This window comes from Anomalospiza imberbis, chromosome 5 (assembly GCF_031753505.1).
Source record: "Anomalospiza imberbis isolate Cuckoo-Finch-1a 21T00152 chromosome 5, ASM3175350v1, whole genome shotgun sequence".
Classification (NCBI taxonomy): Eukaryota; Metazoa; Chordata; class Aves; order Passeriformes; family Viduidae; genus Anomalospiza; species Anomalospiza imberbis.
Window position 1 is genome coordinate 32538096 of NC_089685.1, and position 238727 is coordinate 32776822.

General features: G+C 40.4%; 4 protein-coding genes across 13 annotated transcripts; 3 read left to right on the plus strand and 1 right to left on the minus strand.

Annotated features, from left to right (window-relative positions):
- The first annotated feature begins 711 nt into the window (after positions 1-711).
- TBK1 (TANK binding kinase 1) lies at positions 712-25003 on the plus strand. 2 transcript variants are annotated; one of them, XM_068190128.1, is made up of 20 exons: positions 712-832; positions 2502-2642; positions 3466-3595; positions 4178-4359; positions 5107-5267; positions 7158-7268; positions 9010-9189; positions 10715-10911; positions 12080-12138; positions 13307-13398; positions 13821-13922; positions 15882-15960; positions 16822-16943; positions 17069-17145; positions 17482-17521; positions 19816-19917; positions 20006-20102; positions 21199-21305; positions 21615-21686; positions 22519-25003. In XM_068190128.1, the coding sequence occupies exons 1-20, from the start codon at positions 746-748 to the stop codon at positions 22568-22570; spliced, it is 2190 nt and encodes a 729-aa protein (XP_068046229.1). In that variant the 5' UTR covers positions 712-745; the 3' UTR covers positions 22571-25003. The 2 variants fall into 2 exon arrangements, 1 of the variants encoding a protein (XP_068046229.1); XR_010999085.1 differs by lacking the exons at positions 17482-17521; positions 21199-21305; positions 21615-21686; positions 22519-25003.
- A 1441-nt stretch (positions 25004-26444) lies between these two features.
- RASSF3 (Ras association domain family member 3) lies at positions 26445-131224 on the plus strand. 3 transcript variants are annotated; one of them, XM_068190105.1, is made up of 6 exons: positions 26445-26662; positions 52686-52810; positions 124950-125057; positions 126595-126862; positions 127918-128033; positions 128402-131224. In XM_068190105.1, exons 2-6 carry the CDS (start codon positions 52757-52759, stop codon positions 128549-128551), a joined length of 696 nt encoding a protein of 231 aa, XP_068046206.1. In that variant the 5' UTR covers positions 26445-26662; positions 52686-52756; the 3' UTR covers positions 128552-131224. The 3 variants fall into 3 exon arrangements, with proteins under 3 accessions (XP_068046206.1, XP_068046205.1, XP_068046207.1); XM_068190104.1 differs by lacking the exon at positions 26445-26662 and adding an exon at positions 38831-39099; XM_068190106.1 differs by lacking the exons at positions 26445-26662; positions 52686-52810 and adding an exon at positions 55803-55856.
- A 7961-nt stretch (positions 131225-139185) lies between these two features.
- GNS (glucosamine (N-acetyl)-6-sulfatase) lies at positions 139186-157399 on the minus strand. Of its 3 annotated transcripts, none has more exons than XM_068190131.1 (14): positions 157364-157399; positions 156116-156175; positions 155249-155455; positions 154077-154142; positions 153571-153669; positions 151132-151299; positions 147625-147707; positions 146174-146292; positions 145451-145554; positions 145003-145104; positions 143732-143839; positions 142955-143065; positions 140919-141079; positions 139186-140082 (listed from the first exon to the last, which is right to left on the minus strand). In XM_068190131.1, exons 1-14 carry the CDS (start codon positions 157382-157384, stop codon positions 140007-140009), a joined length of 1485 nt encoding a protein of 494 aa, XP_068046232.1. In that variant the 5' UTR covers positions 157385-157399; the 3' UTR covers positions 139186-140006. The 3 variants fall into 3 exon arrangements, with proteins under 3 accessions (XP_068046232.1, XP_068046231.1, XP_068046230.1); XM_068190130.1 differs by lacking the exon at positions 157364-157399 and adding an exon at positions 156686-156921 and having other exon boundaries at positions 139186-140076; XM_068190129.1 differs by lacking the exon at positions 157364-157399 and adding an exon at positions 156686-156920.
- A 402-nt stretch (positions 157400-157801) lies between these two features.
- TBC1D30 (TBC1 domain family member 30) lies at positions 157802-211048 on the plus strand. 5 transcript variants are annotated; one of them, XM_068190122.1, is made up of 14 exons: positions 157806-158139; positions 160429-160593; positions 186546-186607; positions 187031-187096; positions 190145-190270; positions 191151-191336; positions 194687-194855; positions 196264-196432; positions 199254-199359; positions 204631-204743; positions 204916-205052; positions 206626-206832; positions 207052-207108; positions 208425-211048. In XM_068190122.1, the coding sequence occupies exons 1-14, from the start codon at positions 157887-157889 to the stop codon at positions 209204-209206; spliced, it is 2598 nt and encodes an 865-aa protein (XP_068046223.1). In that variant the 5' UTR covers positions 157806-157886; the 3' UTR covers positions 209207-211048. The 5 variants fall into 5 exon arrangements, with proteins under 5 accessions (XP_068046224.1, XP_068046223.1, XP_068046226.1 ...); XM_068190125.1 differs by having other exon boundaries at positions 157810-158139; positions 204913-205052; XM_068190123.1 differs by lacking the exon at positions 207052-207108 and having other exon boundaries at positions 157802-158139; positions 204913-205052.
- The last annotated feature ends 27679 nt before the right edge of the window (positions 211049-238727 follow it).

The following is a 238727-nucleotide window of genomic DNA, read 5'->3' on the forward strand; positions in this document are numbered from 1 at the left end:
TTGACAGTTCATATGTCAGGAAGGCTGGGGAGCCAGGCTCTCTGTAGATGCGACATACCCAATATGAAATTTTAGAAATGAGAAAAATCTCCCTTAATTTCTTTCAATGGTAATTGCTGGTTCTAGCAAGTGGATGAAAATGCTTGTGACAATGGTGACTTTTTTGAGTTCATGTAAAAGTAGTTTTCTGTGTATTGTTAGTCCAACTCCTTTATGGTTCTATTGAAATGCAACTTCCAGAGCCAAAGTGATGTAAAATATCTGTATACATATCATCTCTAATGTTTGTTCTTTGACATATGTACAGAATAATGGAATTCAATTACAGGTCTTGCTTACCTTTAGAAGACCTTGTGCATGTGTTTTTGCCTCTTTTCTGTATATTTTGTTACTTGATTATTTCAACACCATGTACAACAGTAAAGAGATTATAAAATTTTCACCTTTCCAGTTGATCTTTCAAACAAAGTTTGGGGAATACAGACCTTAAATGCAGAGAGGCGTTGTGTGAATAGCATTAGTTTTGATTGTTTGGCTTATTTTTGTTTCCATGTTTCACCTCTTTTTCCTCTGCTTCGTTGTTCTTCATTCTCTGTGTCTTAGGAGTTACAGTTGGGGTTTGGACATTTGTATTTCCTTCTAATTTAAATAAGTCCCTTTCATGTATTTTATTAAATTATAATTCAGTGTATTGAACCTTCTGTTTTTAAGGTGAAAAAGAAAACTGTCTGATCAAAAAGCAAAGATGCAGAGCACTTCAAATTACCTCTGGCTGTTGTCTGACATTCTAGGACAGGGAGCGACTGCAAATGTTTTCCGGGGGCGACAGAAGGTTTGTGAGAAATTTTCATATGCAAGTAGTTTCATGAAATCAACGGAAAAAGTTCAGGATTTAGGCCTAAAGCAAATGAAATGTGTCTGTGTAATTGTTCATACTTAGTTTTTAATTTTTAGTATTTGTCCATTGAATTAGACTTTTGTAGTTAGATTTCTAAGGATTTGTTCTTAATGTTGTAGTATTTTTCCTTGTAAAATATTAACTGTTAGTAATTCTTCATTCCTTTTTCTTCAGTTTCATGGAAAAAATAAACCTTATTCAAGAATTTGAATAGAAACAAATGACCTACCAGTTTCTATTACATGATCCTACATGTCTTTTCATTTGTTTTTATCTTTTCTTTTAAAATCTGTTTTGGTGATTTTTTTGATTCTTTTACATGAAATATTGTTACTGTAGTGGATGAAGCTGTTGTTAGTTGTTGTGTGTAAGTCAATGCTTTTTAAATGTCTTCTTGGTGACGTGCCTTGAGTAATCAGTGCAAAATAGTAATTTTTTTGCCATGAAAATGATACTGAAGTGTATGTTGCAACCTGAGTGAGGGGCTAAGAGGACCTTACTTGCGTAGGTCATTTGTTGCTGTGAATTTCACAAAGCAAAGTATAGTTGTGAAAGTTGCCTTACAGTAATGATAGTCTGTGTGAAATCAGTACAAAGTGATTTGTAAGCTACAGTGTTTCCATGTTCCACATATAAGTGTGAAACAGCATTAAGCAATAATTTAGCAGTTAATGTGCTTTTCTGGTAAGTGAATTTCAACACAGAATGATTCCCCTGTAAACCATAGTTGCACCTGTCATCGCCCTCACTTGTCTCAGCCTGTGACCTGCAGCTCTTTGCCACAGGAGAAAGCTTTTACCCGGGCACCAGTAGTGCATGTGAGTGTGCTGTAAAGCACTTCCTTTGCTTGTCTAAGCACAGGAAGGCTATGTCCTTAGAAATAATCTTTTGCACAAACTGCTAGTGCAAGCTTATTCCTAGAGTGGGCACAGGAAGATGCTTTGCCCTGAGAGGAACAGGAGATGCACTTCCAGCTGGTGGTGTTGTTGCCTGAGCATGTTGGGGCTTAGTCCCTCTGGAGAACTTAAGTCTGATTAAGCTCATGATTGTGCTCCTGACACTTATTATGTGGGTTTGAACTGCTTCAGGATTTTACATGGGTGGCATGTAGTGCTTGAAACTGCCTTTGAAAAAACAACGGTTTATCAGTATAAACAGAACAGTAAAGAAAGAGAGAGCAACATTCAGCTACCGGAAATTGTCTTTCAACTTAAGCAAGCCAAGTATGTGCGTGCCTCTCATTGATTGGTGCAAGTAACTCTTGCTGTAAAAATATTTTTCAGCTAAGTTTAGGAGTAATTCTTAAATGTGTAGCCTTTCTTACACTAACTGTTCTTTTTTTTTAAGAACACTTAGATTTTGTGACCTAATGAGTTTCCATTCAGCTAGTCTGTTTGGTTCTGGTCTATATTAAACTAAAGCATTTTTATTTTTATAGCAGAATCTTTATTTCCACCTTAGCACAAAGTAGTATTTTGAAATATTTCTAGTCTGATTATACTCACATGTACAATAGAAAATCTCAAAATGCTTGGATAATGTCTATGTGTACATTTACAATCTTTTTCTTCTGTTTGATGAGTAGTTTGTTTGTTTTCAACAGAAAACTGGGGATTTATATGCTGTCAAAGTATTTAACAGTATAAGTTTCCTTCGTCCTGTGGATGTTCAGATGCGAGAGTTTGAAGTATTGAAGAAACTAAATCATAAGAACATTGTCAAATTATTTGCCATTGAGGAAGAGGTAATGAATTGTTGTTGTGATCTGAGATGCATGGAAGAAACTGCAGTAACTGGTTTTTTGTTTTATCGGCAACTATAGAGTGTATAGTTACATTTTTAAGGAATGGTAACATACATGATGATACAAATACTCCCACCCAACCAACACCATATTTTGATTTTCTTTCTTCTTTGTTGTTGTTGCTGTAAGAAACAATATGCTTGCTTTCAGTAGGTGAAACTCCTTCAGTGTGTGTAGGCTCAGGTAATGAATCTTATCTCAAGAAGCCACTGTCCTAAGTTTTATCTTGAATTAGGATTTTAAGGTATCTACACGTGTTAATATTTAACAGTTGAATAATGGAACTGTTTATAGTTGAAGGTGTTTCAGTAGTCCTGACAATTTTATGCCTTTCCTTTGCAACCAACTGAAATGATGACATAGGATACTATTACACAGTAGTATAGTAGTATAAATTGGAGCAGCTGAACTGAAACTGATGAGTTTAAATGACCCAGATGATGAAATGAGTAAAGAAGGAAAGTTGGTATTCTCAGCACTAGTGGGGTGTAGTTTCTCACTTGTCCACCTGTCAATATTGTTGCAAATCTGCAAGAGCCTAGAATTTGAGGCTTTCTTAGTTACTTTCCCCTCTCCAAGTTGGAATACATGAAACAATTTAAAAATCCACCTGCACTTCTTTTGAAGATCACCAGAACGGAAATTATGATATAACTACAGATTTTACTTTTCTTTTTTGAAAGTAAGATCTTGTGGTTACAGGTAGTTTCTGACATTGGTGTCACATAGTCAGATTCTTAATCTCTTTTTGATTTTTTTTCAGACAACTACTAGACACAAAGTACTAGTTATGGAATTTTGTCCATGTGGGAGTTTGTACACAGTTTTAGAGGAGCCGTCTAATGCCTTTGGTTTGCCAGAGTCTGAGTTCTTAATTGTTTTGAGAGATGTGGGTATGTAGACTTAGCTCTTTGATCCTATTTGTTGAGTGAAACAATCTCACACTTATTTTGTTTATCTTGAAACAGGAAGAGACAAATTTAAATGACTGTCAACTAATTGAACGAATTCATATGGTCATATGGAATCACATATTTATATCTATGTTGGTATAGGTATCTGCATTAAGAAGCCATTTCTGTGTAAAGTATTGATGTAATTTTTTTTCTTTATTTCAAGATCATTTTTCACATATTGAACAGACTTCTAGTGATAATTTCAGAAGAGTTAATTAGAAAAATAATATGGTTTACCTGTATTTACCTACTATAAAATTTTCCTCCTAATTTACCTGCTATAAAAATTACTTTATGGGAAAGATGTTACTGAGAGCAAGAAATGCTGTAATTTAGCTGTTTGGAAAGAAAAAAAAAGCAATCTGTGGTCATAGTCTTTCTGTTAATTAAGTGACTCTTCTCATTCCCATTTCCCAATGAGAACATAAGCATGTCTTCTAGCATCAGTTACAATTCAGTGTTTGCACAGTCTGTGTCACAATGTGTACATGAATTCTGTATTTATTTTTTCAATTGAAGTGGCTGGGATGAATCATCTCCGCGAGAATGGAATAGTGCACCGTGACATCAAGCCAGGCAATATAATGCGTGTTATAGGTGAAGATGGGCAGTCTGTTTACAAACTTACAGATTTTGGTGCAGCAAGAGAACTTGAAGATGATGAACAATTTGTTTCTCTCTATGGCACAGAAGAGTATTTAGTAAGTCCATATGATTTAATTTTCTGTTGAAAATTGGGAATTAGTATTTAAACCTTTGTATTACAATTGTTTTTATAACTTTCCACCAGACTTTTTCATCTTGGGTCATGCTATCTTCTGCTGATGTAAATACATCAGCCTTGAAATAATTTCCCGGTCCAGCTTTAACTGTTGCCTTGTGTGAAAGGAGGAACAATGATATTTTAGTTATGAATATATTTACCTTTATCTCTGTAGATGTGTTCTAGTTTGTGTTTGAGCTACTTGGATGATGCTAGGTGTAGTTAAGATTCATGTGAAACCTTGGCTAATCAAAGAGAGACAGGTAGAGAAGTATCAAGACAAGCACCTTAGTATGATTTTCTTCCTGCCATGTTTTTCCACATGTGAATCATAACTGATACTCTCCTCTGCTATGGATCTTTTTTCTATTTGGTTTCTGTTTCAAAATCATCTGGAGGAATACTGAATTTCTTCTCTTTTTCAGTGGTCTTTCATACTAGTAGTCACTCTTCAGCTGAATTTTAAAATATTTTTTGCAAACTTTTTAATAAAAGCAATAGCAATACCTAGGAATATAGTGATGTTTGTCAGAATAGCTTAAACAACTTCTATGATACAAGCAAGCTTTTATTTTTTAAAGAACTGAAAGTTTAGACTGACAAATTACCTTGCAATGAAAGGATAGATTGGGGTTTTTCTTTATAAAGCTTCATAAAGCAATTGTAACTTTGTTTTTCTCTTTAGCATCCTGATATGTATGAGCGAGCAGTTTTGAGAAAAGAGCATCAGAAAAAATACGGAGCAACAGTTGATCTGTGGAGCATAGGGGTGACCTTTTACCATGCTGCAACAGGGAGTTTGCCTTTCCGACCTTTTGAAGGACCTCGTAGAAACAAGGAAGTGATGTAGGTAATTTAGAAGGAGAATTTTATCTGTTGGTAAATTAAATCAGCCCTTAAAATGCTTTTTACCAAGGAATCCTACCCACATATAGTAAACTTGGAACCAGTGAAAATATTTAAGGGAATATGCTCTCATGTTGCAATATAGCCCCAGTAGGCAGCTGAACATCACACAGCTCTTCACTCACTCCTCTGTAGTGGGATGGGGAAGAGAACTGTAAGGGTTAAAGTGCAAGAACTCGTAGGTTGAGTTAAAGACAGTTTAATAAGTAAAAAAAACCTCCACAGTGAACAGCAACCCTTGCTTCTTAAACCCAAAAGGAAACAAAACCAAGAAAAACGAGTAATGCAGAAAAATCCCCAATTGCTCACAAGCAGCCAACTGATGTGCAGTCAGTCCCTGACCAAATGCCACCCTGGCAAATTCTTCCCCACCTCCTCCTTAGCTTCTGTTGCTGAGCAATATGGTGTGGAATATCCCTTAGGTCAGCTGTCCTCCTGTATCCACTTTAGCACAAAGTATCTCCTTCCAATTTCTTGCCTGCCCCCCCAGCCTACTTGCTGGTGGGGCAGTAGAAGAGGCCATGATGCTGTATAAGCACTGCTCAGCAATGGCTAAATGTGCCTGTGTTATTGACACTGTGTTTTGGTGACAAATCCAAAACATGGTACCATACACTACCACAAAGGAACTTAACTCTATCCCAGCCAAAATGAGTAGAAACATTCTGCTTCAACAAGGATTTTACTGTGTGGCACCTTAAGATCTGAATTAAGCATTTAAATTGAGAAAGACCTGAATTGAGCTCCCCCAAAATACTGGTGTTTTTCCACACATCTTTCTTTCAGCATGGCACTAGGCTGGTCTGTTGCACTGCCGTTTATATGACTTGGATACTCAGGCAAAATTATGGTATTCTGAAATGGGGTTTCAGTGCTGCAAATTTGTGTTGTCCTTTAAGTGATGGTCTTACCCAGCAGTCTTGAAATGGGTGCACTACCAATGAGACTGACATTTGAGTAGTATAGTTGTGGACTGCAGCTGAAGATAACAGGGATAGCTCCTGAATGGAAAACAGAAGATATGCCTATGATGTGACAATTGTATTTGATTCCTGTTTCATCTTAGTCTGGTTCTATTTTGTTTTTCTCTGTGTTGCATTTTAAGAATAAAGCAAAGTGATACTTGCAACCTCTAACACATCAATAACATCTCTGTTTTGATGCTCTGTGTAAAACTGACTCCAGTTTTCTTAGTTGAAGAAATTGTCCATCTTGTGATTTTTTTCACATAAGAATTCTTGCTGTAGCTGCTTGAGAGGTGTTTTTATGCATCTTGTCCTCCAGGAAGAGAAAGCACAACTGAAATATTCTGTTGCAAAAAGTCTGTTGATCCTCATTCATTTCATGAAAAATTTGAGAAATAGTTGCCTGTGCAATATAAAGTAAAACAATGCCAAATTGTGTCCAGAATTCTGGATGTTCCTTCTCTATGCCCAAGCCACTTTGTGGTGGCTAAATGTTGTCTGTTGCTGTGGAACATGCTAGAAGTTAGCATGGTAATATGTAAATTGAACTAAATTGACTTTGATTAATTAACTGTTGTGAAAACCTTTTGTTTCCTTCAATGTGCTGGAAATATCTCTGGAAGTTTTCCCCGAGGCTGAGGTAGACAAAGTTGATTCTCCAGCATAACTTCTTGTTCTTTACTCTTTTAGTGCTGCTCTATCAGCTTGTAAGTGAAGCTTCCTAATTATTGCACCACCTACAAATTTAGGCCAACCCGTCATTTTAATTTGCATTTTTGCTGCCCCTTTGAGGATTAGTTACTCAACCTATGTATGTATAAGAGATAGTAGTTGAAGTTTCCATTATTTTTGTAATGTATTGCAGGTATAAAATCATCACTGGAAAGCCTTCCGGTGCTATTTCTGGAATACAGAAAGCAGAAAATGGACCTATTGAGTGGAGTTGGGAGATGCCTGTTTCTTGTAGCCTTTCAAAGTAAGTTTGAGTTTAAAAATGTTCACAAAATGTTTCAATGTCACCTGATTTGGCTTTTCCAGTTATTTTCTAGAATTGTGTCTTTGGAGCAGAGATCTGACACAGTTTTTTCTTTGAACTCTCCAGTACATCAGTACAGTCTGATATTTGGTTATGAAGTGGTTTTTTTCTTCCCATCTGTCCAAATATTTTATGATTGCTAATTTACAAATGAGCACATCTAATGTGGTTTGAGAAGAAATACTATTAGTGCATTTTTTCCACCCTCAGGAATGAACTATCAATAACTTTGATGGCCCTCATTTCTTGCAAGAATGTGCCTTCAGACGTGACAAAGATTAGGCAGTAGGAAGGAAATGATAAACAAAGACAATTCAGAGGCTTACTTTTTGCTAGGAAAAAGGTCACGTCAGTGCATTTTAACACATACTTGTATCTTTTCAATTTTATCATCATATTTTTGCTTCATATGTCCGTAATATTCAGTAGGAAGAGCCATGGAAGGTCTGATTTGGTATGACTTTGAAAACACCTCCCATAACCCATTTACCCCGAGACTTCTTCCCTACTTTAGTGTTACTAATCTTTCATGGTAAAGGAGGAAATAAATTGTTCTATGAAGAGACCGTAGAAGCAAACTTTTCTGAAAGCCAAATATGTACATCCTTAAGGGGTGTAGAGTCAAAGTCTGGTTTATATAAATTCATTAGTTTATAATGTGTAAAATTTGCAATTTGTATGTGTTTTTCGTGATACAGCTCATTTGTTCCTCTGCTTATTCTGTACAATTGAACTGCTTGAAATTATAAAGGAAGCAATTTTTTTCTCATTAAACATCTGCTCACAGTAATACTTTTAAGTAGCTTTCAAACAGTATTCAGTGCTGTAAGTTTAGTACTAAAGTGAGTTTGAGCACAGCATCCACTGACCTCTAGTGCCGTCAGCAGTGTGCTTGCAAGCCACTGCAGCTTGCTTCAGAATGTTACCAGTTCTACTGCTCGATTCAGGCTTGATGTGTACATAATGTTAAAATTTTGGGGAAGTTGTTCATGGTAATGCACAAGTGGGATCCATAAAGTTCCTTACCATTCAGATGCTCAAGGTAGAAATGCAAAAAAATTAAGTTGACCTTTCTCCTAGAGCAGTAACTACTGTAAGGCAATGAGTAACACAGGTTTTTTTTGCAGCATTGAAGCTGCATATGCAGAGTACTTATTTAGCCCCATTTCAATCAGGATGAATTCTTGGTTTTGACAGTTTAAATAATGGGTCTTTGCTAATCCAGCTGATTTTGATTGAAAATAACATAGTGTGCTCACACAAGCATCACCACCAGCAAATCCTAAATGGCAATAGCTTCCTTCAGTGAAACACTGTGGTGTGTGGAGTGAGCTGGGTAAAATGCTACTAGGGTGGTAGAAAGTGGCCTCAGCTCTACAATGTAGACTTAGAAAATTTTATGTAATTTTTGCAGTATGAGTGAAATTTCTCAAATACCAAAAAAATACTTGATAGTTAAGCATTAAAAGACAGTATTTAAAGTATGTGTATTAATGAAAAACAATGGACATTGCCATTGGACATTTTGTTGCTCAGTGTAGGAAAAAAGGCACTGACATATTCTTTAAGGGATAACAGATGTGTATACATGAGACAAGTCAAATGAATTATTGCAACTTGTTGCAAGATAAAACATTCCAAGTAGAACCAAGTTGTCTCATCTCTTCCTGATGTCCTCTAGGGGTCTGCAAGTACTGCTCACACCTGTCCTTGCGAATATTCTTGAAGCAGACCAGGAAAAATGCTGGGGATTTGACCAGTTTTTTGCAGAGACGAGTGACATACTGCACCGAATAATAATCCACATCTTTTCATTGCAGCAGATGACCTTGCACAAAGTTTATATTCACAACTATAATACGTAAGTGTTCTCTCTCTCTATTTGCATTACTTTGCTCTTGTTCAGGCTAACAGCACTGTGACCTCAGATGACCAGTTACAAATTCAGTAGCCTGTGACCTCATGTCACCAGTGTTACAAATTCAGCAACCTCTCCTTGGCAGTTTATCTGAGGAAGTGAAAGGGCACAATTCTCCTGCATAGTCATAGTGCATATAGAAACATGCTGACCAAAAATAAAAATAAAGTCATTGAAGATCAAATCAACTGATCTTAAACTTAGTCTTTTTTTAGTGGCAGAACACAGACGTAATCCTTCATGCGTTACCAATATGTCTGTTTTCACAACAGAGGCCAACTCATTGCACATTTCTATACAATTCTTATTTACAAAGTAGTTTTTTCGAGACTGTATTAATCTCTTGCTCATCTTGTCCTCAAGCATACAAAATGCACACATTGTCTCTGGTGTAAAACTCTCACAGGGGTTCTGAAGTAGTAATTGGTACAGTTTAGGATCCTGATTTGTGTGGGGTTCACTTTATGACCGCGCGGTGCTGATGTTAAAAGCTGTAAGACGTACAAACATAAATGCCTTTTCTCTGCTGTGTTACAGATAATACAGAGCACGTGTTAATTTCTAATACACAGATACATACTGTTATTCCATCAAATGTGTAAATACAGTTCTGCCCACTTCAATTTTTTCTTTTCTATTCCATCACTTTTATTTTGAGAGAGCCCAAATACTGTTTTTGCAGAGAAATCTTGCTTCTAATTTTTATTATTATTTACATGTGTGATTATTTATAAACTAGCTGTAGTGTTAAGAAGCAATATTGTAGTAGTGCTGCAATGGAGGCACACTGGTCCTTCCCATTAGTGTACTGAAGGTTTTTCTTCTTTGTGGGAGGTTTTGCTAGTTTGGATTTTTGGTTGATGTTGTGGTAGTAGGCTTTTGTGGTAGGGTTTTCTTGCGGGGGAGAGGTATGATGGTATTATGAGTTCTTATCCTTGTATCTATCTATTGATTGCTGTAAATAAAATTCCGAAGCATCTTTGCTCTTCCTTATCACTGCTGTTTTAGGAAATACTCTGGCTATCTGTTAGCTTACTGGCCGAATTTAATTTTTTGACATTTAAAACTCCAGACTTTGCTTTTGGCAAGACCATCCATCTCCTTTCAAGAAAAGCATATACCTTAGAAAACTTAAGTAGGCTTCCTTCCCCCATCTGTTGTTGCCTGTTTTTACTGGCCTTCAGATCAGAGCAGTTTTGTTTAGACAGACGTGCTTTGGCAGATAATCAGAGGTAGAAAGGAAGTTTGATATTTTGCAGGAAATAGCTTTTATTTTTGTAACACAGCAACCTGGGGTCTTAGGCACCATGCTACTGTTTTTTTACTTAAAGGTCAAGTGCTTTATGTGTAAATCTAATTCTTAATTAATCAGAAATAAGAGCAATTTTTATTTAAATAATACAATATCTGAATTGTTGAACTGTTGTAGTGAGTCTAACTGCTACCAGTTATATTGTTTGTATTATAGAGCTGCTATATTTCATGAGTTGGTCTACAAACAGACAAAAATACCATCTCAGAATCAAGAACTGATATATGAAGGTCGGCGCTTACTACTAGAACCTGGCAGATTGGCACAGCACTTCCCCAGAACAACAGAGGAGAATCCTATCTTTGTAGTAAGCAGGGAGGCTGTGAGCATTGTTGGATTAATCTATGAAGAAGGTATATGAAAGTAATTTCCCTTTTCTCACAGCTATCTTTTGTAAATAGTTTGGGTTACTTGATGCAATTGTTTTGTGTCTTTATGTCTTAGAAATAGTGTTGGAAATTTTCTTTTGTTGATATCTGAAGTTCTAAGTATGCAGTCCAATGTTTTTCAAAACTGCTGAGTATTCAGAAGATTTTTACAGAAACAGTAGGTGCTTGTAATGTTACAAGTCTTTTGAACCTGAACATTTGTGTGCTAAGATATAGTGGTGCTTAAGGAGTTATGAACCTTTCTGAAGTATGACACTTTAAACAAGGAGAAAGAAACATTATAGAAAGTAACTCAAAGCTGGTTCTTTTGTTTCATTATTCACTAAGTGGAAAGTCAAGTTTTATTTTTTTTTATTTGTTGTGAATGTGGTTAGCCTTTCAGTTAACAGAGGAGGTCTTTACAATGTACATTTGCTCAGAAGATAAGGTAATACCATAACAGAGGGGGAAAAAAAAAGAAATTAAGGTTTTGAATTTCAATTTATCATTGTGAGGCTTTTAGAGGGGCCTATGCCAGAGCCCTTTTTTTATAAATGATGGGCTGGAGGACATGGCTGCAGTTGAGAGGTCAGCGTTGCTTTTGTCAGTATGTCCTAAATACTGACTGCTCTGGCCAGCTGGCACTCACACAGAGGTGCTGAAAAGTGTGGGTAGGTGAGCTGTTTGTGGAAGGGCCTTTATATTGTCACAGAGCTTTCTGAAGGAGCCAGTGAGTGTGAGAACAAAGGAGATTCAGGTGATGGGGGCTACCTGAGGTTGGTGAAGTGCTGCTCTTAAGAGCCTCAATGAAAATAAGCAGCTATGTGATGAAAAGAGAATGGTCTCCAATGTGGGCAAACATAGAGAGAAACAGTTGGCTCTCTCAATGGAGAGAGATTGCAAGTGGAGACCTGCATGAATTCTGTGCTGTGCAGCATGTTCAGAAGTGAGTCTGGAAAAGGAAGGACAATTTGCTGAAGAAGCAAGTTATTTAAAACAGTTAAGGCAAAGGCTGATTTTAAAGAAATGCATAAGAACTACATGATATTAAAAGGCATAAAGGCAGTGTACAGGGTGGGGAGGGAAAACAACCTGAACTTTTGAAGTCTCTTCTCAAAAATAATAAAATACAGACACTTATTTTATGTTTCAGTTTTACTTCCTAAAGTACATCAGCGTTACGATTTGGATGGGGATGCCAGTATGGCTAAAGTGAGTAATTACCATTTTAGGTTATATCTGTCTTGGAAAATGATACTGAAATGAAACTACTTAATTTTCAAATTAATAGTGTTAATAAAACTATTTTAGTGTGCTAATGAGGATTCTGATTGATAGAAATATATTTATTTGTTATTTATAATAGCAAAGGATCTGAAAGTGTATTACAGCTGTTCTTTGTATGCAGAATATGGTTTGGGGTTTTTTTTAAAAACTAAACCCTAAGTCCAGTCTTCTAAATTCGAAGTGCTCTGTTACTGTATAATTCAGTGCTGGTGGGGGAAAGGAGCCTGATACTGTGTAGTCCTGAAGTTAGTTAGAAGCTTCATAACTTCTAATGGTACAAAATTTAACATTAGAAAATAACTCTTGCTCGATAGAGAGGAGTCTCTAGGACTCTGCAGAAGGGTGGAATTTCTGTTGCCTCTTAAAAACTTTCAGAATCTGTGGGAGACAAGTAAAGGATGTTGCATTCTTTTCATTATTTTTCTAAAACTACTGAATATATACACAGCCATACTTGACTTTGTGACAACCACTTACACATGTGAAGTATGACTGCCGAGGAGCCTTTTATCCAGACATGGTAGTCGTGAAAATGTATGCCCCTTTAAATACCAGTAATCTTGAAAATTAATAAACAGAAAAGCATCAGTTGATACTTGTTGCATTTACAATAGATACTAATTATTTAAAGTATTGTAAATTATAATATCTGAAACTTTGTTCTCAATTCTATATAATACAGCAATCTTGTAAGTGGAATTGGGTAAATTAAGAGAGTCTCTAGCCTTAGAATTAAAAAAGGATCAGTTTTTACATGTTCCTTTTAATGTATGTGCTTGATTCCTAAAATGTTGAAGAAATGTACTTGTAACTTTGACAGAAATATTAAGTTGTGTCATTTTTGTTTGTAAGATTTGTTTTCATCCCTAACAGGTGTTTCAGCATAACTGGAAAACCCATGTTTAGCTCTGCCTTCATAATGGCTGTTTGGTTGTTGCCTGACTAAAACTTAGGCCAAGTTACACATTTTAAACTACCATCCTCATGTTGCTTTCTTTTATTAATCTGTGTTGCTTTTGTTGTGATGTATTGTCTTGAAGCAGTTGTTAAGAGAATGCCAGATCAGTACTTACACTGGGTTTTTTTCCTCCAGGCAGTGACAGGTATTGTATGTTATGCCTGTAGAGTTGCCAGTTCTTTGCTACTTTACCAGGAGCTGATGCGAAAAGGAATTCGATGGCTAATGTAAGCAACTGATTGCATTTCATCATGTTTTTTTTTAATTGAGATATACCTTGATTATCAGTACATAATTCTGTAATCTCTTGATATTTTGGGATGTTTTGGTTATCCTTGAGTAAGGATAGGCTGTATTTCTCCCTTTTTCCTGTCATTAGGGAAATTAATTTTTTTTTTTAATAATTAAAGTTAAGGTGTTTGCAAATTTACTTTCTTCTGTGTGTAATTTAAGTCTTACTTCTGGTAACGTGCAGATGGAATTTAACAGCTTGCACAAGGTATTTTTATATGAGGATTATGTTAATGCATCTCTAACTGAAAACAATTCCTCCTGGCAATTATTGCTGCAGGTGTATTACTATATTACTGATTGTTGGTAGGATGGCAGTTGAATACTTTTGTTATAGACTAATGCTTCACTTTTTTAGTGAAATAATCAAGGATGATTACAATGAAATGGTTCATAAAAAGGCAGAGATTGTCATCAGGCTGGATTTCTGCAGCAGAAACATTGAGAAAGCTGAAAAAATGTGAGTAGAAGCACTACACCATACACATTGATTCTTCATTATAATTTTTAGTGACAACAGTATTATAAGTTATGATTATTTGCAGTGTTTTTGCATGTAAAAATTAAATTTGAGTCAGCATGGATTTTCTGATGGCACTGACTTGAGCAGATTGAGTCATGTATGTTACTCAAGTTAGAGTATTCATTTTGCTGCTTAACGTGATAAGAACAAGTAATTACTGATTAGTGGTAACTGTATGTGTTCTTTTTCTCCTTTCTTCTTTGACTCAGCACATTTGCTCTTATTGATGCTAGAAGCTATAGTGAAGCTTGGACAAAGAATCAAGTAGCTTTTCTTTCATTAGTGCTTTTGCCACTGTGTTTGGTTGCGTATGACTTCAAATACTGCCCCTTACACAGTTTTAAGACACCAGCATTTTCTGTGTGGAAGGAATTTTCATGTTGAAATAACAACACAGAGCAGCTGCAAAAGAGCCCCAAAAAACCAAGCCCAGCCCCCCTTGGTCCTTTCCCAGGAAGGTGTTATTCTTAGGTAGTGTGATAGGAACTTTAAATAACACCTCTTCTTAGCATTCTCCTATGGGTGGTAGTTTTCCTGTTTAACCTGCTGCCAGTCTTTCCCAAATGCTCTCTTAGTCATGGGATTTTCTGAAATTGTTACCAGGCTGCTCTGAAAATGCAGATGCCCACAAGATGGTTAACACACACATGTAGAACCACTGGGTTTGCAGAGTAGGCTTAAGAATTAGACTTAAACCTTTTGGAGCTGCTATGCCTGTGCAAATTGAACACCTTATACGCAGTAGTTGTGGATGCTCAAGGGTTTGACAGATTTGCTGTGTGTGTGTGTCAAACCTACCTTAAATTCCAGGTATGTCCATTTGTATTGGCTTCAAAAACACCACAAAACCACAACAATGAAATAGTGAAGTTGGTAACTTGCAAGATAACACCTGTGCAGCCTAGATACAAATCATCAGGGCAAGAACCCGAACTACTCTTCAAGCCCATTTACACTAGCTGGCAGGACTAGATCTTGATCAGTCTGTGTTTGTTTCAGATAGTTTCTTCCTGCATTCTGCCAGAAGAAAGCCACTCAGAAGCCACTGTCAGTTCTGTTCTGTGACTCTGTTGCACTCAAGAGTATCTCAGCAGCAGTTTGAAAAAAAATTTACATTCATTTGCTAACTGGAGTAGTTCTCATGTGAACAGAAATTTTCTGTGTTTGCATGTGGTCTTTTGGCCTCCTACAAAGGGGCAGGAAGGACATGTCCTCTTGTTTGTCCTTCCTTTTCAAGGCTGTCCTTCAAAGCATGACAGTGCAAAGTCTTTATTTGAAAAGGTAAATAAAGCATTAAACTTGAGCAAAGCATGTTTTTTTTGAAAGCAGTTGAGCTGTTTGTGATGGTGTTTTTACAACTAAAATGTACATGAGATTCAACAGGAAAAACACTGTCCTGAATAATTTATTTGCACTTGAGCTATGGTCATGTGGAAAGTATCAGTATGAACATATGGTCCTACTATTCCGGCCTTTAAACATTTCACCCAGTAGGTTGTCTCAGAAAATCATTTTGGTACACTGAAGTATTAGTTTGTTAATGACTACTTTAGTACATTTAGTTTGATAAGATTAAAAAAATTACTTGATGAAAGGAAATAGTCTGCCACTGCCCATCAAGAGCAAGTAATAAGACTAGAATAAAGAATTCAGGAATGGAAGTTTCAACTTTATTTTAACAATTCCAATGTAGGAAAAAATCAGGGAATGTTTTTTAAATCTAAAATGTTTCCATTGTTAATGGCCACTTAAATCTGTCAGTTTTGTGGTTGTTGCTTGACAGAGACTGTATTTCATATACAAGAAGAGGCAGTTACTGTTGTGATCTGGATTCAATAAATATTTCAAATGTATTCACTGCTTATTTTTTTTAAACTATCTTTTTTTGCTGGACAGATACGAAAATTTGATGCAGATCAATTTGGAAGCATCAGAAGTGGATGAAATTTCAGAGATACACACAAAACTCTTGCGCGTAAGTGTCTGACAAAGTTACCCTGTCATTCTGAAAATGGTGTTTCTACAGAAGAAGCCAAATACATGATAACACAGGCTTCTGTGAATAACAACTCTGAATGTTCAATGTAGTTTCTAGATTGCCAGTTGTTAAAATGTCCATACTAATGTGAATATCTTTCTGAAAACAGAGCAGATCCTTTTATATTAGCTCAGTGTAGTGAAAATAAGTTCCTGAAATACATTCCTATTTTCTAAAATACTCTAGAATTATAACCCTGAAATGTATTTTGCTTTGCTATTTTTTCTTTTCAATTTTTTCCTTTCCTTAAGGAATAATTGACTACTTTGTTGGCTTTCTAAAATGTTACATTCACAAACACTCTTCAAAGTGATGTGCTTTGAAATGTGCATCATGTTTCCAAATATAAAAGGAAAAATTGAAACTAACTTAATACACTGGGAGCAGATATAGATTTCTGCATTCTAAAGGCAAAAGATGATTAGTGCATTTTTAATTTGAAGGTTGTATGAACTGCAGAGAAAGGAAGGTATGAATCATGTGGATAGTTATTAAATGAATTCTTATTAAACCAGAAGAATAAGGGTAGAAGTAAATAAGGGATTTTGAAAGGGTGAAAATTGTTGTTGAAAGAAAGTAAATTTTAAGTAACAGAAATACCAGCATGAAATATAATTCTTTCTTTAATAATAACTTGCTTTATCTGCTTCTGGCTAAGCCTAGGCTGATAATTGGACATATTTATTTAATGGAAATCAGTGAAACAAACAAGTTTGTAGTATTAATGTGCTCAAGTAATAATAAAGTAATTTTTCACTTTACCTAGTGGTAAGATTGAACGTTCTTGCTCTTATGTAGCTCTCCAGCTCTCAGGGCACCATAGAAACTAGTCTGCAAGATATCAAAACCAAACTTTCTCCTGGTGGTTTACTGGCTGACACCTGGGCAAATCAGGAAGGCATGCATCCAAAAGACAGAAAGTGAGTAACTGCTTATTGTTCTAATATATATTGAATTCTGCATTGAATTGTAGTTCACAAAGCTCATTGGTAGGTACTTGAGTTTATGTATAAAATACCTCATTTTCTTCCTTTTGTCGCTCTAGTCCAGAAAGGCTGCAGGCACTGCTGTCTTCCATCACAGACATCTACTATCAGTTCAAAAAAGATAAAGCAGAACGAAGTAAGTAATTTATTTGATTCACTATTAACATAACATGTAATGCAAAGGACAGGTCAGTTTTAGTTTGACTAGGGTATTAGTGGTAGGTATGGACAGTTAGCCACAGTGCATATGTCTGTAGGTCCTTAGTGTACGGTAAAGCCCTTATGAATGAAACACCACTATTAATAGCATAAATTTGAATTGCAAGACTAGAGAGGAGGAAAAAAGTGTGTGACCACTTTGACCTGTAAAAAGAAGGAAACTGTGTAAGAAATGGGTAAACTTAGTAGAGTTTTGCATAAACAGAGCTAGCAGAATTAGACTGGTAATGTATGTCATCTGCTCTGATCCTAGGGCTTCCTTATAACGAAGAACAAATACACAAGTTTGACAAGTAAGTTTTGAAGTTACCTTTGGGAACTGTTGTGATTGCTTTCAGGTCCTCCAGATGCTCTTGCCAATAACCCATTCTATTAATTTTAATGTAAATCATAACCTCTTTAGGATTGCTTTGTAAAAAATTAATTTTAAATATCTTAAATACACTGGGGTACTAGCGTATGATAATGAAGTGCTTTCTGGGTGTAGAGTTTTTTCACTGATAGGCCTTCTAAAAGGAAAATACCTGATTGTTATCTGGGCATAACTGTTTTGCAGGAAGTTCACTTCTTCCCTGTTTTTTTTCAGGCAGGAAAAAGCCTTGAGTAAGATCGAAATGACTTTGTAGTTAAGGTGGAGATAATTTTCTACAGATGAGTAAAATATGGACTAGCTGAATGAAATTCTAGAATGATTTAATCTTACAGGAAATATAGCACACAAAATTAATTTTAATGCTATTCTCCATGCTTGTTTAGTTTAAGATTGTCACTTATGCAAGGTGTTCACATTAAGCATCTGTGGGGTCTCTAAACTCCCATAGTCTCCACTGATTTTATACTGCTGTACTTGTCTCAGGATTTATTCAGTTCCTCATATGCAGATGGCTAGTGCTATTTAAGTTGCCCTAAAATATCAGACATGCTCTGAGACTGGGAAGTAGGACACAAGTCACATGGGAAATCTGTCAAATGGACAGGTGGTCAGAAGCAGTGCAGGATATCTTTGCTGGAGAAGAGAAGGCTGTATGGAGTCCTCCTTGTCCGAGTGGCCATCCAGTAGCTGAAGGGGGAGCTACAGGGAAGCCAGAGAGCAACTCTTCATCAGGAGCTACACTGACAGGACAAGGAGTAATGGCTTCAGACTGAAAGAGGGGAAATTTAGGTTGGATACCCTGAAGAAGTTCTTCTCTGTGAAGGCAATGAACAGATGAACACGGGAGCAGATTGCCCAGAGAAGTTGCAACTGCCCCATCCCTGGCAGTGGTCTATGACAGGGGGGTTGGAACTAGATGATTTTTATGGTCCCTTCCAACCCAAACTATTCTAAGATTCTACCTCAAATGATGCTAGGTGCTTATGTTTAAGTAAATAAATTATTCTCCTAGTGGCTGGTCAGTTCCCTAGACTTTGCTAAATGCTGCATGAATTTAGACACCACGTACATAATTTTCTAAAAAGTCTTGCTGTTCCTACCATGAATGTTGCTTCACTGACAATTACAGGTAGAAAGCTGTCATGCAGAGGGCACAACCTTGCCACTTGATTTTTCCATAGTGAAACCTAATCTGGATAACTGCCAAGCAGAGGAGAGGGTTTTCTACTACTAAAACCATGTCCTTGCCTTAGTGTATGATAAACTTCAAATAAGCATGCTTCATTTTCATGGTTTGAATACTGGTATATTTTCTACCAGAAATATCTCCCTGGGACTGTATAGGTTTGATATCCTAAGACCATATTTTTTATACTTTATTCACCCCACAGGGAAATGACAGTGGCTTTTGTTAAAGACTGTGTGCTATTATCAGCAGAGGCTGGTCTGTGTAATATTTATCACTAGGCAGATAAGGGAGCAGCACTCAATTTGAATTTTATTCTTCTGATTGAATGATAGGTATGCATTCCTGATGACCAGTCCAGCTACACTTTACCTGCTACATTTAATTAACCAATATTTTTTATGAAAGACTTATGAAATAGCTGAAGTAGGTGTTGGTCTGTAGTGTTCCAGTATCCCTTACACTTACTGGTGCAATGCATAGCATGGCGAGGCAATTACACTGGGACTACTGTCTGCCACACTAACAAGAATTGGGTTTTGTTTTCCTTGCTTTTCCTTTTCTGCTCGTTTTTTTCCCCCTCATAAAATTAGGCTGACACAAAATTCCTGTTCTTTTTCTTGCATGTATGTTACTCAGTGCAAAGGATTATTCATATATGCTAGAAGTTCCAAGTATCTGCAGTAGGCAAATATAAAATAATTAGGACTTTTGTCCTTTCCATTTACAATTTTGAAATATACCGGCTGACTCAAAGAAAATATTTGACCATTTATTAATCTAAAACTTATGAATACAAACACAAACTAAGTGCTTCAAATAATTTTCTTCCTCCCTGCTGGGGTATATTTTTGAAGCATAAATTGTCAGTTCCCTGTAGAATGTTGTGTTGTTACACATTACAGCAGCCTGAATAAAGGTGGCTGCACAGATTTTAAGTCCACAAACCTTTCTCAAGATTTCAGAAAGTTAGAGGAATGGGGTTTTGAAAGCAGTATGACACTGGTTTGGTTGTTTCTGTGTTGCAGGCAGAAGCTGTATTTGCATGCTACAAAAGCCATAGCTCTTTTCAAAGATGAATGTGTCAGCAGGTATGATACATTTTTGGACAAAGCTGAGGACTGGACAAGGCAAGCTATTGATTTCTTTAATATTTGGTAATGTTCATTGCACCACTGTATATAAGCAGCTCTTAAAAGAATACTCTTTTTCTTTTAGGAAAATGCTTCACACAAGGAAGCAATTACTGGCTCTCACCAACCAATGTTTTGGTATTGAAGAAGAGGTGTCCAAATACCAGGATTATATAAATGAGGTAGAATGCTTTAAGATTATGGGAAGCATCTGCATAGTTAAAAGACTTCTGCATATTTTCATGTCAATAGTGTTGCTAATAGTGAGTCTTACATTAATGCGGTTGTATTAAAATACAGGCCTTTGTGGGTGCTGTATGTGGTCTGCAGTAGCTTCATTGCCGTGTCAGTGTGGACTGCAGGATGGTGTTATTTTTTGAATAACTGAGTAATGGGATTTTGTGAATTGTAACTTGGTTTTGGAATTTGGTGGGGCTACTTTGGTTTGTGGTGGTGTGGAGTTTTTTTTTGGTTTTGTTTTTGTTTGTTTGGTTTTTTTGTTTGTTTGTTTTGTTATTTTTTTCTTTGGTGTGGGGTTTTTTGGTGGAGTTTGTGGGTTTGAATGATTTGGGTTTTTTTCCGTAATGTTAGCCTTTCCCCCCCTCAAAAAAAAATCAGTGCAGTGGATGTGGCTTCATTGAGAACTGTTCTGTGCAACTGTTACCATAATATTTTCAGAGGACCTAGAGGATTATCCTAATTCTCTTACAAAGTCTAAAAATGCTGCTTCCATAGTCAAGATTATGGGATACATACTTAAAGATGTTAAACTAATGATTTGGACAGTGACTCTACAGGGTGCAAATTTACCAGAATTACCTCAAGATTGAGAGATTAAGAGCATTTTCATGTAGTGGAATTATTATTTTTTAGAAAGGAAAGATAAATGGAACAAAAAGCCCTTGCTAATTGTAAAATCAGTTTAGGAATGGTGAACAGCAGCATTTTACTTGTATTTTAGTTGCACCACCGACCCATTGATTAGGATCCTGTTGCCCTAGGATATCTACAGACATAACAAATAGATAATTCTTCCTTTCCAGAGTTTATTATGAAAGTATTAGATAGAAAGATGTAACAAACCAGGGAATTATTGGTCGTGTCAATACAAAACTTGCTGTGATGATCTCATCTTGGAGCATATCAGCCACCTTAGTACTGTAATGAATTTATGAGAAACCACAGCAGTGGAGAATTTAAAAAAGGATTTTAAGGTGGGCATCAAGATGTACATGACAACTTCTAATGTAACTTAAATTTCCTTTTTATCTATTACAGTTACAAGATGCCCTGCCACAGAAAATGTTTGCAGCTTCCAGTGGGATGAAACATACAATGAATACAGTCTATCCAAGCTCAAACACATTAGTAGAAATGACTCTTGGGTGAGAATTTTGTCATGGGATTGATCTAATATTGTATGCTTGCTATACAGGGAAATTGAAAAGAAATTAAATGACTCAGTGATTGCTGTATTAAGATCAAGAATTTTACATTGCTATAGTGGTGGCACAGATTTGGAAGTGAGTGGGGGACAGCACTAATGTATCATCTGTCTCTTTGTAAATAAACAACTTACCTATCCCTTATTTTGTATATAATGGCAAGTTGCTGAAAACTCTGGTGTCGAGTGTTCAGAGCAGGTATTATCCTAATAAAAACTTTAATCTTTCTTTTGCTTCTGGTTACTACAGGATGAAGAAACTAAAGGAGGAAATGGAAGGTGTTGTTAAAGAACTGGCTGAAAACAATCACATTTTGGAAAGGCAAGCAATTGTTTTCCCTTTTGGGGCTGAAACTAGGGGCAGGCTTAATTTGGTACATTTTATAGATCCAGAGTTTAAACAAAGGGAACGATTCTTTAATGTCTTTAACTGTAAATGTATTTTGAGCTGTTCAAATGAGGTATAACAAAAAAAAATTATTCAAAACCTTGGAATCTGGCTGAATCGGAATGATCTTAAAGCAATTTTGTGGCATTTGTTGTTTCATGTTACTTTGGTTTATCTATAAATACTAAAATACAATAAAATAATATATAAATAAAATATGAATATAACAATATAATAAATAAATATAATAGAAAATCCTGTTGCACAGACAGATCAATTCTAAATTTAAACACAATACTGTACCAACAATGTAGTGGTATCTTTTAATTCCTTCCATTTAGAGGTTTTTTTTGACAACCATGGAATTACACCAGTCTGAATTAATGATTTTGCAGTTTTCAGATTGCTTAAGTGAAGAGGCAGACATGTTTCTTACAATCCTGAGAGGGTATTATCATTGTCACATTTTGATTTTTTTTCCTATGAAGATGAGAAAATATATGAAAATAAGTATCTCCTGAAAGTTCCAGGGTAAATTGCTGATAGAGTGGAGTTTAGCTTCAAGCTGAATTAGTTTTGTTTTGTTCCCCACTCCCAGTCCCATACTTGCAGCAAAGCTTCCTCTCTTCCATCTTCTTGCAGATGAAGTTAGGTACAAATGCCTCTGTTGGCATGTAGCAAGGGAAAGGAAAACCCCATAAACAAATTAAAGATTGATTCTATAATCTAATCAACCACCTAAAAATATACTGTTTTTTTGGTTTAGATTTGGTGCCTTGACTATGGATGGTGGCCTGCGGAATGTGGACTGTATGTAGCTTCCAAAGGACCTGAAGAGGACTTGTAAATTTTTTCAAAGGGAAAAAATACTGCTGGGACAGCTAAAAGTAGATAATAAACCTGTATCCAGGATTTTTTTTTTTTTCCTTCAGCAATTGTAATATTAAAGAAAATGTAAATATGTATAATATGTAAATACAAAAGAAATATATATCTTTTCTTGGTCACTTTTAGGATAGAATAACTTCTGGCAGGGAATTGAGCCCCTTGGAGGATCTCTGAAGAGTCCTAAAGGGAAAAGTATTGTTGATGAAACTGACATTTGTCTGTTTTGAATATTGCCCTTTTTTCAGAATGCAATTTAGTCTTCATTGCAAGAGGACTTGCAGTACTCCAAAACACCGTTGTATAAAGGGTATTTTGGATTTCCTTCAACAACCACTGTTATGTAGGAGTCTAGCTGAATGACTTTAATCATCACAGAACATGATGAATGTTTTAAATGAGATGTTTTTAAATGAGTGGGAATAGGGACTAAGAGTGCAGATAGGACAGCACAGAAACGCATTTCTCTTTCCTTCACGTTCAAACTGTTAGCTCACTTCTACTTGAGAAAGCAAATTCACAATATTTTTTTAAGTTCTCTAAATATTTGGTGCCATGTTGACTGTAATTGTTTGACTGCTTAGTATATGGAAGTTTTGCACTCCAGCTTGTCAGAATGAATGTAAAAATTCATCTTTTGGAGTACAGCATTTTCAGACTTTCCCTGAAATCTTGTTGCTCACTACAACAGTGGGTACTTAAAACAGCTTCTTCTTAATCTTATTTTGCAGGTATAATTTTTTAAAAGGTTAAAAATTTGGTATGAGAAGAATTTGTGGACAGTCAGTAGACTGGATAGTATCACGCCTCAGTAGTAATTGAATAGTGGAAAATAAGGTACCAGTCTAGATCTTGAAAAGGGACCACTCCCACTGCTGCCTTACAACTGAGGTACCAAACTTTGATGGAAAATATAGTATATTTATTTTCCAGCACCCATAGTTACTACTTTCAGTGCTACATGATTGGGATGCAGAGATGCAAAGATGAAACATTCTGCTCCAAAATACATAGGAGAAAGAGAACATGAAAACAAAAAATTCTGGAAACATCTCTTTGTTTGGCTACTACAGGTGTAAATACTTGTTTCAGATGAGCATGCAAGTATTACACAACTCATTCCTTCCTTGTGGAAACCTGGCCATGGATGCTCAGTGGTGTCCAGTAACACTTCTCATTGTTGCATTACACCTGTAAGAGCTGGACCAACTATATTTAGAATTTTCCATAATTACTGGTGGAACATTTAGGTTTAAGCTAAACAACATCGACCAGTGATAGCATTTGGTAGTTTTGTGATGCTTATTCCCTGCTTATCTGTCCCAGTCAAAACACAAAACATTTTAATTTCCTTTTTAGAAAATATTTGGAGAGAAACTTAGAAAATTTATAAATGAGTGTTTCATTTTAAAAGAAAAGGAAATTTGCTTGCCTTGATGTCCATGACCTGCATTCCAGTGTTCTGGGTGAGAATCAAAAAAGGGAATTCAAACATTTTTACACTCATGTGAGCAGCTTCTGTCTTTATCACCAGAAAAACCTAGCTATGCAAAAGGAGTGCAACCATTTGTCACACGTCTTTGACTTTCTTAACAGTTTTTAAATACTGGAATTACGTCCAACTGGAATGTTTGAATGCCTGCTTGTACATTTGTTCATTCACATCCACAGTCTCACTGAGTATCAGTAAAACACATGAATAAATGTTAAAAGAATTGGGCTCTCTAGATGTGCATAAACTGTATTTTGTTTCCAACATTATAACACTTAGTTGTTTCTTAATCTTGAAAGAAATCAAATGCTAGGTGGAATATATAATTTTCAACTTCCTTATACTGAAGCAGTCTGAAAAAGAAAGTTAATTGTAGTAAAAATATAGTCTGTATGTTGAAATATGTGCAGCATTTTTTACATGTTTGAAAATTTTTTGTTATATTTTATGTTCATTTTAAACATTGCTGGCTTTTGTCTTGCTGAATACATCAGTAATCTTAATCATGTTAAAATTTCTTTTTCTAAAGCAATTTTAACAAAGCAGTAGCTAAGGAACTTGAAGTAATCAGTTCATAATTTTCTGATTACATTATTATGAAGCAAATAATTTTTCACGTCAAAGCATAGTGTTGGTACCATCAACTTTTTGCTCAAACAAAGTGTCCTGATGCTATGAATCTTGCTATTCATTTGCCAAAATAAGTAATAGAAAGTAATATATGGTTCTTCTTCCTGAAACTGGTTTACTGGTTTGGAGGGGCTGCAGGAATCAGCTGAATATATTAATTATCTGTTACTTGGACAAACCTGTCTTCATATGTATTGTGGAAATGCATGAGTGAACAGCTTAATGGCATAAATACATCAACCACTTATTGTACAGTGTGTACTTCTGCCTTTTCGTAATTTAATTTTCTGTTGATTTCAGGATTGCCTTACGAGATTTATTTCCTTGTAAATAAATAGAGAACCTGAAATATGAAGGTGCAAAATGCAACTCAGTTTGCATTATCCAGCTGTTCAGAAAATGTGCCCTGCACAACAGAATCACTATCATAGGCAATATGGTAGAGCCACTGATTCTATTTTTTTAACTACTTGGTTGACATGTGTTCTGAACTATGTTAGTTCCTTTAATGGTGGTAAAAGTCCTAGTCTCTGCTTACTGGTAGAATTCAATCAGTTCTACTGTAGTCAATCAATGTAGAAGTGGCAATTGTAGAACAGTTCTGGGGAGTCCTGAGCAGAACTGGGAAAAAGGGGTTGTTGTCTGAAAGAAGGGGGTACTGGAAGAAAGGGGAAGTAAGTCAGTCTTTGGTAATCTATAGGCTGTTCCAGAAGATAAGCATTCACCTCTCTCTGTGGTGAAGAGGTTATAGATTATTAATATCAACTGTAGTTGAAACAAAAAACCCAGCCTACAACTTTGGAGAAACCTTTCTAATGCTAAAGAGAGATAAGTGCCAGAAAAGATTGTTCTGGGAATAGCAGTACCGTTTGAAGAGGGCTTACAGGAACAGGTTAATTGGTGGGAGCTCTTGAGAGTGATTCTGCCATTTGCAAGGCTGCACGACCTTCTATTTTTCTGTGCCCTAAACAGCTTTATTTTTTCATCAGTCACCAAAAAAATGTGGTAGGTGTAGTATCCCTCAGTGGAATTTGCCGTTTTGTCACTGGTACCAGCTCAGGCAGCCCTAGTTGTAGGTGCACGTCTTTCGGAGAACTTTGCTGCCTGTGGGCAGGCAAGGCCGGCGGCAGCAGGCGGAGCTGCTGGCGTGCTGCAAACGGGCACGGCGCAGTTCTTCAACGCTGTGCTCCTGGTCGCTCACACAAGTGGTGAATGCCAGCTCTGACTACCCCGGACGCCACAGCCTCCCCATCGAGGTGTGGGTTATGGCAGCTCTACCCAGCCCTGGGAAATATTTCCTCCAGCAGTTGCTTTAAGGAACTGAGGCATATCATTTTAATGGGAACCTACTGAAGCGCATCACCAGCTCTTGTCAGTTCCCCCTGTGCCAGGGGCTGCCGCAGCAGCCCGGAGCGCGTTTTTGCCGAATGATGCGGAGTTTGTGCCTGGCGGGCGCGGGGCGGCAGACCGGCGGCAGGACTCGGGAGGTCGCCGGGAGGACGCGGAGCGGTGCAGCGCCTCCTTCGCCCCCGCCGCCTCCCCGCTCCCCTCGGCCGCGGGTGCCGTGTGCGTGAGGCGGGCAGAGGCGGCGGCCGGCGCGCCCCGCTCCGCATGGCGGCGGCCGCGCGGGACCGGCGGCAGAAGCCTCGGCTGGCCCGGGCGGGGCCCCCGCGGCCGCCGCCCCCGCGGCCGCCGCTCCCGCAGCCGGACGCGCCCGCCGCCCGCCCGGGCCCCGCGCTCGGCGGCCGCCGCCGCCGCCCGGCGCCGCCGCGGCCCCGCCACGTCCGCACCATCTTCGAGGCGCCGCCGCCAGAGCCCCCGCACCGCTTCGGGCCGGCGGCGGCGGGAGCGTGGTGCGACCTGTGCTGCCGCTTCGTCCTCTCGCAGGGCCTGCGCTGCGCGGGTGAGCGGCTCCGGCGGGAAGCGGGGCTGGCAGCGGCGGGGCCGGGGGGACGGGAGACCCTCACAAAACCGAGGGGCGCGGGGCCGGCTGAGGCGACTCCCGATCCGCGCCAGCGAACGCGCTCCTCCCCCAGCCCCGACGGGAGCCAGAGTTTCGCCATGTGACGTGCTGGAGCACGACGGCTGCCGAGCGGGAGCTGAATTGCCGGGACACCGGCCTGGCAGGGGGGTGGATGCAGTGTGATCCAGGTAAAAGCGCTCCGTCCCCGCCCGACCGAAGGTAACGCGTGTCACAGGCTGTGGGGAGTGCTGCCCTGAGAGGCTCGTGAGTGCTCCCAGCCCTGCCGAAAGCCATGCGCTCTGGCCGTCAGGGCCAAGCCCAAGGCAAAGCTGCGTCAGTGTGTCGCATGTCCCACGTACACAGCTTGTATATACATGTTCTTTCATTCTCTGGGCTCTGGTTCTTAGTAGACAAAGGTGTGTTTTCCTTTTCCTGCATAGAAAGCAACTTTCCTCCTTTGCATCCCTTTTGTTACTAATGCCACACTCTAAAATACAGTGATTTCATTCACCTTCTAGCTCCTGTCCTTTACAGTAGGACAACATACGTAACTAGAGCTGGTGAAAAGTCCTTTTTTGCCATCCCTTGATTGATTGAAAAGGCTGTGGCCATGTTATTGGGCTTCATGTTAAGCTCGAGGGTGATTTCAGCATAGATCTCCATGGGCGTGTTCACTTGGCTGGCTGTTCCTCACCCACAGCCGCAGTGCTGCTGCACTTTCTCGGGCAATCTAGTGCTCTCCCTAGTGGTGTGGCATGTTCAGGTGTGTAGTTTGCTTTTGGTTTACATCACTGAGCCTTTGTTTAACAGCTGATATTTGAAACACAGAGTGGTAAACACAGGTCAATCTTCTCCTTTTTTTTTTCTGTCTTAAGGAGATGTAATAACCGCATACTGTCCTCTGCTGATGAATGTGATTTATGTTATGACACACTGTTCTCACGGTTACACTCACTTTCAGTAGCTCAATTTTTACAGTTATTCTTGGAATGGAAATACTTTGGCTGTGAAAATAAAATACTTTTTATTTATCATTTGCATTAGAGCAGTGTTTGTTCTGACAGGATGTATAGTGCACTGATGTGAAAAAAGACCTTAGAAATAATAATTTTTTTATGATCAAATGCTCCATGACAAGAACTTCAAGTGTCACCTTGGATTATGTATCTTTCAGCAACATTTTCTCAGGATGATTACAGCTTATCATGTTTTTCCTTCTCCTCCGTGACAAGCTCAATTTTTATGAGGCATAGTACTTCAAGCTGCTCTCTTAAATTGCTGTTTAAGTAGCAGAGGAAACATTCAACTTTTATGATCTAGCATGAATATAATATTTAGAAGCTGTAAAGTGCTATGGAGATGAAAGGAAACACCAGCTAAAGCGCACAAGGGCTGCTGTGAGAACCTCTATTCTTACCCACTTGGCAGGCACAACTGGTGAGCCAGACTGGTGAACAGATCTGGCTGATAAAGTGCCTGAGGACAACAAAAATAGGGGCTGGGTCAGGACAGCTCAGAAGACCTGAAGGAGCGTGTGACTGGCTGCCCTCTTGGCTCAGAGTCACTAAATCCACTCTGGCCATATGTCAGTCTACACCCAGCATCACAGGCTCTTCTGTGAGCAAGTGAATATAGGAGAGGAAGATGTCCCCTTTGGGAAGGCCGCAGACATGGTGGTGCTCAACAGCTAAAGTGCATCTAGACTGGCCTTGAAAGCTGAATCGGATGCATCCAGGACTATAGCCAAATTTGTGGCCTCTGTGGTGGCCTCTGTGAAAATACCATGGTCTCCTTTGGGTATCCTTTGCAAAGCAGAGATTACAACAGAGGTTAGAAGTACCTTTCAAAGATTTTAATCTGCCTGGCAAGGTGTGACAGTGCTGGAGGTTTCTCAAATAAACCTACGTTTTCCAGAAACCACTTAATGTCATCTAAAAAGCCGAATAAACCAGCATCTTCTAGATGGGCATCTGGTAATAAAGAGGGATCTATGTACTAAATTCTCATGATTCTGAATCACAAAGACATAAATACTATATTTATTTAAATTACCCTCTCTCAGTATTGGTTGAAGTCAGATCAGACTCACCAGATCATTGCCATTAGACATGATTTAAGTCAGACGTGGTGAGTGTAGTGACAAAGATAAAAAGGCATGAGAAATTTCCTCTGGGATAGGGAAGCAGTCAAAAGGCACATCAAAGAAGTAATTTTAAAGTATTTAGATACAGACTTTTTTCTGAAAGAAAAGTCTCTGACTTCTCTATGGGAATGGGGATTTCTTTGAGTACCTCTGTCCTTCCTTCCCTGCAATGTATACAAGGAATTCTCGAGCGGAGCTTCAGTAGAGGTTAGGCTTTACTCTTACCATTTTCAGTGAGTCCGTGACTGTCTTAGGGTTTTTGTACACTCCTTGGTATACCTCATAAAGTGAGTTGTAATCCCTGAACTACTAAGAAAAGGTCTTTCTGCCTTTTGTGAGATTTTTGTTTGGAATTCACAAGTTTTCACACTTCTGATAAAAATTGCAAAACTATTTTCATTTTATTCAGGGAAGAGAGACCAGAACAGAGGAAAAAAGTCAAGATTAAGGATTGTCTAATTCAATGCAGTGCACAAGGTGCACATAATTCAAACAACTTACTTTTTGAAAAGAAGGCAGTGCTGATATTCCTGGACCCCAGCCCAGGAAGAAAGCCAAGTGTAAGGAAATACCTCTGAAAAGGATACTTTGTAGTATCCGACTTCTTGCTGTTGTTTTGGATTCCTTTTCAAGAGAGGCTTAATTGGTTTTGCAGTCCAGGTTTGCTCTGCTATTCAACTTTTCACCTCTATTATTTTGGGTAAAAACCCGGGGCAGATGCAGAATTCCATTGCCTGGCCTGACTTCTCTGCATGAAGTTGTTTGAAATAAGCAGTCAGGATTATTCCAGTTTATAGAATGGGATGGTGTACAGTAAAGATTGGATTTTGTTTTCTAGCATTCACTTTTTCTCTCAATCTGAAGGTAGTCTGGAGTGAAAATTCTCAGTTTCTTACATCTTATTGATGGTGTGTAGCATTATGTAGTGTAAGAGGTTCTTGCATAGTATCAACATGTCATTTGGCATTTGAAAAATGAGGCATTTATCATGGCTTTGGATTAAAGTCTCTACTGCCATGCTATGAAATACAATTTCTGAGCAGTTTTACTTTCCTCATAGTCTGGAGAACAGGCTGGGTGCACGTAGGTGGTGGGAGTGTGAAAGGAATTACTTTATGGACCACTTGCTCTGGACTTCCTAGTTAATTTCTGTAACTTTTCTTTTTCCTTGCATTTTACACTTTTCCATTGAACCAGATGAAACCAAATTAAACCTTTTCAGAAGTTTTACTCTTCACTTAAGTGAATATAGAGAAATTACAGGTCCTACATGACTTTCACTTCAAACTTTCTAAAGATATTTAAGCAGATGCTTTGGAGGTACTATGAAAACTAGATGGCTCCTTTCCTGGATTTAGTGATGGTACATGGTCTCTTCTCTACATCTTTTTTTTTTTTTTTTTACCAAATTTTCAGTCTTTGTTTTTTGAGCAAGCATTCCCTGTCAAGTGTATAGCACAGTGTCAGGGCTTCTCTTTTTTTTCTGTGCTGAAATGGGTATTTTGGTGGGAGCCTTGTTCAGTTTTTAACATGTTTTTATGTTGGCTCTGAATATTCAGTAGCTGACTCCTGCTTTAGTGCAGTTGAAGAACAGAGGTGTTACGTTTTAATATGTAGCATAGCTCTCCTACCACAAGAATTTTAAAATATCTGTAAAAACAAACAACAGCACAAAACCTTAGGAAAAAATAGGATATATTATCTAGATGCCCACTAATTGTCAGGAGTAGCAAAGAAATAGATGCCCCTGTAGAGAGTGAAATATGGAGGAAAGGAGCTATCACAGAGATTAGTGGGTTTTTTCCCTTCAGAAAGTACTTTTTTGACCACCAAATTTGTGTAACGTACGTTTTATTGATTTTAGGTAAGAGAATAGACATTGTCCATTATCTCTTCGGTAGGACTACATTCATATTTAATTGAACGTAATGAGGGCATTAAATTGCTGAAACTACAAGGCTTACTACTTGAATTACCAAAGCTGTTCAGAGTTGAAGGAGCCTCTGAAACTTTATCTATAGAGAGTGAGCACTGTGGGCATCAGATTAGAAATAACAGTGGTGGGAGTCTGCTTCCCTTTCCCATTCTTTCTGCAGAGAGTTTTTTAATGATGCACAGTTTCCCCAGTGCTTTATATTTGCTTTAAAATCCAAAATGACCGCATTTTCTCGGAATCCTTAAAGGCTGGAGCAGCACGAGGTGACAGGGTTTGGCTTTGCTGGTGGAACTCAGCTCAGAGAGAGCCCCGTTTTCCTCCTTGCTGGATTTGAAGGAGTGTGGGTGGTCTGCTGCCCCCAGCGGGGTTTTCGCTGGAGCTTGTAGGGCTGGTAGAGCTGGAGAAAATACTAGTTCCTGTGCTGTGCAGTCGGCACTGTGTCCTGCACCGGGCAGTGTACTGTGCCTGGCGCAGGGTGAAAGGCAGAGGTGTGGAGATGGAAAGAGGAAGCAGCTTCGGTGGAGCTTGCTCTTCAGGAGTAATGCTTGCTGTCTTCCCCACTGCCTCTCTGCCTCCTGGGGCATTTCTCTGGTTTCTGTAGCCACAGCAAGGTTCTCACTGCTCAAAGCTGAGTTCTTTCCCCTGCTGTTTGCAGGGAGTGGTATCTCCTCACTGAATTCCTCTAGTTACTGTGGATCCTGTTTTCTTAGGCTCTGACATGTGTTTTCATGTGTGAGTCCCATCTTCCACTCGTAAGCCATACACTGTCGCGGTGCGTTCTGGTTGGGGGGGGGGTTGGTCCCCCAAGGCTGTGAGTTCTCTGGTAGCAGCAGGCAGGCAAGGAGACTCCGCACGGCTTCTGAGGGTGCTCATTAGATGAGCTTTATTGGGCTCCTACCCCCGGGAGGCAGCATGGTTTCTGAGGGAGAGGGGGGAAGGGGAGTGAGGGGGGAAAGGGGAGGGGAAGAGAGGGGCTGAGAGAGCACCAGCCAGGAGAGCCGGAAAAGAGAGAGAGAACCGTCCCCCGGCACACTGAACAGGGAGATTCAAAGTGGGCGCGGAACAGATTGGGCAATGGGATTACACACACAGGACACTGCAGGGGAGGATCACAGGCTTGGAATAAACCATACATTTTCCAGGGGTGAGACAGAGCATATCATTTAACTAAAATATAACACCACAATACACTGTCCCATGTAAAAACTTTCACCTGTTTCTGAGCACCTTTCTTTGTTGTTGTTTTCACCATCTCATGAATAAATGGTTAATTATTAATTATGGCGTTCTTCAGAGTCTGGGTGTCTTAGATGCAAACCTAAGAGACTAAAGGGAATACAAGCAGTTGTTTTGAAGCTGCATAGCAGTGAAGATAAAAATTTTCTAAATCATCCTGTTACATTCATATGCCATCACTGAAAAGAAAGGCTCTGAAAATGCTCTGTGGTTTTCCCACTTGTCTTCCTCACACGCTTTGGAGACTCTCTGGGAGCTCCTTCAGAGGATTTTTTCAGCAGGCAGGAGCCTCCTCTGCCCAGGGCATCTTGATGTGAGATACCCTGTGTTTTGTTTCACACACAGGAGGAAGGACCCCAGATGACATAAGGCTTGGTTTCAAACACACTAGTATTTGAGAGATGATACAGGAGTAGAAAGGGGTCTACTAACAGAAATGTGATAGAACTGGTGTTTCTGTAGGCAATGTTCCTAACCTTGGATACATTCAAGATGTGTAATAAAACATTGAAGCAATGATATGTTTAGAAAAGCAAAGGTCTTAGGAATAAAAATATTGGCATTTCTTCCCAGTGTGATAACTCCTGATTGTCTGCTTGGAGAAAGTCTTGGGGAACCAAGGAGAAACTTGATGTTGTCATGGGAAGGCTTTGAAGAGCTTCCTGTGACTTGATGCAGGTTTTATACAGTTATACCATGCTCAAAGTTCAACAGTTCATTGTGGGATGTAATGATCCAGGTGCCTTTTAAATTATGCTGTGTCTGCATGATATATACATATTGCTAGTATCTGTGATCTTAACACACTGGAGAAAAAGGTAAAACTGAAGGTTTTACTGGATAATATGGCTTTTTGTTAAATGACTGACATGGTTTGGGGATTTTTTGCATTTAGGGCTAGCAGTAGGAGGCCACTGTAAGTCCTTAATAGAGAGTATGCTTGGACAGGAAGAAGCAGTCCCCACTTTGAATTGCTATGAGCCAAGCAGACAGAGATGGAAGCCCCAGTATATTAACTAACATTTTACCCATGAGGTCACTGGTCGAGCCAACATTAGAGATCAGCTCTTGTCCAGGGACTGTGGTCATCTCTTCCTTCTGTTGTTAAGTGGTATTGACCAGAAATCTCCAGCCTTCTTGGAAGGATCTCTTTATCCAGACAGTGAAATGCAGGTCAGCAGTGTGCTGGCGGGATGGCTTTAGGAGCTGCTAGATGTGCCTGTTTTCTCCACACTGTACTGAGTATTGAGGAATGCCTTTTTTATTTTGCTCAGTAAAGGAAGAGTGCATTGTGTGCAGAAGCTTGGGTGCCATAGCCTGGCAGTGAGTGTAGGAGCTTGGAAGAAATATGAAGGGCTACAGTGAAAGTCCTCTTGTACTGTATTTTTCTCTTACACTCCTGTTCTAAACATTCACTTATTATCTAGTAGCTGTCATGGCTAAAGTAAGAAACATTCTACTTTTCTAAGAGAGAAGAAATGTACAAGGTTAATCTCAAGTGCAAACAGCATGTAATCGTTCCTACTGCAATACAGATATCTAAAGAAGGAAGGTCACAGCTTGCTTGCGCCCTAAAAATGCTCAGCAGACCAGATTAGGATGAACAAACTTCTTGTTTTAGCAAAGTTTGACATGTTTACACGTTTCTGGTTTTCTGCCTCAATCAGTTTTCTTTTAATGATAGCTCCCTGCAAGCTCTCACTGGGAAGTCTACTAATTTTGGCACAAAGTCACCCGAAGCCCACAGGCAAGTTGGTCTATCACGCACCGAGTCAAATCCTATGTGTCAAACTATGTTACAAGGCAATTCAGTATCTTCTCTCTCGTTTTAGCCTTGAGTTTTATTTTTCCTCTGCTATGCAGTGTAGCTGTTTACATGCAAAAGTGCTTTTCCTAGAGACTGTTCAATAATTTCCCTGAATTTGCTGCTACTAATATATATCTACTGCAAAGCTAAAATTAACACAAATCTGTTATTTTCACATTACACTATTGTTCTCTTCATCTGGCTTTATAATCTTATATTCAGCTTTAGTTTTGAAGCACAAACCTGCAGACATGCAGTAAACCTGTAACCAAACCATGTTAAAGAGGAACAAGTGCAGCACATTGTACCAGCAGCAGTCTCCAGGAAATAGTGCATTACCTTCCTGATGCTCAGCTGCACCAGCACAGCATCGCCCTCCCTCACACACTTCTGTCGCAGTGCTGTGCTGTTCCTGCGTGCCTCTGCACATTCCCAGTATCTGGAAAACAACATAAAGCAAATTAGAACAAATTTTACTGATTGAAGTATTTGAAATAAAACAGGGAATGACTGTACACTACAATGGATGATAGTGAAAAGAATCAAGAAGAAATATTGCTGAACTACACAGAGAGACATTCTTTTCCATGTACCAATGCAGGAAGACATTTATTTACAGTGTAATATATTGTAGAGTTAAACAAGAACTAATCAGATATGATCTAATGTGCTTTGGAACAGTGCTTTTCCTCCTCAAAATCCAGGATATGTTTCATTGGAGTTATTGCTAAGAAGAAAGCTTCCTACTCCTTACATCTTAAGGGGAGAAATCAAATTATTCTCCAAAAAGAGTCATTAATAGATCATTAAATCTGATAACAGATGTATTTCACAGCTGTTTGAATACTACAGTTCTTCAATTATTACCTTTCAATAGGAGGCAAGGTTTTGGAAGTTACAGATTGCCAGTCACTGTTTAATTTTTAGTCCTTTCTTTTTGTCTACATGCAGCTGCTGAGAATCAAAAGTTTTTTTAGAAAGCTCACAAATATAGCCACTTATTTGGATTAGGGAGGGATGAGCAGCTGAGCTGGAAATTGTAAGTATTGTGCTAGTTTTGCTGATTTAAAGTCAAATACAGCAGTTTTTTGTTTCTTTTCTTTCATTAGTTGTGTTCTTTATTAACTTCCTAGCAACTGCATAGCCTTGTCACACATCATGATTTTATAAATTATGTTTTGATATGAAATCAGTGATGCTGTGTCTTGACAGTGTCATGGTAATGATGAATCCCAGGGACTAGTTAGGCAGGGCCCTTTTTTTGATAGCTGGATAAAATTTACTCTGGCATACAGCTGAACAGAATTTAAGGAAGGTTGCAGCTTTTGTTTATAATTTTTCGGTAAATATGTTTCACACATTCCATTGTTTCAGTGCATGGGTACAGTGTTTCTCTGCATAACCCAGTTCTGGATTGCAAAAATCTTGTAGTCTGTTTCAGATCTCTCTCAAGAAAAAAAAAAAAAAAAAAAAGGTGGAGGGAAACAGTTTATGGAGCTCTGGAAGTCTCTTCTTTCTTCTCTAGAAATTCAAGGTCCATCAATATGGAAAATATCCTTCTGAAGGCTGGTTTGTGAATACTTCTCCATACTGAACTGTGCCTGTATGTGTGGCATATAGAATAGTGACATACATCCACACTGGGACAGGATGGAAAGACACCACATTGTTTTCCAAATATATTATTGCCTGCAAAGAAAGCAAAACTTCATTTTGAACCTAGTTCATAGGGACATTTGCCAATGTAGATAAGCAGATAGTACTCAATACACTCAGCTTTTCCTACACATAGTTCTTACTGTGAACAGGTGTGTGGTGATCTTTGTTCCTGAAACCAGAGTAAACGGAGAAGTTCCGGTTGGAGTCAAAGCAAATGAAATCCTTTACTCATCCCAACCATTTGCTGCCTAAGACCTGGGTGGAGTGGAAATGCCAGTAAGTCCTCACTGAGGAAAAATGCTCTTCTGCTCCAGAGCAGAGAGTTCTGCATCTGCCCTACATCTAGCACCACTGTGTGTGCTCTTCCTGATTATCAGACTTCATGTTTATGGTATCTCAGCACTGCTGTGTTGCTCTAAAAAGTGCTTGTTAGCAGAGAATTTGCTTTTAAAATATATGAACTCAGCACACCCCAAGAGAATATTTCCAGTCAAGCACTGCTGTTTGTTTACGGTTCATTTAAGAGTATTTTGTTGTCGCAATGAAGGTTAGTTTGGGGTATTTTTCGTTCTTTCAGCTCTGTCAGTGGGCATGGGAGGGCTGCAGTAAGGCAGCCACTGGGTCACCGTGTATCCTCCTCTGCTCAGAGCTGGTCTGTTGAGCTCTGTAGGTCAGGGTAGACAGGGACATGTCTCAACTGCTGGATGTTTCATGAGCAGCCCTTTGCTTTCCAGCTGGTGAGCACAGGTTGCCATGCAGAAAGTGGGTTGGGACGCAGACACAGAGAGCAGCGTGGTGGACCCAGCTCTCCTGACTAGGTGGTGACTTGCCGTGCACCCCGCGCACCACACGCACTGAGGCTCCGTGGGCATTTCTGCCCTGCATAGGGGCCCGCTGGGCTCTGACCTCTGCTCTGTTGTGGGGAGGTAGGAGGTCAGAGGCTGCCTGCATAGCAGAGGGGACAGCTGCTCACCTCCCTTCCCAGGCAGGTGGGACAGCAGTGAAGGCAGCAGTCATTCCCTCCCCTCCTCCAGACACTGCTTAGATGAGCAGAATATGACCTGGGGGTTGAAGTCTGTTGTAGGAAAAAGCCTTACATGGCTTTTTTCCCTAAAGGGAGGCAGGGATCAAGAGTCTGAGTCTGCTCACATTTCAGGTCCTTTTGTCCTCCTTGGAAAGTATCTCTGTGCTGTTTCTCTGTCAGAGTAGATTGAAAGGTACATATGCAGCCCTGTGAAGTACCTTTCTAATACAGTGGATTCTTAACTTTAATAATACATCAGTGTAATGTGAGGAATCAGAGTTGTCTTAGGAGGAGCTCTGTGGACTTTCCTGAGTCCAGCTGAGAGCAGTGCATTCCTGTGCACAGCACAGTGGCTCATATTCTAAAGCTAGCAGTTCAGGTTGAGAGGAACCCCCATCATTATCACACACCCCTGATCCCTGAGCTGTGGGAGGCAGGCCGTTGTTCATTAGCTTTACATTTTGGCCTATGGCCTAAAAATGTAAAGTGATGTAGAAGTTGTGAAATTACTGTATTGTAACTACCATTGCTGTTCAGTTTAGCTTGAATTCAGGTCTGTATTCTCATACATATCACCTGGTTTGTTGCACAGTATAAATTGTCAGATTCATCCCAGTGACCTTTTTTTGTACAGAGTAAGTTCTGTTTGCTTTAAAGTAATACACAGTGTTTTATGCTCTTGCCTATTTTTGTTTCACTAAATATTGTAAGGTGTAAACATCCACAGGTTTGTTACTCTCATCAACAAAGTCAGTTTATCCCCTTATGTTGTTCCAACTGGATATGTTTTACTGAATATTATTTAAAGCCTCATAAAATACCAGTAGAAAGATAGTGTATCAGCATTTTCTGTTAAGTGAAAAAAATATTTCTGTCCCCTTCATATCCTGCTAAAGGACCTATATATATATATATATAATGTGACAAATTGCAAAACTAGTCAATTTATTGCATATTTACATATTTAGTTAGGGTGTGAAATTGTACAGGGTGTTTTATGCCACTTTGATTTTCATTAAATTTTATATGTAAAAATTTCAGAAAAAAAGAAGTCATTGTTTGATCTTGTATTTCGCAGATGCCAGTACACACTCAGCAAGTTGTCTGTTGGGCCTTTAACTCTGCTCCTTGCCTGTTCTGAATTGGGTGACAGACCTCCTACTTGTGCTAAAACCATCACTTTGCTACTAAATTCTTTCTGGTATGACAGGGTGGAACTCAAACAAGACAGAATCCAGTAGTCTGTGTCCTGCCTTCTGCTCTTTTCATTGCCACTGGCTAAAGAATTGAGACAGATACAGTATAAATAGAAATGTTTATTTGTTTTTAGAGACATACTGACAACCGGAAATGCAATCAGAAACCAGTAGCTCAGTCATGACTAGCAGCAGTATGTTTAAAAAGTCAGATGTATAAAATGGGGTTAAATACTTCACATATTTCAGTCTAGAAAAATACATTGTGAATTCTGGAAGATTTATTAACTGTATGCTGTGAACATAGCTGGTATAACAAAGCCCTTACTTTCTGTAGTTTAAAGGTTGATACAAAAGGACCTTTGTTTTGTAATGACATTAGTCTTGATTTTCCAGGGATTTCTGCCATTCAGATCTAGCATAAGAAAAAAAATCAAATCAAATCAAATGTGAGAAGCTGGACACATAGTCAAGGAAATGATACCATCCTTGGGAAATAGTTACGTAATCTTGCTGTTTAAAAGTGTATACTAGAAGTCGTGATAAATGTTGCAGGGAGCGTTGCAGTAAATAGCATCTCTGGATTTACAATTTAATATGTACTATGATTGGAGCATGTGTAGGCTATGTACTGAGATGCTGTTAATTTCTTTGTATAGTGATATGTTGATAGATGCTCAATTTTTAAGTAAATTGTGGCAGTGAATGATTTGACTCTTACGTTTGCCTTAAAATCCGTTAAGAGGAAAGCCACATAGAAATCTCTGTTAAATTTTCTGCTCAGAACCTTCAGAAGAAAGTCTTTGAGAGACATTCTCTCCAGAGAAAATCTGTTGATTTACATTAAGGGATTTTGAAAGATGACTTGTCACCATCAGTTTTGGTGTTTATTTGTTTTCAGCCTGGAGAAGGTAGCTAGAGATGAACAAAGGAGCCCTTCAAAGCCTTTCCTGTAGAAAACATGTCTTAACATCACTGGAAACACAGTAAGAGGTTAAGACTCCAGAGCATTGGTCTTTCTTTAGCTGAAGCATCTATTAAAATAGCTGCTTCTTCTAATAAAGAGGGAGGTCTGGAGGCTCTGAGCAGAATGACGGAGAGGGAGGGGATTTAGGACTAACAGGTGGTCCTGAGACGTGCTGGCTGACGCTGAGCTCAGAGCCAGCGCACTCGCTGTGGGTGTTTGTGGTCTCTCCTCTCTCCTCTGCATACATGTGCCTCTTGTTCCTGGTGTAGCAGTGGAGCCCTTTCAGCCATGGCAGTGAGAAATGATCTGAACAAAACCATCAGGAGGATAGCACGGTTTTTTTACTGGTTTCCTAAATCATTGAGCAGTTCGAGGAGAAGGACGGTAAAACTTCTCTGGAAATCTCCTGGTAAGTCTGCTGCTATTTTTCCCCAGATTTTTTTTCCTGCTAAACAAAACAAAACAAAACAAATTAAAAAAAAAAAAAAAAAAAAAAAAGAGAGAAAAGAAAATCTGTTTCCTTTGAACTGGTTAACTTTTCCAGGCCAAAATTGTTTGCATTTTTTCATTCTTGGAGGCTCATTAGGCAAAACTGTCAAAATATTCTGGAAAAGCAATAGAAGGTTCATCAGGCTTGTTCTAACCGAGAGTTCCCTTGCAGCTGCATAATTTATTCACATCACTGATATTTGGTATCTTGTTTTTGCCATGTTTCTCCCTTACATATGTATATAGGAGCTCTAATATGACTCAAATAATTGCCTGAAAATTATTTGGAATTGCCTTGAGCTGTTAACTGGTCTAGAAGGCTGTGCAAAGACTGAACTGACTGAAGACTTTAACTCATTGTACCAGCGTTCACACAAAGTGATGGGCAGCTTAGAGGTGCTTGTGTTCAGCAGTGATGCACTTGCCTTCTCTTCCATTTTATCCGCTGAAATGCAGCACAGCTCAGCTCACCAGTTAGTAAAAGGCATTGTTCCTCACAGCAACTCAATGCTCTGATCCTTGTCCAGGCCTGGCAGAAAACTGTTTGCATCTCTCAGATTAACATTCTCATAAACACCCTTACAGCCCAAATATAGTTTTGTCCTTTTAGCATGGTCTGTGAAGGTTGGGGCTGAGGCGTGTTCTCAGGGCGTTGGAAGAACATGCACTGCCACAGCAGGGGAAGTCAAGTTCTTTCTGTTCTTCTTAAGGTACTAATGGTACAAGGTCAGATTTCTTTTGATTGGGACTCTTTGGAAGAGAATGGTGAACTTGTCAATTCTGCAACATTAATAACAAGTTTGTATTTGCATGGGTAGAATTTGGGTCGGTTCCACAGCTGAGCAGTTTAGTGTTGTACTTAAGAAAACAGATCTCTTGAAAGGGGATGTGCCATCTGAAAATCTGTCACAGAAAGGTTGTTAGGCCCCGTGTCTAAATGACGCATGACTTCTTCCCAAAGGAGTCTACAGATTTCAAATATTCAGAAGGAAATCCCTGGACATTGAAGTCTGTATCAAACTTTCCTTGATGAATCTAGAGTTTTGAACCTTTCTTGGAATACTGGTAATCTCAGGTCCTCCTAATACATGAAATCATCCTGAGTCCTCATAACACATCAGATCATTCCTGCATCTCTTTTATTACTGTAAAAACTGTAAAATAATTTTTATTGAGAGCTTTAATTGCTAACTGGGTTACACACATGTGAAAATGTTTGCATGCCAGTTGTCTTTTACCCCAGTATTGCAAAAAAATAATTGCATCCATGACTTGTAACAAGAAACGAGGTGAACTCTGAGTGCTTTAAAAATAATGCTTTTTGTGGGTTGCCTTCCTTCTCCCTCTACATCTAATGGTTTGAATACAATTTACCTTTTTACTATCATTTTAGTGTATGTTTTAGCATCTCTTTGAACTGAATTTGTAAATAGTGTCTGAAGTGCCCTAAAAGGCCTTTGCTACATGTGCAATGAGATATTTGTCACAAAATTGTGGGTTTGATGGAAATGTGTCATTTCTGCGGAAGGTTGAGTCCAAGTTGAAAAAATCTCAGTGTTAAAATTCAACTCAAATTTCTTGTAAGTTTACAGAAGCCAATCTTATAAACTGGAAGCTGAAGTCCTGATGCTCCTCTCACAGGGGAGGGGACACAGCTCCTGATTGCTCTTTAGTCTGTACAAAGACAGCAAGTTACACCTGTTAGTTAAACCTTAGCTACCCTGAAGTCCACAAACATTTCTGCCTTTTTCTTCAGTGTCCAGAATTTCCCTTTAGTTTTTGGTGAATTACAAAATTACCCATTTCTTCAGCTTCCTCGACTCTGAAACATCACAGTTTGGTAATTCTTTACCAAGGTGCCCCTTCTGAGAGAGTTATTCAACTCAAAAGCCTACCCTGAGCAGTATTGACAATCGACCCTGAGCAGAATTGACTACCATCCCTTGATACACAGAGATTTACCATTGCTTCCACCATACTAGAATCCAACTTTTTGCTGTCTTTTCCTGGTAGGTTTTACTCCCGGACTGACACTGACAGAATTTTTTATTCAGGATGAGCTAGGACCCAGGATGACCCAGCAGAACAATTCTGTGTCGCTAGGCTTGCCTCATGGATGAATAACCTAGCTGGCAATTAAAGCTTTCAGTAATACTTATGATAATTTTTAGCCACTTGTGCTTTAATAGATAAATTAACATTTTGACAACAACAAAAGAGAAAATTTCATTATTTGGACATGTTAGGATGGTCAGAGATTATGTTCTCTTTTATGCTTTGTCATAGATTTTGGGTGATCTCATTCATCATGTGAACCAAGAGATGGGCACTGTGCCTCTGCATAGTACCCTCAGACTTGCTGCTTTTGTTCTGCTTCTATCACTCCATGTCTCAGGATGCCTTGTCCTCTTTGCTTGATCCAGAAACAAAATCTGCCAAAGCACAAAATTAGTCTTTAAGTATAACAATGAATTTAGTACTGTTGTAGGTCACTGTGTTCAGAAAGGTGCATTTGACACAATTTTAGAAAGAGCTGTCAAAGCATAATTAGGTTGCTGTTCCTAAAAATTTTTAGCTTTTCAGCCTGTGCTTGGATGGGTACTTTGGGATTGTTGACCACAGACTTAGGTAATGTGCTCCTTGCAAAGCTCTAAAAGAAGGAAGAAAGTTTGTGGGTGTTCTTCAGTAGCTGATTTTGATTAAGTTACTTACTGAAGGATTAAAAAAATGTCTTAGACATGGTTCAGAATATACTAAATGTAGCTGATAATCTTTTAACTGCATTTAGTTTGATCAAGCGTACATAACATTTTATAAGAGGTTTAAACTGAGGGATGTAGATTTTAGGGTTCTGGAGCATTCATATCTTTGAAATATGTTTGAATTTTTCCTACAGCATCTTAGGAGAATTTATGCTGGCACATCATGTGACTAGAAATTTTATCATGATAAAGTATGTATGTACAGGGAGAGATATTGAAAGACAAAGGAATTAGAAAAAATATAACAAAGGGCCATAAGACTACAGAATGGTACAAAAATTCAAAATAGACAAGTAACTCCTGTTTTCTCTGTCTCGTAGCAGAGGAATAAGGTGAGGGGTGACAAATATAAAGCAGATAAAAGGATTTTTCAAAATTATTTTTAATTCAGTATGTAATTGAATTGTAGAACTCATTACGAGAGGATGCTGCTGAGGTCAGGAATGTAACAAGATTTAAAGAGGGTCTGGAAAAATAGGAATATTCAATATTATGATAATTGAAGCTACAATAAAAGCTTTGAAAAACACATAAATCTTCTTGCTTAAAGGTTTAAGATAATTTTTAAGAATTAAGGATTAATCTGAGATAATTTTGTGGCTCAGACCTCACAACTGTTACTGTTTCATGAGTTCTCCTTAAGCAACTAATGCACCCCCCTGGAGGACATAATCTTATGATCTGCATTGATTTAAACCTTTATGATATTTTTTAGGCTTATAAAAAAAAAAACAGGGAACTCTTCTCAGCTCTCAGGACTGTTTTTCTGTGTTCCATCTCCTCTGTGAACTTGAAACTCTTGTTTGTTACCAAGAAGAGGGAGTTTGTTAACTCAGATTTTAGACATGCTGGGAAGAGAATCCCATATTATCCTGTGGAAAACATAAAAAGCATGATGCTTGCTGATTTTTTTTTTTTTTACTTTGCAAAACTGCCCCAGGGGCAAACTCTGCTTGTTCTGCAGCCATTACAATAAATAAATAACTACAGAAATCAGGTCTGTCTGAGGTGGGTGATTTTGTGTCCTGTTTCTTGCCATATTCGGCTGGCTCATGAAGACCTTTATTCTCAGCTCTCATGTGGCGAGAGTTCTCATAATTTTGAGCTACTGTTTCTACTAACTACTTTGGAAGGTTCTTTCAGAGGGCAGAAAGTGAGAATTTATTGACAGAATTTTAAACTGAATGTATTTCAGACAGCTGGAAGTTGATTTTTACCCTTTGCTGTTGGTTGACATTTTTTGCAACTTTTCTGCTCTATTGAGTTACTCCTTTAGTCCTTCTCTAATGTTAAAGTTAGAATATTTTTATTGGTTTCAAAGGACTTTTGGTAAGAATGGCTAAGCATCCAATATAAAATTACATTTATGTAAAACTATGTGTTCTAGAAAATAAGTGGAAATCTTTACACGGGTATGATGATATGCTTTAAACTTGCTACCTCCTCAAAGAATTAACATATAAAGCTTTAACTAATCATGCAGTACAAAAAGTCCACCTCTCAGCTCTCTCTTCAAAATATAGCCAGCTGACAAAATAAATCTATAACACATATGGCAGGGGAGGACAATGTTAACTCAGTATGTCAGCTTAGATTGTCTTAGGTTAAAATATTTGTAAATTAATTTTTTTTTGTTTTCATATTTGGCCAACTAACATATGATGGCTTATGCTGTAAGTGCCCACGTTTTGTTTGGCAGAAAGTCCAAGCTTTTAAATTTCATGTGATCTGTCAGTTAAAGGTCTGGGTTCTGTCCTGGTAGGATATAACTGCTGTTTTGCTCCTCTAATGCAGTCATCACTGATCCTGCAGCAGCTATTCAGAATTAACTCCCCATCCCAGGGTTGCGGCCAGGTAAAGCAGGGAGCTCTTCTGAGCTCTCAGGACTGTTTTTCTGTGTTCCATCGCCTCTGTGAACTTGAAACTCTTGTTTGTTACCAATTCCAGCAAGAAGAGGGAGCTTGTTAACTCAGGTCTGGTCAGGAACTCACAGTTCTGGGGGTGTACAGACGGAGAGACCTAAACTATGCTTTTCTTTCCTGTTGTGTTTTCATTGTGTTTCTCCTAAGAGGAAAACAAAAGGAAGTGCCACTTTGTGAGCATCCGTAATGCTGGCTGTTTCGGGGATTCAGCAGTAGAGGGCACTAGAGTAAATGCTTTCAAAAACCAGCATTTTTATTGGATTTGCATACAAAAGTGAAAGCTCTCTTTTGGGTTTTTACGTGGAAGGGCTATTCTACCCATTTTTTTAGGTATTTAATGTTGGAAAGAGGATAGCAGTCAAAGCAAGTGGAAGTCCCAAGGTGCCAGCATGACACGTAGTAGAACTGCATAAATATTTTGGACTGATTTTTGACTTATTAAACAGAAATTCTGCTATTTCTTTCCATTGCATTTTCAGTGCAGAAGTGTATGCAGCAATGTGTTCCCGAGCCAGGTGTTTATTGAATGTAATATCTGGTGCCTTTGATTCTGTCAAAGGTGGATTTCAAATGCATTTTACGAAGCCACCACAAAAGGAAAATCAGGTGTGATAGTGTGTGTAAACCCACATCCCCATTCTTGTTCAGGCTCTGTTCCCTCAGAAGTTGGGAATTCAGCGTGTGTTCTCAGCTGCTTTATTTTGTGGTCTTCATATGAAAACTTAATGTAATTTAAAGACAACCTTAGCTGCTTTTAGGCTATTGGTAGAATTTACTGGGTCTGGTGGATTAGGCTGGTAGCTGGGATTCAAATGACTGTGGACAGGTTTGTCAGAGGAAAGGGGCCATAGCTGCCATTTTACCATCCTGGCTACTCTGCTGCCACATTGCTGCTGCAAGTGTAGCTCAGTGCAATGCCAAGACACCCCTCTGGCTGCTTGGCCTTATGGAGCAGGTGGTAAAAGGTGGAGCAGCCAGAACTCACTGGGGAGCTGCTGCTATCTGTTCCTCCAGCCTGACTCTGGGGGCTGCATGTGGCACAGCACAAGGCTTTGAGCTGGATGCTGACCAGGGGCTCAGCCCTCTGCTTTTCCCCTGTGCTGCTTAATGATGTGTAGAGATACCCAACAGCTACTGCAGGCTTGCACAAGTAAGCTTAAAATCAATACTTCTGTAGGAAATCAAATGTAAATGAATTATTGTAAGCTGATTTCTAGGGCAGGTCAAATCTAGGATTTTACCTATGGAGCACTTCTTTGTGTGTGTGGCATTACTTCACTGCAGTTCAGAAATGAAGAATAAGTTTGTTTTCTGTCCCAGAAATGCAGTCTCTTTGCTCTTGAGCTGAAGAGAAAATCCAGTTCCTATGTGGTACCCTGGTTTTGTTACTGGTACATGTGGTCAGTAAAGCCTGACACTATCCAGGTCCACCAGGTCTTCTGGAGCCTATGTGGGAGGGGTCTGTGGTTCACTGGGTCAAGTGTACAAAAAGCACTCTCTGAAGTTTGAAGTTTGTCATGAAAGGGCAGACATGGTGATATGTCAAGGTATCTGCCAAGTTTCATCTCTAATTCATTGTCTGGAGTTACTGCACAGAGGAACTTGGCCTCCCCACCTCTATCTGGCATGGAGAAGTAGGAGTCTCAATGCTCAGGGCAAAAGCAATGAAATCAGCACAAGGAAGTTGTCTCTTAGGCTGTAAGCTGGAAGTTAAAAAAAACTAAAGAATGCCATAGATATCTGTATATGAAGAGGGCTAAAGGAGAAATGAGGCCTCTCCTTTCCCTCACACTCTGGCATTATTTTGTGGTGTTCCTGTGCCCAAGTAGCTGCAGGAGACCCCTTACAGGAAGGAGGCATTTCAGGCTTCCTGGGAAGGGAGAGCTCAGCCACGTACCTCTCAGTCTGCTTCCAAGAAACTGGCATACTAAGAGCTCCCAAAATCATGATAGCTATGGTATAGCCTGAGGTGGGGATGTGGTCCAGCTCTCCAGTTAGGTATGATGGTGAAACAGATAAAGGAGCCTGTGAGAAGTAAACATAACCTAAACTTGATTTTTCTTGTGTTGTCATTTTTAAAGTCTTTCTACTATTGCAACTTTATGTTTTAATCCATACCTCTGTTGAATGAAGTGAATATTCTCAGCCTTGTTTGCAAACAGATTTTGTGATTATTTCAGGGTGGTCTGGCAAACACTGGGTGTTCTGTTTCTGTGGAAATGGTGACTGTAAACAGGACTGTATGCTGAGCAGTATCTGGCCAAAAGAAGTGTATTACATTTCGGGAGCAGAAGCCTGTTTATAGGCTGGTTATGTACGATCCCACGTTTGTTGCAAGAGTCTCCTGTGACAAGTCTTCACTGGATCATGTTGGCAAGCGCTGGAAGGAGGGACAAAACTTGAGTGTTGTCACATTGATAAAAATACAAACAAGCTTTATCAACCAATTAGATTGATTTTAATTCTTTAATACTCCTGTGTAAATCAATGGGATTTATGCTCCTATGTCACTTAGGGCCAGGTCACTTAGGGCTCAGAGACGTTTAAGCATCTGAGAACCAGTGTAGATGTCAGTGGCTGAATCATTGACCCTTCTCATGGCACTGGTGCCAAGAGTGGGGAATCCTCCCTCAGTCAGGGACCTTCTCTGCAGCAGCTGCCAGCAACCTTACCTGGCTAACAGTGGTCTCTTAGAGATGCTTTATTCATACTAACACTTACATGCCAGTTTTTCAACATGCAGTTGGATGGCAATGTCACCTTCCACTTCTCGGAAAGGTTGGTGAGCTGCCCTGAGATGCCATTCCCAGCCAGCCTGCCTCATCTCCTCCTCCCGGCCAAGGATGACCATGACACAGAACACATGTGTCCTGGTGTTTACCAGTTATCTAGCAAACCATCTGGCACAAAACACGTTAACATTAGCTCATACCAAAAAAAAGTATTTAAAGGCTCTGCGATAGATAACAGAATTTTGGAGGTTTATAGAGGTACGAGCAGCAGAAACTGAAAAAAAAATCCAGTTCAGGCTCTTTACTCTAAAATACCTGTCATTGTTTCCTGTTTTGCAGATGGGAAGCTGAATTTAGATATTAACCAATTTTTTGCTATCTGGTGTGTGGAATCAGAAATATGGTCCCTGAGTTCCCAGACAGTGAGGACATCAAACAGTCCCAGGTTCATGCAGGCTGCTGATTTTTATACCTTCTTTTCTCCTTTGGGCCTCCCTTGGAATTCTCAGTTAGTGATTCACCCAGGGAAGTGTTTTCTTCTTACCAAAAGGCTGATCACTCCCTCCTGCTTTACAAATGTAATGTCCCTTGCATGTGGCAGAATGCCTAGATGATAGATAAACTGTTATCTAAAAACTCTGAATCTGAAACTGGTGAGTAATGTGGCAATTTTTTTGTGCAGTACCCAAACTCCATCCCAGTGAGACACTTGGCAAACAGAAAGAGCACAAGCATTTGTGTTGGAACCTGGACAGTTTGATTAAAGCACTTGTCTTTTGCTGAGGTCCAAATATATGCTCTTAATAGAGCATTAATAGTCTTTTAATAGAGACTGCTACAGGAGCTTATCCTGTTTCCAAGGCAGGGTTCCTGACCCTGAATTAGGCTGTGACACTTAGAGATAGAGCTGCAGTTCAAGTGCTTCTTGGAGAATTTCCCTAGGCAGCAAGTTAAGCCGGTTCTATGGTCTTTCTGGTCTTGGGAAAATGACAGAGGATCCTGTCTGTGGGAAGTGTGTATCCCAAAAAGGGTCTCGACCTGTGGCTGTGAATGGCCATTGTATCTACTGACAGCAGAGTCTACAGAGACACAGCAGACGACCCTAAGTGGTACTTGTAGATAGTCACAGCTTTACAGGAGTTTGGAAGATGTGGGCTTTGCTGGACTTCAATCTGATCTAAGAGCACAATGGGGAAGGAGCACAAAATACACACAAAGGTCCCTCAGGGGAAAGGACGGCCATAAGGACCTCAGAAATCGTATCTTATCTGTAAATAACAGTGATCCCTAGAAAATCACTAATTGAGAAATAGGGTTAGAACATTATTTTAATCTCAGACTGATGTTAAGTGTGACTAACAGATAAACAAACAAGCAGAAATAAAGAGTATTTAATAGAGATAACACTCATGTTACAGCAGATTACCTCCTAGTAGCTGTGCTTAGAGCTTTCTGAAGGCTGTTTATTTCAAATAGGTTTCTCATTCCATTACAGAACTGAGTGAAACTGTTAAAAATGATCTTTGTATCAACTCTAGCATCAAACTAGAATGTAGACATTTAAGCATCAGCAAAAAAAAAAAAAAAAAAAGACCAACGCAGCATATATTAAGCATTAACTGAAATGTGACATGCTGATACCAATGTACTGTAGAAATAACACAGTTTAATTCTGTTGTGCAGGAGAAATATAGCTAAACTTCATTCTCCTTCCTTTTGTAACCTGCTGGCTGAAAAGTGATTAAAAATTAAAGCACTAAACACCTCACATAGTTTGAATCATTTTTCCAAGAAACTTTACAGGCATACTTTCCCTAGAGCAAGCACAGCACTAAATCTCTCTTCTTATTGCTGGGAACCAAGCCACAGGTTCTCATGTAAAGATGATTTTACTTGCTAACTTCCCAACACAGTAGCAGGACCAAGTTGTGTATCCTCCTCACACTTTCTAATAAAGACTTTTTACTGTGGTTGATAAATAATGCAAAAGTAATACAAATTTGGCTTTGAACTTTCCATGTGCTTCAGTTGTTCAGGCACAACATACATTTTGCATATCCATTTGGAAGTTAAATTTGTCTGGGCCATCGCAGAAATGAAATCACAAGTTTCCTAGGCACAGGGGACCACAGCAGGATAGAGACACTTTGCTGTTGAACCTCTGCCTGCCTCTGCCTGATTTAGTAATACTTAGTTACTAGGCTGTGATGTTGGAGCATCTTTTGGCTCCTGCCTGTTCCTTTGCTTGCTTTCTGCTGCACTGCCCTGGAGCAAATTGGTTATGGGAACAGCTATTTACAAGCTATCAGGCAAAGTCAAGTTTTGGGTGAAGAAACCCCAAACATCAGGTAGGGTCCATTCATGTAAAATGAACATGTTGAAGCCTTACAGTTCACCTCTACTAGGGCAGGATAGGAGTGGTGTTGATTTCTAGCAATAATACAAGTTATTTTTTTCTATGACTCTAGTAAAGCCATTGTTGCAATAGAATAATAAATCATAAGGTACTTCATTATGTCTCAGTAGTTGACAATGAAACTTCCAAACCATAATATTTATATGTTTAATAAATAGATACTTACTTTGCATTTCTTAATAATTCAGGACAATTTTCATAATTAATATGCATTGATGCATCATTTTCATACATAAATTCAGTGTACATGACAGTCTGAGCATCAGTAAAATAAAACTATTAGCTTACCTAGTTGTCAGTGAATTCTTTTATGAAATGTACTAAGTCCCCAAAGTTTGATTTCAAAGAACAGGATTCATTTCGGACCACATCAGGAAAGAGCACCTGATTCTGATTGCTTTCCAAGCAGAAATTATATGGCAATCCATGATCTGATGACCATAACAGTCTTTGCAGAATTATAGCTACTTTTTGAACTCATGGAAATTTTGGGAGTGCTCCAGTAAAGGTTTACCAGAAGAAGGTATTTTTAAAATTTGATGCTGTCTAAACCTTTGTGGAACACTGTATGCCACAATTGGAATGAAATAATATATTTAAAGCTAAAACACATATGAAAAAAAGATCATACATAGATCCACTGTTTTAGGAAAAAAACCCTCCTTTTTCTAATCTTGCTTATTAACCTTAAAAATAATATGTTAAAATCTAGCTTAAGATTGAAACAATTTTAGAGATGAAGCCTTTTTAGAGATGAAGCTTTCACATTTTTTGTAATTATGCCTAGAATAGCCAGGTGGAAGTTATGGGCTTGTCTTGCAAATGACATTATGGACTCACAAATTAAAATGAATATAAATGGCAAACAAAATAGCATTAAGAGTTAATGTTTCCTAACTGAATAAGTAATCCTGTTTCAGAGCACTGTTTAGCTAACAGATTTTCTCCTAATATTATATGTGAATTGGTGCATGCTCAGTACATACAATTGTGCATTCATAGGAAGTTGGGAAATCAGTGAACCCTGGTGTCCTACAGACTTGTAGGACATTCCTCATAACCTCCTCACCACGCAGGTGATGTGCAGTAGCTGGTTGTCCAGACATGGCCAGACAATGACATAATGGCTGAGTTTTGCCAGCTTTGCCCTGAGTGTGAGTGTTAGTTTGGGTCTCCCTCCTTTAGCCTGGAGATAATTTTCATAAAACTTAATTAGCTTTTAGACCATTTGTAGTTGAAATGGTCAGCTCTGTCAGAATTACAGGGGGAGAATTGAAAGGTGGCCATAGAGTGCAATCTCATAAGCATTTTTTCTAAAGAAGATAAATGAACTGAACTTGCAAAGTAAAAAACACAGAAATTAAGGAAAAAAAGAAGAAATTAAAATACTACTTTCATTTTATCTTCTTTTGCTTATGCAGTGTAATGTAATTTTTATTTAAGTGCTCCCATCCTGGCTTTCTTGTGGAGATGCCCTGTTCTCTTTCCTGATAAACAATGGCTCCAAATTTTATTTCTTCCTCTTGGCTTTTCCACTGTGTCTTATGGGGTCCCTTCCCAAAGACAAATCCCTCTCTTCTCAAGGCATCCACAAAAATGAGTGTTCTGTATCCTCCAGAATTTCATGAGGTGCATCAATCATCTGAAAAATAATCCCAGATGCATAAGCATAAAACAGAGCCCTGGGAAAACCTGATTTGGGTCAAAAGCACAGTTCTCCCTGACTTCATCTGCAGCTGGGAATACTCCATGTTTACTAAAAGTTGGATAAAGGAACTCAAATGTGAAGCCCAGGACAAATTAGGCAGCAACTGAAGCAAGCCTAACATGGCTTGCCAGCATCACACAAGGATGTAGGTACAGCTGTCATTTCTCCTGGGCACCATACAGCTGCCTAACCATTCTTTTTATTTGTCTCTATAGTCTTCTGTATTGCTTCACCTTTTTCAAATTCTGCGTTAAATTCAGTGACTGTTTTAGAGAGTTTGAGTCTTTTTCAGTGCTTTGATTTATACTGCAACAGGGTCATTTGTAACCCATAATTAGCTGGAAGCGATTTGCTGATGTCTCAAGAGGAGTGTGACTTGAGATACAGTGATATTATTGTGATATAGTTGTTGTGATGAAGTCAGTCTGTTTTAAGATCAGAAACATCCCAGTTATCTGCCTCGCAGTGCTGATCCAGGATGGACTCATTATGCTGGGTTGCTGGTGTTGAAAAATGTTGGCAGGCTGACTTTGTGCCAAATAAATACAATTAATCTTGCTTTAAGGCGTGTGTAACTTAAATTCTGTATCAGGCACAGGAATTTGATTGCAGGTTTATACTTAATCCACATTATATTTTTTACTTTTGAATGGTCTGATGGTACAGGGGTATTACATTAAAGATCCAGTCCCTAGCCAAGAGGAATATAATCTCAGGAAACACACTGCTGTCTTGTCCCATAACACCATGATGAGTATGGATTGGAAATGTGAAGCTTCAAGAATTTATTTTTTGCAATGGGAATCTAAATAAACATAAGGGAAACTCAAATTTTTGAGAAGCTGATAAGGGAACAAAAGAGCCCATCCAGAATTCATCTTTTGCTATAAATCTTGAAAGTGTAAAGCTTTGTAACAACAATGAAAAAAAAAAGGTGTAGCTTAGTTAGAAAAAATTAAAGCATTTCCTTCAAAAATCATTCTTGGAAATGGCTGAATTGTTTTGGCCGAAATGTTCTAAAACAAACAGCATGATGTTCCCCAGCATGGAAACTTGAAGTGCAAGTGGTTGCTCTTTGGCAAAATTATAAGCAATTTAAAACCTAAAAATAGAAAGTGACAGTCAGTCCTAGACAAAGATGGCATCATGAACTCTGCCCAGCTTACACAGAAAACCAGCAAACACAACAGGGCTTCAAAGCAAATACAAGTTGTTTTTGCAAATACTCTTAAAGTGATTCTTTCTTTGAGATTAGAGGGAGTATGAATCATCTATTTCTTACTAGAGATACGGCCATCTTTCTGTTATAATGAATTTACATTTCTAATAGCCATCGTAGTTGACTTTGATAGCCAGCAAGTGATATTTCTGAATTGTAACTGAAGGTAACTATTTGATTTATCAGCATAATTCAGCTTCAGATAAGCCACTTATTCTGCTTTCAATATTCATGTGCATATTCTTATGAGTACCTAGAGCTTAAAACATGAAAAGGCATGTAGCAGTAATTCTATGTGGGTAGAATTTTTTGTCTGTAAGTCAAAAATGTTGTGTCTTTTCTGAGAACTGCCCCTTTCCTGCTTACATTGCAACAGCTAATACCTTGTTTGTGCCACGGACCTTTTGCAAGACCATCTCAGTGATGCAGCCCTGATCTAACTAAAGACCTGCTCGACTGCAGGCCTGTCAGTGTGACACTGGGAGGTGTGCTGCACTGTCACCTTCGCTCCGGTGAATTTACATCTCCAGCACTGTGTAGCTATTATTATCTTTGATACGGGTGGGGAAATTCACTTGAGAGCTGGTTATTTCTCTGAGGTCATGTAGCAAATGAGGATGTGTCTCACTCCCGTGTTCTGCCTGCAGAAACCTAATTTCTAAATACAATTTTAATTTCTTTTTTTTTCCTTTTTTTTCTTTTTTTCCTTTCTTTTTTCCCCCTGGTGTCTGTGTGTGGGTTTTTAAGATTGCAGGTACATCTGCCATGCTCACTGCCGAGACCTGGTGCACCTGGGCTGCCGGCGGAATGGAAAATTAATGGACTGCCTTGCTACCCATGACACCTTAGATTCATCTTACAGCAGCGGTCAGGTAAGAGATCTCCTGCTCATGTAGTTACTGCTTTCTCTTGTCAGCTCTGCTGTGAAGTGTGGTCTGCCTGCCTTGTCTGGCTGCTCGAGAAGAATGTCTCACTTAGGCATGGCTGGCAAAGCTGGATTTCCCACCCAGAGCTGCGATTTTGCAGCACAGCTGGGTCGAAGAGCAACTGTCTGCTGCCAGCTGGGTCACTCCTGCCCCAGTTAGTTTTCAGATAAGTTGACTGAAAAGTAATCCCACAAAACAGTGTTTTTCCTGTTGGTTTTGGCCACTGTGGGGTCATTTACATCTAATCAGTAGAAACCTCTGAGATGTCACCTGTGGTAACATACAGGCACTCTCCTGTTTTTATTTTTAGGGGGGAGAGAGGATGAAGAATTGTGGCAAGGTTTTTGTGCCTAAGTTCCTTTTTTCAAGCCTTTTATTTGAGCATCAAAGAACCCCTTCATTAATGCGTGTCTGCTCTAAACTTAGAGTGTTACTGTTTTAACTGAAGAGTGTTATTCAAAACATAATTAGTGAAAATAAATTGGTATATGCATATCCACAGTGGTCAATTTAACCCTTTTACTATCTTTAGGACTTATATTGAAGAAATATCCTTATTGGGGGAAAGGGTTAAAACCCAAACAATCCCAATCCCAGCTATCATTGGTAATGCTCATTTTTTTCACTGTAAGAATTTATGTTGTTCACTGAGAGAGAGATTCAATCAAGAGAGATCCATAGAACAGCCTACCCTGACTTTCATTATCCACAGAACTTCCAAGAAACAGGCTGTGCCATGCTACAAGCGACCAGCTGTGAAATTTGTGCCCACCCAAAATACTTGTGTTTCCAAGAAGTCTCTTCTTCCCTTCCTTCTGCCCCACCATAAGATGCAAAAATGCATAAAACTAATGTTCTGACACACACCAGTTGTACACCCTGTGTCACTTTTCCTACCCAAGGGATGTCATGTTAGCAGATTTATAGGATGGGTTGTTTGGGTCTGGGTTGTTTTTTTTTTTTTCAATAATGTTGTACAGAATAAACATTTTTAATTTAAGTTAAGAATATTTTGATATCTTACCAATAGTTACGCTAAGGTTTTAAAAGACGATTTTGTATGGCAAGAAAATTAAGAATTCTTGGGTATTTTTTCTTGTGGTATTGTCCATAATATATAGTGGAGGCAGTATAAATGCCCTCACAAGCTGCCCAATTATGTACATGAAAGATTGCTCCACAAATATATTAACACACTACAGCAGATATCCCTTATAGACAGCAACTTTTGCTTTAAATTTTTCTTTCCTGAAATCAGTCTGGTCTAAGGAATCAAACAGATGGCACTTGTCTTCAAAGTCATTATTGTCTTCCTACTTTAATTTACCAGTTGTGGGATATGCAGTCACAGGTGATTGTAGCCATAGCCCTATTTAAAGGCAGATATTAAACAATACTAAGGAGGGCAAGGGAATCCTCCTCAAGGATTGCAAAAATTTATTCTGAGTCAGCTCTGAAGCCCAGCAACACAATCATTAACTAAAGATGATGCACTGCCATTTCAGTGAACACACAAAAGAGACACAAAGCAAAGCAAGCTTAACTTGGTGGCAAAAGCAGCAAGAAATATTAGCGCACAGTTGAGACAAAACCCAGTGCTTGTATTCCTCGGTGATGATCACTTACTCACCGGTGAATCAACCAAAGATATATTTTCTCAGAGGATTCCAAATCAAAAATATAGTGCAGCTCTTTTCCTTTCCAGGTTCCTGTTAAGCAAAATTCTTATAACATATACAGAAGGCCTAAAATCCAGCTGGGAAACATTTGTGATGGACAAAGTTAGACTTTATCCTCAGTTCTTGCCATAGACAAGTCAGACAGATTCCAGGAAGCATTTTTATAATTTTATTTTTTTAGCAGGAAAAAAAAATGGAACTTGCCACAGACTTAAATCAAAAGCAACTTTTATGAAATGATAATTCTACCAAAAAGTAAAACAATCCAGGTAAGTAAAACCAATATTTGGTGACACAAAGACGTGTAAAGAATTCTAGTGACTAGAGTGATTGTTCAGGATAGTCCTGGAACAGGCTGCCCAGGGAAAGGGTGAAGTCACCATCTCTGGAAGTGTTTAAAAAATGAGAAGACATGGCACTTCACAATATATTTTAGTGGCATGAGTAGTATTTGGTTGAAGGTTGGACTTGATGATCTTGGAAGACTTTTCCAACCTTAATGATTCTATGATTGTAAAATTTCTGAGCTCCCTTGTTGAGCTTGATGTGTGTCCTCCAGGTCATCACTGAATTTTCTCTGCAAGTGCAACATTTTCTTTTGTAGAAGCTCCAACCACCACCCAACTGTCCAGCCGTCCAAACTGTGACTGAGGACATAGTGTGAGCTCCATGTGTCTTGCTGTTGGGAAGACTGAAGGGGAGTAACTCAGATGCTGAGAGGCAGAGTAGCAGAAATGGAGAGGAGGAAGTACATGGCAATACAGGTTTTGGAAGTGTGGGTAACTGTCAGCAAGAAAATACGATGGGAACAGGGAGAGAAGGGCATTAAAAATAATTTTTACTCAAAAAGACACATACGGCTCGCCTGCAGGAGATCTAAAAAAGAGCAAGTGCTGTCCTGGGTATGAATACTGAGCAAGGAAACTGTTTCTTGCTCTTTGAGCCTTAGAGTACTTAGGGGAGCCAAATTTCATGTGCGTTTTTTTGTGTGCAACAAAATCGCATCAAAGAAGTACTGTTTTTTCCTGCTGATTTCCTTCCTCTGGGAAGAAGTCACATTTTGGCTGCTTGCAGTGGGTGACAGTTGTTGCAAATCTCTTTCCTAACTAGCTGTTTGTGTCAGTGTGTGCCTGACAATTGATACATGAAAGATGAGTTTTCAAATGCTATTTTCAGCATCCATCATCCGCTGATTTTGAGGCAGCAACCGTTTACATGCAGAAAAGCTGGAATGTTTCCTGTCGGGTCATTTTCTTTACGCACGGCTGTCCCACATGCACAGTGCAGATGGAGCTACCACAGGAATCTGCAAGGTTTGAATTCGCTCCGTCCTCTGCTACTGACCTGCTCAGATCACTTTATCTTTCTAGGACTTATCTACTTCTCTTGTAGGTAAAAAGGGAAATAGAATTTTTAAAAATAATTTTAATATCTCTGAAGGGGAGCATTGTTGCAAAAGCTAGCATTAGGTTATTATTTAATTAAACACAACTCCCAGCTCAGCTGCCTTCTCAAAATTACAATTTCCTTCCATGCTAAAATTCCCTGGACTTTATCAGCCTTAAAGGTGATTTTTAACTTTCTGTTTAAAGTTTGAACCTGCATCTCATGTATGAAATTGAATAGGTGTTTAAGTATAAGATTGTGAAGGTGTCAGGAGATGGAAAAAAGAGGATGGGAAAAAGACTGAACCTATCTTCTTCACAAAATTATCATTGCATTCTTATTCTGAGGATGGGGTCTAGTCTGCAGGGTTTTACTTAGATGCAGGACTGTGCTTTTGAAGCAAATCTTCCAGTTGTCTTCACTTCCCTTGTTTTAGTTGATATCAGGGAGTAGGCATAGGACAAAAATCAATACCACTTCAGGTGAAAACTAAGCTGCTTCCTGAAGCCTGTGAGAAGAGGCACTCCAGGAGCCAATCTAACACACTCAGTCAACTGGATCAAAGCAGAGATTTTCATAAGTAAACATTATGAAGGGTTTATATTGAGGGCTTTGGATTCTCAGCACTACTTGCTGTCTTTTACAGAGCTGTGTGTTGCACTACATAATTTGCTAAAATAGGTATTAGATTCTTGACACAGAGCTTCCCCCAGTGATGCATGCTTTTGCTTTATCTATATAGTGACTTTGAAAATCACATGGCATGCAAAACCAGTTAATTTTGCATGAGCTATGCTAGTCAAACGCAGAGTTGAAAAGATCACACGTGTATTTGGGAATGTCTCACCCCTACAGTGAATATCAATTTAAATTGTGAAGGGATTTTGCAGGAATACTCAAACTTTTTTGTATTTATGGAGAGGGATGACTTGCTAACAGACAATAGTCCTGGCCTTTGTTCCTTTTCTTCCTGGGATGTTCTATTTTGGAGTGCATTTTTTTAAAGATATTAAAGGACTAGTTTGAAGTCATTATATTGGCGCTCTTGTGCTGGTACAGGTTAGATCTTTTCTTGTAAAGAGTCATGGCACCTCTGTATTTGCATAAGCTCCTTCAAACACAGAGAATATGACAGCAGACAATGCTTTACACTCTAACTCTCTATGACCTAACACCATTTCAGATTGGTCAGGCAGTGTGAATGTATCTCCTGCTTGATACAGGTGACATAAACTCTCCTTCATTCTGCTGCAGTGACCTGGTGGTGCCCTGAGTGCAGCAGAGCTTGGCGCCCAGCTGTAGTTCCTGGTCCTGAATGCTTGTTCATGCCCATACACATTTCCATGTTCCCCTTGCTCTTCCACTCCCACTGGCACCAGGACTGCTGGTTTTGGACAATGCTTTTTAAAAATAGGTGAGGAAATATTGTAGCTTCTTAACCTTTGTCCTTGCTCTTCAGTTCTCAACACAGCCTGTGAACAGTGCTGTCAGCACAACAGGGACTGGGTGTTATGATGTGGCTGGAACACCTTAAACTCCAAATAACCTTGAACAAATGTCAGACTGAGACACAGTTTAAGAATCTAGGCTTAATATTTCCCTTATGGGAAAGAGGAATTTCTTACAGGCTCTTAACTGCTGATTTTCCAAAGAGAGTCTACAGATTTCCAGTGGATTTCCCTCTTGTGCAATTCTGCCAGCAACTGGAGCACTTGGGTGCACACATGAGTGGTCAAACAGTCTCAGAATCTGGAATGTGGTCACACAGCTTGACTTTGTTAACAAGTCGTTGGAGCTCAAAAGGCCTAAGTTTTGAGCTTCTTTCTCTGAGTGTGTATATATACACACATAAATATTTCATTATAAAAAGGTCAAGGAAATTCCATGATGTTCTTACCGATCACTAAGGCTGTGGGGTTAAATACTTGAAAACTAAACTCACGATGTCAAACATACTGCAAGTACCCAATGGCAAAAATATATGGCTCAGGTGAAAATTGTGTAGCCCTAGATGTTCCTCTCCTGAACAGACTTCCTATAGATATTAAAGAGGAAATTATATATATATAGGTTCTCTGTGATCTTGTAACAGAGAACTCAGAAAAAGTGGGGAAAGAGTTGCAAATTTCTTCCACGAGCAAGCAGAGTGGGATGAATAAAGCTCCTTTCCAGCAATCCTCTCCTGTGCTACCACGTTGCTGACTACAGGCACACCACCTCTGACTGACATGCCAAGGCCTTCTCAAAAGTCTTAAGAAGTATCGAAGCCGTTATGTGGATTTTGATATTTTCCTGTTTTTCGATCAGCCTAGATGAATCAAAAAATGACATTTTTTTATGCATAAGTCACAGTTAGAATTTATTTTCTTCTTCAAGTTGACAAGCCTTCCCAAAGAGGTCTCACTATGCTCAAATTTTCTCAGTGACAGAGGGAATTCAGAGTTGAAGTTTGTACAAGACCTAAGGCACTTGGTAAAGTATAGAAAGAGATATAGGGTGTTGCAAATGGCTTGGATAACAACACCCCCCAGATTGCTTCAAATTGCATGAATGCCATGGAGAAGAATGGGAGGATCTCACAGTACAGAGATACTGTACTGTACTGTACTGTACATAATACAGAAACTTCTGGACATGGAAGGGCACTAAGGCTGTCACCTAAATGTACCTGAAATGGAAAGTGGTTTCAGTTCCTTCCCTTAAAAGATGTGGTAGTTGAACATTTCTTCAAAAAATAACCCATGGAACAAAAACTGGCAACACAGAGCAGAATATAATAATGTAGGTGTGTGCAGTTCTTGATTAATAATGAAAGCTACCTTTGAGCTATTGATTGCTTTCCTCTACTAACTCATGGTAATAGTGTGTACTCTGTACAATGGGCATGGGGTTTATGGCTCAAGTATCTCAAATCTACATTAAACCTGGTTATGCTTGGTAGTACCTGAAAGGAAAAGAGGAAAACTGAATTGTTTGTTTTGGCAGGCAAAGCAAGATTTAAATTTTGACAGTAACTGTGAAAGCTTTTAAACCAAAGCTGAAGCTGATTTCAGTTCTAATTTCTATATTTCTCAGGTTACTATTAGGGAAATGTATTTGGCAAAAATAAAAGGCTTGATCAATTGTATAAACTAGAAATTAGTTCCAAGCTTTGAAAAAATAGTTTGAGATTTTCCGCAACAGCTCCCGGGGAACTACCCTTTGCAACCCTCCCTCACAGGAATATTATTAAAATGGGCTTTGCACAATGCTGACTTAAGGTCTTTAAATCATAAATTAATTGTAACATTTTATAGAGTTGAATTTACTCTATCAGATATTTGGACTTTTTCAGTATTCTCTGGCACAAGCATCATGGAATAGTCTGTTGGGTTTTCTTGAGCACACAGAACAAACACTCGAGTTGATGGGGACTGAGGCAGTAGTTGAATATTGCAAGTAGGATGAATCCAAAAGACATTTAAACAAGGAGAGGGTTTTAGAACTCAGAGTAGACCTCAAAGCCCAGTAAGTAAAGACTGGATGGGGCACATGGTGAGGAGACTTGTATCATCATACCACCAAATAGACTTAATATTAGAATTGATATTTTTAACAGAATAAATTTAGCTTCCTGTGGAAATTTTCAGCCCACAGAAGCAATCTGAATTCTGTTTGTATGCCATTATGGTTTTTTTAAATTAAAAAAAAAACCACACTTTTTGATCAGTAAATCTGTCTTTAAACTTTTTTTCTTAAATTTGGCTTGTTGGGGGTTTCTTTCCATTTTAAGTACTTGGTCAGTATTCAGGCCCGACCTTTCAAACAGAAAGGTAACACGCTCACTGCTTAAAGCACACATTACTGAAACATAGAGAAGGTCAATTATCAGTTGTTTAGCAACCAGATCAATGTAGTCACCTCTGATTTTCTAGTTCCATTGAAGAAGCAGACAAGGCTTCAAATTAGAGGAAAATGCTCCTATTAGACAAGGGGAACATTTAAAATGTGCCTTTGATTTTTTGTGCAGTTAGGTGTTTTCATATTCAAGAGGTTTGTATTGTCTTCCTAGAAAATATGTTTCCCTAAAATGTAGCCAGCCTCAACCTGCCATTTTGTCAGCTGCCATTGTAAGATCAATGTTTTTTCCACTATTTATTTCTAATACACATATTTTTTCACAATCCTTTCCACTGCTGTCGGTGCTGTGCCAGGTGTAGGATGTAAAATACCTACTGTAATTTTTTATTTTGCCAATTTTCTTCCTAATTCAAAGTTATTTATATCTTCCCAGTATCTCAGCAGGCTCAGCAGAGCATGGATGAAACATTGCTAATTTAATACAGGTAATAGAGGCTTGCAGGTCCTGTATGTTCCAGGTGGTTCTCCAGTATTCAAATAGCATTGCTGAATCATGTTGGAGAAAAAGTTCAAGGAGAACTGATCCTCTAAAATGTTTAGTTCTGTGTGGAGCCTGAGGGTTGGGCTTGAGATGGTTGGCAGCAGAGAGATCAGAGAACATTTCTGTCATATCTTCAGGGTAGATTTTTCAACATGAAGATCAGGACAGCAACCACTAGGACAGTTGGTTTTGATGTGGCATATGAAGGCAAATGGATGTTGCATCAAAACTTGTGTGCTTGAAGATGTGTATTTTGTTGGTTTATGTTGTAGATTAGATTGTACGTGGAAGCTGCACAATTGCTGGGTGATAGATCACTGATCATGGTAATGTCCTGAGTGCCTTACTGAACCCTCAAAACATGCAAAGAAAATGAGCACTGGTAGGGAAATTGTTAAATGGCCTGTAAATGCTGAGCCACGCAAATCTCTTTCTCAGTGAAGTCCTAACACTGATTTTTCTCAGAAGTCCATATGCTGTAGATGACAGATGGAGTACTGAACTTTGCCTTTCAGTTAGAGACAGGCTGGCAAACAGAGTGACAGTGGCTTTCATTCTACCCTTCATGGCCTGATTATGTTTTTCATGTCCATTAAACACCTCAGTCTAAATAGAATTACCAGCAGCCATGTCAGGTTTGTCCTAACTTATTAATCCACAGGGGTAAAGGGGTGACTTGTTGCCAGTTATAAAAAGGGGCTGAAGAGATATTTAATATCAGACATTTTCTAGTGCACTTACTCAAGAGGCTGATTTTATTTTGCATTTGATTATTCAGGAAGGTAGCTGGGCTTGTGATATGATGCAGACTACTTAATTTATCCCATGTAGACCTGCCCTGAGCAAATAACGAGATGGCAGTGAGAACCGATTAGAAAAGAAAGTCAGAACTGTTGGGAAACTGTTGGGGAACCCATGTTCTCAAATACTCTTTCAGCTTCACATTATCTGCTTTTTAATTTTTTTTTTTATAGTTTCAGCCTTTTTGTTTGACTTATGGCATTAGCAGCTGTTGGAAATATACACAGAAGAGATTGCTGCTGCCTTTTGACTCAGTGCAGGAAGGGCATGATGCAAAAGCTTCCCTGGTGGGGAAGGAAGGTGGGGAGTGGTTTTTGATTATTTTTAACGATAACATTGCTGGGTGAAGATAGGAAAATATTTGTTCCCAGTCTTTGATCCAAGTAGCATGCCAACTAACAGTAACAAAGACAGCTCTTAGGAAATCAGGTAGACAACAGAGCCCTATGTTGTTCTGTTTGTTTTTCTTACAGAAATGAAAAGTCTTGTTTCCCAGAGCACAGGAATCAAATGACAGCAGGTAGAATTTTTTCATACTGATTCATGGCTTCCTCTAACTGGTGACACTGCCTAAAAGCTGCCCTCCAGACTCTTCCTCAGTGCAGAAGAGCCCACTTTTTCTCGGCAGCTCAGTTCCTCCCCAGCTATGCGCCTGTGCTGCACTCTGTGTTTCCCTTCTCCAAGGGATCTCATTCTACAGTGAAGCTCCATTCTTGTATATGTTGTCTCATATCAGTGTGCTCCACACAAACTGGGGATAAGAACTTAAACCTTCTCCATTTACTCTGCAAATAGTGTATATAATTGTGTAAAAATTCAGTGATGTAGTGTTAATTCTTCAATATTCTTACTGGGATAGGGGAAACTTTCACCAGTTGTATGCCATTTAAATGCATGACAATGAAGTCTTACTAGTTAAACTTCTGGAGAGTAGTCATCTTGTTCCTACCCAAAGCATGAAGAAGTAGCTGGCTGCCTCAGATCAAAACATGCTGGGTTCTCTTAGCACCTGCAGGAGATCTCAAGCAATAGCTAGTTTGTCATGTTCCTTCCTCCCTTTTTATTTCAGCTATGGTAAGCCTTCATTCCTGCAGCATAGGTCCACTGCAAATTCAGCATCTCTGCTTCCCAAGACCTTATGATACTTTACTGCCAAGTGAAAAAAGCTGCCTGGATACAAAAGGCTGTTGTATAATTTCTTGGGTACACATAGGCACACATACAAAATGTATACTCCTACAAGCTTTTCAGATCTGGTTTGTTCTACAAATAATACACTGATGATCAGTTGTCATTGTTTTTTTGTTGGGTTGGTTTGTTGGTATGTTTCTTGTTGGGTTTTTTTTTTTCTGAATGCTTATTACACAAATTATGTAACAGACTTTTTGAAAAATTAGATAAAGTCCTGTTACCATTTCTTTCAAGATACACACCTTATGTTATGGTTGTGATGTTCCAATTGGGATTTTCGATCCAACAGTGGTTTTGCATGTTGATCACCTTTCATCTGTGACCTTCATATTACTTATGACTTGTGCCTTGATTCCTAATCAAGAGGCCCCTCCTATGGATGAATTTTGGATCAGCTCCTGGCCCAGATGATGCTGGAGCCATGATGCTTGGACACTGGACAGTTTCCTGAGAAGATAAACCTGGCTGGTCTCTGCATGACTGCCCTATTTGGATAACCCCTAGAGAAAAATGGAAAAATTACTTCCCTTTTGCATTTGAGAAGAAAGCTTTTATCATGGGATCCCAAGAGATATTCAGACACATGTATTTCAGTTAGTGAACCCATGGAAAGCTGCACATGCCTGTTCCAGGTATTTTGCCTGCTGATGTGTCGCAGTAAGATGGATAACTGGATACAATTACTTGATTTGCCTAAATCATACCCTATACTTCTCCATCCTTTTCTCTGCTTATGCTTGCAAGTGTGTATTGTAGCCATGGTAAATCCCCTTTTAAGGCTTTGTCTTATCTGACAGAGTGTTTGTTTACAGGAAGATAAATACCATCATTGATTATTTTGCTTTACAATCATAGGTGAGAACCAAGCAGTGATGATGGTTACCATGGGGCAGCAGGATGAGGTCAGTACCATGCATCCTGCCTGGGGCTGATCTCACTTAGTTGACTTCAGGATAAAAATTATGTTGTCTTAATTTCACCAGGCTTTTCTATCACAATTTCTTATCAGAAAATTCTGCAGCATTATTCTCTGGGGCAGGAAGACCAGTGTATCACAAGGCTGAACATTACTTTTATATTTCCCAGTACTCCTGAACTTTGGTTTAGAGGAACACTGCTTTCCAGTGTTTTTCTGTTTTCCATTTGCATTGTTCTCTTCCCTTGACCTTCCTTTTGCAATCCTGAGTAATATTTTCCTTTACAATAACCTTGAAGAGAGATTTCCTTATCTGCATATATGACTAATCAGTAAGGTTTTAGGATTATTATAAAACACTTTGTTGGAGGTGAGAATTAGAGCATGAAGCAGGGACTGAGGAAGCCAGATTTGCAGTCCTTGTGCTACTAATGACTGATTAGATATGGCCTTCAGCAAGACAATTTGGCCTTGGTTTTCAGATGTGCTGATTTAATTTTTAGTCTTTTGCCTCCAGCTTTCTTTTCTTCATTGTTTTGCAGGGAGGGAGTTGCCCGTGGCATGCAAACCTGCTATTTCGTTTTACCTAAAAATATGTCTCAATCTGGGCAGTCAGAAGTAGAAGTTGGTTTTAGAAATGGTTGTGAGTAGTGTTCTTTACCTATCACCACAATGAGGATGAACTCTTTCTTGCAAAATATTATGAGTGAATGATTGCACTAGGTGGCACAGAGTTAGGAGTTCTGAGAACTTGATTGTTTCTTCTTTATTCTTTACCTGTAACTTCTGTGAATATCCCTGAATTTGTTAAAGAATGCATCATTTGGGGAAGGAAAGCAAGGTTGATTTCTTAAAGCTGAGGATTACAGATGAAGGTAAATTCAGAGTTAACTCAGTATGAGTGAGTAGAAGGAATAAAATCTATGGCACTTGCATTTGTGAACTATGATTTTACTGAGTTCTTCATATTATTTTCCCCACAATCAGCAGATACAACTAAAGACAGGAACAATGAATTGGAGTGAATAAAGAAGAAAAAAGTGTTTTGAAAATACCTAGGATCCACACTTTCAGTTGTCATTTGGCAGCAGTTGTCTGTCTGAGAAGTGTCCTTAACACGACCCTTTGTGGGTAGGTCAGGAGTCCTCTCCTTTGGCTGAACCATCTTTCTGAGATTCCATCTCCCAGCAGGAACTTGCCAAGCTGTGCTGGGCTGCACAGCTCCCACAACTTGCCCTGCCTTAACCCACATCCCAGGCTGCTGGGCTTCACCCCTTTGCTGCCAGGTTCTTCCATGCAGTGCAGGAGCAGCCTGTCAGATGTGTACATCCCCCATGTGGGGCCAGAGAGAGGACCCCTGCCAGGGAAAGAGAGAGACAGAAAAGGGACAAGAGGAGCTGACATGAGCCATCTGGATTTTTTATTCTTGTATCCCTCTGTGACCCATCAAGCTGTCTAGACCTCCCAGAGCAGCCCCACTCTTGGGGATTCTTGAGAATCATGGCATTAGGCTAGACAGTGAAAAAGGAGATGTAGGGTCTAGCAGAGTCAGTAACAGCAGAGTTTTGCTGCAACAGATTCAGTTTCACTAAAACTTTGTAAACATCCATTTTCTTTTTTTTTCAAAGTATCCTCAACTTGCAGTTTTGAGCCTTCTTTGGACTGAGATTGCCTGATGGGGAGTCAGTACATGTCCCTGAGCCATGGGGTCTCTGATATGAGGGAAATATGTGTGCCTCAATCCCACCCACCCTCAGGCTATCTGAATTTTAAGATGAGTTGGCCATAGTCCAACTGCTGGCAGCATTTCATAGACAAGTCCTCTAGACTGTGCTAAAGCGCTGTGCGTAAGAGCAGTCTTATTTTACACTCTTCTCCACACTTTCGTTTCTTATAAGTCACCTGTGTGTTTTGGCATCCGTTAAAAAGGAAAAAAATCTGGCAGTTCTGCTGTAGTCAGATTTGGCAGTCTCACCAGTTACTTCCAGTAATTATCTCCATGTCACAGATATGCTCTTGGTGCCAGTTTTAGGCAAACCTTCCACCTTTTTGATGTTAAGGAAATGGATTCTTTAGGAAGTTGTTTTTGTCCGAGTACAACCCCTTCTTTACAAATGCTCTCACTGTGATCTTTCACAAAAGGCTGCATTCAAAATTTGAAATATGCTGATGTGCAAATAATTTCAATAGCTGACCTGCAGAATCTGTTGGCAGGGCTGCTAGAGGCAGTTTGCTCTGATTCCAGCTGCCTGCTTAATTTTGGCAGCTGCATGCTTTCTGGCCCAGATGCCTGCGGTCTCTTGTCCAAGTTAGGAACTAGACAAACTCTATTCACTGTCCTGTAAGTGCACCTCAGCTTATCATTTACATGAAGAATTAGACCTAAAGCTTGGGCTGCCTTTTGCCTCCCAAAGTTATTTTAAATGGACGCAGGAAAGCTGGATCAAGTATGTACAGTGGTGGATGTGGCTGCTGGAGGCTTGCCGAGGAGAGGGGCGATCGCTGCCTTGCCTTGTAAGGGTATCTGCGCGGCCGCAGAGCAGTGGCGAGCGCTGCCAGCCATCCTGAGCAATCGCAGGAGGCCTTTGAAAGCAGCCAAACACACAGGGGCAGGTCCTCGGAAAGAGCAGATGCCAAAGCAGATGTTAAGGCCACACCGAGGACCACTGAGTGCAGCGCGGCAGGGTTATGGGAGGAGATTGCTTCCAGGATACAGATGTGAAATGCTTAGGTATGGCTTGCATTGTTGGTGTGCCTCTGTTTTAAATCCTCACACCTCTGCCACAAAAATATTTTTCAAAGTTTTGCAGACTTTTTGTAAGTTAATTTGAAAACAGGTCTTTGAAACAAAGGGTTTGTAGAAAGACTTTGAGACCCAAAGAAAATGAAGGTAGATACCCTAATGCATACAGCACAGAGCATGAGCTCTTTAGCATTGTTCTGCTACTATCATGAGTGATGTTTCTGACATGTTTTGAGGTCTGCATGTAAGGCTGCAAGTTCACTTACCACTTAGTGACTTTGAGGTCCAGCCCATCTTTCAATTACCCTGTGTCTCTGCTAATGTGGTCACATGTCAGAGGAGGGGAGGAGCACCCACAGTGTCCAGTTACCTGCACATATGGACATACATCTGTACATCTGTTGAGCCACATGAACATAACCTGTCTTTGACAACATGTTGCTGCCGTTTGCTCTCCAGGTCTGGCACTCCTGACACTGAGTGCAGGCGAGATGTGGTGGTGCCCCGTGATTATGTGGGGGTCTGGCACTGCTCCTGTGGGACAAGAGGTAGGGGGTGAATGATGGAGACAGCGTATGGCTGATGAGAATAAGCACTGACCAGCAGAACTCAAGGACAAGGTGTGAGGAAAAAAGAATGTCCTTTTCAAAACAAAAGTCATGCACTGTTCATGCCAGATGCAGATTTTTCACAGTTGGCATTGGTGGCATTGCCTTTGTAATGGCAGCTAACCAGACAGATCTGGGATCCAGTTAGTAAATGGCATACATGGAAGTGCTTGTGGCTCATGCAGTCTGGTGCTTTGTGCCCCGGTGTACTTTGTGTTCCTCTCCTACACGGAGCTTTCCAAGCTCTGACCAGTGACATCTTACTTTGGTATTGTTATGGTAGTCCCCTGCTTCCCCAGTACCCAGCCTGTTTTCCTCTTGGAAATTTTGCCTGGAGGGATGGCTCAGCTGATGAGGCAGCTGTTCTAATGTGGCAGATTTCAGCCTGGTGCTATTAAGAAAAAAAAAAAAAGAGAAAAAAAATTTGGTTCCAGTTTATCCTAACCATCTAAGCCCTAAATTGAGGTGGTTCAGCAGCTGCCTCAGGAACAGCTGAGCTGCCTGTGCAGAAGGAACATAAACTTCTCAGGGAGAGGCAGCTCAGATTGATAGTTAAGGGCAGGAGTAACTAGTTGTGTGATACTTCAGTCTCTAGGTGCACAGGTTGTGTGGTGCGGCAGAGCCCTCTTTCAGCCCCCCCCAAACTGTTCTGCTAGCTCAGCCTTGGGGACTTCAGAGGAGCAGTGCCACAGAAACCAGGAGAGAGAGGCTCGTTTTCCAGGTGTTTATTCTCTGGTGGTATGCAGGAAAAGAGACCGAACAATGGCGGGAAGGTTTTTTATCTAGGTCTGGGTCTAGGGGGGCTGGAGCTATCTGGCACTCAGCCAATGGGGTCTAGCTAAGGTTAAGGGTCATTCGGACATTCCTATCTGTGGGGCCCAGCTGCAGGGTACCCACTGAACTGCAACAGTGTGGCACGTCTCAGTATAGCGAAGGAAATTGGAGTTGTGAGAGATGTCTTTGTGAACCTGTAACAGAGCATTTCTATGTCAGTGACAGAAAAGAGAACATGATGAAACATGTTGTTCAAATGTTGTAGGAAAAAAGCTATATTTAGCTGCTCTAAAAATTGCTAAGCATCAGACATGAGGGAAATGGCTGTGGCAACCTACGCTCTTCCAGTTTCACCTGTTGCAGTGTTTCTTAAGTCTAGAAATATCTATAAAAGAAGTTACTTAGCAGTTAAAACTTTCCCAGAAGAGGTGTAAACGAACTAAATTTACTTGCCAAAACAGCTATTACTGAACTATGAATTGACCTTGTGCTGTGTCGATTCGCTGTAATGCAAACCATCTGCATGCTGAAACAATTAAAGCCTTCACATCTCCTAGGAGTTTCCTTCCTCCGATTATAACTTATGTGCTGTGGTAGAAGCACAGAGGTAAACAGCCAGTTAGAGTGGCCCTCTGTGTCTGTGTGTCTGTGTAATTTTATGGTGCAGCACATACAAAACCATTTCATTTGAAGTGGCAGCCAGCTTTCAAGTAGAAAATATAGCATATGCTTGGTACCAAATGTTGGAGCCATAGCTTATAAGACAGCCCAAGTTAGGCGCATCTGCTTTGCTCCTCTGATTCCCTTCCCCCAGCTTCTTCTTAGGATGTACCAAGTTTTTATGAAGCACAGGTCATGCTGGAGAGGCAGCGCATAAATACAGCCTGCTCCTGTGTAAGGCCCCTCTGCATGTGCTAAACTGAAACCCCTGCCTTCTGTAAGAGCAGTACCTAAGTGCTCTGAGTCTGGGCTGTGTCTGAAGTGAAAGCTTTGGATAGCAATTACACATGATTAAAAAAAAAAAATTATTTAATTTGCAACTACTTTAGTTTCCAGAGTTCAGAGTTTCCACTCTTTAAAGCCATAAAAATCAATCTACAGCCATGGCATTAGAGTTTGGATGTTGCTGTGGTGGGAAAATACCAGAGATGTTGCTTCTGTAGGGTTGCTGTACAATTTGCTGTGAACCACAACTGGCAAAGTTTCATATTCAAATCTCTGCACTATAAAACCTCTTTTTAACAGGTTCTGCCACCATTTATGTCCATCCAGATGACAACAGCACTAAAACCTCAGATCCCTCCTCTTCAGATCACAGGAAAAAGTAACCATGCAAGCTCAGTAAAATAAGAAAATAAATTTATTTTGTAGGGATATGGTTTTTTTTTTCCTGAAAAAAAGTTTTAGACACTCATTTTTAGAAAACATTCATTTAGATTAACATTCTAGACAATGTAAACATAAACCATGTAAACATAAGACTGTAAAATTAAATAATTAAATATTTTTCTTTTAAAGTTAAGTCTGAAAAGTAATGAGTAGTTGCAGCACCATTTCTGAGCCAGCCATGATTGTCTCTGTGGGCAAAGACTTCCATCCTAGGGAGTGACCTCTGGCATCTGGCCAGGTCCCATAAAGTACCTCAGGTCCACATTTCTCAGAGCAGGCTGTGTCCTACACGCCTGTGTGTGTGGACTCTGGATTTGGCATGCATGTTTTATCCATTCAAAGTATCTGGAAAATGTGAGGGGGGGCTGAGTGAGTGACACTGGCTGGGATAGTGTAAGAGGATGGTGAAATACAGAAAAAGACTGGGCAGCTCCACACTGCCATGATGATGTGATTTCTGGTGCTGACTACCCTTGGTAGAACCTCTGGGGTTTGTTTTGAAGGGAATGTATTAACTTGCTGTAAAAGAGGGCCCATAAATGAACTAACATGTGAAATAAGATTTTCAGAACACCAGACCCTGGGGCTGAGATGGGAAAGGGAATTATTTGGCAGTGTTAGCTCAAGTCCTCTCAATTCTAGGTCATGTACATATTATGCATAACAGACTACCTACAGCAAATAGACAAAAGTATATAAATTGCTAGATTTATAGTTTCCTCTGTGACCTGAGTAGTGACCCATGTCTGAACTCTGCTGCAGGCCAGAGAAGTAATGAGGGTCTTGGTCATGCCCTGCATGAAGGGTTTGCAGGAGTATATTAAGCTTGAGGCAGTCAGTCATGAAAGAGGCATTTCCCACCTTACAAGTACATGCCTTTGAGACACAAATATATTTCCTTTGTGTTTATTTTTTACAACATCACGGGGATTTTGTTAATAAAACAGATAAAAATAAGTAATGTCAACTTCCCAGCATCAGCCCAGGGCTCAGGTTCTGACCTTACCCACTGCAGGGCCAGATGTGGCAGGCTGTGGGGGCATAAATGGCTTCTTTCCTCGGGGTGGGAGTGGTGCTCCTACTGCATTTAAGTGCATATATTGCTTTTTTTTCTCCTCTGGTCACCTCTTTTTTTCCCCCAGAGTGCTGTCTGATTGATAAAATGTAGGCAGAGGAGAGCAAGAGCTGTACTGAACTAGGATGCCTCTGGCAAGGCTACAGTCCCGTGTGATCTGCAGCTCTGCTGGACTTCTCATTGATGTAAAGCGCCCACTTCCTCCCTTTCTCTTCCCTCCATATGTTAAATCTCCTAAACTGAGGATTTGCAATGCTGTGTGCACATCATTCCATAATTTTGAAAGAAAAATAGAAACACCATATTTTCCTTTTGTTTTCTCTTTTCTAGTTCTCCAGTATCTTCTCAGCCCTGATACATATGCTTTCCTTAGCTGCCTTTTCACATAGATTACTTTTTTCATTATTTTAATTTCTAATTTTTCAGTTTTTTTTTCTCTAAATCTTCCTTCAAAATTAGAAACTTACATCTCAGCTTTCCTAAACATGTGCTCTTTTCCCACCCAGAAATCTCCATAGACATATATTTTGGAATTTTATGGAATTCTGGTGAGGGAAACTTACTTCTATTCTAAAATATTGCCTTTTTAATTTGGGTTTTACTTTGCTGACTTGTCTATTTCTCACTTCCGACTTTTTCCACTTCCTGCTCTCCTGTTTCTTCTTCAAACTGTCTTACTTTTTTCTCCCCCTGCAGCAGTGCTCTCTCAGTGAGGGAGGAAGAGCGTGATAGCAAAGATGGGAATCAGAAAGGTCCTGGGCCAGTGAATGGGACACAGACCAAATATATGAAAGGAGTTAGTGAGATTTAGCTAAGAGAAAGCTTGATTCAGGGCAGAATTTTCAAAGGTGGTCACATCCTGCTGAAAATGTGAAAAATGTTGATCTTGCGCCGCGCTGCAGAAGAAGAGAGGCCAAAGCCCAATTACCTTGCATTGGCAGCTGGCAGCTCCTCCCATGGCCCGCTGGGCTTGCGGGCTGGGGAGGGAGCGGGCAGGCAGAGCAGGCAAGCAGGGATGCCCTGCTGCAGCCCCCAGCATTTCAGCAGGCTGGGCTGGCTCCACGGGCACAGGGCACTGCACTTCAAGGCAATTTTTTTCAGATTTTTCCAGCTAAGGGTGGACTGGATGGCATGTCAGCAAACAAGTTGTCAGATCTGTTGTCCTGTCAAACAGCACTGTTTTTCTGGGACGGTTCTCTTCATGGACTGCTATTGAGATGATTTAGTAGAAAGTCCTAAACTTGTGTGGGCAGCTTCTAGGGAATTTCTGTGATCTACTGCAGTCAGACTTATTAAGCAGAGCAAAATGTCATCTCATACACAGTATGACAAGACAATTTCTAATTCTTTGTCTAGGAAATGACAATTGGGATGTGATTCCCAGACCAGAAGGCCCCTTCCCCCACCAATTCACCAGTTTGAGGACAGATGCCGGGAATCAGATTGCAGCTACAGTTCATTACGGCTCACATTTTCCTGGTATCCACAAAGCATGCTGAGCTTCCACAGTTGTGGTTTCTATACTTAAAATAGAAGGTCCTAGTTAATTTTACAGCCCTGAGTATTTTTATACACTGTTAGCAATTAGGAACTGAATTAAAAGTAGGAGGATGTCTGTTTTCTGTACACTTTGTTATAGAATATTTCCTTGAGATTATATTCTCCTGTGTAGTAGTTCTACTGCTTACCCTGGCAGGGCGTGGGTGCTTGCAGAGAATTGGATGACAGCATTCCCAGGCCTCTGAGCTTCCCTTATGCCAACCTTGGCTTATACTTATGTCTGACTATTCACATCAATGGGACTGTGTGAGTAAGGATGCTTATTTACCTGTTTATTGAGTTGGAGTTTCTGGGCTACATCTGGGTCCTGACAGACTTTATTTGACATTGTCGGGGCTGGCTACAGCACAAGATAAAAAGGCTATTGCTGTACGGAATGGATTGCCAGATGGAACATGGCTGAATGGCTCACCTTTGAATTCTTACTAGTACTGACATATCCCTGATCCAGCCTTGGAAATGAGAGTGAAAGGCAGGGCAATTATCACTTCAGTACATTTGCACAGCTCTCTGAAGCCCTTTGATTAAACATATTTCATACATATGAAATATTTTTTCATAATTTGTATTATAAAATCTACCTTTTTGGATCTTTGACAAGAAAGCACCTGTTTAATAATGCAGTCTTTAATCAACAGGAGAGGAATAAAAGAAAATTGCTACCAAACCTATCTGTTTTGGAGAGCCTAACTGAGATGCAAAAAAAAACTGATAGGAAAATGCACACCAGTACAGCAAAGGGCTGCTTTATCAGCTTTATCAAGATCCTTTCAAAGGCAATGAGAGTCTTTCAGTTGGTCCCAGTGGATTTTGGGGCAGGGCAGGATGTGGGAAAGGTGAGTGCTGATACCACATGATGAGGCCAGATTCCATGTCAGTGTCTTCAAACTGCAGAAATAGTCCATTGGGGAAGGTTGTACTTGTAGTTTTATGCTGGTCAACATTGAGTCATCTTACTAAGTAGAATAGATGACATAACTGTTTGAGATAAAAAGGAACAGAATATTCTGGAAAGCTGTCAAGACTCTAACACAAGGATGTTGGTAATTCCAAAACTGTCAGAAAGGTACAATTTTATCTATATAGCTTTAGGTAGAAACAAGACAAAGAATACTCCAAACTATGTGCATGTTTGGAATTATGAATAGCTGTATTGATTTCAGTCAAACTGTGCATTTAGGTAGGTGGCCACATGTTTGCAGCCTCACAAGAAAGGAGACAAGCAGAATCTTCGCGTTCCATCTACTTTCTCTCCCCCTTCAAACTAATGTAGGTCTGACTGCTCTGAGCACAAGCCTTGGGATGGGGAAAGTGAACGTACTCTGATTTCTGTTATCATCTGACCAGTCCAAGTGTGGTAGATGAAGAACAGAGATCTGGTGAGTGAGAATGTGGAAACATGTAAGAAAGCAATTACATGGGTTATTTTTAATTTCCAGCTATCCCGTTCTTTTTGAGGATTTTGGATGAAAAGTTGCAGCAAAGGGGCTTAAGGTTTGGGCAGAATCAAGAATTTGAAGAGCCAGAAAAGGATGCCTGATAATGCTAAGGTTGTGACTGCCATAACAAGTACCTGTCCCCATGGCATTTCTTCATCAGGAGATGGGGAGAGGCTGTTTACCTGGCTCCTGTTTGTTTTCAGTCTGCACTCAGGTGCCTGTGTGGCTGGAATGACCTTGTTTGAATTAACAAGTTGCTGGGGTATGAATCAAAGGATAATTGTCACTGCTGCCAGTGGTACTAAACAGACCCGAGCTATTAATTCAAGACAAATGGGAGAAATGAGTAAACAGAAAGTTTACTGGGGTAAGGAAACTACAGGCCTGAGTGGATGTTCTGTGTTGGTTGTATTTCAACTTTATTGCTTTCCTTTGATCATTTGAAATTACTACTGTTTTCAGCTGGAATGTAGAAAAAACTAAGCCCACACGATTAATTATTTATTCAGATTTTAAAGGGACAGTCTGTTACAAGCTTTCTTTTTAGGACATGTTTTTTGTTATATGGGCATAATTTAAATAACTATCATAATGGAATAATTATATTTCCCAGTTAAATGTGTTACACAGAAGCCAAATCCAATGTGCTATTTGGTAGGAACCCCTTTGGATTTCACTCCTAAGCATATCTTAAGATTTAGTATGACCCATAGGGACTAATCATCAATAAGACTACTGGGGTCAGGGACAGGGTTTGCAAAGATATTTGAAAGCAGAAAATGAGAGGGGGAGAGAGACTCACAGCACCCCAGAAATGACCAAAAGAGTTCCTGAAACAGCCAGGGGCTAGGGGCATCTGGCAAATTCCTAGCAGCTAGAATGAAATACTGCTCGGGCTGTTAATGAGACTCTTCCTGAAAAGCACTGGTGAAACTGGAGGGATACTAAAGCAGACTTAGAGGGTGTAAAGAAGTTTAGTCCCTGTGATGACCTTTCCTTCCCACAGCCCATGTCCTGCTTCCCTTCACTGCTCCCACCCCATGGGAGGCTGCTGCCCACAGCTGTGGGGCCACCACAGGTCCTGCTTGTCAGAGCGTGCAAGCACCCTCACAGGATTTCAGCCAGGGGAGACTGAAAAGGGGAGATAGAAAAGGAGGAATTCTTCTCTTGAGATCTCCACATTACTTCTAAAATTATAATAGAAATGTAGTCTTAAATGACACAGGACCGTCTGACCATGCCGTACCTTGTTTTTTCCTTTCCTGCTCCTTTGACCCAATGGCTTTTGATGTGGTCTGGCACAAACCTGGAGAGAAGACCAAGGCTTGTGTGCAGAAGTGAGCATCTTGGTCCCAAGCCTCAAAGCAGAATTACTGGCCAAGTGAATGTTTTGCAGCTTTCCCATTTCAATGAGTCCTCCCAGTTTCTCTGTCAGAGGGCTGAGGAGATGTTTTAGAAACATGTCAACATCATGCAGTTGGTAGTGGAGTTAATGTAAACTCTATAGGATGTTTTATCAGTTGTCTCTTTGTTTAGTCTGGGAAGCAGAAGAATGGGAGGAACAAAAAGAGTCCTCAAATACCCAAAAGCTTTCTCTAAAAAACCAGCAATGAAGTGTTCTACCACTGTTTCTTTTGTTTAAGAAACGAATGGGCAGGGTTAAGTATTCAAAATGAGATGTTAATAAAAACTTTCTAACTCAATAAATAACTTAAACACTGGAAGGGATGGCCTATAGTGGAGGTGCTACAGCACCATACTGCATTTTAAGAACGGTTTAGCTAAAGGACTGTTAGGGATGGTGTCAAGTACTTGGTTATTCTTCAGAGCAGGAGATGAATTGACTGAACTAATAATCCATGTAATCCTGTTCAACCATACTTTCCTGAGGTATTTTGATTACTTCAATAAAGTGATATTTTAATACAAATAAAGCAATGAAGCTGCAGGACCTTGTGAAGCAATCCACCTCTATGCAATTTGATGTCTGGTTCTAAGGGTTATTTCAGTTAAGGTAGGTCAAAGTCCTAGTTCTTGCCCTATTCACACCTGTTTTGCCATTTAGGAAGTCAGCTTTCACTTCTCTGGAAGCTATGCTTGATATTTCATTTCTCTCAGCTGAGTCTCCAAAACCACAAAGTGATTTAAAACTGAATTTTATCCTAAAAATGAACAGTAATTTAATTTTTTTTTCCTCCTACACAATAAATCAGTGTATGTCACACAGGTTATCTTTGTCTGTGATTGCTTTTTATTCATATTTTATTAATGAGATTCTTGCTTTGAAATAGAGTGCCTATTACTATTTTAGGTTGTTACTTGAGCCACCACTTTTAACTGGCTACAGTTTAAAAATACTATGAACTTCTATCTATGTCATCAAGCTTAAATTAAAAAAAAGCTCATTCTCCTTTTCTTCATAGGTGCATTTGTAGCACTACTTGCTAGTTGAACTTAGTGATTCATCTAAAAAAAGCATCTCCCTCTTCTGTTCTTGCTAACTGCCTGTGTGATCCTATGATAACTGATTGACAGCTTATTTTCTCATGGGATTGAATTATTTCTCAGAAGGATTGATTGAGAGCCTCGTAATGCTCTGTGTTTTGGATCTCACTCCTGTGTCATATTCCTTGGCTTTGACGTTAATTTTTTTTTTACCTAATCATTCATCCATAATTCTCCTTAAGAACAAATATGCTTTCAGAAAGCTTACTACTATCTTGAGACATGGCTATTTTTATTTTCGTTATGAAGTGCTGTTTGCATTTTTTTGTTGACTATTATGAGGCCTGTCAGAATAAACCTAAAGTAGTGTAAGTGTTGTAGTGTAGCGGTTTCAGTGTAGCACCTAACAAAGAGCCTTGAATGAATCTTACCTAGGTAAGATTAAAAAGTCAGTTTGAGAATGTGGAACAGTACTTGTCAGGGGATAGGAACCTTAAAAATACAGGCAGAGAGTAGCCAGGGGACAGTGAAATCCACAGGGGTACCAATTGATCTTTAAGTATCACCCTTGAAAAATACTCGGTTTTGGGTATGTTACTTTCAAGCACCAAACAAATCAACACTGAAAGGCATCACATCTGTTTGTACCTTGATGTGAATTGTTTGGCTCAGTGACACATCTGAAAAAAATGGAAGTGAAAAATCTGTTGTCAAAATTAGTAGGCTTAAAAACTGAGCTATAGTGGAGGAGTGAACTCATACTGGAAGTTATGTCACAGAAAAGTTAGACATGTTTTGTTCATCGTTTTTTTTGTTGCAGCTAGAGGAAATGATAATGTGAATTTAGTGTTATCAATATAAATTATGATTTACAGATAAGGTGAATGCCATGCCTTGCTGCCAGGGAATATACAAACTTGAGCCCAGGACTTGCAACTGATCTTGCACAGATGAACTTTAGCTCTGTTGCAGCATCTTATTGTCTCAATGATCCTCTTTGCCAGCTTAAAGTTCCACCCACACACTATCAGGTTTGAGACTGCAGCCAAGCTAACAAGCTATACACACAGTGCCTCTTGTTCCTGGGGAGTCCATCAAGTGTGCCAGCAGATAATATATAAAAATACCTTTGTAGTTTGAAAACACAAATGCCGTTTTAATCACACTTAAGCCACTTAAAATCCTTCACCTTAACTGTGGACATGGACAGGGGTGTTTTTGCAAAAGTTCTGTAAACTGGAGTTACTGGGTCTTGGACAAGTTCAGAGGCGTGCCCAGCAGATCTCTGGTATGACTTCCTTTTGGCATGGGTCTGGGCTCAGCGAGCCAGGTAACACAAAGTTTGTTTCTCTACAGCAAGCATTTTAATACATTTTAGTCGTATTCAACTAACTTGGCATTCAACTTAAAGTCATCTTGCTTACCACAGGGCTTTACAGTGCCAACAAGTAGGCTCAAGAGCTGACACATCTGCATCTATACTGTTAGACTCAATTATTTGCTTTAAAAAGCTATGAGACCTTCTAATCTGCCAGATGCCAAACTCCAGATGAAAATCTGGAAGAATCAGAGTTGATAGGAAAGTAAGGATTTAACACCTCCCAAACTGACTGACCGATTTTAGTTCTCAGTGTGAGTTGTTTTGCCAGTTTTGAGGTGACTTTATCAATATGTAAGGCATACCTGGTCCAGGAAGAGCACTTACAGGCAGAAACAGACTCAGTCCCCGCTTGGGATAGGAACAGCCAGGCACAGCAGATGAGAAGTGTGTGAGGGACCAGCGAAATGGAGATCAGGAAGAGGGAAAGGAGATGGGAGCTAATGGTGTCCCAGATTACATCTGTATCTGAGTACTGAGACCACGGGAACTGATGTGTAAACGCGCAACTTCAAATTTGTTTAATCTGAGGCTGTGCTGTTGCCGAAAGGTATCGCCTTTCTGATCCCCATGTCTGGGGTTTGCTCCGGCAGCAAGTGGCCGATGTGACTCACTTCCCCCCATGGGACGACCGCTGTGGCACAGGGGACAGCAGGAACACCGGGCTAAGGGCGTGCAGGAAAGGCGAATCTGCTTTTACGGGCAGCTGCACAGCTTTAGGAAGCCGTACCTTAAACCCAGTATCCTGTCGGTGACAGTGACCAGCCTTAGCTAAATTAAGGGAAGACGTGAGACTCTGAGGCAGGTAATTACGGAGTGATCTGGCCTTCAGGCATTGTCTGTCACTTCCCCCAGTGGTGATGAGTCGGATGTTTCCCCTGTGTCTTATCGGGACTTTTGTGCTTTAAATATGTTTTCCAGTTGCAGATCGGGATATTCTTGCTATCTGCACACATATCTAATCCCTGGTGAGTCTTCACAAGCCTCCCTCCTCGCTACATCCCGGGGCGATGAATTCCATTGACTTAATAGTCCATGTGCTGATGATGGTGAGCGGGGCGGCCCCGGCCGGGCACCGCGGCGGCTGCGGAACTGGAGGCTGTGACTGTTCAGCCGGAATTCATGGATTGCTGGAAGAACTGTAAGGGAAAAACTTTTCCCATTACTTTGCCGTCGGTCATTTTTTAAATGACTATTCTTACAGTGCATAGAAGAATGAAATTGAGTAATTATTAGGGAAAGGTTTGGGAACTTCTTCCTTCAGCAAGGCCCCGTCAGCTGCCTCGTCGCTGGTAATGAGCATGGAGGGGCGGGGGCGCCGGCACGAGACTGGGAGGGGGTCAGGACTCGGCGGGCGCGGGGCCGGGCAGGAGCCTCCCGCGCCCCTCACCTGCTGCCCGGGCGGGCGGGGGCGGCGCTGCCCGGGAACTCGCGCGGCAGGAAGGGAGCGGAGCGAGGGCGGGAGCGGGGCCGCCCGAGCTGCGGCTCCTCCTCCTCCCCGGACCCCGCGGGCTGGGCGAGGAGCGGCAGCGGCGGGGCCCCATGCGGCGGCCGGGACGGCGCTCTCCGCCGCCCGGCCCCAGCACCACCAGCAGCCCCCGCCGCCGCCGATGACCTGGACCAGCAGCATGAGCAGCGGGTACAGCAGCCTGGAGGAGGAAGAGTCCGAGGAGTTCTTCTTCACCGCGCGCACCTCCTTCTTCAGGAGGCCGCCGGGCAAGAGCCGCGCCGCCCAAGTGAGTGCCGTGCGCCGGGCAGGAGGGGCGGCTGCCGCCGGGCCGGGCCGGGCCGGGCCGGCTCCCTCCGGCTCGGCCTCCACGTGTCCGCCACCCCCTCCCCCACGGGGAAGGACCCGCGGAGCCGCCCGGGCGGCGGGATGGAGCGGGGAGGAGGCGGCCGGGAAGGGCTTCCCTCGGCAGGCTTCCAGCGGGGCTCCCGTACGACCGGGGGTCACTGGAGGGGCCCCTGCCGGCGTGCCCCTCTCGGCAGAGAGACCTCCACTGCCCGGCGGGCAGGGATGTGACCAGAAATCCCTGTTTGTGCGGTGAGTGGCCGCGCTGGCGGCCCCGCTGCCGCCTCTGCCTCCTCGCTCTTTCGGAGCTCATTCCGAGGTGAATGACAGCCTCTTCAGCTGGTTTGTTGGCAGCGAAAGGCCCTCTGAAGTGTGTAGGTGCCTTGGTTTAAGCATTCAGGTTCAGGCAAGTGGGACTTTGAGGTGAAGAACTAATTAAATACAAAGCAAAAACTCTGAACCAACCCCTTGTGTGGGCAGCGTTGAAATTCAGTGGCCGACCTGTCCGACCCAGAGCAGTCATTAAACCATATAGGGTAAACGTCACACTTTTAGCTAAGCAGTCTAGCCCCTCTCATTTCTCTCTTTCCAAAGCACAGGATCTCATTGTAGGGATGGCTGGTGTCTTTGGAAACTACAGGCTAGCGAGTCTGTTTTGTTTGTGCTATTTATTCTTCATCCGCTCCCACCAGCATCAGTGCCTTCTTTCTGTTCACTGTTTCTTTCTACAAACTCTTAGTAGTCTTTGTCATGCATTTCAGTGTTAGTATTACTGCTGCTGTGGGGACCTGGTTATAAACTTGCTTTTGGAAGCCTGGATATGTCAGCTGCCCTCTGGTCCACCTGTGGCACTTGTCAGAAAACATCATTTGTTGCCCACAGCCATTCCTGTAGGCTGTGTTCTTCTGCAGAAAGCCAGTCTTGGTTTCTGTTTCTCTGAGGTTGTTTGTGATTTGCTTAAAACTGAAACCCTCTAGCTGCCCCTCAGGAAATTCCTGCTCCCATTTGAGGAAGTGCAAGAGCTGTCTTGAACTTCAATTTCCTTTGCAAAGTCTGGCAGGGAGCCTGGGCACACCTTCTTCCTACACCTGAGCTTGGGCACTTGGAGCAAATAGGATGGGACCAGCTGTGTATCAGGTCATGGCTGCTTCTCCAGGGTACTTCTCTTGACACCTCTCCTCAGCGTTTTTGTCTCATTCGTTTTGAGTTTCAGCCTCCCACTTAACCTCAGGTGTTCTCTGGAAGCTGCTGAGTGCTGTGGAGTGTCCTTGAACTTCATCTGGTAACCTATTTGGCCAGCACTGGCTGCCTGGCCCTTAGAGAGGAGGATCCTGCTGTGACAGTACTGTGGAAATAGATACTTAACTGCTATCTGCCTCGGTGTAGCTACTGTATCGTGACATGTGAGAGGGTCCATGTCTTAATTCAGATACTAAAAACATACACATCTTTTTAATTCTATTATATGAATTGTGTTGCTAAATATTAGCTGTATGAGCAGTAAGTTGTGCAAATGCATAAATTGTTGCGTGTGGTGTTAACATTTCCAAGCAAGAGGGACTGGAAAAACAAACAAACAAACAAAAAAAAACCAAAAACCCACCCCATAACTGAAATTTCATATTCTGCTATAGTAATGCTTCCCAAAAGAATACTGCAGTGAGGTGTTGCAGGGTACGTATTTAAGTATGAATTTACTAGGCTGGAACAAATTCATCTGTATTGCTGACTCTGCAACATCAGAAATACTCAGTTAGTATTTCTAGTCATAAAGTTACTACCAGTTGCTCTCAACTGATGATTTATAGAGAAAAGAAAAAAAACCCTCCAAACAATGCTGAATGTAGATTTCAACAGTCATGTGGCCAGTGAGTTTCCCCTTCCAGCAATAACAGTCATAATAAGCTGCTTTGTAGGGATGAGGATGGTGCTTTTGGTTTGTATTTGAGGTTTAGTTAAAAAATGCATACTGTGTCCCCTTGAGCAAAGAGAAAAGAGAGGAGCTGATAGTTATTGTTTCTGTGTCTTTCTCAACTACACAAATATTAAGTTCTCCAGTGTGGGTTTCTCTTCTTGCAGAAAACTTTTAAGTGCTGGCAGTTAACGTTTATCCTTCTGTCTTAGCTCCCTCTGCCCGCTTTCTTGCAGGGAAGAAATGATTTAGAGCATTTGGTTTGCAGCTGTGCCTGCAGAAAAGCTCAATACTAATGTTTAGCCTTGTTTTGTGTGGATTTCCAAAGAAAGAGAAAACGAAGTTTACTAGCTTAAGTAGTGAATTTTTGTCTTCATTTAATTGGTCAAGGATGGACTTAAATACATCAAATTCTGCAAATAAGTCAGGATTAATGAATTGACTGCAGTTGTGGTGTAAAAATTTTGCAATAGTACCTTTGGTCTTTGCTTAGGATGCCTAATCTCTAGAGTGATTAAAGATTTAGACAACTCTTCCCCTTTCTATACTACTTCTAAAAGAAAATTGCAGCATAAAACCATGGTAGCTTATAATAGGCGGTATGATGTTTTAGGGTTCAGCAATAGCCCCAAAGTTATTTCTTAAGCAATAAATACTTCAGTCTGAGGGCAGTGTGAATAAAAATGCACGTTGCCTTTTGCTGTCTTATTGCTCCTGAAAGTTTAGCTTTATTTAAGGTTTCTTACCAGCTGTGTCTCTTGTAAAATTTGAGTGTCAGATACTAGATGGAGCGCAGTGTGGCCCTGTTTCATGTTTGCAATGAGTCATTTAATAAACTAGAAAGGCAGAACTGTAAATATTTTTGTCCTGCCAGTCTGACTACTCATGTGAGGTTAACTTATCCATGTACAGAGGCTTTTGCAAGATCAGACCGGTGCTTCTGTATGATCAAGCCTTTGGAAATTGTCCATTCCCTGTAGAGAAAATACCAAAATAAGATGTTTGGCAAACTTTTGAAAACTGAACCCTTTCTCTCCCTGTTTCCTCCAACCCACCCCCCTCCTTCAGGAAAATTGAAAACAGTCATGCCTATTGCTGCAAGCCCCACCATATGCTGGAGGGATGTGCATCTTCCTGTGGATGTTTTCTGCACTTTCCTTCCACATCCCAGTTCCCTGAATTATCCACTTTGAGCAGGGTGGTTATAAATCCTTGCAGTATTTTTCCTTTCCCGGGGGTCTCAATGGACAGTGGCCTTTCAAGCATTGTAGGTGGTTAGTTCCAAGCCATGTGGAGCTCATGTCTTCTATCAGGATGACTGCAAAAGCTTGAGGACATCCCTGTACTTTGTTCTGCCTGCTCTATGTTTGAGGGTCCCTTATATTGTAACTGTTAAAGTTTGAAACATGAGAAGAGGCTGTAGTCAAGCTCTCTCTGCCCTTATGTGTGAGGAATCTGTGAGACAGGACATCGCTGTGCTTTGGGAGGCCTTGCTTTGGAAGCTGGCAGTGCTATGAAGGTCATGGATCTCAGCTAGAAGAGGGCCAGCCCTGCAGGTTCTGTTCAGCATCTGAACTGTGAATAGTTTGCACACAAAATGTGAGAGAGTTCTGGTTGATGTCTCATGCAAAAGGCTTGGATATAGGAAGTTTGACACTTGGATGCTTCTTTGTTCTTTGGAAAAAAAAACCCAAAATGCTGCTGTGTGCTCTGTTTTTCTACCATTTCATACAGGGCTCTGTAAAAGTGTTTGCAAGAAAAATTCAGTCTCTTCTGTTCGCAGTTTCCATAAAAATGCACATGTTCCTTCTGCACCCAAGAATTCATTGCCTCACTGTCAACACTGGTCCTTCCCTGTCTGAGGTCTGATTTCTCCCTCTTTCTTCCTCGTACTGGTCTTGGTCTTCACAGCTTCCAGACCCGCTAAGTTCCTTACCCTGCACCCTCACCCAGTGCACTCTGCCTTGACATTGGCTTTGTGGCTGTCTTTTCTGCGTGTCAGTGGGATTTGCAACTGTGGTAATGGTGGGAAAGGAAATTCTTAGAAAAGCTGGAAATGGAAAGCAGATAGATAAGGACAGAGGAGATGTAAAGGGGAAGGGCAAAAGACAGAGTGCGACAGTCTCATCCCTAGCTAGTCCTGGCAAGGTGATCAGTAATCTCTCATTTCACTGTTGGAGAAGGAAGGAGGTTTGAAGGGAAAGGTGTAGCAATTTTTTTTTCAATGAGTGAGCTGGTGAAAAAATGGGAAGAAGTAGGACAAACTTTTGGGTGCAGATACCTTTTTTTAGGTTTCTTCCACATCAATTTGCACAGTAGGTCAAGGCATGTAATTGAGAGGAAAAGAGATTATTAAAATAACCCATTTGATTTGGGAAGAAAACAGTTTCTAGTAGTAAAATGTGATTTGTAGCTGCTCAAGCCTAGTTAGGATGTCTCTGTATTACCACTGTCTGTTATTAATGTTTCACGTTGTTTGGCCATTACGACTCTTCCTGGGTTTCCTTTTAGTAACATTCCCTAGGGAAAACAGCTCTCCTGACTACCAGAAAAAATGAGGTTTCTAATTATGGGCTTGCTTTGGAGCCAAAAAGTTTAGGTTTGTGTTTGACATGTAGTTGTGAAACTTATTTTTAAAAAGGCAACTAAAAATATCCAGTAATGTTTTGTTCTTTTTTTTTTTTTTAATCCATTTGGAATTCAGTGAATATTATGGGATAAACACTGTTGCAATTGAAATGCTTGAAAGTTGAGGGCTGAAGGAATGAGTAGGGTAGAGATTGTGTCTATTTTAAGCCCACATCACTGTCCTGGTAAACTAGCAGTCCTTATTTTGTGTTTTTGCCTCACTCTTCTCTCGGAGGACATGATGTGGCATGTGTGCGTTGGTAACTTGGAGGGGCTTGATGGCCATTTTGTGGTGAACTCTTAAGTCCCCTGCTGGTGTCTGACAGCTTCTGGAGGTGAGATGAGATTTATGCTCTGTGCAGAGGATGCTGATTGCCAGATGCTGGCTTATCATCACAGTTGGTTCTTGGAATCATTGGTTTAAATTTTGAGGACTTAACTATATTAAATGATAACTCCTAGCACACACAAAAATTTAAGAAACTGGTTTAGGAGAGATGGACTATACATACTGTCCTAGTCAGAGTTCAAGTCACTAAAACATGTGATGAGTGCTGTTAGATTTAAAATTTAAGTGTCATGAGTGCAGCACCAGCAGCAGGTAATATTCAGACTAGATGAGTAACTCTTAACCTTTCCATTGGTTTCTTTAGTCTCTTGTATTAATACTATATTAAGTGCATCTCAGGCAGTTATTTCTCTATAAACTTTGGGAGCACAAACAATGTGTTATTACTTTTGTTATTGACGTTTATTTAGGTACCACCAGAGAAACACTGATTATTTATTATTCCTTTACTCGGAGAAAAAATGGCTTTGAGTCACTTATCAGAGTCTTGGGGTACAGTAGCTAGGCTTCACATTGGTTAGATCAGGAGCACTTAGTAAGTGTGGGTATTTTCTTTTAACTGAAGAGTGGTGAATCCAGGAAAGTGCTCTGCAGAGCAACAGAGCTCAAGGTCATCTGAATACACTGAAGAGATTAAAAAAAAACAATAAAAAGTTACTTAATGATATGATACCTCCTTTGCATTATCTGTTATTTCAGCTGTAGATCAGAGTGTAAGAATAATAGCAGAATAACCATTTTGGATGAGGTTCCTGCTGATAAACATTTAGCTATGTCAAGAGCAAAATTATGAAGAAAATCTAAAGTAGAAACTGATGATACAGTTTATCTCTTCTGTAAAAAGTCAGTGGCACCAGTGCTGAATGAACAGTTGCAAACACTACTGACTCATGGGTTGGGCACAAAGGGTCAAAATGAATCATCACGGACTGTCAGCTGGCCTCTCATGGAGTTCTGCAGGGCTCCATCCTCAGCCCAGAGCTTGTCCACATCTTCATTAATGACTTGGACGCAGGACTGGAAGGAATACAAAATAAATTTGCTGATGACACTAAATTGAGAGGAGCTGTTGAGTCCCTTGAAGGCAGAGAGACATGGATTAATTAGAGAGATTGGCAGTCACCAACTGTATTAAGTTTAACAAGGGCAAGTGACATATTCTGCCCCTGGGATGGGGCAAACCCTGGATGTATGGACAGACTGGGGAATGAGAGGCTGGAGAGCAGCACTGAAAGGAACCTGGGGGTCCTGGTCACGGGAAAGTTGAATATGAGTCAGGCACAGCATCGCCAGCCTGGGTGAGGCTGGGTGTTGTCCCGCTCTGCTCTACACTAGGGCAGCCTCACCTCTCATGCCGTGTGCAGTCTTGGGCAGTGTAAGGAAGATACTGCCCAAAACTGTAAGGAACGGGCACAGTGTAAGGACGATATTAAGCTGTTGGAGAGTATCCAAAGGGGGCAGTGAAGGTGTTGATGGGTCTTAAGGGGAAGCTGTATGAGGAGTGCCTGAGCTCACTTGGTCTGTTCAGCCTGGAGAGCAGGAGACTGAGGGGAGAGCTCATTGCCATCTGCAACTTCCTCATGAGAGGAAATGGAGGGACACGTACTGATCTCCCCACTCTTGTAACCAGTGACAGAACTCAAGGGTATGGCCGGAAAGTGTGTCTAGGGGAGGCTCAGGCTACATATCAGTAAAAGATCTGTCACCCAGAGGGTGGTCAGGCCCAGGAATAGGCTCCTCAGGGAAGTGGTCACAGCACCAGCCTGACAGAGTCCAAGAAACGTTTGGACAATGCTCTCAGGCACTTGGTGTGATTCTTGGGGTGTTCTATGTAGGGTAAAGAGTTGGACTTTGGTGATCCTTGTGGGTCCCTTTCAACTCAGGATATTCTGTGATTCTAAATAAACTGATGAACAGAGAGTTTTGGATTAAGTGCTCAGTGTGTAACGCAGCATTTTGCCTGTGACACTATACTAGTGAGTCAAGACAAGCAATGGAAGCTTCATGAAGAGAGACATGGGAGTGACAGGTCTCTTATTAGCTCTCCTCATGGATAGGCAGATCAGGCCAATGTGCAGGCAGCACATTGGGCCAGGCTATTCAGTTTATCCTGCACTTCATTCTTAGGTAGGCATAGCAGGGCTGTTACAGGTGTATATTCACATAAAAAAAAAATAGTTAGATGTTAGCTATATATATATACACAAAATATTTAGATTTATGTCTGTAAATCTGACACGCACAGGTATGGATTTATGCCTTTTGAGACCAACATTCAGGAGAGGTCTTAAAACCAGCAGTCCCAGAGATGGTAGAGGTGTACCCTAATGGAACTGAAGCTAGTCCAGCATGCTGTCATGTCCCTAGTTTCGGTGCAGCCCTTACTTGACTACTGCATTGTCAGGCTTTTGTATGGGTTCAGGTGCCTGCATCAAAGCCTGCACGTTTCTGTAGACAGGTATGAATTGACTTGGAGTGAGTAATCGCCGCTTTTCTTTTGGCATGCTTGCTGTTCTGTGAGGTTGATGAAATATTGCAGACAGTTTTGAGGAGAGTGCTTCCTATGCAGACATGTATTTGGCTATGCTAAGTAGCCACATGTGATTTATGCAGCAATTAAGAATGCTTTCTAGTTACTCATCTGTGTGTATGCTGGAGAGGAATTTGTGTTCCTGCATGCAGAGGAATCTTCGCTGTGCTGAAAATAATAGTAAAAGCAGCAGTGGTTCATCTGTCTCTGAGGATGCATCAAATGTTGATGTTGGGTATGTAGAAGTACTTGGCATGCCAGTTGTCAGCTTCTCTGTCTCACTCTTTATCCACTAAGTTCCCACTAAGTAATAGTGGGAAATGCTGTTTGCAAGTGTGTTTCCTTTATAAATTATGTAAAATAATATACTAGGGGCAAATTACAAAGGCAGATGTCTCTAATCTTTTATGCACAGTTCTTCTGTCTTGGGTTTGCAATACACAATCAATACAGTCTCTTTAAAGCCTGATTGGTAATAATAAAAACTGAATATCAGGTTCTTCTCTGACTGAACATGATAGTTTGCAAAATATTTAAGTGCTTCATTTTATTTCTGCTGAAGCAGAAATCCCACGATTTGACTTGTCCTCCTTGAAGTAAAGTTTGTAATAGAACAAATTTGTTTATACTTCGTAAGTAGTTTAATACCTTGATTGATGGTTAATAACCTCTGTTGTAGAGGACTTCCTCTCAGTCACTTCTTATGTACAGTTGTGCCTAGGTCACACTAGCCTGTAAACTGGAAAGAGTTTAGTTCAGGTGATTAATTTAGAGTGTTATTTTTCTCTTAGAGGGTTCCTCTCTTCTGAAGAATTTGGCTTCTCAAGATCAAAGCCTGCTCATCTTGCTTTCAGTCCACCGGCAACTTGATTTAGTGTGTTCACTTAGATACATAAGCTGAGATTTTGGAAGTCTTTTTGTTCAGAGCTGCTCATCTAATTGTAAAATATTCTCGTAGTTCATATGAGAAGCTTCTGGTAAAGCCGTATAAACTCCAGCAACTGCACTAGGGATTTCAGCATGACCAGTTGTGATTGTGTGTACAGAAACTGGCATATTCTTTGGCACTGCCTGAAAGATAAAGAATTTGGTGGTTGTGTATTGCGTAATGGGAGAACTGGTCTGCATTGTTTCTCCTCATGTTTTAAATGAGTAAGTTCAAGAATCAGTATTATCGAAATTAGCATAGGAGTCAGTGCAAATTTTCAAAACAGATGCAATCTGAGCTACTGTATTACAATTTTTTATTATATTATTGATGTGTGGAAAGGTTATGTAATATAGGCATAGGCAGGTATCTTATATTACCAGTTATGATAAAATGTGTAAAAAAAAAAACCCAACCCTGTTTTTTTGTGTCTTTGATTAGCTTGCAAGTAGCAGAAAAGTTAATGTGTGGCAAGTAACCTAGGCTGTGCCTAAAATGCACAGCAGGTACATGCTGTAGCCAGCTGCAGGAACTGATCCCCCAGCTTTCCAGACTGGTGACTTAAAGAATGGTCAGCCCCTTTTTTGTTACCATGCATGTGTGTTTGACTTTGAAAAGTACTGGAGAGCAAGGGTTTCTGGAGAAGCATTTCTGGATCCATCAGGCTAGACTGTTGAACCTAAGTGTTGAAGACAAAGGAACAGAAATATGAGCAGGAGGAAAGTTTGTTTTAATCCTGTCATACATACAGGCTCCCCATTTCCATCGCCAGGAGTACTTAGATACAAAAATTAGACCCATGTGATGGCTGTGATATAGCCAGGGGTAAATGCTGCTATAAGGGGGTGCTCCTGAAAACTGCTAAAATAAATCCCTAACTCCCCATGTGGCATGGACTTGGCAGCTGAAAGCTAGAAATAGGTGTAACTATTATATCTGATAGTGAAGGAGGAGGAGAAGGAAGGAATCTTTGTGTAAAAGACTTGCTCCATCTCTTGAAGGATAATATAAGCACTTATCAACTGCTGAGAGCAAACTGGAGTAAATTATCCAGTGTACATGTAAGGCATGGTAAAAGTCATTTGAGATGGGGAGTTGATTTGTGACTCTGTCTTTTAGGAGCTCTGTTGGAAAAAAGGAAGAGAAAGTATTCTGTCTGTCCTGCTGTAAGTGCAGGCAGAAAAACTGTCTGTTCATATTTCTGCACATAGGATCGATGTCTTATGTCCTGTGGAAAAATACACAGCTTAACCAAAAATCCATGCTTGAGGCAGTTGCTCCATTAGGTACCCACATACAAGCGCTGGCAGTGTAAGAACAGCAGAGTCAGGAGAACATTAGTTGTGCAGGCAACCTGATGCAAGCAGTAACCAGACTCCCATGTAATCTGCGCAAGATAAATCTGCTTTATTAAGGGGAACTTGATCTTTCATTAAAGAAATCTTCTGGTCATGATAGTCACAGCTTTCATGGAGCCTAACTTAGCAGAGTGTTACTTTTCTACTGCACTGTCTACATAAATGTGTAACTCTGAAGTCTGATTTTCTGTATTTAGAAATTTATCCAGATCTTTGGGTTAATTTTGATGTAAAATCTAATATTAGGGAGAGTTTGCAGCTTTTGCATGAGTTAGCAGGTCAGCTTAAGATGAACTGGGAATATTTAACTTGACACTCAGGGGTGCTTTATTTCTTGAATTAATGGAATGCCTTTTTCCCCTTCCAAGAATATGGGATATGGGGTGATAACTAATGTCCAGAGCCTTAATCAATTCTTTCTGTAATGAAAATAATTTAGCTGCTTTAGAGCGCCCAGTAAGGGGATCTCGGGATCTAAGTAAATGATTTCACAGTAACTAGTTAAGGTAGTCTTCTGGAGTGGAGCTATCGTAGAGTTCAAATACTGAAATATCTTTTGTTATATTTGGTAATATAATTTAATTATATCCCTGGAGAAGTGACTCTTAAAATTCTGAATTCCTTTTAGTTACCTTTTAGTTACCTTTTAGTTACCTTTTAGTTACCTTTTAGTTACCTTTTAGTTACCTTTTAGTCACTGTAGTGGTAACAGACTACTGCATATGCATATGTATGTCAGAGGGGACAACAAAGCTTCTGGACATCAGTCAGCTAAACCTGTGAATCAGATAATCACATTATTGTGAATTTCATTTTTCTTTTCTCATTGAATATAAAGTTGAATTAATTTAGGTGATTAGTTGCCTTTCTTAAGTTTTTTCTTTGAGCTCTATGACTATGTCAAAAATCATTCCTGAACAATTTCCTATACTGCCCCCTGCTCCCCCTTATTTTTTCTTCAAGGTCCTAGCCAAGCAAGAGCTTGTTTTATTCTTTGGGTGCTAATTACTTTCCTTTCTTCTTTATGTCTGAGACTGACTCATGCTGCTGTTGCTTATAACAATTATAACAAGATGTGCTGATAAATCTAAATACTTTCTCTAAACATTCTCTAAAATGAACTGCACAGTATTGCTTTGGGGTCTGATTTGGGCTTCATGGGAACAAGTTTGTTTTCACAGAAATTGAAAAATGGTATTAGTGTTCAGCTGACCATGTGATCTATTACTCTGAACTTTTGTTGGTCCCTTGCTTGCCTAGGAGGTATTTTTACTGCTTTAAAAATAGTATAATGTTAGCAAAATAAAATTCAGCTTAACTAAAACCACCATGTTTTAATTAAAGTATGTTAAAGAAAATGTCTTCTATAAGACTTTTAATTCTGTGCTGTAAATTACAACTTTTTTCTTAAGTGAATATTCAGTAGACTGTGTTGTCAAAGAGTATAACAATTGGGAGAATGTTCTTATTGCTAATTCAAACCTGTGAGTAACAGGACTTTATGAAGTTGATTTAACTGGGGTTTCAGGCTTTTTGTTGCTCTGGTCAGAATTCTTGTTGTGTAAAAGGAAGCGGACAATTCCTGTGTTTAGTATGGTGAGATTTTTATAATCTGGATTAGGCTGGATGCCAATTAGCCAGCCACTGTCTACCCTTCACAGTGTAGATAATTCTTACATCTTAGACCTGATCACAGCCTATGTAACATTATTCCAAATAAATGCCAAGTATTTAGGCAAGGTGGAGAACCAGTGATGCTTTGTAAATCAAAGTGGCTCTGTTGCTAGCAGGGCATGTTCCACCAGGGCTTCTCTTTTGGTTTGCTAAACCATAGGGCACTTGTGACTGCCTTGATACTGTGATAGGAGGTTTGTTATAAAATACAGAAGTAATTCCTGATATATACCTTTCTCAAGTTCTGAATAAGAATGGAACTGTCTCTAAAACAGTAACCCTAAAGAAGTGTTCAGCTATCAGAAGATCAAGTAAGTTGGTTTGAAACATGGGAGGCTGTGTAATGCAAATTTGTTTGACTTCTTTATGATCACCAAATCATAGTGAGGTTCCTGGGAGTTTAATTCTGTGTTTTGTCACTAAAAAGCTGCTTTTTGCTCATCTGTGAGATGAACTTTTGAAGTGTGTTTTCAGGCGACAAAGTTATTGGCAGCATCCCCTTGGTTTGGCGCATTCCTGTTGGGTGTCCTTGGTTTTCCGGTTGCTGTTATGCTGTCCCTCACTGGCAGCAGTGGGCATGGGAGCTTTTGGGAGGAGTCTTATACCTACTGAACTGAATCCTGTGGAAGAATTAATTTTCTTCTCTTACTGTGCTTCCCTGGAAGAGGTCATCCCACTTGCAAGGAGAGCTTTAGGTACTCCTGCAGTGGAAATCTGCTGTGATGGTGGTAGCAGTTGGTGATTCGAGTGTCCAAACTGTTGTTCCATTTTTCCACATGTTCCTGTGACTGAGGGGTGATAAGATGTGCCTTAATACAAATCTTGGAGGGTTTAAATAACTTTCAGGTTATTCCAGTAGAACAGAAGTTATATATTTAGAAATATCTTTCTAAAGATCTTCTGTGTTTGCCCAGTCATGGGCAAGAGTGATTAATAGAATAATATCACAGGGTTTGTTTTATGGCTAGAGTTTGTGGGTTTGTCTACACTGACAGCTGCTTTTGAATTCATGTGAATGTATTCACATGGTGGGAAGCTTATCTCAGGATGGGGGAACATGACTGTTCATATTGTGCTAAAAGGTTGATATGTGAAGTGAAACATCAAAGCAGTTTCTAATGCTCTGAACTTTAAAACTCACAGTTAATTTAATTAAAAAATAATTAAAGGCACATCTTTCCCCACCCCTGAATGCAGACCCCAAATATTCTTCAAAGCATATTTGGTTTTAATGATTTGGTGATTTCCTCCCTGAGGCTTTTTTTAAATTACCACTGGCATATGAAGATGTAGCTTTGAATTAAAATTATAATAGACTATTAGTGCAGTAGGTGTTTGCCTCCTAAGACAGTAAAATAGCATGTTCTGTGGAAATAGCCTTGTATTAACAAAAAAATCCTAAGCGTAGTGATTTTTCCTCTAGCAGTTTAAGTTCATTATACACTTATTTTTTAGTGATTTATAGCTTAAACTAGCTCCTGAAGCAGCTTGGTTAAGTGCATGATATGGGTTGCTAGCATGCCACCCTTGTTTTTTCACTTTTTTCTTCTTTTGTCTCCTCCCCCTTGAATTCTAATGAAAGGTCTTGTTTTAAAATGAGTTTGATTTTAAATCAGCCTTTATGGCCAATGCAGGAAAAAATAATGTATTATGTAATAGATTTACTGCACTAAGTAGTTGTAAAGATGTTATGTGGAGGCTATAGGATTGGAGCTCCATGCTCCCTGTCTGGATTTAACAAGTAGTAACCTGTATGTTTTCATCTTCAGAGATCTATCTGGAAGATAGAGTGGGGAAAAAAAAACTTTTCAGAAGGCATTTAACATTTGGTAGTAATTGTGTCAGAAATGAAAGGCAGCAGAGAGGAGTATTTTTTACTATAAGGACTATTAGAACTAGCATTGATATTTCTTTATGTTGTAAATATGGGCATTAGAGTGCTAAGGGCAGTGTCTCAGTCTTGTCACCCCAAGACAGGCAGTCATTAGAAATGTGGTGCCATTCTCTAGCTATGAGAAGAACCTGTGTTTTTTAGGTACTTGCAGAGATCTTTTCTCATTCTTCATACACTCCTGAGTAATGTGCTCTGGGAGACCCTGCTTGAGTGGGGAGGTTGGTCTAGATAATCTCCAGTGATCCCTTCCAGCATTACCCATTCTGTGATTCTTCCTTGCTGTGTGACTGTCTCCTTGCTGTGTGCTTCCAAATGAACCTCAATACTGCCCTTACAGAGAAATCCAAACTTCGTTCTGACTATTCCAAACAGACAAGCGAAAAATCTGAAATATGGTGGGGATGCCATGCTGAAACTGAGCTGTAATTGGATCCTGTTTTCTTTCAGATGTGTAGCACCAGAGCATAACTTCCCTAGTCAACACTTGCTCTGCTCCCTCTTTGTTTTCTCATGGTTCCTGTGCACTTCCATGGCTGCATGCTCACAAAGGAGATATTCTAACCTGCAATTGTAATTGGACTGCTAATCTGCACAGGTTGTTGGTAAATAGGTGGTGGGGTTTTTGTGGGCTCATAACTTCATCATACTTCACTTTTGGTGAAGCAAAACATCTTGGTGAAAACACAATAAGCTAAATGTTAAAAGCTGTTATAAGATGTAAAAGGTTAAAACACAGGCCTGGTGAAACTCTCAGTACTCAGGTTTTTTGGGTGTTTTGTAGAAAGGGGGTGCCAAGTATTGCCAGGTTTCTGTCTCCTAGATTTATCCTATGAACCACAGGGAACAAATGATATCTCACAAGGTAGAACACAAATGGATCGTCTCGGAGCAGTTCATCCTACCTCTGTTGTTCATACCCTGTCATATCTCAGCCACACGCCTGCAAGGTGGATGCTACAGGTTGAAGGCTGTTTCAGTGTGCTTGAGCAGAGGGTGTGGTTCCACTGAAGCTTCAGTTTAATTAAGGTAGGTTTTTGTTCAGATGTCTTCCTTCAATCAGATCTCTCTGTGGTTGCAAGAGGAGCAGCACTGGTGCTAGAGCAGATGGAGGAATGTGCAGATGGGGAAACTGACTGAGAGGGTGGGACCACAAGAGGCTGGGCTTAGCTGGTGGAGTTGCTCTTTGAGAGGGAAAGCCCCAGCTGATGGTGCAGTGAAGATGTGCCTTAGAGCATTTGGACAGAATTTTAAACTGGATAGACATGATACCGGTAAGCAGAAGGTGGAGAAGTCTGGGCATTTTGGTTTTGTGTGGTTTTGGTTTGGCTTTTTTTGGTGTTTATTTTTATTCTTTTAATGAATAATGGTTCTGAAAGGAAGCAGTAGAACTTATTGAATGGAAAATATGGTTTATGGTTTGGTATCTGACAAAGTGCAGCAAATAGGATTGCAATGTTAACCGTGGATTTACTTGCAGGTTCTTGATTTTCAAAATACATGCATTTGTGTATTTCTAGCTCTTTGTATTTTCTGTGGCTTTAGAATCCTCCCTTAATTGTTCCCTGTAACAGGTTTAACAAGCTGGCTTATCCATTTAGAGAATAAAGTTAAGGGCACTGTTTTAAACATACTGAAATGTATTTTGAACGTTATGCCATACCAAAAGGTAGCTGCACTCTTTCCTATGCCTTGATCTACTTCAGTCTCCAGCTGTTTTAAGATCTTTCCAGTGCAGGTGTGAGCCTGTTGATGGAAATCGGATGTTAGTCTTTTGCTTGTTGCCTTGCTTGCCAGTTTTGAGGGAAGTTTGGAAGGGATTTATTAATGTTTCAGTATCTATTTTCATGCCACTTCATAAAAAGTTTCAGAGCTGAAACCGTCTGCCTGTGGTAATGATTGCTATAATCAACCTTTTGCCATGATTTTGTTTTGTTGTTTTGGGCTTTACTGGTTATGGTATGAACTGCACTTACTGCTGTTTTCACAAGTGTAAGTCTGGGCAGCTTTTTGGATGTAACTGCTTGAGAGGAAGAAAGTTTCTTTTGCTGAATGGAAGACAGAAGAATGTAGGTGAAGAAGCTAAAGCAAGGGAGGAGGCAGCTGCTCTCAGCAGGAGATCTTGCTCTGCTGATGGACCACTAAAAGAAGAGAAGGCAGGCCTGTGCACTTCTTCAGTCTTTCTTTAGTCACAGAGTGGGGACATTTGAGCATCTTGACTTCTGACTGTTTCATAATTTAATTTGCTAGTTTTAAAGAGGGAGAACATTACCTGATTAACATCTGGACAAACTGGAAGGCCACATCATGATTCTTTTTTTCTTTTTTCCTTCCTTCTTTTTTTCTTCTCCCCCACAAGACTGGAAATAACAAATAGGACAGAACTCAGATGAGTAAGGCACTAGTGTTGTCAGGATCATGGTAAATAGCAGAGCTGTTTATGCTATTAATGTAAGGAAAATATGAAGTTTAAAAAGTACATAAAATCATACCTCATTACATGGCAGACTAGATCTATTTTTTTACCTTGGTTGTTTTTATTGTACAAGACAAAAGGTGTTCCTTCCCTTCCTTGTTCTCTTAGATCTTTCTCATATAGATGTGTGAATCTGCTTCAGATACTTTGTTAAAACAAGGAACAAGTATGGACGGCTACCAGGAGACTGAGGAGCACCAGCAGTAGCAGAAGGACCAAAACCTGATTGATATTGTCAAGACCTGAAAGCATTTGATGGTTTTTTGGAGGCAGTCTCATTTTGTAATAGTCTCTAAACTCAGCACTTAGATGAATACAGTGCACTGGGGCACTGAGAAATCTGTCTAAATATTCAGATTTGTGCATAATCAGTTTTAGTTCTGCCAATTAATAACATTTCTTAGCAAGTAATTTCAAAGTCTGTTTTATTTTATTGAGAGCTGAAAAAGCGAGCCTTTGGACTCAAAGAGCATGTGTATGTTTAGCCCTCAGGAGAAATGAAGTGTCCCAGTCAGGGTGAGGAGACCAGGTGACAGTGCACGGTGTGTCTCTTCCTTCATCCCTGACTAAAAGGTTCCCTGTGTGTAGCACCTGTGTGAAGAATTAGATCTCCTCTGAGCAAAGGGCTGATGTGGCAGGTGTAAGAACCCCTGTGAGTGCTCCAGCTCACCAGTGTGGCTGTGCAGAGTCTCCACTCCCAACAGGCATTTCCCTCATATCAGCACAGTGTGCTGGCTTTGACAGGGTGTTCCTGCCATGGAAGAGGAGAACAGGCCCTCTGCTCTCCAGAGAGCTCTGCCATGATCTGGGTACAGGATAAGGCATCTGGGCGACCAAGCTGCCTGGAAGAGCTCTGGGTCAGCTTCTGTGCAGGTGAGGGACGCTGGAGTTGGGAGGTGGCTGTGAGCCCTGTAGTTTGAGTGTTCAGTTCATTCCAGTTAGCAGTGCAGGAAGCTGGAGAGCCAGCATGCGGGGTGGGGCCCCTTATCCCAAGAGACAGGAGTCCAGAGAGCTGAACAGCAAGGAGGATGTCTCAGAGAGCACCTGCTGGCAACTGGAGCAGAGGTTTGCACACATGCTGGGTGCTGTGGGTAACCTCTGCGGGGCTGGTGGCCAGGTGGAGGTGGTGGTCAGTGTTGCAGCAGTGCAGCTGTTGGGGTTGGTGGAAACTCTGAAGATGGTGATCTGATCTGAAAGGAATGATGAGTCTGGTCTGTGCTATACAAACAGTGATGTTTATGAGAGCAGCTTATGTATGAGGAAAGGTGTGTAGGGTGTTTTTGTCATCTTTTCTTCCAACGACTGTTTTGTTGTGTGTCAGAACTCGCTGGACTAGCTTTATGCTGATACCATCAACTTTACTTTTGTGTGTTCTTTTAAACCTCTTCCTTGGTGGCTGTGATGCCTGAAGTGGTCATAAAACAATACCTGGCTAGATGCAAATGCTTTTCAGGTTATTTTTATCACTACCACTTACCAGACATCTCTTAAGCAAGCCTATTTATAAGCATTGGTATGTTGGGTAATTATTAACTGTAAATCCCTCCTGCTTGGAGGCTTGAGGGTAGTTGCTGATAGTAGACAGGTGGTTAAATGTCTATACAGAAGTCCAAAAACCATAGCCCAATACTAGTTCATTGACTTCTTTTGCAGTATTAAATAGACATCCTTAAGAGTTTAGATGTTCTTTAAAAGTGATAGTCCTTTTTGTCAGAGTGTGACTGTGCTAAAATTGAACTGACTTTCTCCAATAGCCTTCAGGATGCTTTGGCTGTTCTTCAGAGAACTTGTTTGGAAGTAAATGTAGAAAGTACAGATTTTTTTTCTCCTGAGTTAACACAACAGATAAATGAAGTATATAGTAAATATAACAGTATTTAAAATTTGGGTGTTGACAGTGAAAGTAGGTTAAAGACTGAAATTCGTAAAGCTGCTGTCCACTAATTGCACTTTTGTATCACATGTTTGCCAGTAAAAAGAAGAAAAAAACCTGCATAATTTAGTTTTTGGCTAGACAGGCAAATGCAGGCCAGTTGCTTGGAAGTGTTTGCTCTGGCACCCTTCATTGCTTATGAGAGTCTTTGCTTATGACCTGAATTCTGGGAAGGTATCCAAGCCCTGTGCAGGCTGAAGTGCTTATCTCTCAAGTGTTTTCTTTTCTTTTACACAACTGAATACTCAGACCTGCTTAGCAAATGCAGACCTACTTAGCAAATGCCCGTGCAATTATAGCTCCCATTTTAAATTCTCCTCCTGCCCCACAAGGCTATGCATTTAAAGATCTTGTTCTTCAGTTCCACTTTGTTCTTTCCCCTTGAACATCAATGGTGTCTATTTTATTCTTTTAGTTTGAAAATATTATTAGTTAATCTTATGGCTTATTTTCAAGGCGACATGTCATCTTGCATTCATCTCTGGAGGAAAAATTAATTTTCTGAGCAAAACAAGTTGTCTTCTGTTTTTATTTGAACAGTTGCACAGTTAACATAAGTGCATGCAGAATTTTTGCTTTTGCATCCATGTTGCTGATGTAACAGTAGCCTCTTGCAAGAAACTGCTATGAGAATGTTGTTGCTGTAACTCTTGGACTCCCTCTTCATTGCTGCTAGAGAGTCATGTTGGCATAAAAGATATGTGGTGTTCATGCAGAGCCCCTGTCTGGTGCTTGGGGAGGCTGAAAGCTCTTTGTGCATGGCACAAGTAGAAACATGAGTGGCAGAAGTATGAGTGGGTTTGTGCTGTGTCTCAACGTAGTATGTAGCTATTGCAAAATGAGTTCTTGCTGTGGAGGAGGTATAGCTTAACACGAAACCTTTTCTGCCTAGCTGCTTGTGGAAGGATCTCAAAACTGTCCTGGCTATCTATTTTTAGCTTTTTCCTGCAGGAGTGACACTTCCATTCCCTCTCCTAAGCTTAGATGGTGTGTTGATTAGAGCTCACAAAAGTCTGGAAACACACAGGTATTGAAGGTTCTATAAATCTTTAGCTGACCTGTAAGAAGGATTTGCAGAGGAACAAACCCTGCTGGTGCTCAAGCCAGAAGGTCAGCAAATGCCATTTGAGACATCGGGGCAGCAGCTCCAAAGACAAACTGTACAATTAGTACAAGGGAGAGCAACTTGAATCACAACTTGCCTCTTTGGAGGCATCCATGTGGAAGTGTCACGTAGTTCACAAGTAAGTTGTATGCAAGATCAAGGCAAATAGGGCTTTATTAGTTCCTTTGCATTCAAACCACTTGGGGGTTTCTTGTTGCCTTTTCAGAGGCTACTGGAAGAATTTTCAGTATTGAGTGGAGCTGATGCTGTCCCTGACCTTGGCTCATTTGAATCAGAAAATGTTTTTAGAACAGCCTTGCTTTTTCAGAACAAAGGAGGTCTGGGAAGTTTTGAAAAGTTGGATAAATAACAATGTGTTTGTATGGCCTGTAGCAGCCAGGACTCTTTATGGCAGGGAGCATAGCAGGAGCTTTGCTCCACATTGCTGTCTTGGCTCTCCCTCTGGAATTGGTGGCACTTGGTGAGTGCTCAGTGTAGGGAGGGGAAATGGGTTGTGTCCACTGCTGCTGATTGTGGCTGTGTTGTCAGTTCTATGTGTTTATCTAGAGAAGAGTCAGCATCTTAAGTGTGTTTACTCTCTTACACAGCGTTTGGCATAGTTCAGTTCATGCCCTAGACAGTCCATGGACTGCCTAGTTAGAGAAGGCAAGCTTTTGTCTCAAAACAGTGGAGACCTGTGAATGCTTCCAGTGAAGGAGGCTTGGTATTACCTTTTCCCTGCCCTTTTGTGTATTTGTTGCAGTACAGAGGTTATTATCCCATTATCCCCTTTCCCTTTGGAGTTGTGGATACTTGAGCATCCTTCCCATCCCCCAGCTGTGCCTCTCAGTGCTTCCTCTTCTGGAATAAAGTGCTGCAGGACTTCCTTCAAAGGGCTTTTTTAGCAGGGAAGCTCCTGAGGTAGCCATGGTCAGCAGCTAGCTTGTTCTGGATTCTGGCAGGATTTTGGCATGCTTTCCCCTATCCATTCTTATCATGAGACACAGATAAAAATGGGCAGATGCATCTTTAATGTATTTATAAACCTCAAAGGATTTGGCTTCCTTTTAAAGCAGGCATCTGGATTTTCATTTAATATTTTGTTTTCCCTTGGTTACTTGAAAATCCCCATGTGGTCCGTCCTGACTCTCACCTTTTGCAGATACTTATTTGAGATGATTTCCAATGATGAGTGGGATTTAGGAATGATTTTTAGAAGTGATATGTCTTACTTCTGTAGAACTAATTTTCTGGAATACCTTAAACCTGTCACTGGTACTGTAAACAACTCAAGACACCTTGTGTGAAAAATCTGCTTCTAGATTCATTCTGTGTTGTATGGCAGAGACTGAAGGGCTCTTCAGCAGTATAGTTCCTTCCAGATGAGGCAAACACTGGAAAATTTTTTATTAGGAAAACCAGATCAAATATGTCTTCACACTAATAATATCTATGTTTTCTAGAATTAAGCAAAGGGAATGGCGTGTTTTGGTCTTTGCAATTCTCTGACCTGAATAAGTTTGTTTGTGGTGTTTGGGTTTGGTTTTTTTTTTCCTTAACCAGCAGTTGATATAAGAGGGACAGGGGTTGAAAGCTTCCTGGTCTCTAAATAAAATACCCTTCCAATTGTATGTATATCCAGGATACAGTCTTTTGTATTTTGACAGGGAAAAAAATGTTTTTATTTTGCCGTTCATGTAGGACATAGGATTTAGTCATATATGATAGGCACTATATGTCAGAACAGAGGATGCTGTTTTCTTAATCTCTTTTCCGCTTTTACCACTCCCATCTTTGGAAAACAGGGTTCCTTTGGAGTTCATTATTGTAAGCAGCTAATTACATGTCTTAGCTGGAACATGCAAATGATTCTTTCTCTAGCAGCAAGTTGATTGGAAGCCTGTTAAGTTCTTACCTTACTCTTAATTGTACTCTGGGATGTCAGGAAACTGATGGGCTGTCGAAGAAAGCTGGTGTATTTGTAGTGTCAGTAAAAACACCTTAAAGCAGGAAAATAGTTTTGAATAAATTAACAGAATATTCAAGTTTGTAATCTGGCTAAATTTCAGTATCTTTTGCATGTCTGCCTTTTACAGAGATGCTTATTTTCCTACTGAGGATGTCTTGCTTCCTTGCCCCATCTCAGTAACTACATAACATGACTTTGATGCTTTGAAGAAAGAGGGTTCATTCTGCAGAGTGGATTATAAGCAAATGATTTATAAGGAAATCTTGAAGCATAGTAGGAAATGTTTTAAACATTAAGACTGATTAGAAATATTAATAAAGGAAACACTTCTTCTGAATGCGGAAGTGATACCTAGAGAAGGACAGTGTGACATTTGCAGTTCTGTAATTTTAAAATAGTTTCCTGATAAACTTTGCCTGTTATTTGTTTCCAGTAGCCATTGTTTTTATTGTTAATAGTCGACTTCTGGACATAAGAGATTCCCATTTAAGTTAATTAAATGTATATACTTCTCAGAGAGCATGTGAAAATTCAGGCATGCATGAAACTTATTTCAATGACCATGTAATATTATAAAGGGCGCGTGGTGATTTGCGTCATTTCAAGTAGCATTTTCCCATACTAATTCTCTTCACTGCAGGCCCTAAGTCAAAATTTGAATGGTGCTTTATCTGATAAACCTCGCAGCTGTCCCTTGCTTTAGAGCTGACAGTTCATTCAGGGTGCAAAGGAAATGCATCATCTGACTGAAGAAGTATTACATGCAGTATTATAATCTAGAGTGGGCAAACCCACACAGGCATGACTCTGCTCTGGCACAGAGGTAACTTGTGAGGTTGTCCATTAGCTCCCAGTGAAAAAAAATTCATCTGGGGATGAGGGGCTTGCCAAGTTTAAAGACACATGTTGAATTTCTTAGACTGGCTGTCAGTTGTCTGCTTAGGTGTGCCTGATGGCTCTGGCATCAATATTACAAGTTTTTCTACAGTTTTATTCTTATCATTCTGAACAAGGATTGTCCATGCACAGCAACTGCTGTAGTCAGTGTACTCTTCCATTATTATTTGGACTCTTGGGCTGTTTTTCCTAGGCAAGCATCTGCAGTCTTGGTGTCATACTTTCATACTAGATCTGCTAATTTAAGGCTTTCAATCTCCCCAAAATGAAGAATACAATTAAAATAGGAAGGGAAAAAAATGCATGTGAAAATTTGCACTTTTTCAAATAGCTTCTCTGATGGTGAGAAAAATTTTCCTTCCAAACCCATGTTAATACTCCTGAAGTCTGGATTTTTTTCTGGATCTGATGGGTCAAGAGCCTTAGATTTGAACTTGTACTATTGAGTTTTCTCCTATACTGTTTACTCAGGGAGCATTTTGAACGCTTCTCCAGTGGGGGAGTGAAGAGTCTTTTAAGGGTAAAGCAATGTAAAGGAATTCAGCAAAGACTAGGGCATATCATCTGCATGTTTGCATTAAAATGCCTTTAATTTCTTGCATTTAAGATGGAACCAACCCAAACCCTAGAATATTTGTTAATAGAGCATTTGGCATGCATGGTGTGAGTGGGTCAGGAAGTTGTTGACTGAGTGGAGCCGGTTGAAGCTGCTGGAGAAAAGTCTTAAGGTACTCTGTGTATTCCCTCCTGTCCTGCATGCACCTTGTTTTGCTAGTTAAATTTTTCTTCTAGAGTTAGTTTCCTGACACATTAGTGAGCTGACTTTCACTCACCAAGGGTTTGATGGAATCGTGAGAGTCAGGGAAGGAGGCGAGACCCCAAAGATGTAGGGAAGTGAAATACTCCATTTGTCCTTGAGAGCAGCAAGTTGCTGAGTTGTGTCACACCTAGGAAAACCTAATACTCATGTTTGACCGAGTCTGGATGATAATGCTTGGGTGTTTTCTCACTAGAGCAAATGAAAGCTGTTAGGACTCTTGTGGGACATGAATTGATGGCTGTGTTGCCCAGTGCAGCATTGGTTCCATCTATCCCTTGCTTAAGCTGATACAGCCTTTGTGGGGCTGTTGTGTGTGAGATCAGGGAACTCCAGTACCATGACTCATCTAGGAAAAAAGGGAGTGGGGCTGTTTTAGTACCTGTGCCAGCAAAAAAGAATCTATCTCTGTTTGGAGCTTCAAGCTTGCCAGTCAAGATGCCTGGGATGTGAGAAGACTGATTGGGGTGTGGAGAGATTTGCAATGCATGGACTGGGTCCTGCACTGTAACTCTTGGCAGTGACATGTGTTGCAGGCGTGTGCCTTGGAGGAGCTGCATGAGGTTGAGCAGTGTTTATAGGCAGTAGCTATGCCTACTAGCCATGTCAGAACACAGAGAACTTGTATGGAGGTTTTCTGCATCATACCATTCACTGCTTGTGCTTGCCTCTCTTCTCATTATTTTCCCAGCTCCCCACAGCAGATGATTGATGAGACAATATTGCGTTTTTTTAAATAAATGCCTTCCTTCAATGGTGATTTAAGTGACACACAACACTATGCAGTGCCACCTACTCTTAAGTCTCCAGCGTTAAGAAAATACATGGTAGCAACAATTTTAAATTACTTGCTATTGGGAAATCTAAAATTGGATGCACAGGCTTCAAGTCTGAAGATGTTATCAGCCTTTTGAGAGATCTAATGAAGAGTGTCTTTTTTCCAGAAGTACCTTTCATTGTTAGTCTGAATTGGTATTATAGTGCATAATGGGTTCTTTGAAGCATTTTGTTGTCTCATAAACAACTCTTGTAAGTGCTCTCCATCTATTCTCTTGGTTAGAGGACTCTTCCTTCAGCTTTGTTAAATTGGCAATAGATGACATGTCAAAAATAGCAGAAAAATTTATCTCTTCTAAAACAAAAAAAATTGAGGTGAAACTATAATGTAATCTTTTTCCATATATTCATATTTCACTTTTGCTGCTGCTTTTTGCTGAAGTCTAACCATTTGTTGCTTAGTACTTAGAAAATATTTAGGCAAGTAATCTGCTGTATTCAGAAGTAATTCGTAAACGTACTGAATCTGGCTGCCAAAGTTAGGTTAAATACCTTTTGAGAGAGACCAAAATACACAGTAATATCAAGCTTGCAGCAAGTGATGAGGGGTGTTTTGTTTTCTGTGTTATTGCAGGCATGCCATGGTATTAAAAGTAAGGATAAGATGAAGCATTAAGTTTTAAATTCATAGTTCTTTTGAACTTTACTGTGCAAATAAGTTTTGTTGTTACAGATTTGATATGGAAAGAATGAAAGGATTTTTTTCTTCAATGTAATTGACAGCTCTTTTCCCTACATCTTCAGAATAGTTGATGAAGACTTCAAGCACTTGACACCTGTGAAAATCAGACTTCAAACTCTTGAAGTTTGGAAAAGCCTTTCAATCTCCTGACCTGTTAAAAGTGATACTGAAATGAAAGGTAGTTTGGAAAAAAGACTAGGGGACTGTAAGCCTCAAATTTAGCACTACATTTAGCTTACTCTTTTATAAACACTTCCTAAAATGGCTTAGCTTTTGTGACAGGTACTTTTACAGAAAAACCAGTTGTGGTTTTTTTTTTTTTGACCGCGGTGCTTTCTTAGAAGCTTGCACCCTTGCCTTTTGCTTCAGCTTTAGTTTGAAGTTAGTCAGTGGCACCCAGCAGCTTCCTCTGAGACATGCAGTGGGTGCAGTGATGGCTGCCCCCAGATACATGAGGACATTTGGTCAAGAAAGTGCACCTCTGTAGGAAAAGAACTGTCTTTCCCTTTCCTTTTTAACATGCCTTTTAAATCCCTTTAGCTTTTTTAACTGTTGAAAAGTGAAATGCTGCTTCCTTTTTCCTTGGCTTTCACAGTGAGTAGAGACAGACTGATCTCCGTTATTAGTTAGCAGCAACCAACATAGCTTCTCTTTTTGGAACTTCTAAATCACCAAACTGTACTGCCTCCACTGCTTTTTCTTATTTACTCTATTGTATGACCACGGAAGCTGTGCTACTTAAGTCACAAATCTGCTGACTAGTTGCAGTTGGCTCTTTATTTTAATTTCCTTTTTTGCTTGCTGTGTAGTGCGAGTAGTATCTTTAGGGAAAGGAGGAAATTGAAGTGATGTTTGTGCAGGCCAGGCTGTAACAGCCTTCATCTGTGCCCTCTGAGACTGGCCCAGGACAGGCAGGAAGACAGCACCTGCTGCAGGGAGATCAACTCATGTTTGTTGTGCTAAACCAGTTGCAGGGTAAACTGCAAACTAAGGCTGAGCCTTCCTGGGCATGGTATTGACTTCTGGAGAGAAGGAAGTCAGAAGTGTTAGCAGTCTGTTTCCTGGCCTTCTAAAGCAAATCCTTAACCAGAACTGAGGAGAAGTATCTGTATGTCCTCGATCTTTGAACGTTTCTACTGGGTTACAATATAAATGGCTTCCCAACTGCTTCACCAAAGTGTTTCCTCCCTAGCCATGGAGGCTGTGGTGGTGAGACCACTAGAAAATAGTTTTGTTTGTCATGGTGAACCATTGCTGTGTCCAAAGAGCACCCAGGTTCCGAGGCATTTGCGCTGCAGGGGAGGTGCATGATGTAGGAACAGTGACTGTGTTTGCCTTCCACTAATGGCCTGCGCTTATTTTTGATTCCTCTTCCCCAACCCTACCTTAGCTGTTTGTTTGGTTTTTTTTTTTTTGCTCCCTGTGAGGAATTTTGTTTGCACATCTCCTGGGTGCAGCAGGATTCCCTTTTCCACCATAGTTTGAGTACTCACTACCATGATTTTTCCAAGCTGTTAACCTGACTCAGCCTGGGTTGGGTGGGTGTCTGCAGTTTGAGCCTTTAATCTCCTCCCTGCACTACTACTTACTTTTCTTTGATCTCTGGTACCTCCTAGAGCCATTTCTTTCCTTTGTCAGATACCACAGCTACTAACGTGCTCCATGCAGGTACTTGTAGCCCTCAGTATTTACTCTCTATAGCTGTTTCCTTTCCCAAACGCCAGTGTTTGTTTTAATCCCTTTGGGATAGGTCAGATGATCATCTGCACTTATTTATTGACCCACTGTAGTTTGGTACAACCAACTAATTTACATTCATCAAGTCTGTGCCTTTCAGAAGCTCTGTGTAGGAGGCCACTCTGTTTTTTCAACCAGATGAATTTGCAGGAGCCTGCACCCCCTGTGTCAGTGCAGCCACATGGCAGGCTGAGACACCCACACTTGGCCTTCCCCAGATGTGCTCAGAGCAGGTGGGCGCTACGCCAGTTGCTCTCTGGGTGGCTGTGAGCTGTCCTTCAGAGGTCTGCTGGTAAAAACAAGATGGGACATGAGAAGTCTTTCATGCAGGGAGGCTATCAAAGAGACTTCTGCTCCCTTCCTGCCATGGGAGTGGAGGGGTGTTCCGAATTTCTCATTCTTTTCTTTCTGTAGCTGCCCTCACTGGGGTGGTTTATCAGTTTGTCCTGACCCCAGGTGGTATATATTGCCCTTCTGATCTGCTGGCAGCTGGTTGCAGCAGCCCTATCCTTATGTGTAGCCTGCTCTTTACTTCACAAAAAGTTAATGTTCCATTATCTCTCCATGCATGCCTCAGCCCAGGGGTTTTCTGAGGGAAAGTTGTATCAGGGCAGTAGCAGAATTTACAAAGTGTTGAGAGAAACTCACTGATAAAGTAGATACTTCAGGTAAAATAGACTATACTTGTCTTTATCTTCTAATTTCCCGGCTGTAGCTGTGTGTTGGTGCTACTCAGGGCAGAATTCTCTAAATTGTTCAATAGAGGCCAGTGTGAGGAGCAGCATTGCCTCAGGGGATTGTATGGTTTAAAATACACCCCTGCTATAAATGGCGACAGATAGTGGTGGGATTCTTTGAGGTGGACTTCTATCCAAACATGACTTTCAAACAGCTATCCCACCCTTCTCCCCACCACCCCCTCCCATCCCTTATCAGTGCAAGTTTTTGGAAAAGGTGTGAAAATGAACAAGGGAAGGTTGACTTTGGTTTTTGTTTTGCAGCTGCAAGGAAAACACTGTAAGACCTTGAGTTTCCTTTTTCTGTGGTGGCAGACATAGCTCTTTGGCCTCTACCAGTGCCACGCTGCCTATTGCTCAGATTAGGGAAATGAAAACAAGTGTGCAAGTGGGGTTTTACAGTGTCTCTCTGTATTTTTAATGCACACCATATTTGTTGAAGGGATGCCTGGCACACTGGGTTTGGTTCCCCCAGTACACAGGGACACAGAAGCTGTTCTATTAGTTTCCAGCTGATAATTTTTCATTTGCTCAGGGAGGGCATCCTGTTACATTGGCTTCCACACTGTATCTGATTACCCTGTGAAACATGAATGTGGTCTTGAACTCTTGGCCAGATACCCCATCTGCTCATGTGTTTCTTTATTATCCTTTTAAGTGGTTTTGTTGTTGTTGTTCAAGGTTTTTTTTTAATTTTTGTTTAATATCCTTTGCAGCAAGATGGATGGTAGTTCAACTGATTTTCTTTTAGTTATTCTTTATTTGGTATCACTACTTAGATTATGCCATCTATGTTATGGGCTTTACTTCCCATTTCTTATTTCTTTCTCTGCCTATATTCACGCAGAAATAGTGCCCTTTTTTGTAGGTTGGTTTGTTTGTTTTTAAATTTTGTCCTTTATAGCAGGCTGTTAATGCTTGCTGCAATTGAAAGGCAGATATTACAAAATATGAGTCTCTGTCCTCAAAGGTTGTAAACAGAGGGGGGTAATTCTTGCTTTTTGTTTTGCTCTAACCAGATAGATTAGCTCTCATGTGCCTTAAGTATGTAGGATTTGCAGATCACTCTTGACCTGTCAAAATGAAAGCCAGCTGTAACAATTTGATACCTGAATTGTGGGTTGAAACAAGAGCTGTGTTTTCTAAAGCTTGGCCTGCTATTTGGAATGCCAGGCTTTCTTTGAGAGAGTGGAAGTTTCTTTGGCAGATTTTTCCCCTCAGTAGAGACCCTGGAACACCTACTCTCTGCAGTGTCTTCTGTATGTGTGGTGGGCTGACCATACTTTCTCCAGGGCAGCAGAAAACTTGTACTACTGTTTTTTCTGTAGGCTTCAAATGGAACTCTGAAATAAGCTGAGGGTGTTTTTAATACTAAAACACTGACTTTGTAGTCAAGACTTGTGCTTGAAAGCTGTGACTTGAACAAGTGATAGAAGAGTGCTATGGTCTTGCTAAACATGAGGAAGCTCCCATCTTGTCAGCTCTCTGGACAATCCCCTAACATGGTGCTGAGATAAACAGAGGAGAGCATAGTAACAAGAAGAAAGCAATTACTGTCTTTCAGTCGGAAGCAGCAATGTAAGTGATAACTAAAACATTTAAATTAAGAAAAAGTTTTAAAGACAATTTGTACAAAAAGCTAAACCAGTTCTTCCCCCAAGAGAGGGAAGCTCTTGAAAAAAGTCTTTCTAAGAGTTACCTATGCTGCCATCTATTTTAATAAGAAAATAAGTGAGAAAACATGATTCCTTTTTGCAGTTTTTTATCTGTTCATGAGCTTATTTTTCCATTCAGGTTCAACTTCCACATCTTTTAGTTTATCATAAATCTTGTAAAAATAAATAGTTGTTTAGCAGATTTCTTGTTGAATTGTATGAGTGTGTGTATATGTATATCTGTATGTGTGTGTGTGTGTATATATGTATATAATATGCATGCCAAGGCTTAATACTGTGAAGTGACCTGCAACTGTTTCATCTGAAAACATCTCACTGTCCTTAAGTGTAAAGTCTTGTCACAGTCTTCATAGATACTTAATGAATCCTAGCCCTGTGGTACTCCAATTCTGTATTGTGCTTTCTAGGTAATAAAATAATTATTTTATAAATGACCACGTTAAATTGGTTTTCTGTTTATTTTTAAAAACACTTGATAGCTAAGTTTGGAAAATCCACCGTTATTATTCCTCCTTGTGTCTCTGGGTTAAGCTACAACTTTTAATTACATTATCACTTGCCAGCATCCCTCTCACAGACTCTTTGCCTCATCCAGCACACAGAATATATGCTGCTAATCTTGATGAGTCTTTCCCCTTCTCCTTCTTGTAGATTATGTGGCATAAGGCCATACATTCCCTGCATGGTACTCAAAGCTTGCATTAAAAGAAGAATTAATCATTTCAGCAGGGATTTTTTTTTCCTGTATTTCACAAATATTTGTGAATGTGCCTTCCAATAATAACATATTAACAACAGCTTCTTCCCTTCTGCAAGTACACCACTGCTCATGTTTCTGGCTTTAAGTCAAAGTGTTGTGGTTGAATTGGGTGATCCCTAGCTGCTTCACCTCGGGCTCTGTGCATGCCTCATCTGGCAGTCATCTTGGTTGGCCAGTCTCACTTTGGGACCTGCTGTTTCTCTCTTGCACACTGCTGATGATATTCCCATTTAATGTGGAAGCTGAAACACAAGAAACGTGTGGATACCCATATGAAGTCAAAAGCCAGATCTGTCTTAGAGCAGTGTCTGGCAATTACTAATGGTACGTGCTGGGGAAGAGCAAGAGAAACAGGGCAATTATACAGTGATATCCTGCCAGAACACTCTTCTAGCCTCTTTGAGTTGCAGACTGGGATGTTTTTTTCCTGGGAGTTATCTGGTTGCTTTTGCACCCATGTAGACTTTAGCATTCCCAGAGTGCTGTGACATGGAATTCCACAGATCCACTTGGAAAAACCACTCTGTCTTTCTATGTTTTTGAAGTCTGCCTCTTGTGGATATGACTGGAGTAGGATTCAGCTCTGGACTGAACGCTCATATGCAGGTGTGAGAATGCAAGTGTCTCACTGATGATGTTGGCAGCACAGCTAAGTGCCATTCAGCTCACCACCAAGTCAACCTGTGGGTTGGGACTCAGGACTTCTTAAACCAGAGGTATCTAATGTTGGTTACTGCTGGATGTGTATCCTGCCCAGTCTTCTGTTGCCACTTGACAGGTTGCAGGCATCCAGCCAAACCTCTGACATATCTGCCTGCCCTGTGCAGGCATCTTGGATATGCTAGGATTTCTCATGTATGGCACTTGTGTTTATCTGGTGGAATTGGCTCCTCTGTGTTATTGCATCACCTGGCATGGGAATTAAACTGTTCAGGTGTTTTGATCAGATTTGATCAGTGTCTTGTGTCCTGTCCTGTCCCCCACTTTGCTCCCTCCTCTGTGTTGTAAGAATTGTCCTCTGCTTCTGATCTGGTTAGATCTACTACAGCTGTGACAGACTTCTGCTTGTATCTCACATTGCAGAGAACTTGTCTGGCTTGTGCTTGCTTTGCTTGCAGATGTGAATGTTCATGACACAGCAAATCCTCATAATTCTCAGGTCTCAAGTCAGCTCCCCTAAAAGGAGAGAACCTGCCATTAGCAATCATCTGTGGATATTTTTGTGCTTTAAACTCCTTTTCAGGGCAGGGGCAGAACCTGTTCCTGCCAAGCCAAATTCACTTGAGAGGTTTCTCTCGCTGTTCCTTCCTTCTTTGCTGGGCTTCTTCCAGTTTCTGCAGCAAAGGATCTTACAGACCCAGCCTCACAGTTACAGCTGCTTGATGAAAGTATCGCCACAGAACACCTAAAAAAGCTTGTTTTTGCAAGTGTATGAGGAAATTGATGCTACGTATAGTGTGGAAAATAATACACTGATGGTAATCCATAAATGAATTAGCTTGTTCTATAGTTCTGTTGAGTTGTTGCTGAGAATAAGTCTAACAGTGCTGCTCAAAAAGATGTATGCATTTATTTAAAAGAGTAGGTGGACCTTGAATTGAGCAACAATTCTGAAACAGTGCTAAATGCATCTCTTTCAGCACATGGTCCTGACCTACTGTGCATGTGCTTGCTTTCCCCACTGGTTCCCTGTCATCCTCATGGACTCCACAGCTTTCCCTTTGCAGTTGCAGCTGCTCCAGGGACACTCAGAGGAATTTCTATCATGGACAAACCCATTTCCCTGCACCTTCTCCCTCTGCTCCAATGGAGCTGTTTGGCTGGAGTTTTGAGAGAGGGGAAAAATGTCTTCTTGATACATAATGTTGTGAACCTTGGCTCAAGCTTTTTAACATTAGTTGCAGTTGTGATCAACTAAAAAATGGCTGTTGCCATCTATGCAATTTCAGTCAAAACATGCTTGTGTACCCACAAGGTAGTGGTTTGTGTTCTTTTAAAATTATCTGTTTGCAAATTATGGTTGCAAATTTGACACTTGGGTGTTTGCTGTATTTACCTTCTGAAAGCATTTTTAGTCCCTTTCCCTAGCTTTATTTTCAGTGAAATGTACTTAAACCCATTACTTAGTGGTTGTGTTCAAGTTCATAGTAAAACTTAGAGCCTACACTTGCTCAGTACTTCACTTCCAAAGGGCTCACAATTAAAAACTCACAGATTGAACTTTGTCTTAAAACTACATGTGTATTCATGGCAGAATCAGAACTGGCTCTTCATTCCTGGTTTGTGTGCTGGAATGAAAAATACAGACTTTCCCCATTATCCAGCTGCAGAGACAGTAAATTAGAGGCCTCTAAAGGGGCCAGGTGTCCCTTGGCAGCATTTTGATGTCTCTAGTTTCTAATAAACAAGCTGGATATTGGGGGTTTCTAAGTCAGTCTAGGTATGGGGAGTGTTGTGTTCTGTTATTTCTAAATCTAAATAAGCATTGCTGTGCTCCTTTGCCTGCTCTTTCTTCTGTTAATCCTTAGTTTTTAATCTTGATCAACTGGATTGGTTCAGTGCTTCTTTACTTCAAAACTATGCAGTCACTTAAACAGCTTGAGTCAACACAGCAGATATCAGTGAGGGCTTGGACAAAAACTAAGATCACGTTCTGCAAACAGCTGTTGTGGTGGAGGGTGGCGGTAGCCCTTTCAGTGGGAGTACTCTGTGAATTGGAGCTGTCAGATCTGGAAGACGTTATAATGTTAGGAAAGTTAATGTGAGAATCAATATTCTAGTGCCAGCATTCCTGATAACTTGGTATTTCAAAACATCCCATTAAATAGATGTATGGGACTCGATGTAAACTGGAACACGAGTGCTGAGGTTATGGGTGCAGGGATAATGTTTGCTTGTTCTGTGTAATGCTTAGAAGAGGTTTGCTAAGCCTACTGTTTACAACTGATTTGCAAAATATTCCCAGGAATGTACAGTTGTGCTGGCAAATTATTCTCTTAACCAGTAGTAGTTTGCAAAGAGATCCCAGAGGGAGTAGGAGTGTAGTTATGACCCGTCCTAATACACAGGAGTGTGTTTGATGCTCCCAGTTAATGGGCAAATCACTGCAAAGGGCTGGCATTCCCATGCTTACCAGCAGGGAGCCTCTCTCCACCCACCATCTATAGCAGTCAGTTGGTCATCTACCTAGTATCTATTATTAATTTATAGAAGAATCCGCTTCTGCAGTGAAGTTTATTCTGTTACGTGTTTCATTAACAACAATTGAACTAGCTAAAACAACAGCATGATGCCCTGGTGATGCTCCATCTGCCAGTTCCCATGCATATGAATTCCCTTCGAAGCATTTAGAGATCAGGTTGGACACAGGTGTTCTGGTAGGCAGGAAAAACAGATAGTGGTGGCTGGTGGTCTCCCGAGGTGTGCCAAGCAGGAGAGGTAGGGCAGTGGGATTAGTTCTGTTGGGAAAAGTAGATTATTTCCTGCCCAGTTTAATCCTTTATGTCTTGGAGCATGGAGTTGGGACTCTGGTGGCAGGAGAACACAGTGCAGAGTCTGCACAGTGTCTGCCCTCCTGTCAGATGCAGAGGGTGCTTTGGAAAGCCTCATCCCAGAGCAGGCTTTTTGGCTAGCCTGTGTTCATGCCATGTATCTGTGTGGGAGGGTGGCTGGAAGCAGGTGTGCTTCATTTCTAACATAATTATGTGGCCATGTAAAACTGCTTAGGCGTACAAAAAACAGAGAGCATTTTCTCCTTATGTTACCAGTAACATCAAGATGTTGCTGGTTTTGATCACTCTTTCCTCAGGGTACAACTAGATGACTTCTGACTCACTAGAAATGTGGTATTTCCTAGTCTGGTTAAACCTATAAGATGTTTGAGAGTCTTGTTAATATTTCAGTAATGTAAATTAGTTAGATATACGAGATTGAGAAATTGCAAACAAAATGCACCTTTACTGAAGCAAAACTGGAAGGTGTGGTGGCACCTCAAGTTGTATACCCCACAGCTTTATCTTTTCTTAGGATCACATACCCCTTTGTAGTTTGCTTGTTTAGATTGTCTGTACTCTTTTTCTGAAATGCTGAAAAGCTGTAGCTAGCTTCTTCCCACTTTGCATCGGAAAAACTGTTTGGTTAAAAGCATGTAGTAAGCTCCCTTTGTTCCTTGTGTTTCTATACTTTGATGTTACCATGCCATATTTTCTGAAAAGTTGCCATTCCTGCATATATGCATATGTTGGCATCAGTGTGTGTCACCTTAGTCAGCCTACGTAAGTAACTACTTTGATTTTTGTTAATTTTTAGTACTTAATAAATTAAGAATCCTGCTGATTTCATTGGGATTTTCTCATGAATGGTCTTAATAGGACCATGGACTATGCTCTGCCATTTTGAGAAAACTTTATTATACTTGGGGTGCCATGTAGTTTTTGTGTAAAAGTGAGGCTTACTACTATGCTGCCATAACTTCCAACATTCCTAATGTGGGACAGAAGTGATTGGATGCCAAATTAATGCCTCCTGAACACCCTCTGCATTGTTCTGTTGTCTGTAGTTTCCAGTTCTGCTCCTTGTGTCATAATATGGTAGTGCTTGCTAGGGTGCTGCATAGGAGAAACACCTATGTGTTCCTCTGCTCATTCCCTACCCCTTGCAGCCAGGCATTACAGAATAACTTTTTATCTGAACCCACAATGTTTGTTCATTTGAAAAGTTTTTGCTATCACATTATGCAAAGGACATACTGGTAGAAATTTGGCTGAATTTTAGTGTTCTGGCAAAATTGCTTGTACAGGTTTGGAAAAGAAGAAATACCAATACTTCAATTAATTACATGGTTTGCTTGAGGTAAAAGCTGAGGCCCTTCACATGTGGCAATTAGAGAGGTCTTGTTAGTGGACCTGTATTATATATGCTCAGTGGAAGAGTGGATGTGAACTGACTGGTCTGATTACAGGTTAATGCTTTTGTCTGTGTCAAAAGTTCCAGATATATTCTTAATTTTTCCAGCTCTCAAAAAGACTCCCCTTTACTTTACAGTTTTAAGTGTGCATGTGTATATTTGTAAGCTAAGAATGGCTCCTGTGATCTATAAACTTCTAATAAGATAAGATAGAGGTATAACTTAGTAGCTTAACAACTGTAAGTTTAAAGACCTAGGCAAATGCTGTGTTCCCAGTTGTTTTTTTTTTTTTTAACTTTTATTTTTATCTCCTTTTAAAATGGTGTTGATACCTGGTTGCATGCTTCATTTTATTAGTTAAAACCATGAGTTCTCCGTATTTTCTGTTAAAGTACAGGAAATGTTAACAAAACATTTCCAATACTTTTATTAAAAGGCAGTTGTGATTTTGCTTTGTTTATGTTTATTTGTTGTTTATGTCAGGAAATTTTGATTGTACTGGTTTCAGCTTATCTGATGCTTGCCCATAAGGTGGCCCATCTTTTTCAATGTGTTCTGTCTTGTGAGTGTTTTCTCAGAGGGTGTGGTGGTACTGATTATCCTTATTACCTCTAACAAGGATTTTTTTTAAATGAAAAATTATACTAGACTCTTTTGCTTCCACCTGAAATGCCTATCAGCTCCAGCAGATCTCATACCTTCATATGCTTCGTAATTACATTTCCTGAAGCAGAAGTCAGGCTTAAGGAAAGGTGGAGTAGCAGCAGCGCTTCCTTGTGCCTGTAACATCCTGCCCATAAAAGCAGGGAAATAGCTGTTTGGAAAGGAAAAAGGAACAACTTTTTGAACTTTCTGTTGTGAAGTCAACACATTCTCCCATTTGCTCCTTAAGAACAAAGCATGTAATCATTTTCCCCCTTCTCTGGTTTCCTGGTGGCCGTTCTCCAGCATGGCCAAATAACTTGTGTTTGGAGTTGGGCCATAGCATCAGGTTGTAAGCAAGCAAGCCCTGTTCTCCAGTGCAGCCTAACTGCTGTTCTCCTGACCTTTCCTCAGATAGAGTTTGTTTATCCACCTTTTCCTGTGGGATATTCATTAACCATGTTCTGAAGTCTTCTGTTCACACCTCCCTTGAACGCCTACCAGTTGTGGCTTCCTACTCTGTTCTCTCTCCACTGTGTCCTGCCAGTATTGATCTAAACAGAATTGCTATCACTCCACTCTTTTGTTGATGTTATTAAAAAAAATAAATGTCTGAGTGTAACAACTGTCCTGTAATTCTAAACTGGTTCACTACTACAGAATGGTCTGCCCAGATACAGAAACTGTAGGTTGATGAGAAGGGAGCGGCATTCTCACATGAGCACTGGAGATGTTAGTGGTGTAAACTGTCTGCTGAGACATGGCACCAGGCTAACACAGTGTTTGGGTAAGTTGGGACTTGTGCCATGAGGTGTTTATTGCACTGTAGTTCTCTCATGCTGCAGACTTGGTTAATGCTTATGTTATCTGTGAGCTTTTTTTAAACTGTGCAAAAATAAAACCCTGGCTTTCCCTTGCTAGTTCTTCTGTTTTCAGTTTGTTTATTCTGTTCTTTTTCACCTGTAAAAAGAAAAAAATACCTTATCCTATTTAAGAAAGGAGTCTCCTGGATTTGGGGAAGTAATCTGCTGGCTGGTAGTGATTCTGATACTGGATGAGGACTGTGACAGCTGACACTGGTTTCTCAGACAGTGGTAGCATCTAGCAAAGAAGCAGGCATATGGCTGAAAGCAGCCCTCTCTTAAATTGTCTCAGCATTAGAGGCACCTGAATTAATTTGTAAGAAATGAATGTGTTGTGTGTGTGTATTCTGGAAAACAAATTCATACTGAAACTGGGCAACAAGTGTATTTTTGCAAAAAGGGTTGAAACAAAAGTTAGTGGCAGTTTTCAGTTTTTGCAACAGTAGTAGTATGGTTTGTCTGTCTTTTTAGGAAATGTAGGAGTTTTGAAGAAACTTGTACTTTTGTCAGTCTCACTCTCCTTGCAACTGAATTGCTTGGTAGCCTTAAATGTGTGTGTGATAGATAAAATCCAGGTGGTAGAAAAACAAGAGATTAAAACCCCTGAGAAACAAGTTATCATTACCACGCTGATGAGTTTATTCAAGGCATAATCTTCCTGACTCTGTTGGTTGGTTTCTTCACCATGCAGAGATTTTAGGATTGAGTACCATCTTACCAGTGTGATCTTGAGGTCGCTAGGACATGAGCTTTGGTGGTTGGTGGCATGGGGCTGGATGGCTGAGGTCCAGCAGCCAGCTGCCTTTACCAGTTTGTTCTTAGCTGGGCCATGAATGCTCTACTGCATCCCTCATCCACAAGATGAGAGGAATAACTTAAAATGGGGAGTTGCAGCAAAGAGTCCAAGAGTGGTCCAAGCCTTTTATTTACCTTCTTCCTGGAACAGCAATGAAATCTGAGCTCTGAAGTCTTGGTAAGTTCAAACTGGAATTCCAGTCAAATTGAATGAAGGTGGAGAAAGAACTGAAAATTTCCTGTTTGCTGCAGCCTTGAGATAATTGCCTAAGGGGTTCTGATTTCTTTTTTTTCAACATTTGACTTCTTAAGGCTGAAGATACAAAATAGAGGTAAAATCCTATCATTAAGGTCAACGTAAGTTTACATTACAGTAGTACTTGGTCACCTAGTTTGCCCCCATCCATTTTTCTTTCTTGAATTTTTGCCAGATCAGTTCAAGCAGTAGTAGGTAAAGCTAATGATTATAGTATGCTGGTTTAAAAATGTCTTTTGGATACCATCTGATTTTTAATAAAATGTGGTAATTAAAAGGCTGTAGCAAAGAGTACAGTCATTACAGTTTTAATTGTTAATGAAATGTGCCAGGTGATATAAATTTTCTGGAGCGTGAAAGAAGGAAGAAGTTTTTTGTGCAGGCCAGGCTGCAGGGCTGCGTCCTTTTGTCTGCACTGTGAAATACCTAATTTGGATGTCTCTTTGAAGAGACTGGTTTTTAATATTTCTGTGGAAGCTGTGTAGAGACTTAATTGCACAAATTTCAGCAAGAGAGGTCATGTTGGTGTAAAAATACTTCCTATGTACTTATTTCATGAAAACCTAACTTGTTTTAAACTAGAGCCAGTCAGTGTAGACTATTAGATTTTGGATGGAGTTAGTTTTTAGCTCTGTTTGTTTTGTGTATATATAAAGCAGCAGTTACATAAGTTGACTGTAAATGCATGTGATGGTTTTTTTGTGATCATATTTAACATACTAAGAAGATACTTCTGCTACTTTGGCTTAGAGGTTGTGTATATTACTGAAGATACCAGTGATTGCTTACAAGTTTGAGCATTCTCCCAGTCTGCCAAGGTTATTGTTACAAGTTTTTGAGGCTTTTAAAATGCAGACTTCATTTGAAAAAGATAGTTGTACTTCCTTAATTTTGTGGGGGTTTGAGATGTATGTGTGGTAGAGGAGGGCATTTCCCCTTCAGAAAAGTTTCAAATGTGAGATCAGCACCAGGATGATAAAGACAATAACAGTAATTTTTTGAATTTGAAGAACTGTATGTTCTTCAAAGTACTACATCCTCCCCATAACCCTGGCATTTCTTTGAGAAGACCATTCATCTTTCTGAACATTTTTTCACTGTAGTGTCTATGATAAGGGAAAACTCAGGGTTTTTCTATATTCAGAGAACCAATATGGGATATTTCCTAGGTGAGAATTGTTAGTGTGCATTTTTGAGGTTTGTGTTTTTTCTTTTAAGTGGAACAAATCCAAACAAAAATTACTTGGTTGGTGGGACTGTTGTGATCAGGTACAGGCTCACCATTTCTGTCTAACACCAGCCCTAAGGCTTGGCCTGGTTATGAAGTCCTTGTCTTCTCTCAGCGCAGGCAGGTTTTAAAAGTAATTTGGTGACACAATCTTAGAACTACCCTACCAAACCCAGGAAGGGAATGTTGCTCTAAAGATAAAATGGTGTTTGACACACTTGGCAAAAGCTGGCACATCACCCAGCTTCTGCTGAGACAAGGCCCACAACTGAGCTTGCTTCAGACTGCAAAGTGCTGGCAGTAAGCATAGGGAGAAAGCTATGCCTTGGCCTGGCATGGGGCTCGCTTCCCCAGGAATGGCTGGTTGGTTTCCAATGTCAGCTTTGAAGTAAACTGTAGATAGTTGTATTTGAAGACCTGAGAGGTTGTCATTGTAAACAACCTCTTCCTGGCTTCTGTTGGATGGAACATGTTGGATTCTTGCATTGTAGGATCGTATCCAAATACTGTGGTGTAATAACCCAGAGCCCTAATGTTACTCAGTTGTTTGGTCTCTACTTGTATTAGTATCCTCTCTACTTGTATTAGTACCCTGGGCTTCAGACCATACTTAACTTTCAAGATACACTAAGTAGTTTTCAATACAATATCCTGTATAAGTTTGCTTCCTAATGATCTTTTAAAAGCTTGATTTTGTTGTACAGGTCACAGAGGCTGGTAATCCATTTTACACCTTATGTGCTTAAACAGCCAGCAGTTAAAACTCACACTTTCTGAAGAGGAGACCTGAAGGAAATTATTTACTATCTGTGATATTTCTTACATCTAGTTATAGTGAAATTTGCAAAACTGAAACAGCTGTTAAATGTGATTTAAATAATGTAATATATTTCTTTAAAAACATGACATAGTATGGAGAGGGAAAAATGTACAAATCTGTGTAAAGTCTGTTGTGTCTTTAGGGACAAAATCTAATGCTAGGTGTGAGTTGCTATTATTTGTACAGTTGGTTTTCACTTTAAACAGATGACTGCTTTTTGAAACTGGGTTGCATGCCAGTAGTTAAAGTACAACCATGTAGGGTACGACAGGGTTTGTAACTAGGGGTTTTCAGAGGTGATGTCATGATGAACTTAAATGAAACTGTAGCAACAATGTTAATGTCACCAACAAATATATTCAGTTTTCTAGCCTTCCTTTCACAATGCCTGAATATGAACTGTGTTTATATTACTTCTGTTTGAAGGAAAATAATTTATTAAAAGGAATAAAGGGAAGTTACAACTTTTGTTTTGTTTCTCTGCTACTTAAAAATATTCACCATATAAACATTTGAGTGTTTACTTCAGAGGGGGCAGATGGAGCCTTAATGTTTTACTTTGTCATTCATTTCTTTCATTAGCATGCCAAACCACATGGTGATACTTGGTAAAAACTGAAAATAGTCAGAAAGTAACAAGTATTTATTAACTGTAATGCCTGTGCCTTGTAAAATAATGATAAAATTATAACTGTGGTGTTGTATGGGGATTTCTGTAACTACTATGGAAGGAAGACCACATTGCATCATGGATAAAAGTAAAGATTTGTTGTAGACCTGTAGCATACAGATTTATAAACAAAGAGCATCTAAGCTTTGATGCACCTCTGTCACAAGTTCTGATACAGGTCTGGTCCCCACATCCCATTTTTGTGGTTAGTCACCCTGCTGTAAAATGATTGAGAGGATGGAGCAACTACCTTAGAAAAGACTAAGGAGTTCAAGGCTCCTCACTCTGTAGAGGAGAAAAATGGTGTGTGTGATTGTGGTTTACAAAATCACAAAGTTGATAGGAAAGCTGAAGGTGAAACTTGGATTTACCAGGTCTTGCCATATTAGGATTAAAGAGCATTCAATGTTTTTAACAGAAGTTATCTTCCGTCTTAATAGAAGATCATCTTAAAGCAGAGGGCAGTACCTCTTCACACTGCAGTGATGAATTTGTGGAGCTTGCTGCCTTAGGAGGTGTAGAGACAGGCAGTGTTGGCAGGTTCAGAAAGGGCTTATGTGCGTGCATAGGCACCAGGCCCATAAATGGATGCTGGACAGACTCGGAAGGGAGGTGCCCTCTGAATTCCTGCTTCCACACTTGTGGATGCCAGCAGAGAGGCTGCAGAAAATGCTCACATGCTTGCTCGAAATAGCCTTTGTTTTTGCTGCTGTTGAAGGCAGAATATCAGCCTGGATGCCCTGTACACCTGACCTGGGAGGGTGCCACTTCTCTTGCTCTGTCAGGAAGACATGTTGTGGGCTGTTCTTGAACTCTCTCTGGCTGTCAGGATAATTGTTCAAACTCATGTCAGCCAAACCTGCTTAGAAAAACAAAATCTTTTCCTAAAAAAGAGACTGCTTCCTTGCCCTGGTTGCCACTGTGGGAAGTGGATCTCCCTGGCCGTGGAAAGCAAAAGGCATTACAGGAAGATAGAGAGATTATTCTGCCCATATCCATCCTGTCAGAAAAATTCCTCTTTCCCTGAGCCAGAGAGCAACCTCATCTTGTTCAGGAGGCTGCAAACATTTCAAGATTCAGCTATGTGATAAGGTCAATGCTTGGAGATACTTGGATGTTAATGTTTCTTCTTGGCCACCCTGCCCCCAGCTGGTCTTCTTCACACTTTTTTGCCTGCTGGTGTCTCTGACTGGCTGTGACCAGTGTCTCTGCTTGTGAGTCTCAGGGTTTCAGATGACAGAAGAACACCTATCGGGAGTTCAGGCTTGCCCCAGGATAGGAGAAATTATTGTCACTGGGAAAGCTGCTGTGCTCTCAGGAGAGCTAGGGTGAGGGAGAAGTAAGATGCTTGTTTCAAAATTGTTTAATTGCAAGGTTTCAGTTTCTTTCTTTCCTGCAAGAGTGCTGGCAGGCTGTAGGAAGAAATGTTCTTGTTTGTAGGAGTAACAACTGAGATCAGAATTCCATTTACTTTGTTTCCTGTATGCTCTGTTTTGCTTTTTTTGTTGTAGGATAGCACTGTTACTTAAATCCTTTCTTTAATGCAAATGTGATATAAGTAGGATTGCACTAGCTGTAATTTTTATGACTAAACAATAACTTTTTTTTTTTTTTTAACATAGATTAGGCTGAATTTCTCATTCTCAGACCTTCAGTGTTTTATTTCAAAAAATATTTCTGGCCACACTTTACAGCAAGATCATGACATCTTCATTCATCTGACTGAATCATGGTCACAATATGTGTGGGATTAATGTGAAACATGAGAGCTGAGATAGGGACTGATGTGTCTTAGTAGATTGCTTGAGTTCCCACAGGTCTTTGGTTCTTCAGATTTCTCATAAAAATGCTTTATGTATGTTCCTGGGATAGGACCAGGAAAGGTTAAACAATCTTTTGTCCATTATATTTTCCTCTGTCTTTCAAGCTGAAATACTAAGAGGAGCTTGGTTCCTCATTCCTGAAGAGATGCTAATTTCTTGAAGTTTTTTGAAAATAGCAGGTTGGATGGAAGAGAGAGACCTTCTTGTATCTCTCCATATATAGAAGGCTGCAGTAGCAGTTTGGGGAAGCCAGGCATTTGACTCAAGGCAAGGATCCTGAGGATGCAGGCTTCATGGTTTTGGATTTTTCTTTCCTTGTGAAACTTTTTCTCAGCCTCATCCCATAGCAGCCTGTGGCTGTTGAGTTTATTAGTGCTTTATTACTGCATTCAGGACTAGGGTTGGCAGCAACCGTGAGACTTAGATTTCCATAAAGCCCCTAATGTGATGTGATCCCTCTTTTTTGGGACCACAAGTTGATTTGCAGTTCGGTTTAATTGTAATTTGTGCAGTTTTAGTTGTGTTTCTTGAGGATTCATGCTGAGCTAGTCTCATCTAGGGTTTTGCACTCAGCATAAATGTTTCAAAGAGAGTGCTGCTTCTCTAAACATCTGTGCTACAATAAATGAGATGAGCATGGGGGGTGCAGGCAATAAAAAAAAAAAAATTCTGCTCTTTCTATTGTGAGGAAGCTCAACTGTGAAGAGGCATTGCATCATGAGCTCTAATGAAAGACCAGCTATTCCCCTTGGGAAAATGAAAGCACTCGCCTCATTTCCCTCTTACTGGCAGCTGTTGCTTAGGAATTTTGTTTAAAAATGAAATGCTGCATTGGTTGACCTGAGAAATGCCTTTAATACAAATGGCTGCCAGTGGTGTGCACTGTAGGTGTTGTGAAGGACAGAACGATTAAAAAAAAAATAATAGCTCAGACTAGAAAATTAGTGGTTTAGACCCAAATATATCATCTGCATGAGTTCTGGTGTATTCAGCTGTGTCCTTGAGACTAGTTTTTGTCTTTCCCATCTGTGCTGGTCTGAGGAAGTGGTAAGATCACATTAGCATCAGAGAATGGAAGGAGACCAGGAGCTCTGATGAGGAAAACATTTAATTGGGCTGGGAGGAGAAGGGGGTGTTGATGTGGCAGACATTACTGAGACTATAATTTGGTTAAGTGATGGAAGAGAACCTAGCTCAGGTTCTATTCTATATATTTTATTTAATTTTTACAAAAAATAGCATGGAAATGTTTGTGCATTGTTTTTTAGAGAAAGTTCATTTTTTGAGCACTAGCACCCAGAAGTGATAATTGTTAAGCCTGGCAACATCTAGGTCTTGGCTGATGGAAGAGGACACAGTGTGAACTGCTCTGCTGGTTGTTGTGCTCATACTTCACTCTGCTGCTGTGACATATACAAGGATCTGTGGTTAGGAAACTCACCACCAGGCCTGACTTCTGAAGAAAGGCAGTTTCCCGATTCCCTGCACCGTTGTGAGGTGTGTGCTGGGCATCTTGTAGGGAGTCAGAGATGAATCAGCTGCATCTCAACCAGCCTGGAGATGAATCATGCTCCCCTTGAGCCTGAGCAGTGCACTGGCTTTGAGAACCCGTGCCCAATCTCACCTCCAAAATGCTCTTGCTCCTTTGTTTAAAACAGCTGCCTTTGGAGCAATTGCTTTCCCTGAGCAGGTGTGTCTTCAACCACTTGGTGGCCATTTCAAGAGCAAGATGTCAGAAGCACATTGTAAACCATAGTAGAGATGAATGAAGTACTGCTGTTGTATTGGATGACTCAAGGTCTTCACAGGTAATAAATTTACTTGCTGAGATAACCAGGTGGAGTTTGATCTGTTAGACAGAAGTAGAGTTAGCAGGGGACAGCTTTGCTTTTAGTGTGTCTGGTTTTGAAGGACCTGCTATTTCCTGTGGGAAATGAGTTTGTCAAGTCTTCCTCAACCCACCTAAGTATGCTGGTCAAAGAAGACTTACTTATTTTAACTTCTAACATGGCTAGCAAAGCTGCATGGCAAAATTTAGGTGCCAGTGAATACTGAGAGCAGTTCAGCCCCAGGAAAGTTGGGGGGAAGAGCCAGGAAAAAAAAAACCCGTATAATATCTTGTTAACTTCTGTTTGCATGTTGGCTAAGTATAATTAGGAAAATTAAAAGACACAGGTGCCTCAAGTCCGTGTATTCTGCTTAATGACATTCAGTGAGAGCAGCTGACCCAGTGAATCATGGTGGGCTGATGTTTTCTTGTTCATAATAAACCCAGTGAGTTGTTTCTTTGTTGGCTTTCTGTTGGCAGCAATCGTGGGATTTACTGTCTCTGCAGTTTGTGTGACAGCAGTGTGATTTTCTGTAAGTCCTGGTGTGTAGCTAGTGAGGAGGTTTTGTTTGCTTGGTTGAAGTTGTACCCTGATGAATTAGTTGGAGTGTTCTGAGCTTTTTGTTTGGTTGCAGGATGGTATCACCAGATTAATTAATGAAGATCTTGGTCTTAGGTTTCCAGTGGCATCGAGTTACTTCCTCTCCTGGGATGCATCTTCACTTTGCACTGCCTGTGGTCTTGATAGTGAAAGATGGAGGAGTAGGGTGAAAATGATGACTGAAGTAAACAGCATTTCTGTCTATTATGTATTGTATTTTTATTGAATGATTTTGGGTCCATTTGTTTGATCTAATCCCAGTAGTCCTCTTTGTATTCAGTTCAGAGATTTGCTATGAGCTACATGCTGTTGAAATTAATTAAAGCACAGGCTTTGGTTGTTTAGAAAATGAGCTAGAGGTACATTTGTTGGCAGAATGCTCACTACAAAAGGAGGCAATCCCCGCTTTTGCGTAAACACACAGATGTGTTTCTTGTGGGCTTCATTAAGCTTTGCCAAACTTGTCCGGCCTCTAGCGCTAGTGCAAGGAGGCAGAAATTCCTGTGGTATGTTCAAGTATGGAATCATGTCTCATTTGAGGGAATGACAGCTGCCCCAGTGATGCCTTGTGGCCCACAGCTCTATAGTGGAGCTGCACCTGGGAAGGCTGACTACAAGAGCGTCACCAGGACTAGTCTGTGGGAAATCAGTTGGCTTGAGTGCTGGGCATCGATGCTGTGCTTGGATTTTTGCTTGTCATGCCTGCTTCCATGGCAATCCCCAGGATTAGAGTGATCTCGTGGGCTAGTGTCTTTTCTAACCAGATCAAATTTCTGTCCTATTGGGAGAACAGTATGAAAACTCTCCTATGTGAAAATAGAAGAAAGTTTCTTGCTGTCTGTTCATACCTACCAATTCACCAAGTTTTTTTTTTCCTTGTCCTTTTTTTTTTCTTTTTAATAATGCATACAGTTTATTTCCTAGATGTCAGCCTTGTAAATTTTGCCCTGTGCCATTGCCATTAAAGGCAATAGGTTCTTTTTGTCATCTACAGTTATTAGAAATCGTTTTTGTGGATTTAAACTTCGAGGCGCACAGAAGTTAACGTGGAGTGGTTGTTTGATTATTTATTGTTTTCTCTTAAACAAATGTTGATGTTTCAACATAAGAAAGGTGAGGTTTTTTTCCTCTTTCCTAGTTAGTATTTTTGCTCAGTAATACCAGATGTTGTGGGTGACTGCAGTAATCATGGTGACGGTTCCAACAGGGGTAGGTACCTGCTTGAACAATTAGAAATGAATTAATACTAAGCATTAAAGCTGAGGTGTCCAGTATTGGAATTTCAGTATCAATATTGTTAGTAGATTGGAGAGGTATGAATTCCACAATGTGCTTGTTGTCTCTGAGGTGAGTCTTGGCTGGTATCCATGTGAAGGAGCTTGTCTGCACTTACACTGACAGGGAACATTGCAAGTTAAAGCTTGGGCTCTTGAAATGTGTCATATAGCTATCAGATAGAGGCCTGCAGTCTGTTTCCTGTCCCTTTAGTATCCACTTTTTTCCTTTGTGCCTGTTTTGTTTGCCCCCAGATTGAACACTATAAAGCTGAAAGAGCTTTTGGGGAGATGAAGTGGGCAGTTTAAATTAAGCTCTCTTTCTTTGTTACTTGGGGCAGGTTGGGGCAGAGGGAAGATGAAAAACAGAAGGGCAAGAAGGCTTCATTTCTCTAGGGAGAATAGAGACTTGAATTCTAAAAACATTCAGTAATCTGGTATTTGTAATATAGTAGGGGGGTCTGGCAACTGTGCAAAATGCTACACAATCTTAGAATTGTGCTTAAGGAACTAATGGCAGAGTGGTCTTTCACTGGTGTTCCTTTTTTGCCTCAGTTTCCTGATCTTGAAATAAAGGTATGTTCTCAGTGTTATGCAGGAAATCAGTATCTGAGCCCAGATCAGAATTCAAGGTTTCTGGCTTCAAGTTCTCCATTCAGACCACACCTTTCTTTTTATAGCTATGGGAAAAAGTCTGTCTCCAGCATGTCATTTAGTGAAATGTCATCTAGGAAGGCAAAACTAAGCCTAAAAGAGCTAAAAATATTTGATTTTAAATTAGGAGACAGAAAAAGTTCAGCAGATTCTTTGTGGCAAGTGGAACCTTACAATGCCACTGCAGATGTGCTCATCTCTGGGGTAGTGTCTCGCAAACTGAAGTGCCTGCAAAGATGTGTGCTAAGTTGTGCTGAGTGGTGTCCAATAGACTGGGATACAGAACAGGCCACTGAAGTCAGGGAAGCCCTTTCTTAGGATACATTACACTGGAATGTGTTTGTGAGGACAGATGGAATGGTGTCTTGGTTTGTCTGTAGGGTGAATGTGCTCAGGTGTTCTCTGAAAGCATCGAGGTTCTTCAAAGCTCCTCCCTTTTCTAATTGAAGCCTTAAATCATCAAAGCGGAGAGCTGAAATTCTTACACACTATATATGGCATTTGTGCTAGTGGTTGAAACTGGAGTGTATTTATAACACTGGTTTGCTGCTGCGGGAATACAGATTGGGAACAAATGTTTGTTTGGAAAAAATCCAATTCCAGGGTCTTCCTTTACTGCTGCACGTGAAATCCATAGCAACCTTGTAAAAGCAACTGTTGAAAAATCTTAATGGGGCCTTCCCCATGGAAAAAACAATGCAATTGGTGTAACATTATGTATCTGGAGAGTTACTTCTGATGGTTTATGTGGTAGGCAGTGACCCTGTATGTAACACCCTGTCTGTCACATTGGAATGCAGGGGTACTGTCGTATTGTTGGCACATGCTGGGATTGTTGGGGTACTTGTTGGGATGTGCTGCTATTTTCAGATGTACTCCTCATTTGTTCAGAAATATCTATTTGTGTCCCAAGTAATATTTAATGAAATTTTTAAGTATTCTTAACAGGATGGCATAGCACTGACATTAAGAAATCAAGCCATAAAATGAGCTGAGCTGTTTTGCATACTACTGCAAAATATTTGAAGGAAAACAGTTGCCAACAAAAGGGTACAGGTGTCTTTGGGTGTATTGATTAAACCATCTCCCTTCAGTCCCAGTGTTCTGTTTGATTTGCTTAATGTGTTAATCCTTTCTGTTGCTGCACAGCTAATTACTATTATGTTGACCCTCTGTGGAATAATTACCATTTGAACTAAGAATGTTTGTGTCCAGAATCATAAAATAATTTATTTTATTCTGTGTTTTAAAATTGCTGTCTTGTTTTTGAAGGATGTTCAGAAGGAGAGAGAACCTCATGTTTATCTCAGTAAAGAAGAAGTTAAAGAGAAGATACAAAGCTATAATTCATCTGTCACTGATAAATTAAAGATGACCTTGGTAAGTTTTGCATGGAATACCTGTAATTTTTAATGTTGAGTTGTAACTTTGTAGTGCATTGTGACTTGTTTTATTCTCAGCATCTTATATATGAAAGTCTATGTGTTTAAATGATTTTCTGAGAGACCTTTCCATAGATTGGCAAGTTAAATCTCATGTCTGAAATGCTTTTTATCCCTGTAGCTCTTTTACATGGATCAAAGCAAAGTGTTGCAAAAACAAACTGATGTAATTTGAAATTTTAAGGTAAATGTTTAAGGTAAACTGTAAGCTGACATTAAGGTGTATGTTTATCAGAATTTTCTTACAAATTCTGAAAACACTCAAATGGTAAAAATGAAGGTATATTTTTCTTGTTTCTGCAGATAAATTTTTGTCAGATTTTTGATAAGGATGCTCAAGCAGTGATCAAAGTTAAAACATGCAATATTTATTATAGGATACTTAACTTTCAGAGTAGTCATACATGTTTTCAGCATGAAGAGACTTCCTTCTCCCAAAAACTGTAGAAATTACAAACTGAAATATGTAAGATTTCTCATTTCCAAGGATTGTGAACCAGGTCTAATACTCAGTTCAGTTTACTCAAGACCATGCTAACAAAATTCACATCAGTCTCCTTAGCAAGCTGTTACTCAGTTGCCATGCTGTCCAGATTTTCTAATACATGGCATGTTCCTGTGGGTGTATAAGGAAATTTTGAAATTCCATTATATCCTAAACCATATAAGTATGGCTGTGTACTAAAAAGATCTTTGTTATGTGTTTGCATGTGGATCAGGACTTAGTATGCCTAAAACCAGATCGTCAAAATTTTTCTAGCTCAGTAAGGTTTGATTTGCTTCGCTATTTTGTCTTTCAAAAGCAACCGAAATAAACAATATCATATGTTAATTGGATTGGCATTTATTTTGGGGTTTTGCCTGGATTTTTGGGGGGTTTTGTTTTGGTTTTTTGTTGGTTTTCGGGATTTCGTTGGGTTTCTTGGTTGGTTCGTTTTTTTGTGTTTGGGTTTTTTTGTTTGTTGGGAGTTTTTTGTTTTTGTTTGGTTGGTTTTTTTTGGTTGGTTAGGGGCTTTTTTCAACATGATTTGACCATCTAAATGCCTCAGACTAAGTTGACAAAGACAGCTAAAGTGTGGGAGATAATTTCTGTGTTTCTGCATTAAATCTGTTGCTGAAGGTGGGTGTTAGTGATCTTTTTCACTTCATAGTTCTCTCCTAAAGTGAAAACTTATCTCTGGTATGTTGTACCTTTTGCTTGATGAGGTCCTAATATATTTAGAATTCAACAGATATTATTAAGAAAAAAATTAATACTTAGTAGTTATTAATAAGAAAAATTAATATTCAGAAAGTATTCCAGAAAGAATAACTGTCTGAATTACCAAAACAATACCTTTCCTGTGAGACGTCATGTATTGCAGTGGTGTTTAAATAATGTTCACTGTGAGCATTTTCATGTAGCTGCTCCACTGTTGTGTCACAGGTGGTCATTGCTGATGATTTTAACAGTTCAGGCCTTTCCTTCATTGCAGAACGCGAATGGGATTTACACTGGCTTCATCAAAGTGCAGATGGAACTATGCAGACCCATCACAGTGCAGTCTGCCCAGAGCCAGGGGATGTATGCTCCCAGCAATCAGGAAACTGCTTTTTACTTGCCGGATGGCTGTGTGAACACCCTCCACATCAGCAGCACCAACACTGTTCGGGAAGTTATCGAGGCCTTGCTCAAGAAGTTCTTTGTGGCTGACAACCCTGCTAAGTTTGCACTTTATAAACGTTGTCACAAGGAAGATCAAGGTATAAGCTGAGCTTTTGGCATTTTGGTAGTGGAAGGGTTTGGGGAGGGAGTTGTGCTATAGTAATACTTGAAGTAAGCAAGGTGGAAGAACTCAGATAAATGGGGGTGACAATCTTCCTACCTTGTCTTTTTTCCAATATGTAAAGTAGCATGGTGAGACAGTAAAAGACTTGAGGGTATTTCAGGATAATTCATCCAAGACAAAGTCACCTGCTAAAACATCACATAGATTTCCTGTGCTTTGCAGTCCATTTCATTTTATTTTATGCCCTTATCAGGTCCTAAATTTCAGCTGGCCTGCTACACTGCAGAGTTGTGAGATTAAGTTACAGGACAGGTTTTTAAAAAGATAAGCCATGGTGTCTGTGATGCTTGAGGTACTGGCACTGGCAGACCTCTCTCGAGGTGATGACCATGGGCACATGTGTTATGCTCACATGTTAGTACAAGGGGCTGTCCCTGGGCACTGGCTATTGTTGGAGTTTGTTGTAAGTTGTGGTGGAAATACCAGAAGATGGAAAAGGGTTTTTTTAGGGAAAGGTGCATTTTGCCAATGTTGTGTTCTTGCACTTAAAATCTGCCTTCCTTCCATGGACATTGAGAGCAGTTTCAGTAGTTCAGATGTTTCTGGCTGTCAGGTAAGCAGAGTTGTCTTTTAGACTTTGTGTGTGAAATTCAAAGTGGAGAAGGTATCAGAACAGTGATACGCAGCTCTGATGTCATAAATGCTTAGATAGAGCAAGAGATCTGTGTGTTGTATTTTTTTCTTGTGGGTTATTTTTCCCCCTTGCCCTGCACGTACTGTGTTGACTGGAGGCCATTTTATTCCTGTGCAAATGCAGTGTTGCACTGTCACCATCAGTCACTTGCTCAACTCCTCCCTAAAACTCACTGCTCAAAGCCAGTATGTAGACTGATAGATAAACAGTGTGTAAATTTTGGCTGCACATGTATCTTTCTGAATTTTTTTTAGCATTAGCTAGCATTAGTCATTCCAAGTGTTTGAAACATTGTTGGTAAAGATGATAATTACTGTGGTTTCCTTCTCCTGCAGTTTATACCTGCAAGCTGTCAGACAGAGAACATCCCCTCTACCTGCGCTTGGTGGCAGGCCCCAAAACAGAAATGCTCAGTTTTGTTCTACGTGAGCATGAAACTGGAGAAGTCATGGTATGTCACACCCTCCTGGGTCAGTGTTGGTGTAACTTCATGGATGAGAGGGCTTCTGTTTGAGCTGTGCTGACTGGGCAGATCATTTTTTGGAAGCAGACATTTTTCCCCTGTTAATTTCCTTTGTGCCTTTTGTAAACATTTCATTTGTGGTTAGATTGACCTGTTGTTGCTTCCAGAAGAAAAAAGCTATTTAAAAGAGTAAAATATTTTCAGATGCCCTAAGATTTGCAAGGAAGGTGCCTGATACTGTTTCAGTTGGAAATTGTCTACAGTGTCTGAGGTTTTGTTTGGAAATACTGTATATATAAAAGACCTGTGAATTTTCTGTTGCTCTCATCCATTCTTTGCTCTCTTTGTCTTTCCAGTGGGAAGCTTTTAGTATTCCTGAACTGCAAAACTTCTTGCGCATACTGGACAAAGAGGAGAATGACCAACTGCAGATCTTGAAGAACCGCTATGCAGCTTACAGGGGCAAACTTGAAGAAGCCCTTCGTGGGGTGCTGAACCCTGGTTAAAAAGGGGCCAAAGGACACTCAGGAAAATGCGCGCTACCAAATGTCAATAGAGCATGCCAAACCCAATGTACAGAGAACAGCAGAGAGTAGTTTTCTTTATTCAGAAGACTGTTTTGTGATGTCAGGGTAGACTTAGTTCCATAAGCCAGGTCACTTAGCATCTTGCACCCACAAGTAAGGGGTTCTGCATGTTTGTACATCAGTTTGCAACCCTCTGTGTGCCTAGAGAGTTTCCCAAGTTATCTTGGTGCAAGCTGTGAAACTGTAAGCAATTTCCTAGGATGCTATGAAATAATACCTTTTTTTTCTTCTTTGCTTAATCTTTACAAGTAAGGATGTGCAAATTGATGGGTTAAAAAATTATTAAAGCCATTTGGATGAGAATTAGAGCACTATCTTAGAGATGAAATTGATTTGCACTACCTATCTGTTTTTGATTAGTTACTGTATAATTTGTGAGAGAACTGTTATAGGTGGAAAGCTTATGAGATCCTGTGGTTTGTACTGTGAAATTGAGGAAAGCTTTTAAATGGTCTTTGTGAAGAAAGTAAAGAGAAGGTTGAAAAGAAGGTAAGAGTTGGGGGAGAAGAACTCTAATAGCTGACAGGAGGCTTTAAATGAAAATAGTATTTACACAGAGGAAAGTTTAAATACTAATTCTGAAAGGTTCAAGTTTTAGTATGTTTTAATATTGTGAATAAGTTTTATGGTTTTTAACCGTGTAAATCCACACTGGAAAAGAAATAAAGATAGTAGAAATAGTGGGAAGGAACGAGAAGCAAAAGCTAGGTAAAAGTGGAAATGGAGCTGCACATACAGGTCCCTTTTGGAGAAGCTGATTCCATAAAGGCATAGTCAGGGTTTGAAAAGTGTGGCAAATCTAAAAAGCTGCTTACTTGAATTCTGAAAAGTGGTCCATGTCTCAGATGACTCTGTGAGAAATACCTGTCTAGCGAGGGTGCAGACATAAGCTACAACTACAGATGCATTTGATCTTTATTGTAAGTCAGGTCTTTCCTCTGGCCCAGTGATCCATTTTTAGGCTGGATAATCTTGAACTACCATATCTGAAAGATAGAAATAGCTTCCTCTGCTTCTTTCTTTGTTTAAAAGCTCAGTCCAGCAAAGAAAGTAGAATTTCTTACTCACATTTCCAGCCCAGCAGAATGTTAACATTTATTGTCTGCTTTTATAATTACAAAGGTTTTTTCCTTATGGTTTTTAAACTCTTAATTGAAAAACTGATTACCATATTCTGCAGACTGCTGATTTACTTGATTTAAAAGTAGGAAAAATGTAGCAAGAAAACTTTTTACTTTAGTGTAAATATAGTTGTTGTTCTTTCAGAGTTATTTATCTAAAAAAAAAAAAAGCATGTTCAAAAGAAACCAAAGAAGTGGGTGTGCAATAGAAGCATGGAAGCATGAGGCAGATACTGTAGTCATTATCATGCCAGAGAGGAAATGAGTTATGTACTGGAGGGTGGGGGAGTGGAGGAGTGCTAAGGATTGAAGAGCAGCAGAAGTTGTGGTGGGGTTTTTCCCCCGTCTGTTCTTACTGTGTTTGGTTTAGATTCCCAAGGAATTGTTAAAACTTTGGTGACATCTAATGGATACTGTGTGAAACTCCAAGATGCTTCTGTTCTTCCCCTTAATTTTATGTAATTGTGCCTTTGTTTCCTTTCCTTAGTAAGATTCTTTTTAAAACTCTTCACAAGGTTTTTAGGTAAAAAGAATTTGCAAGTTTATGAGACAATCATAATGTTTTAAAGAGTTAAGAGAAATTAAGAGTAGGACTAACTATAAAATATATCTAAGGCATATCTTGTTTGTTTTTTTAATTTCACATGTAACATTGTAGTGCATGTGTGAGTTAGTAACATTATCCTCAAGTGAGACACTTTATAATGGTTCAGGGAATGCTTTTGTGTTTTGTTACAATTTGTTTTTCTAGGAATGCAGCAGCGTGTTGGTGGGTATTCTGTTAACATCTTAAGTTATGTTTCTGCCCATAGCTATGTAATCATTGCATAATTGCTGTCAATATTGAACCATTTGTTGCTCAGATTTAAACACTGTTTGAGTTTTAAAGTTGAGTATAAAAATATGTGAATTTTGGTTTTACTTGAACTAAACTATCAGTCTTTTTAAGTAGGCACATCTTCATTTCCTTTAGCCAGAAACCTCAATCAGTGTTGTATGCACTATGAGTCTTGATTTGGGGTGAAGGGGAAGGGGGTGGGGGACCAAAATAAACTTTTATTTTAATTTTGTCTTAGTCCACAGTTAATTATTGTAAGATGTCATGTGTGGAGTTAATTTTCTTCTTTCTTGTTCTACACACTGGCAGTTACAGCAGCTTTAATTTAAAAGAAATGGTCATGCCTGGTCAGTTTTATCTTTTTTTAATTTTAGCATCAAATTGAACTGTCAAAGCTTTTGTTGCAAAACTGTTTTCTTGTCATTATATGATGGTACCAGAATGACTAAATGATGAGGGAGGGGGAATGCAGGGAAACATTAAAATGTATGTCTTTAAATACAAACATTTAAACTATTTATAATTTTAACAAGCTTAGTTTTATTTTTGTAGGGAAGTTTTTATTCCCCTTAAAGTTATTACTGAAATGGCAAAAAAGTGATGGTTCCATTATTAAAGCTGAAGTTGGCAATACTTGGTTACGTGACATGTGTTTGGTTTTTCCTTTACCTGGCGGTGTGTTGTGATGGTTTTGAGGCCAAGTGGATTTCTGTGTAAAGCAGCAGTGAGTTCTGTGGGCAGGATTCGCAGAGCTGGCCTTTAGCCTAAATTAAGATTTGCCTGGGAGAGAGGGAGGGAGCGCAGCTGAGAGTTGTGGGGCTCGTGGAGCTGACCCCTCCCCTGGGGGAGCGCAGAGCTGCTGGGTGGGACAGGCCCATGGGTGAGTGGTTTCCTTTCTGTTAAAAAACACCTTGCAGAAATGAGGCCAATACGCCAAGGCTGGAGGTGATACCCTGACCCTCTCTCTCCAGGAGGTGGTTTTCACTCCTTTTTATCTTTAATGGCTTTTTGGAGGTTTTCTCCAGGAACATCCATGTTTAATTTTCCAGTCACTTACTCTGTGTTTCATAGAAGTGGTTTATTCCTCCCTGGTTGAATTGGTAGAAGGGAGCTGCTGAGCTGTTTGCTTTGGTCTCTGTGGCACTTCCCTGGGCACCGTGGCTCCGCAGCAGAGGAGATGGCAGTGGCTCAGCCAGTGCCTTGAAGGTTGGTTTATGTGAGACCTCGTGGTTTGGTGTGTGCAATAACCCCGTTACGACTGTGTGTGCACTTGGTAAGGCCTGCAAATGGCAAGTACTTCTGCACTCAGCCAGGGTGGAATGGATTTAAAGCCTTAAAGATACTGGAGTCAGCAAAGCTGCTGTGACCACACAAGTCACTGGGCTCTGCATGTGGCAGAGTTATCTACTACCAGAAATCCAACTCAGCAGAAGAAATCTCATGTGTTTTGGCTGGATCAGGGGCAGAATCATCCATCTGAAGACTGATGAGTTCAGTGCCGAGGCAGAGCAGGACAGCAGCACTGTCTGTGGAAGCAGTTGGGCCACTCCTCTCCATGCAGGGATCGACAGATTGTCAGTCTGCTTTGTCTTCCTGCAGGCTGAATTTTTAGCGCTGAAATATTTGAACATTTGCAACAAACCCCACCAGACTCCATTCCCTTCCTCCCCCTCCTGCATGAGCGTGAGTATAGAGCGGTTTTCTTTCCTTTCCAGGTTCCCAGCATGGGGATTTCCAGTGCAGTCCTTGCAAGTTTTGTCAGCGTTCACTTTTTACCATCTCCCATCGGTCTAGAACCATTCAGGTACCTTTTCCTCCTTCATTTTAATGTTCAATGGCATGCTTATGTTTGTTGGGAAATAACTGTGCTTTCAAAACTTTTCCTACACTTTTCATCTTGCAGGAGCGTATAAATTACACTAAGTTCATATGCAGGAGAAATAGTTTCTCCTATAAAACTGCAAAATAGAAAACACTTTTTTAATAAGTGAGTTTTGAGCAAAACAGTGCTGACTAGTGCAGTATTCATACATTCCCAGAGGAAGATTTGTTAGTATACCTCAGGCTAATGATAAGGAATAAAACTGTCTGGGATTATGGCAATTTTTTGTTTGTTTCAGAAAATAAAAACTCAAAAAGTCTATATACTTTTAGCTTGGGCCTGAAAGCTCCACAGACTCCTTAATTTAGTCTGAAGTAACAGTTTTACCAAATGGTTAAAAAAAAAAAAAAAGTTAATACCTTGTTACTAGTATCTCTGGAATAAAGTCCTATTACTTCAACTAACTTTCTAGTCCAATGTTGTCTTGTTTCTTACACCTACTTTATAATTAATTTGGTGCCATTTTGAGACTTGATCTCTTGCCTTAGTTGGATCAAGTGAATAAAAAAGCTGCAGATGATCTTTACAGGACTCTGAAAGGTTCAGAGTCTCTTACCCTTGATGATGAAAGCAAGTGGATGACTTCCAAATGGGTAAAGTTATGCATCTGCTACATCTGCTCAGTCAAGAAGCAGAGACTGTGCTGAAAATTCAAACCAGGTAAGAGGAGACACTGTGATCTACTGTTTAGAACAAGGTTTAGTGCTGTGAACTGAGGACTTACCTGTTCTGGAGGAATTATTTTCCTCTTAATGTGTGAATGGGTAAAAGAGATTGCTGCAGTAGCCAGTATGGAGAAGTAGGCAACACCCAGTTCAGAGCAGTTTGAGCCAAGCACTTCAGACACTGAGCCTGGCTGCTGGCACTCGTTTTGTGGTATTTTTCAAGGAAATACTGCAAAGGCCAAGACATGTTTGTCTGAAAAGCACCTTGTGTTATGTGCTAGCAAGGTGAGAGGTAATTCCAGAGTGTTCTTGTTTGCCCTTGTGCAAGCTGAAATTAGAAGTGTTTTCAGTTGCAGCAGCGTAGGCCTGAAAGGGCCTCAGCCCAACACCCTGCACTGAGGCACCCAGTGCTAGCAAATGGCTTCTCAAGCTGTTCCCTTCCTGCTTTCCTCAAAGGTGTTTTTTAAAAATTGTCTTTTTATTGCACTTTCTGTTCTCTACCTCTCCCTCCACAACTTAAAGGGCAGTGTTCACAACTGGAATTTTGAAGGTTTTTTTAAAATCCAAGGACTATTCCTGCAATTGCCAAGTCTAACTTTTTAATGATGGTGTATAAAGTACTAACTTGGTGCTGTCTTTCTTGTGTGTATTTTCCATATGAATAAGACAGGATATTACAGATACGGTAGTTCTGTTTTACCTTCACTTTACCACAAGTACCAATGAGAGAAGTAGAGTGCAAAGCTCCCTTCACTAACTATGTAAACCTAAATATAGCATTGTGGCCTTGCACATAGCATGAGAGAAAATAGCATTACAAGTCAAAGATTTCTCTCTTTAAATACAGAATCTGGAATGTGATCAGAAATTTCAGCTGTTTCCAGCATGTCTTAGGAGGAATTAGAATGCCAGTATATTTTATGACAGCGAAGTTCAGCCTCTTGGTTTTTTTCCCAGGCAAAGTTGTGTTAGAATACTGGCTCTGAGGCTCTCCCTTCAGATGAACAGGTGCTTTCTATATGCCAGTAATCCTAGACAGTTCTTTTAATCTAGACTTGTCAGATGATACTTTCAGAATCTGCCCTCTTTGCTCCTAACATTTTTCCATAGATGTGAATGAGCAGATGTTAGACGCTTCGGTATTTTTATCTGCTCTGGTTTGTCGAATGAGCACTCGCAGTCAGAACTTGTGGGTTTTTAGTCATACTGGCACAGAAGGGCAGCATAACTTGTACAGAGTATCATTTAACATCTGTTGGCAAGTGACAGCACTCGTTTTTAAATGTAAACTAGGCTGAGTGAAAATGCAGGTCACATGGAAAGAACACAATATCTACCTTAGTTCAATCTATGTAAATAAAAGATGTATCAGAAGACGGTTTCCAGGAAGTTAACAGATTTTACACTACAAGTTTTGTTGAACAGTAGGTCTGGATTGGTCATGTGCATAATGCTGCTTCAGAGCCTGGAGCAGCCCAAAGGCAGGGCGACACTGTTTTCTAAAGGTGGGGCTTAATTGCTGCTGGTGTTTTTTCTTTAATACTCTGCAGAGGAGCTTTTGAAGTTACTATACAATTTCAAAAGACTTGAAATACTTTTGTGATGTTTTTGCCTTGTTAATTTGAACACTTCAAAAGCAGAGGAGAAAATCCACTAAGCAGGTATCCGGTAAAAAATGTAGTTAGCCCTGTAGTGTAAGACTTACATGTTTTTGGTATTCTTTTAAAACATCACAGCTAAGCAAAACCACAACACACTTTTTTTTTTGTTTTTTTTTCTTAGGATTTTCATGTTGTAGGAGAAGGGTTATGTTCTTGGTTTGGATCAGTAGTTGTAATGTTTTCCCTTCATCTACTGCCCATTTTAGTTAGCTGATAACATGGCAGAAGCCTCAGGACAAAGGTAGATCATGTGAGCTCTGCTGATGCTTTCACTGATTTTCATCAACAGCATGAGAATATCGCCATGAATCTTTAGTCTTATCCTTGATGCCTTTGCTGCCAACCCATAGGAAACTACAAAGTCATTCTTGCCAAGCAAGAGTCATGCAGCTGGCTTGTCCCTAGAACTTGCACAGGAAAAATGAGGAAGTGGGTGATTCAATTGAGTTCTATCAAGTCCCTCTTATTCCTGTTTTTAGAAAATGGGTGGATTTTGGCAGCTGGAATAAGATCAAACAACTTCAACACCTTGAGAAAGCAGATTACTCTGAGATTTGTGAGCAATTACTGGACCACAGCTCTAAACACAGTCCAGTGGATATTACCACAATACTGACAGCTGAATCTGACTAGAGCAGCATCTGGAAAGCAGTAGATTAGCACTGCTCTTTCTTTCTAATCATGGAATTCCTCTGCTCCATCCCTTGAATGAAATATTAAGGCTGTGTATTTATTTTTCTAAAACAGGTGATTCCTTTAGCCTTGTAACAGCAATTTTCTTCACAAACATGGCTTGTTCTTAGCAATTAATGACAAGGAGATGTGGCAAGCTTCCATGACCCTGATGGTAGTGCCACTTGGGCTGTCAGTGACAGGAATGTCTAAGTAATACAGAGCTGCCCTTTCTTGTAGTGCTACAGTAAACTTTATAGTTTTCATAAGCTGGAACATCAAAAGAAAGCAAGCAATGTGCAGGCAGCCATTACATATTTTTGTCTACTTAATGGAATACTGCTACCTCCTTGCTGAAGGAGAGATGAAACTGATACCACATGGTTGAGCAGAAATGCAACTAAAATGCAGAAATACATGTTTTAACAGCTTGTGAAAGCCTCAGACTTAAATAGGTTAAAGGAGTACCAAGTCACCACCTTCTACAGTTCAGTAAATGTATGTAGTACTTTTAAACAGAATTGTCCGAGAAATTCAGCTCTGTAACAGGGACTGAGGTGAAGAAGTAGCATGTATCTTATTGTTGGTCACAGTTCCCATTTTGGAAAAAGCCTCACGTGGGATTTTATTCTTCCTCTTTCCTGGGGCAGGACATACTACACTTAATTATAAACAGCAGTTTTCTCCATTGTGCTTTCTGTTTTCCATCTATTCAACTACGCCAGTTTCCAAGGAAATGCAAGCAAGTACAGGTTACATTTCACTTTGTTCCCTCACCTCAGGGTTTCTTCCTGGTGCAAAGCAATCAGGTGGTGCCCTGCCAGACACTACTAGGATTCCCCATGGCCATATGAAGTAGCCCTTGTTAGGAAGTACAGCAGAGGCTTTTAGGGGCTCATAAAATAGGAATTCAGCCATTACACACATGACACAGCTTATTCCTGTAGGAAGGTTTAACTCAAGCTCAGTAACAAAGATAGGAAGTTTGACAGGCAGTTTATTTTTTCTTTCTTCAAAAGTGCAGCAGTGAACAGGGTCCTCTGGAAGGGCACTTTCTAAACAGATGTTCAAAACAGCAGAAATATACTCACAACATGCTACAGCAAAGTATGCTCACATACAGAGAGACGTACAAAGAAAATTCATTTTAATTGAATCACAGTAAATGGCGGCTGTTTCATTATGTTCACATACTGTAATCAGCGTGATGAATCAGTCTCAAATTTAACTTAATTGAAAAGATATTATACCTGCTTTGTGTTTCCATGTACATGTCTCTGCTACACCTTCGTTCCCCAAAATGAAGAAGCCCAGTTTTCTGGGCCCATGCTGGGTAAGCAGGTACTGGCTGTATTCACTTATGCCGAAGTGATAATAATGAATGTTGGTTTGCTTTAGGGTAACATAACAAAGTTATTCATTGTATTTCTCCCTGTATAGTATCTACTTTACCAGATCAGATAATTAAAAAAAAAATCACAGCTCTGTTTTTAATAATAATGATTTTTTAAAAAAGTAAAAAGCATGATCACATTTTATTTAAACTCAACTCTGTACCAGTAAGGCCCTTTTTAAAACTCTACATTTAACATGAATGCCTTCCATAACCAGGTAAAGATGCAGCCATGGTTGACACATGAAAGGGAATATCCAGAAAGACCATTTAGTTTTAAAATAACTTAGTTGGGAATTAGATCTGGCTAAGAGTCAAAGATCCTTCATAGTGGTTTTTTAAATTATCAAGAATAACAATTAACACTGTTAATTTGAGGCTGTAAAAATACTCAGAATGAACTGCTTTATGGCAACAGACACAAGTGGTAAACTGTTCTAAATGCAATGGAAAGCAGGCAGCTCTTGGTTCCTGTTACTCCTTTACCTACATGCTTAACAATTTTTAAGTCTTTATCAAAAGTGGGAATGAATCAAATATTCTCCTAAACCACTAAGTAAGGACTGATTAATTCTGAATTTCAGTTTAATACAACAGTTACTATGTATATCAGATTATAGGTTCTCTGACTGTGACTGTGTTAAATTACTGAGCCTTGGAATTAAATGCTTTACAGGTATGTGCAGACAGCAAGAGTATTAATTTGGGTAAAACATCTGGCAACTCATACTGAATAATCTGCATCAATTGTCAACTTTCATATTACTAATCAGGCAAAAAATAAAACATTCAAAAGAAAGTGTCCTTGTTGGGGCTTTAAATCACTTTAAGAAAAGACTGTTTTAGAGTTATATTTCTGTACCGATAACAAAGTTTTTTTTCTAATAGGAGCAACAGAACACACATTACTTGCACTGAAACGTAAGCAGAGACTGGATGTATGACCCATATTTGATAGGACTGATGAGGGTTTAATGTGCAGCAGTCAATCTATTTCGAACTAGGCTCCACACAGCTACCAAAATGAAGTTTAAACAAAGAACAAGTCTGAATTGCTAGAATTCTCCAAGCAAAACACTACCTGCATGAGCTCAGTGTGTAAGAAAACCCTTGAGAGCATGGGTTTCAATGCTCTCAACCATTGAGCATGAGAAATGGTTGAGAGCATGAACCATTGCTCAATGGTTCATGCATGAACCATTTGAGAGCATGAACAACTTTGGTTTGGTTTCTAGAAACAAAACAGAGTATAAAGGATACTGATGGCCAATACTAAAGCTTGAGAAACAAAAAGCAGGATAAAGCTACAGCTGTAATTGAGGAAAAAAAAAAAGTCCTGAGTTTTTGAAAGCATGTAAGGAGTCTGAATATCCAAAACCCTCTGCATTTATACAGATGCCTCAGTTGAAACATTACCTTTCAAGCTTTTTTATTTCTTCCAAGTATTTGGTCACTTCTGAGAGATTTGAAACAAAAGTTCTATAAAAATCCAACCTGTAGACCACCACAGAAGCTTGCAGCTCTAAGCTACATTAAGCACTTCTGTGCCTCAGAATTAAAAGCCAAGAAAGTTCAACTTATTTTGTTGTAGCATTGCTTGTATCCAGTTGGTGGATCTAGACACTGGGGTATGCAGGTTTGAGTCATAATTTGTTGTGTACTTAATGATTAGTTGAAATAACCATGCTCTCTACTGGGGTAAGAGATGTGAAATAGCTGAACACTAAATAGTTTTGCTACAGTTTGTTTGACAAGGGAATGATTATCATGCCTGTAAACAGAGTTGATTTGCCCACAAGCAACACAACTTGTCTTGCAGAAGATCCATAATTCAGTGTTTCCAGATGGTGTTTTGCCAGTTAATCTACACAGAAGTTACATGGTAATGAAAGTTTGTGTGTTTTTCAAGATTTAGAAAGATACTCAAGTTTGGGTGCACATGATGGCTGCATTTCAGATAAGTCTAATCAGAAGGCTGAAAAGGCATCACCCTTTTGGAGGGGAACCAAGTGACTTCTGACATGCAGACCCTTTGGTGTGAAGGCCACTTTTTGCAGGTTCCAAGTAGTTAGGTCTCAACCAAAAAGCAACACTGCCTAACAAGCATTTAAACTGCCTAAACTAGCTCTTAGCCTAATGTCTAGAGAGCAATGATTCTATGATTTATTTTTACCTAGTTGCTTTCAAAATAATTTACCTTCAAGAATCTAATTGACAGAAGAAGTTAGACAATTCAAGACATTTGGAGGTTAGAAACAGATCACTTCTACTGTGGTGCCCCAGTTGTTGGATTTTATTTATTTATATCTGTTTGTGTATTAAAAACAGACTTAAGAGTTAGCTCAAAGCACAGGCACACTTACTTGAATACTTGTTAGTCTCGGCAGTCTCTTAACTCGCTAGGAAGTCAGTCTAAAACCCTAAGAGGTTTTTCAGTAGTACATAGTAACCCAGCCCAGCATCTAAAACCAGAAGGAGGCTGAAATTACATTCTTGTTTGCAAGTTACCGAAGCTGTCCTACAAAACTCATTGGTCTCATCTCAATATAGTCTCATTGAAAGAGACTATTTAGTAGATGGATTTTAATTCCGCACAAGACACTTGCTAGTCAGATTCTACACTTTTGACTAATGCCCTCCTACTCTCATTTGGGCTAGTTTGCTATTGTCCTTAACAGCCTGGAGCTCAATACAGGAAACCTATAATTAAGCATAGATTTTAGGAAGGTCTGTGACACTGAATATGGGTGAGCATTACTGTGCAATAGCACCTGCCTCTCTAACCTGACTCAAATACACATTTATTTATTTTTTAGAACAAAATAAACTGTTCAGATTCATAGACATAGGTTCACCTCTGTGCCTGTGATATGAAAAGGTACTTGAAAGACAAAGGTGGCAATCAACGATCTGAGCAAGACAGATTAGCTGTGTCTAACAATTTACAGTTAGAGTTCAGCTGTAAAATATATATATTGCACAAGGCAACCAGCTAAAGACAAGGGGTTCCTTCCAAACAGGGTTTGAAAAGCCCGTTAAAAGTCTTCCAGCTGTAATCAGCGAAAGTGAACAGAGACAGAGCTGTTGCAGTCACTGGAGAAACTGGTTGGTAGGAGCCCATTGCAAGAGGCTCTTAAGGGTCTCACAAGAACTGTGCAGAAAACCTCCGAGCCCGTAGGCCATGATTGCTGAACATGAGCCGTGGGTCAAACCTGTACCTGGAGAGAGGAACAGAGTCAGTGTGAGCTGCTTGGCTTGCAGTGACCAGCACTTCTAGAGAGAGCTTTGTGCTAGAAGAGCTCTGGCACAAGGCTATGTGAGGAGCTGCTTCCTCAGCAGTACACAGCAGTGACAATTTCTGTCACAACAGATAAACTGTAACAACATGCAGCCAAAAAGCTGAATCTCCAAAGAAATAAACCCTAGCTTACAATGTACGGGCAGCATAGGGGCGTGTATAACAATCAAGCATTCAGGAGCTACATTCTAACAGAAAAGCTTTGCTGTTAGATGACAAACTTATGATGTAGCACTTTAAGGACACAGTAAGGACACTTAAAATACTGCTTAAAAAAGCTTTGTTGTAAATGATCAGTGACTGAGTTTTGAAGCACAAAGTGCTATTTACTTCCAACAGCTAATACAGGCAGCTCAGGTCCTGCAGGAAATGTTCTTGTGAACAGCACCTCCGGGAGCAATCAGAGCTAGTACTTGGATACCTGCCTACAGAAACCAGCAGTACTTTTCCTGGTTTGCAGGCAAACCTGAGGTCAGTCTCTTGACTGCTCAGAACAGCTGAAGTGTACAGTTGTACTAAGTCAACAGTATCTGACAACATTAAAGTACTAGTATTCATATCATCAAAATGATACATGGTAAATTAAAATATAGATTAATCATTAAAAAATAGAAGCATCAAGAAAGCATCTCTATTAAAAAAACAGTATGAATGACAATACTATATTCCATCATAAATACCCCCTGTAGAAGGCAAATTAAAAAATGCATAGTTATATTTAGAAGTGTTACAGTAATGAAGTGGATCAGTGTTTACCCGGGATCGAAGACACCTGGTGTACGGCACGTTGCTCCTGAGCAGGACTGCAGCATCATTAGTCGATAGTTCATCTTCTCTAGAATTTCTTGATCAATTGTTTTAGCAATGTTATTGATCTGGTGTGGATCTGCAGTCAAGTTATACACTTCCACAAACACCTGTAGAAGAAAGTTCCTGCCCTGTATTACGTCCTGAATGCTAATTAACAGTTATATTATTTGAGAAGAATGCTTTATGGCAGCACATAGTCTCAGATGTTAGTTTGAACTCCGCTGCAGCAGCCCCACACGAGGCTGTGTTCAGCCATGCAGCTACGTGGTCAAAGACAGGACAGTGTGCAAGCAAAGCAAAGTTTTGCAGTAGCACAGTTTTGTTGGAAAAGTTTTATTTTCACCTAAAGTACTCAACTGCCACAGATTTTTTTCCAACATTTGTCTTGTGACTGTAAGACTACAGTAAGAGGCCTTGCCTAAGCCGGCAGTCTTTTCACTAATGGATCTCAAAATAATGTAATTTAATGACCATCACATCAACATTCTATACTCATTAGATACTTAAAGCTATCAGACCCAGAGAGGTGTCTTAACTTCTTCATGTACAAAATAGCTGAATACAAGTATGCTACAGCCTCAAACAGAAAAAGCTTATTCTGTGTGCATGTACTTTGAGTTTTGTCTGGAGGATTTTAGGGCAGGTTTTTTTTTTTTGGTACATTAAATCTCTAGACACTTCTGTGGGACAAATATTGGTCAATAGTATCTCAAGAATTTAGCTGTGGTTTTGCCTGTGCTAGAGTAGGAGGCCCGAGTGCAGATGATACTGATAAAAACTGGCTGAGTTGTGTCTAACTTTGATAAAGACATATCTGGACAGACTTTGGCCTTTTTCTTACAAGGTTCACTGCAAGGTTACAGAGGCCATTGTTGCACCTTTCCCATACTGCTGGTTGTATTCCACCTAGCTCAGGTATGCAGAGTGACCCAAAAATGCCACAGCCATACCTTCTTAGTAGAAAAATCTCAAAGCAGCATAAAGAGTATTATTGAGTCAACTTTGGAGTCTATTTTTACAAAGAAATTGACAAGACTGGTTTAACTTGATCATAATTTGTCAGAAAGGGGAAAAAACCAAAGTCCAGGGTCTGCTAATTGATATTTTGGTTTCCTGTACAGCTTTTCACACTATCTAAATGCAAAAACATCTTGTGGGATTTCCTCCCCTGGCTTAAGTTGCTCATTGTAGACTACCATGCAACATGTTGTGTGGTGCATGTTACTGGGCATACCTGCTGTTCATGCAGTGCCTGCACAGCTGCTGACAGCACAGCTTTTTAGATCTGTGACTCAACTGCTTCAAACTGCACACAGCCGCTCCTTGTTGGAGCAGCTGAGTGCAAACAAGCACAACTAAAGATCAGCCCCGTGACACACCACCTTTTGTACGTACAAGCATGTGCTCCCATAGTGAGACCTGAGCAGCCTCTGAAGGGGGCACGTTATGTCCCTTATACCCAAACTACACGAGATAAGGTCAGAGACCTTTCGCACAGTTGTAACTTCACTGCTGTTTTTGCCAGACAAGCAAATAATAGATGAGAAATTATTAACCTGGAATTTCAGGTCTTCCCAAGTAAAAGAGTTGAACACTGCTGCATTCAGCACTGTACCTCTGCTGTGTTTATGGTATCAGAAAATACCTGTTGTTCAAAAGAGACTGCTACATGGAACTAGGCTAAGAGAGAGAACTGAAACCAGTCCAGCACAGCTCCCTGTGAGGCTGTCAGGTGACACCAGAAGGTAATAACCATAGTTTAGCCCTCACTCCCCTCCCACATCCTTTTTTTTCCGTACTTCCCAGAACCCTGCTACAGTTTTGGTCAAACATTCTCAATAGGTGATAAGTACTTCACTGTTTATCCTGCAAGCAATGCCAGTCTGCTTTTCAGAGAACTTCATGGAAACCTTGAGAGCTGATAAGAGCACAGACAAACACAGGTTGTGCACAGTTGACATCGGCTAGTCAGACAGACTTACCTCCCGGTCATCAAATTCACAGTACTGCAGATCCCAGGAAGCTGACAGTGTCCTGACACAAGCATATGTGTTGTTATAGGAATCTTCACAGACACAGTCTGGGAAGCAGTGCTGTGAAGCAAGCAGCAAACAAAAACTTCAGGGCAGAAGATGAACTTTTCCTAGGGTCTGCAGCAGCTCCTGCTAACTGCAGCTAACAGATGAACACCCAGGTCTTAATTTAACACATGCAAATTTCCACTGGGGATTTTAAGCAAAAACTTGGTGTTATTATTAAAATGACTGTGATTAAGTGCATTTTGTCTGGGAAGCAATGTATGTACACAGAAGAGAACAGCACAACACACCACTGAAGACAGCACCAATGGGATACTTTAGTAAAGCAAAGCAAACCTGCTTCAATTTAGAGAGTTACTAGTGACTTAAATAATAATCATAGACAAGAATTGTGCAATAAGGTTACTGGAAGTTTAAAGAACATTATGTCACTGCCACACACTTGACTTAAGCCCACACCTTCCTGCATCAGTCTCCAGCCCTGAGGCTCCATAGATTCCCACTGAAAGGGTTTTTGTGATCTTTTTTGTCACATGGACACATCAGTTCCACATGGCTGGACATCTCTTTCCAATTTTCAAATGCTGCACAGGAGCTACAGAGCTGGATCCTGCTTACCAACACACTGGGAGCTTATATACAGAACCAGGTTAGCCCACACAGCAAACATGTTTAATTTAGCAGCTATTTCCTAATATTAACAGAGCTTGTCTTACTTACTGTGACTCCAGGTCCTAGGCCAGGACAGGTAGGATCACTGCCATTGTATCCTTCTCCTTGGTACTCCACCAAGAAGTCTGATCTCCACGTGACATTTTTGTCTCCTCTCTACAAGACGTTAACATAACTTAGTATCTATTGTACCGTGAAATAGACAAAAATTCTCCGTGCTTGGAATAACACTAACACTGTCCACTGCTTGCTAGGCAGTATCAGTCTTAAATAATTAGCTTTATGTTAGAAGGTCTTGTGTAACTGGAAGACAAGGATTAAACTCCAAAAATATTAGTACACCTTCCTGTGAGGCTTTAATACCAAGTAGGAGCCATTTAGCCAAGTACTACTATCCTACAGACAAGATCCCTGCAACAAGGCTGTTTCCCTTTGATTTGTATCACATTATCACAACAGATGGAAAAAGGTACCCTTGGCTAAAAACCAACCAAGCAAAAAAAGAAACAGCTTTAAGAAACAACTAGATTTTAAGCTGGTCTATTTGTAGCTGAATTTTAAAAGCCAGAAGATGATGAAAGCTTACAGTTAATATACAGCACCACTGCAGGCATATGCAGCAAAACAATGAGTTTCAAATTTGATTCCACCAGAATTTAGAACAGGTGCCTTTTACTCGCTTCTGTCTAAAGAACAGCTTAAGTTTGAATACAAGGTTTAATGAGCAAAGCACCATTTTAAGTCTGGATTATCTTTCCAAGCTTACTTTCCAAGTAAGCTGCCTTCAATTTATAGACTAAATTTAATTAAAACTAAACAGATCACCTGCAAGCAGCTTTATTTAAATAGGCTTCTGCTCACCTATTAGAAAGGTCAAGTTTACTTTATAAAACCACATGCACTCTTGAATAGTTTGGCAGGAAACACCAGTTCTACTGAAAATGGAGTCAAACCAAAGATTTAATAAGAACAGTCTGCGTTTCTCCTATTCCTATGCTGAGAAATGCTAAGGAAAAAGGGAAGGAGAATGCAAGGTGGAAACAAAATACAGGCTTCAAAACAGAAATTATTACAAATGTGAGAATTATCCAAAGGATGACACAGCTTTCCACATGACCAGAAAGTTGTAGTGCTTATGAAAATACACCTGCATTTAAACATACCTACTTTTTTCAGTCAGCTATGAGCATCCCACTTGAAAACAACATCAAAGGAAGAATCTGGGTTATAAGTCATCCTAATCTATCAAAGGAAGTAACACTGACTTTGAAGAACTACCCCTGCAAGAATCATGGGTTACTATCCGTGTCCCTACTTACCAACAGTGGCAACAGTGACATCCCATCCATCTGGGTCTTATTCAAGTCATATCCCGCAATATCCAGAATAGTGGGACCCAAATCAATATTTGCAACAAGCATCTGCAGGATGAGAAGAACTTAACTTCAGAAGTTCAGAACCTATTTTAAATACTCATATTTGTAGGTGCATCTAAACATTACCTAATTTCATTTTTATGGGCTAATAGACCCTGAAACATTGAAAAGCAACGGTAGGGAATCTGGAAAGTGAGTAATTTGCTTTTGTGGCCTTTTGATTCAAGCAGGAACAGACAGCTTTCTTAACAGGAGATCTTTGCATTTGCTACCACTCTGTATTTCATTTAATGGATACATATAAATGCAGGGCAACAAATTAGCAGCTGAAGTGGTAACTGTGAAACAACATTAAAAATAAATCTGTACTGTGATTTCACTTCTTTCTCACCTTGTTGGTCTGATTTGGTTTTATCCCTGGTCCTCGAACTAGCAATGGAACTTTGATATCAAACTCATAGAGCTGCCGTTTGTCTATTGGCAATGAAAACTGGCCTATACGAGAGAAGATGGAAAAAGTTAAATGGCTTCTTGTTTACATTATCAGCCTTGTGTTACCATAGAGTGGTTTGGGTTGAAGGCACCTTACAAAGATCATCTAGTTCCATCCCCTCTGCTATGGGCATGTAATTGCCATCAGCCCATTTTTAAAGAAGAGAGGTTGTTAACCTGAACTATATTAACAAATTGGAGGACAGAAGAGATAACTTCAAAGTATAAGCCATATCTTACAAAGTTTACAGCTTAGATACTGCACCTTCAGTTGTACAACATGACACAGACAGATTTTTGACAGATTTTTACTTGATAACCCTCTTATACCAACTCTTCCTACAGAACACAGAGACCCTTCCTTTATTTCTGTCCTAATTTTATGCATACCAGGACACACTGGTAGAAATTAATGCTGAAAACCACAACCAAACAAAAACAACAACAAAATCCCAAACACCCTACACTGCAACTCCAGATTGTTTTGCAATTCAAATCAGTACTTCTCACATCTATAGTTTTCCATAGCTGCTGTTCCCATTTTCTGGAGTGGTCATGAGAGTGGAAGGTTATGCAATTCCTGGATCTTCTACAAATAAGCACTAAGCAGTGAAAATTTTACCAGTGTGGAAGCCATTGTCTGATGTGTAAAAGATGTACGTGTTGTCTAACTCTCCATTCACTTCCAATTTCTTCACGAGTTTCTCTATCAGGTCATCTACCGACAGCAGAGTTTGCCACCTAAACAGAAACAAAGTACTTCACATTTGAGTGTGAAAAATTTGGAATAACCCTGACTGTAAGTAGGGCATTTATACCCTGCTTCCAGTCAGCAGTATATGCACTGTAAACGAATTATTTTGCTTACAAATTCTGAAAACAAACTTCATAGACTACTACACTTTTTTTTAAGGCTGCAATTAAAGACAGAAATAGACTACCCTCAGTTCTTGTTGATTTCTGTAGTGTCTGTGAAAGATATCAAAATGCTGATTACTTCTTATTTGGATACAGTGAAGACCAACCTTGAAGCATCACAGTGACAGTTATCTCTTGCAAGGTCACTTGTTATTAGTTCTTTATACGTAGTTTAATATTAAAATGCAAAACAACCATGAATTTAGTTGTCTTTATAGGATCCCTTCTGCTTGAAAACTGTACCAGCTCTTTTGTGTTACTCATGTAATGTTAGGGTCCATTATTTCAGTGTATCTAAAGCCTTTGACAGCTACAAGTTCTTTTCTTTGTCATTGGGTTTGCTGTTGAGAAAAGTGATTGCTTCCACTACCCTATGGACTAGTATCATGCTGAATTAACTACAGCTATTCAATTCTTAGATTCTGCTGTCTCTTGGCTTAAAATTTTGTTGCATAATTTTTACCTTCATGTTTTATAAAGCAAGAGTCTTAAAAACCTTGGGTTTCCATCTCCAAAGTGACAAGATAATGCCTGGTAACTGCTCAAAATGAAGATCAACACTTTAGGTAATGTTTGTTTCAAAACTTAAGAAAACATCTGTGGTGTAAGCAAATACCCTTGCTCTCCATTAAAAAAGGGAACAAGTCATGTCTGCACATTAGTCCCCACATCCTCTTTAGAAAAAGGAATCTAGCACCTCCCATGGTCAGTCAAGCATTCCCATGTACAGACTGAGAGAAAAGATTAGTAAATCAGATTAGTTGGCAGACAGATCAACTACATTTGATGTACATAATTTAAGAAATTTAAGAAATTAAGTGAAGTAGAAGGTAAGGCCGTTTTTTTCATAAAACCCTGTGGTGCATGGAAAGAAAAGCAATAGAGAGACCAAGTACAATTGGTCTTTTTTGTGACAAATAATGACAACACTTGTGAACACTTGGCAACACTTTCTGAAGCCAAAGTTTATTTGCAAAATGTAAACAAAGTCAGGAGGTCTTCTGAGACAAGTGCCAGAGAACTACCAGAGGTAATCTGATATTGATTGTTATTAGACGTAATATGATATCAATTGTCAGACTTACTACAACTTTTTTTAAAAATCCACACCTTACAAATTCTTAAAGAAACCTTAAGCAACAAAAAAATTCTTACCGCTTTCTGTAAGCATCATCAAGAAACTGTATTGAAGAGTTGCTCATTGGAGTCTTTGCTTGTCGAATTAACCAGTGCTTGTTCTAAAGAAAAAAACAACAAAGATTAGAGCATGACAGAAGTGTCAGGTTTTAAGCCTTAGAGCAATTACAAAAACAATTCCTGTGAAATGTCAGGCAATGCTATCAAACTGACCTGACTTTGGTTTTCCCTGTTGGTTCATGTAAAATCTGTTTCAAGAGTAAGATACATTACAGCTCCATTATGCTCAGCCCTTGATGAGAAGAAAGCAGATATGGATCTTTTCAAAGCAGTTCAGGGAAGAAAATTGTGAAAGGATCTAGGGAAGGCTCTCCCAGAGCTAAAAGTGTGATAGTGTAAGACAGTTCTGAGGAAAACAATGTGAAGGATTGAGCACCATTGTAATATTGGACTTGGCTGTCAGAAGTGAGGTACTTTTGGGACTAATATTGGTGAGTATCTCAACAGGTAGCAAGGTGGGCAAAAGCTCCTGCATCCAAAGCAATTAGAATTACTTAAGTTATAAACAAGTGAGTTCAAATAAGAACTAAGAAATTAGGGCTGGTGACTACTGAATGGAACAGAACATTATTATTTTATTTAGATTTTGACTCCAAAGCAAGAGCATTTCTTTAGCTGCAGCATCATGGATTCTTCCAGATGTATTCCCGACTTTCAGAAACAGCCCCTTTCTTTCCTCATCTATACCCCCAAAGTAAGGGAGATGATGTAATTCATATAAAAAGTGATACTCCCACACTGAAGGACCAGTCTGAGCTGGGTCACCTGCTGTACAAATACATGGGAAAGTCTGTTGTGAACAACCTGAAAGTTAGTATTAGTGGGGATCAGAACAAAGAATACAGTCATGTCAGGGCAGCTTTACACTTTTTCATTTAGTAGGTCAGAGATGACCCACTCATCACCCTCAGCTTAAGCCTGTATTTAGGTGGTCACTCCTCTGTGTAGAGCATCTTGTTATGCAATTTCCCTCCGGTCACAAGCAAATGACTGAAGGGATCAGGCTTTAGGGACTCACATCTCTTGCAATTACTCAGTTCCCCTGTTTTCTGCTCTTGACTACAGAAGGAAAGATTTTTCGCATGGAGACTTAATACATGTCCAGTTTACTTTAATTCTGTTGTATTCATCTGTTTCTTTTATAGTAGTTGTAAAACAATTCTCTGGAGAGAGACAGTCTATCTCAGCTGAGAGAGGAAAAGTAAGGAAATACAGCACAAGTCCTACCTTCAGCTCAGCAGAAGTTTTTCAGAGAACAAAGGAGCTGGCAACATCACCAGTGCACCAGCTACCTTTCACGAGGGCTGTGCTTAGGAGAGGAGCTTTGTAAGGCACAACCACACTGGGTAACTCGGGCAACCTAGTGCAGCAGAATCCTCCTCTCTGAGTATTTCATTCTTCTTACCTTTCTCTGAAGTTTCAAAAACTTCACACAGCGCTCAAACACCATTACGGATTTCAATAAACTTCACACTCAAGAGTTCTCAAATCTGCTTCCCTGTCACGTCTCATTCAGCCCTTATATACAAAGCAGTCCACCAATCCTGCTGCCTCCCTAAGCTCCATTCTTGGAGAAATTTTAGGAGATCCAGACAATATACAATGTATTGCAAGAATCAGAACACAGCTGAGCTTTGATTTTTGCAGGAAAAACAAGGCATGCAAGGGAGATACCCAACACGTATCTTAATCAGTTTCTCTTTTAGAACAGCTTAGATAAAACTCGTTATATTAATAATGCTCCTTGGGAATCCAAGCTGCTGATAATTTCATGTAATTTCTAGCTGAGGATCCAAAGCAGAAGTTAAACTCAGACTCTGACCGGTGACATATACAAGACCTTAATTCCTATTTTCTGCCTAAATGGTTCCTCTTAGTAGCCCTTGCCCACATCCAACATAATGGAGTGAGGCAACATTTATTTAGGAGTCAAGACTGTACAATCCAAGACTGTCAAGCAAGCATTACAACATCAGCGAGGGTCTTAGCCTATTTATATGTTTACTGCTACTGTAGGAATCATGCTTGCCCTGGAGAACAGTGAAGCTCTAGAAAACACTGAAGTTTCAAGACTACTTCGGCTTGAAACCACAAGAAGTGGTTCAAGACTACAACACTGCCAGCTGCAGAAATGCACATTAGCTGTGTCTAGGAAGGAAGGTAATGCTAGTCTGTTCCTCTAGTCAAACTGCTGAATCCACAGATACTAATGGCCAAACACTAAGTCCAGCATTTTGTTCTGTGTTATACAGACATATGCAGAGCTTTTACACCACATAAGGGAACTCCACAGCATATATTTTGCTAGCTGCTGACTTCACTGGTCAAGTTACTTCTAAATCACCATTTTAAAAGCGCTCTATTACAGTAATGGAGTCTGAAGACAAAATCTGGAATCCCTTTATGGAAGGCAAAATCTCAGTCTGATTCCCACTCTCTAGTTTGAAACTTAAAAAGATTGGGCTAAAGTATTTGTTACTGCCTGCAGACCTTTTCTGTCTTTTCATTCATGTTTTTCTATCATACTGATGAGCACATGGTTATTTTGCAAGCTACAGTCCTCAGCTAAAAACAAGTCTCATTCTGTACTACAGGAGTCACAGTGCCCTGAGGTATGACTGGGCTCCTGATAGGCATTTAGGCAAGATTATCTCAGTCTTAAGATTAGAAGCAAATCTTGAAGTGAAATAAATGAGCACTGAACAGCAATGGGTTCTATATTTTATATTACTTGAATCAAAAATACAAAACTTCTGTAAGTTTTCACCAAATTAACTGCTTTTGAAGTTTACATACTGTCAGAGTAAATTGCAGCAGATTAGTCTGAACTAGACCATACCTGGCCATATTTGCTGGCAGTGGAAGGTACTGCCCTATCACAAAGATGTCTGAATTTGTAACAGTAGGTTATTTTAGCAAACAAGTTTTCAAAGCACTTACTAACCCTGGGCCCCATGGTTCATGATTCTAGAGTCCTCTGATAAATCTGACATGCTTTCACCTCGGGGAAGCTTTGCCATGAGCTCAAGGAATGGACTGCCCCCATCCACAAGCAGATGTGTGAAGGAAGACAGGGCTCTTGCCATTCTTCACCCAAGCCTTTGAGTAGCACATTACCTATGTGCTCCCCTGAACATACCGAGAACAATCATAAGACATTTTTAAGAGCTTCAGAAGAGTCCAGAAATGGGACACAGAATTCACTTTTTGTCTTTATCAATCGTAATTCCACTGTACTACCATATCACTCTCGCCACTACGTTGTTTTTCTTTACAAGACATTAGCGTGCAAATATCTCAAAGTCACAACAAACTTATCTGACCCTGACACACACCGATTTAACATGATTGGACAGCCAGTAGTCATAGTACTCGCCTATTCTAATCTAACATGCAAGTCAGGGCCACTGCCTTCTGCTCTCACAAACTAGAATAACCTACACAGGTTCTTGCTAGTTAGCTTACCTTGCCATGAATATTAAAATTGCTGTTTCTTGGTGCACTGACATTCTGAAAACTCTTTGTATACTGTGGAGCAGGTGTCCAAGGGGAGTGCGGTGCTGGGGTTGCGATCATCATAAAGAAGGGTTCAAAATTAGATTTGTACTCCAAGAAGTCCAATGACATGTTGGCCTGTGAAGAGTGTTGTTGTAGAAGAAAAGTCATGCCTCAAAGGAAAACAGCAACTATTTGACAAATCCAAACTAGACATTCATAACTTATTTAGATCTTCTAATACTGCAGACATCTAAACTGTTTCAAAAACTTACTGCTTGCTCATCTACAAATGTCTAGAACAGCAGCTCATAATAAAAATAACCCCAAGTGGCTCATGTTAAATAAATCATTTTTCTTACATCTTCAAATGACTTTCTGCTTCAGACCCTTGCATTAATTAGACCTGGAAAGCTCGTCAGAAGTTTGTGCCTATTCCAAGTACAACAAAGTCCACCTATACTCTGGTTCAATCAAGTAAAATCAGAGCTTTCTTCAAAATAGTCCAAGTCAGAGACTTTAAGATCCCATCTGACAGACCCCAGTTTAAGAGCTTCAGCTTTCTTCAGAAATAGCAATAGTTCTGAAAAAAAAATTCAGCCCCACTGTTTCTAGCCTATGCTCATTCTACAGCAAGCTGCAAGATTACAAGGGGTGAAGACAGAAGGTTTGGTGAAGAACAGTGCCAAAATGCACTCACTCACACCACTGCACTTTCATTTTCCTTTCAGTCTATACACAATTTCAAGAAGCAAGTTAGAAGAAATTGCGAGTTCCATTTTCACTTCTTCTAGGTCAGCCTTTAATTTTAAAGCTTCAAAAATATTACTTGTAGATGAGTTCTTCAGTATTCAAATTTTGCAACATTTTCCTCCTGCCTGATTAGTATAGCTAATTTTGGAAATCCTTTTCTTTCTCTACAAAAAAAACCAACGCACCAGGAATTCCCCTTCCTTCCTTCTAAATTTAACATCTAAGCAAGTAGGGCTCAACTTCAGTTACACGTCAGCAGAATCAAGAAAGGATAAGAACCATTCAGAAACTCATAGCCGTAGCCAACTTTGATTTCATTAGAAGCTTAAACTGCAACATGTGAGAAGTGCAGTAAAAAGATTCAGGTGTTTGGATGCTTAATACCAGACTCAAGTACCCAGGTGCCCTTAGACAAGAAAGCTTGAGGATCACATCACGCAACACAGGAACTTTGCATAAGCAATTTATTCCTGTGCACTGCCCAGCAAATGAATTAAACACGGTCTCTGAAATGCTGGATAGATGTTTGGTAATTACAGGAAGAAAGTAGAAGGCAACACACTGAAAATCATAATACACTGCTGTATCAATAGGTAACATACCACAAATAAGCGGTTTATGCAACAATGACCTGTTGGACAAAATGCTTACGAGCTGCTGAAGGATCAAAAAACCCAGTACAATGCCAGTAATAGGATAGTCTCACTTCTGGCTTATCAATTCCAATCTAGCTTTAGACAATTTAAATCTAAATTTAATCAGACAGCTGTTCAGTACCCTGAGAAACATCAACCAGTGCTGTTGCTAGTGAGCAGCTGTCTGTATTTGAGCAGCCAGTGGAATTAAACTCCTCAGGGTCTCAGTCAAACACCACAAGACTGAACAAGGAGACATTTCTAGAGAAGAGTTTTTGTGAGTGCTAACCTATACACTGTAACAACACATCAAATTATGACTCCAGCTTGGCAGCTGTGGGACACTTCCCTCGCCCACAGCTCCTGCAACATGCCAAACAGGGCCTTAAGAGAGCAAAAGTAACTCTTCCATTCTTCCTTAAAGGATCTAACATCTTTGTTACCTCTATTTTATGTAGATAAAGAGGCTAAAACTTCCCCTGATCAGCTACACATTGCCCTCATACAGTATGAAGAATTGATTAGGTTTTAATATTTACAAGTTACCAGACTGTTGGAGCTGGAAACTACAAGATAATAACACATCATAATACCTAAGAAACAAAACATGGTGTGAAGTTTATTTTTACATGCTTCCAATTGAAATTCTGGCCCAGTTAATCTGTTGCAGAAGTTGCATATTATAATGAAACATATCCTCACATAAAGTAATTTAAATTTCTGCCTACCTGTTCCTCCTGCAGCACAGCAGTCAGTATTAACTCCTCAGTGAGGCTACTGGCTAGCAAATGGCCAGCTGGAATCCCTTTCCTCTTCACAGCTCAAATATAAATTTGTCATTTCTAAATATACTCAGAGTCTTACTTTGCTGATAAATGCCCACCCACCCTTACAACAGTACAATTGTCCATTTGTCAACTAATACAGCCTAACAAATTAGCTCAGCCTTTCCCAAGTCCCCAGCACAAGGCATGATCTGGTTATAAGCAGTTTCTGTACCACACATTGCAAAATTTCTTACCAGTACATCTGTGAGATAATCTACACTGTAGTTCTCACCATGCCTTCGTGCTTTGCCATTTACTGAGAGAGTATAGTTGTAGTACTTTGAATTTTTCTCCTGTGAAAAAGAAAAGTGACATAGATACTTATGCAAACATGTACATTGATTACTTGAAATAACCCAAATTAATTGCCTCCAAGCATTTGTCAAGTAGATTATGATCATTTGCCATAAGGATAATGCAAAAATTCTCAAAAGTGGTCTCCATCAACAAAACTGGTTTTAATGCTATCTCCCACTACTTTGGCTTTACAAATTGCTTGTTTTTCCTCCAGGCACTCAATAGGAGTACCCCCTGTAAAAGCCACAGATCTGATGTACAATTAAGGAAAAAGCAGAAGAAAATTTGCATTAAATCATTAGATGCTCTTTTCCTGCTCTTTCATGACCAGTAAAGTTAGAACATGAGTTGGATTATAAAGCAACCAAAATTAAGTTGTTAAAAAAAAGGAAAAGTCACATACCAAAGCATACCAAAAGCTCCATCCAGGAGGGACATGACCTACTCCCCCTGCATCCTCTGCTCCATACTGAAAAAAGAGAGATCATGACTCACAGTTTCAGTTATGATGAATCAAAGCTAGACATTATGTTTCATATTCATGTGCTTTATTCAACACTACTCAGAAACCATGTTAAGCCAAATTCAATTTCAGAATGGGAAAAACCACATATATATGCATATAAAAACTCATGTAGGGCCTGTTACAGAAGCCAGGGTTCAATAACTAGACAGTAACTAAAAGCTTAGCAATCACCAGTAAAATTTAAATATTATTCCCTGCTCCATTCTGCACATGAAAATATGCAGAGATCCTGGAGAACATAGTGTACATATCAAATAACGAGTGGTGATCAAAACATCCATGTGACAAGACACTTGCAGGACTTGTGATAACAATTCACAAGATACTAAAGAGAATGCCACACAGACCAACAGCTCCCTTCATCCTCCCCCAACAGGGGTAGGAACTTCAAGTAACACCAGCCTCTTGCCACCTCGGTGCCAAATAATCTACAACAACTAGCCTTTAAGACAGCAAAATAGGGAAAGTAGCTGCTGAGTCGGTGCCAAACTCAAAACAGAGGGTGCCTTAGAGCAACACAACGGGTTTTCTCAGGGCAGCCCTCTCCAATCTACGTGGCTCGCCTAACTGCAGGCATGAGAGACTCTGCTGAGTCAAGTGATGCTCAGAGGAAGCCAGCAAAGCTTCCCTTCCCCTTGCTGCCTCAGGAACATCAGCAGACACAAATTTGTGCCTGGCTATGAAGATTCACGTTCCATTGTTTCATTATACCACTATTTGCCACCATGAGATGCAAAGAAAACATGCTGTTATGGAGCTCATATAGCTCCTAATCCAATTCCATCACTCAAGAGGAACACACAGCCTTACAGCTTTCAGTGCTGAATTTTACATCTTACTATGAACTACCAGAAACTATAACCTAGTTAAAAAGCCAAAACACCTAAAGCACACATATACTAGTGACTCAACAATAAAATGTTGGGTAACTGCTGTAAAAGAGTTCTGAAAATATCTGTTCTCCTGATGAATTTGCCTCAGTGGACATTTAACTCTTACAACAAAAGATGAAAAAAAAAAAAACCAACAAACAAACAAACATCAAATACCTCATTTAAATACTTTCCAGCAAAGAATGTTTGATAGCCACACATAGCTTTGAGCAGTGCTGGGAAGGTGTACGGTTCTTGAATCTTCTGCCATAACTTGCTGCTACAGTTCCCTTCCAGAGTGTTATTGACGACATGATGATTATGTGGATATTTTCCTGTTAAAATGCTAGCTCGACTGGGACAGCAAAGTGCACTGGGGACATACTGGAAAAACAGAATAAGAAGATTTAAGACAGGGATAGTAAAACAATTTTATGTCAAAATTTCTGTTTTGCAAATATCAGCTAATAGGTTGATTAATATGTTCACCAACAGTAAAACCAACTTCTTTCTGGACACTCAGAATTATATTTGAAGTATTTTCACTAGCAAAAAACTGCACATGAAACCAGTTTCAGGTCTCTGCAGCACATGCCCTTTAACTTCTCACTACCAGACTGGACATGGTTTTCAGACATGGCAAGAACCCACTAAAATTCTGTTTGATCATTGACTTACTCTATTATTTAGCTATGGAGGTACACTAGAATATGAAAAGAGTGAAGTGACTTTTCATCATGCATGAAGCTGATGAAAGTTTTGAGCAGCTTCTTTTAGTAGTCAGACTACGCAGTTTTACTTTACAGATTAAGGAAGTGAGCATAAGTGCTTTCAGAAAGCGAAACTACAGATTGTGAACATCACCTTAAGTTATATTCATTTCGAGACCTGAACGTAGGTAGCAATTGAATTTTAAAAACCCCACATCCATATTTACAGGTTTCATAAAACTGATACCATTTTTTGAGACCTCAGACGACCTAAGACACAAAATACATAAATGCTCACGCCTCAGAGGTTCAGAGCATTAATACAAGCACTTACTGCATTTACGAAGGTTACTCCCATCTGGGCAATAAGAGTGTTAGTCTTCTTTAGGGGGGTCTGAAAATAAAGCATCAATAGGTATCAGCTAAAAATGCAAGGATGCCAGGTAAAGCCAGGGACTTGAAGCAGGCTGCCTGGAAAAAGGCCCAGCACCACAGATTTTAGGCACCACCCCAGCAAGACGCTAAGAGTGCCCTGTCCTTCTCGCTAGGGCCTGGCGTGGCCACAGCGATTGCACAAGCCGGCACAAGCGAGCACAAGTGCGGGGAGTTTACAGGGGTATCGGCAGCGGCTGTTCTAGAGAGGCCCCGGCCCCAGCGCACCCCGGCGGCTCCGCAGAGCGGCTCATCCCACCCGCGGCAGCCCCACCGTGACGCTCCTTTCCCGGGGCTGCTTGGCCTGAGGCCTCAGTGAGCCCCTACCCGGCTGCGGGCTGGGCCCAGCGAGACCCGGAGCGACCCTCGCCCCACTCCGCGCCCGCCGACAGCCCGGTACGGACCCGGGCGGGCGGCGAGCCGCCCCCTCAGCGCGCTGCCGCCGGCCCCGCGCCCCCCGCCGCAGGGTTACCATGCCGCCCAGGCAGACGTCCTGGTCGTCGGTGAGGATAAGCACCACGTTGGGCCTCCGCACCTGCCGGACTGCCCGCACCGGGCTGAGCAGCAGCAGCGGCAGCAGCGCGGCCAGCGGCAGCGCCCGGAGCAGCGCGGCGGGGGACATGGCGGGGCCGGGCGGGTCGGGGCCGCCACAGGCGCGGAGCGGCCGCGGAGCCGGAGCAGCAGCGCGCGGGCCCGCCCCGCCCCCGGCATATGACCCGGGAGCGCGGGGGGGCGGAGTCACGTGGTCCGGGCGGCCGCCGCGGCCCCGCCCCCGGCCCCGCCCCCGGCCGGTGCTGCGCGCGGAGGCGCTTCCCAGGCGTGACCTCCGCGCCCCGCTGCCGAGGGGTGGATAAACTTCCACGGGAGGCGTGCTGAAAGGATGCAGCCAGCGCCTCTGGGTAGAAGAATGGTCATCTCAGCCAAGCAATAGGGCAAGAGGCAATGGGCAGAGACTGACGCACGGGAAGTTCCACCTGAACATGAGGAAGAACTTCTTTACTGTGCTGGTGACTGCACTGGAGCAGGTTGCCCAGAGAGGTAGTGGAGTCTCACTCACGGCAGATATTCAAGAACTGGCTGGACGCACACCTGTGCAATGTGCTCTGGGATGACCCTGCCTGAGCAGGGAGGTTGGAGCGCTCAACCTTACCCATTCTGTGATTCTGTCCATTCCTGACCTGAATTAGTCGCGGCTGTTACGCGTGTGGCCGTGCCTCCCTGCACCGCCATCGGTGCGGCAGCCAGAGCCCAGGCGCTCCCGGCTCTGGCGGCCGTGCGAACCCCGCCATCCGCTCCGGGTTGCAGGCGGTGTCACGGGGACCGGCCGCAGCACAGGTACTGAATTGCTGGCAAAACCGATCCGCCCCTCCAGCGGGGAGCAGGAGCGGGACGGCCGGCAGGACGCTGATGACTTCCGTGGCAGCCGCACGGTGCGCGGGTACCGCGCCCGGTGTCACCGCCCCGAGGCGGAGCGAGGTCCCCACCCTCCCTGCCCCGAGGCAGGTGCAGCTCCCCCGCCCCGGCCTCTACCACGGAGCGCGGGGAGGGAGCGAAGCCGGGCGCGGCGCTCCTGCCTGGCTCTCCGGCCCGCTTCCCTTTCCCCTGCCCGCCCCACCCCGGCGTGTGACCGCGGGACGCGCCGAGCCCGGAACGCGGCGGCGGCGGCGCGGAAGATGGACGCGGCGGAGGCCGGCGCGGGCGGCAGGGCGGGCAGCAGCGCCGACAGCCTGGCCGAGGAGGAGGAGGACGAGGACGAGGCGGGTCCCGGCAGCGGCCGGTCCAGCCGCACCTCGTCGCTGGTGAGCGGGCTGCTCACCGAGCTGTACAGCGCCGCCGAGGCGGCCGCCTCCTCGGGCAGCGCCCGCTCCTCCGCCCTCCGGGAGCTGCAGCAGCGGCCGAGCCAGGTCAAGTACCTGCGGCTGAAAGGTACAGCCCGCCCCCCCGCCTGCCCCTGCGGCCGGGAGCTGCCCCTGCCGCTTCGCTTTTCCTCTGTGCTTACAAGGGAGCCCTGCCCGAAGATGCCCTCCGTGTCTGCGCGCACGTGTCTATGTGTGAATATATGTCCATTTCCAGGCTTTCTGCGTGGCCGTGGCTCCCAGAAGCTTCCCACGTGCTGTTAGCTGAGAGCTCCTTTAGACGAGGCTCTCCTATGCTGTTCGCCCCTCTTGTTTCAGGTGCCCCAGGAGCCGAATTAGGGTCGTCTGCTACTAGTTTCTGTGACAGACTGCCTAAGCTTTTGTGTTTCTGCGAGTTGGGTGCTTTTCCTCACTTACAGTAATGAATAAATGTCCACTTCTTCTTTCTTTCTTTTTCTTTTTCATTCAGTCCTTATTTTCTGAATCTAGAAAAGGTGCTACACATGACAGTATCATAAGAGTTTTTCTTAGAGACTTTTAGTTCTATTGGACATAAACTAAATTGGACAACTGTAAAGCCTACTTGGAGGCTGGCATGTCTTCCGAAGAAAAAAAAAAGAGATGTGTAATGAAAAATGTAAATGTTGGAGTCAATCAGAATCTAAATGAAATTTTCAAAGAATTCTTATGAAAGTTAGGTAGCCTCAACAGTTCATGTTTGTGAAAGACTAAGACATGCAACTCCAAGTTGATCCAATGAGCAGGAAAAGAGAACAAAGGCCTCTTGTCTCCTGATGTTAAATCACTTTTGCTTTTGATGAGGAAAAAACCAAAGAGGTGACTGAATATGCCTGTTTTTCAGAGCTGTACAAACAGCTATCTGCTTCCGTGTTTGGCTTCTTAATGAGATGATACGCCTTCTGATGTTACTAGGATGTAGCTCAAGTCCTTCTGTGTGTTCTTTGGCAACCTGGGACTCAAAAGGAAATTTTCTTGTTCAGAAATACATTTTGTGGTGTTTCAACTCATTAGTTTTGCTGCCAAGTTACTGTTTTTTTACAGGCACAGCTAAGTGGCACGAGTGGGAAAGAGTAAAACTTACCAGACAACTCTGGTGGTGACTGTATAAATTACAAATGCAACTTTTTTTTGTTGTTGTTGTTGGTGGAGTTTTTTGTTTGTTTGTCTTTTTATCTAGTTTTAAATTACCTTGCCTGGTACAGGTGGTTGGGAATTGCATCTGAAGAGCAGGTTCTGAAACAGGGTAGTGGCTATAAAATACAGTATTGTTTTTTCAATGGCTCCCCTGTCCCTCCAGTCATACTTTTCACTAGCACATGGTTGATGGTAATTTCAGCCTTATTTGTCCTTTTCTTTAAGCTCTCTAGAACTATTGGAAAAGTTTTGCCACATGAGCTGAGCTGTTTACCATCCCACTGATAGTAGCTTTCCTGGATGCGTACGTATTTTTCTCATTAGAACAGGTTACTGAAGAATAGATTTTTTTGATTGATTTTCTTTCCAGTGTCAGGGGACAGAGGTTACACTGAAAGTGATAGTTTGAAAAGTTAGCTGCAGGGGGCAGGCAGCTGTGTAGATGATGCTGGTGGCAAGCTGTACCAGGCTATTACAGGGAGGAGCTGAAGAGGTCAGCATGTGATAGGCAAGACCTAGGATTTCACTGGTGGGGGGAGCCTCTGAGAACAGAGCAGAGGACTCAGAAAAATGAATAGACTTAAGACATCTCCCCAGCAACTCCCTTTTCTGGTCCTGAAACTCACCTTATGGGAGGACAACAGGAATGTTAGCTGAGATGTTTTGAACTGAAGGGGTCTGGTGGCAGTATAGCTGGCCAGTGGAGATAACTGAGGCCATGACAGAAGTCATCTAGTTGCGTTTTAGTGGAAAGAATTTCCCACTTAGAGCTTATTCTGGAGTTGCATTTGTAGCTTTGCAGGCAGCTTCTTGAACATATTCCCTTGTCTGTTACAAATGTATGTCTTGTCCAGGCAGCTTCTGGAAGGTGCTGTATTTAAAATGTATCCCCTGGTTGTACTATTATCAATATATTCTATCTATGTCTGTCACGTTCCTCGGAGTTTATAACAGCATAATTGTTAAGATTAATACTCTGTGCAATAAATTGAAGTACTTTTGTTTAAAAGAAAATTAAAGACTTTGGCTCAGGTTCTGAAAGTGTTTGTAACTGGGAATTACCCCAGTCAATAGAACTTGTCATTAATGGAAAACTTGTATTTGTAAATGTCTGTGGGGCAAGTGCCTTTGCGTGTCAACTACAATAAGCTGTTTGTGAATCTTTTTGGCATGTACTGAAGTTGTTTTCTCTGCTTGTTGGCAGATGTTGATGAATTAACAACTATCAAACGAGAACTGAATTACAGAATTTCCATTCAATCAGCAAAGTTGCTCCGTCTTCTGAAGCAGAAAGACAGGCTTGTAGAAAAAGTCCAGAAGAACTGCGACATTGTCACAGCTTGTTTACAGGCAGTTTCCCAGAAACGCTGTAAGTACTTTCTGTGTACTAGTGTAAATAGTTTATTTCATTAATGTGGGCAGTCTTTCATTTAAGCTCTCAAACTTAATTTAAAGTCAAGAGGCCAGGTTATGCTATTCCTTAGTTATGATTGACTCCTAATGATCTCAGTAGTACCTGGAAACAGGCAAAGTTCAACTAGTTCAGCTGGGTAAGCTGCTGTACCCTCAGCTGTTAATTCTGTGTAACTCCTTTTTACCGAGTTGATCCAAGGTGAAGAGTATTGGTAAAAACAAACCTACTTCCTTCAAAGCCCTTTATTAGAATGAATGTTTTGGGGCTTTCTGAGAGATGGCGTGGGAATGAGAAGTAATGTTGTTCTTTAATTGTTTAGCCTTTTTTCCCTGCACAGTAAAAGCTTTTTATTTGACTTGGCAAAGTTGTCATCTTAAGATAGACTGAAGTGCTTTTGGGTAGCTCTTCTAAAGTAAAACTGCATGTAACGTCATATGTCAGAATAAATAGAAATTATGCCTTTGGAAAGGACGTGTGAAAATAACCTAATGTTCCATCTTATTTTTTCATTAACATGCAGCGTGACAGGTACAGAAATGTTCAGGTACAGTAAATAAAGCATGGTCTTTTCATAGAAATGTCTGTAGGAGCTTTGAGGTGCATGTAAAGACTATTAAAATAATTTTACTGTAGTGGCATGTGCTAATGTAGTCAAGGTAAGAGCTTGTGTATTAATGTGAAACTTAATTTTTAAGCATTCAAAAGTGTTCCTTTGTTTTACTTAAACCTGGCATGAAAGTTCTTGGCTGTCATCTACTGCGTAGGCGTATTTCTTCTCAAAAACTCCTTTCTTAACGTCAGCTTGATAACCAAGGCCTCCGTGCCACTAGTATGGAAGCATATACTATAGTCTCCTTTTAAATGAGACTACTTGAATTTTCTACATATTTAGAGGATTTGACTGTAAATTCTGAATGCTTTTTTCCCCACATAGTGGAATCTCTGTGTACAGGTAGAACTGTAGTTTTCAATTAACCTTAAGTTCACATTCAGCTGTTCGAATGCTACCCTTTAAGCAATCTATACGGACCAATTGCAAACAAATACTATTTCATGAAAAGATGGAAATTTTTCTGGAAATTCTGACTCTTTTTGATCACTGCTTGACAAATCAGCTCCTAGTGGTAATTTCAGTTAGTTCAGAAATTACAGGCTGATAAATTTGATCTCTTATTTTCTGACATAATTTTTATGATGCTCTACTCTGTTTCTACAGAGAGAAAAAAACAGGTACTGTTTAAAAAACTCTATGCTCAAAACTGTGTTCAGTTTCTGAAAGTTCAGGATCTGTGAGTTTTGCAGCTCACACAGGGAGCTATCCACTCCTCAGTCTTAGAGCTGTGCTGGCTCCTAGTCTGCTGTGTGCACAGAAGAGGCCTGGCCCCCTGTCAGCTTTCAGAACCCACATCTGGCTTGCTTGTGCTTCAGGGCCACTGTTAGCCAGCACAGCGCCTGCAGCACTTGAACCCCAGCGTGGGTAGAGTAAATGTGGAGGAACAGTTGCCAGGGACAACTTCATAAATTACTGTGTTTCTCATTATGTTGCCGACCCTTGTCCTTACCAGGTGATGCTTGTTTTACATGCAAAAAGGTATTACCATAGAAAATAAAATTTACTGCAGAGTGAAATGCGTTTTGGTTGGACACATGAATATTCATGCTCTGTTAAAGGAATGATAGATTGTTCTGTAGAGTATGTAATAAAATCAGTACACTGTGCTGTACTTCTGGTTTGTAAGATATATGAATGAAGTGTTTCATTTTAATAATGCTTTTTTATCCAAATTTAAATAAAATTCTCCAATGAAGAAAATTAGTAAGAAAGAAATCACAGTGTTGCCTCATGGCAGACATGGCACTTGTTTCTCATACTCTTGTGATTTTGACTTATTTGGGGTAAGAAAAGATATATGTTTGTCCAGAAGCACTATGAAATATTTCAAGTCCATATTAGAAACAAGCAGAGTGTTTTATGCACTTAATTATATCATTTGAGAAAAGCAGAATTCAGTAAAAAACAACGAGGTTTTTCAGCTGTCATCTAAAGAGTACGTGAAAGACATCTCTTGTATTTTATATAGTGACAGCTTGCTTTCATTACTAAATATATTTTGACTGATCAAATTGCAAACCAGAAATTTCTTGAATCACAAATTGTGATTGGTTTTAATTAAAATAAACCCAAAAGTCAACCAACAAACAACCCAAACCAAAACCATGTATTATCTATAATTTATTTAGAAGTAAAAGGATCCAGCTTAATTGTAAGTCAGTCTGGTTAGAAGCAAGCAGGAATGCTTAAATCTGATTCAATATAAAATAAACTGAAGTTACAGAAACAGAAAGTTCATTAATATTTTCTTGTATTTTTAATGAAGAAATAATTTTAGTAGAAAATTTCCCAACTATATAAATAATTTCTTGATCATAGCTGTGTCGCTATGGTGGTGCTATGTACCTGTAATAACCTTAAATGAGCCTCATGCTGTGTCCAGAAAGATCCTTAATATTCTTTCTTGTAATACTTGCTTAGAAACTATGATTAAATTATTAATCTCCTGTTATTTGAGCATTGCTTCTGTATAGAATTTGCTAAGATAACAATAAACATTTACTTTCTAGTTTTTCTTTTTCTGGTTTGATTTAATGCAGAGCCAGTAGAGGGAGACAGAATATTTTATTTTGTGCAGAACTAGAGGTGCATCTCTGGTTTTGATAAGGATGATAAGCCGTCAACTTTCCTTAAACATGAAGGGAAGTGCTTTACAAATGTGGTCAGTCAAGAACTGGATGAAAAGGTTTAGCATCAAGTTGTCAAATAAATGTTACTCGCAAAGGAAATATCAGTTTCCTTATGTGAAATAGATGGGAAACGGTGACAAATAGCTTTTTATACATAAAAAGCTATATAACTGACATCATTAATTTCCACATGGTTGTCAAAGTTATTCAGAAGCTCCTGACTAAATGAACTGAATGTTTTGGAATCCAACTACAGAAATTCAGAGGGTTATACCTCAGAGTGTTAATTGGACAGAAAGGCAGCATAAACTGGCATCATCTAGGCACAGATTTATCATCTGCATGTCCCCTGCGCATGAACAGTTTCCTCATAGAAGGCTGGGCAGTGAAGTCTACTCAATTTCTGAGAATGAGTTACTGTCTCTATAGCATCAACTTTTCTCACAGGGTGTGGAACTCAGAGGAAACTAGGAAAGCATTGCCTGATGTTATTTGCATGAATTGATTAGGAGAGAACTGAGCAAGATCCCATCACCATGTGTACCTGGATAAGTGCAACTTAGACATGCAAAAGTCATACATCTAGATTAAATTTCTGGTCTTTGTCTCCTCATTCCCTTCTTTCAGTCCTACTGCAGCTCTGTGTCCTGTCCCATCTTATTTTTCTCCCTGCCAAATGCTTTATTTTCTTCTTACATGACCCAGTTGTTAAATACTGGATTTCTCAGCTCTGTTCCATTTTCCCCATCCCTGCATGTTGACTATCTTGCAGTGTCTACCCAGATTACTCCCTGTCCTTGAGTTTTCTTCACATTATTCCTTGGTCCCCTCCAGATGTTCTTCCTTGTCTTTTTCCTGCATGTACAAATTATCTACTTGCCCATTTTCTCCATCCGTCCTGTTCCCTCCACATGGTTACAAAACCAAGCCAGAAATTCAGTTTTTAGTTCATAGAATAAAAGTTTGGTTAAAGGTGTAAGAAAAACTTTAACATAATATAATGTGGACACAGGTAGTATTGATTTGATTGACCTTGCACTTGATAAGGTTCTTGGAAGAGAGGAAAATCTTTCATAATGAAAACAATCAGCCACTGAAATAATCTCCCCGGGAAAGTGGTGGATTCCTCAATGTTGGATGCTTTTAAGATTTTGCTGGACATGATATTGGGTCATCTTGTCTAGAACATGCTTTTCTTGAGAAAAATTGATGATCCTTGAGGTCCCTTCCAACCTGTTATTCTGTGATTTGGTGATTGATTTTATTCTGGGTCAGATGTCTTGCAACATGGGGCAAGTACTTATGTACATATGTAATAATTCACGCATATCAAATTTTGCCTGTGGCTCATCTGTCTCTTCCCAGTCACTTCCCTGTAGTTTGGTGTACTGTTGCAGTTGTATAAATATGCTTTAACCTGGGACACCCCAATTGCTCTGGTTTCATTTTTTTATTTTTTTATGAAGACTTGAGTTACTCAGTGAATATCACTGCTATGGCAGTTTAGTGGAGATGGGCTGGGCACTGGTTAGCAAGGATTTTCTGATCCATTCTGTGTCCTATGCTGGTTTGCCAAGAGGGAGGTAATGGAGCAGTTAGAAAAAGAGAGAACCTGTATTTAGTGATGCTGGAGCTGGGCTCAATGGGGATGGTAGCTGTGTGCTTAGTCTGTCAGCTGCACTGGGCAGCAGTTATTTTGCTCTGGATGGTGAAGTTTGCCTGCTGGTCCCTTGGGATGGGCATGCACAAGGCAAAATGGCTTTAGATCTAAGATTGATCTTGACTGACTTGTTCACTGTTAGTCAGAATTATTAATAAATTGTGTAATTTTGGAAAATATTACTGAAGAGCCATTCAGAAGAGCCACCTATAGCAATGAATATAATATTAAATGCAATTTGTCTAATATACTTCATTCAGCTTCAGCCAGCAAAGATTCTGGAAAATCTGAAAGCTTATTCAATTGCTATTGGAGCCTGGGCTGAGAAGGATTACTTTTCTTTTAACATTAGGCTTGGAGGAAAAGGACTTCAAATCTTCTGCAGCCTTCACTGATGTGCATCAGGGCATTAAGATATGTTTCAATAAGTAGATGTGTCATGTTTAGTATTTGCTAATATAAATTAGATTGTGTATTTTAAGTATGTTAGGTAGACTAGGGGAGAGTTTGACTGTTGTCAAACACAGTAACAGCTGTGTGGAATGCAGACTGACAGCTAATCACTAACAGAATAATCCCAAGGAGTTTTTAGGCAATGAATTCCATGGTTACTTTCTTTTGATGAGAATATCATCTTGGAACTGGTCTTTGAGCAGCACAGCTGGGATGCTGGGACTTGGGGAGTACTTTAACAGAGCAGCTCGTCAGTAAAGTTCTGGTATAGCACTGTGTCCCATCCCTCTCATAGGATATTCTTCCAGAGAACTATCAATGTACCCAGATTTAAAGTGTAATTGTGCTGCTAATGGGATGTGAACACAGAGTATGATCTTGCACATAATGAATTTTGGTGTCTTTGTTCACTTGATGAGCAGTAGCATTGGTAAGCCCTAGGGGGAGAGACCACCCCACGGCACTGTCCCCAGCCACCTCTTCAGGATGATCTGTGCTAGCCCCGGAATGCTGACTGGTGTGTGAGTCAACAGAAGCCCTTGTCAGGCTAATTAAAAATACTTAAACTGACTGTCATCTTCTCTTGCTGTAAAAACAAAGCTGTAATATAAATTCTAAATTGGCAAACTGTGCAGTCAGTTTCCTTACAAACCTGGCAAATTGTGTGATAGTGCAGATTTGATACATCTCAGAGGCCACTTTCATGCTAATTTCAGTTTCTTAACTCCTAAGGTGAAGTAAAGTTTCTTTACTTTTCTGGTGTTAAAAAGATAAATTTTTTCTTTGTTTTTTCCTTGAAAGAAAGAGGCTGGATTTGCTGTCTAATTTGATCATATATCAACTGAGAAGTTCTTGTGGTCTGTGTCACTGCAGAATATCAGATTCAAAAGGTGGCAAGAACTAAGTGCTTGGAGTGTTACAGAACATGAAATCCTCACTTTTGAGGGAAATTCTGCTTTAAGGATACAGCAACTAAAATATCTTGTTCCAGCATGAAATAAAACACCCACTCACAAGAGTCAATTGCTTATGAAGCAAAATTCTGAAAGTTTGCATTTCAAACTAAAACGCTTTGTTCAGATGCCTTTTTCATTTCATATTATGTAATGAGCTATTTTCAAGTAAGATTATAAGATGTTTAATCCTAAAAAGAGTCAAAATCATGCTTTTGGCATTTGGAAATCTATTTTCGTCAAAGATGACATTTTGTTGTGAAGGACTTTGCTTTCCACAAACTGATATTTTATGTCAGACCTTTCCATTAAAGTGGTTTCAACCAACTGTATTACAGAGATCCTCCTGGGAACATTCAGCCAGCCATCTCTGCAGCTCACTCCCTGGCTGCTCAGCACTGGGATTGCCAGGCTGGTTCGGGAGCTGAGGAACCCACATGCATTCCTAAGCCATATGTTTTCCTTCTGAGTCTGTAGGGTAATGTTATATGAATCCTTACTTTTCTGTGTCACATACTTTCCTAACTACTTTGTCCCTAACTCTCACCACTGAAGTGACTTATGTCTACCAAAAGGACCTCCCAACTTCCTCAGAACAAATACCATCTCATAATTGGCTAAAATTTGAGCAATTCTTGAAAATGGCTTTTATCACGGGCTCCTTCAGCTATGTTCTTCAGGATTTAACTAAGCAAACTCTCTTGGTGGCTGCTTCGACTAGGATCAGGAGACAGAGGTAAGATTGCCTTTGTTAAAAGCCCTGTGAGTCTGTTTCAAGTGAGTCTAGGCTGTGCTCAGTATCAGCACAGGGGGTAAGACTACATCTGACTGGCACTTTTTTCTTTTAAATGTCATTCTACTGGTACTGTTATTAGGGAATTGGCTGCATTCAGAGCTGGGGTCTCTGCTGTTGGTAAATTCCTGGGGACAGTGTGGAGCCTGGTGACTAAGAGATCATTTTGTCCTTGCGGAAGGTGCTGCCTTCTGGCTCACTGCTGCCAGTCATTTTCCAGTTCAGTCAGCTGTTGTGTCTGGAGGCGTGAGATTTTCCTTGGAAAGGGAGATGCCAGGGGTTCAGGGCTAGGTTGAAGCTGAGCAAAATGAGCAGCTGACCTCAGTCTCTGAGAAAAGAGAGCCTTCAGTTGCCTGTTCACTTCTGCCTGTTAAGCATCAAACTTGGCCCCAAATGTGCTTCACACAGAAACAGGTGGCTGCTCTGAGACATACCCTTCACCCACAGAGTGTGGTGAGACCTGGGAGACCCTGGTCAACCAGCCGTGGTGTCCCACTTCTGCATAAGCTGTGGGCCCTGTGAAATGAATAGCCATGCTCCTGCAGCCTTCCATCTCACCCCACTTGGAATGCTTGCCCTGGGAGATGGCAGACATCTGGGGTGAAGGTGTAGTGGGGCTAAATTGGCCTGTCTGAAGTGTGTTGTATAGGTGTGTCCTGTAGTTGGCCTCAGCCTCTAAAATGAAAGGTACACCCTGCAATGGCCACCTGAGGTGGTGAGAGAATCAGTCACTGATTATCTAACTACAAATAGTTCTCTTTCTTTCCTCCCTCCCTTTCTCCCTAATAAATAGTTCAGCCATATTTTTGAATGGTGTAGAAACTTGATGGGATAGTAACAGCTGGATGTGGTTACAACATAGAAAAATATTTTGCAGAATAAATATTTCATTGTTTATCATGGAACTGAACAGTAAATTCAGCAATTCACTCTGTAAGCAATAATCTGGCTGCTTAATCTAGGCCCAGTTCGCAACAGAAAATGCAGATTGTTCAGCATACGGATGTACAGATCACAGAGTCACGATCAAATTCTTGTCCTGCAGTATTTGGTGTAGGATGTTGTAACTATCCTTTGTCAATGTGCTAGCAGCTGTGACAACAATGAAATTGGTTGAGTTAGTGCTGCACCGGAGGCTGTGTTTATTTTGGGTATGCATACAACTTGGAGGCTGACCTCTTAGCTGCTTCTCCATATTTTTCTGTATAACAGTAATCCTGTTCCTGTTGCAAAGTCACAGCTAACCTCACAGGATTAGCTTTGTAATGCATGTAGAATTTTGACTCCACTGAATTACACTTTTCATAACAGCTGTGCCATGAGAAGTTGATGTATTAGAGTGCTTGTTGTTATATAAAATACTTCCTTGGTATTAGAAATAGGGATTAATACAACAGATTATTGTGTGTGGAGGTTTTTGTATTACTTATCAAGCAATACTTGTAGTATTTCTATACTAATTTGCCTGCAAAAAGTAGTTCTCAAACCAGTGATCTCTTATTTCTCTGGTACTGCAGTGACTTTGGAAGGTGGGATTTGATTAGCTCAAATTGAGGAGGCATGCTAGAGGAAGGATGCTGCTGTTTGGAGACAATGCAGTTAGAACAGCCTGTTCACTGTCTACAGTCCCTGTCAGTCAGTCATGACAGTAGAAATAACTGGCAGGCACTGCTCTTCCCTCTGCTTTTTTGCAGCTATTCAGATGGATACCTGTGACATTCACATTCTCTGGACAGAAAGACATAATTCTGTCTCTCAGGAGAAGCACAGAGAGAAGAAGAGAAAACAATCTTTATCCCTGCTCCTTTGTTTTCCCCATGTGGAATTTGGTATGGAGATTGTTTACCTGAAGTGATTACTTGATTGGATTCTGGTGAAGGTTGTTTGGATTCATGGACCAATTGAATCCAGCTGTGTCGGACTCTCAAGCAGAGAGAGTCAGGCGTTTGTTTAATAGTTAGGTAAGTAAGAAGTATGTAGAATAGTATAGCATCTCTTTAAATAGTATATTAATCTAATATAGTTTTAATAAAGCTATCCTTCAGCCTTCTGATCTGGAGCCAGACATCATAATTTCTTCCCAACATCCGGGGATTGCTGCATTTTTACTATAGATACCTGATCAACGCTAAAGTTTTGTTAGTCTAGTAGTTCCCTGAAAAACTGGAAAAGTTTTATTCAGTTACCCATGGATTATTGTGATTAATTGAGATGAAGTGCCAATTTCCACATAGGTTCAGGAAGAGTGTGAAACAGCTCATCCTGCTGCAGCCCAGAAGCTGCATGTCTGCCCTGGGGCAGGGTAAATGTTGGCCATGGGGGCAGGAGTGAGGTGCAAGGCTCAGCTGAGCAAAGGGCTCAGCCTGCATGTCTGTGTGCTAAAGTGTTTGTGTGTTTTGCTGCAAGGCATTATCAGCATCCAGGCTATAACCTAGGAGTTCATTGCACTAACTGGCAATTTGCAAGGAAGTTGGCTCCACAACCAGTGGTGCCAAAGGCCACATGGGAAGCAGTGATGTGTGAGAAATGCACCTGAGTACATTCATATTTCACAAATCTTTACAGTTCTGAACTGATGGTAGATCTGCTCCAATACCTGCAGGCAGTGAGAGCCACAGCATCTGTGGCAAATGTTGGACAATCAAGATGTAAGGGTTTGTGTGTATAAGCTCACAGCAGGGGTGGCTGTGTGAGCTGCATAACTGTAATATCATACAATTTCAGTCTTTTATCTTTTTCTGACAAGCTTTTGGATGTGGAAGCAGCCTGAGAGAAAAAGTTCTTTTAGATTGTATGCATAGTCTTTCACACTTGTCTAGCTGAGCACTGCTTTTCTTTTATTCTGCTGGGGGTTACAGTTCCGTACAAGAAACATTGCTGTTCTTTTTCCTACTGAAATGCTCTTTTCTTATTAAAAAAAAAAAAAAAAAAAAAAAAAAAAAAAAAAAAAGCTCAAACATTTGTGTACTTATAGGAGGGTTAATGGGGCTTCAGTGAAAATACCCAACAGAGTCTATTGCCTTTAAGTAACACAGATGCATTTTATCTCCAAGTGGTACACGCTAAATATTCTTTGATCACATTAGCCTTTGAAGAAAAGATTTCCTGGATACTGAAGATCAAATGGAGGATAACAGCTGCTTGGGATAATTAGTGCTAGGAATAGACTGATTTATGGAGCATCAGGCAGTGCCAGCAGCTATGTTTCTGCAGCTTTGAGATAGTTTGGTGTTTAAAAACGAGATGCTAGAAGAGTGGGCTGTGGAACTTAGTCTGTTTGGATCAATAGTCCCGCTTTTAATTCTGCACTGGAGCAGCTCTGAAGGAAGAGTTAAATGTGAATCTCAGATTTTTAAAATGTTTTTCTCCTTGAAGCTGTTAGTAACCTGAATCTTATTTACTGAGCAGTAAATGAGTGCTCCTCACATACCCTTGAAATTTGCCAGAGAAATCAAGTCTGTGTTCCATCTCTACATTAGATCGTCTTACTTACAAGCCTATAATTTATCTTTTTCTTAGTAAAATTTGGAACCTTCTTGCTATGTTTTGTCAGCAGTGAAACAGCTTCTAAATTTAGTTCCCTATAAATTATTGGTAACTTCCTAAAATCACAGAACCTGGTTCTGATCAACATGTTTTTTTGCCATCCATACAATACATAATGGCCAAATACAGTCCATGAACAGTTTTTGGTTCTTGGGCTGGATTAGGCATCATTAATAGATAACATTTTATTTTTGTGTGTGTGTTTGTGTGGTTTTCTGCGGCGTTTTGGCCACAGTTTTTGTTGTTTGTTTGGGTTTTGGTGTTTTTTCCCAAAATGTTATTGCTAATTTCTAGTCTTATCCAATGCTCATGGGCAGAAATAGCTATTGGACCTTAGATCCTGAAGGAAAAATAATTATACAGTGAAACTAAAGGAAGTCAGAGTGGGGAGGTAATCAATGTACAGATTTTTTTAAAATGTATATTAATCTGAAGAGCTAATATTATAGTATATAGCTAATATATGATATTTATAGTAATATCTAGAAATGTCTAGAAGTCAGGTACCTTTTGAGCTGGACAAACTAGATATCACTGGACAAATAGATGGTATGGGACTCTTTGCAAAACAAACAGACAAGACTACTTGAAGGCTGGCAGAAGAAGCACACGTTTAAAGAAATGATGTGAGTTGTCCTGAGCTATGCAGTAGTAAGTAAATAGTCAGAGCTTTGCTGTTAGCCAAGAACTCATGCTTGTGTGGTGGTGAACATGCTCAAAATCAATTTTAGTGGCTCTAGGCTTCAGTACTAAATGAGCCTTTGATTAATCCTAAACACATCCAATTCAATAAACTTGCCCTGTAAGAGTAAGTTATGAACTGAAATTTTGTCATTTAGCTGTTGAGTCTAAAATCTTTGAGTAGTAATGTTGTTGGAACTGATAACTATTTTCTCCTCTTCATCTCACAACCTTCATTAAAAAAAACTCTGTGTCGAACTTGCTTAAATGTATAATGTGTGTATTTTTTTCAGAAAGTGGCGGTGGTGGTTTGAGGTTCTTTTGCTTTGCTAGCTGCTTCTGTTTCCAACACTTGGAGAGTATGCTCTGTGAAGCTACAGCCCACTCGGGAGATGAAGAGAGAGGTGGTCTGGAGGACTTGGGGTTGCAGTAGCTTCACATACATGCAAAACTTTATGGAACTAGTAGCATCTACAAATAGGAACCAAGGCATACATGATCAAAAAACTGGAGTGGTGGTGCAGGCCTTGCTATTGACTGATCAAGGTTTGTGGTTCCAAGAGTTCTGTGGTGCTTTTATGAGCTTCTCCAGGAGTCAGCACCATTCCCCTCCCCAACTCCAGAAAGGGTCATTTTCTGTTCCTGTGGAGGCCATGTGTACTGGGAGAGAGGATCTGTGCTGGAAGCTGGACTCTTATCCTTGGGCAGTGCAGGACAGACTGGCTCTTTGCTACATGTCTAATGAAAGCCTTCCATGGGCTGAACCTGACTTTGCTACATGTCCTTAGCATTACTGCAAAGAAGTATGAGTCACTGTATAAAAACTTTTATGTATAAATGTGGTCCATTTCCATAATAATTCCTGGCCCAAAGCAAAGAGATTTTGCCATTAATATTTTTTTTTTTACTTTGGCAATTAATTTTTAATCTGAAATCCTTCCAAGTGTTCTATTTGTGAATAAATCTAGTCTTGGGGATATAGGATCATTTTGCTTTTTTTCTTTATGCTGGGCAGATAAAAATCCTGCTGTTTCTGAAATAGCAGTTCAGATCAATGAAGGTGGTAATTCACACTGTAAAATTCAATTTGTATACTAGGTGATAAGCAAATAATCAGATTCTAATAAAGGAAGAGAAGTTCAGTTTTAGATCTGGGACCTGCTATGACCTCCATTTTTCTGCAATATTATCTAAATCATAACTACAAATCATACCTGTCAGAATTCTTTTTTTCATGTATTGCATTAGTTCTTCTGCTGAGTTAGTGACTTATTTTTTTTAATTACCATGTAGCATTTAAGCAGGATTCTGGAGTGTGAGTACTGGCCAAGATGTGCATTTACTTCATATTGTTTAGCAAGGTTAGGAAACATTTCTTAACTTCTATAATCATATTTTTCAGCAATTTTTTTTATTACATAGGCATCTTCAGCACTTTTTCTTCTTAATATATGCCTTACCAAAATAATAATTTGAATTTCTTTTGTAGATACAAATAATTTCTTTGGCAAAAGAAAGTCATTTGCTCTCCGAAACCTCACTTCGATTCATTACTTCGTATTTAATTTAAAAGGTGTTCTCTCTATATTTTATCGACCATGTAAGCATTGCTACAGCTTTTATTCCAGTTGTTAACTCTAGACTTTATGCTGCTGGTTACTGCAGCAGTTAAAATATATTGTTACTTTAACAGTGCTTGCATGACACATCTTTTAGCTTGCTCACGAGATGTAAGTATCTACTATAGCTTTACTGCTATAGTTGGCACGTGAATGCACGTGATTCTCCCCCTCCTTTTATTTTCTTCACCACTGTTCCTCAAGTGGCAATTATAACTTCAGAGTTTATTTATGCATTTGAACCAAGTTAAAAAATATATAATAAGAAACCTAGCTGCTGTTGAATTACAGACACACAGCCAATTTTACAACATGGAGATATCTATCCACTTATCTATCATTTTTCTCTTATTAAGAGCTTGTTAGAAGCATGTGGAACATAGCATTTTGAAGCTTCTGCAAGCTCCTTTTTTTGTTGGGTGTACTTTGCTCCTTTTGGATGACAACATATATATGAACAAAGAATTAAACAAAAAGTGGACTTCAACATTAGATTAATCACCAGTTCCAGTGTTTGTACATATGTTTTCATGAATGCTAGTGTGTGTGCTTTCCTCCTGGTCATTGTAGATCTAGTCTGTCTTCCTCTTGTTACTTTCATATCCAGAATTCTTCACAACCTACTTTATTTTCTGTTGTCCCATCCTTATAATTTCTTACTTAGTATATAAGCTTGGCTCCTGCCTTCTACCTCCATCCCACATGTGTTTTAAAACAAGTACGTTTTCAATTTCCCCTCATGCTGACATTTTCTTATAGATGTTTCACCATATTGAACATGTTGATGACTAAAACCTGATCCCTTAGCACTCTCATTGACCTTATGTGTTCATGGTGTGTCCCTTGGAGCTCATATCTGCCATGAAGGCCGTAGAAACAACAGCAGCTATTATATTAAGAATACTGCCCACTATGTTTTTCAATATCATCTGGCTGTCGACCTGTACTTCTCTATCTGCTAATGTGTTTTCACTTTTTTTTTAATTTTTTTTTTTTTAAGCAGGCAGTCTGAGGTTTTGCTGTACTTGTGCAGTACCTGTAGCAACAGTGCTGGAGCCCAGAATTAGGATTTACAGGCACTGCAGTGAATACAGATAGCTTTAAGAGTACATTAGGCATTCTCAGTTGAATAAGTTTGTTGTCCTCTATTACTGGCATAATAAGGTGAACTAACTGCTGTCTTGTGATTAAGCAAAATTAGTCTAAGCTCCTTTTTGTTTCTCACATAGGTAGTTCTGAGTTAAATCTCTGCCTTGTTCTTTCAGTCTAGCTATTGAACCATATGTTACAGGTTTCCACATCACATCTGTTTTGTAATGTCAGTAAGGTTTTCAGTTTTTTTTCTGAAATATTTGAAGTGCCTGTGATCTGTGCTGCATGATGTTTAAAAAACATGAGTCAGTTTCTACTTTTTTGGAATTCTTTCAATTCTCTCCTTTTAAGCTCTGGGACCAGTCCATTCCCAATTATGGGCCTGGAGTGAAATAAGCCACCCTTTGTAGTCAGCCCATTGGCATTAGTTGCTGTCACTTGTGTGCTCAGAGTTGCTGAATTATCAGTAAATTTAAATTCTTCTATTCTCAAAACTAGTTTGACTTAGGAACTCCAGACACTACGGAATACAAGCTTATTACAGAATACAAGCACCGTACAAGTACGGTGGTGAGAGATGGTGACATAGGAGAGTTAATAATTTGTGAAGTAAAGTATTTGAATACTAATATATTCAGTGTTAGTTTGATGTGATTATGTGTAGACAGGTTTAAGAAAATCTTCTGGCTTACTGCTGAGGGGTTTTTTTAAGAACTCAGGGAAAACAGGAGCTTTTTGCTCTACTGGATCAAGTACAGATCTGGGAGATGGGTTTATGGAGTTCTGCTGTTGCTGCCAGTAGCTCTGGTACTATACAGATGTTAAGTCTTTCTGCATGTCCCTCATTTATTTGCACAGTTATGTATCTACAAATTGAAAGAGGTTATGTGTAGGTTCAGGGCGATTACAGGCACATCTGTTTGTTTTACCAACCTGTAATGCTTTTGAAGGCTTTCATGTGCTCACCTACATGATCCAATTGCATAAGCATCTTGTGCTACTCTATGAACAACCAAGGGATTGAGGGACTGTAGTCAGCCTTACCTGCACTGACTCACTGCCTAGGAATGTGGTACCTCCCTAGATGGGAAACTGTTCATTGCAGCTCCATGCCATTGTGCTGTAAACTGCTTTCACAATTGATTTGCAGATGTATTATATTTTCAAGTGCTTTCATTAATGCTGGAAAAGTCTGGCATACTTCTCAGGGTGTATCTGCCAAAACATTTCAAGAAGCAATATGACTATGAGCATTATTCAACTTGAAAGTACACTTACTAGATACAACTGTCCATCATTCCCAAAGAATACATTATAACCTATACTTGTGGGCAGGGGATGCTAGCTCTGTTGAGGGTACTTTTTTCTCTGCTCTCATCAATCCTGTCCTAGTGTATGCAAGTGTGTAGTACAGAAGGGAGGAGTGGATAATGTGTGTGGGAGGAAAAGGGGAGAATTAGGTAAAAAAATCCCCGAATCCTACAACTAGAGATCATAACAAAGAATCTTCAGCTGCAGTCTCGTGGCTGAATCCTGATTGTGATGGCTGAAGGATCGTGTAATGCATATGCAGTTGTGAGCATCTTACGTTAGTTACAGACTTGTAGATTAATTTCCTGTTGAAAGATATATACCATACTAAGCAGTACTATTTTAATGATTGTCTCTAGATTAGTCCTCAATAGATATGGCTAAACAACATACAAGCAATATTCTTTTTCAGATATCTTACCTATAAACAAGAGAATTCCCCAGCTCCTCTGTCATAAGCTCACCAAGAACAAGTGTGCTGTTTTAGGGCTTCCTTAAAAAGAAGGCTGTATTAAAGTGTAATTACCATGCTGTCAGTTTTGGAAGGGGGAAATAAGTAATAAGGTTATGTGGCTGAAGTGTAAAGGAGGAGGAAACATTTGACTAGCTGCATGCTTCCTTAGACTAAATCATACAAATTTTGTTCTCTGTTCCTGGAAATCATAGATGTTATTTCCTGTGCATTGTGTAGTTTATATTTGTGCTGAATACCTTTGTAGACAAGGATTGGCTCTGCAGCTTTTGTCTGTGATATCTAATATAGGACACAGCGAGGTCTTGACCTCTTTTGTGACATTTGTGTACAAAGTCATACAAATGATGACTAATGCAATGAAAAGGTTTAAAATATTACAGCTGCGTTGATGAGACTGTGTGAACACACTGCACCATTTTCCTGAGCCCTGCTTTCAACAAGTGTGTAGAATTAACCTTCTCTAGACACAAATACAGTAGCAAAAATTTGGTTTTTTATTTTTTCTGGATTCTTTGTGCAGTAAAGACAGCCCCAGATTACTTGTCCAGCAACAGAAACCAACTTGATGGCAGAACTGAATCTGTTACTCCATAATCATGTTTCTCCTTCTGCATAACACAAATCTCTCCATAGGCTCCCTTGTTAGGTGCTCCTGCAACAGTGATGCAGATACACTGAACAGTGCCAAAGGCTCTGTGCTTGGTGGTCCACACGGTAGTTGCAGGTAGCTAGTGGATGATAGCATGCACTCCCTGCACTCCCAGGTAGCACATCAGTACTGGGGGCTGTGGACAGAGAAGTATGGGTGGTGCAGGAGGGGATGCTCCCCTTGCAGGCTGAGGTGGGAGGAGTGCTGGGCTGTGCTCACAGGCTTTTGTGTTCAAGGGAACTTTTGTGTTCATGCTGTAGCATTGCTTTAGCACCTGTGCCCCTGTGGTGTCAAGGACCCAACAAGCCAGAGGCCTCTTTTCAAGCTGTCAGAGGTGGCTCCATCTTGTGCGTTGGAGGAGTGTGAAACTTCAGGTGGGTTGTGCTTGGTTTTAGGCTTTTAGGATCAAGCAGAAGGAAGCAGGGCTGTTTTTTCAGAGGGGATGTTTAATAATAGAATATGCATAGAACTGGGTAGGATAGGAATTTTGTGCTCCAGTGGTGGAGATGGTTTAAATGTATTTAAAACAGTTTTGCCTTCTGGGAGAATCTCAGACTGGCTTACCTTTTCTTGTCTCTAATGTGGACATATTTCATTCCATTTGTTTTCTCTTGTATACTGTCATTTGAAAGTAAAGTATTATTTTCTTTTGAGCCTCGTGGTGAATTACAATACACATCAAAACATTTGTTGGTTTATTTGCTAACTTCTGTAGAGCTATTTGAAACCCTGTGGTAGTATATTTTTTTGGCTCTTTAAAGTAGTATATTGAACTCTGAGGCTTAGCAGACAGTGACCCTATGATTTGGTCAATATAACAGGTTTTCCCTTGTGGTTGCAAGGGAACCCCCTCATCCTATTGATATATATTTCCTTCTGATATTTGCTGTATCATCAGCTGCTGTAGTGCTGTTGTTTAAGTGTAATTTCCAAAGTCCTCTTGGACAAATCATATTACAGTATTATAATACAATATATTTACTCTAATTTTTCATGGGTACATGTTATTTAAGTATTTTTGCTTACACTGGTGTTTAGAATTGTGGCAAATAAGCTTTCTTTCCAGACTTTGACTGTTTTACTGGGATGTTGTGACGCAAATCAGAATTAAGAGAGGTCTCTACATTTTTCTGTGAAATAAAGGGGAGGATATGGAGTTCATGAAATACAGTGACCCAGGTGAAGATATCTTACCATTTTTTGACTTTTAATTACATTCAGTCTTCTTAGCACACATCAGAAGAGAAGTGGTGAATTGTGCCTTCTAGTAATCTTGAGCTTGGGCAGTTAAAGCTCCATGCAAACAAATAGATTCTTTAAAAGTAGATTGCGCTGTGGCCCCATTTCTGCTGCCTGTCCTTCTGTTCCTGTCACTGCCCCATCTGTTTGTACTCATTGTCCCTTTCTGGCAGCCTGTGTTTTACCTCATTGTCCCAGTGCAGACACAAATGGGCTAAAGAAGGGACAGGTTTAAGGTAAATGGAGTTGGTCAAAACCTGGCGTTGATCTTGGGACTGACCATCCTAAGTTTGATTGTAACAAAGGAACAAGAATACTCATAGTATTCTTAATTCTGGCCTTAAAATGGCATGTGTAGCAGATGGTGGTAAGATTGTAAAGAGGTACCAAATGAGGAGGTAAGGTTTTTCAGTAAGTGACTCTGTTGTGTCAGAGGGAATACATGAACTACCAAATGAGGAGGTAAGGTTTTTCAGTAAGTGACTCTGTTGTGTCAGAGGGAATACATGAACTACAGAGGGAGGAAAAAAAGCAAAGTCTCAAGTTAATTATTACAAAATACTGGAGCTGAAATATCTTGCCTACCCAAACATTTTGATGGTTTTTCCCCTCAAAATCCTTTCTAAATGTCATCTGTCTTGTCAGTAAATGCAGATGAGGGCTTGTGGACATGACCAGACTTCCATGCACTGGTGTATCAAACTAGATTCATGATCGTCGACATGTCTTTCCACAGGCAGATTAGAGGCTTTGCCTGATCAGTGATTAAAACTCAGTGCCACCCACTTTTCTAGAAGCTAGGTTCTAGCCCTGAAGATATGTATATGTATTCTTAATGGGAGGCTTATCCCTGCATCTAAAATCCATTTGTACTAATGATCCAGTGAGTCATCAAACCTATTAGTATGGCTTGGCTTCTTCATTTTGTCTTCTGAATTTCGGTTTTTGCATTTTTTTCCTTCAGAATAACATTGTATTAATTGGCTGGCATGAGGGAAAGCTCGTTAATGGTATGCTTGGAAGTATCTGTGTGCCCAGTCACAGTATTATTGTCCTGATTGTTTCCAGTTTTCTCGTAGAGACAAGATGACAAGTAGGAGAAATAGCAATAATAGGGATACTGAATTCTCATTTTGAGAGCTGGTTATCTTCATCAGTTAAATACTGATGTCTTTCTTAGAACTGATTTCTAATTGTTTAAAAATTGGAGGTAATGCAGTTTAGTGCAATGACTGATTCCACTGTCTGGATAATGAGTAGTTTCTGAAACTTTGGTTATGGCTTCCAAGACTTTGGGCAACACCATGTGGTGTTGGATTAGTCAGTCTTGAAGTGATCCAAGAATGATGTGGTGCTATTTGCAAAAGGTGCTCATCCAAGAGGACAATAATATTACAGAGATAATACAGCTATTTCTGTATTTAAATGTTACTGCTATAGTCCCATTGGTACAATCGGTACACCTAGGGAGACTAATTGATTTCAAATTTGATGCTTTAACCACTAAATCATCATCTCCAGCTGGCACTGAAATAAAGTGATTTGCATCATCTACATCAGCAGGGAAGTGTCACCTTTGTTAAAAAAAGAACCACCGACACACAGACTTAATTATCTATTCAGAGTGCAAGCTAACAGCTCAAATGTAGTGACTTTTCTCCAAAACCCAAGCAGATATTTAAAGAGGCATGATCAAAATCACACTTCTCTGAAAGCTTAACAGTGACTTCTAAAAATAGTTATAACTGATTTTTTAAAAAGGCTTGTTTCTGTGTTTTATATTGTGTGTCTTTTATATAATTAGCATTACTGCTTATCCGTTGCCAGTTTTCTCTCTTCATAATGTGACTGAGGAACACAACTTTTTAATAAAGGAGCAAAATGTTTCAAAGCTACAGTTGTTGGCAGGTTGACTGAAACTCCTGGTAGTTTGGCCTTTGAGCCTGACTAATGTGATGTGATAAATCTGCTCTCCTTCCACAAAAATGCTGAGTGGTGTAGGTTATAAAAGCTATCATTATTTCAAATGCTTTTCTTTCTTGTCAATCAAATCACTAGTTTGAGAGTCTCTGAAACCATTTAAATATGCTCTTAGGCCAGACAGCACTGGAAAATGCATCTAACAAAGTGCTTCTTTTAACTACTTAGTGCATGGCATATTACTTGTAAGTGCAGTTGCAATGTAGATTCATAGAAAAGGCTGTTATTTTAGCTGAGGATGTTCAGTGTCTCTTTGCTGATGAGTGAAAAACAGAAACTGTGCAGCATGCTTGCTTATGCTAATGCTGGGGCTGTCGCTGAGTAGGACCCCAGCCTGCCCAAGCACTGAGACGCTGTTAAACTCTTTGCTCTCCCCCTGCTCCATGGTCTGATAGTGCTAGTCGGACTCCTTGTCAGGACAGCTTTTCGAAAAAGGCAGCCGGATTATCTATATATGTCCAGCTGTAGGCCCCAGTACCACGTGAGAGGACTCTTTGGTGGCTATTTCAGCTCGTTTCATTCTCGGAAGGAATGTCAGTATTGCCGCCTGTTAACGGCGTCAAGCGCGCCGTGTCCGCATCGCCCGTGTGGGGTGGTCTCCGTGCAGCCCGGGGGTTGTGCTGCTGTCCCGAAGCCCTTTGGTACAGCTGAGCCCCACCACTGACTGCCGCCGGGGCTCCCTTTATTTCTAACCAGAGCTGCTGCTCCCCTCGCCCGCTGCATTCCAGGTGGTGCTTGAGGAGGAGGAGGAGAGGCTGCTGGTTTATTCAGGCAGTGATGCTAGGATTGTGGGCGGGAACAGTTTTTTTTTTTTTTTTCCCTTTTTGTCTTTCTCCTATCCTTGTCCTCCCTCTTCTCTCCGGCACTCGGACTTCGCTGTCTGCAGTGCGGGTCCCCGCACGCCATGCCCCCCACCCCGCCGCCCTAGGGCGAGCCCCGGGCACCATGCGGCAGGACAGGCTCACGGGCTCGCTGCGGCGCGGGGGGCGATGCCTGAAGCGGCAGAGCTCGGGCGGCGGCGTGGGCACCATCCTCAGCAATGTGCTCAAGAAGCGCAGCTGCATCTCCCGGACCGCGCCGCGCCTGCTCTGCACCCTGGAGCCAGGTACCTGCGGCGGCCGGGCGAGGCGGCGGCTGCCGCCCCGTAAGCGGCTTAGCGGGGCGGAGGAAGCGGCCGGGGCCTCGGGGTCGGCTTGGAGAGGAGGAGATGGCCGGCGGGCGATGAGGGCCGCGGGTAGGCGCGGCGGGGCGAGGGGCAGCGCCCGGGGGCGGCCCCGGCCCGAGGCAGATGCGCCTCTCCGGCCGCCGCTGCGGCAGCCCCGGCGCGGCCCGGCCGGCGTGGGGCGCCGCGGTCGCGGCCTGGGGCCGGCGGCGTGTCCGGAGCGCGGGGCTCCCGCCCGGGCTGGGCCAGCCGGGAGCGGGGAGCGAGGCCTGCGAGGTGGCCCCGGGCTGGGGAGCGGCCGAGGCACCGCGGCGGCTGCGAGGCTGCCCCGGCGGGAGGCCGGGGACGGCCGGGGCCCGGCGGGGAGGCAGCGCGCTGCCCGTGCCCCGGGGGACTCCTCCTGCTCGTGTCCCACCCGGCCCGCGGATCCCGGCTCCGCTCTCCAGATCTCCTGGTCCTTGCCTTGCTCCTCCCGCCCGGCGTCGCCGCCTCGCAGCGCTTTTGTGTCGTCTGTCCCTAGTGCCTCTCCCTCCGTCTCCTCTCCCCCGGGCTTGGCGACTCAGCGTTCTGCCAGTCCCTGCCCGAAGTCTCCTCGTAGCCTCCCCAGACCTTTCCTGATAAACCTGCTACCTCTTGACCTGCCGGAGACCCCTCCTCCCGCCCAGCCTTTGTCTGTGGTAGGGTGTTGTCTAAATTTGCAACCATGCCTATTCCAAGGGGAAAGCATCAGCTCTGCAGCTGTGTTTGCTAGATCCTGATTCAGTATCAAAATCTTTTAAGAACTGAGTGGTCAGCAAATGACGTGTCTTTACTCCAGGGAAGGGGCTCTCAACAGAAGCACGGATGGGTGATCATGACTGAATGCTAGATTCTAGTTGCCTGCCATCAAAATTTGGGATTTTTTTAAAAATGAAATATCAAGAAATTTAAATTCAATTTACCATGTTAGAACTGTTACTTGTAGCTAAAATGTTGTTGATCTGTTGCCTAATTTTAGGCATTTACAAAGCATGCAAGCCAGAGATCCACTGAAACATAGAGCAATACATGGAAATAAATAAAGATCAGTTTCCCATTTTATTAGCTGTGTGTGCATCAGGCTCACAATGCTTACTGTGTTTGAGATGAGTTTCAGAAGCTGTTATTAATAAGGTCTTGGATACATTTTGGTATATTTATAGAGTTGCTGTTTTCAAGGAGATTTCCTGACTTGTAATTCTCAAACACTCAACACTCAAATACTGCTCCAACAGTAGTCTGCTATTATCCCGGGTAATGACGTTATCTGGATAATGACATTCATGTATTCACACTCACACAAAGACCAGGGGATGTGACTGAGGTGTAACTATGAATGCCACAGTCCTAAAAATCCCACTGGTTTGGGGTGTCCATATTGTTCATAGGTAGGTAAAGACAATAACTCTGTTCAGGATACATATTTTCACAGAGTGGTAGAGATGGTACAGCTAGTGAACCCTTTAAAATATGCTGGATGAAACATTCTTCAGATTTACTTAGTGTCTCTATTAGCTGTCTGTATTGTGAAGTTGTATTGTGAAGTTTTTCTAGACTGGAGATTTTAGATGTGCTTTGATACATCCCAGTGAGCTCTGGCTCCTGATAGAAGTGGTTTCATACAGAGTTACTCAGAATGTTACTTTTAGAGATAAATTGCAAGGCTAAGAATATTCTTGGAACAACAAGCAGCATAAGGTGATAGTTTATATTGACACTTTCCTCAGCTATGGGCTCCTGCTGCACACAAATCTGCTTTAGGCCTTTTTCCTTGTTTATTTTTGATAAAATATTTATTTGCATTCTGTGGGAGAGGTTTCAACAGCTGTGAAGTACAGCCGAGAACCTATAGTGCTACTTCACAAGTTTAAAGCTACATCTTTATAGCTCACAAACGTGCATCAAAACACATCATATTCCTACACTTCCTTCTGGTTTGATATTTCTGAAAAAATCCCAGATTTTGCCCTATCCTTTTGTTTGTTGAGGGTGGACTGTGAATTTGATTCCGTCACCCAGGTACTTGGCTGACAGTATTTTTATCCCATCTTGTGGCTCTTTGTGTGGTTCTGTGCTACATTTTGGTTATGCAGTGGAAGACTGCTAGGGTTTGGGAATCCTAGGGTTATAATTTTCCCTCTTACAGCCTTTTCTTGTCAGGAGTTATTGTGTATTTTACAGAGGAAAGCTTACAGGACTGTGGTTTGGGGGGGGTGGTGTATTTTCCTCTTTTTAAATTCTTTGATTTTTTGTATAACTTTTCTGCAGTGGTTTCTGGTGACAGGCTTGGAAGGGCATTGAACAGAGCTTATTTTGGCATTCCCCTACCTTTCAGAAATTTGTTGTCAAGAATGTACCTTTGTGTGACCTTGTATTCATGGAGCTAATAATTCCAGAGCGTTCCCAGCATACTCCTGCTGTTATGAGTTAATATGCTTCTCAGATATGAAGAATCAGTTGAAAGTGTATGAACTAGAGGTGATCTTTAATATGCCAAATGACACTGTAGCCTGGCTGGTTTGATTTGAAAGGGCTGAGTTGTACTGACAACACTTAAAGTAGGAACTATTGCTCTATGTGTGGTGCATCTATGCCAGGCTGTCCCTATTGAGGAACTGGGAAGAAAAGTTCTCTTAAGGCCTGAAGGGTTTTTTTTTTTTTTTTTTTTGCAAATAGCATGTGTTTATGTAATGGAGAGGAATGTGACTCAAAGACGGAGGATTGTTAGAAATGGAAAAATCCAGTGAAAATAGGTGCAGACATGCGGTAGGGTTGGATGGGTGAATGGGTGGGGGGTACTGAGGGGGGAAGAAACTATTGGGGAATCTAAGGTAGTTTATGGAGAGAAGACAACTGAATAAAAAAAAAGGAATGATGGAGAAAGGAAGGATTAGGAAACCAAGAGAGGTTGAGTTAGGGATAGGCATTAGGTTCCTTGAAGCTCTAAAACTCAGGGACAAATTCCTTGAGCAGAGTGCAGAAACTGCATGTAGCAAGATGATTCTTGTGCCAGAAATAAGTAATGGGCAATGAGATGCTGCTCCCAATTTGCTGGTTACCTTCCTTACTCTCTCTGTATGGTTGCAGCTTTTTTTACATGCTTACTTGCTGTATTTTTTATTAAGCAATGCTGTAATTTTTTGCATTTTAGGAAATATAAATTCTTTAAAATGGATGGGAATGAAGAACAATTCTTATATCCTCTGGGGTTCATTCCCCATGGTTCTTCTCCTCCCACAAAACTGTCACATAATTTGATTTGGAAAGTACTTCTAATGGAGAACAAATAAAGGGACACAGATTCCATGGCTTTTACAAGAGGTTGTCATGCATGGCCTGACCAAGCAGTTCCTCACCATGCTGAAGAGAGTGTGCTGTGTAGTCTGGTGTCACCATGTGATGTAATTATCATTTACAGTAATTTTCACACCTGTCTTAATTGTTTGCTGTAATTTAATTAACTTTTGTAGATGGATGATCTCGTTTCAGTCTCATTTAGTCAAGGGTCTCATTTGAAGGGTCTCATTTCAGTCTCAGGAGGGACATGTACCTTGTCTGTAGTGTGAGCTCCTTGGTCATGATGTTCATGTAACTGTGGATAGATTTTTCCTTGTTCTGAGATTTTATCTTGCTGTCCTTGATCTTTTGAAGACATGGAAGTATCTGCTTGTGTCTTTCTTAGGGAGATTCTAAAACAGAGAGAAAAGTTGTTACTGGGATCTTTTAAGTCTTAGAAAACTGTGAAGTAATTAGTATTTGGATGCTGGGTTGGAAATTAATACATGGTTATTTTGGAAGGCTATTGGTTCTTTGCTACAAGGTAGTGTTAGGTAATGTGTCAGCATCTGTTACTTTAACAAAAGGAGTTCTTGGTCATGATGTATTTTTGTATGTATTAGGGTTTTACAGTACTTACTTTTTTTTTGCTTGAGAATGAAGTTCACATTTTCCAATTTCAGCAAATGTGATACAATTTAATCTTAGGTTACTGCCATTGTTACATTGCTTTGAATTATTCTGAAAAGATTTATCTATTAGGAGCCCCTGCTGAGTGCCATTGCGCCATGGGAAGGAATACTAATAAACAGTTACTTCCAGGAATAGCTATTAATCCTTCAATGTTTTTTCAAGATGTATCTATTATGGTTTGAAATATTTTTTTTTCTAGGTCTGACAAGCATGTCTTTCAGATCTGAAGCAGGGAAACGAAAGCACTAATCCCCAGGTCTCAGTGATGCAATTCTAAAACACAAAAATTCTAAACAGTGCTGGAGTTTGTGTGATTTTTTTCTTTGTTTCTATTCACTCACTCCCAACAAAGAAAAAAAAAAAAAAGCCATGGAGAAAAAGACTTTGTCTTTAGGTATATAATTACCGGGTAGTAAGGCTTTAAAATTACTTACCACCTCTTCAGTATGAAATGCTCAAAGGCATTTTATATTCCATAAATAGCAAATGCCACTACAGTCTGGTTTTCTGTCACACTTGTAGGTTTAGATCTCCAAAGAACTGGGTACTACTGGTGAGTTGATTAGCATGGATATTGCATACTTAAAACCTTGCAGGATTATAATCTGTTTGGGTTTTCTGTGTGTGCGTGTATATATGTGTGTATGTATATATATATTTCTATATAAAAAATGTTTGGCTTCATTTTCTGGAAAGATGAGAAGCTATGTGTAGCATAATTGTAAATGTGGAACAATAGCATTGTATTAAATTATGGAGGGAAAATAAAAGAGGGCTTCATTCTTTGTGCCAGCCGATGGGAGGGAGCAGATGTGATCTGATGCTGTGTTCAGCACCTGAGTTCTGGACAGCGGCATTTGAAGGACCAAGGAATTGTGCGGTCACGCTGTGGGATGGAAAACAAATCAAACATTTTACTGTTGATCACGTTCTGGCATACTGCAGTGCCACGTTGGGATCCACTTGAGATTCTGGTATTTTATGTAATATTGTATGAACAATTACTAGGCCTGCTTCATAGCAAGTAATATAGCTTACTCATATGGCCAAAATAAAATCTAAGCTTAAATCACAGTACTGACCAAATGTGCATTATGGTCTGAGGAATTTGAAAAAAATATATTCTGAACAGTAAAATAATTTTAGCACACCAAACTTATAAATTAGTTTTGACTGACTTAATGTCAAGAAGCTGGCATAGATGAAAAGAAACTGTCTGTGCACATGTATTTTTCTGCAGATGCATATGACAGTTTGCAGTGTTCTAGTAAAGTTTGTAGAACAGTGAACTATGTGAATATTAGTGACATGAGTTGTGCCAAATGACATCATTAAAGAGCATGTTACTGCATTTTAAAAACATTTTGTCTGTGTACTTCTTAACCTGTTCCTTGAATCCACTGTGAAGACAAAATTCACTGAAACAGGTTGAAATATAGTTGTTAAAACAGGAAGGTAAAATTTTGTGTTCTTGTTTCAACCATGGGATTTTTGTGTTTGGGGTTTTTTGGCTTATTTTTGTCTTCTGAGCTAAATGAAATAATGACTTTATTTTTTCTTTCTAGGGGTTGATACAAAATTGAAATTCACTCTTGAGCCATCTTTAGGTCAAAATGGTTTTCAGCAGGTAATTTGATTTTTTTTTTCCTTGAGTTTGTGAAGGATTCTCTGTGTTCTCTGCAGTCAAGGATTCAGGGTTCTCTGCAGTCAAGGTGCTTGCCCTAGTTCAGAAGTGCATTTGTCATCATAATATCAGCATATTATTTGCAATTGCATCAAAAGCTGTTTCATTCGTATTTAGAAAATGAAATAGGCTTTCATTGTTTACTCAGATATTTCCTAAATCCTTGTGTCCTAGAATATTATACTTTAGTCAAATTGTCAAATAATTAATCTGTAGCTTCCCTGTGAGTGGATTAAGCAGTTAAACTCTGACATGTGTGCAGTAAAATGAAATGAATGTGCATGTCTACAATGTAGTAAATGTTGCTATACTGTAGCATTAAACTAATGATGGATATTTTACATTTTTGGATGCTTTTGCTTTTAGTGGCATGATGCGCTCAAAGCGGTGGCCAGACTGCCGACAGGCATCCCAAAGGAATGGAGGAGAAAGGTAGGTAGACCTCTGTGCCTTGTGGGCCATGTTGCCTGTAAGTTTCTCAGGAGAGGAGAATGACATCAATATTATCTGTTAGTGGGTTTTATAACAAATATTTGGACCTTTTAAGTTGTACTGGGGATTTTTCCTTGTTTACATTATTCAGTGACAACTTCACAGGGCAGATGGAAAGGCTGCGGAGACAGGTAAAGATGGTGTTTTCAATAGTTGGGTTTTTTCTGCTTGAGGCTTAGATAACTTTTTCTGGTGCAGCTGTTACTGCCTCATACTGTCAGTCTTAAGAAATTGCACTGGTGAAATTACCCCCACAGCTGAAGATAACTGAAAGGAGAACATATCTGCAGTGTAGGCTGTCACACTTATGAAGGTGAAGTTGATAGACGCTTAATACTGACAAGAATGATTATAGAAACAGTTGCTGGGGAAAAGGCAGATTACCAAAATTAGGGAAATTCAGATTCAGGAGTGATGTCGAATGGTAAGAGTGCAGCATTAACGGGAAATTGCACTGAGTTAGTGGTAGAAGAGGGTCCATTGGGGTTTTGCCAGACTTACTTTACTGCATTCTTCAAAGTTTAATGTCCCCTAGTATAAAAAGAGGCATGTCTATTAATTTTTTATTTAAAACTGAGTCACACAATCTCAGCTTTAAAAACACAGTTTTAATAAAAAAAAAAAATTTAAGATTTATAAAATATATAGTTCCACATATAATATATATAATAATATATATTATTATATATAATATAAAACTATAAGTATATAATTATAATGATAAATTATAATTATATATATTATATAAATTATATTTAAATAATATAGTTCCACATATTTCTGATGTATCAGCTTAATTTATTTTTCCTGTTTTTGCTGTCTTTCCAAACTGAACTGTACCTCTTTACAAATCAGAGGAGAAGGAAGAGAAGACTTCATGGCATTATTTTCCTCACACCACGATGAATTTATTTTTAATCTACAACTTCAATGACTCATTAGACCCATCTAACAGCCTTTTTTCTTTCCTGAAATATTCTTTTCCCACACTCCAGAAAGTGTCTCAGACACTTTTCTGTGGTACATGAGTGGCAGAGGTCACAGAATCTCAGAAGGGCTGAGTTTGGACGGGACCCCTGGAGGTCATCTGGTCCAACCCCTCTGCTCAAGCAGGGCCACCTACAGCTGGTTGCCAAGGATTATGTCCTGGTGACTTCTGAATATCTCCAAGGATGGAGATATCACAACCTCTCTGGGAAATCTGTGTCAGTGCTCAGTTGCTCTCACAGTGAAAATGTGTTTCTTGATGTTTGAGGAGAACCTCCTGTGTTTATGTTTGTGCCTATTCTCTCCAGTCCAGTCACTGGGCATGGATGGGAAGAGCCTGGCTTCATCCTCCTTGCACCCTCCTTTCAGGTGTTTATACACACTGGTAGGATTCCCCCAAAGCTGCCTTTTCTCCATTCTGAATGGTCCCAGCTCTCTCAGACTTCTTGAATAGCAGAGATACTTTGCAACTGGGTGTCCCCAGCACATACTGGTGCTTGGGATTGTTTCTCCCCAGAGGCAGGATTTTGCTGTTCTCCTAGTTGAACTTCGTGAGGTTCTTGTCAGATCATTTTTCTGTCCTGTCAAGGTGTCCTTGGGCTTATCAGCCACCCTTCCAAGTTCTGTGTAGTCAGCAGACTTACGTATGCCCTGCCACATCATCCAGCTCAGATCTGTCTTTCCTTTTCACTCTGCCCATCTCTGTGTTTGCTCATATGTGACCACATGATGCTAACCAAAGAAGTAGTGGTAAGAAAAGAGATGTAGTCTTTTTACTGCCATTCCCTGGTTTCACAATGATTTTAAGGTAGATACCAAAATAGAGGAAGTATTTTGTGGTGGCAGCCTGCTGATTGCCTCCTTTGCTGTCAACAAAAGGAGCAGGTTGACATCTGCATTATTGTTGTGGCATGTGACATTTGATTTATGGGGCTGGCAGAGATAAAGAATCCAGTCAAACAACATCAGTAGGATGTCAGCAGTGCTAAGCTAAGGCTTGTTGGGAGGCAGAACAGTGGCATTCCTCCACATGGGTGGCTTCACAAATATATGGGAAGGGACATTTAAATGCAGAAAGCATGAGATTCTGGAAGCTGTCCATACATTCCTTCATCATGCAGCTATTTCAGTGTTTAAATCTGTGGGAAGTGTCTAAATTGTTTTTCTCACTTGCATGAATTAATGGCTGATATAAAACTTGACCAGTTTGCTTTCATGATTTCTTTCAGTTTCCTGAAAAAAAAGGTCCTTTGTTGTTACTTGTTGTCATTATATGATCTATCATGTGCCTTTCATGGTTCAGGAAGTTTTCAAATCTTTAATAATGGTCCAGCCTTTGTCTTGGATACACATGCATAAATCTGTTCTGGCGATTATTAGGCTTTAAAAGCAGTAAAAATGTTTGTTTCAGAACTCCCTGTAGCACCAACAGTTTAGGAAGCCCTCTTGTAAGAATAAGTTGTTTTGATCCAAGTCATGCTGTCAGATCAATCGCAAATGGCAAATACTAGCTGCTATTTGTTCTGCAAAGTCATCAGAAGAGACTCCTGATAAAGGGAAGCACCAGCACTGCTAGATTTCTTTTGGGAGTTTCCAGGAGACGTATCCATGGTTGAGTTTGAGGAAAGCCAGCAGCAGTGTTATCCTTTTGCAAAACTATTTGTTGGTTATGAGGATAGAAGGTCTGAACTGACAGAGGGTCCTTGCCTTGTGTTTCCATTTTGGGGGGCTGCTGTGAATTCACTGACAGCTGACTTGCATCTTTATAAGCAGTCCACAGATCTGGATACTTAATGCTGACCATTTCCTTCCTTTCTGTTTTAGGGAGCAAGATATTATTTTCATTGTGCAAAAATTGTTGTGGCTAAAATTCTCTTCTGCATATTTCAAGTCTAACAGCGGATCACGTATGGGTGAAGCTGATAAGATTCATCTAACAATATATATCAAAGCTTTATATTTTATCAGAGAAATAATTAATTTTGCTATATGTATTTCTAGGTTTGGTTGACCCTGGCTGATCAGTACTTACACAGTATAGCTATTGACTGGGACAAAACCATGCGTTTCACATTCAATGAAAGAAGTAATCCTGATGATGACTCTATGGGCATCCAGATAGTAAAGGTAGCCAGCTAATTTGTTATTTCTTTTCTAATTTTTCAATGAAAAGTTGACATTTGAATTTGAATTTATTTTCATCTCTGCAACTGCTTTGGCAAAAAAATGTATCTTAATTCCCTTTGGCCCACCAAATTTTTTTTTAGGCTGCTTTGTTCCTTTTGCACTAGTCTGGTTAGTGTTAGCTGGGAAAAAGATGCTATTTCTGGGGTTTATTCCCTTCATTTTTACTTTATTTTGATTTTGAAAAAGTGCTGGAGTTAATGAAGACAAAGGAACATAAGTGGGTTTTTTCCTTCTCTGTAAATAAACACAAATGTTTTCTGGGAGTAAAAGCATATTTTAAAATACAGCAAATGAACATTTTTCAGTTGTGTTTCAGGAGTGAAACACGTTTGCCTATTTGTATTTCTCAGCTGATTAATATTTAAAGCAGTCAGCCATTTACATTTTGCCTTTCACTTATAAATCACTTAAATTTCAAGGACACATTTTCTGACTTGTATGTTTGGAAAAGTCAGTTATCTACTAGTTCTTTTATACTTTGATAAAAACAGGTGCTCTTCTTTGTTCAATTAAGCAGCTGTAGTACCTTGCATGTTTGAAACAAACCCAGAGATCTGTTAACATCTTCTGTGGCAATGCCTTATAAACATTTTTTAGGGGACTTGTTTACTTAAGGGCTTGCTGAAACATTTCTTTTGGGTAAGGTAAAGGTTTAAGAGACTAAAAAAGAAACATTGTCATCAACTTTGGGAGTATGTACTGGGAGGGTGGAGGTGGAAGGAAAACTAGGACAGGCAAGAGAACTAACGGGGGATGGAATATACGCATCTTTTCTCTGCTTGTCTTGTCACTTTTATTTTTATTTCTTTTTCCTTTAAAGGACCTTCACCGAACTGGCTGCAGTTCTTACTGTGGCCAGGAGGCAGAGCAAGATCGAGTGGTATTAAAACGTGTTTTGCTGGCTTATGCTAGGTGGAATAAATCTGTTGGCTATTGTCAAGGATTTAACATACTAGCTGCACTTATTCTGGAAGTCATGGAGGGCAATGAAGGGGATGCCCTGAAAGTGAGTAAATTTTATTTTTAGTGTCAAAGATTGCTTTTATTTAGTGAACTTTAGAATAAACCAATGTGTGAATTTTGGAGACAGACTAAAAGAGCACAACTCAAAAGAGTTAGCTGATTTATGTTGGTGAACTTTTTATTTTGCTATCCTGTCTGAGCTAAAATTAATAGTTTGAATGTTATCACTATTATATTAAAAAAATAAATTAAATGGGACCACTGTTACTTACTATAGGATATCTTATCCCATAATCCCAAATTTGCTTGCAAACACTACAGGTGGCTGAAATATTGAAATTTCGTTATCAGCATCTTATGTGGCAGCTCCATGTGAGCAGTTGATGAATTGGCTACATGTCAAAGCAAATCCTAGGGAAACACTAAATATTCAAAATTAAAGTAAGTCACTTTGAAGCTAATGTCTGGACTATGTTAGTCTTACAGTGTTTTGTTTTCTTAGATGGTTTTTACTGTAAATAAAATAAAGCTTCATGAAATTTATAACATGTCAGAAAATGGAAATACAGTTTACTACAAGACATGGTATAAGGTTTGGCAAGATCACATGCAATTTCCTTAAATAAATTTGCTCATATGTGTGAGTTGGGGTCAAATTAATAAAAGATGACTGTGACTCTTCAGATACTGAACTGTTTGTTTTGCCTTAGACAATGATTTAAATATGGTAAATATTTAAATTCACTCGGAGCTTCTAAAATATAAAGCTTGTGGCAGTAGAGTCTAGCTAGCTGGTATTTAATCCTTCATTCTAGACAACTGCCTGTAATAGAAATAAAATACCATAATATACCAACTTTATATCAGAAAGTAAAATTTCTTTTCAATAATTCTTGCTTCAGATTTCCTCAATATTTTAACTGTAATTTATCACGTTTTATTGTGATCTTATACAGTCCAGAAGCTCCCCAAACACATTGTGGTTGCATAGGAAATAGGATTGCCCAAGGTTTATGACGACCAAGTTGATGATAAGAACTGTGTGCATCCTTGTGTTGTCTGTTATTGTGAGTTGTGTCAGGCTCCTTGTGTGGAGGAGACAATGGAACTAGACTACCCCAGGGAGGTAAAGCACTGAAGGCTGTTTGCACCAAAACTGGTGTTACCTGGCAAAAGTAAGAATGGAAAATAAAGTGATTTCTTTTCCAAGCTTAGGGTGTGGGCATTGCAGGGTTGAAATTTTCCTAGAAGACAGAGGGAAGAGGGGAAGGGCAAGGAAAGGAGCAGGATGGGTGGGAGGAAATAAGAATTTGGTATTAGCATGTGATGGTTTTGTTGTGGTCACTGCCACCTAAAGCAGGCAGTGAGTGAACAGCTACAGAGGCCTGTAAAGTGCCCTCAGGATTGTAGCTATGGGGTAGCTGTGTTTGGGTTATTGTAGAAACTGGGAGTTAAGGGAGCAAGGGCATTCTTAGGTCTTGGCAATCAGGTCCCATTTCTGGGGAGGACATTATAAACAAAAGCTCTCTGTCTGGGAAACATCTCCCAGGGGCTAGGAAACAGCAGGTATTAGTGATGCCAAGGGGCTTTAACAGCACAGGACCCAACACGGTAGCTTCAGTGAATGCCCAGCCAGTGATACTTGAGTGTTAACTAGTTAAGGTAAGCATTCAGTTAAATCCCTGGAGTTGCCTCAAAGTTAGCCTAGAGAAATTATGCTAAGCAAGAAAATCCCAGCTCGCATAAGTAGAAACTATAAAAGTCTCATAGATACTGAAACTCAAAAAAAAAAAATTCTTGCATGTTATTGTGTAGAAATGCTACAGAATCAAATAATAAAAGTAAATATGTAGAGATGAGTTATGAAGAAAGTATCTATTGCAAACTGGTAAATACATGAAGTGCTTTTTAAGAAAAAGGTCTTCTCAAAGCAATTTATATGTTTGTGAACTTCACTGTTGAAAAAGATTTCTGTTCTTCTCTGTGCTCTCATATATCAGAGATCAATGAAGTAATACTACTCAGTGGGAAGGGAGCAAAGGTCTTTAATATATTTAACGTTGGGGTTTATAGCTTATGTCATAAGGAATTAACAAAAACACAAATAGCATAGTTGTAAGTTAATGTTGATGTATTAAATTACTCTTCCTTTGGTTGAAATATGCTTAATTTTGTTCAGATATATTTTTACATAACTGTGAGGTAACCCACTACTCAGCAAAGGTTAGATAATGCATCTGACAAAATACAAGTCTGTCATGTAGAAGCTGTTATTTTGCTTGTGTTGACTACTGTTCCACATGCTTTAAAATATGGAACATAAGACTGCTATTGCTGGAGAAATCTTGCAAGGACAAGTGGCAGTATGTGGTCACAAGCAGCTGGGAAAGAAAAAAAAGCAGTAAGACTATGTGAGGTGGTGCACTTGGTAGTTCTGTGTCTGAGAAGCTGTTTCTGTGGGCATCTTATGAAAAGAGAGTGATTGGAAGGAGGATTGTCTCCTGTATGTGAAGGTACAATGCTTCACTTGAGAATTCAGGTCTTTATGAAACATGGTAAGGATTGCTCATATGAGAGAAATGTAGACGAGATGCAGATGGGATGACTGCAGGCTCTCTGGATGTGGGTATTGGAGTGGCCATAGAGATCGTAAAAGATCCTGAAGTGAAAGGTCAGTGTCTTCTGTTAGGCTGATGATAAACATCAGCTTCTGCATATTTTTTGTTATATTTGTTCATTCTCAAAAGTTTGACAGTATCCATTTAATCCCTTACCATCCATGTAGTTGAGCTACCTCACTTGAAACAGATGTCTGCTTAAAATGTCTCACGCTGCTAAATTTAGCACCTTTTAAAGTGACAAGATGGAGTGCAGCATATGGTAACAAATCACAGTAAAATATATGGAGAATTTATTTTTAAAGAACAGTACCTTGCATTTTGGAGAGGGAAAATAGGGGATTTGCAAAATCAGTCTTCTAGTTGTGACATTAACCAGAGAAGGGATAATGAGACTCTCCAGCAGTGGCAAATCTCATAAACAGTTCCAACACCAGAAGTGTCAAAAGTTGCTTTTGGTGTGGGTAATGCTGCCAGCTTGGGCATAGCTTACTGTGACATTGATTTCAGTCTTAGATTTCAGTAATTTCATGGTTCATAAATTCTGGACAGTTTCAAGAGGCCTTTGTATCTTGAATGCTTGTGGATACCTAGGCTAACTGGGGGTACTCTAAGTGATAATATTTTCTCCCCATATAAGTGGAGGTGCCATAAGCATGTGTTGCCACTGGCTCCAATTCATTCTTTAGTGAACAGAGGAATTTTATTTTTCCATTATTCCTAGAAAATAACTGCTCTGTAAATCCTACATGATAGTCCTTCGTTTTGCCTACAGATCATGATTTACCTAATTGATAAGGTGCTTCCTGATAGCTACTTTGTCAATAATCTTCGTGCTCTCTCTGTGGATATGGCTGTTTTCCGAGATCTTTTACGAATGAAGCTTCCTGAACTGTCCCAGCACTTAGACACCCTGCAAAGAGCTGCTAACAGAGAAAGTGGAGGTACATTCAACAGAAAATGCTATTCAATTCTGCCTTGCTGTTGTTTCATCTGAACACTGATTTAAAGATACAGTATTTTAAGTGTTTACATGAGTTCATTGCTTAGAATATGTATTTTAAATTGTTAAGATGAAATATGATAGTTTCCGTTACTGATAACCTTAACATAAATAGGTGTGCTTCCAGGAAAAAACAAAGGGAAATCATTTGGTCCCACCGCTAGCTGCAAACAGAATTGTGTTGACAAGAATGTACAAAGCATGGAGTGACAACACTAACATGTAGCTTACTACAAGGGCTACCTTGGAAAAGTAATTTTTTGCCTTAGCTCAAGATAGGTGTCCTCCTACTGCTCTGTGTAGTTGCTGGCTCATATAGCTATTCTGGGCAGAGTTACAATGCGAGAGCCAGTGGGGGCTGGTTAGTATTTCTTCACCTGGATCTTTACTAATACATAGGTACAAAACTCAGAAGTACATCTCAGTTTGCTACCTGAAAACTGGCTTTGCACTGTGAATTTTTTTTTTTTTCTGGCATAGCATTCCCTCCAGACTTACAGCTCTTTTATTTGGGAATGTTCTGAGGAGGGCACAAGGTTTTTTGTTAGGTGATTTGGTTTCTTTTTGAGTTGGGAAGCTAAATGCACCCTGAGTTCCACTTTACAAAAGATCTGCTGCTATGTTCCATGTGTCTATGCCCAAATGGTATAAAAAGCAAACAAATAATATCAAGGAAATATTTACTGTTTTAAAGTGTTTTCACAGGCTGGCCTCTCTGGTCATGGCCTTCAGTGCATCAGTTGATACTGGGATGCACAAAGTGTTCTCTGAGCATAACGAAAAAGTAAAACTTTAGAGTTTCATCCTGAAATACTACATTTTGTTTGAAACTTAGCAAGTACATCAGGATATTAAAATAATAGATATGACTTTACAGAGACAGTCACCTTCAACTTATCACCATGTAGATAAAGACTTATGCCATCAGTTGGTGAAAAAATGCAGCATTTTATGGGGAAGTTGGTGGGGTTTTTTTTTTGTTTTTGTTTGTTTGTTTGTTTGTTTTTTTTGATAGAAGTTTTTATTTCATATGGCTATGGGGAAGGAGAAACAGTCTTTCTGATATAAGGGGGGAAAAATGTGGTGGTGTATTCCAGGGTTTATAGTCCAAAGCCAATGATGCTGCTTAGTTTTTTGCAGTGCTGCAGAATGGAAAGTGACTATGTAATTTTTCTATTGTTCTTCTCAGCTTATCTTTGGACAGCTGCAGGCTAAATAAGTTTTGAGCAATAACAGAGGTGCTAGAATGTCTGGTGGATTTTATTATGCAGTTTATACTGGTAAAATGATAGTAAATTGCAGTTACTTCAAGGAACTTATTTTTTGCTTGTTTGTTTTTATGACATCAGGAGGCTATGAACCCCCACTTACAAATGTCTTCACAATGCAGTGGTTTCTGACACTCTTTGCCACCTGTCTACCTAACCATACAGTTCTGAAGATCTGGGATTCAGTATTCTTTGAAGGCTCTGAAATTATACTGAGAGTAGCTTTGGCTATCTGGGCAAAGCTAGGAGAGTAAGTGGTCATTTTTATCTGATTTTTCTTTTCAGTATGAGTCATGTTTAACTTTTGTTTTCCTTAAGATGTTCTCAATTCTAAACAAGATGCGATTTTTCAGGAGAATGATTGTTTTGAAAAAGCTGCAAAAAGGACCTTTATGGTTTCTTAAAAACATGTAATTCTGACATCATGTCAGAATGGGCATGATAATTAATTGACTCTTTTTGCAGAAAATGTCTCCAGTTGTTGCAGTTGTCTGTGTATATTGTCTTTGTGCTGTGCTAAAAGATTGGACTTTCCTGAACATAAACCTCTGAAGGAACTGGTAAATACTCTACGTCAAGATACACAAAGAAATTTGAGTACCAACTCTTTACCCAACTAATTTAATTTGGTACCTGAAAGTGAGGATATGAATTCCCTTAGTTTCACTTAAGGGAGACTTAAGGATTTGAGCCCATTGGCTTTGCCCAGTACAAGAGTTCAGTGTTACTAAAGGAATGACCCTGTGGTACATGAATCTTTTCTGTTAAGGCCTGGAAATGAATTTTCCTGAAATTCTCTGCTTTTAAGCACATTCCAGCCAAGTTTCTATTGTAGTCCTTTGTGGCCTTGGAAACTCAGCACATGGCCAGAACACAAGAGATGTTAGTTCTTCAAACTCCTCTGTTGTCAGAGCAAATATTTGTGCTCCAAAGAGTTTACAGTGCTCCCAGAGAAATGAGTTTTGTCACTGGCTTCAGTGGGAGGTGTGAGCTCTGACAGGTCAAGCAGATGTTAGTTCAGCTGGAAATATTTTTTCAGCTGGCATCAGCAGCTGCATCGATTTTTTTCTTTTGATGCCTATTAAAACTCATCTTCCTTTTTTCTCTGTAATTGAACCACTGGGATTTATGTTCAGTTCTGTCCTTAGAGGTTTCATTTCCTTTTTTCTTTCTGAATAAATTAGCACTGCAGGCCAGTTGCATTGTAAGAGGATTTGTTTAGTACATTTAATTTTTAATCTGAAGAATAATAATTAGAATAATAATTTCTTGAGAGCTTTTTTTTATATTCTGTTCATGAATGAAACTTGCATGAATCATTTGCATTGGAATTAAGCTGTACGTAGTCACATAATGTTTTAGAAGTTCTTCCAGTGGATCTCTGTACACTTAAAAGTTGTAATTGTGAATGCTACAACTCATAACATGATAAAAAGGAAGCTACTACTTTGAAGATTTTACTGTAAAACTTAAAGAAAAATTAAAGATGTTTTAAAAAATGGAAAGGAACAAAATCAAGAAATATATAAGAATGTGTCTAAGAGAAATAAGCTGATGACACTGCACTGCATGTCTTGTTGTTTGTGGGAAATGGGAGAAGGTCTGGTGAAAGACTGGGCACTGTTTATGTTGGGAGAAGACTGTGATATTTTTTGTTTCTCTTTGTCCATGATTGGAACTAGAATGGGGGATTTAAAGAGGTGAGGCCAGAAATAGTGTTCATAATCTCATGATCTCCATACTTCCCAAGATTCATTCTCAAAATGAAAATAGGGTGAGAAGGGCATTTTTAAAGTGTAGGTGGCTCAATCATACTTCTGTTTTGAGGAAGGCTGAAGGAATGGGGAAGTTAAATATAGGTGCAGTAGAGAAAGGAGTATGTGGAGGTCATGAGAGACTGAAGGTATCAGGGCAGGTAAGCCATAAGTTTGTGATAATTGGCTGCATAGCCATTGTTTATACTAATTTTAAAATTTTTTTTTAGCTATGTAATCATTATTTTACCCAAACTGTTTTAGATTTCAGAAGGTGTTTCATAGCTCAGTGGTTGTTATGTACAGATGCTGAAGATCAAGGGAAGCTGCTTCTTCTATTGCTTAAGAAAAAAAGGCATTTTTTCATCATGGCTGTATGTTTTTTTATCATTCCAGCATCTGGGTTTTAGAGGAGAGTCTACAATACATAGCCATCAAAGCACTTCCTTGGGATATAAGAAAAACTAATTTTTCACTTGACAGGAGAGATGTTTAGCTGCTGACCTTAATGTGTGTAGAACACTAACTCACAAAAGCATATTACTCATATTTCTCTTCCTCTAGATGACACTCTGTGTGTTTAGAATGATTTTGTGCTTTTAGAAATGTGAAGAAAAGTGCAGAAAAAGTATCCAGTTGAACCTCCCCTTCCCAAAACAAGGCAAACAAAAGCATCCTACCAAAGCAAGCAAACAACCGAAAGCAACACAGTTCCCATCCCCAATTTAGAAATAGCATTTACAAATACGATGAGTGAATTTTCCTTCATTGTGCTTTAAGTTAGGCTAATTATTTTTGAACAGAATGACATGTATGAATGCACCTATATTTAATTTATTCCACAGGAATGGTTTCTGACCAGTGAATATCTTCCTGTCTTACAAAGTTCAGACAGTGAATTTGGCCATTTGGTGCATGGTGAAGAATGGGTGATGAGGCAGTCAAGAAATCTTTATGCTCCCTTTTTGGTCTGATAAGAGAACCCTCTTGTGCTTGTAGGTGTCAAAATGTATTGATTCTTGTGCTGTAGGAGTGAAAGGGGCAGAGGGAATAGCCTGTCTGGAGATACATTAATCTGTTATCATGAGGAGTCAGGACAGTAAGCTGTAGTCAGTGCATCTTTTTACAGCTACAGCTTTTCCGATGTTGTGTGCATAGTTTTATTATTTGGAAGTCTAGACAGAACTGCAAATAAACTTAAAAGTTAAGCTGTCTAACAGAAATGCATATTTTATGATGACAAGAAATCAGTTTTGTTTTGAACATGTAGAATCATATGTATAAGTAAAATAAAAACAAACATGTATTTTGATGTAGGCAAATTGAGTGTTGTGAAACTGCAGATGAGTTTTACAGTACTATGGGCAAGCTGACCCAGGAGATGCTTGAAGACAGTCTGATTGACAGCAATGAACTTATGCAGGTGAGTAATTGTAACATAATTATTTTTTGTATTTTTTTGTGTTGATTTCTTCAGGTTTTAATTTCTAACAAATTACATTTTTCTTCAGATACTGCAGAAACCTAAATTCTCCCAAGAATAAAAGTTTCAGATAATGAGCTAGCATGTCAATGAAACAAGTAGATGACCTGCAGTTAGATCTAGAATCTTATTTTTATATGAAATGTGGAGAACCACTAGGTGTCATTTAATAAAAATGGATTCTATGTTGACAGTGGAGTCTTTTGGGATATAATGCTCAATTGCATTTATACAAGTGAGATATAAAATCTTTAGTAGTCACCATTTTTAGGGTGTTCTTTTGCGTTATTTTTATGTTTTGGTCAGTTTTTTATTACACCGTGTCCTTTCCATTCTGCGGACATTGTGGGAAATAAGAGTTTATGAAGTGAGAAGTGTATGAAAGGTCCTTTATGATTTAAAAAAAACCAAAACACCGTGAGCAGTCAGTAGTGTACTGTAAACAAAGACATTTTTAGATAATTGCAGTGCTTGAATTATTAAAGCATATGTCATTGTATGAGAATAAAGACCCACATGGTTCTGGGAAAGGAAAGGGCCTTTAGTATAGCAGATAAATTTATTTATTTACAGTTACACTTATTCTTGTGATATTTTTAAGGTGTTGTCGACTTAGGTGCTTTATAAGGACTTTGTGCTACAGTTCTGGAACTTTCCTGTTGATAAGTTAGAGCATACTGATTAAATGGTTGCAAGTACAGAGGACATAATTCACCTGAAACTTTGTACCCGACTTAGGGGAAGGAAAAAAGTCAGTCTGTGAAGCTACAAAAGTTTAGTAACAGTTGTTAGCAAGTGACCTCTATTACCTATTGTTGAAAGATTGTGTTAAAATACACTATTTTAAATTTTATAATTTTGTTCATTGTTATTTTTGTCATTTGTTATTACTATGAGGAAGCCATAGGAATGGCAGAAGTGAGTTTTGTGGCTTTGTTTTGCTTCAAAAATGGAAATGCAGCAAGTCAGAGGTACTCACATACTTTTTAAAAAAGTGTTAAGGTTCCTCACAAGACAGTTCAGATAGTGAGGATGTGTAAGGAGGGCAGCACAAGCTGACATCTCATTGTGTTTTAGTTCCTGGTCTCCAGTGTGGTACAAAACCAAGATGTGGCATTTATGAATAAGAATAATTTTGGGAAAGCTGGGGTGGTCTTTTGTGAGTCTGTGGATTTCTTTCTTTACTGCTGTGTGTAATAAAAGATAAGGCATGGATAATTTACTGGTTGGAGAGATGGAAAGATTTTTTTTTAATTCTTGCAATTACAAATACTGGCAAATTAGCAATCTTTTTGTTCTTCAGCAAAAAAATGAGTATTTGGCACAATACATATATGTGTTCATAGTGTATGTGTGTATTTTATGGCATTGACAGGAGTGTTAAGGTAAGATGGCTTTGCCATTGATATGGAGAATGTGGCAGATTTAAGTTCTGTGTATGGAGGAGCAGTGTATCTGGTTTATGTGTGTCCCCTCAGTTGAAAAACCACAATATAGTTTGCACAGCTTTCTTCAAGTCAAAGGCAGGCGCTGGCAGTGTAGCCATCTCTGAGGTCTCCACTCTTTACCCTAAGTGGAAAGAATAAGGAACTACAAGAGTTTACCATCAGGGCATATAAGTGCTACCATGTATCTGGCTGGAGAAAAAAAAATTAATATGAACCATTGCATTAATGAAAAGATCCAGGCTGCTCGAACATGCTGTTTTTATAATTGCTTTAAGCTTTTTCAGAGGAGTCATCCAGAGATGCTTTATTTTCAATTTTTTTTTTCCTTTTCCCCTAATAAAAATTAGAATGATGAATTTACATTTAATACTTTTTACAAGATGGCTCAAGGACTAGTATCCTACTGTGGGGAAAGGATTATAATATCCTACTCTGCCTTCCCTACACATTTCAGTAGAGCTCGCTGGTGGCAATTATCTCGCTTCTCTTTAGGCTTGCACAACACTTACATTTGCATCTAAACTGTTGTCCAGGTTCACTTAAGCCAGAGTAACAGGCACTTCTCAACCCCTGGAAAACAAATTGTGGTCTAAGAGCCTTGTTTCTTTTAGGAGTTAGAGGAGGGAGGTACAAGTGATCCTTCAAGGGAGATGTTGACAGAGCAGATGTCTAAAGAAGAACAGGGGACTCATGTCCTCATTCTTTCCACCAGCATGTATAGTTGCTGCAGTTTTATCGTTCCCATGCAGACAGTACCTATAGTTAGGATGGGAGCCTTAAAGCTTTTGCAGATCTGCCCCTTGTGTGGCAAAAGTTCTTAATGTTTTACTGAGGAGAGCATGAAGACATTGGAGGAGCAAGCCAGCCTACAGTTTCTTCCTTTTTCAGATTGAACAGTTTGGGTGAATAAAGGGTAAGTGCTGTACACATCAGATTCTAGACTGCGTATGTATTGGTTCTAATATGGAGACAGAAGGCTGTACATCAGGTGTCTGCAAATATTCTAAACGGAGTGTGCTAGACTGAGTCTGTGCTTCCATGCCTTGTCAGAAAGTGAGCATTTTTATAAGCAGCTAAACTAATTCAGTTTGTACACTCAGGAACATTACAGCACAGAGGAGATGAGAAGCCAGCTGGAGGAGAGGCATCCCTTTGTATTTACTAGAACAGAGGGGAACAGGGATTAATCCTTTGTGGTACTCTAGCATTTTGGAATATCTGCTTAGGCAGTTACCCTGATTTGATGGTATTCACTGTTAACTTTCTACTTGAGTAGCACTTTGTCTGTTTTCTTTTGGGTTTGTTTTTGCTTTTGCTTTTTGTTTTGTTTAGTCAAACTGAAAAGAAAGAAGATCCTTAAACCAGCGAGGGTCAGCTATGGAGATAAGTATGTTTGTAAGCTGTCTGCAAAATGGCTTACCCTGTTTAGAAGCCACAGCCCATCACCTCCCATATGGTGTTCTGCTGAGGGTGTAGACAGTTTGCATTTTTAGAGTAAGGCAAAGGATTGTCAAATGATTTAAAGTGAGAATAGAGGGTTTTTGTCCTTGCCTCTTTTCTTGTTCCCAGGATGTGCCCCTTATGTAAATAAGATGCTAAGTTTGGCTTCATCATGCTTTTGTGTGTAGGCTATTTCCCTCTGGGACAGTTCCCCAGAATTAACCAAATGGCATCCAAGGCTGTGTAATGACTAGAAAAAGAATGCTTTGACTCTGAATTGTCACTGGGAGGATATCAGAGGTGTTGGCTGGCAATATTTTTTTTAATTTCCAGTGGAACTGGCACTGGCATAAAATTTGTTTTGTGGGTCCCTTAGCCAGGTGGTAAGCAAGGCCTGCAGTTATAACCTGATACAATAGTTAAGCTAAAAATATGTATGCTAAATGAAAGAACTTGTAGAAGATGTGGAAGAGACACAGACTGGAGACAGGCAAAAGCTAAAAGCATAATCTGAAACAGGTGCAAGGAGCAAATGGAGGAATTGGAGTAGACTGTTTCAGTTAAAGGGTAACTAGCATATGGAACAAGTTATCTGAGAAGGACATTGACATAAAACATAGAAATAAATTCCAGACAAACCACAGGAGAGAGTTGAAACATATAGAAAAAAATAAAACCTAACAGGAAAGTATGGTGGAGATCAAACAAGCAGGCAGACATGTTGGGCTGGAGGTCTTCCTCCAGATCATAAAATTCCTTTGTCTGGTAGACTGATGGGAAATCACTGTTCAGGCCCTAGAGAATATTTATCTTTCACAGTAGCATTGTAGTTTAATGGAGTGGCAAAACTTCAGTTCATGCTATGGATTTTTGAAGGCATCTTCCTTTCCTTAGACACTGTGCATGGCTTGAACTGTAAAAACATTCTCATACAGAAGCCTGTGAGGTGCACTATTGATCTGTCTCTGATTCAGAAAGGACTGTCTTTCCTGCTCCTCAGTGCTTACATCATTGCTGTTAATGAAACTTTTCCCCTCCTTATGTCAGGAAATGTCTAGAACTGAATTCATGTTTGCAATTTTCCTTAGTGTACTTAGCATAGACAAGGCAGAGTTCAAGAACGGATTATGTAGAAACTGTTCAGAATTTTCTTTCATTTTAATTGAGGTCATTTGCCTTCGGATGAAAATGTCACTGACTTAATAGCACAGGAAAAAAAAATAAGTGAAGATTTACTGTCATAGCTAATGAGAAAAGTTTATGTTGCTGTCTTTCAAAAGATATTTAATTTTCAGGATGTGCAAAAGATTTAATATTTCAGAAAAATTATGAGAAATTGTATTTTTGGTTTTTTTTTTTTCTTCTCACATTTAGAGTCAGAATGAATTATTTGGTAGTTATTTGAAAGTTCTGACTAATGAACAAAAGTAGGGGGAAAAAGGCAACTAAAGTATGTAGGAGCAAATCAGCAGTGATATTGCAATGAATATGATGTATCTTTGTCCAGGTTGGCTGGTGACTTACAGCAAAAATAATGCTGAATGGAAATGCATTTGCAACTATGCATCTTTTTAAACTCTGAGTATTGATATAAAGAAAATCTATTAGCATTTTCATGACCTTGTTTTAGAAAAACAACTACCTTTACCCCACCAAATCCCAACTTTACCCTCAAAACCAACCAGCAATCAAAACTAGAAACGGAGGAAAGAAAACTTGGATATGTTGGATCCTTCCTCTTTAGTGATGATTTTTTAATGCTGGTGTGATTTCCTTCACACAAGCTCTTGAGCTTCTCAGGTAAAATAATGAATCAGCTAACAGTCCACATCAATGAGGATCTGCCCCTTCCTATCTATGCTAGTGCTAATACTTTGTTGAATACTTGAGCAAAAACTTAGGTCTCCTGGAAAGATCCTCAATGATGCATCCTAATGATGCATTCATGTAAGTGAAATAATAATTGGAGGAGGATTTCTGGTGTGCTGGCAAGAAGGGGTTGACAATAATTATTAAATGAGTATAGGAGTTGTAAAGGATCCTACAGTTCATGTTATCAGTTCCTTATTTTGTTTTTTTGGGTTTTTTTTGGTTTTTTTTTAACAGAACTGTGTATCTTTATAGTGAGTCAGTCTTTATTTTTCTTACAGGAAATACTGACTGAATCATAAAACTAGGCCATTTTCTTACAGCATGTGAATGTGCAAGAATGTACAGCCTTTAATCCTGCAAGACTGTGGAAGTATGTTCATGAAAAAATCTTTTGTGAGACTGTTAATTAAATCAAAAGTTTTTAAAGTTGCCCTTTCTTTTCCCCCCCCAGACTGTTTACACCATGGCTCAGTTTCCTTTCCCACAACTGGCAGAATTGAGGGAGAAATACACATACAATATTACTCCTTTCCCTGCAGCAGTAAAATCAACTTCATTTTCAGGGTAAGTTTGAAATGCGCTGCTTATGGTGTGTAGAGTTATTGTTTACCCTCTGCAGATGAAAAGGCAGGTGGATCCTCCCTTCTATGGTTCTAAAAAAGATAAAAATGCTTGGTAATGTTCACATTTAAGAATGTATCCTCCTTACTTGTCTTATGTTCTCTTTTGACAGCAGGTTAGGCAGAACCAGAGACAGTGATGAAGAGAATGACTTAGATGATGAAGACTCAATTGCTAATGCAATTGGTTGTCTTGGACCATTAAGTGGGTTTTTGGCACCAGAGCTCCAAAAATACCAAAAACAAATGAAAGGTAATGACTTATTTATTTTTGGAAAACACAGTTAAATCTATATGACTTGGCAGAAATTACCTGCTGCTCTGTCTGTGAAAGCTGCTATGGAAAGTGTGTTTTCTGTGCACACAGGGGTTACAGCAGGTACCAAATGATTTGCTCTGTGCTCCATGAAGATGTTGTCAAAGCCAAGTTGGAAGGCTGTAGGTGTACAGTAAATGATGGTGTGAGTTAAAGATTTGGCTACAGTAATGGAAACAAAACAACCCCACAGTGTTGCACACACACAAAAAAGAAGCATATGTGAAGAAAATTCCACCCTAAATCCATGCATATTTCTGAGACAGCTGTTAGGTAGCCAGCATTTTCTGAAGGGTATACCTTTAATAAATTATCTTGATCTCTATTAACATGTGCATGGCTAATACTGGAACCAATCAGCAGTGAGTGAATTCTGCAGGTGATTTCACTGCTGTTTTGGCCAAACTTTCAGATTGTTCTATGTTTTGGATTTATTCAGAATGTCATCATTTTTCAAATCCTTCTGCACAGAAATAAAATTTCTTGACAGAATTGTATGAACATGAGTGCAAATTCTCTATAAGCAATACAAAATGCTGATCCATACAAGGAAAGCAGTAGCCTTTATGAAATGGTACTGGATCAACAGTCATTTCACAGTATCTTGGGAGAGGCCATTTTTATTTATCCCCAACTTACCCTCAAAAAACCCCAGACTGATGTAACAAGTTGCTGTTCGCACTTCATCATTCTTGTGGCTTGGTTTTGCTGAGACATGTAAGCTGCAATTTTCCTCTCGATTGCTGTGTTTTGTTTTTCCCTTCCTGGGGAACTCTCTACCTGCTGCTTCAAACTAGCACTTAGTCAGAACATCAAACTGCTGTTGCAAACTAAGCCAAAGACAAATAAACATTCCTTGAAAATGAATTATACTCCTGACCCTGTAGTGCCAGGTTGGTGCATCAGAAACAGCTGTGAAAATAAACTGCCCTGCTGCTAATGCTCTGCAGCTGTTGATCAGAGACACTCTCAAGTTGTCTGATCCTTAGCTGCTTTGTGCCTATCCCTTTTGTTGCTACTAGCAGTTTTCTCCCAGTGGTATTCTGTTTCCTGATGCTTCTTGCTGGTAGCACTAGGTTGGTTGTTTAATCTCATGCCTGCTTGACTGTAATGTATTTTGTAACTTGCATTTTTGGCCTCTATGGCAACCAAGTATCTTTAATAATTGTTATTGAATTACTTCAGTGGTGGCTTGATGTACTTTTGGATATTTGAAGAACTATGCTTATAACTTTACACTGCCATGTTAATTGACTTTTGTAGTCTTTAACCTCCCCTCAGACCCCTCCTATTCTTAAGCAGTAGTGCTAATTATAATACTTCTTATTGTAAATAGCACAGCTTAGTTAAATATACATGTTATAATAAATTTTTAATTGAAAACTGCCATTAAATAAGATGGTAGGAAACAGACACAGACTTCCCTTGAAAATAATCTACAGAAGTACAGATATATCTCTTGAGTATGCCAATTTACTTCTCACCTCCACTTTATTCCCTCCTTCTACAGATCAGAATGAAGAACAAAGTCTTGGTTCCAGTAACATTGCAGAATTAAGTCCAGGAGCAATAGACTCTTGCAGAAGTGACTATCACACTGCTTTTAACAGCATGATGATGGAGCGTATGACCACTGATATTAATGCACTGAAAAAGCAATATTCCAGGATAAAGAAGAAGCAGCAACAGCAGGTTCACCATGTGTATATCAGAGCAGGTAACACATCAAAACGTGCTTCATTTCCTGATTTATTGCAAACTAACTTTGTCAGGCAAATTACCTTCTTTTACATTTGACCAAATAGATAAAATGGAAAGACTGATGATACAACATTATAGCAAATAATGACATTAATGATACAATATTAGTAGTAAAGTGGGTATTGCTTCATGAAGACAGAAAACAAGAAGGTGATATTTTTTCTTCTTTTGTCAGGATCTGAAGATGATGACCCTGGGGTTTTCTTAGGTCCCAGGGACCAACTAAACAATGGTATTTAAAAGTGGCTTTGCTGTCTGGGTGCATTGTGTTGATCTCTCTGATTAAAAAACTTTAAGTCTTTGGCATTCTTGGAATTGACATATTGATGCACTGGAAAAAGTGAATGCAGAGATGAGGATGCTTCAGATCAGGTGGCAGGTAGATTCCTAGCTGGTCTGTATTATCCAAACTCCTCTCAATTCATCTGGGCCCGGCAAATTATGCAACTGAAGGACCTGGCTTAGAGTTCCCTTGTGGCTGGCAGTTTCCTTAGCTATAGTGATAGTGTTGTGAGGACTGAGCTGGACATAAGTCCCTTATTTAACAACCCATGTTATGGAATCTGTCTCCCTAATTGTCAGACTCAGCAGTGCAAGATTTGGCATGAAATGCATAGCTGAAGGTTTTACTGGGTGTACAAGCTGAACACAGCCCACCCCACTCATTCTTCCCTGCTTAGGTGTATTTCTAAGTTCACCATTGAACCATGCAAATGGGTCACTGTGGAGAATTATTATTTCTCTTCCAGATTGTCTAAACCTGTGCTAGTAGGAGCATTGGAATACATGGAGCTGCAATTTTTTATTTACATGGTTTAGAAGGACTTTAAAAAAATATTAGTGAACTGTTTGCTTTGAACAGAGACTGTAGCCGGCAGAAACAGTGCAAACAGTAAAATGTTGATTTCCAAGGATGCCAACCCCTACCTTCCAAACACAAATCTTTCTAATCTTACTCATCATGATACAGGGCTGGGTTTTTAAGTTAATCAAACTGTCATCTAATCATTAATTCTGAGTCTACTCCTCTGGCTTAATAAGACGTGGTTTTATGCGTTAAAAGTACTTTAGTTCATTTTCCATTTTCCAATCACACAAGCCTCATGGATGGGCTTGTGTGACTGAAGTCATCTGGAAACTTAATTGCCTCATGCTGTTGGAAGAGAAATGAAGTAGAGGGGAGATATCAGAAGCCAATATTAATGTTAAACTATCAGTTATAGTGCAATTCCAAAAATCAAGAAGCTTTTTTTTTTTCATTATATATTTTCGTGGCATTCCTGGCTTGGGGTTTACCCATAGGTGCAAAACAGTGAAGGAGGGCAGAAAATGCTTATATAGAAGGTGCTGCTTTGTGTTCAACTCTTAAGACATAAGTGAAATTCAGTGATGATTTTTAAGTTTGGGTTGGTTTTTTAAAAATACATTCTGTCTTAGAAACCTTTGCTATATCTCAAGAAAGGTATCAAATTTGGTGGTAGATCCTTAGAACATTAATTTGTTTTGTTCTTTAACAATACTGTGTTTCTTTTAAATGCTTTCTTTCAGACAAGGGGCCAGTTACCAGCCTCCTCCCTTCTCAGGTAAACCATTCCCCAGTGATAAACCACCTCCTTTTAGGAAAGAAGATGAAATTGAATAACAAGTCTCTCAAAAATGCTGTTATTCACATTCCAAGCCATGCTACGGGGAAGATGTCTCCCATTCCCCAAGAAGATCTTAAAACAAAACTGAACTCTCCGTGGCGCACTCACATACGAGTTCATCGGAAGAACATTGCTAGGGCCAAAGGCCAGCTGGGCTATGGAGATACTGTAGGACTGATAGATGAGCAGAGTGAGGGCTGTAAAACAAATAGTCCTAGTGCAAAGGAGGAGGCTTCTAAGCATTCTGACTTTGGAGAAAGAGAAGAAGGTGGTTTGGGTGACAGGACTACTCGGAAAGCTGACCAGCAGTCGTCTGAGGCAGACTCTACGGACAGCGGTACAAACATGTCCATGGTTCAGCTAAAACTGGAAGCACTGGAACTCACTTCAGATACCCAAACCAATGTAGAGCCAACATCCCATCAGTCCAGCCAGCCATGTTTATCAGAGTCTTCCACTTCATCCAGAGACAGTGGAAACCTGGCTAAATCACCCCAGCCTGGGAACCCAAAGCCACAAGTCTTCAATCCTTTTCCCAGTGTCAAGCCTCTTCGAAAGTCAGCCACAGCCAGGAATTTAGGGCTATATGGCCCCACTGAAAGAACACCAACTGTACACTTCCCACAGATGAGCAGAAGCTTCAATAAATCTGCCAGTGGCAGCAGCGGGACAAGGAAACGATGATGTGCTGGTACTTATTATTTCTGACAGCAACAAAAGAATTTGTATTGCCTTTTTTTTTTTAATGTGTGCATGTGTATGTGTGTCCCAAAGCATTTCTAATTGCTAGTTTAGTAACAGGGACAAAAGTGGTTACCAGATATATAAATATGTGTCTTTGAAAATTGTACTTCCATGTTATTATGGGATAGATTAGTGAAGGTGCACTTGGGGACCCTATTGTTAATTCTGATGGTCCTGTGTAAAATAAACATTCATTTGCAATGTGAAGCATACTGTTTCTTAAAGTCTAACTAAGACATTAAATCACCAGCTGCCTTTAACCCCTCAGCCCCCCATGGCTGCCTCCTGTCTAGCTGAGCTCAAAGGACCAATTGTCCAGTGCAGCAGACAGGTGTAACAGTTTTTGTGACTGTTAAGCAGCTTCCCCATCCAACCTCATCATCATACTCTGGGAGTAGCTGGAGAAGCCATGATAAACAGAAGCACAAGCAGCCCTAGCAATCAAAAGTGTCACTTTGTGACATCTGGCTTCAGATATTCTTGAGAAACATTTTGTGCTTCTCTTCCCACAGCAATTCTATGCTGATACTATTTTTAATATAAACCTAAACATTGAGCATGAGAACAGCAGACATAAGTCCATCCACAACACAGGTTTGCTCTTTCTCTATTACATGTGTACATACATGAATTTTGTTACTTACTGCTGGAGAGTTGCAGCACTGTAAAATGAGGAATTAGGTACAACTATTTGTATAGTTGTATGATTATTATTCTGATGCATCTTGACTTCAATGGATTTAAAAGCTATTATCTATATTAGACTTGTAGTTAAATAATATTTGCCAGCTTAGCAGTAGGTAAAATATATGAATGTTCCAAAGTAGTTTAGGGGTTTAAATTCTATAAATAGAGTGACTAGATACTTAGAGTGCCACTTCCCATTAAAAGCCAACACGTCAGCCACTATGTTAGTGGGATGTGTCCCCTGGGCTTCCATGTCTTGGTTCCTCTTTGGTGTGAAAGAAAGTGATAAAGTCTGTATTTATTTCCAAATCAAAAAGCAGAGCTGATAAATACCATAAGACAAGTGTTTATATGTATATAACAGAGGCAGACAGAGAAACTAAACCTAGATCATTCAACTTCAGGATTGCAAAATCAAGTACTCAAACTCCAAGAAATTCAGGTTGCTCTTAAATCATTGCAGCTCTGTCAAATGCAATGTACTGCCTGTGATTCATTACCTTGATTCCAAGTTTCCTGTGGCATGAAAGGGCCAATATTTTAAACTGCAGTAATGATGAATCAGCACCATTGTATGTAATATCTTACTTGCTTTAAAAAATTCTTTGTTGAATTTGCAAATTAATATATATCATTGTCTATGAATGTATTCCATAACCTATAGTATGTGACACCAGTTTTACTGTATACCATAACTTATAAGCTGTACAATATACTCTGTTCATTGTTGTGGGAACAGTTTTATTTTGCTATTGTTTCATATAAGTGTATGCATATAAAGTAATATACAACTATGAACACTATAATTATAAAACAAATGTAGGTCAGATGTTGCCCCTGCCTTATTTCCAGGCGATAGTAGTATTGTCACTAATGATTACTTACAGCACTAAGTAAATTTAAAATAATGTAGAATTTAGTCTCTGATTATGGACTGTATGTGAATTGTTTTTGCACTGAATTAGAAGAAATGGACTTCTCAAAAATTTTCCTGTGAATCATCCTCCCCAGTTTTTCTTAGCTTCAGTGTATCATGCGACTGTATGCTGAACCCATACAAATAAATGGACTGTCAGTCTGTAAAACTTGCTAAAATGACCCAAGTATGTGCATGAATTTTTAACATTTTATGAAGTAAGCACTGGGAAATCAGTAAATTATGTGTGGCTATAGGTCTGGGGAAAGAACAACACATTCTAATGATTCATTAGAATGAATAATAATTTACAAGTGTGTATTCAGGTCTTGGACTGTTAGGATTGAGGTGAAGGAACCACAGCTGCTCAGTGCATTAGTTTGATGATGCTTGCTGCAGGAAATTTTCTTAAAGTACTACTTGATGAGAAAATAGAATGTCACATTAGCTACCTCAAAGGTACACTTCTGTGCCTCAAAGGATATTCGCTCTCTAACTGAAATGCTGTTGGAATATACAGCAAAAGCAACTTCATTGCTTAGTACTGAGACGGAAGATTAAGATGAGGTCCAGAGAACCAGGGAACTCCAGAGAAGTTTCCCATTGTTTTTCCTTAAAGAATCCCTTGAGCAAATGAGGTCTAGTGATGAAGCAAGTTGTGCTTGGAAGAGTGGCATTGCAGCACTGAGGGTGCTGGGAAGTATGATGGTGGGAATCTGCTCCATAAACATTTTGTTCTCCTTGAGCCTTCTTGTTCTAATGTTCTCTTCCATATTCCATATGACCAAATGACATTTCTGTTTTTTGGTTTTTTTTTTTTTTTAATTCCTATAGTTTTGGGGTGGGTTTTTTTGTTTTTGTTTTTTGAGAAAGGATTTTAATAGGATTATGTTGACTTTTACTTCTGAGCTTGTGTTTCACCATTATCAAATGAAAGCTCGCAAAGGACAGGCATTTGATTCCATTTTGTGGACACTTACAGGTCTGCAAGTGGAAACAGGTCCACAGCTATTCAGAGATTATTAGAAATTGTCTATGCTTTGGGGGTAAAAATAGCAGATAGAAGTTTTTCAGAATTGTTGTCAGCAAAAATTGGTTTCATCCACAACTGCAGCTGTAGTTCAAATTCAATTTTGTGTGACTAAAAATCCTATCTCCATTCAAAACAACCTAAGTGGTTACTGGAAAGGTAGCAAAACATTATTTAATGCAAAAGTAAAATGCAGCCCTTTACATAGGTATTTCCAATTCAGATAAAAGCTAATTTTCAAAATTCAAGACTTAAAATCTTTATGAAACTTTCACAACATCTATTTTAAACTGTGTGAAATATTTAATACAGAAATAAGGTGAGTTGTTTCACTGTACTGTAGTTTTCCTTGACCTTCTTTGCAAGGACTTATCTTCTGCCCATCCATGGGCAGTAGTAGCATCTGGCTGAGTGGCAGGGAGCCAGTATCATCTGATACCAGCTCCACTGAAGTAAGAAGAGATAGAAAAGAGATCCAAATACATCCCTATCCTAGTCAATGCTTTGTTTGCTCCAGTTTCACTTGATTTTTATTGGTGAAAGATTCATTCAAGGCAGGGGGTTGTGTAGAGGCCTGCCAGTGATTTGAGATGCGCAGTCATGTCAGACCAGCACCCTCAGGCTGTGTGCCATTAGCCACAGGGACTGGTGAGGTGACTGATTTCTCAGGCAGGCAGAAGCTGCTCAGACACCTTTGAACACCTCTGTGTTAGCAGCGTTGGGAAGGCATGCTCCTTTGTAGGAGGGGTGAATCCAATGCACTGCAGGAAATTGCATGTGTGAAGGGTCTCTTCTGCACACCCTTTCCCACTGAAGAGCCCTCAGGGCTTGCACTGGCTGATGGGCTGATACAAGATATTTGACACAGTTTAGGACATAGAAGTCGTTTGCAGTGTCAGACCATGCTCAGGCCCAGGCTTCCTCAGTCTGCAGGATGCCATTTCAGCTGTGCTTTGACCTACAAGCAGCACACAGCACTTACTGGCTCACCACAGGGTTAAAAAGAACCACAAATGCTTCCAAGTCTTCTTCTGATAAAATTGTATCAAACCACACAGGTTTACCACAAATAAGCAGGCAGTGGTGGTGGTGGCACCAGAGGCAATACATGTGGATGGAGACCTTGGGAGGAGGGAAGGATCAACTTGTCCAGGCAAAGGTACAAGTTTCGAGGGAAAGCAAACTCCTTGGTGCCTGTGTGGATTTTTAGGGTTTTTTAGTTGTAAACAACAAGTCTATGACATGGTGCTTCCTGCCCATCTTTCCTGTGTTCAAAGAGGTCATGAAATTGCCTGATGCCAGCAAGGTGCACATCCTGCAATGGTGTTGTCCACCCACTTGGTAGCCTAATGGTTGCTCCTGCCCTGGCAGGAGGGAGATGCCAGTGGAGAGCCCTCTGATGAGGTTCACACTGAGCTATCTAAAAGGGTCTCCTCTCATGGACGTGTATGTTTTTTTGTTCTAGCTTGTTCGTTTTCTGATATTTTATATTTGCTGGTGGCATGGGGAAATTTGATCCTCATTTTTTGAATACTGCATCAGGAAAGACAAGTGCTTTCTGCATCTCAAGACTCAATATTTTTGCAGCTATTCCTCTCTGTTTGGTTTGTATTTTGCCTTTGTGGACTTCCAACCCTTGCTTATATTCATTGTCTGGGTGTTTGATGAGAGTTTTCAGGAAGATAACCATGCTGGTCAGCTTAGCCCAGTGTCTTTTCTCTGCCAGCTAATGGTTGGAAACTGCCAGTAATGGAGTCTGTAGGAACACATCACATCCAGAGACAGCCTTCCCTTGGGGCAGTCATCCAGTTTTGTCTGGGTTGAGTACATCACACAGCGGTGAGGTGGTGGCTGGGCCAGCAGCTCACCCACAGTAGTGTGCTGATCTGGGCAGCGGCGTGCACAGCAGGGACCACAAACAGAGGTTCATAAGCAGAATTTCCTCCTTCACATGAAAAGAATAATAATAATAATGGAGACATGGCCGAGAATGAAAAGAATAATGAAGACCACAAAATGTGAGCCTGAAGCAGCAGCTGTCGTGGTGGTTCCTGCTGGGTGCTGGACTGCTTCTGTGGGCTCCACTTGAGCTTCCTCCCTTCCAGGCTGACTGGCCTCCTTGCAGGGGAGATCACAAGGAACTTAGCAGGAGGGATCCTCCAAAGGGGCAGAAGGTGGGAATGGACTGAAAAGCCTCATTAGGCCCTCAGAGGGTCAGACATGGCTGAAAACCCCAGATCCAGCACATCACACAGCCTGTTCAGTGATGAAGGACTCATGGGCAGTAGTTCCCAGCCAGTTTTTCAGCCCCTTTTGGGCACAAACAGTGGTGTTTCTCTGTCACTGTCCATGATGGCTCCTCCACCTTGCTTTCCTTTCCTAATAGCTCCAGTGGCTGCTCTAGATGACACATGGGTACAAACCCAGAGTGAAGGGCAGGTAACAGTCTGTGCAGACACATCACAAGGACAGCTGTGGAAGGAAGGTGTTTGGTCAGCAAGAAGGAAGTAACTTTATTCTTAGGAAAAGTAGGAAAGGTCTCTAGCAACCACCCAGCATATGCATAGGAGCCGATTTTAAGACTTTGAGAGGCCAAAGATTTACAATTCACCAGCAAGCAGTCACAGGTGCTCAGGGAGAGGAGAGCTGAATGGAACCTTACAAGGTATGAACCTGTAGTTCCAGATACCAAAAAGAGTGTCAGAAATTGTACAATCTTTTTCGCCCAACTTCGACTTATAATTGCAGCTTCTCTTACTCTGCTAATGACATCTCTTAATGAAACTGGGTTTCTTTTTTTCCTTTCCTTTTTTTTTTTCTTTTAATAAATGTAGGTCTATTGCTCTGTTTTATCTGCACCAGCGTACAGACCTGATCGTCTTCTGCCTGTTCCCACACTACTAGTCACTTAGATTAGGCATACATAGTGCCCTTCTGAACTCCAAATTGCTGTGTATGATCATTTTTATACTGTTTCCCCTGCACTAGTAAACTTTTCACCCAGTTACAACTATACTGTTCAGTGTCTGGCCTCCAGTGCTCTTGGAGAAGAGGCTTTTCTCCAGAGGGAACAAAAGGACTATTGTCTGCTTGGCAGAAGGCCAGGTGACTCGGTGTTGCTGGACACGTTCTCTATCCCCACTAGCCAGCGCTGAGTCGCTGATTTCCATCCAGACTGGAAAGTACTTGTTGCACGAAGTGTTTGCTGCTGAAGAGGCTCTTCTTCTGCCATCGTGGGAGAGGCAAGCTGTGCCACACTGCTGCTGAACCTCCAGGCTGGTGTGACAGACAGAGCTGGGGAGGATTTCACTATTGCAGTTGGCATGACACCATAGCATCTTCTGTAAAAGTGCTACAGTGTCTGGCCGCAGAGTTGCAGTACTGCTGCTCGAGGTTAGACCAGGTTTGCAGCCATCACCACAGCAGGTCAGTGATGGGTGCTCTGGCCCAGTCTGCACTGTGGCTTTCTGTGTTGACACCCATTCGAGGTGATCTTCTAAGTACGGTCACTAGGGGCCACTGGCGCTCCATGCAAACACAACTGCTGCACTTCCTGTGAAAGAAAATACCGTCATGGCTTAGTGTTTTCAATTTTTATTCATTTTCGATCAGATGTGAAGTAGTTTCTAGTCTGTTTACCTTTGATTACACATTGCAACCCCTCTGCTCTATTTGACTCCTCTTAGTAAACTTGCTACCCTTGCACAGCGATCCCAAAGCACAGAGACATCCTAACAGCATGTCTTTGGAAACAGTGGCCATAGCAAGACTCTAAAATGCTCTAAAGGCTCTTTCTCAGTCAGAGGTGTAATAAACTTTCTTTTTGGTGAATGAGCCATCAAACAGAATTCCAGTTGCAAGCAGGTGAAGGAAGCTTGCTGGATTCACTGAGTGCCTTGTTGAAATTTGTTTTATGAGTGCACCAGCAATGACAACCAGTTCCTGCCAGTCACGAATCAGCTCAGGTATTTTATCATAAATACTGGAGCTAAGCTGTTCCAAAGGCTGAAATAAAAACTCCACCTTCTGGTCAAAGTTCTGTAAAAAATAACCCAAACAAAATATAGCTGTACTAATAAACTCCTCTCAGACACTTACCAGCTAGCTGCCCTGCCCTAGAGAGCTTACTGCTCAACCCATGAATGTTTTAAACTTCTGGAGCTTGAAAAAAAAAAACATATTCAGGTCTCCAGATGCAGATCTTGTGCCTTGAAGAATTGCTTGCCTTAGCTGAGAATTGGAATTTGAGCTTCACATGCCAGTCATCAGCAATCAGTACTGACTCCAAGTGGGCCTGTGGGAATCTCATGAGGTTTAACAAGACCAAGTGCAAGGTGCTGCACCTGGACTGGGGCAAACCCTGGTGTCAGCACAGGCTGGGGATGAACAGGTCGAGGGCAGCCCTGCTGAGAAGGACTCGGGGGTGCTGGGGGGGGAGAGGCTGGACATGGCCCAGCCATGGGCACTCCCAGCACAGAGAGCCAAACGTGTCCTGGGCTGCATCCAGAGCAGCGTGGGCAGCAGGGCCAGGGAGGGATTCTGCCCCTCTGCTCTGCTCTGGTGAGAGCCCACTTGCAGTGCTGCATCCAGCTCTGGGGTCCCCAGGAAAGATGAGCTGTTGGAGCAAGTCCAGAGCAGGGCTCCAAAGATGGACTGGAGCACCCTCCTATGAAGACAGACTGAGAGACTTGGGGTTGATCAGCCTCAAGATGGATGTGGGGAGGCATTATAGAAGCCTCCTAGTACCTGAAGGGGCATTGTAAGAAAAATTGTGACAATATTTTTAGCAGAGCCTGTTGTGATATGACAAGGGGGATGGTTTTAAACTAGAAGAGGATCATAAAACACTGGTACAGGTTGCCCAGAAAGGTGTGGATGGCCTGGAAACATTCAAGATTAGGCTGAATGGGGCCCTGAACAACCTGGTCTATTTGAAGCTGTCCCTGCTCATTGCAGGGGGTTGGACTAGATGGCCTTTAAAAGTCCCTTCCAAACCAGTGTATGGTTACATGGTGGCTTCTCAGGTAGACACAGTCACTGTCAGCATCCCAGCAAAATGAAATGAGCCTTAGATTTGCAACTCAAGTTTTCAGCAGCTTGCTCTGCAAATTATTGTGGCCAGACACATACAGCAACACACAGGCTTGACACAGCCTCGCTGAATGTGCACCAGACAGTTTGCTGCCAGGAAAAAGCACCAGCTGAATGCAGGTCACTTGAAAAACAAGAATCCTATATCCATTTAAGGACTTAGGCTCTTAAAGCAGGAGCAAGATGTTATTAAGATGCTTAAAAAGAAATGCAGCCCTAGCCTAGCTACTGCACAGCAGAAGTGGCCTTTGGTGCTCTGTAAAATTTCCCTGTTTGGCTTCAGCACTTCCAGTGCACCTAGAATTCTGCCTTTGCTTTTGTCATCTCTGTGTCCCTTGGCTAAATCACATGAGATCAATCCAATGAAGCTGAAAAACAGACTCTGATTAAATCTGAGACTGATCTGGTACTCTGATCTAGAGTTCCTCCTTGCCTATTGATAATGAAATTCAGCACAGGGCAGATCTTGATGTGTCTGGGCAGAGCTGATTTGGGGAATTAAATCAAGATGTGCCTAAAGAGATTGTGGTCATTTCTAGATTAGAAAAAGGTGATGCATTCAGCAATGTCTGGAGAAGTTCAGCAATTAGTTGCTTTTAATCACCATTTCAAGATATACTTCAAAGAAAGGTACCACTTTTATCTCAGGATTTGTTTTTCTCTTGTACAGCCAGTGATGTCCATGACCAGAATCTTTGAGACTGGACAGTTCCAACCAGTGGTTCCTCTCCTGATGAACAAGTGTCTTTACTGTTGAGTATACCGTGTTTAGAGTACATGGGGGAATGTTCTGCAGCTCCTGTTGAGGTGGCAACAGAAAGTTGAGTTCCAGATGCAACAACATGGCTCTGTGCCATGTATAGAGGATACATGGGTTTAATCCGGTGGGCTGTGGTTTGACAAGGTGAAAGGGGAGGAAGATATTGGCCTTTCTGAAGTTGCAGACAATAGCCTTGTTTGAAAAATAGCTGTAGATGGGTCTGTGCATCCACTGGAAAGGCTTCAAATCATGAAGTGTATAAAAGCTCTGTCCTAGAGTTCTGACCTCTCATATGAATGAGGGAGACCTGGAACCCACCACCTGTGTGAGGTTAGATTTTTCATTATACAGTAATTATGTAAAAAGAAGATGGAGTCCTGTGCAGGAGGTTGTCTCAACCTGAGGTTTATTTCCTTGGATTAATAAAAAAAGGATAAAAGATACCAAAGATGTAATTTAAATATAAAATCTGTATGAGAGGTAACTCATAATAAATCTCCTGTGTCAATTCTCAACTGGCTTTCAAGCTTCTATTTGTCAGTGAGTTCAGAAATGAGACCTGAGCACCTTTGGCTCAGACACAATCTGTACTTGGAGCTGAAGTGGATCTGTATTTGGAACATACAGATTTTTGCAAATCTTTTTCCTTCAAGGACACACAGTGCATTAGGCATTTGGCTGTTATATTTGTTGCAGGTATTACCAGTCTGCATGGTGAACATTGACTGCTATTTAAATTAAAGTAATGGTAAGCCTGCTCTAACCATTCCCCTTTCTGTTAGAAAGTGACAACACCCCAGGCATCAGCTTGCAGAGAAGCTGATGGTCTCTGGTCTCTGAAGCCACATGCAGCACTTGATGATGTATTAGAGGGGCCAGAGCACTACAAACACATGCAAGGTTGGTATTTGCTGGAGTTCAGTATCAGGAAAAAGTGAGCTGGAAGCACCCTCACTGTAAGGAAGCTGCAAGTGCATGGTTCATGCAGACGGGTGATTGGTTTTCACCATGTTCATCTGCCAGCAGGTTACCCTGCAGTGCCACTGATGCTGATACTGACTGTGGATCCCAGAAGTTGTTGATGGTCTCCAGGAAAGGATTTATGTCATAAACAAATGTTCTGGGTTTGGCTTATGTCTTCCTGTGTCTCCGTGGCACAGGCTGGTGCCACCACTGTCAAAGCTGGCAGACTGAAGGATTTTCTTTCCTTCCTTCCTTCCTTCCTTCCTTCCTTCCTTCCTTCCTTCCTTCCTTCCTTCCTTCCTTCCTTCCTTCCTTCCTTCCTTCCTTCCTTCCTTCCTTCCTTCCTTCCTTCCTTCCTTCCTTCCTTCCTTCCTTCCTTCCTTCCTTCCTTCCTTCCTTCCTTCCCTCCTTCCCTCCTTCCCTCCTTCCCTCCTTCCCTCCTTCCCTCCTTCCCTCCTTCCCTCCTTCCCTCCTTCCTTCCTTCCTTCCTTCCTTCCTTCCTTCCTTCCTTCCTTCCTTCCTTCCTTCCTTCCTTCCTTCCTTCCTTCCTTCCTTCCTTCCTTCCTTCCTTCCTTCCTTCCTTCCTTCCTTCCTTCCCTCCTTCCTTCCCTCCTTCCCTCCTTCCCTCCTTCCTTCCCTCCTTCCCTCCTTCCCTCCTTCCCTCCTTCCTTCCCTCCCTCCTTCCCTCCCTCCTTCCCTCCTTCCCTCCTTCCCTCCTTCCCTCCTTCCCTCCCTCCTTCCCTCCTTCCTTCCCCCCTCCCTCCTTCCTTCTTCTTCCCTCCCTCCCTCCTTCCCTCCCTCCTTTCCTCTTTCCTCATGTCTGCCTGCTTCATCTACTCTCCCTTCCTGCCTGCCTTTTTCCATCCTTCTTTCATCCCTGAAAAGATCAAAAGCATTTTCAAGAGCTGATTTTAAAAAAGGCAGAAAACCCCCACAATGGTACCAGGCCTGCATGTAATATTTCATTTATCCAGCTTTCAATTTCACATTTGTTTCTTCCTACACAAGACCTGTGATGTGTCTCTAGAGTTCCAGGTGAAAAGAACTGAATGGTTTATCTCTGTCCCAGTACACTGCAAGGACCTAAGTGCAGTATCTGGTGATCAACAAGGCCACTGTTGACAAGTACACTCCTATTATGAACCAGCCACAAGTTTCTTTTTTTTTTATTATTTTCACATCTACTTTTCTCCTCATGAAGTTCTGTAGGGTGGGGTTTTTTCCTGTTGTTGTTGTGGGGACTTTTTCTTTGGTTTGGTTTGGGTTTTTTTGTCTTTCCCCTCTGTTACAAGCTCTATCCATTAATTATCAACACTGTGGAGTTTTTCCCTATTGGTGGATTTTTTTTGGAGCCTTAGCTGCTAACATCAAACTATACCAACAAAAACACCCCCCACTCCAAACCCCAAACCAGAAAAGGACATTCCAAACCCCAAACCAGAAGAGGGCATTGTTTCTAGCTCTCTTAGGTTTGAGAAGGTTTTTGCTGAAAGTTTGAAACATCAGAAGGAAAAAGTTCTCCCAAAGCTGTTACTCCTGTTTTGATTCTGGGTGATTTTGGAGGTGTAATGTGTGATTTCTTACCATTCTGATATTAAAAAAGTTGATGTCCTTCAAAATCGAGACAGTAGTTGTTATTCAGGTTGACAGCAGCAAATAAATGACCTGCCTCTTGAAGGCAATCATTCTCAGAGTAAGAGATGAATGAGAAAAGGCAGAAGCTCGAAGGAAAGTGAGAGCAATGCTCTGCCCTGGAGAGGATTGGGGTGGGCATGGCTTTTCTCTTCCCTTCCTGTTCGGTACAGTGACCTGTGCTCTGGTTCCCTTTCTTAGAAAACAGCTGAAGTATGTATCTGAGACTATATTTTGGCCTTGCTGGAATCGCTCCAGTAAAATACAAGTCTTAGAAGGGAATTACTACACAGCTGACGCTGCTACAGAACTATTACTGCTGCAGGTTAAAATTTCTTACTGTCTGCGTATTTCACTGATGCTCAGAAAAGATGGAAGCACTGGGAATTTGCTGCAGTCAAAAGTCACTGTGAATGGTGAGTGAAATAGTTATTTTTTCTCTCAGAGGTGTGTTCCACTCTGAGGTTCTGTTGGAGAGTATGGAAAGCTTTGATGAAGGTTCTTTGATGATGATGAAAAGAGCCGTGACATATGTGTAGAAAACAAAAAGGAACTCTTGGTTTTATCTTCTCCTTTTCTTACACAATGGACTGACTAATTGGAAAAAGGATTGATAAGTTGCATCCTGATTGTTCACCAGCGTTTGAACTCTATCCAGAACAGAGAGTAAGTCCTGCTTGCTTTTCTGTCAGGCAGAACATGCCCACATGATTTCCAAGCTCTGCCATTCACATACGCAGATCGTTAGAGATGAGATGTATTTTTCATGATGTTTTGCTCACTACTCCCATGGAGAGAAGGGCTGGGGTGGAGAATGCCTCATATGCACTAATCCTGAAGTTATTTCTCTCAGAATAAGTGTTGTAATATAACCCTGTTGTCTGGGTGATGTTGCCAGGCTCTCTTTTTGGCTCTTGTAATAGTTTGTAATGTTGCCGCGATGCACATTTTTAGCTTGCTTGCACCATGGGATCTTGCTTGAAGTTAAGGCAGCTCAGGATGGGAGGAGGGTGTCAGCTTAGGTCCTTAGTTGCCTTCAAATGGTGGTCTCAGCTGAGCAAGGATGGATTCCATCTTCCCTTAGTGTTTGTAAGGTCCTTGGGCCAATTGACAGAAGCAGACATATGCCAGTAAGGTGTCCCTTGCCCATCCTTCCTGGGCATAGTGTCCGTCTAAATCCAGCTAAGTTTCCAGCCTGAGCTGCTGGTTCTGTGCAGCTCTTCACCTACTGGTCTGTGGGATGCTCCCATCTACACTATTGCTGTTTCCTTTGGAGGAAATGGGGAGCTGTCCTTGAGGCTAGTAATGCTGTCCTTGCAGGTGAGCACCTATTTTTCCTGCATTTTCTGTATAGTCTCACAAGGGAATGTGATTTTAAGGCTGAACTACAGGAAATCTACCTCCCTGGCTTTATCTCACAACATCCTGCATTGGTTTAGACCCATCATCTAGACAGCATAGCAGTGGCTGCAAGAGGCTGAACAGGACTACAGGGAAAACAAGAGGTTTTCTGGGGAAGGAGCATCCCATTGGCATCGGCCCAGCCAGGAACTGCCACCATCAATTAAAAAACCTGTGGAGAGTGGGAGTCCAAACCAGTTCCCAGCCCCTGCGGCAGCTACACTTGAGGCCACTCTGATTTACCATGTCAGGTTTTAGTCTGAGACCAGAGTGCTGAACAGCAGGAAGTCTAGAAGTGTAGGCACAGAGTTTGTGGTAATTGGGAGTGGGGCTGCAGCCGAGCCTTACCCCCAGTGGGCTACAGCTGTGCAGGGCAGGTGAGCAGCACTGGAGGTAATGAGCCATGGAGTGCCCAGGTGCACTGACCCATCACCAAAGGGAACAGAGGGCACACAGGTGCCCTGCATGAACATGAGGGTATAAAAGGTTGGGCTAAGGAACAAGATGAGCAGGTACTGAAGTGGTTTGATGTTATCTGTATGGGTTGGAGCTTTCTGATGGTACTCTGTGTATTGTGGCTGTCTCAGCTGCAACACAGAAGAAGTTGGTCTATGATTTGCTGTTGTTCAAAGCAAAATGGAAGGCCAGAACCAAGCTGGTGAGCAAAAAACCTTTATCTGGGAGTCACAGAACTCTCTGTAGGGAAGCTGTGCTTGGGGGAAGGTCTGTAGGGCTGCACAGAGCTTTAATACTTGGAAAAAAGAAGGGCAGCTGGTGGTATGATTTTGGACACTGCCTACTGCTACATTAATCAGTAACAGATTCTGTGTATATAAAAGTGTAACACTGAGGGAAACAAGGCTGATTTGGTCCCACAGAGTGGAGTATAGAGCTGAGAGGAAAAGTGGACTTATAATTTGTAAGAAATGGGGTTGAAAAATTCTGGGTAGATTTTCCTAAGTTTAGTTAAAGTAAAAAAAGAAAAAAAAATCTGACAGTGTTGCCAATACTTCATACTCACATTTTTAATAAAACATGTGATTTCCAGTTTCTATTTTTGCAATGTTTACATTATGAGGTCTAACTCAAATCATATGTTCTATATCATTGAAAAAGCCTTCCTCAATTGGCTTGGAACACCCCAATCCTCTGGCATTTTACTTTTGAGAGAAGAGTAGGAGTGGTTTTTTTTACCTCAAATTTGACTGTTTGAGAAGGGAAGGGGAGTTTGTCCTTCCCTTCTTCTGGCACACAATATGTGTTTGTCTGAGCACTAAGCTGCCCGCAGAACAGGCAGGCTCCTGGCATTGGCTAATTGGATGAAAAGGGCTTAATGCAACAAAAACTTGAGTTACTTGTAGAATAGCTACTCAGATTCACCTGAAACCTAAGGCAGATATTGGTCTTTTTAGAAAATACCAATGCTTTTCTAGTGTTTGCTGGTTTTCTAACAAAGAATTGGAATGGCCTCCCATGTTGGGATGCTCTGAGAAGTGTAAAATGAGACTACAATGCACAGATTAAGTAAATAAGAAAGTCATTAAGGGATAAAGAAAGCCTGAAGAGATGGAGGAGTGGCTTGTTTGAGAAGGACAGGGATATACCTCTCATTTTGCTATTACCCTTCCTTTCTGCAATAGTCCCTAGGTCAATTAACAGTTTGCTGTGACTTCAGCAAAAACCAATGTCTCTTTTTTTTTTTTTTTTTTTGGTCACTCACAGGCATCTTGGATTCAACAGAAAGCTTTCTGACTTTGATCCAACTATTTGCTCAGAAGTTTCTGATGCTATTCAGTATTTCACAATGGCACCAACAGGGAATTTGTCAGAACAGGGTTTCTACTTAATTAGCAGGCAGTTAGAAACACCCCTGGGACAGGAGAGGAGAAAGGCCACTGCAAATCTTGGCTGGGAAGGGAGTAGGGGAGCTGAGGAAAGGTTGCTGCAAAATGGCAGTAGAAGAAATGGAAAGGAAAGTAAATAAACCTGAATACTAATAGTAAAAAAAGCAAGACCTAAATCAAATTATTCCATTTTTTCCCCACACATTTGTTTTGTTTGCCTATTGAGCCCTGTCAGGCACCTTGCCTCAGAGATGGCTAAACCAATGTATTGCCTCACTTACTCCAAAGGTCAACAACAACAGCACTACAAACAAAATTAACTGGTCATTTTTTTGTTTGTTTTGTGAAAGAATGAATTGGACAGTTGGAGAGTCTACAGACCTCTGTATACCATGATTGCTGTCCTTACTGTTATTTCTTTAGGTACAAGTAGTATGGCATCCAGAAGGATAAAGAAGGGGATATTTCATTTTGGCCAGCCTGATACTGATCGTAAATGACAACCAAATTATTTGCAGTACCGTCTGAAGTTTGCACAGATAGAAGCTACTGATGATTATAATTTAAAAGACACTGGCATGGTAAAGTTAAATAACTTGCTTAGTACAACACAGTGAGCCAAAGCCAACAAAAAGTTGAATCACTTCACTGTCACCTCCAGGCTCAAATACAACCATAAAAATTGCTTCTTTTCTTCAAAAACAACCAATTCAAAATAAAAATAAGATTCCTCTTGGACTACAAGCTAGTAACCTCTAGTGTCCATAGATGGCACTGTCTTTAAGACACTTCTACAATTTTGTAATAACTGTGGGATTTTGTTCCTTCCAGTATCTGATTAACTGCACATTTTGTTGCTTTGGTGCTAAAGCTGAAACTATCAATTTTATGTATATTTATTTACTTTTGAGAAGCCCATAGTTTTTTGGTTTTTTTTTTTTTTTTGTAATATGTGCTGTATCTCAGAGTTGTGCATTCAGTCATATTTTTGGCATGTTAGTAATAATCTTCCCCTGTTTCACAATATCTGGATGGTCTCATATCTTATGTGAATAAACTTCTCCTGAGCATGTCCCTACACAAATCTGCTGTTCAACCCCTGCCCTTTGACATCTACATTTTGTGGAATGGCCTAAAAATTGAATGTTTCAGGTTTATTTATTTTCTAGCTTTAACTAATTTCCCTCACCTTAGTCAGTTTCTCATCCTCATAGTAGTTTTCCTTGTAATCTTTACCCTTTTTCTTTAAAATTCAGTTGAAAGTTTTTCTTTGGAAGAAATGAGGATCCTTTCTTGTCATAAAACTGTTATAGACATAGTAAGCCAGGATTTTTGAGAACTTAAGGGCAAAATTATCTCTGGTGAATTCTTCACCAGAGGATATACATTTTGGCTTGTGATTTTTACTGTGCCTTTTATGAGGTAGGTATTCCCTGTTGATTTTAAGGGGAGTTGCAGGCACAGTAGAAAAGGAGGGTACTTGAGTAGGCATCATCATATGAAATTAATAAGAGAATTTTGCTTCGTGCTTTCAGTGTCCTTGAGAGTATGGAAATTATGCCAATGGCATAAAGTATTCTTTACTCTTTGCTAAATGTTAATGAAGATTGGGGCTGTTATGTAGTCATGGCATTTCCACATTAGTAAGTCCATCTGTCACTGAAAAGGGAGAAGTTAGGCTTAGTTATGTGGTTTATTGACCAACTTCTGTTACACACCATCCCTGAGGTTTTAAAAAACTTTTCATTTCAGAGGAGAGCAAATTTCTGCTGGAGTGAACAATGGTTGTGAAGATGCCAAAAGTGTAGGATGGCATTAAAAATCATTCTCCCCCACCAAAAAAATCTCTAGTGACTGTTGGTCCAAAAAGACCCTTTACAAAGGAGTGTCTTTACTGGAACCCTCCTACATGTCAGCAGGGTTTATATATATTTCCATATATTTCTGGCATGGCACCTACCATTCTCTGAGATTTTGCCGCTCCATTCTCAGCACAGATGATTTAGACTTCACCCAAGGGCTGTGTTTTTGTGAGTTGAAAGCAATGTTCCTTCTGGGTGTTTAATTCAGATTAACTGCTTTGAGCACCTTTGCTTTTGTGAAAGTGTAAAAAATTGGCTAGTTTTTATAGTTCTCTTTTCCTTCTTCCCTCCAAAATTTCAGAAATGCTTTCTTTATCATGTGGTGATTTAAAAGTCTGACTTAGACAATAAAAAAGGAGACAGCCAGATGTGTTATTTACCTTCTTCGGCGCCCTGAGCCTCCAGCTAGGTAATCTGTTTAAATTGTCCAACATTCCTGGCAAGGATCTCCTCAGTTTTCTCTTTGGTTTAGTCCAAACCCAAGGATATTTTTTCTTTTATCTTCTTGTTCCAAATTTCAAAACCTTAATAAAGAAATGCACTGTCCTTGGAACAACAAGTGAAGAAGCCAGAGAGAGGAGGGAAGGGAACTTGCCTGGAGAAGCTGGAAATAGCTGGTAGTATTTCTAAGTGTAAACTAGGTAGGATCTTGCAAATCTAAAAATCTACAAAATCTTATACTGGTGGGGGGTTACTTGACTGAAAGGCACCACTAGATGAATTGCTTGTTATCCTCCACCATGTGTGATGAGACTAGAACAGACCATTGTGATATGATACTCTTGTCTGATTCTCTGTTTAACATCTTTACAAGGCCTCCTACCACTGCAGGACACAGAGGGAGATAAACCCAAACCTGTTCTTCTGCAAAGGCTGGTTTCCAGGCATGGTCAATCCCTTCAGATTATGTCTGTCATGTTTAATAGGACTGTGGGCCTTATTTTCAGAATTTATTTAAATGGAAATTCCTAACAGTATCTCGGAGGGGAAACACCTTCCAACAGCAGATGTGCCTAGGTAGGTATGCACATACAATTTCAACTTTATCTGCCTTAATCTAATTGCAAATAGCCTTTAGCTATTCTCACAGCTCATCTCTGAATCTACACATTTTTAGTCCTGTCCAGAAAAATACTTAATTTAAGCAAATAGAAACTGTTTCAGCAGGGGAGCCTGAGAGTCTTATGTGGTGCAAGGATCTCTACTCAAACCTCTGCTTCCTGCCAGGGGAGCATGAAAAATCCTGTGGCTGGCCTCTGTGTGAGGTCCAGCCCTGTAAATGTGTCCTGGGGAGGTCCTGTCTCATCAGCCAAATAGGCTTTCCCCCCCTCCTCTGCTCTGGGAACTGTGCTGTGCCACAGGAATTAGAAACTTGGTGTTTAGGAGATTTGGACAATTCCTACAGGATTCTGTGGGATGGAACAGTACCCACAACACCAACTCACAGAGGAGATAACATCCAGCTACTGCCCATGGGACTCAGATGGTGCCCCTTGGGCAGTGTGGTTTCTGAGGCTCTCCATCTCCCATTTTCTTTTTTTTGGTCATCACTGAAAAAATTTTAACTAGAGCAGGGTTGTGTACAGGAGACCTTGCAGTACTGGACAGTCATTTGAGAGTGGTTTCCACCTTAATTTCTTCCTAATTTATCCAGTTTCCAGTTCATTTATGCACCACCATGTTCTCTTGGCACTGGTATGACATCTTAACCAACTGTTAGTAATACAAGAGCAACATCATGGTCTTGCAGCCTTGGGATCTGAAAATTGATGTCAGGATCTGTTTTCTGCTAGCTTGTCTGGCTAGAGTTAGTTCCAGTAACTTCTCCAAAGAGCAGTATGCATGCTGGGGTATACACCCTTACACCCCCAGGGAAATCCCAAATGGATCTGTGGAGCTCTAGTACCTCTCCTGGCATAAGTTGAAGCTGAGCAAGAAATGGTGTTAGCAGACACTTGCCAAGGTAAGTTTTCTATCAAAAGAGTGCTGGCTGAACTCAGCTGAGCCTTCCAAAGGCAGGAAAGTTATATGGAGGTTGCGTGAATAAGGCATGGAGTTAGCCTTGTGTTTGGCTTTCCTGTCAGCAGCCTATGACACAAGACTGAGGTAGAAAGTGGAAAAGTACTAGGTATTACTGGTGATGTGTACAAAGGGAAAAAAGAGACAAAAAAAGATTCAGGAAGATTGATGTCTATATATGGGAGGATTTAAGTCTTCAAGCTCAAGTGTTTGTGAAAGGGCTGGGAATAAATTGCTCTCCATGGGCTCTCTTCCCAAATAAATCACTGTCCTCTGTGACAGCAGCACCACGACCACTTCCCTTCAGTAATAAACCAGCACCATCATCAGGTCTCTTTATTTTGGTCTATTAAAGAAATTCCTTTTTTTCCTTTTTTTGTTCTTATACATGCCACCCATAAAATTCTAGCTGTCTTTGTTTCTCTTATTAGCTTTTTATTTCTAAGCTGTACTAATTGTTGTCTATTCATCCTTTCATTCATGAGTTCTTTCTATTTCTTCATAATATTTTTAGCTTATTGTGCAGTCTTACTAAGTAATTTTGTAACCATCACAGCCTCTTTTCCAATTGTGGTATCGTGGCTTTCTTAGCATCTAGTGAAATATTCTTAAATATCTCCTAATTAACATTTTTCTCTTTAGAGTCATCTCCCAGCTGACTTCAGTCAATCATAATCAACTTGGCTGAAGGCTGGCCCTTTTGAAGCCTCAAGGATATGTATAAATTTGACTGTTCTAGTTACAGAGAACAAAGGTAATGAAATTGTGACTGCTGGCTCCTAAGCTATCACTACCTTCTACTTTTGCTAATGGTCTTTGTGTAAACAGGAGAGTTAAATTTAAATCCTCCCCATGTTGGATGTAATGCTTGAACTCAGATATTGCCTGATTCTCAAAAACGAAGAAAAATCTCATATGTGAAGTTTGAGATCCTTGAAATTCTGATTTTCTTCTTCCTGAGCACTGCAGATTAGTCTGGTGGGACTCAGTCATTAGCAGGTTACTGTTCTGCTGGCACAAGCAGCCTGTGCTTCACTTACTAGACTGTCTTTTTCTCCATCCATGAGTCTTCTTGTCTTCCTATAATTTTTCTCCCCATCCCTTGGGAAAGGGGAGTATGTGGGTATTTGGCTACTGGCTGGAGTCAATCCAGCCCAAAGAAGACAAGGCTAACAGGGGCTCACAGCCATGTATCTAAATAGAGGAAGGGAAGACCCTTTACCTGGGGTGAAATCTGAACTGCAACCAGTGGACCTTCTTCTCTCATAGCAAAATATAGAGAATAAAAAATTCATAACCTTAACATTAAACACTGAAATTAAAAACATTAAAGTCCCAAAAAAGAAAGGACTGTTACATCTCAGTGAGCAAAAGACTGCTAAAGAATTGATGTGCAGCTGATGCCGGTGTTTGGGTTTCATCTACAGCATCTCACCTCAGCCATGCTCAAGTGCATTTTGCCTGTTACAGTTTCCATGCAGGTATGGCTGACTGCTCCTGCTGCAGACACCCCACTGCTTCATGGGATCCAAGCACTGTTTATTCCCACCTTCATTCTGAATTTTTACTATTTTGTCTGTTACAGAACATCAAAGGATGTGGTCCCTTCTTTTTATTATCCATGTTTTTAGTAGTGGGAACTAGAGAACTTGCTGAAGGTCTTGCTTTTCTGGAAATTTCTTTGTTTTCAGCAAGACAATTTCTGAACAGTCAAATGCCACTGGTGCATATAGAATTTCTATTTAAAACCAGAAAGAATCCTGCAGTATTGGAGGCACTTAAAAGCAGCAAGAGGTTTTTGGTTTTTTTTAATTCAGTCTACTGCTGAAGCATGTTTGGGATCTCTGTGAAAGTCTTTGTGGATTTATAGCATGATTTCTGAAGAGGAAGGCATCCATTTTCTAGGATTGTGTGGGGTTGATACTGTCTTCGTGGCTTTCTAAAATTATTTCTTCCTAGGCTATGAAACACTTTTCAGCACACACAGGTTATTGTGGGCTTCAGTTATGATAGAAATACATGTACTTTAGCTTCACCTGGAAACAGGAAAGAGCTTTTTTACTTTGCTTTGCTTTATGAACTCTTTCAAAGTGTGGTTTCTACTTCCAGACACTGTTATATTAAAATATTTACTAATATCCCATGCAAATATCGGCCTATATATTCAGTGGCCAAAGTAAATACAGACTAAAGACTACATTTGTACTCTCCACAGGAACAGGCTGGAGGCCTGTATTTTGGGACCTGTTCTGCTGCCCACACTGTCATGATACTTCTGTGTTCTGTGGTGCCTTTTGGAGCACAGTTTTGGATTCAGCATCAGCATGTACCACCATCAGCAAGCACTGTGGTAGATCTTGTAGGCACAGCCTGAACAGCTGCAGACCCTGCTATGCCATTTTTGACCATAATCTAGGGTTATGTCAGCCTGGGTTATCTCTAAAAGATGCATGTTGTGGGTCGAGGGGCTGTGTCTCACATCCAGGCAGCTGTCCTTTGGCAGTCCATCAGGAGCAGCCAACTCGCCCCTTCTACCCAAGGCTTCTGTGAACTGTCCTGTTCCTTACCCAAAACAAAACAAAAAATGCCCCCCTGGAATGCATTCTGTTTCCAAGGGGAATAGCCCTGTTCCCAAGGGGTGCAGTGTTCAAGGTACAGTTTGAGATGCTCAGTTCACCTAAAGTTGAAAGCTAAAGTCACTTCATAGTTGTGTTAAATATGTTGCATTAATTGTCCCTTTGCCAACCCTGTTTTGAAAGCTGGGGGGAGGAGGAGCACAGCATTTCTTCATGATATGCAAATTTTGTTGGATGTTTGCTTGAAGTACATGGCTCCCTCTAATTGTAGTTTTTTACTTTAGATTTCTAATCCTGTTCATTCTGTCATGGATTTGCACATATTATTCCAATCATGGCAGTGCAATCTATAGCTTTCTTACTATGAAGCCAGACTATTTTCTCTGAAATCAAAGTCCTGGGACTTATTTTGTTTATTTTGCTTCTTTTAAATAAAGAGACTTTCCAAACAAAGAGCCAAACAAATTTTCCTGTGGGCTTCCTAGATTTGTTCTGCTTCAGTTCAAGAAAGATGTAGGACAAGTCAAAGTGTATTATGGAACAATGGAAAAAACAGAGATTAATACGCTGCTTTTTCTTTTTTTTATATTTTTTTTTTCTGTGTCAAAGAGCTCCCTAAACAAAAGCAGCGACGTTTCGGAGTCCAGATCTGGGTGTCCTTGAAACATGCATCTGATCTCACCTCTCTGAACAATGAGTCTCCTTACAAAGAAAGTGCCAACTGTTCTCCCAGAGTTCATTTGAACTTCCTCCAGCTTCAGAAGAAAGAGAAGCAAGAAATTCCACTTAGGATGCCAGCAGGTCTCGTTTGTGTAGCTGGCAGCTCTGAGGGATTCCAGATGGCTTCAGCCCTTCTTTTGAACATATCTTTTGATCTCATTTAAGCTTCCTCCTGATTTCACCTGCTCTGTGTTTACTGACTGAAGGATACGCAGGTGGACATATTAACTTCACCATAGGACACAAATGGATTTCATTTTTACTTTGTGTGCAGGAGGGAGGTTGTGTAGTACAGCTAATGCAGCTCCAGCTCCACTCCATGATTTATGATTCAGAAACCACAGTATAATTTTAACAGACAGAACAAACAAATGGGAACCCTTGTTTGTCCCCAGTGTGTGTTTTCTAAATGTTACGACATGTACTCTTCAATCTAGTGGTCACCTAGGAAGTTAAGCAAGAAATGTTTTTAGAATCCACTTTTGTGATCACATATTTTTTCCCATTCTGTGTTTACATATTTATAGATCTCTTTATTCACAAACAAGTTGTTTGTCAACCTCTTGAGCTATGTTTAGCTATTGTACGTTTCCATAACAAGTAGCAAAAAATAATTTGTTTTAACAAAGACAGCAATCTAATTACATTTAACACTGTACCTGAATCTGCATGTTGTGGACAGAGGGAGAGCAGTCAGGATCGCACGCTGGTAGACTGCTCGCAGACGAAGACATTACAATGCAGCAGAAAAATAAGATTAATGAGCTTGATTCTCATCAAGGAGGACATGAAATGGGTCAGTCTGCAGAGATGCAGGACTTTGCTGGTTGGATTGACATGTGCCTTCATCTGAGAAGGGATCTTCTCAGCCCATTTAAACTGCTGAGTGTAGACCACTTAGCTTCAGTTTAGGTAGATACCCCTTCTGCAAGTTGGCTGTGTCACGATGAGACTCAGGTGTAAAATTTTCCCCATAGTGTGGCTTCTGTGGGGTGTGTGAGTTAGAAGAAATCTGTTTCACATTTTACCAGGTGTGCTGCTTCTGTGAGATGCTGCCAGAAGCACAGAGCCAATGCCAGCCGGCTCTGAGACAGACCTGCCACTGGCCAAGGCTGAGCCCATCAGTGACAGTGGAAGAATCTCTGGGATAACAGATTTAAGAAGAGGGAAAAGTCTCTGTTCAGGAGCAGACAGAGAAGAGCAGAGTGAGAATATGTGAGAGCCGCAGTTCTGCAGACACCAAGGTCAGTGGGCAGGCAGCGGGAGGATATATTGCAGGTGCTAGAGATGAGCTTCCCCTGCAGCCCATGGTGAGAGGCTGTCCCACTGCAGCCCACGGAAGTGCACGGTGGAGCAGAGATCCACTGGCAGCCCATAGAACACCCCAGGCCAGAGTAGGTGGATGCCTAAAGGAGGCTGTGACCCCAAGAGACGCTCATGCTGGAGTAGGGCTCTTACAGTACCTGTGGATCTATGGAGAGGGGAGTCCACACTGGAACAGATTTCCTGGCAGGAATTGTGACCCTGCAGGGGACCTATGCTGGAATAGTCTGTTCCTGAAGGACTGCAGTCTGTGGAAGGGATGCATGCTGTAGCAATTTGCAGAGAGCTGCAGCCTGTAGGAAGGTCTCACATTAGAGGAGCTCATGGAGGACTGTCTCATGTGGGAGGGACCCCACACTGGAGCAGGGGAGGAATGTGAGGAGTCTTGGCCCTGAGGTGGATGGAGTGGCAGGGACATGTGATGACGGGACCGCGGTCCCCCATTCTCCATCTCCTTGTGCTGCCTGGGGGGAGGTGGAAAACTGGGGAGTGAAGTTAAGGCCAGGAAGAAGAAAAATATAGGGGGAAGGTGATTTTCAGCTTTGGTTTTATTTCCCATTATCCTACTCTGATCTGGTTGGTAATAAACTGATTTCCCCCAAATCGAGTCTGTGTTGCCTGTGATGGTAACCAGTGAGTGATCTCTCCATGTCCTTGTCTTGACCCACCACTTTTCCTTATATTTTTTCTCCCTTGCCCAGATGAGGAAGGAGAGTTAGAGAGTGGCTTTGGGAGGCAGCTGGCATCCAGCCAGCATCAGCCCACCAGACTCCATTAGAAATGGCATTGTCACATAATACACACTACTGATGATGCAGACTAGAGAATAAACATTGTTTAGTGACTCATCTGTTAAGTAAAATCCAAACCATGTTGTTTCTCAGGAACATTTAAGCCCTCCCCAGCCCCATGATTCATACCTGCTGGAAAGATCTGATTAGGTTCCTAGCCAAGTCACCCAAATGCTCTGAGCTTGCCCTTCCTGACTATTTGCTTCAAAAGGATTTCATCTGACCAGTGCAGATGCTTGTAGCAGACAGAATGTTCTAGACGCTATCTCTAACTAAAGGAGACAAACAGGCAGCGTGGTTCTCCCCATCCTAAACAAACAGAAAAACAACAACCAAACAGAGCAGTCACTCCAGCTGTGGGCTCCACTGATGAGAGAGGGAACATGTGGCAGCCAGCATAAATTTAACTCATTGCCTAATAAGTGAGATGAGACCTACTACCTCCTGATGGCAGCCACACTTGTTCCTTTCCTTTCCCCAGGGAAAAGTCAGTAGGGATGCAGCTACTTTCTTGATACAATGAGGTGCCAAAATGGACCTGGAACAGGACACTGAGCTGTGGAGAGCCCTGCCTGCAGCCATTCCTGTGGCTGGAGGCTGGAAGGGCCTGCCTTGACTGCGGCATCTACTCATCCATTCACATGGCTTTTGAGTAACATGGGGCACCTCCTCCTCTCTCAATGACTAAACATGTTGCTTTTCCTATGCTCACAGCTCTCACATCTGCTGATGACCTGCTGCAGGTTTCTCTTCTGCACAGCACAGTGTCCTAATTATTATATCCCAATTATTGCATTAATCCTAATGCAGCCTGAATACATCCCACTGAAATCAGGAATGGTCAATGAAGGCATTGAGTAAAATTTGCAAAGGGCAATTTCCCTACAGTTTGTTTGTATTTTGTTTGCTTGATTGATTTTAATTTAAAGGTACCACAATTACACCCACCAGATAGATAGCTCCAGATTCTTGACCTAATTATGGGAAGGAAGAGCCCTACTTGGTTTTTGTTCTATTTTCCAGGTTTCAGTGGAGCTTATCAGCTTAATTATAATTTTAAACCTACCATCACCATCATAGAAGGTGACGTGAGCATTTGCTAATATGGACATTTAAATCTTTGGTCTTCAGGTATGCAACTCAGTGACAATCCTTCCTGTGCACATCCTGGCTGGTCACTTGCTGGCAACCAATGTTGATTTTCAGCCTAGAGAGAAAGGTTTAGAAGCAAATGTTTCTCATAATTTTTCTAGACAATATTCCAAAGGTTACAGACAACTTGGAATAGTTTGAAGAAAAGCCTTTTGAAACATAGACATGAAAATGAAGCTCTGTTTACCTATGCTGTGTGGCAGACATCTCATCTCTGGGGTAGATTGTTGGTAGTAAAGCCACATGAATTTTCATGCAATGTCCCTGGAAAATGCTCACATATTGACTTTATGTGCATGTAGATTGAATATGGCATGGAGACACTTTTGTTCCACAGTATTCAAAGCATTTTTTTAGAAGAAGAGTGGGAAAATAAATGTCTGGGAGGAATAAGCAGATGTTTGCTGTTAAAGATCAGCATGTTATACAATCGAGTTTACAATAACTGCTTTTAAATATAAACTAAGTTCTGACCGATGTTTTTCAATGTACTGTGAAATCTGCATGTCATTCCTTTTGTCATTTGCAAGTAAACACCCACTGGAGTGTTTTATAGTTTGTAAAATATGAAAAGGACTTTGTTCATAAGAGGCTCCTTTGATTTACTGTAAGATGAAAACCTATGTGCCAGAAGTTTTTGGTTCTCTTAATCAGAACTGAGCAAACTTTTCTTCATCTTGACCGCTCTGATCTCATTGCCTAAACATACTAGCAAATAGCTAACAATTGTGGTAGGTTTTTTTTCTTCTTTTAACATAGCTTCCCTTCCCTCTGGACAGGGCAGATGTTGGAGACTGGCTTCAGCAGCCAGGAAAGGCATCTTTATCTCCTGACAGGCCTACAGAGCTTGAACCCACAAAAACAACGCTAATGAGGAAGCTTTCAAAAATAAACAGACCAAATGGGTGCATCTTCCTTTTCCCAGTGCCTCTGTGCCAGATACTAATGCTTAGCTACTGTGCTGAATCAACAGTTGCAGCTATAAAAAGCTATGTTAGGTTTGCTAAGGTGGACAAAACCCCCCCTCACAATTGTTATCAAAAAGGTCAAACAAGTGTGAAGGACAGGTGTCCCTTCAAGGAAGAATTCACATATGCCTGAAGCAGATGGTCCAACATTGAGGGAAGTATCCAGTATCTGAGGGAATTAACCATGTGAAAGGTGATCTATAACAGCCTGCATGATGACCAGCATCCAAAGACCCAGATGAAATCTGGGGCATGTGGCCCACATGGTGAAAGTTGTACAAAATGCACCAATGCCATCACCCACACTCTGGTGATAACATCTGGACAGACGTGGTGGCACCGACTACAGATGAACTGGCCAGACAACTTTGAGAGCATGAAGATCATCTTGCTTCCCATATGGGGCTGTGTCTCAGCTGCTGACAGAATGACCAAAAAACTGCTGAGCAAGCTGAGGAACATGGGTCATACTCTCCCACTTCCACCAAGGCCTCAGCTATGAAGAGTTAGCCTTGGTCTGTTCAAGAGAAAGGGTACCAGTGTTGCACATCAAGTATGATCCTGTGGTTCTTCCTGTGTGACCATGAGGAAGTGGGATGGTAAACCTACCTGGAGACTGGAAACTTAGATACAGGAACTGAAAGAAAAATAACAGTCCAAAAACATCCATCCAGGAAAATTACTGCTCCAGTGTCTGTTGAGTGGAGTAAAAGAGCTGATTGTACCTTTGAGCCCGACAAAGAGGCTTCTTTGTCTGTTTTGCCATTACAAATATTGAGTAATGAAGACTTCAACCAGGAATAGAGGGGCCCTGCCTTTGGCCAGGTGGAGGAAAGGTGGGTTTACTGAACTGTGGGGTTCACATGGCCTGCCTCATTGGCCCCACAGGAGTATAAAGCTCTAGAAAATATCTGTACGCAGTGTACCCTAGTGCCATCAGACTATAAAGGGGCAGAATCCATCTGCAGTTCTTGAGTGATAGGAAGATCCCAAAAACTGGCTTGTAAGCTAAGGTAAGTTTAACTGGAAATGAGTGCTAAAAGCATCCTGCTCTGGCTGGTCTGGGGTCTCTGTGCATCATTGGCATAGACTGCTATGGGAAGAGTACTTCGAAGACTCAAGAGCGTACCAGTGGGTGCACAGTATGATACCTTGAGTACAGAGAAGATTAAACAGCTGTCTAGCTGTCTAAACACCAGGCCTTGCCTGGTCTTGCAGATGATCTGTCTGTGTGTTTAATGATTAAAGAAGAGCAGATTCTTATTGCTACCATGACAATGCACCGGTGATAATATAGCACCTGTTGAGACTCCCTGGTTTCCATCCATGTGTTGATCTGCTGACTGGACAGCCCAGGAGTGATCAGCAGGACCTGCTCACCCCTTGGCCTTCTCACCATACAGCCAGTGCAGAAGTCTAAGAGAGTGGAGACTAACAGTGGACACTGGTGGCCTGAATGAAGTCACACTGTGGTGCGTGCTGCCAAACCAGAGAAGCTGGAAATCCAAAATGAGCTGGAGTCAAAGGCTGCCAAATGACACACAACCATTTATATTGCCAGTGAGCTCTTCTTGATCCCTCTGGCAGCGGAGTACAGTTTGCTTTCAGTTGTAGGGGTATCGAGTACACCTGGAATCCACAGCCCCAGGGTGGAAACACAGCCCTACCATTTGTAACTGGCTCTGTTCTAGGGTAAAGCAGTCACAAACAATTTGCATCAAGCTGCAGGAGCTCCTTTGGTTGGTTATTAGCTGTGCATTAGCCACAGCTGGGCCAGGTGGCCCTTTGCAAGGCCATGGTCAGGAAACAGCTGATGGGGCCCATATCTAGCAGGAGTCAGAGACAACTGAGTAAAAGTTTTAGTAATTTCTGGGCTGAATAATTGGTATAGATTGGAAGGGGTAGGGAAGATATGGACTAAAAACACCGTGTGCAAAGCTTTCTTCTTCAGAGCCAATCTTTTCACCCAATTTTTAGCAAAGCTGCATTTTGCGTGATATTCTACTGGATTTGAATCTAAAAAGGGGAGATAAAAATATTTTTCTTTATGTTCTGTGACAAGATCACTGAAAAAGTGATTTAAGAAGATATGACAAACGTTATGACGAACATATGTTTGTCATATGTATTTATGAGCAGAGGAGACTTCTCACCCTAGAGGAAGAACTAAATTGCAGGAGAAATTCCCAGAGACCTGGAGGAAATTCGGAGCTCCTGCTCTTTTTTAAGCATTATTCTCAGGAGTCTCCAGGCAGACACAAAAAGGGGTGGAAAAAGATGAATTATGTGCTGGAAAAATAGTTTTAAGAGGAGTTTATGTGTGGCTCAGCAGGACTTTGCGTTAGATCATTCCCTAAGAACCTGCTGGGTGTTACAGTCTGGCACCAAGCAGTTCTGGGTGTATGACTACAGCCATGAACAAAGCTAAGCTTTGATCTAAACATCTAAGATGTCCAGGACTCTCAGAAGAAGAGCTACAGTAGTTAGCATGCTGGCTAGCAAACATAAGACTCCTCACTACTTAGGGTTTGGAGATGTAATTTCATTCTTATAGGGTAAAAAGCCATTTCTTTCAGATGAGATGCCAGATCTGCTTAACCCTGTGGTTTCCAAATAAATTCTTGCTGCTGTCTTTTCTCATTATTATAAAATGCGATGGTTAGAGATCTAACCATCAATACCAGTAATTCCATGAAACAATGATATAGCAAAAATGTGTGTGGGCTTCACTGGGAAGAGACAGTCCCAGGGCTTGCTTACCTTTCCTAATCCAAGTTCTGTATTTTATGTGAAACATTCATTGGACAGGAGTCCTCAGAAAAGACACAGGAAGAGGCATCCACAGGTGTCTGTGTTAAGCATTGAGCTGGAGACCAGCTGCCCCACAGAGAGCACGAACACCCAGTGCTGTCTGCTGAACTCTGCAGCTGGCGTGGCTGCAAGCCTCTGAGCTTGCTGCATGCAGGCCAAGTCCATTAAAACAATCCAATAATTTACCTGAGGTCCAGTAAACATCTCCCTTCATCTTTCTGATGTCCTGAGGTAATCAGTTTTAGGCTCAGGATGGAATACATAAATTTTCATGGATCCCCTCAGTTAGGAATAGGCCAAGCACCTTGTCACTCTTGAGTGCCAAGCATCCTATTCACCTCATAGATGATGCTATAATTCTGTGAAGCATCTAGCTTTTAATGCCAAATTTAGGTGCTTGGTGAACTCCCTGCTGAAATGCAGCTGAAATGAAGAGTCTTGTCCTGTAATTTCTGGTCCCAGGACTGTTTGTATGGCACTGAGCAGCCAGCAGCACCTGCTCCCTGTGCTGCGGCACCCCCGCACTGCCTGGGCACCACCACCCTCCTCTGCCCCTTCCAGACTTTCTGTGCTTTGACTGGATCTGAGAGCTCTGTGCCGCTGCAAAGCTGCACTTGATGACAAGAGCTTGACTGCTTTGCCAGTGCTGATGAGAGGGAATCTGAATGCTCCAGGAGATTTACAGGCATAGGAATGAGGTGGCACACTAATCTGAAGCTGACAATGACTGTGTTTGTGCCTACCCAAATAATTTGAGAGCTAAAAATGAATGTTTCTGAGCACTTTCATAGCCACAGAACAATTTTAGCATCTTGTTGATTGCATATTTTGCAGAAACATTTGCTTTTGGCTCAGGGAAGTGCAACCACAGAATGCAGTGCTGATTATTGACATTACAGTCCCGCTGTCTTGGGT

Bases quoted from the DNA above. Each gene is read 5' to 3' on its own strand.
- TBC1D30 (XM_068190125.1), top strand. From the start codon at position 157,887: ATGGACGCGGCGGAGGCCGGCGCGGGCGGCAGGGCGGGCAGCAGCGCC. The intron at 187,097-190,144 runs GTAGGTAGACCT...ATGTATTTCTAG, and splicing joins CAAAGGAATGGAGGAGAAAG to GTTTGGTTGACCCTGGCTGA. The intron at 199,360-204,630 runs GTGAGTAATTGT...TTCCCCCCCCAG, and splicing joins ACAGCAATGAACTTATGCAG to ACTGTTTACACCATGGCTCA.
- GNS (XM_068190129.1), bottom strand. From the start codon at position 156,835: ATGTCCCCCGCCGCGCTGCTCCGGGCGCTGCCGCTGGCCGCGCTGCTG. The intron at 156,176-156,685 runs GTAACCCTGCGG...CTTTATTTTCAG, and splicing joins ACGTCTGCCTGGGCGGCATG to ACCCCCCTAAAGAAGACTAA. The intron at 147,708-151,131 runs GTAAGCTAACTA...TTTTTTCTTTAG, and splicing joins ATTTTAATATTCATGGCAAG to AACAAGCACTGGTTAATTCG.
- RASSF3 (XM_068190104.1), top strand. From the start codon at position 38,979: ATGGCAGTGAGAAATGATCTGAACAAAACCATCAGGAGGATAGCACGG. The intron at 39,100-52,685 runs GTAAGTCTGCTG...TGGGTTTTTAAG, and splicing joins ACTTCTCTGGAAATCTCCTG to ATTGCAGGTACATCTGCCAT. The intron at 128,034-128,401 runs GTATGTCACACC...TTGTCTTTCCAG, and splicing joins ATGAAACTGGAGAAGTCATG to TGGGAAGCTTTTAGTATTCC.
- TBK1 (XM_068190128.1), top strand. From the start codon at position 746: ATGCAGAGCACTTCAAATTACCTCTGGCTGTTGTCTGACATTCTAGGA. The intron at 16,944-17,068 runs GTGAGTAACTGC...TTGTCGCTCTAG, and splicing joins ATGCATCCAAAAGACAGAAA to TCCAGAAAGGCTGCAGGCAC. The intron at 17,522-19,815 runs GTAAGTTTTGAA...TCTGTGTTGCAG, and splicing joins CAAATACACAAGTTTGACAA to GCAGAAGCTGTATTTGCATG.